Below are 288,358 nucleotides of genomic sequence, written 5' to 3' on the forward strand. Positions count from 1 at the left end.
CACACACTGTTTTTTTAATTATTCATAAAAAAAATAATTAAAAGAAAACATAAGGTCCCCACCAAATTAAATTACCAGCCAAGGTAAAACAGACAGCTGTGGTATGGTATTCTCACAGTGGGAAGGGCCTTAGTTATTTGGACCTTCCCAGCCTAAAAATAGCAGGCCGCAGCCGCCCCAGAAGTGGCGCATCCATTAGATGCGCCAATCCTGGCACTTCACCCCAGCTCATCCCATTGTCCTGGTGTGGTGGCAAACTCGGTAATATATGGCGTGACACCAGCTGTTATGTCACCTCCTATCAAGCCCAGCGGTTAGTAATGCTGCGGTGTCTATCAGATACACAACATTACTAACTCAGTAATAAAAAAAATAAAGACAAATATTTTTTTTTTATTTGACTAAAACACTCAACCAACACATTCCTCCTTTCACCAATTTATTGAAAAGAAAAAAAAATCCGGTCCGCCATAACCCATTGACTCTGGGCCTTCCAGAATATGGGGGGTACGCTCAGTGAACGTATCCCCCATTTTCTGGAAGTGCAGGCACTCTATATGACGAGTGTGGGTGTAGTGACCTGAGAATACTGGAAACACACTCCCTGGGTCTACACCACGGCAGTGTGAACTGCAATAACCTCAGTATCACTGTGCGCAGGGAGCCAGTTGAAAATCGTTCTCTGCGCATGCGGCCGCCATCTTTTGAGAAGATGGAGGGATCGTGGGGATCGGCACTGCAGTAGGTACTGGAGGGATCGGGGAAGACTGGGGAGTGACAGGGGTAACCTTGCTGGACCTTGGGAGGACTTTTTTGTTGCATCTGACATGTCATATGTAACAAAAATCAGAGGAGGAGGATGAATGCAGCGTACCTGCCACATGTGTGGCCACCATTTTAGATGATTGGGAGCGGGAGGGTGGCCAGGGGGCACTTTGGCCAAACTGAGGGACCAGAGGCACCCGGGGGAGGAGATCTATCTCCCATCTGACATGATTTATGATGCCAGGCGCTGCCATTTACTGTAACATCATCACGGCTATACGGTGTATACTGGTGATTATGTGACCATGGACCATAAAAAAATGGCCTGAATCGTGATCTCCAGGGCCTCAGCTACCCCTGGTAGCTGAAACCTCGGAGATTTTCCAATGCTGGGGGGCGCTATTCAGTTTTTTCTTATCGTTGCTACGGCGGAGCAGAATGAATACCCTTTCTTGCCGCCGTATTAATCCATAAGGCCATCGTAAAGGGGTTAAAGGGTCTTGTCACAAAACTTAGGATAAGAAGCCTAGCTGCAAACACATGTTTTGGGGTCATTTCCCCTTGTGAGAGGAAAGCAAAAGAACTAATATGGATTGATTTGAGACCTCTGACAGTGTGTTTAAGGGTTTAGATTTCCCTTTGTGGAGAACACTAGGTCAGTGTAGGGGAACTTAGAGGTCATGCAATGCTCTGCTCCCCTGGAACTCTAAATATGTAAATAACCTCATAAAAAAGCTTCTCGTTTGGAATTTTATCGTAAGTAATGTGGCAAGGCCTTTTAAAAGGTCAAAATTGATTTTTAGGATCGCAGGTTCCAGGAGGTTAAGAATTAAGAGTGTAGTTGTTACCCTGGGTCAAGTAGTTGTGTTGTAATCCATATACTGTATTCTTGAATTGTTAGAAATGAACATTATATTACAAAGAAAAAAAGTCATAGTATTAGTTTTCTTCACTTCTTTTATGACGTGTGTATTTTACAAACTAATGGGCAGCCATATTCATTCTTGGATCATTGTGAGGTTACAACACCTTACTCCCTCACTGTACTCAGGCACTGTTACAATTCACAGCTGTATTGGGTTAGTATACTGTACAAATGAGCAAGATAACAATGTATTAATTACTTCACCTACCAAATTATTTCACCACTTTTAATTAACTGCTGTTTCTCATTAGCATTGCATTATTATTCTCCTCAGTTCTGATCTGTATATGAAATTATGTCGGATTTTACATACCTAATGCTGAAATGTCTGTGGAGATGTGAAAAGTGCTCCACATTTCAAGCCTGATTTTTACTGTACTGAATATTACCTGCGGATGGGAATGTTTTTGGAACTGACTCGCCTGAATGATCAAAAACATAACCGATTTTGAATCCTTTACCTAATATGTGTTCTCATAAGCAGTGCTAACAGGACAAAGTTCATCTTTTGAAAATGAAAATGTGCAAATTCTAAAGTCTTATTCCAACCTTTTTGTCTTTACAGTCACCAAATGTTTTAATTCTTTCAACCAGTTCATTATTAAATCTATTCTTTAAAATTCTACAGACAAACAGTGCCTAAGCTGCAATTGATGGAGCTGAATGGCTTGACATCTCCATAAACATTTTAGGAAAGTGATGGATATACCTTAAAAGGTGCCATACAGAGGGCAGAAACTATAAACACTCGGAAGGAATTTTTACATCTTAACAAGAAATAAGAACTCACATAATTTCTCAGTAAGACAGCAAGAGCTGGAGAGCCAGTAAAGCAACTGGTGAGATATTTCATGTATTATAATTTTAGCAAATAGACATTACACTTCTGTAAAGATATGAATAAACCTGCTAGAAAGTGGAGAGTTTTTAAAGAATGTCTGGCATATTGTTCGTCAGCCTCGTGAAGTCACTTTGACACTGGTTTGACTATAGATATACATGGTTAGTGATACCAGATAATGTCTCACACACTATAGTACGCATATTATTTCTCTCTCCTAAAGAAAGAGAACTATCTTGCGAATGCCACCTTCAGAAGACACTAACTGGAATCTAGATAATTTTGTTTCTTTATAGGAGAAAGCAAATTTGCATATGTGCATATATTTTTCAAATTTATGGCACACAAAGCGTCGTCATTTTTTCGACTTTGATGGGCAGGCGTGACTACACACCCTTTCCAACCAAGTCCGCCCCATGCTGCTGAGTCAAACTGGAGATTAAGGCTATGTGCCCACGCTGCGGAAAATGCGCGGATTTTGCTGCGGATTTCTCGCGGAAAAGCCGCGGATTTTCCAGAAATCTGCAGCACAGCAACTCCCCAGCCATTTCTATGGCATTTAGGAAATGCTGTGCCCACGCTGCGGATTTTTCCGCAGCGGAAATCGTGCAGATTTTCGTGCGGAAAAATCTGCAGCAAGTCAATTATTGTTGCGGATTTCTCCGCAGGGTCCCATATACTTACCTGCCTTGATAGAGACCCGAGTCACTTTCTCCGTCCGGTGTAGCGGCAGCAGCGCGGTGGATCCAGCCAGGTACAGGAAGGAAGAGGTGGGCGGAGCCTGCACGAGCTCTGGTTATGTGACAGCCAGAGCTCGTTCAGGCCCGCCCACCTCCAGCACAGTGAACCAGACGCTGCCTGACAGTGACCCGGCCGCCGGAAAGCGAGGTGCTGTAAGTATGAACTCCCCCGATCACTGCAGCACTTGTTCTGTATTGAGGATGCAGTGCCGAAGCCATGGCACTGTATCCTCAATGCAGAATGCCCGCACCATATCCGCAGGCCATTCCGCAGCATGGAAACAGACAAAAGTTGTGGAGCTGTTTCCTGGGAGCTCCTGCGGAATGTCCTGCGGATATATCCGCAGGACACTGTCCCCGTGGGCACATAGCCTATGTTACGGGGGGCTGTCTGATAATAACCTAAAGGAGTATCAGACAGTCAGGGTCCACCATGCAAAGACTCTGCTGCAGACTATGGCAGAGTGCAATACCTCTGTTAACTCACAGAAGGATATAATAAGTAAGTAAAGCAATTCCTCCCTTACTTGGAGGTTGTGTGGAATGATCTCTGTTAATAATCACAGAGACAAAGGCAATGTGTGTGAAATGGCACCTACCTAGGTCCGCTCTTCTAGTGGTGCAAAAGAGACGAACAGCAGCGTAAGCCGCACAAAGCTCCTACCTGCGTTCGCTCCACTAGTGTGCGAGGACACGAACCACTAGATATGGCACCTGCCTAGGTCCGCTCTTCTAGTGGTGCAAAAGAGACGAACAGCAGCGTAAGCCGCACAAAGCTCCTACCTCTGTTCACTCCCCTAGTGTGCGAGGATACGAACAACTGCCAGACGCAGTATAAGGAACGTTACCCTAGCGGCAACGTTCACCTACGAGTCGAATCACAAGGCCCAGCCAGACCATGTGCCTCAGGCACCTGCCTATGTCCGCTCCCCTAAAAGGTAAGGATACGGACAGCAGCCGAAGCTGTAAGGTATAAGAACGCTACCCTGCCGGTAGCGCTCACCTAGCATAGACAGAGGAATGCCTAGAGGAACGCGCACAGAGCGTCTACTCTTATGCATGAACCAAGAGGACTGAGCGCCATGCGGCGTGTGTCAGGGTCTTATATAGACTCTGTGCCTCATCCAAGATGGAGGACACCAGAGCCAATCCGCTGCCAGAACGACAGGAGTGACATCATGCTGGCCTATCACCGAGCAAGGTGTCACAAGCACATGACCAGCGACCAATCGGCATAGAAGGTGTCAGAGACATGTGACCTCGTGTCAGCGATGATGTCACCTGCACATGTGCAATGGCTCCAAGATAGGACTTAGTCTCCAGCGCTCGCACATGTGCAGTAGCAAGAAATCTGGACTTAGTCTCCAGCGCTCGCACATGTGCAGTAGCAAGAAATCTGGACATAGTCTCCAGTGCTCGCAGCAACCGTAACAGTACCTCCCCCTCAAGGGCCCCCCTCCCGGCAACGCAGGTAATCGGCAACTAAGTCGGGAGCATGGACAGCCTCCTCAGGCTCCCAAGAGCGATGTTCCGGGCCGTAACCCTCCCAATCTATCAAGAAGAACCTGCGCCCTCTAGCCATCTTAGAACCAACTATGGCTCGTACCTCATAGCTAGAGCGAGAGGAATCAGAGGCAGGAGAGTGCACTTCACGAGCGTGAGGTAAAATAGCCGGCTTTAGCAGTGAGACATGGAATTTGTCATGAATCCTAAGATGGACGGGTAACTTCAATTGGTAGACTACAGGATTTACCTGTCGAAGAACCTCATAAGGACCCAGGTAGCGAGGAGCAAATTTGACAGAGCTCACTCTAAGTCTCACGTGTTTTGCAGAGAGCCACACAAAGTCCCCTGGAGAAAAGACAGGAGCCGGGCGACGAAACCGATCGGACACAGTCTTCATACGGTCCTTAGCTGCTTGGATCGACTCTTGAGTCCGATCCCAAACCCCTCTGGCATTAGTTGCCCAGTCGGCCACAAGAGGAGGAGGTGCAGCAGCGGGAAACGGTACCGGTACCCTAGGGTGTTGACCATTATTGAGTACGAAAGGTGTCTGCCCAGTGGCCTCAGCCAGCGAATTGTTAAGGGCAAATTCTGCCTAGGGTAGGAGGGAGGACCAGTTATCGTGGTTCTCAGCAACAAAGTGTCGAAGGTATATAATCATAGATTGATTGGTACGCTCAACCAAACCATTGGTCTCCGGATGGTATGCCGAAGAGAGATTCAACTCAATTTGCAGAAGGCTACAAAGATCTCGCCAGAAACGGGAAGCAAATTGCGGGCCTCTATCACAAATGATACGATCTGGCATCCCGTGAAGCCTAAAGACATGCTTGAGGAATAGTTTGGCTAGTACCCTGGAAGATGGGATTCTCGATAACGGTACGAGATGAACCATCCGGGAGAAATTGTCCGTAATGACCCACACAAATCTATGTCCCTGTGAACATGGAAGATCACAAATATATCTATAAACCCTTAAAACATCATTTTATTATAAAATCTAAAAACATCCAAAATACACACTATAGAACCTAAAGTGCACAGGTGGAGAAGGGAGGAGGGTAAAGGATAAAGTAACCCCTAAATATAAACCTCCCTCCTGTCCACTACCTCACGCGGGGGTTGGCACCCTAAAAGCACGATATGGCGCCCCCACTCACCGCCGGCTATCCTTAGCCTGCCCTAGTTAACCCTAGCGGCAGGTATGAAAGGTGCTCAAAAACTCATAAAGTGCATAAGTGCGGATAGCTAATGAGGTATAAAAAGAGGATCATGTAAATCAATTGGCCTTAGAGGTTAGGCGAGGATGCGCCAGAAAACGTGGAGGGGACCTTAATATTCAGGGTGCCGACCCCCGCTTGAGGTAGGGAGTGGTTAGGAGACAGTTATTAAGGTCCCCTCCACGTTTTCTGGCGCATCCTCGCCTAACCTCTAAGGCCAATTGATTTACATGATCCTCTTTTTATACCTCATTAGCTATCCGCACTTATGCACTTTATGAGTTTTTGAGCACCTTTCATACCTGCCGCTAGGGTTAACTAGGGCAGGCTAAGGATAGCCGGCGGTGAGTGGGGGCGCCATATCGTGCTTTTAGGGTGCCAACCCCCGCGTGAGGTAGTGGACAGGAGGGAGGTTTATATTTAGGGGTTACTTTATCCTTTACCCTCCTCCCTTCTCCACCTGTGCACTTTAGGTTCTATAGTGTGTATTTTGGATGTTTTTAGATTTTATAATAAAATGATGTTTTAAGGGTTTATAGATATATTTGTCACTTCAAATTTCCCTTCACTTTATATATTGAACATGGAAGATCACCCACAAAGTCCATGCCTACCACCTCCCATGGTCTATCTGGCACTGGTAAAGGATGCAAGAGCCCAGCCGGTCTCTGCCGTAATGGACGGTTGCGAGCACACGAGTAGCAGGAACCGACATATCTCTTGACGTGGCTGGCTAAGTGTGGCCACCAATACCACCTCTCCAGTAACTCTCGTGTCCGCCTAATCCCAAAATGCCCACCCACCTTTGAGGTGTGGGCCCATGACAGTATATCATTCTGTCGATCAGGCGGAACAAAGGTCTTGCCCGGTGGGATTTGGTCTAACGTCACAGGGGAGAGCGTATGAAAAACCCTGGAGGGAAGGATAAGACGAGGTTTGTCAATCTCTTCCTGGGTAGAAAGCATAGAGCGAGACAGGGCGTCTGCCTTGTTATTCTTACTCCCAGACAGATAGTTGATGGAGAAGTGAAAGCGGGAGAAAAACAAGGACCAGCGGGCTTGGCGAGGATTCAGACGCTGAGCGGTTTGTAAGTACGTCAGATTCTTATGGTCTGTATAGACCTGGAAGGGATGTTTTGCTCCCTCCAGCAAGTGACGCCACTCCTCCAAGGCTAACCTCAAGGCGAGCAGTTCCCTATCCCCAATGGTATAGTTTCTCTCTGCCGGTGAAAAGGTTTTAGCAAAGAAGAAACACGGCCTTTTTCTACCTGCACCGTTCTTTTGATACAAGACCGCACCAGCACCTACTGAAGAGGCATCAACGTCTAAGAGGAAGGGCTTACTCTCATCGGGTCTTTGAAGAACGGGAGCAGTTGAAAAGTGTCTTTTTACTGCCTCAAAAGCCTGAGATGTCTCAGTAGACCAGGCTTTGGGATTAGCACCTTTCTTAGTCAAGGCCACCAAAGGGGCCACCAAAGTAGAAAAATGGGGTATGAACTGCCTGTAATAATTTATGAATCCTAAGAAGCGTTGCACCGCCTTCAAGGAATGAGGTTCGGACCATTGCAGGACAGCAGAGAGCTTCGCAGGATCCATAGCCAGGCCCTCTTGTGAGATAATGTAACCCAAAAAAGGCAATGAGGACTGCTCGAATACACATTTCTCGAGTTTAGCAAACAATGAGTGCTCCCTTAAACGGGAAAGGACACGAACGACATCCTGACGATGAGTCTCCAGATCAGGAGAAAAAATCAGGATGTCGTCCAGATACACCACTACTGAGAATAACAGTAAATCCCTGAACACATCGTTTACGAAGTCCTGAAATACTGCGGGTGCATTACATAACCCAAAAGGCATGACGAGGTATTCATAGTGACCGTCTCGGGTGTTAAAAGCGGTCTTCCATTCGTCACCCTTTCGAATTCGTACCAAGTTATACGCACCCCGCAGATCCAACTTTGTAAAAACTTGAGCTCCTCTCAGTCTGTCAAAGAGCTCTGAAATTAAAGGTAATGGGTATTTGTTCTTTATTGTGATTGCGTTGAGACCCCTGTAATCTATGCAGGGACGCAAATCACCCTCTTTCTTCCGAACAAAGAAAAACCCAGCTCCCGCGGGAGAGACAGACTTACGAATGAACCCCTTCTCTAAATTCTCGCTTATATAGGTCGACATGGCCTCCGACTCAGGTATCGACAGGGGGTAAACCCTGCCTTTAGGTGGAACCGAACCTGGGATAAGGTCTATGGCACAGTCATACGGCCTATGGGGTGGAAGAACCTCAGCACCCTGTTTGGAGAACACGTCAGCGAAATCCAGATAGGGTGTAGGTATGGGAGAGAGATCAGTAGATGCAACCGCAATGACCTTAGGTGGTAAGGGAAGACATCGGGACTGACATTTCGAACCCCAACTAATAATGCTGTCAAACTCCCAGTCAATGTGAGGAGCATGAGTCCGAAGCCATGGGAGACCCAGAAGGACGTCGTCTATACCCTCAGGCAAAACAAGAAAAGAAATCTCTTCTATGTGACCCTGAGACAGGGAAAGGCGCAAGGGAACTGTCCTCAATGTAATGGAGTCAGACAACATAGTTCCATTAACAACACGGACAGGAATAGGTGCCTCTAACATGATAGAGGGAATATTGTGTCCCTTTACAAATCCTGAGGACACAAAAGTCCCGTCAGCTCCGGAATCCACAAAAGCCATAATAGGCCATGTATTCTCAGATAACGAGAGCTGACCTGGGATACAACACTTAGAGGGTGCAGAAGACGTCTCTAGTAACCCCCCTCTAATGGTTACTAGGCCAGGGAGTTTCCCTGACGACTAGGACACTTGTTGGCATAGTGCCCAGCCTGACGACATACGTAACATATAGGAGGACCAGACTTGCGTAGTCTGGAAGACGTATGACCTAACTCCATAGGAGTGGGAGATGTTTCAGATGCTGAGGAAGATGGTAGTGGACCCTCAACAACTGGAATAGCCCGATGCTTAGGGCGTGAGGAAGAGACCTCGAGTCTACGTTCCTTATGGCATACATCGATCCTCGTTGCTACTGTGATCAAGTCCTCCAGAGAAGCAGGGACCTCACAAGTAGCAAGAGCATCCTTGACATAGCCTGCCAACCCTCTCCAGAAGATAGGAATCAACACCTTCTCTGGCCAATCTAGTTCTGCCACCAGAGTTCTAAAAGCAATGGCATAAGAACTAGTGGATAACGAACCCTGAGATAGATCTAACAGTCTCAGGGCCGCATCATGGGTAACCTGCGGACCCATGAATACCGCCTTAAGAGCATCAAGAAAGTCTTGATGTCTCAGAGTAACCACATCAGAGCGCTCCCATAGGGGAGTCGCCCATTCTAAGGCTTTGTCCTGAAGTAAGGAGATGATAAAGCCTACTCTGGACCTCTCCGTAGAGAAGCGAGAAGAGTTGACCTCTAGGTGTATCTGACACTGACTAATGAAACCACGACATGATCTGGCATCGCCAGAATATCTGTTTGGCAGAGCAAGTCGAGGATCATGTGCAGATGTCACCATGGTCTGAGGTTTATCCTCTATACTCTTGAGCCGTGACTCAAGTACTTGTATGTAACGGTGTAACTTCTGATATTCTGCCATAACTGCCAGACCCTTGGCTCAGTCCTAATGTTACGGGGGGCTGTCTGATAATAACCTAAAGGAGTATCATACAGTCAGGGCCCACCGTGCAAAGACTCTGCTGCAGACTATGGCAGAGTGCAATACCTCTGTTAACTCACAGAAGGATATAATAAGTAAGTAAAGCAATTCCTCCCTTACTTGGAGGGTGTGTGGAATGATCTCTGTTAATAATCACAGAGACAAAGGCAATGTGTGTGAAATGGCACCTACCTAGGTCCGATCTTCTAGTGGTGCAAAAGAGACGAACAGCAGCGTAAGCCGCACAAAGCTCCTACCTGCGTTCGCTCCACTAGTGTGCGAGGACACGAACCACTAGATATGGCACCTGCCTAGGTCCGCTCTTCTAGTGGTGCAAAAGAGACGAACAGCAGCGTAAGCCGCACAAAGCTCCTACCTCTGTTCGCTCCCCTAGTGTGCGAGGATACGAACAACTGCCAGACGCAGTATAAGGAACGTTACCCTAGCGGCAACGTCCACCTACGAGTCGAATCACAAGGCCCAGCCAGACCATGTGCCTCAGGCACCTGCCTATGTCCGCTCCCCTAAAAGGTAAGGATACGGACAGCAGCCGAAGCTGTAAGGTATAAGAACGCTACCCTGCTGGTAGCGCTCACCTAGCATAGACAGAGGAATGCCTAGAGGAACGTGCACAGAGCGTCTACTCTTATGCATGAACCAAGAGGACTGAGCGCCATGCGGCGTGTGTCAGGGTCTTATATAGACTCTGTGCCTCATCCAAGATGGAGGACACCAGAGCCAATCTGCTGCCAGAACGACAGGAGTGACATCATGCTGGCCTATCATCGAGCAAGGTGTCACAAGCACATGACCAGCGACCAATCGGCATAGAAGGTGTCAGAGACATGTGACCTTGTGTCAGCGATGATGTCACCTGCACATGTGCAATGGCTCCAAGATAGGACTTAGTCTCCAGCGCTCGCACATGTGCAGTAGCAAGAAATCTGGACATAGTCTCCAGTGCTCGCAGCAACCGTAACAGCCTGACACCACAATTCCCAGTTGCTTAAAAAAAATCACAACTGTTATGCCAGTTTTCTGGTGTAAAATGTTTGATCCATGGGCCCCTAAGTCTTTAAATTCACTGTATAGTAGTAAGTAAGAATTTGTTTTTTCTTTTACTTTTACTTTAGAGATATTCTATCTGCACATTTCTTGCAAAATTCTTAACAGAAGGTAAAGCCTAAAGTGTCTCCCCTTTCAAATTAATTCTAGTAACTGTTAAGATTCTGAATAACCTAAGATACTAAAAGCCAAATAAATTGTGACGCCCTGGGCAAGCCAGGGGTCACAGGTCATAACACCACCACACCCTACATCCCAGTTAGGAACACCAAGGCTAACTAAAAATCCTTGTTGCCTTCCTCCAGGAGCTGGTGTTCACACCAGGGGGTGGGCCAGGCGGTTGGCTCCACCCACCGAGGAGTTCACAGCCCTGGAGGTGGGAAGAACCAGGCAGATCAATTAGGGAAGTGTGAGGAGTAACAGTGAAGTGGTAAAGGAGGACAGTAAGAGTGGTGACAGAAAAGAAACAGTTAAGAAAGCCTGAAGTGAGTCCGGGTGTGTACCCCGGACAGTGACAGCAAGGTCAGCAGACGGCGGTGATAGTCTGCAGGGGGACTGCTCGGAGGTTGCTGGAAGGACCGCGGACGGGTGGTGACCCGGCGGTCTGGAGCAGTATACGAAGAACAGTCAGCACCAGGGCAGGGGCCTTTCGGATTCCGGCAAGGGTAGGAGTCACCATAATTTGCCAAATCCGTCAGTGAAGGGGACGACTGTCTCCCAACAACCAAGTCCCGATTGAAGGCAACAGTCCAACCGTAACAGAGAGACACCGCCACCGCCAGGGCACCAGTTTCTCAGGGCCAGCGCCTGCGGGCAAAGTAGGGCTCCTCCGACCCATATCCAAGTCGGGGAGCGGGTTACCGGTGGGAACCCATCGCAACCATCATCATCTTAGGTGCAGGAAAAGGGACCGTCACCGTCAACTACTGGGGAAAAGCAAGTGCAGCCATCCGTGGGAACCGTCTTTCCAGCCGTGTGTTTTACCGAGAACTGTGTCATCGTCTCAGGCTGAGTGAGTACCACAGTGCCGCAAGGCACAGCGCTGCCCCCGCGTCCCTGCGCCCACCATGCCCTACATCCCCCACCTCATCACTGGGCCCCGGGACAACCAACCCCCTACCCACGGAGGGGAGGACTAACATCTAGCTGCTCCATACCATCACTCCCGAGATCCCCATACAGAGCAGCGGTGGTGTCAACAAATCACCACAACCGTGGGTGGCGTCACGGACAATAAACAATCCCCACACCCAAACACCCCTTTCACTCACGGGCGAGGAGCGCCGCTAGAGTCCCCGGGATCCGGCCCATCGCTCGAGCCACCGAGCAGCAGCAGGCCGCGGCGGCCGCGGCAGCCGGACCCGAGCAGTGGGAGAAGCGCGGCGTCCCATCCTCCGCCCGCGCCAAAATAAATTTAAAAACTCTAGCAGTAATCCAAGTGATACATCATTGGGTTCAGGGTCTCTTTGCCGTTCAGACATCTTCCCCTCACCTGAGCCCAGGTTGTCTATACAATAAACTTAAGGAATGAGGGAGGAGTGACTGCAGCCTGTGAGCCTAAGATTTGACTCAACTCCTTGGCAAATAAAAATGCACTTATTGAATCGATGAAAAGCCCAAATACATCTCTTGTGTGAGGTGCCTCAGACAGCCCTCATTCATAGATTTAGGAGCGCCATCAGTTGGCCCTCACTCATATCTTTTGGAGGGCCATCAGGCGGCCCTTGCTCAAAATTCCTATCAGGGATACAAATTTTCTTTTCCCTAATAATAGTGGAAAGTTTGCAAGCATATATTATATAAGTAATTTCAAAAGTGTAAGGCATGCAGTAAGGGACGGGGAAGTAGACATAATCCTCACCCTGATCCTCCTTCATCCCACCAGAGTGAGTGACAAGAGATAAATAATCTAATATTACATTTCCATTTGATTCAGGCCTGTTGCCCTGCACATTTCAAGAGAGATATCAGGAGATCGTATGTCGCAATGTCCAAATATTTGATCAGCCACGGACAGAAGTAGACGACGGTGGGGAACATCAATTATTGTCTCAAGAGGTAGATGATGATGAGACGCAGTTGCCATCAAGTGATGTTGTTAAGACAATAAGTCAGGAGGAGGACCAGAGTGCGGAAATGGAAGACGAGGTGGTGGACGATGAAATCACTGACCCAACCTGGGCAGGCAACTTTCCCTACACTAAATTAACCTGAGAGCAGTACTAATAGGGAATAGAAAAGAATAGATGTAGGCCTGAAGAGTACTTTTGGTTCTAGGTTGCAGCAGCAAGGACTGTAAGGCTAGACTTCCTGCCTACATGCCTCTAATACTCTATCCATTCTCCAGCAGCTTGCACTACACTAAATGTAGATAAGAGCAGTGTTATTATAGAACAGAATAGATTTTTTGAGTTGCAGTAGCAAGGTCTGTAAAGGCCCCGTCACACTAAGCAACATCGCTAGCAACATCGCTGGTAACGAACAACTTTTGTGACGTTGCTAGCGATGTTGCTGTGTGTGACATCCAGCAACAACCTGGCCCCTGCTGTGAGGTCGTTGGTTGTTGCTGAATGTCCTGGGCCATTTTTTAGTTGTTGCTGTCCTGCTGTGAAGCACAGATCGCTGTGTGTGACAGCGAGACAGCAACAACTAATGTGCAGTGAGCAGGAGCCGGCTTCTGCTGAGGCTGGTAACTAATGTAAACATCGGGTAACCAAGAAGCCCTGTCCTTGGTTACCCGATATTTACCTTTGATACCAGACTCCTCCGCTCTCACTGCCTGTGCTGCCGGCTCCTGCTCTGTGCACAGATAGCTGCAGCACACATCAGGCAATTAACCCGATGTGTGCTGTAACTAGGAGAGCAAGGAGCCAGCACTAAGCAGTGTGCGCTGCTCCCTGCTCTGTGCACATTTAGCTGCAGCACACATCGGGTTAATTAACCTGATGTGTGCTGTAACTAGGAGACTGGGGGCTGGTCACTGGTTGCTGGTGAGCTCACCAGCAACTCGTGTAGCCACGCTCCAGCGATCCCTGCCAGGTCAGGTTGCTGGTGGGATCGCTGGAGCGTCGCAGTGTGACAGCTCACCAGCAACCTCCTAGCAACTTACCAGCGATCCCTATCGTTGTTGGGATCGCTGGTAAGTTGCTTAGTGTGACTGGACCTTTAGGCTACAATCCCTGCTACATGCCTCTAATTTACTATGCCTTCTAAAGCAGCTTGCCCTACACAACATGCAGATAAGAGCAGTATTATTATAGAATGGAATAGATTTTTTACATTGCAGCAGCAAGATCTGTAAGGCTAGAATTCCTGTCTACATGCTTCTAATATAATATCCTTTCTCCAGCAGCTTGTCCTACACTAAATGTAGATAAGAGCAGTACTATTAGAGAATATACTAGATTTCTTACTTTGCATCAGCAAGGGCTGTATGTCAATAATCACTCTAATACACTTTCTCTAATCCAGCAGCCCTCCCTACACTGTTTCCAGAGTACAGTGTACCGAGCATGGCATCACTGTTTCTTATATAAACCCAATGTCGCAATGCAGATGACCAATCACAGTAATGCCAGTGCCAACATGGCTATGACATTACCATGTTTTGCAGGCAAACCCAGCATGTTTAGTGGCTGAAAAACAGTCACGAAACATGCAGTGCGGGGATTTGAGTATGGTGTCCAAGCATCCAGTATACTTGATCGAATACTGAGCACGTGTAGCACCCAGATACTCAATTGCTACCAAGCAGTGCTGAGCACCCTCGCTCATGACTAGTCACTGTTCATCAGAGTGAAGAGCAATGATGTTCCTAACGTCACCGCTCATCAAAATAATGAGCAATGATGTTCCTGACGTCACCCCTCATCACACTCGCAGGGTCTTGCGGAACGCAGTGGCTTTTGCTCATAGCCTATGGAGCCTCGTTCTGATACTCTAAAGACTTTGATCTAGGTAATGGAGGAATGTCATGGGAACCACTGGACTACTTCGGAGCTGGAAATTTTGCTGTCTAATAAATTGGTGAACGGGAGACAGTCTCTTGTTTTTATTTTTCCCTTTCTATGTTTTTCAGATTTCCACTTGTGGACTACATCAGATTCCCAGACTACATCGGAATCCGTGGACTACATCGAACCGGCATGGTTTTTTTAAAACATAAATTGGTGAACACCAAAAGAGTCGGGGATTATTTTTTCAAATAAAATATTTTGATAGACACCTCTCCATTACTGATAACATAGCTTGATGCCAGCTGACACTACACAGCTCACATCAATCTCAACTACCATTACCCAAATTGCCAATGTACTAGGGCAATGGTAAAGAGCCGTGGTGAAGCACTATAATTAGCGTATCTTATGTGATGCACCACTTCTGCGGTGGTTGATGGCTAATATTTTTAGGCTAGGAAGGCCCCAATAACCAAAGACCTACCCAGCCTGATAATAGCTGCATGCAGTTGTTTGCTTTAACGTCGCTGCTTATCAAATATAGGGGCACCTCACGTCATATTTTTTAAATTATTTATTAGCTTAAACAAGCCTAGATACTCTTTTTATTGCCACAAAAAGGCACTAAAGGGTGCAAGTTTATAATATGTAGGTGGGTTGTGACCTTATTTATCTATAGGATATCTATCTATTCTGTCTAATACCTTTCTGTCATCTCTCTATAGCTTTACATTAGTTTTTTCCTTTGAGATGTGTGCATTAAAATTGGATGGCAGACTGATGGTTTGCGTGCCTTCCGATTTTTTTTTTCTCGCACCCATTGACTTGCATTGGTGAGTCTCGGCTGTTTTAAACAGCCATACATATCATGCTACAATTTTTTTCCCAGTCTAATTAGAGCTGAGGAAAAACGTGCAGATGAACACTGCCTCATTAGTAACATTGGTGCATGAGCAATGTGATGCTTTCTCGCATTGCACTCACTGATCTGAAGTGCAGATGTGAGCAAATCCTCATCCTGAGAAACTATTCAGATTTTTGTGTAATTTTAGGTGTATAATCTGTTTTACATAGCAAGATACTAAATTGTGCTCCTATGTATCCAAATATTTAGTCTTACATTGTTTGTGCTGATAAAGTTGGATTTTGTTAGAGGGTAGTGCTGCTATTTTTTCTTAGTAATAATTTTAATGCCTACTGTGCTTTATATCATATGCATCATATTATGAACTAATAATAAAATCTAAAACATTTGTACTTATGCAATTTTTATGACTATACTATTAATAATTCAAATGAATTGCTTTCCTTTACTCTGCATTACAAATAATTTTAAATATTTGATGTGGTGTAATTTACATTTACAGTTCTGCTTGATAACTCAAAATTAAATTTAATTATGTGCGCTTTTCCTGCCACTTATTTATTTTCATTTTGATATCAGTATACAGATCAGGGTATTAGTTACCGGTAGGTACCTCCAATACTATCCTATTTCCTCTGTGAGTTTTATACAAAGGAATGACTTTGTCTGCAGATTAACATTCTCTTAGGATAGATTAATTTTCAGTAGATTGGTACCTAAATACCGGATAAACACATGCCAAGTGTAATGGTAATATTTTGTCAGCTTCTGCCAATTGGGAAACAGTAATGTAAACTGAGCTTAATCAGGATGTGCAATAAAGTCCTATAATTTAGTACAAAAATGTATGTACTTTCTAAAATTTGCACACAGATCACCCATATCATTAGTGTACCGCCCCGTGCTCGTCAGCCGAGCCGCTCGGATCTGGACCTTCAGTGGGTGGCTCGAGGGTCTCCGGACCCGGGGGTCTCGCAGTCACTTCAACTGAAAGGGGGGTTGTGGTTTGGGGACGTAAGTCTACGGCCGGAGCCGTTTTAAGTTCGTAACGCCACCCACGGGATGTGGTGAAGGTGGACATCACCGCTGCAGTTACGGGGCACCCGGGGGAGATGTTGTGCAGCAAGTTGTTAACCCCTCCGTGGGCAGGGATGGTGGCCCCTGGACACGTTGGGGGTTTGGCTGTGCAGGGAGATGGGCGACCGGAGAGTGCTGTTGTACTCACTATTAGTAAGCAAGGAAAGAAAGAAAACTGACTGCATACAGCTACTGTGCCGGAAGATTTATTCAAGATTTTTCTCCATAGGTGCAGGTAAAAACGCGGGAGGTAACTTGGATGCGAGTCCCTCCAGGAGGACGACGGCCGTTTCGCCTGTGAATCAGGCTTCTACGGGTCCACATGTGGGGGCAATCGTACACTCCTTATAAAGGGGAGTGCATCCAGGTCACGTCACCGCACATTAAAAACAGAGGAATCACCACAAGTCAGTGATTTGCATATATGCAATCAAATGTTTAAACTTAAAAATGTGTTTACAAAAACATCACTGTACAAATTTTAAAAAAAACATATCCAACAAAAAAAGGAACAAATGGTCATAAGGGCATAATATATTGACATATCATTATATATGACATATTATTTTTATTTTTATTTATTTATTCTTATGGACTAAATTACCTACTCCAAAAAGGATTTATAAGAACACCGTTAAATCGTTGCGGTCATTCAATCCCAGGTTACCCTGTGCTCCAAATCTTATTATTAATTTTGCTTCCTTTTGCAACAATAATTTATGGAGATCGCCCCCCTGGGGGGGCAGAGAAACCTGGATTAAACCCGCAAAACGTAGGGTATTAGGGTTACCTTCATGTACAGTACACATATGCTCTATTAATCTCGGGGAACCCTTCCCAGTAGTAATGGATTTGTAATGTTCTCTAAACCGTATGTACATACATCTAATTGTTTTCCCAATGTAGAATCTTCCACATGGGCAATATATAATGTACACCACATACTTCGTTTTGCAAGATATAAACTGCTTAACCTGGTGTGAATAAGAACCAATCTGTAGAGAAGTGCCGGTAAGGTGTAAAGTACAAAACTTACAGTGGCCACAACGAAAATTCCCTACCGGGGAACATTTTTCTAACCACGTAGATGGGCAAACTACCCTATTTTTTACCAGCAAATCTCTCAGATTGCTACATCGTCTGTAAGAAACTAAAGGTCCTGCATCTGTCATTTTCTTCAAATCGGAATCATTTGCGAGAATGTGCCAATTCTTTTTTATGGCTTTTCTTATTACACTATCCAGAGGGCCGAATTTGAAACTAAACACGAACCTATTTCTAGCATTATTTCTCTTTTTTATCTTTTTTGATTTCACTTGATCCTGTAATGAATTCCAGGTATGTGAAGTCAGGGGCTCCTCCGGCTCCTCAAGTAACACTCTCTCATAGGCTGAATCAACCAATGCGCTAGGGTACCCCCGTATTAATAGCCTTGATTTTAAATCTCTAGCTTGTTCTTCAAAGATCTCTTTGTTGCTATTAATCCTTTTTAATCTCAAAAATTGAGAATAGGGCAAAGCTGTCTTCGTGTGACCAGGGTGGGCACTTTGGTAATGCAAGAGGGAGTTGGAGGCTGTCGGTTTCCTATACATTTTGGTCGAAATAACTCCCTCTTCTATCTCTACCTCTATATCCAAAAAAGTAATAGTGCTTCCTCCGAAACATGAAGTGAAAGACATGTTCATGGTGTTGGTATTATTAAGGTAAGTGACGAAACCTGTGAAATCCTCCTCCGTCCCATCCCACACCATGAACACGTCGTCCACATACCTTAGATACCATTTTACATGTTTCAGGAAGGGATTTGTGCCATTAAAAACGTACACACTTTCAAAGAATCCCAAAAAGATATTGACGTGGAAAGTTTGTATACACGAATTCCACAGATTTTAGGAGTGCAGGCAGTGAGGGAGACAGTAGCACGAAGCGGCAAAACCCGGTTATTCTGTGAATTCGTGAGTGAGGCCCTGGATTTTGTGCTTTCTAAGAACGCTTTCATGTTCCTTGACAAATGGTACGTTCAGAGCGTGGGTACCGCTATGGGTACCCCTGTATCTTGTGCCATGGCTAATATCTTTTTGGGATTCTTTGAAAGTGTGTACGTTTTTAATGGCACAAATCCCTTCCTGAAACATGTAAAATTGTATCTAAGGTATGTGGACGACGTGTTCATGGTGTGGGATGGGACGGAGGAGGATTTTACAGGTTTCGTCACTTACCTTAAAAATACCACCACCATGAACATGTCTTTCACTTCATGTTTCGGAGGAAGCACTATTACTTTTTAGGATATAGAGGTAGAGATAGAAGAGGGGGTTATTTCGACCAAAATGTATAGGAAACCGACAGCCTCCAACTCCCTCTTGCATTACCAAAGTGCCCACCCTGGTCACACGAAGACAGCTTTGCCCTATTCTCAATTTTTGAGATTAAAAAGGATTAATAGCAACAAAGAGATCTTTGAAGAACAAGCTAGAGATTTAAAATCAAGGCTATTAATACGGGGGTACCCTAGCGCATTGGTTGATTCAGCCTATGAGAGAGTGTTACTTGAGGAGCCGGAGGAGCCCCTGACTTCACATACCTGGAATTCATTACAGGATCAAGTGAAATCAAAAAAGATAAAAAAGAGAAATAATGCTAGAAATAGGTTCGTGTTTAGTTTCAAATTCGGCCCTCTGGATAGTGTAATAAGAAAAGCCATAAAAAAGAATTGGCACATTCTCGCAAATGATTCCGATTTGAAGAAAATGACAGATGCAGGACCTTTAGTTTCTTACAGACGATGTAGCAATCTGAGAGATTTGCTGGTAAAAAATAGGGTAGTTTGCCCATCTACGTGGTTAGAAAAATGTTCCCCGGTAGGGAATTTTCGTTGTGGCCACTGTAAGTTTTGTACTTTACACCTTACCGGCACTTCTCTACAGATTGGTTCTTATTCACACCAGGTTAAGCAGTTTATATCTTGCAAAACGAAGTATGTGGTGTACATTATATATTGCCCATGTGGAAGATTCTACATTGGGAAAACAATTACATGTATGTACATACGGTTTAGAGAACATTACAAATCCATTACTACTGGGAAGGGTTCCCCGAGATTAATAGAGCAAATGTGTACAGTACATGAAGGTAACCCTAATACCCTACGTTTTGCGGGTTTAATCCAGGTTTCTCTGCCCCCCCAGGGGGGCGATCTCCATAAATTATTGTTGCAAAAGGAAGCAAAATTAATAATAAGATTTGGAACACAGGGTAACCTGGGATTGAATGACCGCAACGCTTTAACGGTGTTCTTATAAATCCTGTTTGGAGTAGGTAATTTAGTCCATAAGAATAAATAAATAAAAATAAAAATAATATGTCATATATAATGATATGTCAATATATTATGCCCTTATGACCATTTGTTCCTTTTTTTGTTGGATATGTTTTTTTAAAATTTGTACAGTGATGTTTTTGTAAACACGTTTTTAAGTTTAAACATTTGATTGCATATATACAAATCACTGACTTGTGGTGATTCCTCTGTTTTTAATGTGCGGTGACGTGACCTGGATGCACTCCCCTTTACAAGGAGTGTACGATCGCCCCCACATGTGGACCCGTAGAAGCCTGATTCACAGGCGAAACGGCCGTCGTCCTCCTGGAGGGACTCGCATCCAAGTTACCTCCCGCGTTTTTACCTGCACCTATGGAGAAAAATCTTGAATAAATCTTCCGGCACAGTAGCTGTATGCAGTCAGTTTTCTTTCTTTCCTTGCTGGATAATTATGGCTGTTTTGCTTCCTGACGAGCACGCTGCACCCGGAGCCTATTGAGTGCTACACCTCCATCTTCTGCACGTGTGTTACTAAACCACAAGGTAACCTGAGGGCGGGCGGTGCAGGACTTTTTCTCTAGTTGCAGTATACTCACTATTAGTAAACACACAAGTCTCTGGTAAACCAAGGTGATTGTGGTCAGTGCCAGCAGCCGGCTGTGTTCGGGTTCCCCCACCCGGCTGGTGGTCTCTGTCTTTCTCCTGCACCTGTTTAGAACGGTGGACTGCCTTTGCTTGCAACTTCAGAAGTCCGCTCCCGGCTTGTGGTCGCCTAAAGAGCCCTTTGCCCGCAGACGCTGACCCGTGAGATCTCTGAGCCGTGGCGGTGGCCTTTTATCTTCCTCGGTGGGCTGTTGCCTTCAGTCGGGACTTTGGGTGGGACAGGACCTCTAGTCCTGACCTCAATCAGTTAATTAACTAGTCCCCAGTAGCTTCTGGACCTAGCTTCAGGGTCTGAGTACCCCCCTTTGTGCTCCGGTTTCTGCCTCGGTTCCCCGGGTTGGTACTGGTGGGCCACTACCCTGTCCCGGTCCACCTCGCTTCCACCGAGCATATAAAAATAGCAACAAAAAGAGGACAATGTCCTCCAAAATTAAGTATTACTCACAGCAAGTTGGGCTGTAGTGTGTACATCGCCCAGGCCAAAAGCTAATGCTCTACCAGGATACAGCTAAACCCCCACTAATGTGGAAGCATCACAGGTGCAGGAGAAGCAGATCACACACACACCTCCATGGAGTGGAGGGGAGGCGAATGCTAGATGATAATTTTGGAGGACATTGTCCTCTTTTTGTTGCTATTTTTATATTTAGTGTAGGGACCTACAGACATGAGGTCCCGTGACGAGGGTGTAGGCTTACGTTTTATGGCCATAAATACCAACAAAAACCTCATATTTTTTTGTTTGTACAGGATACAGCCAGGCCCCTTTCTGTTGGGCCTTGCATTGTAGAGTGTCTGTCCGTGCATGATACACAGTGGGGTACGGCTTGGCAGCCCGCCTGATCTAATAGAAAGGCGTCACCTAATAGGCTGCGGGTTTGTGACTGTGCCATCTGCATGTGAACAGCGCTCTATGCAAGCCACTTGTGTGCAGTTTTATCATCTAGCATTCGCCTCCCCTCCACTCCATGGAGGTGTGTGTGTGATCTGCTTCTCCTGCACCTGTGACGCTTCCACATTAGTGGGGGTTTAGCTGTATCCTGGTAGAGCATTAGCTTTTGGCCTGGGCGATGTACACACTACAGCCCAACTTGCTGTGAGTATCGCTTCCACCGAGCCGTCTTCCCGGCTCCTGCAGACGGAGACCGCCGTCTGCCTCCTAGCCAAAGGCACCAGTGCTCCTACCCTGGTACCTGTTCAATTTGGGCATTCGCCTCCGCTGGAGCTGCACACAGCTCCAGCCCACACTCCTCTCTAACTTGAACTCTCAACCTTATCTGGCTAATTTTCCCTCCCCAGGTTGTCTGAACTCCTTGGTGGGCGTCTTCCAACCGCCTGGTTCCGCCCCCTGGTGTGTCCATCAAGCCCTGAGGACGGTGACTAGGGTTTAAATGTTTGGCTGTGTGTTACCTGGGAGGGAAAGGTGTAATGCGGGGCTCTATTTGTGACTACCTGACCCGGCCAGGGTGTCACATTAGCGTGTGTGTACCTGAATGCGTGTCTGTGCAGGCGCAAAACTGCTTGATTTGATCTAAAATAATATATATATTTTTATAAAATGTTTATTTTTTTATTTATATAATTATAGTCATTCTAGTAAAAACAAGAGATTGCCAAGGACTGTTGGGCAAAATGTTTCATTGTATTGACTAAATTGTTTTAAAAAACAAAGAAAAAAGATAAACTATGAAAGTGTTTAGAGATGATATCTAGAATCACTGGGTTATAACATGTGTAATATTATATGTAATAAGTGCACTGCTTTTAATTTTGTATCTACCAAGGGATGAAAAACAATTGTTGGGGCACAGCTCACACCTTTGGGACACAGAACTCGCTGAATATCTATAGCTTCTAAATAAAGGAAGGGTTGCACAAATTCATTGCCCTTTCTGCTAAAGTCTATGAGAGTGATGGAGATGGTTCAACCAGCAGCTCACTTAGTGGTACTTTGCACACTACGACATCGCAATCCGATTGTAGCGATGCCGAGCGCGATAGTCCCCGCCCCCGTCGCACATGCAATATCTTGTAATAGCTGCCGTAGCGAACATTATCGCTCCCGCAGCTTCACATGCATTTACCTGTCCTGCGACGTCGCGCTGGCCGGCAAACCGTCTCCTTCCTTAGGGGACGGGTCGTGCGGCATCATAGTGACGTCACACGGCAGGCGGCCAATAGAAGAGGGGCGAAGATGAGCGGGACGTAAACATCCCGCCCACCTCCTTCCTTCCTCTTTGCAGCCAGGACGCAAGTAAGGAGGTGTTCCTCGCTCCTGCGGCTTCATGCACAGCGATGTGTACTGCGGCAGGAACGAGGAACAACATCGTACCTGTCGCTGCAGCGACATTATGGAAATGCCCGACGCTACACCGATCATACAATTTCGACACTTTTGCGCTCGTTAATCGTAGTAAAAACGATTCACATACTCCGATGTCGACGACGCCGGATGTGCGTCACTTTCGATTTGACCCCACCAACATCGCAGCGATGTAGTAGTATGCAAAGTACCACTTAGAGTTTAATGGGAGTCTGTCAGCACAGAATGACTACAAACGAAATACAGATATTTGGTGCACACATGATATGGCCAACCAGTTCAGTATGCCTTCCAGTTTACTTGTTTTACATTTCTCTCTTTTTTAGAAGAATCCAGGCCATCAATAAACAAAGAGATAGTGAGGGAATACTGTTCACCTGAGGTCACAGCTAGCTGTTCCCACAGTACTCCAGCTGTGACCTCAGGTGATCTCACCTCAGGGGAACTTAATGAACTCACCTCAGGTGAATTCATTGAACCTAATGCCAGATTACCAGATTAGGCTATGTGCACATGTTGAGTATTTGGTTGCAGAAATTTCTGCATCAAATGTGCATCTCCTGGCAGAAAAATCATCAAATACATGTCAAAAACGCATTGTGTTTTTGGTGCATTTTTCTTCCAGGAAATACAGATTTGATGCAGAAATTTCTGTAACCAAATACTCAGCATGCTCACATAGCCTAATCTGGTAATCCGGCATTGAGTTCAATGAGTTCACCTGAGGTCACAACTGGGGTACTACAGACGCTAGTGGATCAGAGATTCACCCACACCTGCTTATTAGTGATGAGCGAGTATGCTTGTTACTACTCGGTACTCGCACGAGTATCACTGTACTCGGGCTACTCGGCGGGTACCGAGTAATTTTGCAATACTCGTGCTTTACTCGTGGTCTTCATCCCTGCATGTTGGCGCTCTTTTGAGAGCCAGCCCTCATGCAGGGATTGGCTGGCAGACCACTGCAATGCCACAGCCCTGTTAGTTGTGGAATTGCAGTGATTGGCCGGCCTGCACAGCGTGACCGAGCCTTTATACCGGCCGGCGCGCTGTGCTCTGTACACAGCCATCTCATATTCCATGCTTTCCACGCCCACAGGCGCCTATGATTGGTTGCAGTGAGACACGCCCCCACGCTGAGTGACAGGTGTCACACTGCACCCAATCACAGCAGCCGGTGGGCGTGTCTATACTGTGCAGTAAAATAAATAAATAAATAATTAAAAAAAACGGCGTGCGGTCCCCCCCAATTTTAATACCAGCCAGATAAAGCCATACAGCTGAAGGCTGGTATTCTCAGGATGGGGAGCTCCACGTTATGGGGAGCCCCCCACCCTAACAATATCAGTCAGCAGCTGCCCAGAATTGCCGCATACATTATATGCGACAGTTCTGGGGCTGTACCCGGCTCTTCCCGATTTACCCTAGTGCGTTGGCAAATCGGGGTAATAAGGAGTTAATGGCAGCCCATAGCTGCCAATAAGTCCTAGATTAATCATGTCAGGTGTCTCCCCGAGATTCCTTCCATGATTAATCTGTAAATTACAGTTAAAAAACACACACACCCGAAAAATCCTTTATTAGAAATAAAAAACACTAACAAAGTCCCTCATTACCAATTTATTAACCCCGACAAACCCTCCATGTCCGGCGTACTCCACGGACTCCGGCGTCGCGTCCAGCTCTGCTGCATGGAAGTGACAGGAGCTGCAGAAGACACCGCCGCTCCGGTCACCTCCACGCAGTTAATGAAGGGAATAGCGCGATCAGCTGCTGTCAGTCAGGTAACTCCCGGCCACCGCTGGATCCAGCGGTGGCCGCGATTAACCTCAGTGACAGCAGCTGATCGCTATACTCACCTCAGTTGGTGCATGGAGCTGACTGGAGCGGCGGTGAGTAGCGCGATCAGCTGAGCTGTCACTGAGGTTACCCGCGGCCACCGCTGCATCCACCGCTGGATCCAGGTAACCTCAGTGACAGCTCAGCTGATCGCTATACTCATCTCATTAGCTGCATGGAGGTGACCGGAGCGGCGGTGTATTCTGCAGCTCCTGTCACTTCCATGCAGCAGAGCTGGACGCGACGCTGGAGGACTGTGGAGTACGCCGGACATGGAGGGTTTGTCGGGGTTAATAAATTGGTAATGAGGGACTTTGTTAGTGTTTTTTATTTCTAATAAAGGATTTTTCGGGTGTGTGTGTTTTTTAACTGTAATTTACAGATTAATCATGGAAGGAATCTCGGGGAGACACCTGACATGATTAATCTAGGATTTAGTGGCAGCTATGGGCTGCCATTAACTCCTTATTACCCCGATTTGCCAACGCACTAGGGTAAATCGGGAAGAGCCGGGTACAGCCCCAGAACTGTCGCATCTAATGTATGCGGCAATTCTGGGCGGCTGCTGACTGATATTGTTAGGGTGGGGGGCTCCCCATAACGTGGAGCTCCCCATCCTGAGAATACCAGCCTTCAGCCGTATGGCTTTATCTGGCTGGTATTAAAATTGGGGGGACCGCACGCCGTTTTTTTTAATTATTTAATTATTTATTTCACTGCACAGTATGCACACACCGGCTGCTGTGATTGGGTGCAGTGAGACAGCTGTCACTCAGTGTGGGAGCGTGTCTCACTGTAACCGATCATAGGCGCCGAAAAGCAGGAAAGCATGGAATATGAGATTGATTAATGAGCGGCCGGCTTTTTCAAAAGAGGAAAAGCCACCGGAGTTTGAACAGCTGTGCAGCGCCGCGGCAGTGATCGGGGAACGGTAAGTAAGAGAGAGGGGGGGGAACTGACCGACAGACTGTGAGAGGGGGACAGACAAGACAGAGAGAGACAGACCGACGGACTGAGGGAGATAGAATAAAAAAAAAAAAATGACCGACATCGCTAGTAAAAAGCACAAAACGTGCGTTTTGGACATCGGAGTGCCACACAAGGTTTTCATGTAAAATCTTTCATGTATTAATCTCAAAAAGTAACATACACCAGCTCTATCTCACTATTGGGTATGTGCCCTTAACATTTCCGCCATGAAAATTCATTTTGGTGTCATTTTGGAAGGTTTTCTGGTGAGTCCGTAAAAATGGCGTAAAACTTGGACAAAATTGTTCACAGCTGTGACTTTTGAGTGATAAATGCTTCAAGGGGTCTTCCCCATGCTGATGCCATGTCATTTGAGCACTCTTCTGAGACTTTTGTGACATTTTTAGGGTTTCTACATGCTGCCGGGGGGTCATTTCACAAAAATACTCGGGTCTCCCATAGGATAACATTGGGCTCGGTGCTCGGGCCGAGTACACGAGTATCCTGGGAGGCTCGGCCCGAGCTTCGAGCACCCGAGCTTTTTAGTACTCGCTCATCACTACTGCTTATCACTTAGATCACACTGTCAAAATCTGACAGCGTGAATTAAATGGCCACGGCAGGGATTGTGCCATTCCCCACTGCCATGATCATGGGGTGCCATGGTGTTGCCATGACCCCTGATGCTACCATGACGTATTTCCTGTGAGAGCCGACAGAGCGCCAGCACTCACAGTAACACAGCATTTTCGCTGATCAGAGTGATGCTGCAGCATCGCTCTGATCAGCACAAGAGATCGAATGGTACAGTCCCCTAGCTAGACTAGTAAAATCACTTAAAAAAAGTTTTAAAAATATGAAAAAAATTTAAAAAACCCTAAGCGTTCAAATCACCCTCTTTTCACCCCATTGAAAATAAAACAACAAGAAACAATGAAAATATACACATATTTGATATTGCTGCGTTCATAAATGCCCGAACCATCAAAATATAAAATAAATTAATGTGATCGGTATGCAGTATATCGCTAAAAAAAATTCCAAATGCCAAAATTACGTTTTTGGTTCTGCAACATTGCATTACCATGCAATCAAAATGTTGTATCTACACAAAAATGGCATAATTAAAAATGTCAGCTCAAGACTCAAAAAATAAGCTATCACTGAGCCTCAGATCCCAAAAAATGAGAACGCTACGGGTCTCGGAAAATGGCGACAAAAGTGCAGTTCTTTTTTTGGACAAACTTCTGAATTTGTTTTCACCCATTACATAAAAGTAAAAGTATACATGTTTGGTATCTATGAACTTGTACTGACCTTAGGCATCATACTGACACATCAGTATTACCATATAGTGAACGTGATAAATAAAAGACCCCAAAAACAATTGTGCAAGTGCACTTTTTTTGCAATTTCACCACACTTGGAATTTTTTAGTAAATTTTTGGGTAAAACTATTAATTTAATTCAAAAGTATAACTTGTCTCGTAAAACAACAAGCCCTAATGTGGCAATATTGATGGTAAAATAAAAAAAATATGGCTTTTGGAAGAAGAGAAGGAAAAAAGAAACGAGAAATTAAAAATCACCTGGCTGTGGTTTATTTTAAACCCCGATGATGTCTTACCAGAAAAGGTCGGCAAGCGGTGGTGGAGCAGAGTCACAGGAAGCAGGGGGAGTGCTATAGTAGGGCGATGCTGTAGGCACTGTGGTGAGGGCTGTGCTGGCAGCGGTGGGAGCTGTGCTGGCAGCAAGGGGGGCTGTGCTGGCAGCGGTGTGGGCTGTGCTGACTGTGGAGGCTGTGCTGTCTGTGTGGAACAGGATGGTGCAGCAGGTGTCCCAGATACTCTGTTGATGGTGCTGGTTTCATAGAAATGGCACCCGGAGTTGGCGCATACGCAGATTGAGCTCTCGGCTCAATGACAAGCCGAGATCTCATCTGCACATGCGCCACCTCCGGGCGCCAGTTTCCTTAGGTCTGCTGCTGGGAGATCAATGGGCCGGAGGCGGCGAGTGCACAGATGAGATCTTGAGCCGAGAGTTCCATCTGCGCACACATGGACTCCAAGCGCCATTATTTGAAGCTGCACCTCTGACAGAGCATCTGGGACACCTGAGACATCCCCTATTCCACACAACCACCACAGCCCGCACAGCAGCCCCCACCGCAGCCAGCACAGCCACCAGCACAACCCCCACTGCAGCCATCACAGCCCCCACCGCCGCCAGTATGGCACCCCGCAGCCATCACAGCACCCATTCTCCACCTCGCGGTAAGGTACATTTGGGTTTTAAGTCACACCCCTCATTTTCCTCCTAAATTTTTGGGAGGAAAAGTTTGTCTTATAATCTGAAAAATACGGTGCTTCTTTCAGGTCTAGTGACTCCAATACATCCATCAATATTAAAACAGCTATCAAGTGTGATTCCACCAATGTTATTTATTCTCTAGCATGTCCATGGGGTTTGTTTTATGCTGGCTACACAATAAATTAAAAACTAGGGTTAGGAAGCATATCTACAATACTAAAGCAGGTCTGGAAACAATGTTTCCTTGCACTTTAAAACTGTTCATGGTATGGTAATGATGCACCCCAGGGCCTTGGGCTACTTGGTCCCAGTCCTTCTTTCTAACAAGTATCAGTGGAGCTGCCCAGGGGCTACAACTGTCTCTGATAACCCCAGCCTCTTTTATGTTCCTCAACATTTCCTTGGCCCACTGATAGTGAGCTGGTGGTATAGGCCTATATCTCTCTTTAATGGAGGGATTGTCACCTGTGGGGATATGGTGTTGTACCCATTTTATCCTCCCGAAATCTAATGGATGCTTACTGAAAACCTGGTCATACTCTTGTGCTACCCGATAAACTCCGTATTTCTGGTGAGAATCAGTGCCTACATGCAGTTTCTGACACCAATCCTCTAACTGTCCCTGGGAACTGTTATCCTCTGCCAGTTCTGATGGAATCAAAGGTTACACTGCTTTGATGGAGTCATTGGTAACAGTAAACAGTTTGGCAATGGTGGCGTACCTGGGCAATTTAGTTTCCTCCTCCCCACAATTTAACACTCGTACGGGTATCCTTCCCTTACGTACATCAACCAGAGTCTATTACCCGTACATTACCAATTTCACCACCAGATAGGTTTACCTGTTGCCTCTGCAGGAGGGCTCTGATTTCTTTTTGCAGCACCCTCTGCTGCCCGACACCGGCAGTTTCAGCAATCTGTTGGAGTAAGAACAGCACTTCTCCTAAACAATTTTAAATTACATTGGTACCCAAGAACATCTGTGGATTTTTCTCATTAGCATCAGTTTCAACTGCAATCAATCCTTGGCCCTTTAGCTCCACCCTCCCCACTTTTATGGTTACCTCCCTGAACCCTATTTGAGTCACTGGCAATCCATTAACAACATAAATGATGAGGCCTGAGTCCGGATGGGTGAGCTCAGTATCAGACCAGAATCTCTTGCAAAGAACAAAAGGGATGGTTGTTACCTGCGTGCCGGTGTCCAACAATGCAGATGTGGGAAATCCATCCAGCATGATGGACAGAACTAGTCGTCTTCCCACATATTTATCACGCCAATCAGATAAACCTTGTCGTCTTATTCCTGGGGGTTGGCCCTTGGCCCCAGGGATTGCTGGTTTAAAGGACATGCTCTGGCAAAATGGCCGCCTTGTTGCAACGACGGCAGATGGGTTGCCCAGCTGAGTCGTAGCGTTTGCTGGTCCTTCCTCTAAATGATGGGGTTCTCCTTCCTAGCATTCATAGAATGTCCTCAGGACAGTCGGCCAACTGAATCTTCTCTGATGACTTGGGTTCTGGCTTAAGTTACATCATTTTTAAGATCATGGCCACATCCTTACTTAGCTGTTGCACTTGCGAACATAAGTTATCAGAAGCACCAGGTGTCACAGCCTGTCCATTAGTCTCCACAATGGTTAAGGAAGAGGGTTCCACTCTCAAAGGTGATGTACTGACTTGCAATGACTGAGGGGCAGGGTCTGTGGTTGCAGGGGGTTGCAGCGCTTTTATTGTTCGGTCCTTTAACACAACAAAGTCCACATCAGGGTGTTCCAGAGCCCACAGGTGCAATTGTTTACGTTCCTCAAATGATTGCAACTTTCTGTCACACAAGATGGTGGACATATCAACAAGTTCAGTCAAAAACACAATCCACAAGGCACACGTCACCCGGTGTTACCGGGTCTAGTCCAATTCTGTCCGTGATACCAGAAAGCTGAAGCACCCCAGGGCCTTGGGGTACTCGGTCTCTGGCCTTGAATCACGGGGACATATCACGGGTGGCTGGTGCCCAGTTCCGTGACCCTGGAGGTCGCTTAAAAGAGGGGGAATAATAAAAAATAAAATGTTTTTCGTGACGCCACTTGCGGTATGTGGCTATGTTGGGGAAAGCCGTCGCTGCAAAGTCTCTCACTACTGGGGCTATTGAGCAAGTAGAGCTAGGCCCCAGGGGAGGATGATGGTGGTTGTAGTATGGTGGAAGTTGGTGATGCAGAGGTGTAAAAAGATTCAGACAACACAGGGGCTGCGGTTTAACTTGTGCTTTACTCACTGCTTCTGAGTAGCTGCAACACAGCTGGTGCTGGTCTCTACCAATCAGGACTTTAGGTGATTCGGTATTCCCTTGATTCTAGTGCTGGTGTAGTGACCTGGTGAAATTTACTTCCATGCACCCGTCTACAGTTGGTGGGTCCACGTGGCCTGAAGCATTCTGGGGTCCCCTCCTGTTGTCACAGTCCTGGCTCGTATGGCAGGCAGCTTGAATCTCTCTTGGGTCGGACTTCTGTCCCCATTCCCGGGTTCCCTCTTTGCTGCTGTGCCCCGGACACTTATGTTGGTGAGGAACCCTGATGATTCCCTCACCGGGCAGATTTATCAGGTGAGCTTGAAGCGTCTTCTTGAACTAGGGCTCTGCACCCCGTCGGTGATTTCTGATTTCAACCTGATTTCCTTCTATAACAAAGTCACTGAATGATTGGACCATGGGAATGCCATGGATATAGTTAGAATCGGACTGCCTACCAGAGGATCCGCCAGTAATACCAGGCCTGGCAGTGGTTACCTACATTGTCACAGCTGCGGACAGGCCGGGCTGAACTCTGGAGCTCAGGTGAGAGCTTCGGAGTTCAGCCCGGTCTGTCTGCAGCTGTCATGAACTGAACCGCAATCGCCGGGCAATCAGTCAGCACTTGCGGTTCAGTCCTGCAAACCTAGAGTTCAGTCCAGGCTGCACTCCGGAGCTCAGGTGAGAGCTCCGAAGTTCAATGCAGGTAACTGCAGCCAGGCTTGAAATTACTGGCGGTTGCTCCGGTAACCAGTCTGACACTGGATATAGTATACCTTGATTTCAGTAAGGCATTTGATAAAGTATCACATGACATCCTCATTGAAAAAATTATCAAGTAAGGAATCGAAAAAAAATCAGTTAGATGGATTGAAAACTGGCTTAATGATCGTGCACAGTGAGTAATTGTAAATAGCTGAACATGGAACTGGAGGAAAGTTAAAAGCGGGGTGCCGCAAGGCTCTGTCCTGAGCCCTGTTTAATGTCTTTATAAATGATCTGGATAATGGGATTATTGGGGAACTCATAAAATTTGCAGATGATACTAAGATAGGAGGAGTAGCCAACACTAGAGAGGAAAGACTGTATTCAAAACGATCTATACACACTTGAACAATAGGGTGAGGAGAACATAATGGTGTTTAACAGGGATAAATGCAAATGTCTACACCTGAGTAAAAGAAATGTAAAAAGGATATATAGTATGGGAAGAATAGAACTAGGTAATAACACAGGGGAAAAGGACTTGGGCATAATAATGGATCCCAGATTCAACATGAGCCAACAATGTGGTGCTGCAGCTAAAAAGGCCAACAAAATTCTGGGAGGTATCAAGACAAGCATTGAATCTAGAACAAGACAGGTCATTATTCCCCTATACTGTACCATTCCCTGGTCAGACCCCACCTGGAGTACTGTGTACAGTTCTGGGTGCCCCAATTCAAGAAAGACATTGATATATTGGAGCAAGTCCATAGAAGAGCAGCCAAGATGGTAGAAGGTCTGCAAACCTTGTCATATGAAGACCAGCTAAAAGAACTAGAAATGTTTAGTTTGCAAAAGAGAAGGCTGAGAGGAGACTTAGGGGCACTTTGCACACTACGACATCGCAAGCCGATGCTTGCGATGCCGAGCGCGATAGTCCCCGCCCCCGTCGCAGCTGAGATATCATGGTGATTATCGCTACGCCAGCTTCACATGCACTCACCTGCCCTGCGACGTCGTTCTAGCCGGCGACCCGCCTCCTTATTAAGGGGGCGGGTCGTGTGGCGTCATAGCGACGTCACACGGCAGGTGGCCAATAGAAGCGGAGGGGCGGAGATGAGCAGGACGTAAACATCCCGCCCACCTCCTTCCTTCCGCATAGCTGGCGTGAGCCGCAGGACACAGGTAGGAGATGTTCCTCGCTCCTGCACCTTCACACACAGCGATGTGTGATGCCGCTGGAACGAGGAACAACATCGTAACATCGGTCATTTCCAAATTATGGAAATGACCGACGCTACACCGATGATACGTTTACGATGAATATGCGCTCGTTAATCATATCAAAAAGGCTTTACACACTACGATATCGCGTGTGACGCCGGATGTGCGTCACTTTCAATTTGACCCCACCGACATCGCACCTGCGATGTCATAGTGTGCAAAGTGCCCCTTAATAGCAGTCTACATATATCTGAAAGGTAGTCACAGTGCAGAGGGAACTACCCTATTCTCATTAGCACAAGGAAGTACAAGAAGCAAAGGGATGAAACTTAAAGGAAGGAGATTCATATTAGACATTAGGAAAAACTTTTTGACAGTGAGGGCAGTCACAGAGTGGAACAGGCTACCGCGGGAAGTAGTGGGCTCTCCATTAATGGAAATCTTCAAGCGAAAGCTGGATAAACATATAGCCAGGGCCGTATTTCGAGTTCATGCTGCCTTAGGCACTGTCAGAGGTGGCGCCCCCTTCTGATCAGTCAGTTTAGGGGTATGTGCACACAGCATTTTTTTCTTCAGACAGATCCGCGCTGTAACCCGCCCAAAAAAACCAAACTCTAAATATAAAAAGAATGAACTCATACACTGCAATGTAAAAATGACTTGCTGTTCATATGTTCAGTCTTTGGAGGTTTTTTTAAGTGCGTCAGATTTCCTCAGACATGAAGAAGCTGAAAGTGACCGGTCCATTATATGGCGGCTGCTGCTTGGATACCACTTACTAGTTTATTTAAAAAATAAGTAAAATCCAGTAGCTAAAAGATGTTGGAAAAAACAACCAAGAAGCAACAGCAAAAAAAAATAAAAAATATTTGTTTTAGGATAAAATGATAACTGTCCTGAAGTGTTTTCTGTCTGAATAACTCAGGGGGTTCACAGACATCTACAAGATGTGTGCACATACCCTGAGAGTGCCCAGAGCCTCCAGATAGTAGTTATAACCTCCATACACATTAACCTAAAGTTGTCTAAACCCACCAATATCAACAGGTTCTGCTGACAGTCCAATGTGTATGGGGGCTCTAACTTCTGATTGTCGGGGTGAATAAGGAGCCAGCATGTCCCATTACGGAGTGTAGATCCTATTATCCTATAAATCAGGGGTAGGTAACCTCCGACCCGCGGGCCCGCCATGACCTTTTCTGTGGCCCGCGGGTAGATTTCTGGGGGCGGCAGTGAAACAGGCGCCGCCGCGGTATTACCGGTTGCCGGCCCTTTAAATCACATGCGCTGCTTGCGCACACCAATGAGCGCTCTCAGTGGCAGGTGCCAGCGTGCTCAGGACTTACTTTGTGGGCTGGTGTATCGCTCTGTGATTCCGTCCCACATCACCTTCACCGCCTCCAGCATTGTGCTGCCCACTCTCCAGCGCTTGTGTACCACCCACTCTCCAGCACTTGTGTGCCGCCCGCTGCACGGCGCTGTGTGCCGCCCGCTCCACGATGCTGTGTGCCGCCTGCTCCATGCCCCTTCTACGGTGCAGCATGCCCCCCACTGCTGTGTGCAGCTCCAAGTGCTGTGTGCAGCCTCCCCAGTCTCCTCCTAGTGATGTCTGTGCCCCCCTTAGTGAGGTTTGTGTGCCCCCCCTCAGTGAGATCTGTGTGCCCTTCCTCAGTGAGGTCTGTGTGCCCCCCCTCAGTCATGTCTATGTGCCCCCTTTTTAGTGATGTCTGTGTGCCCCCCTTAGTGATGTCTGCGTGCCCCCCCATTAGTGATGCCTGTGCCCCCCCTAGTGATGCTTGTGGCCCCCTAGTGATGCCTGTGCCCTCCTAGTGATGTCCATGCCCCCCTAGTGCTCTCTGTGTTGCCTTAGTGATATCTGTGCCCCCCAGTGCCATCTGTGCAATGCTTATGCCTCCCAGTGAACTAGTAATGTCTGTTCCCCAGCCCCTCTTGTCATATATTTGCTCCCAGACCCTCCTGTCATGGATATGCCCCAGCATCTCCTGTGATGTGTATGCCCCAACCCCTCCTGTGATATATACATCACATTGGAGATGCTAGGAGCATATACATCACAAGAGGGGATGGGGCATATACATTGCACTGGAAATGTTGGGGCCATACATATCACAGGAGAGGCTGGGGGCATATACATCACAGAAAGGGCTGAAAATATACATCACAGGAGGGGCTGGGCGCATTGATCTCACAGGAAGGGCCGGGCACATATACTTCACAGGAGGGGCTGGGCACATATACATCAAAGGAGAGGCTGAAAGCATATACATCACAGGAGGGGGTTGGGGGCATATACATGTCCCCAGCCCCTCGTGTGATGTATGTGCCCCCAGTGTCTCCAGTGATGTAGGTGTCTCCTGTGATGTACAGTATATACAGCAGTCCCAGCGTCTCCTATGTGATGTATATACAGCAGTCCCAGCATCTCCTATGTGATGTATATACAGCAGTCCCAGTGTCTCCTATGTGATGTATATACAGCAGTCCAAGCGTCTATTATGTGATGTATATGCCAACAGCCCCTTCAGTCATGTATGTGTCTCCTGTGATTTATATACTCCAGTCCCTGTGTCTGTTGTGTGATGTATATAGTCTACCAATCTTATTATCAGAAAGAGTTGCCTGCGCTCCAGACCGTGACAAACCTGGAAAAGAGCTAAGCAACATAAGTATCGTCGAACACCACAGCCGCACAAAACAGAAGCAGCTCCGGCCACCACAGTAGGGGTGAGTTAATTAACTGTTTGACGAAATATAGCCGGTTCGTTTTCACACTGATAATATTGTGCGGCCCCCGAAGGTTGGCAGAAATTTCCAAATGGCCCCCGGCAGTAAAAAGGTTCCCCATCCCTGCTCTAAATGATAAGCTGCTGCCAGAGATATCTAGCAGCGGCTCTAATAGAGAACACAGGAACACTTTGCAGAATGAGTGCTCTTGTATATGGGAGAGCTGAGCAAGATAGCTGCCGGTCGAAAGATCAGCCGATAGTGTATGGGGGCTTTAGTCTCTTACTTATTAGGCTGATAGACATGCAGATAGCTGTATTTTTAGTCCAGCACACTGTTTTAGGATTAAGATTGATAAGGTAAAGATTACAACATCCACATGACTATCACCATAACCACCATCAGTACAGTGATACATCACTAAAACTACACTAAATACAAGAATACATCACCAAAACCAAAGTTAGTACAGTAATACATCACCAGAACCACCCTAAATACAATAATACATCACCAAAATTACCTTAAAGACAATAATACATCACCAAAACCACCATCAGTACATGAATACATTGCCAACTTCGTACAGCAATCAAGTGCAGTGCCAGGTTAGACCCATATACACGTATGTATTGCATTAACGTACAACTCCCAGTATGTACTTAACAATGGTAAGGAGATGCTGGTAGTTGTTACCAGCCATCATTAGACTGAGGACCATATAGGAACCACAAAACTGATTAGTCGCAGGCAGTAAACTAACTTTTGGAGGAGATTTTATATGTTTAAGTCCATTAATTCTCCATATCAAGCCCCCGCCATACCGAGCCCCCCCATATCAAGCCCCCTCCATGCCGAGCCCCCCCCCATGCTGCCCCTTCTCCATATCAAGCCCCCTGCATACCGAGCCCACCCTATATCAGGCCCCCTCCATACCAAGCCCCCCCATGCTGCCCCTTCTCCATATCAAGCCCCCTCAATACCGAGCCCCCCTATCAAGCCCCTTCCATACTGAGCCTCCCGCATATCAAGCCCCCTATATCAAGCCCCCTCCATACCGAACCCCCCATGCTACCCCATTCTCCATACCATATCTCCCCCCATGCTACCCCATTCTCCATACCATGCCTCCCATTGACCATACTCCATACTTGCTCCCCCACATCATGCTCCATCCCCCCATCCTCCATGTTGCGCCCCCATATCATGCTCCATCCCCCATCCTCCATGTTGTGCACCCACATTCTGCTCCATCCCCCTATCCTCCATGTTGCCCACCCCGGGCTGTTTGTTCGGCGCTGTCTTCGGCTGTAAAGAGCTTACCTACTCCAGGCTGAATCTCCGGTCCTCGGCGGCTGAATCTCCGGTCCTCTACAGTTGAATCTCCGGTCCTCGTCGGTGGCTCCATCTCCCGTCTACTTCTGCGCTGCGCTGCTTCACGCTGCTGTGACCTCTGCACAGTGAGCGCACGGGGCGGGGAGCTGATTATAGCTTCGCTGACCAGGAAGTGCCGGCACGCTCATAGCTTCATTTATATTTGGGTGTCTGATAGACACAAATATAAATGACTGCGGTGCCCCCCTCCCTCCTCCAAAAAGACGCCAGATTTAATAAAGAATTTGGATGAGGGAGGAAGGTTAAAAAAAAAAAATTCTTTCTTTTTTAGGTTTCGGTCTTAGCGCCACCCCCTGGAAGGGGCCGCCCAAGGCACGTACCCTCCAGTGCCTAGTGGCAAATACGGCCCTGCATATAGCTGTTATGATTTAGGACAACCTGCACTCTCATGAGGTTGGATCCGATGGCCCTTGAGGACCCTTCGAACTCTACCTCTCTATGATTCTGTGAACTTAAAGAGAATCTGTTACCAGGTTTCTGCCACCTAATCTGAGAGCAGCTTAACATAGTAGCAGAGATCCTGATTCCAGCGATGTGTCACTTCCTGGACTGCTTAGTGTAGTTATGATAAAATCACTGATTAATCAGAAGCATATTATCATTAGAGGACTACTTAGCGTGTTGCCAGGTAGTCCAGTTTATTATGAGCTTTGTATAACTGCTAGAGCTGCAGCAGAGAAAACATTGATTTTATCAAAATGACAGCAAACCGCTCAGTAAGTGACACATCGCTGCAATAAGGGTCTCTGTCTCTACATTCTGCTGCTCTCAGATGAGGGAGCAAAAACCTTGTAAATGATTCCCTTTAAGAAAGATTTTCTAGATTCTTACTCTGGGTACGTTCTCCCCTAAAAGGTTTAAATGTAGATTTAGAGCTGAACTCTTTTGGTGTTATTTTATCCTCTGGTTTTGACTGTTTGTCACTATCCTTTATAAAATGAGATATAATTGTATTTTAACTCATAGGTTTTTAAACGATTAAAGGAAATCTGTTTGTTTGTGTATACAGTCAGGGCCAGAAATATTTGGACAGTGACACAAGTTTTGTTATTTTAGCTGTTTACAAAAACATGTTCAGAAATACACTTATATATATAATATGGGCTGAAAGTGCACACTCCCAGCTGCAATATGAGAGTTTTCACATCCAAATCGGAGAAAGGGTTTAGGAATCATAGCTCTGTAATGCATAGCCTCCTCTTTTTCAAGGGACCAAAAGTAATTGGACAAGGGACTCTAAGGGCTGCAATTAACTCTGAAGGCGTCTCCCTCGTTAACCTGTAATCAATGAAGTACTTAAAAGGTCTGGGGTTGATTACAGGTGTGTGGTTTTGCATTTGGAAGCTGTTGCTGTGACCAGACAACATGCGGTCTAAGGAACTCTCAATTGAGGTGAAGCAGAACATCCTGAGGCTGAGAAAAAAGAAAAATTCCATCAGAGAGATAGCAGACATGCTTGGAGTAGCAAAATCAACAGTCGGGTACATTCTGAGTAAAAAGGAATTGACTGGTGAGCTTGGGAACTCAAAAAGGCCTGGGCGTCCACGGATGACAAGAGTGGTGGATGATCGCCGCATACTTTCTTTGGTGAAGAAGAACCCGTGCACAACATCAACTGAAGTCCAGAACACTCTCAGTGAAGTAGGTGTATCTGTCTCTAAGTCAACAGTAAAGAGAAGACTCCATGAAAGTAAATACAAAGGGTTCACATCTAGATGCAAACCATTCATCAATTCCAAAAATAGACAGGCCAGAGTTAAATTTGCTGAAAAACACCTCATGAAGCCAGCTCAGTTCTGGAAAAGTATTCTATGGACAGATGAGACAAAGATCAACCTGTACCAGAATGATGGGAAGAAAAAAGTTTGGAGAAGAAAGGGAACGGCACATGATCCAAGGCACACCACATCCTCTGTAAAACATGGTGGAGGCAACGTGATGGCATGGGCATGCATGGCTTTCAATGGCACTGGGTCACTTGTGTTTATTGATGACATAACAGCAGACAAGAGTAGCCGGATGAATTCTGAAGTGTACCGGGATATACTTTCAGCCCAGATTCAGCCAAATGCCGCAAAGTTGATCGGACGGCGCTTCATAGTACAGATGGACAATGACCCCAAGCATACAGCCAAAGCTACCCAGGAGTTCATGAGTGCAAAAAAGTGGAACATTCTGCAATGGCCAAGTCAATCATCAGATCTTAACCCAATTGAGCATGCATTTCACTTGCTCAAATCCAGACTTAAGACGGAAAGACCCACAAACAAGCAAGACCTGAAGACTGCGGCTGTAAAGGCCTGGCAAAGCATTAAGAAGGAGGAAACCCAGCGTTTGGTGATGTCCATGGGTTCCAGACTTAAGGCAGTGATTGCCTCCAAAGGATTCGCAACAAAATATTGAAAATAAAAATATTTTGTTTGGGTTTGGTTTATTTGTCCAATTACTTTTGACCTCCTAAAATGTGGAGTGTTTGTAAAGAAATGTGTACAATTCCTACAATTTCTATCAGATATTTTTGTTTAAACCTTCAAATTAAACGTTACAATCTGCACTTGAATTCTGTTGTAGAGGTTTCATTTCAAATCCAATGTGGTGGCATGCAGAGCCCAACTCGCGAAAATTGTGTCACTGTCCAAATATTTCTGCACCTAACTGTATCATGTCAGTATGTGTGATGCCTGTCCTAGATGCTATACAGTATCTTTTAGTAATTTCGGATGTGGCATATTAACTTCACATGCTATAAATTGATAGAGTTAATACAGGATGTTTCATTCATTCGAATTTTGTGAGTATATTAAAAGCTTTGGGGCGCTGAGCCTCATTATTGGCGGACTTTCACTATTTGACTATTCTTTGGTTTGCCCCACACAAATAGATCATTGGAATTTCTACATCCAGACATTGCTGAAGATTTGACTTATGTGTCTACTAAGTTACTAAGTTACCTGTGCAATGTATCTACAAGCTGACTATTTGATTCTGGACACTGGCTTGTGCTCTCTACACCCACTGCAGCTATTTTAATATATTAAATACAACAGAATACAGGACTTGATAACCATATTAAGAGGTCACTATGACCGAAGTCACCATACCAATTATGAAAAGAAGCTGACTCAGTCAATGATTCATAACCATTATTAATAAAGGCAAATACCAAATAGTTTTGCAAAAAGTATAAAAATATTTATTTTATTTTATTTGTGACCACAACACAGTAAGACATACACAGAAACGTGATTTCAAATCAACACAGCAGAGCGGTGTGATACAGACGGGGACTTATTTGTATATAATGTAAATACATAAAATGTATGATATAAATACAAGTGAGCTCTCTAACCAGGTAAATATGCACTCTAGAGAAATCCGATAGTTAATTCTCAATACAAAGATGCAAAGAAGCCTGCAGCAATATAATGTCATGATTAACCAGTACCATCACCGGACATGTAGGCAGTCATATAATGATATAGATTTAAGGTAAATACCCATTTCCATATGACGTCACAATGAATCAGATAATATGCAAGAGTATATATCACGATATAAATAATAAACTGCTGGATCAGGCGTGCCACATAAGAAATAAAGCACGAGAAGCTGATCTAATGCAACAATTAATCAAAACATGTATGAAAGTGAGTACAAATGCTAAAATGCTTTCTACTTGTGGCAAGAAACAGCAATATCCTCGCTGCCAAAAAAGGTATAAGGCTGCTATAATAGCAGGGCAGCAGCCCAAGGTATCGCTGCTATGGTAAAGAGTAGCAATGCTATTAGCACCAAGAAGATATGGAGCTGCTATAGTAGCAGGGCAAAGGCCCAAAATACTGCTGGAAGTGCTGACCGGTAGCCAGCGATAATGGTGAGAGAGACTCCTGAAATAATACCAACCAATGTGGCGTCCCCGTCAGAACACACCGCCCCCACCTCGACGCGCGTTTCGCAACAGCTTCGTCGGGATGTGTAGGGGCTGTGTGTCTGGACCTTTAAGAACCCCCCGTGTGGCGCTCACCAGCCTATCTCGGCGCGCGCCTGATCTCCGATGTCCGTCCCACACCGCACGTCGGAGTCCAGGCAATCATGATGCACACCGCAAATCATGAGAGCCATGTGGACGCCAGGTGCAGCGGGGAAAGGCATACGGGAGCCGGCACGCGCACAGGCAGGAAGCCGAAACCACCATGTCGAGATCGGACAGGGTGAGGGCAAAGAATATACATAGAATTATATCAACCGGACCCAGAGTATAGAGCAATTAATATACAATCAGGGGAACAGCATATTATAACAATAAATGCTAAACAATACATCAAAGTAAAGAGTTCTTGATGATCTGTGATTTCAGGCATACTGCCATATATGGTTGTTTCAATCGCAGCCACACAGGGGACAAAAAAGAGCCAAATCTATAAAAGAAATATATGTACAAATTAAAAACAGGATTTATGGCAGGAACACATGGCAAAAAAACTGATACCAGGGACAATGCACAGCATCAATAGAAACTGAACATATGCCCAATACTAGAATATCCCCAATTTATTAACAATAGAATGAACCACAGAATGTCCAGTGAAAGATAAGCCAGTTTAAAGATGTCATAAAAACAACATCACAACAAAAAAGGCTTGAAGCTGACAATGTCATTCAGACCTTCAGGCTTGGTGGTATTTAGGACAGTGATCCATCTGGCCTCCTTTTTGTATAGCACATTTTTAGTATTGCCTCCCCTAATACCCAGATTGACTTTATCTATACCCCGAAACCTCAAACCTCTCCAGTTACAGCCGTGTTTGTCCCTAAAATGACGGGGTATGTTCTTAAGTAGGGATATCTCCTCAGGCTTTTGGACCTTGGCCGCATTTTTGATATCTCGGATATGCTCCAAGATCCGTACCCTGAATTCACGGGTAGTGAGTCCCAGATAAATAAGCCCACATGGGCAAATAGCCCAGTATACAATGTTGGTGGAACGACAATTAATAAATTGCTTAATATTAAAGTGTTTTGAGCGGGTGGAGTCCCAAAATGTGGTTGCATGATCCATTTGTGGACATGCACCACAATCACCACAAGACACAGATCCCCATCTTGGGCTACTGGATGTCAAAAAGTTTGGTTTTGGTTATGGGTGTATAATGGCTCCTTACGACCAGATCCTTCAAGGTTTTAGACCTCCTAGGAGTAATCGCAGGCCTAGGCGTAAGAATTGAGGCAAGATCAGGATCTGCCCGCAAGATGGGCCAATATTTAGAGATGATCGCTGACATTTCACACCACTGTGCGTGATAAGGAGTTATCAAACGGATGGTATCATCAGTGGTCTTAAATTTAGTTTTTAATAGGTTGTCACGTATTGTCCCTTTCGCTCTTACATACCCGTTTTGCACGGCGGATGGTGAATAATGCCTGGCCCCAAATCTCCGTTTTAAGGTGTTACACTGTTCTTCAAACAAGACGTCACTCGAGCATATCCTTCGCGCCCTAAGGAACTGTCCCGTGGGGATAGAGTTTATTACCTGAAACGGATGAGAAGATCTGGCGCTGAGTAGTGAGTTTGTTGCAGTACTCTTCCGAAAGATGTCGGTGCATAAGGTACCATCATCTCCCCTGGTGATTGAGACATCCAGAAAATCGTTTTTTTTCAACGCTGGTGATAAAAGTAAGTTTAATATTTTTAGTATTATCATTGAGTCGCTGTATAAATGAATCCAACTGGTGGACCTACCCCTGCCAAATCAAAAAAATGGCATCAATAAAGCGCAGCCACATGTGGACTGCGCCAAAAACAGAATCCGGAAAAATGATGGACCGTTCCCAATGTCCAAGAAAGAGGTTTGCGTAAGAGGGCGCACAGGACGCCCCCATCGCAACTCCGCTCTCTTGGAGATAGAAACGGTCCTTAAATAAAAAGAAATTATGTGTCAAAACAAAATTAAGTAATAATAAAAGGAGGTCCACCAGTTGGGTATCAAGTCTTGTGGTTCGAAGAAAAAACTCCACAGCAGCAATACCATCCTCATGGTTAATGGATGTATACAGCGACTCAACGTCAGCTGTTACCATAATAATGTCTGTCTCAAGTACAACACCATCCAACCTATTTAATAGTTCCGTGGAATCACGGATATAGGACGGTAGAGTAGTCACCAGGGGTTGAAGGTAATGATCAAGAAATCTGCACACAGGCTCACAGAGATTGTTATTGCCAGAGACAATAGGCCTTCCAGGTGGGCAAGTTAGATTTTTATGAACCTTTGGAAGGAAATATATAGTGGGAATAGTGGGATATTCAACAACTAATCCCTCATATATCGATTTTGGGATGATACCTTTCTCAAAGGCTTCCTGAAGTATATCAAGGAGTTCACCCTGATAATGACCAGAGGGATTTGTATCTAGTCTAGAATAGCATGTCCTATCAGACAATTGTCTAGATGCCTCTGCCTCATATTGGACTCTTGACCACAAGACAACATTCCCACCCTTGTCAGCCTGCTTGATTATCACATCATCCATGTTTTGAAGTTCTCCTAGGGCCTTTCGTTGCTGCCCGTTTAAATTGTCTTGAGTTCTTTTTTCAGAAATACCTCTAAATTCTTGAGATACTAATTTAGTGAACATGTCAATGGATGAGCAGGCTGACAAAGGTGGGAAGGCAGTCGAGCGTTTTTTAATATGTGCAGGGAAAATAGAGGAAGTGCCGCCATCTTGCTCCGCAAGTAATGACTCAAGGATTTTCAATGTCTCACGTTCTTCTCTAGATAGATCCTTATCTAGTCCCTGATGTCTACTAGAATATTTCTTTAAAATAACCTTGCGACTAAACAGCTGTAGGTCCTTAATAGCAGTAAAGAAATCAAAATTAGCAACTGGGGAAAAGGAAAGTCCCAGTTGTAAGGGTAAGTTCACACAGTGCGTTTTTCACGGCGTTTTTGCGCAGTTTTCGGGTGCGTTTTTGCTCAGAAAACTGCATGACTTTGCTTTCCCAGCAAAGTCTATGAGTTTTCATTTTTGCTGTCTGCACAAAGCGTTTTTTTTTCAGCTGCGTTTTTGTGGTGCCACAAAAACGCAGCATGTCAATTATTCCCGCGTTTTTCACTGCGCTTTTCATCCATTGAGTGCAATGGGATGTTAAAAGACGCAATGAGAAACGCAAATAGCTGCGTTTTGGTGCATTTTGGTGCGTTTCTAAGACCAAAAACGCAGCTATAAACGCAGGAGGTGGGTAGTAAAGTGACGTGTACAGGAAGAGGATTCTTTCTGTCAGTAAACACAGAAGCGTGAATCCTCCCGGTACCGTCACCGCCGCTTCCACCTCCCGTCCTGTGCATGTATGCTGCCGTGCGGCGCCATGTCTGGGCGGGAGGTGGAAGCGGCTGCGAAAACAAAAGTGTACAGTAGAAAAAAAAAAAGTTATACTCACCTGTCTGCAGGGTCCCGGTGCCATGCCCGCTCCCATCTCCTCTCACGGTATCGCCGCTCTGGGTGTGTGCAGTCTCCCCGGGCAGTACGATAGATGCAGGACCTGGCGATGGATCACCTGATGCGGTCACCTGACGCATCAGGTGATCGTAAGTCTCGGGCTGACGCCAGCGGCCGGCCGGCTTCACCTATCAGCGGATGCATCAGGAGACTTCATCCCTGATTACCGACAGCTCCTGCAGCGATCGGACGGGATCAGACTCCGCTGCAGGAGCTGCCGGTAATCAGCACATAAGTGAGTATTTTTTTTTTTTTTTTTGCACCGATGCATCAGCTGATTGTATAATCGGCTTTTATACAATCAGCTGATGTGTGATGTGCTTCAGCCCCTAGAACCTGACACATCATCTGATCACTTTGCCTTCCAGCAAACCGATCAGATGATATTGGATCCGGATTGGACGGCGCGGGACCCTTGACCCACGATTACTGCGGAGGGGGGGGGTTTATTTCAATAAAGATGGAGTCACTAATTGTGTTGTGTTTTATTTCTAATAAAAATATTTTTCTGTGTGTTGTGTTTTTTTTTTATCTTTACTAGAAATTCATGGTGGCCATGTCTAATATTGGCGTGACACCATGAATTTCGGGCTTAGGGCCAGCTATACAGCTAGCCCTAACCCCATTATTACCCAGCGAGCCACCCGGCATCAGGGCAGCTGGAAGAGTTGGATACAGCGCCAGAAGATGGCGCTTCTATGAAAGCGCCATTTTCTGGGGTGGCTGCGGGACTGCAATTCACAGCGGGGGTGCCCAGAAAGCATAGGCACCCTGCACTGTGGATTCCAATCCCCAGCTGCCTAGTTGTACCCGGCTGGACTCAAAAATTGGGCGAAGCTCACGTCATTTTTTTTTTAAAATTATTTCATGAAATTCATGAAATAAGTAAAAAAAAAGGGCTTCCCTATATTTTTGGTTCCCAGCCGGGTACAAATAGGCAGCTTGGGGTTGGGGGCAGCCCGTACCTGCCTGCTGTACCCGGCTAGCATACAAAAATATGGCGAAGCCCACGTCATTTTTTTTGTTTGGGAGGGGCAAAGAAATCCTGCATACAGTCCTGGAAGGAGGATGCTGAGCCTTGTAGTTCGACAGCTGCTGTCTGCTCTCCTGCATACACTATTAGATGGAGGATGCTGAGCCTTGTAGTTCGACAGCTGCTGTCTGCTCTCCTGCATACACTATTGGATGGAGGATGCTGAGCCTTGTAGGTCTGCTCCCCCTGACTCTCCCTCAAGCATACAGTCCTGGATGGAGCATGCTGAGCCTTGTAGTTCTGCAGCTGCTGTCTGCTCTCCTGCATACACTATTGGATGGAGCATGCTGAGCCTTGTAGTTCTGCAGCTGTCTGCTCTTCTGCATACACTAGTGGAGAATGAAGAACACATTGAAGAAGGAAATGACATCAGACCTTTTTTTTTTTGTTCACTGATAAAAAACGCATAAAGACGCAGTGAGCAAAAACGCAGCAAAACGCAGCAAAAAACCGCACCAAATCGCGGCAAAACGCGTGCGTTTTTTGCCGCGTTTTTTTGCCGCGGGTGCGTTTTTGTGCGGTTTTTGCCGCAAAAAACGCACAAAAACGCAGCGTCAAAAAAACGCAGTGTGTGAACCTAGCCTAAAACCGCAATCTGTTCTTTTGTTAGGATTCTATCAGTAAGATTGATTACCTTTAGGGAATCAGATTGGTCTTGGTCGTTCCTATTGTTGAAATGCTTCTTCCTCCTAGATGAATTCCTGGTCTCCATTCTATTATACGTATAACCATATCTCCCTTGATCTCGCCTCTGACCAGATGGTCTGGATGAACCTTCCCCAGATGACATAGATTCTATGGTACTTTGTGAGGTGGATCTGCTAAGAGAGCCAGATCGAAATGTCTGATTCTGATGCCATTTAAATACTGTCCCATTTTTATAGTCGTTAACATCACGCTGGAATTTTTGACCCTTCAGTTGTTTAATCTCAATCTCCCACTTGTCTAGTTCCTTTTTTAAGCCATCTTCAAAAGTTGCAAGATCATCTCTTGATATTTTCTGCTTGATCTCACCATTCAGCTTCTCAATCTCATTTTCTAATAACTCTATTCTGCACTTATCGGCGCCAATAAGTAACTCTAACATAGTGCGAGAGCAGATTTTACAAGTCTCCTCCAATCTAGATTTAAATGTCAGATCCTCCACTGTATAGGAGGGGAATATCTGAATACGGAGTCCCCTTGGGACAATGTCCCTGCTAAGATATTGCTCGAGTGATGCCTTGTTCCACCACGCCTTCAACCTTTTGTGCATAAGATTATTTAACTGGACCTGTAGTTCATGACACTGTAGGGGGGATTTGTCTATGGTACCAGTAATGCCAGTGTCCGTGCCAAAGACATCCTTGATCTGTGCAGTCCAATCTGCATCGCGGCCACGAAAATCCATATTGGGACCTGTGTTCAACCAGAAAATACAATATATTAAATACAACAGAATACAGGACTTGATAACCATATTAAGAGGTCACTATGACCGAAGTCACCATACCAATTATGAAAAGAAGCTGACTCAGTCAATGATTCATAACCATTATTAATAAAGGCAAATACCAAATAGTTTTGCAAAAAGTATAAAAATATTTATTTTATTTTATTTGTGACCACAACACAGTAAGACATACACAGAAACGTGATTTCAAATCAACACAGCAGAGCGGTGTGATACAGACGGGGACTTATTTGTATATAATGTAAATACATAAAATGTATGATATAAATACAAGTGAGCTCTCTAACCAGGTAAATATGCACTCTAGAGAAATGCGATAGTTAAATCTCAATACAAAGATGCAAAGAAGCCTGCAGCAATATAATGTCATGATTAACCAGTACCATCACCGGACATGTAGACAGTCATATAATGATATAGATTTAAGGTAAATACCCATTTCCATATGACGCTACAATGAATCAGATAATATGCAAGAGTATATATCACGATATAAATAATAAACTGCTGGATCAGGCGTGATACATAAGAAATAAAGCACGAGAAGCTGATCTAATGCAACAATTAATCAAAACATGTATGAAAGTGAGTACAAATGCTAAAATGCTTTCTACTTGTGGCAAGAAACAGCAATATCCTCGCTGCCAAAAAAGGTATAAGGCTGCTATAATAGCAGGGCAGCAGCCCAAGGTATCGCTGCTATGGTAAAGAGTAGCAATGCTATTAGCACCAAGAAGATATGGAGCTGCTATAGTAGCAGGGCAAAGGCCCAAAATACTGCTGGAAGTGCTGACCGGTAGCCAGCGATAATGGTGAGAGAGACTCCTGAAATAATACCAACCAAAGTGGCGTCCCCGTCAGAACACACCGCCCCCATCTCGACGCGCGTTTTGCAACAGCTTCATCGGGAGGTGTAGGGGTTGTGTGTCTGGACCCTTAAGAACCCCCCGTGTGGCGCTCACCAGCCTATGGCGGCGCGCGTCGGATCTCCGATGTCCGTCCCACACCGCACGTCGGAGTCCAGGCAATCATGATGCACACCGCAAATCATGAGAGCCATGTGGTCGCCAGGTGCAGCGGGGAGAGGCATACGGGAGCCGGCGCGCGCACAGGCAGGAAGCCGAAACCACCATGTCGAGATCGGACAGGGTGAGGGCAAAGAATATACATAGAATTATATCAACCGGACCCAGAGTATAGAGCAATTAATATACAATCAGGGGAACAGCATATTATAACAATAAATGCTAAACAATACATCAAAGTAAAGAGTTCTTGCTGATCTGTGATTTCAGGCATACTGCCATATATGGTTGTTTCAATCGCAGCCACGCAGGGGACAAAAAAGAGCCAAATCTATAAAAGAAATATATGTACAAATTAAAAACAGGATTTATGGCAGGAACACATGGCAAAAAAACTGATACCAGGGACAATGCACAGCATCAATAGAAACTGAACATATGCCCAATACTAGAATATCCCCAATTTATTAACAATAGAATGAACCACAGAATGTCCAGTGAAAGATAAGCCAGTTTAAAGATGTCATAAAAACAACATCACAACAAAAAAGGCTTGAAGCTGACAATGTCATTCAGACCTTCAGGCTTGGTGGTATTTAGGACAGTGATCCATCTGGCCTCCTTTTTGTATAGCACATTTTTAGTATTGCCTCCCCTAATACCCAGATTGACTTTATCTATACCCCGAAACCTCAAACCTCTCCAGTTACAGCCGTGTTTGTCCCTAAAATGACGGGGTATGTTCTTAAGTAGGGATATCTCCTCAGGCTTTTGGACCTTGGCCGCATTTTTGATATCTCGGATATGCTCCAAGATCCATACCCTGAATTCACAGGTAGTGAGGCCCACATAAATAAGCCGACATGGGCAAATAGCCCAGTATACAATGTTGGTGGAACGACAATTAATAAATTGCTTGATATTAAAGTGTTTTGAGCGGGTGGAGTGCCAAAATGTGGTTGCATGATCCATTTGTGGACATGCACCACAATCACCACAAGACACAGATCCCCATCTTGGGCTACTGGATGTCAAAAAGTTGGTTTTGGTTATGGGTGTATAATGGCTCCTTACGACCAGATCCTTCAAGGTTTTAGACCTCCTAGGAGGAAATCTGTTTGTGTATATCATGTCAGTATGTGTGATGCCTGTCCTAGATGCTATACAGTATCTTTTAGTAATTTCGGATGTGGCACATTAACTTCACATGCTATAAATTGATAGAGTTAATATAGGATGTTTCATTCATTCGAATTTTGTGAGTATAATAAAAGCTTTGGGGCGCTGAGCCTCATTATTGGCGGACTTTCACTATTTGACTATTCTTTGGTTTGCCCCACACAAATAGATCATTGGAATTTCTAGATCCAGACATTGCTGAAGATTTGACTTATGTGTCTACTAAGTTACTAAGTTACTAAGTTACCTGTGCAATGTATCTACAAACTGACTATTTGATTCTGGACACTGGCTTGTGCTCTCTACACCCAGTGCAGCTATTTTAATAGACTGCAACTCTTTGGACATTATATTTTCCATTAGTTACTCATTTGCATCCCTTCTACTGTTTTGTATGTAGTATGAAATATTTTCCTTCTGGCTCTTTTATCTTCCCTCCTTTTCCATCTTTATTATTTTTTTACTTTGCTTTAGTGCTCGCTCGTCATTTACCCTGAGTTGGAGCGTATTTATTTTTCATGAGGTAAAGAAGGGATTAAGGTTAATTTCTATCTTGCCGTGATCTAACAGAAAGTTGTAATCTAAGCTGCAGTCACTCGTTTCTGTTATAAAAATTTTCTCCTCGCTCCTTCCTATGCCGGCTATAGCTCATACTTAAGCTGACCTTGTTGAAGGAGATCGTCACTGCATAGCTGGGGTGTAATTTCTATTGCAGCTGCAGAGGTTCCTACTGAAGAAATCTTGAAATGCTTTTTATTGTGTCTTTCACCACCTGTTTGTCTTAGCTACCTCGTGTCTATGAGACTATGAGATGCCCCCCATTAATAATCTGTAAGTGAAAAGAAATAAACATAAATGTCGAAAAAATCCTTTATTTGAAATTAAGTACAAAAAAATCTTTCACCACTTTACTAACCCCCAAAACACCCAGGTCTAATTTAATCCACACAAGGTCCCATAACAATTCCAGCTGTGCTACACCTGAAGTCACAGTACGTGGCTTTAGGACAATGAGCTGCTCACTGTGAGCTTCAAGTCGAGACTGAATGAGTCACGTGATCAGTGGTGATGTCACTCAAATCATTTTTGGTCACAACTGGAGGTTCCCACATTCCTCCACCTGTGACCGCAAATAGACTGAGAGATGTCACCGCTTATCACTTGGCTCAGACACATTCTCTGCCTAAATCTTACAGTGGGCAGTCATTGTTCTATGGCTGCTCACTGTGACTTCACATATAGCAGAGATGGAAATGTCATGGGACCTTGTGTGGATTACGTCGGACCTGGGTGCTTTGGGGGTTACAAAAGGTGTGAAAGAGGGTTGTTTTTTTGTATTTTCTTTCAAATAAAGGTTTTTTTTTTTGGTGTTTGTGTTTATTTCTTGTTACTTACAGATTAGTAATAGGTGAGTCTTATAGACGCCTTGCATTACTAATCTAGGGCTTAGTGGCAGCTGTGACTGCAATTAACCCCTTATTGCCCCGATTGCCACTGCACCAGGGCTAACTGGAAGAGGGGGTAAAGTGCCAGGATTTTCACATCTAATGGATACAGCAATTGCGGGCGGCTGCAGGCTGCTATTTTTAGGCTGAGGGGGCTCAATAAGCATGGGTCTCCCCAGCTTGAGAATACCAGCCCCCATATGTTGGGCTTCATCATAGCTGGGTATCAAAATTGGGGGGGGGCCGTATGCTGTTTTTTTAATTACTTATTTAAATATTTTTTAAAAAAAAAAACAGCCACATGTAGTTCCTCTTATTTTGATAAACAGCCAAGATAAGCACCCGGCTTGAAGCTGCAACCTGTAGCCATGTGCTTTATCATGGCTGTTATCATAATATGTGTAGAACCTATGCCAATTTATTTATTTGTACTCCAATCTACAGTGATCCGCAGACAGGGTCTGTGATTAGTTGCAGTCAGATGCTGTCACAAAGGCTGGGGGCGCGTCTTACTGCAACCGATTACAGACTTTGTGACTGCCAGTGCATGAGGAAGCAGTGAATATGGATTAGCAATAAAGAGCAGTCCCAGAAGTGGAATGAGCGGCCGCGGGAGCAGTTACAGATGCGCCAGGGACTTGGTAAGTATGAAGCGCTTGCTCCAATTTCCCTATCTCTTCCACCAACATTTTTACGCGCCGGATTATGGTTCCCATAGACTTATATAGGGACTGGCATCCAGCCAGATATCCGGGATCAATTCTGAGGCAGAACCGTATTTTTTTTTTAATCCGGTTAGATCCACCGGCCCTGGTTATCTGCGAATCTGCCCAACACTAGTGAAAGTAATCACTATGCTGTTTAATATCATGATTTCTATCACGCTGAGCTGGGACCAAAGAACGCTAAGGAAAGAGTTGTCTCATTAAATTAGAAGAAAAACTATAGACAAGATTGTTCAAGTAACGGCTACTAAACCATATCCAATCAGCTTGATATTCCTGTAACTACAGTTGCACATATTACTCAGAAGTTTAGTCAACCTCCCTGGATATGGTGGTTGCAAGTGCAAAATAGATGACATATTGAAGAGACGAATAATACGAATGTGATCAAAGAGAGAAGGTTAAATGTCAAAAAATTAGATGTAAACTCCAAGGTCAAAGTGTCTTGCGAAAGTATTCGACTCCCTTGAATTTTCCAAAAGTTTGGACACACCTTCTCATTCAAAGAGTTTTCTTTATTTTCATGACTGAAAATTGTAGATTCACATTGAAGGCATCAAAACTATGAATTAACACATGTGGAATGAAATACTTAACAAAAAAGTGTGAAACAACTGAAAATATGTCTTATATTCTAGGTTCTTCAAAGTAGCCACCTTTTGCTTTGATTACTGCTTTGCACACTCTTGGCATTCTCTTGATGAGCTTCAAGAGGTAGTCACCAGAAATGGTCTTCCAACAGTCTTGAAGGAGTTCCCAGAGATGCTTAGCACTTGTTGGCCCTTCACTCTGCGGTCCAGCTCACCCCAAACCATCTCGATTGGGTTCAGGTCTGGTGACTGTGGAGGCCAGGTCATCTGGCGTAGCACCCCATCACTCTCCTTCAAAGTCAAATAGCCCTTACACAGCCTGGAGGTGTGTTTGGGGTCATTGTCCTGTTGAAAAATAAATGATGGTCCAACTAAACGCAAACCGGATGGAATAGCATGCCGCTGCAAGATGCTGTGGTAATCATGCTGGTTCAGTATGCCTTCAATTTTGAATAAATCCCCAACAGTGTCACCAGAAAAGCACCCCCACACCATCAAACCTCCTCCTCTATGCTTCACGGTGGGAACCAGGCATGTAGAGTCCATCTGTTCACTTTTTCTGCATCGCATAAAGACACGGTGGTTGGATCCAAAGATCTCAAATTTGGTACATTCTTTGGGTTCTTTAGCCCAAACAAAGTCTCTTCTGTTTGTTGAATGTCCTTAGCAGTGGTTTCCTAGCAGCTATTTTACCATGAAGGCCTGCTGCACAAAGTCTCCTCTTAACAGTTGTTCTAGAGATGTCTGCTGAGTCTGCTGCTAGAACTCTGTGTGGCATTGACCTGTTCTCTAATCTGAGCTGCTGTTAACCTGCGATTTCTGAGGCTGGTGACTCGAATAAACTTATCCTCCACAGCAGAGGTGACTCTTGGTCCTCCTTTCCTGGGGCGGTCCTCTTGTGAGCCAGTTTATTTGTAGCGTTTGATGGTTTTTGCCACTGCACTTGGGGACACTTTCAAAGTTTTCCCAATTTTTCAGACTAACTGACCTTCATTTCTTAAAGTAATGATGGCCACTTGTTTTTCTTTACTTAAAATTTGTACTATGGCCAGAAAAAAGCAGTTAACAGTCTATTCACAAGGACTATCAGCTGTGTATCCACCAGACTTCTGCAAAACACTACTGATGGTCCCAACCCCATTTATAATGCAAGAAATCCCACTTATTAAACCTGACAGGGCACACCTGTGAAGTGAAAAACATTTCCAGTGAGTACCTCTTGAAGCTCATCAAGAGAATGCCAAGAGTGTGAAAAGCAGTAATCAAAGCAAAAGGTGGCTACTTTTAAGAACCTAGAATATAAGACATATTTTCCGTTGTTTCACACTTTTCTGTTAAATCTTTCATTCCACATGTGTTAATTCATAGTTTTGATGCCTTCAATGTGAATCTACAATTTTCAAAGTCATGAAAATAAAGAAAACTCTTTGAATGAGAAGGTGTGTCCAAACTTTTGGTCTGTACTGTATATCTCAGAATAAGCACTTTTTGCCGTTTACCCAATGGGAGATGTGTTACGTAATCTTGGCTCCTAGCCAACTTATTTCTTTAAATGTACAGTGCTGGCCAAAAGTATTGTCACTCCTGCAATTCTGTCAGATAATACTCAGTTTCTTCTTGAAAATGATTACAATCACAAATTCTTTGGTATTATTATCTTCATTTATTTTGCTTGCAATGAAAAAACACAAAAGAGAATGAAACAAAAATCAAATCAATGATCATTTCACACAAAACTCCAGAAATGGGCCAGACAAAAGTATTGGCACCCTTAAGCCTGCTTTACATGCTGCAATTTCTCGTGCGATCACATTTGCGATCGCACCCGCCCCCATCGTTTGTGCGGCAGAAAGTTGTAAACCCCCGTCACACGTACTTACCTCCCAAACGACCTCGCAGTGGGTGGCGAACATCCTCTTCCTGAAGAGGAAGGGACATTCAGCGTCACAGCGACGTCACCCCGCGGAGGGGCAGAGATGAGCGGGACGTAAACATCCCGCCCACCTCCTGTCTTCCACATTGCCGGCGGGACGCAGGTAAGCTGTGTTCATCATTCCCAGAGTGTCACACGGAGCGATGTGTGCTGCCTCGGGAACAATGAACAACCGGACGTTCGATTTATAGAAAATGAGCGACGTGTTAACGAGCAACGATAAGGTGAGTATTTTTGCTCGCTCACACTCGCTCGTAGCTGTCACACGCTACGATATGTCAAACGATGCCGGATGTGCGTCACTTACTGTCAGGTTTCCAGGTTTTCCAGTTCTCTTTTGAATGAGCTTGCCCTCAGTTAACATGGAGTTTTAAGGTTCTGTTGCCCTACTTCCTGTCCAGCTGCTTAAAAGGCCGCCTCTCAGCCCAGTCCAGTGCCTGAGTATACTGCTTGCTGTGTGCTCCTGCTTTGCTGCTGCTAATCCTGATTGCTTTTGGATCCTCCTAAAGACTACCGACCGACCGACTCTGGACCTTACCCGGTTTCTCAAGCTGTGCCCGGATTCCGTCTGCCATCTTCGGTCAGCACTCTGCCCGGTTCTCTCTGGTTCGTAACCACTCTGGACAATCATCCCGTACGGACACTCCTGGACTTTTACCGCTTGCCCCTTGTGTCCCGGCTGCTGCGCATTTAGGCCTTCCGGGGTGATTGCCGGACAGTCCCTGTATAGGGGTTCGCTCTGGTGGTCTCCCTGGGGGAGTCCGGTGCGTGGCCCCGGGAATTCCCTCCGCTCCGTTTCGGGAAGGTATTGTGTGTATTTGTATTGCTGTGTTTGTTCCGTTGTTATCTACCGTGGTTACAGATTATAAAACATCTTGTATCAAAAACTCGTCTCTGCTGATCATTGCCCTACGCTATCGAAATCCTCAGAACATATAATAAGTATTACACTTACGTCGTGACCCCGACGACATATCGTTTGATATATCGTAGCGTGTAAAGCCCGCTTTAGCCTAATACTTGGTTGCACAACCTTTAGCCAAAATAACTGCGAACAACCGCTTCCGGTAACCATCAATGAGTTTCTTACAATGCTCTGCTGGAATTTTAGACCATTCTTCTTTGGCAAACTGCTCCAGGTCCCTGAGATTTGAAGGGTGCCTTCTCCAAACTGCTGTTTTGAAATCTCTCCACAGGTGTTCTATGGGATTCAGGTCTGGATTTATTGCTGGCCACTTTAGTAGTCTCCAGTGCTTTCTATCAAACCATTTTCTAGTGCTTTTTGAAGTGTGTTTTGGGTCATTGTCCTGCTGGAAGATCATGACCTTTGAGGAAGACCCAGCTTTCTCACACTTGGCCCTACATTATGCTGCAAAATTTGTTGGTAGTCTTCAGACTTCATAATGCCATGCACACGGTCAAGCAGTCCAGTGCCAGAGGCAGCAAAGCAACCCCAAAACATCAGGGAACCTCCGCCATGTTTGACTGTAGGGACCGTGTTCTTTTCTTTGAATGCCTCTTTTATTTTTTTCCTGTAAACTCTATGTTGATGGCTTTTCCCAAAAAGCTCTACTTTTGTCTCATCTGACCAGAGAACATTCTTCCAAAACGTTTTAGGCTTTCTCAGGTAAGTTTTGGCAAACTCCAGCCTGGCTTTTTTATGTCTCGGGGTAAGAAGTGGGGTCTTCCTGGGTATAATACCATACTGTTACTGTTAGGGCCAGGTGGACGGGCAGACCCAGGAGGTGGATCCACTGGGCCGAACTCCTTGATGATGGTAAGGGGTCCGGTAGCTGGAGCACTACAGGTAGCAGGACAGTCCGTGCACAATAGTAGAATGGAGAAGTCCCTGGGACTACGGAGTCACTGATGGTAGTCCGGGTGACGGAGCTCAGGTTCGGAAGCCGAGATGATGTCAGGCGGAGTCCGGAACCGATGGAGCGAGATGACGGGTCACCGCAGGGATCAGAGATGGAACGGACTGTCAGGATGGCAGATAGGCAGCGTTCGGGGTTCGGGATTCGGCAGGACCGGATGGCGAGGCAGGATCGGCTCTAGAAGAGGGAGAGGTGAGTATCTCACAGAAACACAAGGAGACCTGACTCCTAGCTTGGAAACACGAAGAACAGGCCCCGCCCACTTGGACACTTATCCCCTTTATACCCTGAACCTGTGTGCTCAATTTCCTGTCAGTGGGCGCTGGCCCTTTAAGAAAGGGTCAATGACCGCGCGCGCGCCCTAATGCGCATGCGCGAGGCCCGGGTGCCAGAAGCCAGGGCAGGGAGCATTGAGGAGGAAGCAGCAGAGCCGGGCTGGGGCTGGTTAACCGACGAGCGCCGGGAGCGGGGACCAGGACGCCTGGGAACCACAGGCAAAGGTGGCTGGAGACCGGGGAGCGGCGGAGACCGGACAGAAGAACCGGGGAGCGACGCAGGGACGCCGGGGAGCGTGGCAGGTGAACCGGGAAGCTAAGCAGGGGACCCGGGGAGCGTGACAGTACCCCCCCCCACGCCCCCCTCCCCGCAACCGGGACAGGAAGGCACGGATCAGAGGAGTACCCACATTCTCCCGGGGCTCCCAGGACCTATCCTCAGGACCATACCCTGCCCAGTCCACCAAGAAGAACTGCCGGCCCTGTACGGTTTTCATGGCCACAATATCCCTTACCGCATAGATGTCGTCATCGGCAATAGGTGGAGGGGCCGAACTGGCAGCAGCGGAGAAGGGACCCAGGATAACCGGCTTGAGCAGGGAGACGTGGAAGGAGTTGGGAATCCTAATCGTGGCCGGGAGCTGCAGCTTGTAGGAGACCTCATTGATCTTGCTGATGACTTTAAACGGCCCTATGTAGCGAGGTCCCAGCTTGTAAGATGGTAGCTTCAATCGGACGTACTTGGAAGCAAGCCAGACAAGATCTCCTGGAGAGAAACACGGAGGGTCCAGACGCCTCTTGTCTGCGTGTCTCTTCATCCGCAGGGAAGCATGTTCAAGGGACGCCTTCACAGAGTCCCAAATGGTTGCAAAGTCACGGGCTACATTATCAGCAGCAGGGACATCCGAGGAAGAGGATACAGGCAATGGGACGGAAGGCTGAAGTCCGTAAACGACATGGAAGGGAGAGCTGGAGGAGGACTCACTGACGTGGTGGTTATGGGAGAATTCAGCCCAAGGAAGAAGCATGGACCAGTCGTCATGATGGGCGTTGACGTAGTGACGTAAGAAGGAGGTCAAGATCTGATTGACCCGTTCCACTTGGCCGTTCGACTGGGGATGGTAGGCTGAAGAAAAGTCCAGAGTCACTCCCAGATGTTTGCAGAGGGCCCTCCAGAAGCGGGAGGTAAACTGAGTTCCTCTGTCAGACACAATGTGTGATGGAAAGCCATGCAACCGGAAGATGTGTTGTACATAGGCGTCAGCAAGTTCCTGGGCAGAGGGCAGTCCAGCCATAGGGACGAAATGAGCCATTTTGGAGAACCGATCCACCACGACCCATATGACTGTGTGTCCGGAGGACAATGGCAAGTCCGTAATAAAGTCCATCGCAATGTGTTGCCACGGTACTGAGGGTATAGGCAGAGGCAGAAGACGGCCATATGGCAGATGCTTAGGCGTCTTGTTCCTGGCACAAGAGGAGCAGGCTGAGACAAAAGAAGCGACGTCTGTGCGAAGGGATGGCCACCAGTAATGACGTACTATCGTACTCCATGTTCTCTTCTGACCTGCATGACCGGCTATTTTCGAGGCATGGCCCCAGTGTAACACTTTTTGCCTGTCGGTCTCAGAGACATAGGTCTTCCCGGGCGGTATCTGGGCCAGGGTGACAGGAGTCACCGGAATGATTTTACTAGGATAGATGATGGGCTGGGATGTCTCCTCCTCCTGCTCCATGGGCATGAAAGACCTGGACAAGGCATCTGCGCGTACATTCTTGTCCGCGGGTCGGAAATGGAGCTGGAAATCGAATCTGGCAAAGAACAAGGACCACCTAGCTTGCCGTGGGTTCAGTCACTGAGCAGACCGCAGGTATTCCAGGTTCTTGTGGTCTGTGTAGATAATAACGGGGTACACTGCTCCTTCCAGAAGGTAGCGCCATTCCTCCAGAGCCAGTTTGACTGCCAATAGCTCTCGGTCACCGATGGTGTAGTTGCGTTCAGGCGCTGAGAAGCTCTTGGAGAAGAAACCGCAAGTCACCATCTTCCCGGAGGAGGACTTTTGCATGATCACTGCTCCGGCTCCCGAGGAGGAGGCATCGACTTCCAAGGTGAACTGTCGGTTTAACTCCGGATGGTGGAGCACAGGAGAGGAGGCAAATGCCCGCTTCAGAGAGCCAAACGCGGCGTCGGCCGCAGGTGACCAGTCCTTTGGATTAGCCCCCTTCTTGGTCAAGGCGGAGAGAGGAGCAGTCAGAGCCGAGAAGTGAGGGATGAACTGGCGGTAATAGTTGGCGAATCCCAGAAAGCGTTGGATTGCCTTTAGTCCAGAAGGAGGAGGCCAGTTGAGAATGGAAGAGACCTTCTTCGGATCCATCTGCAGTTCGGTATCGGAGATGATGTAACCCAGGAAGGGAAGAGAAGACTGCTCGAAGACACACTTCTCATACTTGGCGTACAGACGATTCTCCCTCAGTCGTCATAGTACCAGCTGCACGTTCTCTCTGTGGGTCTGGAGGTCCGGAGAAAAGACCAGGATGTCATCAAGATACACCACCACACAGATGTAAAGAAGGTCCCGGAACACGTCGTTCACCAATTCCTGAAAGACTGCTGGTGCGTTACACAGGCCGAAGGGCATCACACAGTATTCATAGTGCCCATCGCGAGTATTGAACGCGGTCTTCCATTCGTCCCCAGAGCGGATGCGGACCAGGTTGTAGGCACCCCGAAGATCCAACTTGGTGAACACACGAGCTCCTCTAAGCCGATCAAACAATTCGGGGATGAGCGGCAGGGGGTACTTGTTTTTCATGGTGATTTGGTTTAATCCCCGGTAGTCTATGCATGGGCGTAGGTCACCTTCTTTCTTCTTAACGAAGAAGAAGCCTGCTCCAGCAGGAGAGGAAGATCTCCGAATGAATCCCCTTGCCAGGCTCTCTGTGATGTAAGTAGACATGGCCCTTGTTTCGGCTGGAGACAGCGGATATATCCGTCCTCGAGGTGGTGTAGTTCTCGGGAGCAGGTCGATGGCACAATCGTAAGGACGATGTGGCGGACGTACCTCTGATTCCTTTTTGTCGAAGACATCCGCGAAGGACCAATAGGCCGAGGGCAGTCCCGGTAGGGCCTCTGGAACCGGAGGTCGTTGGATGGGTTGTATGGTCTTCAGACAGTTCTCATGGCAAGAAGAGCCCCATCGGGTGATTTCACCAGTACCCCAGCTGACTGATGGTTCGTGTGTCCGTAACCAGGGAAGTCCCAGCAGGATTTGATAGGACATGTGTGGGAGGACGTAGAGAGCGATGTTCTCGGTGTGCAGGGCACCGATACGCGGTTCGACCGGCTTGGTGATCCAGGAGATGGTGTCAGAGAGGGGTCTCCCATCCACAGAGGCAATCACGAGGGGTTTGTCAAGTGGAGTAACAGGCACCTGGTACTTGTCCACCGTGGCCTGCTGGATGAAATTGCCTGCTGCCCCAGAATCGAGGTACGCCTCAGCCGTGAACCGCGTCTCTCCCATTGTCACTTGCACAGTCCACGTAACCGGGTCTGAGAGAGTCCCAGCACCTAGGGTGGCCTCTCCTACCAACCCTAGGCTTTGGAGTTTCCCGGCCTCTCTGGACAGGAGCGTAGCAGGTGTGTGCCCTCTCCGCAGTAGAAGCAGAGGCCCTTGGCGAGCCGCTCTGCTCGGCGTTGTTCAGACTGCCGCACACGGTCGATCTGCATGGGCTCGTGGACGGAGACACCAGATGCCGTTGACTGAAGTACGGTGGGCTTCTGCGGAGGAGAGGAATGCTGTACCGGACGTCTCTCACGGGACACCTCTTTGGATCGCTCCTGAAAGCGAATGTCCACTCGAGTCGCTAGGGTAATCAGGGCATCCAGGGTGGACGGTACGTCACGACCAGCCAGCTCATCTTTAATTCGACCCGAGAGTCCTTCCCAGAAGGCGGCGGTTAGAGCCTCGTTATTCCACCCGAGTTCCGAGGCCAAGGTGCGAAAACGGATGGCGTATTGACCCACCGTCAGAGTCCCCTGACGTAACCGGAGAAGAGATGAGGCAGACGCGGAGGCGCGTCCGGGCTCGTCAAAGGTGCCACGAAATGCCTGCAGGAACTCCTGGATGTTCGTGGTCACAGGATCCTCCTTTTCCCACAAGGGGTTCATCCACGTCAGTGCCTCACCCTCTAGATGGGACAAGCGACCTTGGCTTGGTCGGAGGCAAACAAATGCGGCAGCTGCGTGAAATGGAGGGAGCATTGGTTTATGAATCCCCTGCAGGTCTTGGGATCTCCGGCGTACCGGGGTGGTGAGGCCAAACGAAGTCTGGAAGCCTCCGAAGAGGCCGCCACGGGAGCTGGAGCCGTGGATTGTCTAGTGGAAGCCCGAGAAGCTGAAGATGTAACTGACGCTTGAAGCGTGTTCAGGCGGGCGTCCACAGAAGACATGAATTGGAGCATGCGGGTCTGAGTCTCACGCTGGCGTGTGAGTTCCTCCTGCAAGGCTGCTAGTGCTTCAGCGGGATCCATGGCCTGTTCTTACTGTTACTGTTAGGGCCAGGTGGACGGGCAGACCCAGGAGGTGGATCCACTGGGCCGAACTCCTTGATGATGGTAAGGGGTCCGGTAGCTGGAGCACTACAGGTAGCAGGACAGTCCGTGCACAATAGTAGAATGGAGAAGTCCCTGGGACTACGGAGTCACTGATGGTAGTCCGGGTGGCGGAGCTCAGGTTCAGAAGCCGAGATGATGTCAGGCGGAGTCCGGAACCGATGGAGCGAGATGACGGGTCACCGCAGGGATCAGAGATGGAACGGACTGTCAGGATGGCAGATAGGCAGCGTTCGGGGTTCGGGATTCGGCAGGACCGGATGGCGAGGCAGGATCGGCTCTAGAAGAGAGAGAGGTGAGTATCTCACAGAAACACAAGGAGACCTGACTCCTAGCTTGGAAACACGAAGAACAGGCCCCGCCCACTTGGACACTTATCCCCTTTATACCCTGAACCTGTGTGCTCAATTTCCTGTCAGTGGGCGCTGGCCCTTTAAGAAAGGGTCAATGACCGCGCGCGCGCCCTAATGCGCATGCGCGAGGCCCGGGTGCCAGAAGCCAGGGCAGGGAGCGTTGAGGAGGAAGCAGCAGAGCCGGGCTGGGGCTGGTTAACCGACGAGCGCCGGGAGCGGGGACCAGGACGCCTGGGAACCACAGGCAAAGGTGGCTGGAGACCGGGGAGCGGCGGAGACCGGACAGAAGAACCGGGGAGCGACGCAGGGACGCCGGGGAGCGTGGCAGGTGAACCGGGAAGCTGAGCAGGGGACCCGGGGAGCGTGACACATACAGTCCTTTTTCATCCAGACGCCGACAGATAGTACGGGTTGACACTGTTGTACCCTCGGACTGCAGGGCAGCTTGAACTTGTTTGGATGTTAGTCGAGGTTCTTTATCCACCATCCGCACAATCTTGCATTGAAATCTCTCGTCAATTTTTCTTTTCCTTCCACATCTAGGGAGGTTAGCCACAGTGCCATGGGCTTTAAACTTCTTGATGACACTGCACACCATAGACACAGGAACTTTCAGGTCTTTGGAGATGGACTTGTAGCCTTGAGATTGATCATGCTTCCTTAAAATTTGGATTCTCAAGTCCTCAGACAGTTCTTTGGTCACAAAGACACAGAACAGAGGTTGAGTCAACTTTAATCCATGTCAAATGGCTGCAAATGTGATTTAGTTATTGCCAACACCTGTTAGGTGCCACAGGTAAGTTACAGGTGCTGTTAATTACACAAATTAGAGAAGCATCACATGATTTTTCAAACAGTGCCAATACTTTTGTCCACCCCCTTTTCAGGATCATAAACCGGAATTCCCTGAGAACTCTGGGCCCAGCACCCGGATACTTTTGAAACAGCGCGGGTCCGGACTTTTACAGTCCGAGTCCGGCCATCACTACTCAAGACTATCAAGGCATTCTATAGGAAAATATTCTGCCAGGTGTTAGAGAGTTTGGTCTGAGTCACATGGCATGGGCCCTTCACCAGGATGATGACCCAAATCCCACAGTTAAAAACATCCAACAATGGCTAAAAGCAAAGCCTTGGACTATTCTGAAGTGGCCTTTTATCAACCTTGATGTAAATTCTATTGAACATCTGTTGAAAGAGCTGCCGCATTCAGACCTGAAAAGGCAGCCTTCACACCTGAAACATCTGGAACTGTTTGCTCACTGTCACGGGGTCCTTCTCCCATATCACACAATCAACAGAGCGAGAGGTGGCTGTACAATCTAATAAGCATTGATTCCAAGCAAATCAAATGCTCCATAATATAATCCACCATACAGAGGGTAAAATTAGTCCAGAAATATGAATATAATCCAATAAGCGGTAAATGTCCAGATCTCTGTGAGGAGACGCAGCTTTTCCCTCAGAGGTTCAATCTTCTTCCTTCTGTCTTCAAGTTCTCAAAAACACTGACAAATCCCCCAGGTAAGCAGAGAGTTTACAGTAGGTGGATCCCAGGCCCCTTCCCCCAGACTTAGGGCCAGGAACACTACAGGGGGTGATTACCTACAGACAATACAATGTACACACAAGCAATACAAATAATGGACAGTGAACCATGCCTAAACATTAACCCACACAAAATGGTACATGATCCACAATATCCCACCATCACAACCTCTCCCTCCTTTTTAATAAGTGAGTATGCCATGAGGTCTACTCAGACCTCTGGCCACCTTACTTAAGTCCATGTTGCTCAGCTGTGAATAGTCTATGGTTCTTCTTGCCGGGACAGTCCATCAGCGTTCTGGTGTTGACTTCCACGCTTGTATTGGATGGAGAAGCTGTAGGGTTGTAAGGACAAGCGCCACCGCAGTATTCGTCCATTGTCCCTTGACATGCGGTTCAGCCATGTGAGGGGGTTGTGGTCTGTCAAAATTATAAAGTCTCTGTCATACAAGTAAGGTTGCAGTTTTTTCAGTGACCATACAATGGCAAGGCACTCCTTTTCGATGGTGGCATAGGCAACCTCTCGATCCATTAGTTTTCGACTGACAAAAGCGACAGGGTGTTCCTCCCCGGCGGCGTTCACCTGGCTAAGAACTGCACTAATCCCGAATGTGGACGCATCTGTCTGTACGAGGAACCTGCGCTTATAGTCCGGGGCTGCCAAGACAGGAGCAGTGATGAGGGCAGTCTTTAATGCTGAGAAGGCCTCCTCGCATGCAGTTGTCCACGTCACATTCCTAGGCATGTTCTCGCGGATCAGGTCAGTTAGGGGCTTGGTCAAGGTGCTGAAATTAGGAACAAATTTTCTATAGTAACCTTTAGTCCCCAAAAAAGCAAGTACCTGCTTCTTAGTCTGGGGTCTACACCAGTTACTAATGGCTTCCACCTTGGCGGGCTCAGGCCTTAGGGTTCCTCCCCCTACTCTGTGCCCGAAGTAGAAGGTGGAGCGCTCCCGAGCATCCTCCGTTAAGGGAATCTGCCAGTAGCCCTTACTATAGTCTAGCGTGGTTACAAATTGGGCACTAGCTAGACGATCCAATAGATCATTAATCCTGGGCATGGGTAAGCATCACTCTTTGTGGCATTGTTTAATCTCCAGTAATCCACACAGAATCGTGTTGTACCATCCTTTTTGAGGACCAGAATAACAGGAGAGGCCCAGGGAATGTGAGATGTCTGAATAACCCCCAGTTGTTTCATCTCCTCCAGTTCAGTCTTTATCATGCCTTGAACAGCTTCTGAGACCCAATAGGCTGCCTGCTGGATGGAGCGTTGTCCAGAGGTTTCCATATGGTGGTTGGTGAGAGTAGTCCTCCCCGGCTTTGAGGAGAAAGCAGAAGCCCTTAGTCCTAGTACAGAGATAATATTGTATCATTGGCAATGATATAGTTGGTGTCATTAACTTTCTTGACAACCTGATAAGGGCCTTCCCATGTTGCTTGAAGCTTGTTGGCAGGGGAAGCAATAATCATGAGCACCTGCTGTCCTTCTATAAATTCCCAGGTCCTGGCTTTACGGTGATACCAGGTGTTTTGTCTGGACTGGGCGAGACGGTCTCGGAACTCCAGGACATAGGGAAGGACTAGCACTCCGGTGTCTGAGACATCTCCCTCCCAGTGTTCCTTCAGTAGAGCGAGAGGACCACGGACCTTCCATCCAAACAGTAGTTCAAAGGGTGAGAACCCTGTGGACTCCAGGGGAACCTCTTGATATTCGAAGAGGAGATACGGCAGGTTATTTTCCCAGTCCTTTTCAATGTCAGCAAAAGCCCACAGCATATTTTTGAGGGTCCCATTAAAGCGTTCACATAGTCCGTTGGTCTGCGGGTGGTATGGAGTGGTGCGAATGGCTCAATCTCTACAGGTATGCCAGAGGGACTGGACCAGGTCTGACATAAACTGAGTCCCTTGATCTGATAATATTTCACTGGGGAACCCTACCCAGGTAAAGATGGTAACAAGAGCCTCAGCTACCTTTATGGCTGTAATACTGGAGAGGGCCACGGCTTCAGGATACCGAGTGGCATAGTCCACCACTGTCAGGATGTATATTTTCCCTGACCGGCTGGGGTGGGCCAGAGGTCCTATGATGTCCACAGCTACATGATGAAATGGTTCTTCAATTCTGAGCAGGGGTTGCAGAGGTACATTGTGTCGGGCTCCGGGATGCCGCATTTGCTGGCACACATCGCAGTTGTGGCAATAATGGGCTACCGACTGCGAAATGCCAAGCCAGTAAAAACTTTGGGTGAGTCTCTTTTCAGTCCTTTTTCTCCCTTGGTGCCCAGCCAAGGGGATTTCATGGACCAGTTGGAGTCGCTATGCCCTGTACTTCTGGGGAACAATGAGTTGCTTGGTCACCATGTCAGGGATGCCCATGCCACTGGCCTTCGTGCCACGATAATACAATCCCTGTTCTCGGGTGAAGCAGTCTCCATTATTTCCCACATGCCCAGTCTCTGCCCTTAACCTAAGGGCTGCCAAGGTACTGTCACCTTCTGTTTCTCTCCTAAACTCCTCTCTATCCCAAGACTCTTCCAATGTAGTAGCAGGGGACGGATTTCTTACTGACTCTGATGGGGGTTGTGGTAGTTGGTGAAGTCCTGATGTTGTCGTGCTTGCATGGCTTGTAGTCCGGTGATGGCTCCCACAAAATAGCACTGTAACTCTCCAATGTCGTTTCCCAGGAGGATATTGGCAGGCAGTCCTCCCATAACTCCAATCCAGCACAGTTTTTCTCCATGACTATAATCCAAATGTGCGACCCCTGCAGTGGTCGAACCGCTCGGATCTGGGGGGTTGTTGTGGCTCAAGGGTCTTCGCACCCAGGGCCTCATGGCCCCTTCAAATGCATAGGGGGTATTTACAGGGGATAAGAGTTTGTGATGCCACCCGTGGTTCGCGGTAAGTACCACCGCTGCCAATGGGGGTACCCGGGGAAGATGGAGTGGGCCAGAATACTTTCTCTCCACGGGTAGGGGAGGCCCCGGGACTCTGGATAGTGTAGGTGCAGGGGAGCATGGTGCAGATTGGAAGCAGGGGAGGACAGCATACTCACTCAGGCAGTGTTGGTAGTGATGCGACCACAAAGCAGACTCTGACACAGAAGTTAACCAAACGCATAGAAACTCGAGGAGTCCCTCCTGCCAGGACAATGGAGATTCCAGGGCCCTGGTAAATTACTTCGGGTCAAACTACATGAGGGTCAGCGATAGTCAGGAAGGCCCCTGTATCTCTAAATTCCAACACTTTGTATCCATTGATTAAAACATACTGCAGGTGACGTTGCCGTTGATCAGAGTAGCTTGGGGACAAAGGCAGCAGGCCATACACTCCAGAAGGTATGTCTATTGTGCAGGGGTGGCAGTCCACTCTGGTGAAGTTTGTGATAGCTCTTCCTCAGGCGCGATGGGAGTGAACAAGATGCACCAGATGAGACGAAGGTGTGTGGGGCTCCCTCCGAGTCCTTGCGGTACAACGTGATTGCAGGTGCCCGGGCTGCCCACACCAATAGCCTCTCCTCTCTGTGATTCCCACTGGGCGTGGTCGGAACTGTTGTTCCCTAGGATTGTGAACTGTGGTTGTCATCGGCCTGCGGCTGGTTGGAGGGGCAGGTATTACTGAAGAGGGCCGGGGTGCAGGAGCAGGCTGTGGCTTATTGTCCAGAAGCCTCCTCCATTGCGGTAGGATAGTAAGGACCTCATCAGCCAGGGCTGCAGCTCTATCCAAGGTGTTCAGCGTGCACTCTCTAACCGAGTCCCATATTTCTGAGGGGCACTTGTAAAGAAATTGTTCTATAAGAAATACCTGTATATTGTCCCCCCAGCCATCTCCGACATGCCTGGGACATCTTATGGGCATACATCCTAAATGATCCCCCCATGGTGCATGGGAGGTCTCGGAACTGTGCCCTATGTGAGTCTGGTGATGGCATGGTAATCCAGGATAGTCCGCTTTACAATGTCATAATCCTGGTTCCGCTGTGAGTCAATGGTGCGATAAGCCTCTGCCAGGCTTCCACTCAGGAGTCCCACTAATAAACGCATCCAGCCAGAGTGGAGAACCTCCATCATGACACACTGCTGCTCAAAGTGCTTGGAGAAGCCTTCCACATCTCCAGAAGCCTCATCAAATGGCTTGAAGTCCGCTCGGGTGATCTGCACAGGCTCCCGGATCGCTGGGTTTACACTCCAACTCACATTCCTCCCTCTGTCGGACTCCATTGCTTCTTGTCTCCTCTGTGCTCAGCGAGCAGCCTCCTTCTTATACTTCTGAGATACACTGGGGCCAAGAACTGCCATCTCTTCTTCAAACCACACCAACCACTGGCTTTTTGGGGCAGGGATCCCCGTCCCCAGTGCTTCTCCGTCAGACATCTGGGAGGAGGTGGACTGGCTCGCATCCACCAGCGGATCAATTAAGGCTTCTTTACTCAGTCCCTGGTAGCTCAGGCCCAGATCTCTGGCTCTCTCCTGTAGACTGGATATGGTCCAGTCTTTGTACTCACTGTGTGGGTGGATCTCCATTGGGCTGTGCTCTGTAGATCCCACCACTGCCACTAGTTGTCACGGGGTCCTTCACCCATATCACCCAATTAACAGAGCGAGAGGTGGCTGTACAATCCAATAAAAATTTATTCCAAGCAAATCAAATTGTCCATAACATAATCCACCATACAGGGGGTAAAATTAGTCCAGAAATATGAATATAATCCAATAAGCGGTAAATGTCCAGATCTCTGTGAGGAGCCGCAGCTTTTCCCTCAGAGGTTCAATCTTCTTCTTTCTCTCTTTAAGTTCTCAAACAGACTGACAAATCACCAAGGTAAGCAGAGAATTTACAGTAGGTGGATCCCAAGCCCCTTCCCCCAGACTTAAGGTCCAGTCACACTAAGCAACTTACCAGCGATCCCAAGAACGATAGGGATCGCTGGTAAGTTGCTAGGAGGTTGCTGGTGAGCTGTCACACTGCGACGCTCCAGCGATCCCACCAGCAACCTGACCTGGCAGGGATCGCTGGAGCGTGGCTACACGAGTTGCTGGTGAGCTCACCAGCAACCAGTGTCCAGCCACACGTGCAGAGAGCAGGGAGCAGCGCACACTGAGCGCTGGCTCCTTGCTCTCCTAGTTACAGCACACATCGGGTTAATTACCTGATGTGTGCTGCAGCTGCATGTGCACAGAGCAGGGAGCAGCGCACACTGCTTAGCGCTGGCTCCTTGCTCTCCTAGCTACAGCACACATCGGGTTAATTAACCCGATGTGTCCTGCAGCTACATGTTTACAGAGCAGGAGCCGACACTGACAGTGAGAGCGGCTGAGGCTGGTATCAAAGGTAAATATCGGGTAACCAAGGACAGGGCTTCTTGGTTACCCGATGTTTACATTGGTTACCAGTCTCTGCAGAAGCCGGCTCCTGCTGCCTGCACATTTAGTTGTTGCTGTCTCGCTGTCACAGACAGCGATGTGTGCTTCACAGCAGGACAGCAACAACTAAAAAATGGCCCAGGACATTCAGCAACAACCAACGACCTCACAGCAGGGGCCAGGTTGTTGCTGGATGTCACACACAGCAACATCGCTAGCAACGTCACAAAAGTTGTTCGTTAGCAGCGATGTTGCTAGCGATGTTGCTTAGTGTGACGGGGCCTTTAAGGTCCAGTCACACTAAGCAACTTACCAGCGATCCCAACAACGATAGGGATCGCTGGTAAGTTGCTAGGAGGTTGCTGGTGAGCTGTCACACTGCGACGCTCCAGCGATCCCACCAGCAACCTGACCTGGCAGGGATCGCTGGAGCGTGGCTACACGAGTTGCTGGTGAGCTCACCAGCAACCAGTGACCAGCCCCCAGTCTCCTAGTTACAGCACACATCAGGTTAATTAACCCGATGTGTGCTGCAGCTAAATGTGCACAGAGCAGGGAGCAGCGCACACTGAGCGCTGGCTCCTTGCTCTCCTAGTTACAGCACACATCGGGTTAATTGCCTGATGTGTGCTGCAGCTAAATGTGCACAGAGCAGGGAGCAGCGCACACTGCTTAGCGCTGGCTCCTTGCTCTCCTAGCTACAGCACACATCGGGTTAATTACCTGATGTGTGCTGCAGCTACATGTGCACAGAGCATGAGCCGGCAGCACAGGCAGTGAGAGCGGAGGAGGCTGGTATCAAAGGTAAATATCGGGTAACCAAGGACAGGGCTTCTTGGTTACCCGATGTTTACATTAGTTACCAGCCTCAGCAGAAGCCGGCTCCTGCTCACTGCACATTAGTTGTTGCTGTCTCGCTGTCACACACAGCGATCTGTGCTTCACAGCAGGACAGCAACAACTAAAAAATGGCCCAGGACATTCAGCAACAACCAACGACCTCACAGCAGGGGCCAGGTTGTTGCTGGATGTCACACACAGCAACATCGCTAGCAACGTCACAAAAGTTGTTCGTTACCAGCGATGTTGCTAGCGATGTTGCTTAGTGTGACGGGGCCTTTAGGGCCAGGAACACTACAGGGGGTGATTACCTACAGACAATAGAATGTACACACAAGCAGTAAAAAATAATGGACAGTGAACCACGCCTAAACATTAACCCACACAAAATTTTACATGATCCACAATATCCCACCATCACACTCACAATGATTGCGCCAAACTACCAACATTCAATAAGTCTCAATGAGTGTTACAGAAATATTTTATTTGCAGTGATTTCCTTAAAAGGTTGTGGAACTAAATATTAAGTTAAAGGAACCATCATTTTTTATCAAGGCCATTTTGATTACTTGTTGAAAGGTCATCTTTAATAATGTGTCCAAGTTCATCAAATCTTTCACACAATTCTAACATAAACAGCTGCATATAATTTTTGCGCAACACTAAACTTCTGCTTCTTTTGTTGTTTTTACTTTTTATGGTCATTTTCATCCAGCTCTGAAAAAGTGGACAAAACTGGGGTAGGTCAAGACTGGGTATGTCGACCACCACTTGTCAAATTTGTGATGTTCGCTATGCCAGAAATCTTCAGCACGATTTATGGTGAGGTGTATGCATCTTCATGAATCAGGACTCCCGCACATCTCTTCATCAACGCTAGCCTTGATGAATAGTGGCAGTAATGTCTGCCTCCATTTTAGTCATTCAACAAAATTTGTAAATTGTTGTATTCTGCAGTGTTAGAAAATGCAATCAATGATGACTCCAAATTAACAATTTGTGACCTTATAATTTAATCCTTTATACCTATGCAAAATGATAACATTACAGGACTTAAAAAAGTCAGCTGAAGAAAATATTAATTGAAATATTTTTTTATTCTAGTCTTTTTGCGCTGACTGACCCTTTTAAAGCCTTTCCTGACATAGTGACTCTGCATCCGCATAACCAATGAGGGCTATTTTCTTGCGGGATGAGTAGTAGTTTTGAACGACACTATTCATTTTACAACATACTGTACTGGAAAATAGGAATAAAATTCCAAATGCAGTGGAATTGCGTGAAACAAATACAAATATGCAATTTTTGGGGGGTTTGTTCTTACAGTGTTAATTGTACTGTAAAAAAAAACCCTTGCAATATGATTCTCCATTTCAGTACAATTACGACAATGGCAAATTTTTTAGGTTGCTTCTTCATTTAAAGAGTACCTAGCATCAAAAAACTCTCTCTTTTTAAATTATTTTAATATAGACACATACAAAAATAAATTATTTTCTAAATATAATTAAAAACAATTGCTGGGCAAAGGCATATGTATGCCATGTAAAGAGTGTGCATACGCACTGGTGTTAGGATTTAGTTTGGCTTTGTTTAAAGTATTTTTTTGCCTTTCAACAATGCTTCACTGTCATCACTGTCACACTGCTCATTCCTCTAAAAAGTGTGTTGTCCCACCGACCAGAGCAGAGCCTAGTATGATAGTAATAGACAATATTGCAGTATATAGTACCACAGTATTGCAGTATAGATTGAAAATCACTGTCTACTGAACGCCAACCACAAGCTAAACTTCATAAAAATTTGATTTTGATGCACTGCAAACCACAGGTAGTCCAATTGCCATGGAAAGACATGTACTGTATAACTTTATTCAACCTCTTTCAAACTATTTAACACAAATACAGACTTTTCAATGTCAAGGTGACCTCCACACGTACAGTGCCTTACGAAAGTATTCGGCTCCCTTGAATTTTTCAACCTTTTCCCACATTTCAGGCTTAAAACATAAAGATAAAAATGTTAATGTTATGGTGAAGAATCAACAACTAGTGGGACACAATTGTGAAGTTGAACGAAATGTATTGCTTATTTTGAATTAAAAAAAAAACAAAAAAAAAACAAAAACAGAAAAGTGAGGCGTGCAATATTATTCGGCCCCTTTAAGTTAATACTTTGTAGCGCCACCTTTTGCTGCGATTACAGCTGCAAGTCGCTTGGGGTATGTCTCTTTCAGTTTTGCACATCGAAACACTGAAATTCTTGCCCATTCTTTCTTTGCAAATAGCTCGAGCTGAATGAGTTTGGATGGAGAGCATTTGTGAACAGCAGTTTTCAGCTCTTTCCACAGATTCTCGATTGGATTTAGGTCTGGACTTTGACTTGGCCATTCTAACACCTGGATATGTTTATTTGTGAACCATTCCATTGTTGATTTTGCTTTTTGTTTGGAATCATTGTCTTGTTGGAAGACAAATCTCCGTCCCAGTCTCAGTTCTTTTGCAGTCTCCAACGGGTTTTCTTCAAGAATGGTCCTGTATTTGGATCCATCTATCTTCCCATCAATTTTAACCATCTTTGCTGTCCCTGCTGAAGAAAAGCAGGCCCAAACCATGATGCTGCCACCACCATGTGTGACAGTGGGGATGGTGTGTTCAGGGTGATTAGCTGTGTTGCTTTTACGCCAAACATATCGTTTGGCATTGTTCCCAAATAGTTCGATTTTGGTTTCATCTGACCAGAGCACCTTCTTCCACATGTTTGGTGTGTCTCCCAGGTGGCTTGTGGCAAACTTTAAACAACACTTTTTATGGATATCTTTGAGAAATGGCTCTCTCCTTGCCACTCTTCCATAAAGGCCAGATTTGTGAAGTGTACGACTGATTGTTGTCCTATGGACAGACTCTCCCACCTCAGCTGTAGACCTCTACAGTTCACCCAGAGTGATCATGGGCCTCTTGGCTGCATCTCTGATCAGTCTTCTCCTTGTTTGAGATGAAAGTTTGGATGGACGGCTGGGTCTTGGTAGATTTGCAGTGGTATGATATTCCTTCCATTTCAATATGATCGCTTGCACAGTGCTCCTTGGGATGTTTAAAATTTTGAAAATCTTTTTGTAACCAAATCCGGCTTTAAACTTCTCCACAACAGATGCTCTCTGTGCTTTAACCCCTTCCCGACCATGGTCGGATCTTTCACAGACCTGCCTGTTGTGTTCCTTGGTCTTCATGATGCTCTCTGTGCTTTAACCCCTTCCCGACCATGGTCGGATCCTTAAAGACCAAGGACGGATCTTTCCGTCATGGCGTAATTGCGGCACCGGAGCCTCCGGTGACTGCAATCGATTAACATAAACCGCAGATTCGGGGAGGAGGGGACCTGTACCTGACCTCAGGAGGGGTGGTGCCTCCTCCCCGGACCTACGAAGGCTGTGATTGGCTGACGAACACCGATCAACCAATCACAGCCACTGTAATCTTTCAGCCATTTAAAATGACTGAAACATTGAAATCCAGCCCTGACCAGTGCAGCTGTAGCACTGGCCATTGGCTGGAGCTGTGTGACCTCACTGGATCACCCTCCCCCAGTCCCAGTTCTCTCCAATCACCATGGACCTGTTGCCGGTGACCGCCCCCGTCACTTGTCGTCCCTGCAGCACGCCAGCACAGTGAGCGTATACAGTGCAATGGCATGGCGACAAGCTCTGGTCCGGGCGGTCCCATGCTGTTATGTGACCGGAGCATGGGACCCGGAAGTTGCCGCGCTGCCATTGCACTGTATGAAACCAGCGAAAAGCCTCCCGATCCGCCGCCGCTGCCCTCCGCGATCTGCCACCTGTCTCCCAGATCTGCTGCCCGCACCCCCACCCCTCGTGATCTGCTGCCCGCACCCTCACCCCGACACCTCCCGATCCGCCGCTGCCCTCCGCGATCTGCCACCTGTCTCCGCGATCTGCTGCCCGCACCCCCACCCCTCGTGATCTGCTACCCGCACCCCCACACCTCCCGATCCGCCGCTGCCCTCCGCGATCTGCCACCTGTCTCCCCGATCTACTGCCCGTACCCCCACACCTCGTGATCTGCTGCCCGAACCCTCACCCCCACACCTCCCAATCTGCCGCTGCCGCTGCCCTCCGCGATCTGCCACCTGTCTCCCCGATCTGCTGCCCGCACCCCCACCCCTCGTGATCTGCTGCCCGCACCCCCACCCCCACACCTCCCGATCCGCCGCTGCCCTCCGCGATCTGCCACCTGTCTCCCCGATCTGCTGCCCGCAACCCCACCCCTCGTGATCTGCTGCCCGCACCCTCACCCCCACACCTCCCGATCCGCCGCTGCCCTCTGCGATCTGCCACCTGTCTCCCCGATCTGCTGCCCGCACCCTCACCCCTCGTGATCTGCTGCCCGCACCCCCACCTCTCCCGATCCGCCGCTGCCCTCTTCTGTCTGCCACAGTGTCACCGCTCTCCCCGATCTGCTGCCCGGCCCCTCTCCTCCGTTATGTGCTGCGCGCCCCCTCTCCTCCGTTATGTGCTGCGCGCCCCCTCTCCTCCGTTATGTGCTGCGCGCCCCCTCTCCTCCATTATGCGCTGCGCTCCCCCTCCCCTCTGTTATGTGCTGTCAGCCGATCCCCCTCGTGATCGGCTGGCGCCCCCTTCCCTCCGTGATGTGCTGCCCACTCCCCCCACCTCTCACCCCCGTGATCGGCTACCCGCCCCCTCCCCTGTCAGCCCCATGATGTGTGCTCCCTCCCCTGTCACCCCCGTGATATGTGCTCCCTCCCCTGTCACCCCCGTGATGTGTACTCCCTCCCCTGTCACCCCCGTGATGTGTGCTCCTTCCCCTGTCACCCCCGTGATGTGTACTCCCTCCCCTGTCACCCCCGTGATCTGTGCTCCCTCACCTGTCACCCCGTGATCTGCTGTCCGCTCTCCCGCCACCTCTCACCCCCGTGATCTGTGCTCCCTCACCTCTCTCCCCGTGATCTGTGCTCCCTCACCTCTCACCCCGTGATCTGTGCTCCCTCACCTCTCACCCCCATGATCTGTGCTCTGCTCACCTGTCTCCCCCGTGATCTGCGCTGTGCTCCCTCTTCCACCTCTCACCCTCCCCGATCTGCTGCCTCCTTCATCTCCTGTGATCCTGCTGCCTAGATCCATCCTGTAAGGTAACTATCCCCAATCTCACCTCCCACTCCCCTTCCCTCCCATCCCCCCATCCCCCCTTCACCCCATCCACTGCGCCCTCTCCCATCCACCCCACCCTATCCCAGCCGCCTCCAGCCTATCCCAGCCGCCTCCGTCTCACAATCACAGATGCTCCCTTTATATGCCGCTGCCCCCCCATCTACCGCTGTTCTGATCCATCCTGTAAGTATTGTTCGTGGCTCTTTTCTAACTATCCCCAATCGCATCTCCCACTCCCTCTCCCCCCCTCCTCACCCACCTGCTTGCCGCCAAGTGCTGATCAGCTACGTGATTGGCTGATCAGGTACGTAATTGTTGCTCTTGTTTTTGCTTTTTTTTGTGCACCCCAAGTAAAAAAAAACAAAAAAAAAACTTGAACAATTAGGTACCTGATCAGCAATCGTCCTGCAGTCGTACTCGACTTTGGACAGAATTTCTTTTTTCCATCCCACCTAGTCCCCCCCCCCTTTTTTGCAGAACATTCATGCGTGCGCCTTGTTTTTTTTTCTATGCCATGGGGGGGTCTAGTTTCCAAAATGGGGTCACATGTGGGGGAGCTCCACTGTTTCAGCACCTCAGGGGGTCTCCAAACACAACATGGAATACGCAAATTTTCCCAGACAATTTTGCATTTGAAAAGTCAAATGATGCTCCTGCATTCCGAGCCCTGCTGTGCGCCCAAACATTTGATTTCCACCACATATGAGGTATCTGTGTACTCAGGAGAAATTGCACCATATATTTTATGGTGCAATTTTTCCTGATACCCTTGTGAAAAAAAAGCTACCTGGTTGAAGTAACAATTTTTTGGTAAAAACATTTTTTTTTATTTTCACGGCTCAACTCTATTAACTTTTGTGAAGCCCCCAGAGGATCAAAGTGCTCAATAATAAAAATTCCCTGAAGGGTCTAGTTTCCAAAATGGGGTTACATGTGGGGGAGCTCCACTGTTTCAGCACCTCAGGGGCTCTCCAAACGCAACATGGTGCGGCTAACGATTCCAGCTAATTTTCTGTTCAAAAAGTCAAATGGCGCTCCTTCCCTTCCGAGTCCTGCTGTGCGCCCAAACACTGGTTTTTCGCTACATATGAAGTATCTGCGTGCTCAGAAGAAATTGCCCAACAAATTTTGGGGGTTCATTTAATCCTGCTACCCTTGTGAAATGCAATATTTGAGGCTAAATTAACATTTTTGTTGCAAAAAGTAAAATGTTCATTTTTTCCTTCCACATTGCTTTAGTTACTGTGAAGCACCAGAAGGGTTAATAACCTTCTTGAATGTGGTTTTGAGTAGCCTGAGGGGTGCCGTTTTTGGAATGGTGTCACTTTTGGGTGTTTTGTGTCATGTAGACCTTTCCAAATCGCTTCAAATGTGATGTGGTCCCTAAAAAAAGTGGCTTTGTAAATTTTGTTGTAAAAATGAGAAATTGCTCATAAACTTTGAACCCCTATAACTTCCTTAATTTTTTTTTTCCCCAAAATTGTTCTGAGGTAAAGTAGACATGTGGGAAATGTTATTTATTAATTATTTTGTGTCATATGTCTCGTTGGTTTTAGAGCATAAAAATTCAAAGTTTGTAAATTACAAAATTTTTAAAATTTTCGCGAAATTTCCGTTTTTTTCACAAAGAAACGCAAAAAATATCGGCCTAAATTTACCACTAACATGAAGCCCAATATGTCACGAAAAAACAATCTCAGAATCACCGGGATCCGTTGAAGCGTTCCAGAGTTATAACCTCATAAAGTGACACTGGTCAAAATTGCAAAAAATGGCCTGGTCTTTAGGGTCAAAATAGGCTTGGGGCTGAAGGGGTTAAACAGAACACTGAGACTATCACAGAGCAGGTGCATTTATACGGAGACTTGATTACACACAGGTGGCATATATTTATCATCATCAGTCATTTAGGACAACACTGGATCATTCAGAGATCCTCAATGAACTTCTGGAGTGAGTTTACTGCACTGAAAGTAAAGGGGAAGGATAATATTGCACATCCCAATTTTCAGGGTTTTTTTTTTTAAAAGTTTAGAATAAGCAATAAATTTCGTTCAACTTCACAATTGTGTTCCACTAGTTGTTGATTCTTCACCATAACATTAAAATTTTTATCTTTATGTTTGAAGCCTAAAATGTGGGAAAAGATTGAAAAATTCAAGGGTGCCGAATACTTTCGCAAGGCACTGTATGGCTATGAGTAAATGGACGGTCGGTAACCATTCTTCATTGCTGTTTTGTCATACACACTATCTGTACAGTTTATTTAGCGTTCTTTAGCTTTTTCTCATTATTCTATTGCTAAGCTGTGAACAAACAATGAAAGGATGAAAAGGGTTAGGGGTACTTCTCACATATCGAGATCGGTAGCGAGACCGCTGCTGAGTCACAGGTTTTGTGACGTAATAGGAGTCTCACCAGCGATCTCGTTATGTGTGACACTAAGCAACGACCTGGCCCCTGCTGTGAAATCGCTGATCGTTACACACTGTTCTGGTTTATTTTATTCAAAGCCGATGTCCTGCTGGGCAGGAGGCATTGCTGTGTTTGACACCTACCAACAACCTCCTATACAGGTCGCTCATCGTTATACAGGTTGCTGATCGTTACTGCGTTGTTGGTAAGGTCAGACTGTGTGACATCTCACCAGCGTCCTCCCTGCGACTTACCAGCGATCCTTATCAGTTCGCATCGTTTTCGGGATCGCTGATAAGTCGTTAAATGTGACGGCGGCTTTAATCTCCTGCACCACCAAAACAGTCCAAATGATGTAGATAAATATGATTTATAGGTCAACGCATTTCAGAGCCCCCAGAGGCTTCTTTATTAGGACAATCATATGTTTGTCCTGATAGATATATTTGTCCTGATGAAGAAGCCTCTGAGGGCTTTGAAATGCGTTGACCAATAAATAATATTTTATCTACATCATTTGGACTGGTTTGTCGGCGCAGGAGATTAACTCTTTTCTTCCTTTCATTGTTTGTATCTCCATGTGAGTTCTGCAGCAGCCTTCAGGCATTTTATGGTGGCTATGACTTGCACAACCGCACGAGGTGAACCTCTCTGCGTTGTTTTTGCTTTAATTTTAATTGGATAAGACCCTATTTAGCGCGATTGCTCTTTCCAGCTCCTATTTACTATTATTGCTAAGCTGTGAACTGAGACGCTCACTAAACAGATTCACCCGAAATTGGTTGCTGTGCTCCTTTCCCTGCCTCACCTTTTATACTGGCTGTTATAGGTTGTGCTATACTGTCTTATGTGGTATATTATGTGAACTATTTGATGGCTGTGCTATACTATGTGATGTGCTATCTTATACTGTGATGGCAGTGCCATACTTTGTGATGTACTATACTATGTGATGGCTGTGCTATTATATGATAGCTGCAATACATTATGAGAAAGCCCACCCATTCACGTCTGGGGTTATGTAACCCTTCTCTGGCTGATATAAACTTCTTCATTGTAAAAAATTGTTTTGGGTATTTTTAACGATTCATGCAAACTGAATTGCCAATTTTCAGAATTCGTAAAGTTGATGGGATTTACTAAAATTCTACACAATTTCACTGTGCATCAAATTAATTCACTCATCTCTGGATCTAATCCATGGGCTGTGTGATTCCGTTTCTAGAAGAAAATAGCCATATTTTTGTAATGCCTTAAACTAATTTGGTAGTGAGTTTGAAAAAAATCTATTTTTATTGGCTTTTTAATAATTTATTTACCCAATCATTAGTTTTTCTTCTTTTTCTTCTATTTTGCAGTTGATTTGAATTACTTGCAAGCTGTGGTCTAACTGCTGACACAGGCATGATGCATTACACCAACATACATGTCAGCAGGCTACAGAAATTCATCCATTAGCTGGATTGCCTAACAAACTTTGTAAACAATATGAGTGTGAAATGACCCAATCTCTCAAGCACAACTCCTACAAGGGAACCTAACAGCAGGAGTTAAGAAATAAAACAAAGTAAAAAAATATGAGTGGAATAGAATAGCAACTTTATAGATATTTTACATGACTAGAGAACGTTTTTCTCCACTATCACTACATAATTGCTTTTGTCTAATAATGCTAAATAAAAACTGTGTTCTGTATAAAGAATCTATTTAGTAACAGCTGCCATCTCCTATCTCAGTAATGGGAAAGTCTTCACTGAGTAAAGATTTTAACCCCAGAATTGAGAATTTTGATGTTTACTGATCAATTCTGGCAGAGAAAGAAGTAGATTTGAATGATAAGTAGAGCTGATCGAACTGGCCAAAAACCAGAACTGGCGGATCACTGGAGGATTAAAAAAAAGTCCAATCCGCTACGTAATCCGGTGCCCACATAAGTGAATGGGGACCAGAATCCGGAGATTAAAAACGTTGGTGGAAGGGATAGGGGACGTAGGAGCATGCAGGCGGTGTCATGGCGGCAAACTCTTTCCGTGTCACTCTTTTCCCTTCTGGAGCAGAAAATCAATATTCATTGTTTTGCCCACCCACGGCACGTGTAATTGGTTGCAGTTAGATGCGCCCCCACCCTGACTGGCAGCATGTCAGCTGAGTGCAACCAATCCTAGGCGCCAGGACGGCTGGTGAGCGGGAAAAGCAGTGCAAGTGTCTGTGGGTCAGTATGGTGTTAAAAAATAAATAAATAAAACAATTGATGCAGGGTCCCTGTATTCTAATGACAGCACAGATAAAGCTCACAGCTGCAGCCCCCAGCTGTCAGGCTGTATCTGTGCTGTGTATCCAGTGCCCAGAGTCACACGTGCGAGGCTTTGCAGGTGATGCCATGGCAGACTCGTGTGAGTCCCTCGCAAGTGTGATTCCGGGAGAAACGGCATGCGGCTTTTTCCTTTTTTTTATTATTATTATTTAAATAAATAATAAAAAAAAAACGACGTGCGGTCCCCCCCAATTTTCATCCCCAGCCATGATGAAGTCGGCTGGGGATTGGTATTTTCAGCCCGCAGCCGCCCGATATTGCCGCATCTATTACATGTGACAATTCCTGTGTTATGCCGGCTCTTTCTGTTGCCCTGGAGCTGTGTCAATCAGGGTAATAAGGGGTTAATAACAGTGCACAGCTGCTTCTAAGCCCTAGGTTAATGATGGCACAGGCGTTTATGAGATACCTGCATTACACTAACCTGTACATGACCGTAAATATACACAGACACAGAGAAAAATCCTTTATTTGGAATAAAATACAAAAATGCACCCTCCTTCACCACTTTATTAGCCTCAAACACCATGTAGGTACGGCGTAATCCACACGAGATCCCACAACAACACATCCAGCTATGCTACATCTCACAGCTAGCAGCCATAGAGAATGACTGCCAGTTGTGAGTGTAGCCTCTGACTTAGCCGCGAAGAGCAATGACTGCAGGCAGACGCTGTCCCAGGCTGGGAGCGCGTCTGCCTGTAACCAATCACAGATGACAGGACGGCCGGAGGGTGGGTAAAGCACGGAAAGCTGTGTGTATACATGCACAGTACAGGAAGTGAATGCTCGACCCGGAAGCAGTGTGCCGCCATGACACAGAGTCTTGGTAAGTATGAAACGCTGTTTTAATCCTGTCTTTCTTTACTTTTCAATTATTTTCCCCAGTGCCGGATCTGGATCGTGCACTCGGAATCCTGGGCTCGGGTCCGGCACCCGGGCATCTTTGAAACCACGCGGATCCGGAATTTTACAGTCCGGATCCGCTCAGCCCTAATGATAAGCTGTATTACAGAGTTGCTTATTTTCATGTGTACTATTGATTTATGAAGTAAAAATTAAATGGATGGTTACGCTTTAAATACTTTATAATAAGAGGGTATGTATTTTACTGTTTTTTAGGGGTAAACAATCAAAGAACTAAATTTATATACAGTTATGGCCGAAAGTGCTCTGGCACTCTTGAAATTGTTTCAGAAAAGGAAATGTTTATCCCAAAAAATTATTGCAATTATACATACACATTTCTTTCCTTTGTGTGTATTGGAACAACACAAAAAAAAGAGAGGAAAAACAGGCAAATTGGATATCATTTCACACAGAACCCCAAAAATGGGCCGGACAAAATTGTTGGCACTATTTATATATTGGGGGTAAATGACTTTGTTTCAAGCATGTTATGCTCATTCAAACTCACCTGAGGCAAGTAACAGTTTTGAACAATATGAAAATCACACCTGAGACCAGATAAAAAAAGGAAAAGTTGACTCAGTGTTTGCATTTTGTGTCTGTGTGTGCCACACTAAGCATTGGGAACAAGGTTACAAGCTGTGATGGGCGAACCCGAACTGTAAAGTTTAGGGTCTGTACCGGATACCTAGTGTCCGTGCACAGTGCCTGAACACGGATTTCTCAGGAAAGTCCGTATTACTGTTTGGGTTCGGCCACCCAAATAGTTTAAAGAAAATAAAGGAAAAAAGAAAGAAAATAAGGAATAAAGCAGAAGTGTTATACCTACTGAGTTTCCCGTGTGGCCGTATGAGGTCCACTCATTAACCCTCATACATATTCAGTGCTTCCCCCCCCACTGTCAGTCCCAGAGTTTGTGATTGGTTGCAGCCAGACCACACCCCCACTCGTGTGACAGCGTCTGTGATTCTTTGGAATCGCACATGCTATCTGCGTCCCTATAGTGGTGTAAAAATAAATAAATAAATAAATTGGCATAAGATCCCACCATATTGTGATACCCAATATGGATAAAGCATATGGCTACAGGCTTCAGCCCCCAGCCGTGTGCTTCTGTTGGTTGTATATCAAAATAAGAGGGACCCCATGTGGCTTTTTTGAAATTTTTTTAAATAAATGTGACAGTCATGCGGAAGTCTCGGTAAGTATACCTGTACTGCTTTGCAGCCTCACTAGCCCTTTCTACCACCATTTTACAACACAATGTTTGGGTCTCAATAAACTTACATGGGGTTTGGCGTCTGGGCAGATGTTCGGGTTTAAGTCCAAACCCAGACCGGATTTTGTTTAAAAACCAGCCAGACCTGTCGAACCCTAACATCTGCAGGTTCAACTATCTCTAGTTAAATATCCATCTCTAGAGATCTTGATGTTCCTTTGTCCAAGATGCACAAAATAACCAAAAAGTTTACACCCCATGCTACTGTAGCTAATCTCCCTGGATGTGGACTGCAGAAATAAAATTGATGAAGGATTGCAATGCAGGACAGTTCAGATGATTGATAAGCAGCCCCAATCAAGTTCAAAGTAAATTCAGGCTGTCCTGCAGGCTCAGGGTGCATCAGTGTCAGTGTGAACTATCTGTCGACATTTAAATTAAATTAAAAGCTATGGCAGGAGACCCAGGAGGACCCATTGCTGACACAGAAAGATAAACTGCAGTTTGCCAACATATATACATGAATAAGCCAAAATCCTACTGGGAAAGAGTCTTGTGAACAGATAAAGCCAAGATGTCCAATTTGCCTGTTTTTCTCTCTTCTTTTTTGTGCTGTACCAATAGACACAAAGGAAATAAATATATCTATAACAAAATACGTGTAATTGCAATACTTTTCTGGGAAGAATACTTCATTTTTAGTAACAATTTCAAGGCTGCCAACACTTTCGGCCATGACTGTAGAGTATATAAATTTATATATCTATATATATATATCTATATATATATATATATATATATATATATATACATATATATATATATATATATATATATATATACAGTTCTGGCAAAAATTAAGAGACCACTGCAAAATTTTCATTTTTTTTTATTTTTCTCTTTACAGGTATATTTTTGATTGAAATGTAAATTGTTCTTTTATTCTATAAACTACTGACAATATGTCTCCGAATTTCCAAGCAATACATTTTGTATTTATTTTCTGAAAATGAGAAATGGTCAGAATAAAAAAAAATGCATTGCTTTCAGACCTGAAATAATGCAAAGAAAACAAGTTCAAAATAATTTTGAAACAACAATACTAATGTTTTAACTCGGGAATAGTTCAGAAATCAATATTTTGTGGAATAACCATGATTTGTAATCACAGCTTTCATGCATCTTGGCATGCTTTCCACCAGTCTTTCACACTGCTTTTGGGTGACCTTATGCCACTCCTGGTGCAAACATTTAAGCAGTTCTTCTTTGATGGCTTGTGACTATCCATCTTCCTCTTGATTACATTCCAGAGGTTTTCAATGGGGTTCAGGTCTGGAGATTGGGCTGGCCATGACATGGTTTTGATGTAGTGGACTTTCATCCACACATTGATTGACCTATCTGTGTTGCATGGCGCATTGTCCTGCTGGAAAAACCAGTCCTTAGAGTTGGGGAACACTGCCTGAGCACAACGATGCAACTGTTTTTCCAGGATAACCTTGTATGCGGCTTGATTCATATGTCCTTCGCAAAGTTTAATCTGCCCAATTCCAGGCTTGGTGAACTATCCCCAGATCATCACTGATCCCCCACCAAATTTCACAGTAGGTGCAAGACACTGTGGCTTGTACGCCTCTCCAGGTCTCTGTCTAACCATTAGACGACCCGGTGTTGGGCAAAACTGAAAATTAGACTCATCAGAGAAGATTACCTTACTTCAGTTCTCTATGGTCCAATCCTTGTGGTCTTTGGCTAACTTCAGTCTGGCTCTCCTTTGCTTCTTATTGATGAAAGGCTTTTTTCTAGCTTTACATAACTTGAGCCTTGTCTCTAGGAGCCTGTTGTGAACCTGATGTGAACTTGATGTGACCTCACAGAAAGAAGTCCAATGGGGTCAGGTCAGGTGAGTGTGGAGGCCACTCCACGCAGCCACCATACCCAATGACTTGTAGGAAGGTCTCCATGAGGTATCACTTCACGTCCGCAGCCTTGTGAGTTTTACACATTCTAATCATAGCATTTCTGTATGCAAGGTGTTGATTCGTATTGAATTGATGATGTCCTACAACTTTGTAATTCACTTTTTTTCTCTATCTCATTCCGTTTTCGAGATAAAAGTGCTAACTCCGTTGTTTTCCACCAGGTGGCGCTATAGGTGGTTTCATTGCATGGCTACTTTACTATACCTAGACACCACTTCTATTACTATAGCTGCCGCCATTCTCAAGTTAATGGCGGTGGACAGGATATGGGTGGACACACTGTATACCAGCATGAGGGGGCTATATAGCATGGTGGGGGCTATATACCAGGAAGAGGGGGCTATGTACCAGGATAAGGGGGCTATATAATAGGATGGGAGACATATTTACCTGGATGGGGGATACATATACATTTACAGTCATATGAAAAAGTTTGGGCACCCCTATTAATGTTAACCTTTTTTCTTTATAACAATTAGGGTTTTTGCAACAGCTATTTCAGTTTCATATATCTAATAACTGATGGACGCAGTAATATTTCTGGATTGAAATGAGGTTTATTGTTCTAACAGAAAATGTGCAATCCGCATTTAAACAAAATTTGACCGGTGCAAAAGTATGGGCACCCTTATCAATTTCTTGATTTGAACACTCCTAACTACTTTTTACTGACTTACTAAAGCCCTAAATTGGTTTTGTAACCTCATTGAGCTTTGAACTTCATAGGCAGGTGTATCCAATCATGAGAAAAGATATTTAAGGTGGCCACTTGCAAGTTGTTCTCCTATTTGAATCTCCTATGAAGAGTGGCATCATGGGCTCCTCAAAACAACTCTCAAATGATCTGAAAACAAAGATTATTCAACATAGTTGTTCAGGGGAAGGATACAAAAAGTTGTCTCAGAGATTTAAACTGTCAGTTTCCAGTGTGAGGAACATAGTAAGGAAATGGAAGAACACAGGTACAGTTCTTGTTAAGCCCAGAAGTGGCAGGCCAAGAAATATATCAGAAAGGCAGAGAAGAAGAATGGTGAGAACAGTCAAGGACAATCCACAGACCACCTCCAAAGACCTGCAGAATCATCTTGCTGCAGATGGTGTCACTGTGCATCGGTCAACAATACAGCGCACTTTGCACAAGGAGAAGCTGTATGGGAGAGTGATGCGAAAGAAGCCGTTTCTGCAAGCACGCCACAAACAGAGTCGCCTGCGGTATGCAAAAGCACATTTGGACAAGCCAGTTACATTTTGGAAGAAGGTCCTGTGGATTGATGAAACAAAGATTGAGTTGTTTAGTCATACAAAAAGGCGTTATGCATGGAGGCAAAAAAACACGGCATTCCAAGAAAAGCACTTGCTACCCACAATAAAATTTGGTGGAGGTACCATCATGCTTTGGGGCAGTGTGGCCAATGCCGGCACCGGGAATCTTATTAAAGTTGAGGGTCGCATGAATTCAACTCAGTATCAGCAGATTCTTGACAATAATGTGCAAGAATCAATGACGAAGTTGAAGTTACGCAGGGGATGGATATTTCAGCAAGACAATGATCCAAAACACCGCTCCAAATCTACTCAGGCGTTCATGCAGAGGAACAATTACAATGTTCTGGAATGGCCATCCCAGTCCCCAGACCTGAATATCATTGAACATCTGTGGGATGATTTGAAGCGTGCTGTCCATGCTCGGAGACCATCAAACTTAACTGAACTGGAATTGTTTTGTAAACAGGAATGGTCAAATATACCTTCATCCAGGATCCAGGAACTCATTAAAAGCTACAGGAAGCGACTAGAGGCTGTTATTTTTGCAAAAGGAGGATCTACAAAATATTAATGTCATTTTTATGTTGAGGTGCCCATACTTTTGCACCGGTCAAATTTTGTTTAAATGCGGATTGCACATTTTCTGTTAGTACAATAAACCTCATTTCAATCCAGAAATATTACTCAGTCCATCAGTTATTAGATATATGAAACTAAAATAGCTGTTGCAAAAACCCAAATTGTTATAAAGAAAAAAGGTTAACATTAATAGGGGTGCACAAACTTTTTCATATGACTGTAAGGCTACATGCGCACGCTGCTTCTTTTTCGTGTTCACAAAATGCAGCCAAAACTACAGCCAAAACTGCAGCCAAAACTGCACCTTGTCAGAGAGAGCCTGGAAATGTCACAAAAAATGTAGGTGCTTTTTTGGTGCGTTTTTGCTGCTTTTTTGGTGCGTTTTTGGCTGCAGTTTTGTCAACAATTGTTTCATGTATTATTCAGTTCAAACAAGCCCATAAATCTTGTTGAATTGAAAAAAAAAAAATTAGAAATAAATAATAAAAAAAAACTGGCGTGCGGTCCCCCCCAATTTTAATGCCAGCCAGATAAAGCCATACGGTTGAAGGCTGGTATTCTCAGGATGGGGAGCTCCACGTTATGGGGAGCCCCCCAGCCTAACAATATCAGTCAGCAGCCGCCCAGAATGGCCGCATCCATTAGATGCGGCTGTTCTGGGACAGTACCCGGCTCTTCCCGATTTGCCCTGGTGCGTTGGCAAATCGGGGTAATAAGGAGTTATTTGCAGCCCATAGCTGCCAATAAGTCCTAGATTAATCATGTCAGGCATCTCCCCGAGATATCTTCCATGAGTAATCTGTAAGTTACAGTAAGTAAACACCCACCTGAAAAAATCCTTTATTAGAAATAAAAAACACTAACAAATTCCCTCGTTCTCCCATTTAATAAGCCCCAAAAAGCCCTCCATGTCCGGCGTAATCCAGGATGGTCCAGCGTCGCTTCCAGCTCTGCTGCATGGAGGTGACTGGAGCAGCAGCAGACACCGCCACTCCTGTCACCTCCACGCAGCAACTGAAGAGAGTCGCGCGATCAGCTGAGCTGTCATTGAGGTTACCTGCGGCCACCGCTGAATCCAGCGGTGGCCGCGAGTAACCTCAGTGACAGCTCAGCTGATCGCGCTACTGCGTGGCGCTGACAGGAGCGTGGAGGACGGGACTATCAGCGGCGGCGGTGGCAGCGAGAGGGGTCCATCATCTCCCCTGTCCGTGCACGCTGGGGACAGCGGTACTATGGGGAACACGTGGAGGACGGGACTATCAGCGGCGGCAGCGAGAGGGGGATGGACATTGGCAGCTGAAAACATTGATTTTTCCCTCTCGCTGCCGCAGCCGCTGATAGTCCCGTCCTCCACATCATCTCCCCTGTGCGTGCACGCTGGGGACAGCGGTACTTCGGGGAACACGTGAAGGAAGGGACTATCAGCGGCGGCGGCAGCGAGAGGGAAAAATCAATGTTTTCAGCTGCCAATGTCCATCCCACTCTCGCTGCCGCCGCCGCTAATAGTCCCATCCTCCACGTGTTCCCCGAAGTACCGCTGTCCCCAGCGTGCACGCACAGGGGAGATGATGTGGAGGACGGGACTATCAACGGCGGCGGCGGGAGCGAGAGTGGGATGGACATTGGCAGCTGAAAACATTGATTTTTCCCTCTCGCTGCCGCCGCCGCTGATAGTCCCGTCCTCCACATCATCTCCCCTGGGGACAGCGGTACTTCGGGGAACACGTGGAGGACGGGACGGGACGGAACCACTTGTCTGTTACCTGACTTCCTGACAAATCACCTGCGTTTTTGGTACCAAAAACGCAGGTAAAAGGCAGGTAAAATGCACCACTTGTGATTCGCATGCATTTTTCCTGCGTTTTTGATGCCCTCATTGATTTCAATGGGTGACAAATGGAAGAATGAACATGCTGCATTTTTTTTGTCACAAACTTTTGACAAAAAAAACGCTGACAAATAAACTGCAATGTGCGCATGACAAATCTGACTTCTCATAGACTTTGCTGGGAAGTCATATGTCAGAAAGTTCTGCTGACAAAACTGCAGCCAAAAAAAAGCAGCAAAAAAGCAGGAAAAAAAGGAGCGTGCGCATGTAGCCTAAGTTGCATTATCAGCAGCGTTTGTTTTTATCTCTGCCCACAGGAAACAGTTAACCTTCTTTTTCTCATTGCAATCACTTGTTTGCTATTTAACCCCCTGTGGGTCCCACTCAATCTCTATTCAATAATTATTTGATTTCCTTGTTTAAGGTGTTCATCTGTATTCACACATATCGCTGCACAACCTTGTCGTGCAACTCATTATATCAACATTCTTCAACCTACCAAAAAGCAAACATTAGTAGAACTCACTCTGACTCTTCATTTACCTATGACTCTCAGCAACCATCTTTATACATCGTAACCAAGATGTGTGAACTTTGTATCCTTTAAATTAGATACCGCATGTCATCTATACTATAGTGTTTTACTATTGACTTCATTTAGTTATACATTTCTTAAAAATCTTCATCAGATATTAATACGTATATTGGCCAGCCTCACAGGACCGACTATATAGGTGTCTGTAGACCTATCTAACAGCCTAGGTAAGAGTCTAATAACACCAATTTCATGTGTTAGTTAGATTAATTCTCAACGTTTTGTGCGTGTGTGCAGCGCAGTGGTTTCGTGTTTTCCTTATCTACTATATCACTAGAAGGTCAATTTGCACGTGACCTCCGGTTTACCAATTGCAGCTCCACATTTCATTTTAGTCAGCAAGTGCTTGAGCGCAGCCATTCCCAACAGATTTAGTAACTTCAGAACTTTTTTCACCTTTATTGTCACAGATAATCTGTACAAATCCATTGAGAATCAAAGTGGTATCATTTTGAGGTGGAAAATAAAAATTAAAGTAATGTGGTTAAATAAGTGTGAATGCTCTCTTAATTTGGTATGTGGTTCTGTTCAGAATTAACCACTTAAACTCATGTTACACAGTAGTCTGTAATCACCTGACATCATTTAAAGTGGCTCTCATTAGCTCCATAAAAAGATTATCTGTTCTAGTAGGATTTACCTGACATTTTAGGAACTAGAATGCAAGTAGGATATTCTTAGTTGCATTTTACAGCAAAAGCCATGGCAAAGGAATGTCAATGACCTCAAAAATTACAAGGCATTAGATATACCATGAAACACTGTGAAGACTGTAATCAAGGAGTGGCTTAAATTTGGCTAACAGTCACATTCTTTAGAACTGGAAGTCCATAAAAATTGATGAAAGGACCAGAAGAACATTGGTCAGGGTGGCTGTCAAGTGGCCGCAGTAACATTAATAGAGCTTCAGCACTGTCTAGAATGTATTGGTTGTGTACGGCATGTAAAAACAATCTTTCATAATCTTCATTTGTCTTGCCAGTGGGGTAGAGTGGCAAGACTGAAGCCTTTTCTTACAAAGAAACACATCCAAGCCTGGTTATGCTTTGCCAAAACCTACATCAACTCTGCAAAAAGCATGTGGGAAAATATGTTATTGTCTTAAGAGACCATAAATACAAAAGGTATGTGTAACGTTGGCATCACTGCACTGCTGTGTGGCCTCCTCCAGGCCAAACTCAACACCGCACCTGGCTCTCCTCTCCTGCTCCATCTAGGGAGCACTTTCAGGTCTCGAGGCTCCAGGTCCTGCAGATGTCGTGCAGGTCTCCTGGCAAGATTCTTAGGGCACACGCATGCGCTCCCTGCCTCAAGAAGGGACAAGGACATGCCCTCTGATGTGTCCCCTGCCTTTGACTGGGAGTCTCTAAGTATTTCAGACACCTTCTCCTTTGGGGAGGTGCCTGAGCAATTGGGTTCCTAGCTTGTCTAGTTCCTGCTAGCATAACAGTCCCTTGTTTGTTGTCCCACTCCTGCTAGTTGCTCTGGCTCTGTCCTGCTAGCATCCAATACTGATTTCTGCTTCCTTTTCCAACTTTGTCCTGCCTGCCCTCCCATACCTGCATCCCTGACCCTCCTTTCAGCTTCTACAGTCTCGGGGTCTGCACTGGAGTGGTACCTGGTCTCTACCAGAAGCCCAGGGCTGCCTCACCATCAGTGGCTCTTGTGAAGACCTGGTAGGCACTTCAGTCACGCCCCTGCAGTGGATCCACACCCTCCTACATGACAGTATGTTTGGTGCAAAGTCAACTCTGCACATGACCAAAGAAATACCAAATCCACAGTGAAGCTTGGTGGAAGCAATGTTATGCCTTGGGGCTGTTTTTTAGGAGTAAGAACTGGGGCTTTAATAAAAGTAGTGGGAATTAAGTTTCAAATATTCGTCAATTTTGCAAAAAAACCCCTATTTAGGCTTCTTTTAAAATGCTGAAAATAAAACAGAATTTTATCTTTCAGCATGACAATGAACCTATGCATACCTCCAAATCAAAAAAAGAATGACTTTCTCAGAAGATCTGAAGATGGCGTCACAATATTACATATTTGGATAGCTATCGCAAGGACAAGTGGGCCAAGATTGCCAATTCTAATTGTGTCATGCGGATACCGTGTTTTTCCAAAAATAAGACAGTCTTATATTTTGTTTGCCTCCCATAAAAGCACTAAGGCTTATTTTTGGAGGAGATCTTATTCTTGGAGAAACACGGTTGGAGGGTAAGTTTACCCCCCAAAAAGCAGACCCCCCCACTTCCCAGGAGACTCATAGTCACCAGACCCGGACGTCTGCATGGTTCCCAGGTCCTCCTGTGATCTCCGGTGGTTGCTGCACGCCGTCTCCCCTGCTGCTGGCTGACACGCTGACACACACGGCCCGATCGCAGACACACACAGCAAATCACACACACAGCAGATCCCAGACACACACAGCAAGTCACACACAGCAGATCCCAGACACACACAGCAAATCACATACACAGCCGATCGCAGACACACACAGCAAATCACACACAGCAGATCGCAGACACACACAGCCGATCACAGACACACACAGCCGATCACAGACACACACAGCCGATCGCAGACAACAGCCGATCGCAGACACACACAGCAAATCACACACACGGAAGATCCCAAACACACACAGCAAATCCCACACACACAGCAAATCCCACACACACAGCAAATCACACACACAGCAAATCACACACACACAGCAGATCCCAGACACACACAGCAAATCACACACACAGCAAATCACACACAGCAGATCCCAGACACACACAGCAAATCACACACACAGCAGATCCCAGACACACCAGCAAATCACACACACAGCAGATCCCAGACACACATAGCTGATCGCAGACACACACAGCCGATCCCAGACACACACAGTCGATCCCAGACATACACAGCAAATCACACACACAGCAAATCACACACACAGCAGATCCCAAACACATACAGCAAATCACACACACAGCAGATCCCAAACACACACAGCAAATCACACACACAGCAAATTACACACACAGCAGATCACACACAGCAAATCACACTCACAGCAGATCCCAGACACACACAGCAAATCACACACAGCAAATCACACACACGGCAGATCCAGACACACACAGCAAATCACACAAACAGCAAATCACACACACAGCAGATCGCAGACACACACAGCTGATCGCAGACACACACAGCCGATCGCAGACACATACAGCCGATCGCAGACACATACAGCAGATCACAGACACATACAGCCGATCGCAGACACATACAGCAGATCGCAGACACACATAGCCGATCGCACACACACACACAGCCAATCGTACACACACATGCACACACACACACACACACACACACACAGCCGATCGCACACACACACACAGCCAATCGCACACATACGCACACATCAAATGACATCCAGCGCTTCCGGACGCAGGGAATGATGAGGGCAAGTCACGTGTCCGGCCGCAGGTCCTGTTCTGCAGGTCGTTGCACTCCACCGCACTGCCTCTCAGGATTCTGCCGGCGAGAAGAGATTGGTGTCGCTGGATGAGGTGAGTATGTATGCGATCCGATGTGTGTGTGATCCGATGTTTGTGTGTGCGATCTGATTATGTGTGCGATCCGATGTGTGTGAGATCGAATGTTTGTGTGTGAGATCTGGTGTGTGTGTGTGTGTGTGAGATCGGATGTTTGTGTGTGAGATCTGGTGTGTGTGTGTGTGTGTGTGTGTGGGTGAGGGTATGTGTGTGTGAGATTGGATGTTTGTATGTGAGATCTGATTGTGTGTGTGTGTGAGAGCTGATGTGTGCGGGTGTGCGATCACTGCAGGTCCTGCTGCTCAGCGTCGGGTGAGTGATTGCAGGGTGCCCGCTGTCTATAATGAAGTGTCCTGCAGTATCTGTATCTTTTTTAGCTGCACGGACACTTCATTACAGAACCGCGACCAGGGCTTATTTTCGGGGGAGGGCTTATATTTAAGCCTTGCTCCGAAAATGCTGAACATCCCTGCTAGGGCTTATTTTGGGGGAGGGCTTATTTTTGGAAAAACACGGTAGACTCCTACCCAAAAAGACTGAATGCTGTCATAAATTCAAATGGTACATCAAGAAACTAATTGCATTTATTTTTACACCAGAAAAGATTTAATTTTGTTTTTCAATTGAGTTACACAGATTATAATTGATTTTAAAGCTCGAAAAATTCTGAAATTATATGATTGTGACGCCCTGGACAAGCCAGGTAGTCACAGATAGACCCCCGCACAACACCAGTCCCCTAACAAGGTGTCAGCAGCCAACCCTTTAAACCCTAGTCACCTCCCTTAGTGCTTGATGGACACACCAGGGGGGCGGAGCCAGGCGGTTGGCACGCCCACCGAGGAGTTCAGAGAGCCTGAGGTAGGAAAAACACAGTTAGTTCAGTTCGAGAGTGCAGTGGAGGAGGACAGGCCTGTGTGACAGGCCTGTAACAGACTGACAGGTGCCAGGGTTGGAGCCCGGGCACCTTTGGCTAGGAAGCATACGGAGGCCTCTGCCTGCAGGAGCCGAGAAGACGGCTCGGTGGAACCGTGGTAGACCGGGATAGGGTAGTGGCCCGCCGGTACCGACCCGGGGAACCAACTGGAAACTGGAGCACAAGTGGGGGTACTCAGACCATGAAGCTAGGTCCATAAGCTACTGGGGGCTAGCTAATTCACTGATTGCGGCAGGGACTATAGGTCCTTTCCCACCCGAAGTCCCGACTGAAGACAACAGCCCAACGAGGGGGATAGAAAGCCACCGCCCAGGCAGAGAGATCCCATGGGCCAGCGTCTGCGGGCAAAGGGCTCCTCTGACATACACAAACCGGGGAGCGGACTACTGTATTGCAAGTTCAGGTAGTCCATCAACATTCAAACAGGTGCAGGAGAAAGGCAGAGACCACCAACCGGGTGGGGGACCAGACCGCAGCCGGCTGCGGGCACAGACCACCATTATCTTGGTTTACCAAAGACTTGTGTGTTACTAATCATGAGTACATTAGTGCCTTCCGGCCGCGCAACTCCCTGCACCGCCCAACTACTCCCCCAACGGGTCCCGGGGCCACCATCCCTACCCACGGAGGGGTTAACATCTTGCTGCGCAACATCTCCCCCGGGTACCACGTAACTGCAGCGGTGGTGTCCACCTTCACCAGAACCCGTGGGTGGCGTCACGAACTTAACCACTGCTCCGGCCATACACCAACGTCCCCTAAACCGCCAGCCCCCTTTCAGATCGAAGTGACCACAGGACCCCCGGGTCCGGAGACGCTCGAGCCACCAACCATCGAGCCTGGATCCGAGCGGATCGGTCGCAGCCGAGCCGGGGCAGTACATGATTTTCTTACATGACAAAAACATGGTACTTCTTGGAATGAATACATACTAGTGGTGAGTGCCACTTTTTCTCTTTACTATTTTCACAATATAGTGTGTCTCTTCAATGCACTCCAGTACCATTTTTGAATAATAAAGGAATAAATAGTATTTGTGTGTAAATATATTAGTGAATCAATATGTTTTTGCTGTATGTACAGCCACTTAAAAAGCCTGTCAAATATTAAAAGCCATGGTATCTCTCAGGAGACTGGCAGGACAACTAGTTAACTAGAAGTTTGACGACTTTTAGTATAAATAATAAGCTAACTTTATACTTAACTGAATCAAATGATTATCAAACTCCTTCATTTTTCTTTGATTTTTCCATTAATTAAAATTTTCATCCTATCCTTTCTCATCTACCTATCCCCTTCATATCCATAATTCCCCCTTCCTGACCCAACCTTAGTTTTTTCTTTCATTCCCTGACTGAGCATTGTTTTATTTTATTTCATGTCTCATTTTATATTATTCAAGATGCGTGTTAACAGAGAAAATGTTCAATAAAAACTATTAAAGAAAAACAACTGACAAATTTGACCAGCTAATATCTAATATCTAATAATGATATTACTGCTGCAGCCTAAGTGACCACTGCAGACATTCACTGTCCTCAATTCTAATGCTAACGTAGTCAGCCTAAAAAGTCTTAGACCGCTTTGCACGCTGCGACATCGCTAGCGATGTCGCTAGCGATCGCACCCGCATATGTAAGCTGTAGTCATTGCATCAACACTGCAGCCAGTCAATAAAGACTAGAGAAGCAATGGAGTAGAGGCAGTGCTTGACCTGCAGAAGGTTAGTATAAATTAATTTGTTATTTAATGTTTTTGAAAACTTATAAAATACTGTAAGTAAAAAAACCTTGAAAATAATCTTCTGTTCATATGAACTTTGCAACTTCTGTTTAAAGGAGTTGTTAAATCTTCTGACAAAAGTTTGCAGTCAGTCTATGTGAATCCTGATAGCGTGCGGTGGACATGCTTTCAAGATTCACCAGCATTCCATGTGAGAGTGGTTGTTCATTTGACCGCAAATATGCAATTTGCAAATATATAGACACATTCTAACTAGACATGCCTGGCTTCTATTAGTATAAGTGAATTGAAAAAAGCTGAGTATGGCTAGTTGGCAGGTGACCGCATATATGGTAATCATATACTTGTGGTCATGTGACTGACCACTCTCACTTGCAAAACTAGTCAACCCTGAAAGCATGTGCATCATATGTTGTTTAGGGTTTAGATGTCTGCAGTCACATAGACTGCAGACGTTTATCAGAAGACCATACAACCCCTTTAACATATACACTAAAACATTTAATTTAAAAGGATTTTCCAGACCAGTACTAATTTTTGCAAGCACTGTTGCATGCCAAATTCTAACAGCATGTAATATATTCACTGTCAGGATTTGGTTCTGTTTGTCAGTGGCAGCAGTTATCCCATAACCACTCATATGCAATTTTCATACTTACGATCACGTCCCAACTAACTTATCATCCTACTTCATTCATTAAAGCTTGGGTCGTAGATTTTCACTGAACCCATTGAGATAATCATGAAGAGAAGCTAGGAGATGAATATAAATAGCTGTAGGTATGCATGTTGCAAATGAGCAGTCACATGATGACTACTCAAGTCGCTTAAAGGGAATCTGTCGGCAGTTTTTTTTTTGCTACCTCTTCTGAGAGCAGCAAGATGTAGGCAAAGACATCCTGAATCCATTGACGTACCACTTAAATTACTGGGTGCAGCTGTGCAGATATAATCAAAGATTTTATTTTTTTCATGCAGCAGAGTCTAACAATCTGCCCCCACCCATACCAGGCTTTCAGTGTACATTTCAATAGACAGAAGCTGCTAATCACAGAAAGGGGGCGGACTTCAGCTCACTTGCTCTTCAGACCCAATAATGATAAAGCAAGGAAGCTTAAACCCCTTAAAGACGAAGCCAGTTTTTGCAATTCTGACCAGTGTCTCTTTCACAGGTTATAACTTTAAAGGATTCCGGTCATTCTGAGATTATTATTTTTCCTGACGTATTGCAGTTCATGATAGTGGTAAATTTAGGATGTTATTTTTTGCTTTTACTTGTGAAAAAAATCGGACATTTGATAAAAATTTTGAAAATTTTGCAATTTTCAAAATTTAATTTATATTCCCTTAAACCAGAGAGTTATGTCACACAAAATAGTTAATAAATTACATTTCCCACATGTATACTTTACATCAGCGCAAATTTTGAAGCAACATTTTTTGGGGTTAGGAAGTTAGAAGGGTTCAAAGTTCATCAGCAAATTCCAATTTTTTCAACAAAATCTACAAAACCATTTTTTTAGGACCACATCACATTTGAAGTGACTTTGAGAGGCCTGGGTGACAGAAAATACCCAAAAGTGACCCCATTCTGAAATATGCACCCCTCACAGTACTCAAAATCACATTCAAGAAGTTTAGTAATCCTTCAGGTGCCTCACATGAACGAAAGCAATGTGGAATGAAAAAAATAAATAAATTATTTTATCTAAAAATGTAGTTCTAGCGCCAATTTATTCACTTTTAGAAGACGTAACACAACAAAATGGACCACAAAATGTGTTACCCAGTTTCTCCTGAAAGCGCTGATACCCCACATGTGGTCAGAAACCTCTGGTTGGACAAATGGGAGGGCCCGGAACAGAAAGAGCAATATTTCAAATTTGGAACACAAATTTGGCTGAAATAGATTGCGGGCACCATGTTGCATTTGTAGAGCCCCTAAGGTACATAAACAGCTGAAACCTCCCACAAGTGACCCCATTTTTCAAACTAGACCCTTATTGATTTTATCTAGGGGTATAGTGAGCATTTGAACCCACAGATACTTCACAGAATTTGATAACATTAGGCCATCATATTGGAAATTTTCATTTTTTTCCACAAAATGTTGCTTTAGCACCAAAGTCCTCCTTTTTTCAAGAGGTAACGCCAAAAAGTGGACCCCACAGATTGTTACCCACATTTTTCTGAGCACGATGATACAAATGGGAGGGTTTGGAACAGAAGGAGCAATATTTGAATTTTGGAAAGCAAATTTGGCTAAAAAAGATTGTGGGTACCATGTTGAATTTATAGGGCCCCTAAGGCATCTAAAAAGCAGAAACCCCCTACAAGTGACCCCATTTTGGAAACTAGACCCCTCAAGGAATTTATTTAGATGTTTGATGAGAACTTTGAACCCGTGGGGGCTTCGTGGGGGCTTCACGATCCAGGTTCCGGCCGCTGATGACTTTAGCTCTATATTCTCCACAGAGAACGCTAGTCTCCGCAGCATAAATTGACATGCTTCAGCACCAGATGTCAGTTTATGCTGTGGAGAAAATAAGCACAGTGGGTAGATTTCTAAATATCCTTCCACTGCGCTTGTACTGCACAATGCAGCATTTTGGATGTATCAAAAACACACCAACACACCATCCAAACCGCTTGAAACCCTAATCGCGGGCATGCAGCCTAAAAAGCTAGGATGGATGAATAGATAGACAGATGTCAAACACATATATAGTGTCCCACCCCCCTGCATATTCCAAGCTGGCACTCTTTAGTGACTTTCAGGTGGAACTAAAGCATGTCTAGCCTTGTATTTAGCAAAAAAATAATAATAAAAAAAACAAAAACATGGTGTCCCCCCATTTTTGATAGCCGGCTAGGGTAAAACAGACCCTGCACAGCTGGCAGCTTCACCTTTGTTGGTGATCCAATTTGGAGGGCACCCCAGGCTCTTTTTTTATAATTATTTAAAAATAAATAATAAAAAAAAATGTGGGGTACCCCAAATAGGATCACCAGCCAAGGTAAAGCGGACAGCTGAGGTCTGGTATTCTCAAGGTGGGAAGGTCCATAGTTATTTGCCCTTCCTAGCCTAAAAATAGCAGGCCGCAGCTGCCCCAGAAATGGCACATTTATTAGATGTGCGAATCCTGGCGCTTTGCACCAGCTCATCTTATTGCCCTGGAGCGGTGGCAAACGGGGTAATATATGCGGCTGATACCAGCTGTAATGTCACCTGGCATCAAACCCTGGGGTTAGTGATGTCATGGCTTCTATCAGATACCCATCAGTAACTCAGTCAGTCATAAAAAAAAATTATTTTAAAAAACACTCTCCAACACATTCACTCTTTCACCAATTTATTGAAAAGAAAAAAAACAACAACTCTGGTCTGCTGTAATCTATTTTGGACGTCCCACGTGTTCCAGGATATGGGAGTGCGCTCAGGGAACATATCCACCATTTTCTGGAAGTGTAGACCCTTCATGTGAGGAGTTTGAGTGCACTCACGCTCCCCGAGTCCACAGCAATCCAGTGTGAGCCTCCAGTAAGCTGTGTCACTGAGTGCAGAGAGCTGGCTGACAGCCACTATCTGCGCATGCGGTCAGGATTTGTTCTGAAGACAAGGAAAAGGAGGGCTCGTGGGGGATTGACGCTGCAGAAGGTAATGGGGAGACCGGAGCAGGACCGGAGGAGACCGGGCAGGGAGTGACCTGGGAGGACCTTTCTGTGCCATCTGCCATGTCAGATCACACAAAAATCAAAGAAGGATGAACAACACTATTGCGGTGGCCATTTCAGATCGTCGGAAAGGGGACGTGGGATGGGTTTAGTGGGGTGAGGAGACTTTGGCCACACCGGGGACAGGAGGAAGACATTTATCTCCCATCTGACATGTGTGATCATGCCAGATGGGAGATGAATCATTTTTTTACCGGTGCTGCACTAACTTTCACATCGTCACTGTTACAGTTTGTTACTGTGATCACGTGACCGGGGACCGGAAAAACCGACCCTGATCGTGATCTCCAGGGTCTCAGCTACCCTCAGTAGTTGTAATCCTGGAGATTTTCCGACGCTGGAGGGCGCTATATACTTTTTCCTGAGCGCTGTGACAAAGCGGCTCAAAGGAATAAGTACCTTCTTCTGCCGCCGTTAAAAGACGTATCGGTGGTCTATAAAGGGTTAAACTAACATTGCAAGTAAACAAAACACACTTGAGATAAGAAATGGCTGTAATCTGAATGTTAACTCTTAAGGTACCGTCACACTAAGCAGCATCGCTAGCAACATCGCTGCTGAGGCACAACCTGCTAGCGATGTTGCTGTGTGTGACATCCAGCAATAACCTGGCCCCTGCTGTGAGGTTGTTGGTTGTTGCTGAATGTCTTGGACCATTTTTTAGTTGTTGCTCTCCCGTTGTGAAGCACACATCGATGTGTGTGACAGCGACAGAGCAACAACTAAATGTGCAGTGAGCAGGGAGCCGGCTTCTGCGGACACTGGTAACCAATGTAAATATCGGGTAACCAAGAAGCCCTTTCCTTGGTTACCTTATATTTACCTTCGTTACAAGCGTCCGCCGCTCTCAGCTGTCAGTGCCGGCTCCCTGCACACATAGCCAGACTACACATCGGGTAATTAACCCGATGTGTACTGTGGCTAGGAGTGCAGGGAACAGGGAGCCGGCACTGGCAGTGTGAGAGCGGCGGACGCTGGTAACGAAGGTAAATATCGGGTATCCAAGGGAAGGGCTTCTTGGTTACCCGATGTTTACCGAGGTTACCAGCATCCGCAGAAGCCGGCTCCCTGCTGCCTGCACACGTAGCAGAGTACACATCGGGTAATTAACCCGATGTGTACTGTGGCTAGGTGTGCAGGGAGCCAGCGCTAAGCGGTGTGCGCTGGTAACCAAGGTAAATATCGGGTTGGTTACCCGATATTTACCTTAGTTACCAAGCGCAGCATGCTTCCACGTGTAGCGATGCTCCAGCGATCTCTGCCAGGTCAGGTTGCTGGTGGGATCGCTGGAGCATCGCTTAGTGTGACATCTCACCAGCGACCTCCTAGCAACTTACCAGCGATCCCTATCAGGTTGTATCGTTATTGGGATCGCTGGTAAGTTGTTTAGTGTGACTGGGCCTTTACAGCCTGCTATCTTCAGATTATATGGCAAAAACATGCTGACAGATTCAGTTTAGGCTGTGTATAGGACAGGATGCCATAAATTGACCTGGGTGCAAGTAAACACAGATTCGCATCTGACTTAAGTTCCCTATACACAATGGCTAAAGTCGACTTGCAGTCTAATGGCTCATCCTCAACAGGTGATGTTGGGGAAAGAAAGAACCGACCTGTTGAATTTCTTATTCTCCAGGAAATAAGCCACTGACAGAGTATTCTGATGGTGGATGTTTCATGGAGAAATAGGAATACTTTGTTAGGATCTGGAGAGATCGCTTGAATAGACTCTGAGGAGATAGCTGTTAGCCTATCAATCATTTGCTCGACAGCTATAATGTGCAGTAAATTCTATAAAGATCTGATAAGCATAAAAGACAAAACTCAGCACGAGTGAGTTTTAACTCAAAAGTAAAAAATGTCTTTTTGTCTGAATCGGACATTATCAGTCTTAAGTCTGCCACTAAATTATGCTGAATCTTGTGGTTTGGAGAGTAACAGCTGTTCCTCTACTTTTCCACAAAAAAAAAATCATGATTTTCATCCCATCAATTCACATCTGACATGTCTTGATACATTTTAGGAGTTGGGTTCTTTTTTAAACCTATGCAACAATGTAACTTTAACTTTTATAAAAGGGCTGGATGATATCTACAGTACACACAACATTATTGGTTATAAATGACTTAATGACAAAATGTATAATTGGTGGAGGAAGGTTGAACTAGATGGACCTAGGTCTTTTTTCAACTTATGTAACTACGTAGAGGAAAATCTGGTCTCTATACATTCTGTTATAAAAAGCAGGAATTATAATGTTAATAACCAGATAATTCATTTTGTTGAAAGTAGGGTCTTGGAAAATGAATGATGTTTTCGTCTAAGAGGCAGACAAAGACATAACTTGGTAAAAAAAAAACAATGTATTACTGCCAAAATCTTTACTACTGTCAGATCACAAAATATACCTCCCAATACAAATTAACTCCACTGACATGTTAAAAAAAATCTTTCTGAAATTATTGGAGAGGTAATCTCTTTAGGAGTTCTTACATTAAAACAGTAAAGTATAGCCTACTGAGCATCCCTTTGTGGCCCTTTTTCATTTCTTTCCTAAAATTTTTACACCTGGCTTTCCTCTCCCATAGTGGCCAGGGCTAATAGTTCACTTCAGCCTTTAGATAAATTATTCCCACGTAAATTAAAACACAGGTACTTTGAGAATTTTAAGTGGAGGGCTAATTATGCATGGATTATAGCAGATGTTACCTCCTTTTACACAATTATATTACATGACCTGGCCCTGATAGCGTTAAAATCCATCCTTGGTGTTTACAGTGAGTAAATTCTGCTATTTTCTTTTGAAACATATTTTTACCTTTCAAAGTTTTATCTTCAGTTGTTTGGTGGGTCAATTGGGGGTCAAGTTCTCCCCATCAATTGCTAATATCTTTATGGCTTGGTGGGAGAGGTTATCTCCACAACAAGACGCCGACCACCCTTTAACCCCTGTACAGCGATTTGGTCCATTGGATTACTTCCACGGAAGGGCTGCTGTCCAGAAGTGCGAACCAGGGGCAGGAATGGTTGCCACACCAGGAGTAAAGCCAAGAAATTGAATAAAAAACAAAATCAGGAGACAAACGGCATACAAGCCGGAGTCAGAACATGGGAAATACAAAACAGAGAGCTTATGTCAGTAGCTGAACACAAACTAACAACTTACAGCTAGAATCAGTCTGCTAGGGTTTACATAGAAGGGACTCCACCCATGGCTCCCAGCAGAGAGCTACAGGTGCATCTCAATAAATTAGAATATTCTCAAAAAGTTAAAAGTTAATTTATTTCAGTAATTCAGTACATAAAAGGGAAAAGCATATATTATATAGAGTCATTACAGAGTGATCTATTTCAAGTGTTTATTTCTGTTAATGTTGATGATTATGGCTTAAAGACAATGAAAACCCAAAAGTCATTATCTCAGAAAATTAGAATAATTACCACAAAACACCTGCAAAGGCTTCCTAAGCATTTAAAATGGTCACTTAGTCTGGTTCAGTAGGCTACCCAATCATGGGGAAGACTGCTGAGTTAACAGATGTCCAGAAGGCAGTCATTGACCCACTCCATAAGGAGGGTGAGCCACAAAAGGCCATTGCTAAAGAAGCTGGCTGTTCACAGAGTGCTGTATCCAAGAATATTAATGAAAAGTTGAGTGGAAGGAAAAAGTCTTGTAGAAAAAGGTGCACAAGCAACTGCGATAACCACAGCCTTGAAAAGATTGTGTCATGATTGACTCCTGGCTCAGCTGGAGCTGAGCCTTTTTTTAGTTTCACTTCGGATGCAGGTCACGTTAGGGGTTAATCCTTTCTGCCTCGTTCTGGAGGTCAGGCTGCTTTATTAGGGCAGTTTCTCTTGGACTTCGCCAGTGATACTTCTGGCTCTGCTGTGTTCTGCTCTTGAGTGACCTGTTGTCTGCCCTGCCCTCTCCTGACCTCCGTGTTCACCTGACCTGTTAACCTCCTCTGTTGTCTGTTTCCATCAGTGTCTCTCCCGCTGTCTCCCTGTTCGTTCCTTATCTGTTTGCCTTAATTCTGTCTTGTGTTCCCACTCCCCCTCGCTTCTAGGCTCTGATTTCCTGGCTACTGACTATTTGCTTCCCTCTGACTACGTTTAGACTTTTCCCTTGTGTACTTACAAGACCTCATGTTGTGACATGGCTTTCTGACGATTCTACTGCCATCTGGTGGGCTTGACTAGTATTACCTCTGCTAGGGAATTCCCTGCTCATACGTTTCCTCCACTTTTACGCCCCATAGTGGTTTACCAGCTAACTACCTTCGCAGATAGTTTCAGGAATCCTCTCAGTCCCACATTACTGCGCTGTACTGCTATTGTACATCTTAGAGTACAGCGTGACAGATTGTTAAGAAAAGGCCATTCAAAAATTTGGGAGAGATTCACAAGGAGTGGACTGCTGATGGAGTCAGTGCTTCAAGAGCCACCCTACACAGACGTATCCAGGACATGGGCTACAACTGTCACATTCTTGTGTCAAGCCACTCATGACCAATAGACAGAAGCATCTTACCTGGGCCAAGGAGAAAAAGAACTGGACTGTTGTTCAGTGGTCCAAGGTGTTTTCAGATGAAAGTAAATGTTGCATTTCATAGTCTCGAGGAAGAGTGGAGAGGCTACAATCCAAGCTGCTTGAAGTCTAGTGTGGAGTTTCCACAATCAGTGATGGTTTGGGGAGCCATGTCATCTGCTGGTGTAGGTCCACTGTGTTTTATCAAGACCAAAGTCAGCGCAGTCGCCTACCAGGAAATTTTAAAGCACTTCATGAGTCTCTCTGCCGACAAGCTCATTGGAGAGGGAAATTTCATTTCCCAGCAGGACTTGACATCTGTCCACACTAATAAAAGTACCAATATCTGGTTTAACAACCACAGTATAGTCCAGTCAAAATACGAAAAAAAACCCTTTACCCTGAACAAATTCCAAGAAAGCGTTTTATTGTTTTTTTGGTAGTATTACATGTAGGGAAAAACATACTAAAAGTTTACCAAGATAGGGTTACCACAAAGGGTCCAAATGTGATGTCAAAGAATATGGCCACTGAAGCTGTCAAATGTTAAAGCAAGTTGTAGACAAAGTACTCTGCGACCATCCCGGTTTTTCAGACCTGTTGCAAGAACTTGAGCAGTTGTATGCTCGGACACTGACAGGGGAGAGTGGCTTGAATTCGGTCATCACTTCTACCTGCCTTAGTGAAATTGTCCACCTCTTGTCCACCAAAAGAAACGGATTATCCGCTCACTCTCGCACCAGTAAACTATGGCTGAATTACCAACAGATGGTAGGAATTGCAAGGGAGCTTATCGAGGCCGATCGTACAGGATCCTGGCTGACGCACCTTCATGCTGTAGCCGAATGTTTGCCCATTCTTGCAGCTGCTGGGCATGGGAACTATGTGAAGGCCGCCTACCTTTACCTCCAGTCTATGACCACTCTGGAAGATGATATGCCGGAGCAAGTACTCACTGGACCGCGCACTGACGGGGTACAGAGCCCTAGTTCAGGAAGACACTTCAGGCTCACCTGATAATAATCTGCCCGGTGAGGGGACCATCTTGGTCCTTGCCGACATTAGTGTCCGGGGCACAGCAGCAAAGAGGGAACCTGAGAAAGGGGTCAAAGGTCCGACTCAAGAGAGGTTCAAGCTGCCTGCCGTATGGGTCAGGACTGTGACGACCAGAGGGGACCCGTCAACTACTACAGGGTGCATGGAAGTAAAACTCACCAGTTCACTACACGGGCACTGGAAAAAAGGGAATACTGGATTGGTAAAGACCAGCACAAACCAGGTAGCAGCAACTCCAAACCAGTGAGTAAAAGGACAAGTTAAACTGCAGCCCCAGTGTTGTCTGAATTCTTCCTACACCTCTGCATGTATATACTATAACTACCATCATCCTCCCCTGGGGCCTAGCTCTATTTGCGGAGAGCCATCACACCTAAGCTGCCCATTACCACCAGCCCCAGCAGTGAGAGACTTTGCAGCGGCGGCTTTCCCCATATAGCCGCATACCGCAAGTGGTGTCATGAAAAAAAATTGTTTTTATTTTTCCCTTGTACAAACCCCCTTCAAGCGACCCCAAGGGTTACGGAACCGGGCAACTGCCACCCATGATACGTCCTAGTGAATACCAAGCCCGGGACCGAGTACCCCAAAGCCCTGGGGTGTGTCACATACTTTTCAGTAGGCCAATATTTCTGAGTTTAAAATCACTTTTTCAGTTGGTCTTATATAATATTCTAATTTTCTGAGATAATGAATTTGGGGTTTTTATTGGCTGTAAGCCATAATCATCAACATTAACAGAAATAAACACTTGAAATACATCACTCTGTAATGACTATATAATATATGTTTCCCTTTTTGTATTGAATTACTGAAATAAATTAACTTTTTGAGGATATTCCAATTTCTTGACATGCACCTGTACTTACCTACAAGCTCACTGCAGCAAATAAAAAGGGAATGTAAAACTGGACACTAGTCTCAGCATTCTGAAACTAAACATCCACACACTGCCGGTGTCCAGCAGTAGCCGCAGTGTTACTGAGGAGCCGCCTTGTCACCAGGGGAGGGGTTGCAGCAGCATATTTAAATACGGATGTGACTACTATGCATCAATATATGCAGCAAGAAGTAATCTGTTCTTCTTTAGGTCAATGATGGAGTGTTTACAGTACTTTTATTAAACCAACTATAGAAGTGCTTAATCTTGTTTTTTTTAAGGCTGTCCTATACCAAGAAACCGTGTGAGGTGTGTAAAAGGTGTTATTATTTTGTAAAAATAACACAGCATTTTCCTCTAATGAGTAAATGCCCATTGCCTTAAGAAGTATTAAAAAATAAACACTTTGAGGGTGACTGGACTTTTAGACATGATATTTGAAGGTTTAGAAAGGAATGCATTGGAATAAGGGGAAGTGAAGAAATAAGCCCCCTTCCTTTCTGAGTGCAGTCACACCTTGGGAAGGTGTTTGCTGACTTTTCCATATCATAGTTTGGAATGTTTGTCTGCTTTTATGGTATGGATGAAAAGGCATGTGTAGATTTGCTTGTAGTTCAATAAACGTCTTAAGAAATGTTTACTTGCTTCAACACTTATTTTTTGTATATTTTTATTATTTGCTTTGACACCTTTATCGTGATGCAAACCCAAAAACTTGTCACATATGGTAAACAGACATCTGGTTACTTAGTTTATAAGGGAAATGTGTGCTAAAGTAGACAAGTACAAGGAATAAAAAGTTATGCATTTTTGCTTAAGTGTATGTACACACAGAATTTTTTTTCTGTGGTCGGAAACCATGAGTTTTGTAGTAGATATTGCTTCAGGAAACTCTTCTTCTTGGGAAGCTTTTTGAGGAATTAGGTTTTCCTGAAGCATTTCCTTTAGTGATTTTGAAGACATTTCCATGCATTCTTGCAGTTTTTCCTGTGAAACTTTTTTTGCAGAATTTTCATTAGACAGTGACTAGCTTGTAGTGTTTTGCTCCAAGTGCCGCTTCAAAGAAGTGACATCCACTCTATTTTCTCAAACCAGGCGTTTTTTGAAAGCCTGAAGCGTTTGTAAAATGCTCAAAAGCCACTTGAACATATAAACCATAAATTGTTTAGTTAGTACATTTTCTCAAAAGGTTTGAATGACTTCTACCCCATTTTATTTGATCCTTCAGTGATGACATACTGTGACTTCTCCTAAATTGCTCAACTCGTTTCCTAAAAGTACCCCCTCAATCAAAGGACCTTCAAGTGACTACTTATAAGGAGAGAGAAACTTGATATTTCTATAATTTCCTTTCTCCTTTTCCACTGCCACAGGTATTTTGACTTGGTGGGGCCTGGTAATGTTGTTTATAACGTCAGTTTGCTTGAAGTTATTATTCTTTTGCCATCCATGCATTTTGCCATGTAGATTTTGTCTCTCTTGATATGCACACAGGAGATGAAAATTAGAGAACAACACACCACTTCCTAAATGTTAAGGCCATTGTGTAGTCCTATGTGATTATATGTTAACATGAGTAAACTCGGAGTATTTTAAGATTATTTCATAAATTGAATTTTTTCAAAAGCACAATAAAAATGTAAACTACATAAATGAAAAAGAACACTAATCAAAATTAGAGAACACTTTCAGATACCTGCAAGTTATTGGTATTGATCTGGCACCTTGTGCTAATTTCCTTAATTATCTGATAAACCTTATGTAACTGGCAGCCTAACTTTCTAATTTTCACTGATTTTGCAAAAATGGTGTGCCGTTCCAAAGTGATTGAAACACTCCAGGAGCAGGTTGTCTAGATGAAGGCCAAAGGGGTGACCCTATCAGCCATAGCAAGAGAAGTCGGTCGTTCCAAGTCTGTGATTTCAAGGATATTGCATCTTTACAACATTAAAAACTCTTTCAAGTACCCCAAGAAGGCAGGTCGCCCTCGAAAAACAAATGCAAGAGAGGACAGGATAATGTGGGGAATCTCCATGGTTAATCGTTTCAACACTGCAGATGGAATGGCTCACCAGTTCAGCACTGAACAGTGTAAGGATCTGTCTCGTCATACAGTGTCCCAACATTTAAGAGCATTTGGACTGAAAGCCCACTCTGCAGTGACCAAACCTCTCATTAGCCGCAAAATCAAAAAGATCATGTTGTTTGGACAGAGGAGAAGTGGTCCACTGTTCAGTTTAGTGATGAAAGCAAGTTTAATTTATTTGGGTCTAATGGGAAACATTATGTTTGTCGACAAACCCATTCCTATTGTTCTCTGCCACATTAGTGGCCTAAATGAGTCTGGCAAAGAAATGTCCAACCGGTCTGCTGAAGGTTTATCATCTTTGGTTTTGGAAACATAGCTTCATTAAACAAAAAACAAGTGCATAGTTTTAGACAAGAGTCCAAGGATTAAAAAAAGTGATATATCAGAATAGGTTAGGATGTGAAAAAAGACTACAAAAACAAACTGCGTACCCAATAAGTTATAATAATTTTTATTCATGTTAGAAATTCTATCAGTGTTCGAACATTAATATTTAGAGAGTTTGTACAATTTCCATTTTCAATGTTTGAAATGTAAACCACACTAGATCACAAAAATGAAACAAACACATTCTGTATGGTAAAGATTATAATGCTCTCTCAACGTGGTTAACCCGTTCCCTGCATGAGTGGTTTTAGCAATACCTCTTGGAAAGGTGTCTTGCCGGCCAACTCGAAACCGTGAAGGGGCTAAGTGATATTTTGTCCGGTGTTTTTAAAAGTATGTGTGCACTGTACCCAAATTTCATGTCTCACAAATGGTATCAATACATATAAACTCTTTAAAAATATACTTCTGTCAAAAAAAAGACTTGATCGCTACTATGTACACTACAAAAATAAATTTTCATATAAATAAATTATATGGCATATGTTTATCTTTGTAAATGAAATGACACAAAACCCACTCCTGCCGAACAAGGCAGACAATGAGACCCAGTTTGTATAGTTTTCCTTTTAACTCCTTACTCTAAATTGCTATGAGTCTTTAATGTAAATGTCATATACTCTCTCCTATTTAACATTAGTAAGCACTCTATACAAATAAAAATTCCATTAAAAGTAGCCCATAGCTGTAATAGTGTTTTCCAATAGAAATAAAAAATATCCCTGCATATTTTTTGTTATAAACTGGCATGACAAATACTGTAAGAACACATTCTTATTATACAAAAATATAAATATTAAAAAACATACAAAGAAAAACATTGCCAGCTACTGTTCTCCCTTTGCCAATGTGACTAAAGGAGATATATTTATATATATAATATTTTTTATAAAGTCTATACTGTGCAGAAGGCAGCAGACACACTAACAGGGGAGCGGGGAGATTTGGCCATGTAAGTGTGTGTAGTATGAGACTTGACGGAAGGGGAAATACAGCTTAGAGTCTATTATCATTAGCAATGCCAACTTGTCATGATGGCACAGTGCTGTTCTCTGGCAAGTACATTGGTGATCAGCTTAATATATAATTGGGGTCATTTACTTCATTATTCCCTACCTGCTTGGGAATTGCCTAACATCCTAGGAATAAATAAGATACTATATGGTATGAATTGCATAATTAAAGCATTATTTACCAAATTTTCCAAATATTCTTTATAGCTTCAATCTAGACAAAGAAGAACAGTCCCCTTTTGAAGCTGTCCTAGTGGCTGCCTGGAGCTTTTAAGTTCTCAGACAGATAACCTGAATACTTCCGCTTGAATTATATCTGACAAGGCATAAATGTAGGGTCCTGTTCATATATCATTCTCAAGTCACAAATTTGTAGCTCAGTTGAGGCGTCTATCTGAAGCCCAGAGACACAGTATTCAGATGGAATCCCGATTAGAGCCATTCACTACATTAAGGCTGATGGAACCTGACGTTTCGACTTCTTTTTAGGTGAGCATTGAAGGGAAGTCTACCATGCTTTTCTGCCTGCTGAATCTCTCCCCCAAGAAAGGACACTGCTGGACGAAGTCTAGACAGTCAACACTGCAGGTCTTGATAGAGTTCGATCCTGGTTGTCCTTGTTTGGGAAAGAACAACCTGAACCACTTTAGCCAATATGCAGTGATCATATAGCCTGTAAGTCTAATTAAGGCTTTTTCACCCAAAATGTTACGTAATACTATACTTACCACAGTGTAGTCAATGGATATGAAATACAATCAATAACTTCTATATGATGCATCTCCACGTGCCTTTGGTTGTATAGTTTCTTCTCCCTATATACTGTTCTACAGAAGCTCAGCGGTTTGCTCCAAAGGAAGTAGCACCCGTATTAAGCTAACTAACTTGAGTGGGAATGCCATCTACCAGTCTGGTGCACAAAGTGTCTGGCTTATCATAGTGAATGTGTCTGTTTGGGATTCCAACCAAAACTTGTTTTTTGGGTCTTCAGACAGAAACTCTCATGGATGTCCAAAGATGTGGCCCCAACGGAATGTGGTCATATCCAAATGAAGTCTGGGTGATGATATTAATATCTGACTGTACTTTTGCATTGATTCTTATCTCTACAGTGTTGTTTCCTGTAGTACAAGAATGGGGATCTGTCATATACAAAGGGAATTTTCATTTGTTTTTTATTTTTTAAAAATTCCAATTCATGGAGATGAATTACTGGATTGAGGATCACTGTGCCATACATGACTATTTATGAAATGAAGGTAGTTTTTCAGGTTGTGCCATGAGGGTTTAGCTTTAAAGTGTAGTCATAATGTGTATGCGGCTCTAACACTGCTAGCAAACAGGGTCTGTTGTTTTTTATCGCTCACTATAATAATGGCAGTGATCTGGACACGGAGACATTTGTAGTGGTCTCAGTGTGCTTATGTAACAATAGCTTATAATAAGGAAAGGCAGCTACATATTCCTTGCTAGATTTGTTTTGAAGATTTTAACAAGTGCCTTAAAGAGGTTAAAATATTTCAATGAATCTTCTTATATGGCAGAGCAGCATGCAATGCGATCTACACTGCAATCCACAATGGCACATGAAGAATGTATACAGTATATCAATGTACAAAATAAAGAACATAAAAGTCATCATCTGAATTAAATTAATAGCATAAATTTAAACTCTGAGCAAACAACATATCTATGTATGTAAAAGAGGAAGGGAGGTAGATAGGGAAACCATTTACATTTTCAGAGGCAAAAAGGAATAGTAGCACCAACATAAAGAGAAATTAATGTAAGCCATATAAAAATGTATCATTCAATTGTAGTTCCATCCCCTTTATCGCTAGAAGTGCTTTTCATTACAAAAAAAAAAAAATAGCACTTAGCCAGTGGTGAATGACAACCCCCATAATGGCCAAGTAGCCCCTAAGCTGGAATGGCACCAAATCAGTCACCATTCAGCAAAACTACACATAAAGGGTATAAATAAAAGACTGATTTTTGTAAAGTCTGCAAATAACGTTTGCTAATGAGAATGCATTTCTCCTGCAAGTAAGTGCTGAAGACGGATGGGAGAAGACTCCCAACATTGCAGGTTTACATAAGCACACCAAGAATACAGAACACAGTGGAACAGACTCTACAGTATCACATGAGACAGGTGCACACATCCAGACACGAGGACAGGCAAAACGACATTGGCGTAGACAAATTCTTCATATCTGCCCATTGAAAGAAAAGAGATACTCACGCATAGCGTGTTTGAAAATTATCAGTAACATACTACCACAGGGTTGTGATATGAACATTAAACATCAAGACAGGAAACCTTTACACACACAAAATAACGCCTATCACGTAAGCAATATTTGCATAGAAATTATACAAGTACATTATACAATATTTAAGCAGCAGAAAAATACACTGGATCTTATATCTAGATTAAAGTGTGGCACAAATTCTGTACATTAAGTAGAGAGGGCAAACAAGCTTCCGCCCCATCTGTTAAAAGGAGTCAAGGAACTCCGCAGTTACACTAACTTTACATAGTTCTCTTGTATATTACATATGTATACACCTTTTAAATATTTATACCAATATTTAACACATTTATACAATAGATTACAGTAATAATGAACTGTTTGTCTTGGTGCAGCATGTCCATTATAAAAAAAAACTCCAGCAGCTTTCATTAACCAGTCTGGAAATTCTGTCCCGTCTTTGGCCATCAAAAATTCAGAATGTGTTGACTCTGAAAAAAAAATAAAAGGGAAATGAGAAAATAATTAACTACGTCATTAGAACTGCCAAGATGACCTGTGTCTGTTATAGTAAATACGTGTGCGCCACATGAAATACTAATGCTGCAATATCTTTACTTACAACACTGTTGTGCTGTTTCTATGTTATTACACATACACACACATATATATATATATATATATATACATACAGTACAGACCAAACGTTTTGACACACCTTCTCACCTCTAGAACAACTGTTAAGAGGAGACTTTGTGCAGCAGGCCTTCATGGTAAAATAGCTGTTAGGAAACCACTGCTAAGGACAGGCAACAAGCAGAAGAGACTGGTTTGGGCTAAAGAACACAAGGAATGGACATTAGACCAGTGGAAATCTGTGCTTTGGTCTGATGAGTCCAAATTTGAGATCTTTGGATCCAACTACCGTGTCTTTGTAGAAAAGGTGAACGGATGGACTCTACATGCCTGGTTCCCACCGTGAAGCATAGACGAGGAGGTGTGATGGTGTAGGGGTGCTTAGCTGGTGACAATGTTGGGGATTTATTCATAATTGAAGGCATACAGAACCAGCATGCCTACCACAGCATCTTTCAGCGGCATGCTATTCCATCCGGTTTGCATTTAGTTGGACCATCATTTATTTTTCAATAGGACAATGACCCTAAACCCACCTCCAGGCTGTGTAAGGGCTATTTGACTAAGAAGGAGAGTGATGGGGTGCTACGCCAGATGACCTGGTCGCCACAGTCACCAGACCTGAACCCAATAGAGATGGTTTGGGGTGAGCTGGACCGCAGAGTGAAGGCAAAAGGAGCAACAAGTGCTAAGCATCTCTGGGAACTCCTTCAAGACTGTTGGAAAACCATTTCCGGTGACTACCTCTTGAAGCTCTTCAAGAGGATGCCAAGAGTGTGCAAAGTAGTAATGAAAGCAAAAGGTGGCTACTTTGGAGAACCTAGAATATAAGACATATTTTCAGTTGTTTCACACTTTTTTAAGTATTTCATTCCACGTTTTAATTCATAGTTTTGATGCCTTCATTGTGAATCTACAATTTTCAGAGTCTTGAAAATAAAGAAAACTCTTTGAATGAGAAGGTGTGTCCAAACCTTTGGTCTGTACTATATATATATATGTATATATATATATATGTGTGTGTGTGTATATATATATGTATATACTGTATATATATATATATATATATATATAATGACAACAGGGGGTCCCCATTTATTTTCTTATATAGCTAGTGCATACATGTACAGTATACATCCATACAGTTCATTTTCTTCTTCCGTCTTGATTCCTAGGCTTCGTCCTGAATGTTTTTCCTCTATGATCTGCTATAAACCCCAAGATGCAGCTGTACAGCATCAAAGTTTAGCAAGACCCAGTACCATCTGTTAAATATGTTAATATATTAAAACTATATAGTCAAGGAAGCTTAACTCTCATCTCCTACATTATAATTGTGTGACAGAGCTGTGCAGTATTTATTATTATCTTTGATAGAAGGTTCAGTTTTACCCCTGCAGGGAACTTCAATGGTATAGTCCATGCAATTTCATCATGCAAGCAGAAAACTGAATTGCTCTTCCTTCAAAGAATATGAAGTCATGACAGGGGGGTCACCATATGATCAAATTACTTAGCTGAAGAGAAATATATCCTGAATTTTCAAATAGAGACTTTGTGGTGGACTAGTGACACCATGAAGAAAAAAAAGCTGTACCGCTGCTTTAATGCTAATTGTTAATGTCAAATACTGTACCTTATTTTGAGAGATTTCCTCGTGTCCTTTCTTCACATTCAACATCTTGCAGCTCTATCACTTCTACTTTAGAGTCCCTTCTCTCATAGCGCACATTGACAGGCACATGAGGATCCTCATAAGGTCCATGGTCATCTTCGTGATACCCACCATAAAATGGGTAACTAGCACGATTATTGTGGCTACACACTGAAGGGTGAACAGCAACAGTAACTGAAGCTGAAGCAGTCACAGTAGTAATAGGCTGGCAGTATGCAGGTACTGAGGTACCTCCTGGAGCAAAAGCAGTTCTCCTATTGCTTTGTAAGTGTGGTCTGTGTCCTGAGCGATCTCTTGTACTTGTACCAGCATGGTTCTCAGTAGAAGATTCAAAAGCATCCCTGCGAGGCCGATAAGGAGGTGGCCGTGACTGTTCCCTTGACTCCCATCTCTGATTCCTGTTAGGGCGCCATTCTTGTTGGGGCCTTTGATTTTGTTCGGACTGTGTCCTCTGGTTATTTGTGGCCTCTGGCATTACAACCTGGAAAAATAAAAATGGAAATTGTGTTAAAATTACAATAAACTAACAATAGTATCTAATATACAAACTAAACATTACATGGTTTTAATACTATAGTGAGATTTATCAAGCCCTTTTATGAAGCCAGTTTTCCAGACACAAACAGCTGCAATTTTGTTGCACCTTGTTTATGCACAAAAATGTTTCACTTTCTGCGGTTTTTATTTTGCTTTTAGCTCTTTTGAAATTTAGGAGGGTAAATGTGCACAATTAGCTATGCATATAGAGGATTTTTAGGATTTTTTACTTGTTAAAGTTGCATAAAATGACACAATTTTCATTCTATCATAGGCGGTTGAGTAAAAATTGGACACCATGCAACACTGAAAAATATGGCGCAAATAAAGGCAAAGCAGCTACAAGCAAAACTGACTTCACAAGTCCCCTTTCTGATAAATCTCTTCCAATGTCTTAAAATATTTTCCAGGAAACCCTTCACTTTTTTAATCTTAGTTATTTTTATTCAATAATGTAATTAATAAATAGGGAACTATTAAAATCAACTTCTAATGCAGCAATGAAACCGGGCATGGCAGTAACTCTAGAAGGTCGTGGCCTAAATAACATTTTTAGACCTGGACTGGAAATCAACTTTCAGTAGATTTTGTCAAAAAACAATCCAAAAATAGTCGGTTTGGTTTATTATAGGAACAAAAAAATAAGTTTTGTCTATTTTTAAGGTTTAAAAGAAAACAAATATAAATAAAAGAGAAAAATACTTACAGAACACCTGGGGAAGACTGGATTTCTTGTGGCCTCAACAATAACTTGATGTGGGGGCGCTCCAACTCTTTGGGCTTCATACTGGTGAAATTCCTCGCTGAAGCCAGACACTGTCGTTTGTGAGCTTGATTCAGAGTCTGAGGAGTCAGAACCAGTATGCGTTTGTTGCTGTAATACCGGAAACCTCACAAAGCTTGGTGGTAGGCCTAATGATGGCGTGGGTAACCGGTCTCCACCATCGGCTGGGGACACCTGGAAAAATATATTTTTATTGCCGGTTGGACTATATGTGATATTGTTATTAAAAGCATATATGTATTTTACCAAAAGGTGCTAAAAGAGTAAATAAAAGAATAAGACGCCCACCTCAGGATAAGGTCCGAAGAATGACAATAGTACCGGAAGAAGCACCAATCCATTTAGTACTCCAAGTAGTGTTAATATTGCCAACACAGCAAAAAAGTACCTGCAAAGAGAAAGCAGCAATTGAAAGTTTGCTGTATATAACCAGATAAAGGCGCTGTTTAATAGCTCTGAAGCAGAACATGCAATACTATGAACCAAAAAATACGTAAACGGCCACATCAACAACAACAGCAAGCATTAAAAACACTGATTTTACCTTGGAGGTTAAATCCCACAGTTCGCTCTTAGTTAGCAGAAAAGAAAATGGTTAGATTGTTACGACAACAGAAGGCTTGATAAATTGTTTCTATTCATGAAAGTGTAACACAAGACTCCGAAATATGGAATGTGAAAAGAATAGAACACAATACCACGCTCCACTGTTCTCCCCATTAACCAGAATTCAGAAAATGGTAACAAAATGGATGGAAAGAAAGAATATATAAAAAAAAAAAAAGAAGAAACCCTCTACAAGGGGAAAAGAGCCACTTCTCCCAAATGCTAATCCACAGTTTCTGAAACTTACTAAAGCAATCTCCAATTAAGTCACTAGTTGTTCAGGTAAAGTACTTTTTTTTTCTCTTTTCCTGCGCTCTAACAACTATATTCCTCCTGGAATTCAATGTGTTTCAGTTTTACCACATAGCTTAAATTGCAAACCGTTTTGAGTAGAGGAACAAGCTTTTTGTAAAAGAAAATGCTTTCCATTCTATGGTATGCCTGAGCATTGTACCCAGTAAAAGGCTCCACAATGGCTGAGCTGCATTGCAGGCTAATCTTTTGTTGATCAATTTAGCATCTCTGAATGCTCTTGTTTTGAGTCAGCCAATTCAGACATAAAGGCTAAAGTAATGGGGAAGAGGAGGGAAGTGCACAAGTGGATGCTGTTTCCCACCACTAAGGCTTATGGTCAGGGATTATTCAGAAATACGCTTCTAGCTCCTTCCATAAAAGTTGTCGCCGAGCGATGTTTATTTCTTTCCAGAAAAGTTCATAAAAGTTAATAAAATGAAGGATTATTTACTAAAGCAAAGATGTGTCTGGCAGCTGGATATTTTCCCCTTCACATCAAATCATTTAGGTTGTGGAAGTCTTCACAGAAGAGGTTAACAAAGGCTTGGCCGAGGACACAGCTCTTGTTTTCCTTGTATCTTTTTTCCGAACAAAATCACAACATACAAATAACCTGGTTCTGTAAACATCTTGGAAAATCTTAACTGCATTAATACAATGAACAAGCCAATGTCCTCTTCTAATGTAAACCAAGCAAAACTTTAGACTGGGATTTGTATCAACAATAGGCCCCAGAAACATTTGCATGTCATCCATCTAGCTCTAGAATAAACACGGAGATTATATTTCAGTCGGCTTTGCATATACAATGTCTGTTAATTTACTCCATTTTAGTGGAGCGCATCGTTGAGTTAATCTCTCTGTCTTTCCAGAACTTTTGGAACATTGGTAATCCCCTGGAACAATGGAATAACATCTGATCTCTTTATATCCAAACCAGAAAAGAACCAGATTTCTATTTAGCTCAAACATATGTGTTTGGGAAGTGGGTAAACATGATGGCTCCCAAGCGCAGAGAACTCCAAATACCATATCGAGTAACCATCTGTGAAAGGTAGCATATTCATGAGTCCGTCTTGGAGAATAGATTGCTGTTTTCTAAAGGCCCCCATACACATTAGACTAAAGTATTGAAGAAGTTAAAGTCCAATTTCCCCTCCCGGAAATAAGCCTCCCTACACATATCTGTCAGCAACTCTCTCATAAAGAACACAGTGCTTTGCCAAGTGAGCGCTTCTGTGTATGGGAAAGAAGGCCAAGACGGCTGCCAATCGAACGATCGGACAAACCATTTTTCGACTGACAGCCATCTAATGTGTATGGAGGGGCTTAAGTGAGCCAACAGACTGCATATGTAGGGGGGCTTGCCAATGAAACTGATTCCGATTTTGACAAAATTGGCTGATGATCTTGTCTATAAAGTCCTCCTGAATCACCAATGGCAGGTGCTAAATCTCAACATACCCAATAGATTATGCTCAAGAAAGACAAGCCAAGACCAAAGGCATCTACCAATCACTAATTCACCTTTTCCAATTGAAATAAACATTTGCACTTGGGTGTACGGAGCATGCATGTCTGTGAATAAATCCGTAATAATACTTTTAGTGACAGGTATCTCAAGTTTATCATTGGCACAATGTAGGTTTATTTTATTTTTCATAGGACTGCATATAAACTATTAGCAGGTATATTAAAAGAGAATTCAGATTGGTGGATATCAGACTTTATAGGAACTGAGCTACAGTACCCAGCATCGCCACTACAAAATGTTCATAGCTGCGCCTGCTTAACACTGACGGGTGCACTGTGCTACATGACACTCCTCAGTCAGCTGATTGGTGGGAGTCAGATTCCACTGATAGGCCGGGGTCACACTACTGTACAGCAGATGATGTGAGAGCAGCGTCGGACTGGCTACCGGAGGAATCTCCAGTAATGCCAGGCCTGGATTCGGGTATCTGCATTGCACTCCGGAGCTCTCACCTGAGCTCCGAGTGCAGCCTAGACTGTACCACGAGCGCCGAGTGATTGATTCCCCGGCGACTGCGGTTCAGTTCATGACAGCTGCAGACAGGCCAGGGTGATTTCCGGTGCTCTCCGGAGTTCAGGTTAGCGCTCGCGGCTCAGTCTAGGCTGCACTCGGAGCTCAGGTGAGAGCTCCGAAGTGCAATGCAGATACCCGAATCCAGGCCTGGCATTACTAGAGATTCCTCCGGTAGCCAGTCCGATGCTGTGTGAGAGTATTGGATGTGATATGCTCATGACACTCAGCTTACACTCTGCTGTGAACGTGAGTGCAGTGTCACATGCGAGAGTCGGAGCACAGGTGAGGAGAAGATGGAGGGTTTAATTTCTCCATCTTCTCCATTGCCTCTCTGCATATATGGACCTGCACTCGGATGACATCAGTGCAGTCCAATGTTTCACACCCACCCATAGACTTGCTGTTTGGGCATGATCCAAAATACGCTGCCAATCACACATGCACCAATTGTTTTCTCATGAGGAATTGGCATTAGAAAAAACTTGCAGATCTGCTCTGCCTCATTGACTTAACACTGGGCAGAATGCAGGGCAAGATTTTCTGGCATTGAACTGTCGCTTCATTGTTGCCGGTTGTTCGTCGTTCCCGGGGTGTCACACGTAGCGATGTGTGCTGCCTCGGGAACGACGAACAACCGGCGCACAGAAGGAGGAACGACATTATGAAAATGAGTGATGTGTCAACGAGCAACGATAAGGTGAGTATTTTCGCTCGTTAACAGTCGTTCGGAGCTGTCACACGCTAACGATGCCGGATGTGCGTCACGAATTCCGTGACCCCGACGACATATTGTTAGATATATCGTGGCGTGTGACGGGGCCTTAACTCTGAGGGTGGTGCCCAAACAATGTACCCCTGAAGAGTTAAATTACCCGTTCAGCTGTGAGATTTGTATCTCTCTCTACATTTTGCATATACACAAATATAAACATGCTAAAAGCAATAAACCATATATTCTCAGTCTATTTCTACTACAGATGCACAACCTAAATTCAGACAAAGGTAGTCAAGTCCACCTGAATGATTTTGCTCAACAACACACAAGAAAAAGTAATTTTCCAAACCATGTAACAACCTCCTCTCGCGCAAATTTTGCCCAGTGCAAAGTAAAATATGGCGGTCACATTTACATGGATATGAGTATCTATTTTAAATAGAAGGAATTTCATAAGCCCATCCTCCATCAGGCTTTGTTCTTGCTCCCAGGCTTCTTTTGCAATAGCATTTCACCACAATGAAGCAGTGTTACATCTAAGATTAGTCATTTTACAGAGCTCCACAGGTTGTTTGTAATAGAGAGGGATCTATTTCACTGCCCTTATCAAATTCCCTTCAAAGAAAACCTCCCAGAGCTGACAAACTTACATTCTTAATTAAATCCACAAGAAAACAGCCTCCCTTTTAATTTCCTACAGAAACCCCCTAGCTCTTAATGCCATCTATCAAATGTGAATGATAATTCATCTGCTCAACCAGAAGAGCATTTGTTCTAAAAGATATAATATGTACCTGAAACTAGAGAATAAAGATTAGGTGTGAGAATTAAAAAGCCGTTCATTGTTAGATGATGGATGGAAAAAAGCACGAAATATATGAGATGTATATTATTAAATGTGTTGAATTAGTTGAAAGAAGAAACAATTGAAAATTCCACATTACCTGACAATGAAGTCAAATTCTGACCCAGCTAACATAAGTACTCCCAGTAGGGTAGACACGGCTCCGTCAAGTACTGGAGCAAACATATGTTCCAAAGCCAGGACTGCCCTACGGTTCTTGTCTCCAATAGCTGTGAGGAAAGCCTATGGATGAAGATAAAATCCCATTAGTAAGTTGAAGAGTGAACTTGGCACGTTGTATCTATGGGCAGATTGGTATAGTAAGGAAGGGCTGATCACATATGTAGTTGGAAGGAAAACCCATGAAATTTGTATTTTATTCACTTCTATCCCTCCTCTGTCAATACTTAGGCGTCCAGTGGGAGGTCCTACTCAGTGACTGACTGCTATCTATGTAAGCAGTTGTACAGAGGAAACTCTCAACCACTGGTTAGGGCTGCCCACTGGACTCTCAAGCAAGTTATATGAAATATTTTTGCATAAAATTATTAGGTCTGCCCACTGGACTCCCAAGCAAGTTACATGAAATATTTTTGTATGAAATTATTAGGTCTGCCCACTGGATTCTCAAGCAAGTTATATGAAATATTTTTGCATAAAATTATTAGGTCTGCCCACTGGACTCCCAAGCAAGTTATATGAAATATTTTTGCATAAAATTATTAGGTCTGCCCACTGGACTCCCAAGCAAAAGTTACATGAAATACTTTTTTATGAAATTATTAAGTCTGCCCACTGGATTCTCAAGCAAGTTATATGACATATTTTTGCATAAAATTATTAGGTCTGCCCACTGGACTCCCAAGCAAGTTTAATGAAATATTTTTGCATAAAATTATTCATCAATCTGTTCATACTTGTTTAAATGTGAAAATTTCCTTTTAATAAAAGGAAAAGTAACATATTAATCGGGTCTAAAATATATTAATCAAATAAAACATATTTGGCCAAGTTGACAAATTTTAATTACATGGTGGACTTTATAATTATGAAGCCTTGTGGCAAGTCAATATGCAGGCTATTTTTCATCTTCTGGCAGGCTGGGTTCACATGAGCAATCATAATTTTTCATCAGTATGCCAACCGTATGAAATCTGTATGCAATTAATTTTGTATAGCTGTATGACAGCCTTTCTTACATGAACAAAATCTTAAAAATTAAAAGTCATATACAGTTCCTATCTTTATAAATGCAATATAGCAGTGAAAAACATGACATATGGATGGTACCCTGTGTCTGACTACTGTTTTGCGCACCCATTAAAGGTGTCAGCAGCTTTTTGCTATGCAAGCTGAAAACAGAATTCTGCAAGGCTTAAAACATAAAATTCAGGGATGCCTGTCTTGTCATAGTTTGATTTGCTATTTGGTATGTTTAAGCAGCATGACCCTTATCAATGCTTGGACAACAAAGTCACATGCAGGGCAGTCCAGCACATTCCCTCCTGTGATTGACACCTCACAGTCTATATGCAGTGTTTATAGATAGCCTGGTGCGGGCAGGGAAGCTCATTCAGCTCTCCTAGATGGCTACATCTAAAAATTCTGATTGTCAGAATGGCTGCACTCGGTAATCTAAGTGATACATAGTTGGATTCAAACTCTTCGCCTACATCATGCTGCTCTCAGATGAGGTAGCAAAAACCTGCTGAGAGATTTCCTTTAACTTACAATGGGCGAGTCTGATCCAGAATAAGTAGTAGTGCATGATATGATTTTTATTTTACATACAGACCATTTGTTGATATGTAAAATCACTCATGTGAACTACCCCTTAACTTGCACTAGTCCTTGTGTTGTATGTATGCTATCAGTTTTCCGTATGGACAGCACATGGATATTTAATACATGTCTGAACAAGCCCTTAAGTTAAGATCCTTAAAATTGAAGCAAACAGTACACTTGGGTTGTTTTAAAGAAAACCACATGTACAAAAATCTAAAAAGTTCAGCTAAAAACCAACAGGTTATCACCCATATTTATATATTTTTCAGAATTTGTATTAGTTAGTGAAGCAATTATAACATAAAGTATGTTTTCTGTGTATTAATCAACGATCTTCAGAAGAGCAGACTATGGGCACAGACAAAACAGTGCAGATAAGAATAAAGATAATTTCAATAAAATGAATTATGAGAACCGTTGTAATGACATATGTATTCAGAAATGATAAACTAGGTACACTATAGATCTAAACTTACCAATGCCACGTGCACAGTAAACTCTACCCCGATGCCCACAGAGGCTATCAGGATCACCACAGGCACAGCACTCAGCTTAATCCCAATCAGGCCCATCATCCCAAACAGTTCCACCGTCATAAGGGCCAAAACCATTACCTACAAAAACAAACCCCATAAAATCAGTCAAAATATGACAAATATACTGAACATACATTGCGTAAAATCAAAGGGTCCAGTCCATTATTGCATCTGTGCTTTTTTTGTTTGTATACTTGTTTTTTTTTGGCATTCTTCTTTAATTTGCGCCTTTTGAAAAATTTATTTTATATGTATTTGCCTGTTCCTTTCCTATATTTGCCACTGTGGGCAGGGTTTTGGTGGGTTTCCATAGGTTTTCGTCTAATTCATTTTTTGCGACTTTTCTAAAAGTTGAAAAATGTATTGCAAATGTGTTTCAGCCCTCCACTTGGGAGTGATTTTATGTATACAAATATTTTTTTCCAAAAATTGCAAAAAAAAAAAAAGGTAAAAACAAAATGAAAGTCTATTTTATTAGTTTACAAAATTCATGAACCACATGTACAATTTTGAAGAATTTTGTGCAAAAAAAACAACAACGAAAACCGCAGGACAAAAAGGAAAAGTGATCTGAACCCCCCCTGCCTCTCGCAAATGATGAATGGAGGCCAAAATGTTCTCTACATGGACACACTGAAAGAATTACTATATACACATCTACTAAGATGTATGTCGGAAATATCCTCCTGACATGAAGTAATGCTTTGCTGGTTTTCTCCAGCACGTCATAGGTCATCTGCTTACAGTTCAGCATCTATCCACAAGAGGGACTGTAAATATAACATATGACCTTGTTTGCCCCTGCATCAAATAAAGTATAGAAAGACATTTGGGGTTACAAAAAAATGCTGGATTTAGGAATATGACAACAAGTATTTTCCACGATATTTAACGCTAAATCCTTGGCTAACTTAAAAAAAAAGAAATGACAGAAAGCTAATGGGTGTCAGATTACAAGAGGCCTCATGGCTTTTACGGAACTAGGAAAGATTGGTGTAGACAAAGCAGGCAGTGAAGCAAATGTCGCTGCTGAACTTAGGAGTCAGTGTTCAATGCTAATCTGAGAACTTGTGCTGTTATATTAAAAGTAAGTATCTTAAACCCAAAATGTATGTATTTCAAAGAAAATCAGGCTCCATAAAAATACAGCTCAGGATAAATCTTTATGTTTTTTCAGTATTACTGGAGCAATTTGTCACGCTAGGTTCAAAGCTCACACTGACAAGTTGGTGAAGACCCCATATATCCTAGAGAAAGTTGGCTGGAATTTGATGTGGATGAGGGGGTCTCCCCTGAAAAATTATGTTGGGGTAAAAGGATTGGGAAATTAGAATTCCATGGTCCGATTCTCTTATTTTCAGGGAAGATAAAGCCCCTGCCAGGAATCTGGCAGCGGCTTTTTTCTGTCAAACCATAAAAAACACATTAATGGTTGCAAAACCAACAGCTAACGTACATAGGGAGTGTGGAGGTTGGGAGAGATAGCTAAATGCCTCACAACTGTGTATGGTCAGCTTTAGGGTATGTTCACACATCAAGATATATGACAAAGTATATTTCTGCCTTGGAATTGATGATTTGCAAGAGAATTGTAATTCAATGAGACTAAAGGCAGCTTTACACGCACCCGCCCCCGTCGTTTGTGTGTCACGGACAAATCGCTGCCCGTGGCGAACAATATCACTAGGACGCGTCAAACGGACTTACCTTCCTAGCGACGTCGCTGTGGGCGGCGAACAACCTCTTTTTTAAGGGGGAAGTTTGTGTGCAGTCACAGCGACGTCACACAGCGGCCCGCCAATAGAAGCGGAGGGGTGGAGACCAGCAGACCATTAACGACACGCCCACCTCGATACCGGAGGACACAGGAACGCTGTTGTTCGTCGTTCCTGGGGTGTCACATGTAGCGATGTCTGCTGCCTAAGGAACGACGAACAACCTGCGTCCTGCACCAGCAATGATATTTTGAAAATTAACTACGTGTCAACGATCAACGATTAGGTGAGTATTTTTGATCGTTAGAGGTCGCTCGAAGGTGTCACATGCAACGACGTTGCTAACGAGGCCGGATGTACATCATGAATTCCATGACCCCAACGATATCTTGTTAGCAATGTCGTTGCATGTAAAGCGGCCTTTATTCTAGTCTCTCCGTAGTGGAATTTGTGTAAATAAGTAGCATATTTATTTTCACAGCTTTTTCATTTATTTTTATTTTGCAAAGAGGCAGATTATCCCACCATTTGCACTTTGAAGAAATCTCATTCACATGCATAAGATAATGACTTACCATTTGGTTAAGATTGATGCAGCACGTGACAATTTCCTCCCAAAATTTGGGAGATCTACTAATGTTAAGTATCAGAATAGAAGTGTACTATTCCTCCCTTTACAAAATATCCCAGTAGGAGACTAACTAAAATAACTGTTGGCCATATTCACGCTGCATCTCTGATAACTAAAACGCTTAAGTAAATCTCCATTGTATATCAATTAAAAAATGTGCTTGCACTTTAGGGAATATGTGGATTAAGTTTTTCAGGTTTACTCTGTAGCTGTGAACCCTCCCTTTCTTTCCCCTTCGAAGTCGAATAAACATATCATGAATGATGTAACATACTTTATTCCACCAGAGATCCAGACATAAACAAACCTTACTGGCTGTAGCAAGAGCTATGCCGAAAGGAATTTCACTGCAACAAAGAACCTTATTAACTTACAATGATTCCAGCAGTCCAGGGGTTCAGAAGAAAGAGGGCACACACCAGGAATGTGCAGGCCAGGACCACGCTGATGGACAAGAGCAGCCAGTGGCGGAGCCCAATATATTGCTCCCAGAAGAGGAACGGGTAGCCATTTGGATAACTTGATACTCCCAGGCTGGTATAATTGTTGCAAATGGCTCTAACTTTCTCTATAGCTTCCACAAAATCTGAAGTTTCTCGTAGACCGTTGAGGTAGAAAGGAAACTGGGCATACTCTATTGGCTCAGCGGCGTGGACTGAAAAGCAAACAAACATGGGGTTCAATACCGGTAAACACAAGCTAGAACATGAAAAGAAGCGTATTGTATGGCTTCGGTAAAAGAAGACAAACACAGAAGGACTAGTAGGGCTGCCGATAATGACTGAGCCAGAGAAACATCTACGAAGATGAAAAGGTCTTTGTTTTAAGAAATTTAGAACATATGATCATTTAATAGTCTGGGAACCTTGATTTTCCATGCTTCTTTTATCATGTAACGGTAACCCTAGATCTACCACAATAAGGGAGAGAAAAAGCTAGATATATAAATTCCAGTCAGTCATACTGCTAGCGTTCGGTTACTGTCGTTGTGTGTTCCAGACCCTGCAGGGTCATTCAGTTGACTTGCTAAACATGATTTGCCCTATTATAATCTCAACTATAAATTTTCATTAAGACAAGGTTTGGCTGGCTGCCACAAGGCTCTAGGGTTCAGATACAGTAAAGCGATTTTTTCTAGACTTTTTAGCCAATGACATTTTTTCTTAGAATATGTAAATCTCGTCCTTTTCTAAAACATGCAAGAAAAGAAGCAAACACAATACCAACTACTATTATGTTGTGGGATTAGGATCATTTTTCCACAATATAGTAAAAAATCTGATGAAATATTCGCTTTATAATCGCTTAACAATTAAGTTTGAGAGCACAGTAATTCTGGCTGAATGGAAAAGACACAATTCTTTTTTTTTTTTTTTTTCTTCAACAGAAAATGTAACGCTAAAATGGTTGTCAAATGAAAACAGAGCAGTCTCTGAAAGTGTGGTAGATCTGCACAATATCATCCAAAAAACAGAGCCAGGATGGAGGAAGCTGTTCATAAACAGTTTAAGGCTTCAGGCAAAGTCCTACTTACTTGTCCTGGTTTCAGGCATGTAGTCTGCTTTGTCGTGGACCCACTCTGGAGGGTGCGGGCGGATATTGGCCTGAGAGGCAGCGTAGGCTACAGGGTCATTACTCACCCAGGCCGTTAAATAGATGTAGAAGGCATTTGGATGAATGATCCCATCTGCATCCACAAGGCGCTGTTTAGTCAACTGTTGAACAGACATATGTGGAAAGTTGTAACATAAGCCCATTAGATTTAGCTCACAATTCATATGCAAAATTACAATCTTTATGGATTAGATGTTGGAAATGCATCACCATAAAATAACTTCTTTATAATGTGCCAATATAAGTAAAATTGATCATTTTATTTTTCCATGTTATAACTGTGTATTGGTAGGAAGAGTGGATGATAGGGGTTAAAGTCCGCGTTGCCAAAGAATGAATGGAAGGCAAGTCCTAAAGGTGATTTTATTCAACGCGTTTCGGAGAGTAAACTCCTTCATCAGGATCTCCACCATTGGTGTTATAGTAAATAGCCTGATGAAGGGGTTTCCAGCTATCTGCATTTCTAAGGTCTGCAGCAGCCATTTATGTCTTCTATGGTTGTATCTAATACAACCCTTCCAGGTGAGCGAATTCCCTTATTGTCACCCAGATCATCTCACAGTTAATCCTATTGCACAGTCTCTTTTCTATTGGTAGGAACAAACACACCAATGTGTAACCCAGTAAGTAAGCGGGGCTAATATCACCCTAAAGCTGGTCATAATAAGTAGCTATTGGCTGAACGTTTATTTGACAGTTATCTTGGCAGACAGTTTAATCTTTTCCGTCTCTCTGTCATTTCTTTCTCCTGGCTCCCCCATACACATGATTGCACAGATCAGCCAAGCGTTAGTGAGTTTTCCACAGGGCGAAAAGAGAAATCCACTGCCAGATACCTTTGGAACAATTTATCTTCCCTAAAAACTAGCTCGGCCTCTGAAATGTCAACTGCTCAGTTCTTCTCTTCCGTGATATCATTTGTCAGGGGACAGTAAGGAGCCCCCATACATGTCAAATGGTAGGCTTGTCCCACAGAAATTGCTACGCTCAGATTACTTTTTATCTGATGTGAATGGGACCTTAATAGCCATCTGGAAGATTGCTATAAGACACTATCTAATGTGACTGAGCTCTTGAGTTTCATGGCCTACATTAATTGTTATAAGGACTAAAAATGGGTCTTCTTGGAATGAAAAAAATATAGGCATGGTGTAAAATAAATTAAACTTCTCACTTATACAAAAGACCAGCGGGAAGCAAGTGGAATTATTGGATAAGTAATGCATTTTTTGTTATTTTATGCCATGTACCTAGCCTACGTTTACAGATCATGGAAACCTACAATTAGTTGGGCTACTGTAGGACCAGTAAGTGGAGCCCATAAATGAATTTCACAAAGGGAACATCTGCTGTGTATGGATGCATAAAGGTAATCTTGGATCCACACAAATCTATGCACATTGATTCCATTTTTCAGATTGACTTCTATTATGAAAATGTAGCTTACATAGGGCATCCAATGGAGTATGTTTTTCACAAGGACGAAGTACAGCAAAATATAAACCTATTTCCATCTCCGGTTCTTTTCACTGTTTATACATGACATGCTTATTATACACCAGTACAGGAAACAGTATGGAGGATCGGTATCTGACTGGTGCTGTCCTTTACTGTCGGAACTCAATGTACCCCATATCCTTGAGTTAGGCCTCAAAGATCTGGAAACAAGGCCTTTTGCTTAATGTTACATAATGGTATATACACTGCAGATATTTATCCATATAGACACATTTGTCCTCTAAGCGATTACACTAGAAAGCATGGGGGTATAGCCATATGAGGTTGATTTGTTTTCTTAAAGAAAAATGATAAACATCTCAGTTTTTTAATTACCCTTGAAGTGAATGGAATGGCACTGAATAAACAGTTGCTGCATTCCTAAGAAATATGACTCCCCATCTAACAAAAACATTTCTCCTTTCTTTCCCTCTTCCCCTTGTAATTACACTAGCAACCCTGTTCTATTCTTCAATCCAAGCCCCTCCTGATGGACCAGTGTGCTCAACAAATGTCTACAGCTGGGGGGTGAGGGTGGTTCTGGGAGGGAAGACCAAGCTCCAGAAACATTTTGCAGAAACAAAGCAATGCAGAACAAAAAAAAAGTCCTGGCAAACATCCCCCCGCGCGTCTGGGTGCAGTTAACCTCCGCTGTTAACACTGAAGGAAATGCCACCCAGTAAATGAAGGAGAGCAATAAAAAATAAAACATCTGTATATGTGATCTTATGACTTTTCTTCCGTGGCTCGAGTATTTACTAAATGACCATTTATTTTAATATTAACTCATTTATTGCTGAGATCCAATGGCAGCTCCCATGGGGCCAAGGATGGTGACCTTCTAAGTCAAGGGCAATCGCAGAAGGATAGGCACATCCATTTCACCACTATTTGTAAAGGAAGGCTACAGCAGTCAAGAAAAAAATACTGGCAAAACTCCACGCCGAGGTCTTCTGAATGAAATGAGAAACAGTGACAGGAGCACAACTCTCTTATTCGTGCCCCCAATGATTTGGAGTATCTGGAGTTAATTAATCGTCTGGAGATGGAATAACAGCATGTCTTCAAGATGTGTCTGGCAAAGTACATCTCAACTGCAAGACCACTGCGAGGAGGTATTTCATCTCAGGTCTCGGCATCGAATTCCACATTGAACATGTATGTAATTATTGTAGCAGAAATAATTAGGACTTGTTGTCGTCTGTCTCCACACTTTCTACAACAGTCTCGTCTCCTAAATCAAGCTAAATGCTTTGTCAGATGTTTTAAAAACAAAAATGTCTATCGTAGCATTAGTTCCCCAAGATAAAATACGCCCTCAGTTCAAAAAACATGGCCTCTTTATAACACGCATATAGGCATTCATTGCTAGGCTGTACTCACAGGCTACACGTTACCTGCCAACTTCACCACTGAGACCAGTGACTGGCTGCAGCGGTCATATGAATATGGGCAGGACATCACTGCTGCAGGTTGTAAACTGCGAGACCGGTGGGGGATCACTGTACTGCAGGAACCGGCATGTGATTAAATTTACTTTTTTTATTTTATACAATTTCCTTAATGGAAAACCCTACTATTAAATGGGAAAGCACAAGATCCTTTTTCATTTTATACAATTTCTTCATTATGACTGACTTTCTTAATATACTGGAAAAACCCCATTTTCAATACTAACTTATCTTTTGGATTACCTATCAACATTTGTTGTGGAAGTCCCACTGATCAGCAGAATGATGTAGCCCCCTTTGTTTATACAGGCACAGGGTTGGATATATGGTTGTGGCTGTGCGTCTCACCCTACTATATTCTACCCTTAAGACAAGCCATTAGCATATAAACCCAGGAATTGCCCTTTTGAGTGTTTGTCTACAGGGCGCTTTACACACTGCGACATCGCTAGCGATGTCACTAACGATCGCACTCGGGCCCGTCGTTTGTGCGTCACGGGCAAACCGCTGCCTGTGGCGGACACAATCGGTAGTGCGCGTCACACATACCTGCCTAACGATGTCGCTGTGGCCGGCGAACTACCTCTTTTCTAAGGGGGCGGTTCGTGCGGTGTCACAGCGACGTCACACAGCAGGCAACCAATAGAAGCGTAGGGGCGGAGAGCAGCCGCATGAAGGTCACTCCCACCTCGTTGCCGGAGGACGCAGTTACGGTGTTGTTCGTCATTCCCAAGGTGTCACACGTAGTGATGTGTGCTGCCTCAGGAACGACGAACAACCTGCGTCCCAGAAGATCAACGACATTTTGAAAATGAACGATGTGTCAACGATCAACGATGTGGTGAGTATTTTGGATCGTTAGCGGTCACTCGTACGTGTCACACGCAACGACGTTGCTAACAAGACCGGATGTGCGTCACGAATTCCGTGACCCCAGCGAAATCTCGTTAGCGATGTCATTGTGTGTAAAGCAGCCTTAAGACATGTAGTGTATTCCTTTCACATAGTAATGTCTCAGTAGCCATGATATATTGGGGTAATCTGACATCCCCATGAGACAAGGATGCCACTAAAACATAACGGTGGTCTTCTAGTGTCAAAAGTTATTGTAATTGTAAAAAACAATTATACTAGAAAATGTCTTCATTTTCATTGACTGCAAAATAGAGTTGGTGCGCTTTGATTCACACATCCAGTTCCATCAGCCACGACAATGGTCTGTAGCTGCCACACGGGACCAGGAGTACCGCCTCTTACCTGGCACCATCAGCGGCTCTTTTGATTGTCTGGCCTGGTGTGATGTCAATTTTGTGTGGTTACGTGTGACAATGTGCCAAGATGGCTAATCAAAAGAAGAGCCAAAGATACTATAAGGTTAAGAGGCGTTACCCCTGCTCTTGTCGTGTGGCTATAAACCACTGAAATGGGCATGGAATGGGACGTGTTGATCAATTTGCACCAACTCAACTCTTGGATATTCATGGATTTCATCTTTTGTGAAACAATTGCTAATATTGTACATCATTCACTGTCTTACCCGACTAAGATCAATAGGTTTATCTGTGTTGCCGGTCTGTATTAACAATTTGTATGCTAGCACTGCGTCATCAGAGCCGTTCCTGTAATTATTATAAGTAATTTTCCCAGCTTCCCATTCACTGTCAAAGGTATCTTGTAGTCCTGTAGGGGGAAAAAAAATTCAACAACCCATCAAGTCATGCATGCCAAAAAAATGCTGTTAAACATTACATCATCATATCACTGAAAATAAAGTTTGCAGATAAGCTCCATATTTTACCAATTATATTTCATGTTATTGGTCCCACTCATCAAAAGGATGACTATATTACAATAACCAGCACCTGTTGTCAAATACGTTAATAAAAATTTCTAACATCATTTGATAGGCAGATTTAATCAGCAGAATAGAATAAGGAAGGGCAAATCTAATAATAAATGAAATAGATGTAATATAATAAAATGGATATATAACTGGGAAAAAAAACCTTACTAATGTGAGCAATAGTCAGACTCTAATATCTACCTACAGGGAAAGCATCTTCCTGAGTATAGGTTGGCTTAGAGGTAGCGATGAGTGGACCCGTTGAAGGTCGGGTTCAGCTGGACTTAAGATAAAAGTCAGTTCCGGACCCGGATTTGACCTGAACCCCATTGGAAGTCCTTGATTGTGCAGTTTGGGTCATCGCCCACATGCAGCCGGCCATAAATAGAGCACTTTTGGGTGGGAGGGAGGACAGGAGTTTCCTTTTGTTTTCATTTTTTAACACACTACATCCAATAACGCTGATTTTACACCTAATGTGAACCGATCAAACACTGCAAGCGGCTCGCACTGGGCTCAGCACCGATAGTACCCGAGCACAACGATGCTCAATAGAGTGGTTTGCATACGTAAAGCACCCGAACTCCGAACCCTCACACTGATTTGTTTTTTGTAAAGTCCATAGCTAGTACAAACACTAAACTTTACTGTTCGGGTTCACTCATCTCTACTTAGGGGTCACGTCTAAAAATTGTCTGGAGCAAGCGAACCTTTCATAATACATTTGGGCTTTGAGTCCGTCAGAGCAGGATCTAATCTATGATCTGACACATAGAGGGGTTTCCGCGGCTCTATGACGCTCACAAGCTTTAATAGGGAATATTGACACACCCTTTAGGCTATGTGCACACTAGGCTGTTTTACCCGCGGATTTACCCACGGTTTTGCTGCGGAAATTTCTTGAGAAATGTTTGAAATCTTTCTGCAGACATTTCCCAGCAAAACCTATGGGGAAAAAAAATAGCTGTGCGCACACTGCGTTTTTTTCTCAAGAAAATTCTTTGTGAACATTTTCTTGAGAAAATTTCTTGAGAAAATCTGCATGTCACTTCTTTTCCGCAGGTACCTGCGGAATCCCCCCGGTATTTCACTCCATTCACTGTAATGTAATCGCGAAATTCCGGGGGTATACCGCAGGTAGCAAATGATGTGCGGTATACCCCCGGTATAGCCGCGATTTACCTGCGGTAATGTTCATCGCTGCCTGCGGTTTTGCAGGGAGTGATGTCATTATGACAGAAGAGGAAGCGGAGCAGAGTAAACACAGACGTCACACTCCCTGGACACCGCACAGAAGCACTTCCGTGTGACCTCCAGGTGCCTGTGCAGTCTGTGTCCCGCTCCAGCCCCGCAGCTGCCAGCACAGCAATGTCAGTGTCTGCCCGCAGTATCAGCAGCTTGTCACCCTGCAGCGCAGACAGACACTGACACACAGCAGTGCGTGCAGCCGCGGGGATGACGGGCGCTGCTGTCAGGAGGTGAGATGAGATCATTACCTGCTGTGACGATCTCCTGCCTCCTGACGTCACTGCTGTCACTGCCGTCTATGCCCGCGGCCCGAGACTGTCACTAGCGGTGACGTCACGGGCTCTCGCGATACTGTTGACAACACGGCGGGCATAGAAGTCAGTGACAGCGCTGATGGCAGGGCTGCAGGAGATCATCACAGCAGGTAATGATCTCATCTAACCTCCTGATGGCACTGCTCGGCATCCCCTGCAGTGACCTGGGCTGACCTATTGATGTTCGCTCAGGTCACTGCATTACTCTTCCAGCCAATGGGGAACATTCTATTCTTCACTTACTGGGACAGTGACTATGGTAATGATCGTCGTGGGACCCCCACTTATTGGATTACGCCGGACCCGGATTTGATTGTTCTTGTCAATAAATTGGTGAAAGAGGGAATGTGGGGAGTGTTTTTTCAAATAAAACTTTTTTTGTTGTCTATTTTTTATTTCTTACTGACTGGGTTGGTGATGTCAGGTATCTGATAGACGCGTGACATCACTAACCCCAGGGTTACATTACACATCTGGCATCAACCCCATATATTACCCCGCTTGCCACTGCACCAGGGCAACGGGATGAGTTGGGGCGAAACGCCAGGATTGGCACGTCTAATGGATGCGCCACTTCTGGGGCAGCTGCGGCCTGCTATTTTTAGGCTGGGGAGTGTCCAATAACAGTGGACCTCCCTAGTCTGAGAATATCAGACCCCAGCTGTCCGCTTTACCTTGGCTGGTGATCCAATATGGGGGGGACCCCACGTTTTTTGTTTTAAATTATTTATTTAATGTAAAATAACAGCGTGGGGTGCCCTCTGTTTTGGATTACCAGCCAAAGTGAAGCTGCCAGCTGTGGTCTGCAGGCTGCAGCCGTCTGCTTTACCCTAGCTGGCTACAAAAGATGGGGGATTTCACGTCATTTTTTTTTAATTATTTATTTTTTTGGCTAAATACAAGGCTAGGCACCCTTTAGTGCCACATGAAAGTCACTAAAGGGTGCCAGCTTAGATATGCAGGGGGGTGGAACATTACATAGGTCTTTCTCATCTATCTATCTATCTATCTATCTATTCATCTATCCATCTTTCCCTCTATCCATTATCTGTCTGTCTATCGATTATCTATCTATTAACTATATTATTTATTGCAGTTCAGCATAAAAAAAACGCAGGGACCAACCTGCGGAAAAACCGTGGCAAACCCGCGGCAAAAACGCATGCGTTTTTGGTGCGTTTTTTTACCGCAGGTGCGGTAATCTTCAACTCCCAGAAGTTTCTCAAGAAATTTTCGTGAGAAAAATCACTTTTCTAGTGCGCACAGAGCCTTAAAAAGAGTTATTTCATGCAAAATGAAAAAGAATTAACATTTATTAGTAAAGTCAGAAGTTACAACACTAGCCAAGATTTGGTAATCATACTTCTCTCACAGGTATATTGATATTTACGTTTAGTTGGGGTGGACATATTTGATGTGGCAACAGATAACACAGAGATATTAGTTGACATTTTTTTGAAAAGTTGCTGTAATGAATAATTCTTGTTAATGGGATTATCCGGCCACTTATACAAAAAAATGCACAGTATGGTGCAAAGTAATAACAGACGTAATATGCACACCCACATTACTGACCCTCATGATTTAAGTTCTGATGTTTCCCAGATGTCAGATAGTCTCTAACTTCATTCTTCATCCCAGAGGTGTCAAAATCATGGCCTGCAGGCCAAATTCAGCCCACCACATCATTTTGTGTGGCCCATGATGTCAGGGGACAGAAGGACTAGCTCTCCACTTTCCTCGCATGGAAAGTAGGTCCAAGCATTATGGAAGTGTGTGCCGGAGCTTAAATCCAACCCCTGTGCTGGTGTCATCTTGTCTACTTTCTACTGGCTGCGTTTTATGTTGAAACAACCAGCACTTAGCAGAGGAGCTGGAGATAGCACATGGAGCTGGTGCTATCTTAGAATCTTAGAATATTTGAGTGGACACAGCCAGCGCTAAGCAGAGGGGGCTGCGCCAGCACAATTAGAGGGGTTCGTCTTGTGAGTGAACGCATTCACATTCAGCCAATACAAAAAGTTAACGCAGTCAGCCAGCACTTGTGTGGGGACAGCTCTCATATAGCCCTATTAGCCAGGGACAGCTCTTTTATAGCCCCTGGCCAGTCCGTGCATTACAGTGCATGCTTATACCGTGTTGAATGGATGTCTGCATGAGCCATTATAATTACAAGTGGCCCTTTAAAGGTAACCATAATGCTAATGTGGGCCTCAGTGAAAATGAGTTTTAGGCTATGTGTCCACGCTGCAGAAAATGTGCGGATTTTGTCACGGATTTCTCGCGGAAAAGCCGCGGATTTTCCGAAAATCTGCAGCAGCGGCACTTCCCAGCCATTTCTATGGCATTTTGGAAATGCTGTGCCCATGCTGCGGATTTTTCCGAGCCGGATTTGCCGCGGATTTTGATCCGGAAAAATCTGCAACATGTCAATTATTGTTGCGGATTTTGATCCGGATTTTGGCTATAGAATTGGAAAAAAAAAAAAAAAAGAAATCCGCACCAAAATCCGCGGCAATTGAAAAGGTGCGGATTTGCCGGGAAAGTTCATGCAGAAAAATCCGCAGCAACATTCTACCGTGGACACATAGCCTTACATCCTTGATTGAGACAGACACATGACCAATCACTGTCACATCAACATGACACTGCTATAATCATGTCTATCCAGATGGAAAAGAAAAAAGCCTGCGGAGACACCATCACATGTTTCTCAACGCTGGCAGGAAACTAGCCAGGTCTTTCACCGGGAAGGAACAACCACGGGAAAGGCAGTCTCCAGTCAAGGAGACCACCTATGCCAAACATTGCTCTAGAATCACTGCGCTGAGAAACACGTGATGGTGTCTCCGCGGTGTTGGATGTTGATCTCCCTAAGGTCAACAACCATCCTTGCATATGTATCCAGATGGAAAAGCATGTACCAAGACCATCAGAAGACACAGGAAATGGGAGTGTACGGGGACAGGTAAGTTAAGAACTACTTCTTCAATGATTTAACATGTTTCTTAGTGTACACAAGGAAAAAAATGAGTTGCCGGACAACCCACTTCGAACTTGTAATATTTGTTAGGTTGCTTAATTTGAACCTTTATTGTATTCCAGGATGAGTAGCCAGGAAAAAAATGGAAAAGACTTCTTTACTGAAAAGTGTTGATATTTTGCGTCATTTTTTTTACTTGCTTATAAAGTGCCATTAATATCCTAAGCGCTTTACAGAAATTATCATCACTGTCCCCATTTGTAGTAATGAGCAAGCACTACCATGCTCAGGTGCTTTGTACTCGTAAGGAGCATTTTGACACTTGGACAGGCTCGAGTCAATTACCGGGTATAATGGAAGTCAATGGGGAACTCGAGCAGTTTTCTGGAAAATGTTCAGTATGTCTTTGGAGAGTGCAAGGAAACCGGAGTACCCGGCAGAAAGCCATGCCAATACTTTTGGATACCCGAAGTACCTGGATGAAACTCATAAAAACTAACTCCTTGAAGATGTAGTCGCTTTTATTGGGATTTGAATAAAGGATCTCAATTGCTGTAAGGCTATAATGGTGACCATTGAGCCACCCTGATGCTCAGTCTTTTCATACAGGTAGCACAATACAGCAAAAGTTTTACTGGGTTCCTGGTTCTTAAATGAGTTTTTCACTTTCAGGAAAGTGTATCCCAAATGCTCTAAAATACATAAAATAACAAGCAGAGCAAGTACTCAGATCTAGTACCAGCTCTCTGCCACTGTTCGGGTCTTTATGTTTTGGCTGCAGCAGTGATGTCACATCGACAATGTACATTACTGAGGTGGGCAGCAGCTTGTGCTATCCATATCAGCAAAGCCATTGAGCTCAGTAATACAGCGGTGAGGTCCACTGATGACGGCATGACATCACTGCTACAACCAAAACACCAAAGACCCAAGTCCTGACAGGGAGTCGGTTTTGGACCTGGAAAGGGAGTAATACTCTATTAGTAATTTTAGGTATTTTAGAGCATCTGTGGTTCACTATTCTGAAAGAACAAAACCCTATCAATCCAACAATATCTAAATGGAGTTTAGGTGGGTCTTCTCCAACACTCCCAAAGCTTGCCAGATTGTTAAACTGCTTTCTTCTAAAAATCTGCCATAGTGAATTTATCGACGAGTAATATTTTAAATTCCAAGAGACAAGGTCTGGAAGTAGGATAATTTAGAGAATGGCAGAATGAGAATAAATAGCTGGAAAGTTCACGGAGAATGGTCTTTATGGCCTATTAGAAGACAGAAACTGGGGCCAGGCATGACTGGGAAGGAAGGACGGATGTATGCAATATTCATCATGAAACATACTGAGCTACTGTTCAGCAGGTTAAAATAGAAAGTTCTGTGACGAGAGAACTCAAGAACTAATAAAAATACTTCAGTTTTTGGGCTTCATATAGAATCTCAGCTGCTTCTTGAGCACAGTGTGAGTGAACACGATTTTGTCAATTTGTTCCATCTGTTCAACTTGTGCAGCTAATACAAGATGTGGGATCTGCTGCCAGCATGTGTAAAGATCACAGCCAACATCTATTCACTCTCAACTGCTCCTTTCCTCTCTGCCATCCTGTTAGGGGAGAAGGAGCACAGGGAGACACTGAGCCTCTCAGAATACAAGCGGTGGCGGCAGGTAATCTGGAGCACATTTCATACAGGAAGCCATAGCTCAGCACATGCTGACCACTGCACAAACATACATGACAATTCACAGCCCGGAGAGGAAGAAGAATGGGATGACGAGATAGAAGACCCCCTACAATTGCACTAGAAATGTGAAATCCAACCCTTCATTACAGGCCATCAATCCCAAACACATGTTGTCCTTCTCACGGAGAGGTGCTTAAACCGGCATTCTTGCTGAAAACTAGTTAATGCCTTTTGTTGTTTTCACAGGAAATAACATTCACTACAACTAATCCACATCACTAGGTCCATGGTTCATTCATCCATTTGCATGTGAAATACAAGCAAAGATGTTTTAGACGTCTGAAAAGCATAATGCATGGCGAGTAAAAATAGCTGAATGTCCAAAATGCAAGGACTAATACAGTGTTGATAGTATAAACATCTAGATGATAAAAAAGGTATAAATTGTATAAAAAAAATACAAATACTAAGCACTGTACACAGAGCAATAAAGAACCAAGCTACCTAACCACTTTCTAAGAACCTCCATATAACTTAACAGCTGCAGAAGAAATCCCAGATGGAAAGCAGTGGAACTCGTGAGATGAAAAGATATCAGATTAAAAACAAATATAAAATTACAATCAGAGCACACCAAAAAAAAAAAAGAAAGAAATTGGTTGGAAGAGAGATGTTATCATTTTTCAGGAATGCAATTACAAAGCTACAGTTGCTTAAACACAATTTCGGCTAATCTGTCCTCCTTAGCTATGTGGTGTTTTCTTTAACCGATCATTGACGCTTTCTTTGCTTTGTAAAACTCCCCATCGCAGTGAAAGGCCTAAAACAATAAGACTAGTAAAAACTTGTGAAACCCTCGGAACAATGAGGCATGTCTCAAAGAGATTACACACAGCTAGACCTACCCACCGGAGAATGTGACCAGAAATGCCATACCACCCAAGTCTAGCAAGCCACAAAACCACAACTGACACTCAAAGTTCTTCCAATAAATACCCCACAAAGACTCCGAAATAGATCAGAGTATGCCTCAATCTACAGTAATGTCCCAGATGGCTCAGCTTCCCTTAATCACTTTTGGCATTTTAGGCCAAATTAAACTGATGAAATAACAAGATTACATGCAAAAGAAATCATCTTGTCTGTTGTATCATTTCTGTTCACAGCCAATAGAAGGAATAAAAACTAGTTCACTGTAAAAGCCCTAAAACCATCACTGTTTATGTTATATTGGTATACAAATGAGAGCAAGCCGTAAAGTGACCATTATAATATATGAAGAACACATAAATGACTAGTAGCTGGCCATACAATTTCCATCAGAAAATTAAGTTGGTGATATTCTTCGAAGTATGGACAGTTGATAGAAGAATGGCTATACCTGGAAATCTAAGACGCCAATTATTTCAGGGGGAGCTATTGGTAGAATAAAATCTAGACTGTCTCATTCACATCTAAATTAAAGGTGTCATCCACTACTCAGACAATCTCTTCTCCATCCCTATATTTCCCCCCAACAAAATAACACCTATACTCACCTCCGGTGCTGACGCTATCCCAGCAGTATCGGCACTGGCTCTCCCGGGGCTCTTGTGACATTGCTATGCAAAATGATCCCTGCAGCCAATCAGTGCTCCTCCACGAGTCCTGCAAACTACCTCCTACTCCTACCTACCAGCATCCTTGGCTCATCTTTTGATTAACCAGCCCGTCACAATGTCATGTGTGTGATGACATTGCGCTTAGCTAACTAGTCAAAAGAGGAGTTGGGTATGCTGGTAGGTAAGAGGCGTGTTGCAGGGTTTGTGTCCATTGGTTACGAAATACTGACCTGACCGCTAGACCAGGGTCTTAAAAATCAATTAGCTTATCTTCAATAGGTTTACTTAGGTAAAATATTCGATTTACACTAGATGGCGGCCACTCAGACAGTTGTTGCGCACATCTCACTAGTAGTGCCATCCGAACATTATAACTACCTGTTCAGAAGCTTATAGTCTAACACATATTATCATAGACCAAACTTCATGGTCTTACCTTGTAGCCAGTCTCGAAAGTAATGGAGCCACATTTTGGGAAGTTGTTTTTCATCCTCCAGCAAAACAAACTTAACACTGGAAAAACTTTTGTGCAGGTCATAGAGCAATCGCTGTGCACGGGGATAATCTGCCTTCTGTGTCACCACATACATGTTGTAGAAAGAGAAGTACTTAAATTGGGCAGCAATGAAGTCATACTCCCGGGTTTCCCGAGGCACAATATCAGTGAGATCCAATCCATCTCGGACACGTGTGGTGCCATATAGGCTAACGCCAAGCAGGGCCAAGAAAACCAATATCACCACAATCTGTGAACAAAAAAATGGCATAAAAAATATAAAAATGAAAAATTTTAAATGATGTAAAAAGGAAAATATAAGTAATGATATATAGCGAAAGACTATACTAGAGTTCACGGTATGTCTGAATTTATAGATTTAGATGGTTAAAAAACAGTACATCTGTATTCGATTATTGCAAGCAGTGTTTTTCATTGCACAAGATGACGTTTTATTCTCAGCATACAGTTAGGTACAGAAATATTTGGACAGTGACACAATTTTCGCGAGTTGGGCTCTGCATGCCACCACATTAGATTTGAAATGAAACCTCTACAACAGAATTCAAGTGCAGATTGTAACGTTTAATTTGAAGGTTTGAACAAAAGTATCTGATAGAAATTGTAGGAATTGTACACATTTCTTTACAAACACTACACATTTTAGGAGGTCAAAAGTAATTGGACAAATAAACCAAACCCAAACAAAATATTTTTATTTTCAATATTTTGTTGCGAATCCTTTGGAGGCAATCACTGCCTTAAGTCTGGAACCCATGGACATCACCAAACGCTGGGTTTCCTCCTTCTTAATGCTTTGCCAGGCCTTTACAGCCGCAGCCTTCAGGTCTTGCTTGTTTGTGGGTCTTTCCGTCTTAAGTCTGGATTTGAGCAAGTGAAATGCATGCTCAATTGGGTTAAGATCTGGTGATTGACTTGGCCATTGCAGAATGTTCCACTTTTTTGCACTCATGAACTCCTGGGTAGCTTTGGCTGTATGCTTGGGGTCATTGTCCATCTGTACTATGAAGCGCCATCCGATCAACTTTGCGGCATTTGGCTGAATCTGGGCTGAAAGTATATCCCGGTACACTTCAGAATTCATCCGGCTACTCTTGTCTGCTGTTATGTCATCAATAAACACAAGTGACCCAGTGCCATTGAAAGCCATGCATGCCCATGCCATCACGTTGCCTCCACCATGTTTTACAGAGGATGTGGTGTGCCTTGGATCATGTGCCGTTCCCTTTCTTCTCCAAACTTTTTTCTTCCCATCATTCTGGTACAGGTTGATCTTTGTCTCATCTGTCCATAGAATACTTTTCCAGAACTGAGCTGGCTTCATGAGGTGTTTTTCAACAAATTTAACTCTGGCCTGTCTATTTTTGGAATTGATGAATGGTTTGCATCTAGATGTGAACCCTTTGTATTTACTTTCATGGAGTCTTCTCTTTACTGTTGACTTAGAGACAGATACACCTACTTCCCTGAGAGTGTTCTGGACTTCAGTTGATGTTGTGAACGGGTTCTTCTTCACCAAAGAAAGTATGCGGCGATCATCCACCACTGTTGTCATCCGTGGACGCCCAGGCCTTTTTGAGTTCCCAAGCTCACCAGTCAATTCCTTTTTTCTCAGAATGTACCCGACTGTTGATTTTGCTACTCCAAGCATGTCTGCTATCTATCTGATGGATTTTTTCTTTTTTTTCAGCCTCAGGATGTTCTGCTTCACCTCAGTTGAGAGTTCCTTAGACCGCATGTTGTCTGGTCACAGCAACAGCTTCCAAATGCAAAACCACACACCTGTAATCAACCCCAGACCTTTTAACTACTTCATTGATTACAGGTTAACGAGGGAGACGCCTTCAGAGTTAATTGCAGCCCTTAGAGTCCCTTGTCCAATTACTTTTGGTCCCTTTAAAAAGAGGAGGCTATGCATTACAGAGCTATGATTCCTAAACCCTTTCTCCGATTTGGATGTGAAAACTCTCATATTGCAGCTGGGAGTGTGCACTTTCAGCCCATATTATATATATATAATTGTATTTCTGAACATGTTTTTGTAAACAGCTAAAATAACAAAACTTGTGTCACTGTCCAAATATTTCTGGACCTAACTGTATTGTGTTTATCTCTACGCAATGATGGTTTGAGGTTCACAAGGAAAAATAACCAATGGTAACTTTGTATTTTGGTAAGATGGCAGCAGGAATTTACCTTTGTCGTTGGCTTCAACAAAAAAGGAGCATAGTGCTTCTCGGCAAATGATGCTAATGTCCACTTGCTACAGGATGGGTCAACACAGTGAAAACCAGTCTCAAGTAGGTCCCGTGTGGAATTTGTGTTCTCTGGAGCCAGACTGCTAGCGTCATGGGATGTAGACACTGATGGTTGCACAGAGATTTCAGACAGAGGCTCCGCTGTGGTGTAATATGACTGAGTCCGTGGGTCATACTCTGTCCGCAATTGGACGGTTGATTGCATAGTGATTTGTGTTTCCCGAGCAAAGCTGTGGCTACTGTATGGCGGTGGTGGGCTGTAGTTTGTATTCTCATTGTTATCCCTGTATACTTGGGGCTCAATCTGAATCACTCTTGTAACACAGGGACTAGAAGGAAAAAAATAATTGCAGTTAACAAGTGCATCTTAGGTTTTCCAATAGAAAACTCATATCTAGTCCTTGAAGGGGTCATCTTATGGAGACAACCCTCATCCAAATCACCTATCAGGGCATATGAACATCATACAGGCGAGCACCTGTTTTGGACTTTCTTTCATGAGCCACAAACAAAGAGGAGCTCATGATATGGCCTCTAGGTATTACACCGTCACCAACTATATGCATGGGCACAAGTAGTGTACCCATGACAATCAACTAATCCATCTAATTCTTAGTATAAAAGTTTAGTGACTAAATAAAAAATAACAGAAATATACTTTATACACAACAGTGCCTTTAGAAAGGTACCATAAGAAAATAAGCGCAAGTGACACATGTCACAGATGCCATGTAAAAATAAATTAGGTATGGCAGAGCCCATTTGTACAATTACGGTATATCACTTTTCAATTTTATTTGTGTTTTACATATGAATTTATAATTATTCCTAAAAACACCAAACATATCATCCTAGTATGCAAGTTTGATTTAATATAGTGAAATGACGTTTACCTGCTGAAGCAGCAAAAGATATCAAGCCTACGATCTCTCCTGCGATACAGGTCCATGCTTAAAATGGCAGGAAATATCAGAAGCACCATGGCAAAGTTGAACACCACCACAACGGCAGCCTGAAGTATACAACAAATATTTCACGAATAATGTAAACATACAGTGCATAAAGGGAAATGAAAAATACTAGTCGAATAGCATCTACTATGATTAATAAGGACATAGTAAATGTATATATGTATATAGTGAAATATTAAACGCCGGTCAAATAGCAGCTAATGTATACAGTGGCATGTAACATTTTGGGCACCCCTGGTCAAAACGACTGTTATTGTGAACAGTTAAGCAAGCTGAAGATTAAATTATCTCTAAAAGGCAGAAAGTTAAAGATGACACATTTCTTTTGGATTTTTGGAAAAAAAAAAATACATATACAGCGGAACCTCGGTTTACGAGTAACTTGGTGTGTGAGTATTTTGCTCGCTCTTGCAGTCCGCACAAACACACACAAACGCACATACACATATATTATGCTCACCTTACCTTCAGTTCCCTCGTCAGCCTCCTGGTTCTTGTAGTTCGCCGGTACAGGATGTGTATCGGGTAACTATCGCGACGATGGAGGAACTTCCACTGTCAGCCACTTCTCAAAGGCAGGGAGCTTACCAATCAGAGGCAAGCGCCTCATGCCTTTGACGTCAGCAGCGGAAACTCCGGCATCGGTCGCGATGGTTACCCAATACACATCCTGTACCGGCGGACTACAAGAACCATGAGTCGGGCGAGGGAGCGGAAGGTAAGGTGAGCATAATATGTGTTTGTGTGTGTTTGTGTGTGGAATGGCACAATAGGGAACCAGGATGGGACATTGACCAAGTTGTGGAATGAATTGTCTGAGCTTGCATTATTTCATATGGGAAATTTTGCTTTGCTAGACGAGTAACTTGGTTTTCAAGCAGACTCCCAGATGGAATTATTCTCGTAAACCAAGGTTCCACTGTACATATTTTCATGTTTTACACTTTAAAATTAACAAAAAAGGTAAATGGGCCAATGCAGGTTTGGGCACCCTGAAGGTTAGCACCTAGAAGTATCACACCTTGTAAACACTTTTTGTAGCAGCCAAGAGTCCTTCAGTTCTTGTTTGAGGGATTTTCATCCATTCTTCCTTTGAAACGTTTTCCAGTTCTGTGAGATTCCTGGTAGTCTTGCATCCACTGCTCTTTTGAGGCCTAGCCACAAATTTTGAATGATGTTCAGATTAGGGGACTGTGAGGGCTATTGTAAAACCTTCAGCTTTAGCCTTTTGAGGTAGTCTATTGTGGAATTTGATGTGTTTTAGGATCATTATCCATTTGTAGAAGCCATCCTCTTTTCAACTTCAGCTTTTTTACAGGTGGTGTTATGTTTGCATCAAGAATTTGTTGAAATTTCATTGAATCCATTCTTCCCTTTACCCATGTTCCTTGTGTCAGTGGCTGCAACACAACCCCAATGCATGATTGATCCACCCAATGCTTAATGGTTGACAAGATATATTTTTCTTAAATTCTGTTTCATTTTTTCTTCACACATTTGATCATTGTGGCCAAACAGTTCTCTTTTAACCTAATCAGTCCCCAAGACTTGTTTCAAAAATGCATCAGGCTTGTTTAGATGTTCTTCTGCATACGTATGTAGCTGAATTCTATGGTGAGGATGCAGAAGTTTTCCTCTGATGACTCTTCCATGAAGGTCATATTTGTGCAGGTGTCTCTGAACAGAAGGAACAATGTAGCACAACTCCAGAATCTGCTAAATCTTCCTCAAGGTCTTTTGCAGTCAAGCAGGGGTTCTGATTTGCCTTTCAGCAATCCTTAAAGCAGCTCTCACAGATATTTTGCTTGGTCTTCAAGACCTTATCTTGACCTCCACTGTTACTGTGAGCTGCCATTTCTTAGGGTACCGTCACACTTTAGCGACGCAGCAGCGATCCCACCAGCGATCTGACCTGGTCAGGAATGCTGCTGCGTCGCTACATGGTCGCTGGTGAGCTGTCAAACAGCCAGATCTCACGGCGACCAGTGACCAGCCCCCAGTCAGCAGCGACGTGCAAGCGACGTGCAAGCGACTCTGCGCTTGCACGGAGCTGGCGTCTGGAAGCTGCGGACACTGGTAACTAAGCATGGTTACCCGATGTTTACCTTAGTTACCAGTGCACACCGCTTAGCTTAGCGTGTTCAGGGAGCAGGAGCCGGCACTGGCAGCGAGAGAGCTGCGGAGGCTGGTAACGAAGGTAAATATCGAGTAACCACCTTGGTTACCCGATGTTTACCCTGGTTACAGCTTACCGCAGGCTGTCAGACGCCAGCTCCTGCTCCCTGCACATTCAGGATTGTTGCTCTCTCGCTGTCACACACAGCGATGTGTGCTTAACAGCGGGAGAGCAACAATAAAAAAACGAACCAGAGCTGTGTGTAACGAGCAGCGATCTCACAGCAGGGGCCAGATCGCTGCTCAGTGTCACACACAGCGAGATCGCTAATGAGGTCACTGCTGAGTCACAAAAACCGTGACTCAGCAGCGATCTCAGCAGCGATCTCGCTGTGTGTGAAGTACCCCTTAGTTACATTTCAAACTGAGGAATGGGCAACATGAAAACGCTTTGCAATCTACTTATAGCCTTCTCCTGCTTTGTGGGCCTCAGCCATTTTCATTTTCAGAGTGCTAGGCAGCTGCTTAGAATAACCCCTGGCTGCTGTTTTTTGGCACAAGGTTAGAGGGGGCTAGCTATTTATAAAGCTTTAAGATTTGCATCACCTGGCCTTTCCTAACGATGATAGTGAACAAGCCATAACCCTAACAGGCTAATTAAGGTCTGAAACCTTGGCAAAGTTATCTGAGCACACAAATCTCCAAGTGTGCTCAAATTTTTGCATTAGCCCATTCTCCTTTTTGTAATTTTTCAAATATAAAAGATGAACATTTTTTTTGCCTAAAATACAAAAGGAAAAGTGTCATATTTAACTTCATGCCTTTTAGAGATCATTTCATCCTCAACTTGCTTGTCACAATAACAGTAATTTCAACCAGAAGTGCCCAATCTTTTACATGCCACTGTATTAAGACAAATAATGTATTTATACATAAAGGGAAATAATAAATACCAGTCAAATATTATCATATTATTCAAGATACACAATGTATATATACTTAAATACCAGTCAAATAGTATCTACTATATATATTCAGAACACCTATAATGTATATATACATATACAGTATGTCCACCCATATCCTGTCCACCGTCATTAACTTGAGAACAGCGGCAGCTATAGGAATAGAAGTGGTGTCTAGGTATAGTAAAGTAGCCATGCGCTACGCAATGAAACCAAGTACAGTGCCACCTGGTGGAAAACAACGGAGTTAGCATTTTTATCTCGAAAACGGAACGAGAAAAAAAGTGAATTACAAAGTTGTAGGGCATCATCAATTCAATACAAATCGACAGCTCGCATACAGAAATGCTATGATTAGAACGTGTAAAACTCCGAAGGCTGCGGACATGAAGCAATACCTCATGGAGACCTTCCTACAAGTCATCGGGTTTGGTGGCTGCGTGGAGTGGCCTCCATGCTCACCTGACCCCATTGGACTTTTTTCTGTGAGGTCACATCAAACAGCAGGTGTATGCAACCTCTCCACCAACAGTGCAGGACCTACGACGTATCACAGATGCTTATGCAAACGTGTCACCTACCATATTGTACAATGTACAGCAAGATACAGTATGCTGTCCAGAGTCCAGATGTGCATTGCAGCTGACGGTGGCCACTTTGAGCATCAAAGTTAAATGAGCGCCATATGCGTGACAAGCATTCCATGTTTTGGGGGCGTCATGGGTTTCATATCATAGCATTTCTGTATGCAAGGTGTCGATTCGTATTGAATTGATGATGCCCTACAATTTTTTATTTCATTTTTTCTCTATCTTATTCCGTTTTTGAGATAAAAATGCTAACTCCGTTGTTTTACACCAGGTGGCGCTATAGGTAGTTTCATTGCGTAGCACATGGCTACTTTACTATACCTAGACACCACTGCCTATAGCTGCCGCTGTTCTCAAGTTAATGGCGGTGGACTGGATACGGGTGGACACACTGTATAGGGAAATAATAAATATCAGTCAACTAGTATCTACGATATGTATTAAGAACACAATATATAAATACATAAAGGAAAATACAAAATAGAAGTCAATTAGTATATACTATACCTATGAAGAACTCTTATAATGTATATACACATAAAGGAAAATAATAAATAGCAGTCAATTAGTATCTACTATAATTATGAAGGACAAAGTTAATCTATATATACATATAAATACCAGTCAAGTACTGTATCTATATCACTGAAGAATACATATTAGTATCACAGCTTGTGAAATTGGCAATGTAACTTTAGCAATTTTAAATGTTTTGGCTTATACGCACTGAATATGTATCCAGTACATAATGAATTGTGCTTAGGGCTCTTTGTATCGCACACATACCCATCAGCTAAAGTAGCAGAGTTTATTTTTTTCTGTATCTCTAGCACATGGATGGTTACTAAGACACAAAATGCGTGAGCCATATGTCCACGGCAGCTAGTGATCAGTAGTGATCTGCTAGACTACACAAGCCTTTCCTATGTGGTCACATTTAAAGCCCTTGTAAGGTTTCACTGTTCCAGTGTTTAAAAATCTGGAGCTTTCTGCCTGTAACTGATGTCAGAGAAGAATGGGAGGTCTGTGCTAGAACTACCCAGGGAAAAGCTAGTATGCCTTCTCAGATGGGGCCCTGCCCAAGGTATGTGTGTTTTCTTTGCCATTCCTGGCAGACCACACAGGGAGAGTGGGTGTACTGCATAGCTTGAAGTGATGAGCAGATGAGGACGCCTGTCAGCTCAAGCTCCACATTACAGCTGCTCCTCAGTAACTCCCTTCTTTATCCAGCTATTGTGTAAAGGCTCTTTTTGTCCAGTATATGACTCCAGCATTACCTATTATCTATTCAAGGCAGAGGTTAGGAAAGGTGACAGGCAGGACTAAAAAGGGAGGCTAAGGGAAGAAACTGCAGATTTTTCTCTAGGAATGAATTTAAATGCCACGCACTACTGAATCACACAGAAGCATGCAAAAAATACAGCATGGGTTTTATTTAATCACAGACGCATGCAAAAAATACAGCATGGGTTTTATTTAATTATATAAGGGATTTTATACAAAAAATCCACAAAGAACCAGCGCTAGATGGTTTTTTTTATATATATAATTTTATTAAAGAAAATATTGCTATCCTTGTTCCAAGGCAGGGTATTTACTAGTACACAATACACTAAAAAATTTTCTTAGAACCACATATACCAGAAAAAACACAATATAAATAAGTCAGAATTGAAAATACAAATAAAAATAAAGATAGAAATAAAAATATTAATAATAATAAAAATATGAAAGATAAATCAAAAACCACACAAAGGGTTTTGGTATAAACCCGTTTCCTCAGAGGTGATCCGATATTCACAATAATTAATTTCTAACTCAGCTATCGTAATGCCCCGGCCGGTGGCATATACTTGATTTAGTAAAATATTGTGACTGATAGCATATAGGTGTACCACACCACCTCTGACTAATTTGCAAGCCTATTTTGCACACATCAAGCTTTGCACAAAATGTTGTAGAAATCAGAAACCCTCAATCCCCAATGTGATGTCAGTGGGATTTGCCAGCAGATTTTGATCTGTAGTAATATAGACCTGATTCCTCCGTTAGATAAACTGAAGTTGTTGTCAATGCAGGATTAACTTGTTAAATTTTCCAAGCACCTACTTGGAAGCATGTGGTCGTGAACAATACAGGTTGTGGAGGAGATGTCAGGTTACCACAAACCCCTTAGTTAGAGTCTCTAGACCACTTTACGGTGCCACAACTAAGCGGTCCCGTATTGTCCCAGTTCCCCAGCAGCTAGGTACAGTCGCTGGAAGCACCGATTATTTGCTGCAAATATAATGTGTGATCAGCAGTTTTACTCAACCTCTCCAGCGGGCAGTCCGATCTGTGTCCAGTGTGAGCTGAATGTGTCCACACACCGAGGGAGTTTACTTGGCAAGCTGTCACTACACAGGTAAAGCAGACAGTGCAAGATTCCAATCCAGTCCACTTCCAATGTGAACAATGAGTAGCCGTAGAGGGCACCACTGGAGGATGGTTGCAAGCAAGAATAACAGCGGTAACTTCTCAACCTTTTCAGCAGACAGTCCGGACCGTGTCCTTTAGAGGCTGACTAGTGCTGCACAAGGGAGAGGTTGTTTGACAGAGTATCACCACACAGCTAGCTAGCTGCTAACCCACAACACGTGCTATCCTTGTCCAGGCTTTGTTGTATATACTCCCGCGTAGGTCAAAATGGGGGATTTGTGGGAAAACCGCAAAGACAGGATTTTTAAAGTGCAAAGGTTTTTTGGTTATGCGGAAAAGCCACAATTAAACACTGTTAATGGTCCGGATATTTCTATAATTAAAAAGAAACTTAGGGAATTAGAACAATTACTTTTAAAAGAGATGAGAGATTTATGGGAAGTAGCTACTCTTGAAAGGTATCTGGAAGCCGATATTATACCTAAAGGATTACTGGTTAGTAAAGCCCTATCAGGAGATATAGGAGATCGCCAAACCCTTTTAGAATGGGATGAACTTTTTAAAGATTTTTCTAGACAGGCAGTCCAATTCATTATTGATAAAAGAAAAAAACAACTTATACTAAATAAAAGTCGAATTCTTCAACTATTTGATGAAATAAAACCCCATAAAAATAATTACGAAATATCTAATCTGTCTAAAAATATATTAAAACGGATACAAAACAAAGAAAAAGAAATTATTGAGAAAAAAGAAAGAAAATATGGGAGAGACTTGGGCTTATCCGCTCTGTCGGGTAGGAGAAGTTCCACCATGCCCCAGACTCATTTGGATAAATCAAGTAGATATGATGGAAGGGATCCATTAGAACTTAACCAATTTGAAGTCATAGATCAAATTGAATGCACCCCTGATGCAGGATCCATGGAAGAGGAAGAAGTTTTTTCCGTATATGAAACTTCCATGGAACAACTAACCCAAAATTTGTTATTAGATTCTGCTAGTACACCGAATTTGGCAAACACCCCCCAAACAAACACGGGTTTGCATGAACAAGCAATAGGTGGTAGAAGTTCAAACGACACTCCCATTTTGGAAGTACCTATAGACCCTGGGAGTAGTATGAATGAACCCTCCACGTCTTTAAGAGGTAGGTCTATTTTGCCAGAAACTAACAATAATAATACGCCTGTCAACTCAAGAATTAAACCTACACAATCTCGACCCCAGAGATTTAATAGGAGATATGTTAGTATTAATCCTGGACGCCCCAAATCAACACGGAACACTACCACCCTGGATTTTTTCAGGGTAGGAAAAAGGAATACAAAAGAGGGTGTAGGGGAGGGAAACGCACCAAAAAGAAAATAAATAGTCAACTAGAAGAGAATCAACAATCCCAAAAAATCTTTAATCTCAGTCATCATCAATTAACCATTAATGAAACCTCTTTATTACAAAAAGGGCTAAAATTTGCACCCTCTGTGGGCCTCAACAGGTTCCAAGCTTTCATTGGGGTGAAACAATTCATGAGAAAACTGGCCCTAAAAAAACATTTTTTGAAAAACCCTGTGGTCAAAAATATGACGAACCCAATAGATTCGACTAATGTAACTAATCAAACTACTGACCTTAAATGTCAGTCTAACTTTCACCCAATAAATGAATATTCGGACTCTTTTTTCACTTTTCAAAAATGTGTAGTGAACGACATTAGACGGTTGAAAAACCCGACGCAATGTGGAAATCGGAAGAACAACTTAACAATGGGGGAAATAACAGCAATAAAAAACTTGCAAAAAAATGGGAATATAATAATACGCCCGGCAGACAAGGGAGGGGGCATAGTCGTGATGGACATGGGTGACTATGAGAAAGAATCAGCTCGCCTATTAGGGGATAGGTCAACGTATGCTATGTTGACCTCTGACCCTACAAATACCTATATAGAGGAACTTAATTCCCTAGTCAAGAGAGGTCTTGACAGGGGAATTTTAAACAAAAATGAAGCATCTTACATTAGGAACCAGACCCCCAGACTAGCTGTCTTCTACCATGTACCTAAAATTCACAAGACAATGCAAAACCCCCCAGGACGCCCTATTATATCGGGTATTGGCTGTCTGACAGCCAACCTATCAAGGTATATAGATATTCATCTTCAAAAGTGCGTTCCACTATTACCTGCCTTTTTGAAAGATAGCACCCAAGTGTTGCAGCTCTTACAAGAAGTAAAATGGGAGCAAAATTATATTTTGGGGTCCATTGACGTCACCTCACTGTATACCTCTATTGAGCATCTAAAGGGCTGCGAAGCCTCAAAACATTTTCTAACCAAGTCCGGATTATTTCCCCAAATGCAGATTGACTACTTGGAGGAATGTATTTTGTTTATATTAAATCATAATTATTTTCGATATGGGGTCCAATACTTTTTGCAAAAGTGGGGGACAGCCATGGGGACCAGGTTCGCCCCAAGCTACGCCAACCTCTATATGGGGAGGTGGGAGGAAGACACCATATACCCTGGGGGCGTGCTTCGGGAGAACCTGGTCCTCTGGCGTCGCTTCATTGATGATGTCCTTTTCATTTGGTCAGGTGACAGTCAGTCACTTCATGAGTTCTTGGCAGGTCTAAACGTAAATGAGTATCACCTTAAGTTCACCCATACAGTGAGTGCCACAATGATTAATTTTCTTGATCTAAATATTTTTATTGAAAATGGTCAGATTTTAACTAAAACCTACCATAAACCTACTGATACAAATAGTTATATATCATTGAGGAGTTGCCATCTTCCAAGTTGGCTCTTAAATGTTCCAAAAAGCCAATATATCAGAGCATACAGAAACTGCAGTAAACAAGAAGATTTTGAGATGGAAGCGGGTGCACTAACAAAGAAATTTGTCCAGAAAGGATATAGGGGGGAGTTTCTGAAGGATGCGTATGCACAGACGAAATTGATAGAAAGAAAAAATTTACTTCAAAGTAAACAAGTCGCACCCATCTCCCCTAAATCCAATGATTTTAATATCCCCATAATTCTCCAATACACTGCACAAGTAAGAATCTTTAAAAACATTGTTAAAAAGTATTGGAACCTCTTGAAAGAGGACAAAATAATAGGGGAATTTCTGCCCACTAATCCAAAATTTATATATAGAAAGGCCAACAACATTGGCAATTTAGTGGCACCCACTATACGTAATTTTACAGTACCCAAAAAAATAGGAATGTTAGACTTGAAAGGCTATTTTCCATGCAAAAGGTGTATAGTGTGTAAAAACACAAAGAATATCACACGAAAATCCTTTGTACAGGGACAGTCAGAAATTATGATTAAAGAATTCATCACATGTCAATCAAAGGGAGTTGTATATTGCATTCAATGTCCTTGTCAGAAAAAATACATTGGGAGAACTATTAGACCCCTATGGAAAAGGGTGGGTGAACACATTCGAAATGTTAAAAATAAATGTACTAAACACCCCCTATCCAGACATTATGCGTTAAAACATGGAGGGTCTTTTAAGGGATCCGAAGTATGGGGTGTGCAAAAAATAACAAAGGACTGGAGGGGTGGCGATTTTATTAAAAAAATGTCACGAGCAGAGAGCCAATGGATTTTTGAATTGAATACTTTAAAACCATATGGACTCAATAATGACATTGAACTGTTTGCTTTTAATTAATTTATAGTTTTATATATAAAAATAGGCAGAAGAATTAAAGATACTGGTATTGATACAAAGGAAAGAGAAAAGAAAAGAGAAGAGAAGAGGGAAAGGAAAGAAAAAAAAAAAAAAAAAAAAAAAAAAAAAAAACATTTTTTTTTTTTTAAGTAATTTAATATGCGCATAAATAGCGCCCTAGGCAATAGCCCAGTCATCCTTGAGGAAGGGGGCCGGTGCACGCCCCCGAAACGCGCGTCGGATTAAGACTCTGCTTTGCCTACTCCACCTGTGTGGTGATACTCTGTCAAACAACCTCTCCCTTGTGCAGCACTAGTCAGCCTCTAAAGGACACGGTCCGGACTGTCTGCTGAAAAGGTTGAGAAGTTACCGCTGTTATTCTTGCTTGCAACCATCCTCCAGTGGTGCCCTCTACGGCTACTCATTGTTCACATTGGAAGTGGACTGGATTGGAATCTTGCACTGTCTGCTTTACCTGTGTAGTGACAGCTTGCCAAGTAAACTCCCTCGGTGTGTGGACACATTCAGCTCACACTGGACACAGATCGGACTGCCCGCTGGAGAGGTTGAGTAAAACTGCTGATCACACATTATATTTGCAGCAAATAATCGGTGCTTCCAGCGACTGTACCTAGCTGCTGGGGAACTGGGACAATACGGGACCGCTTAGTTGTGGCACCGTAAAGTGGTCTAGAGACTCTAACTAAGGGGTTTGTGGTAACCTGACATCTCCTCCACAACCTGTATTGTTCACGACCACATGCTTCCAAGTAGGTGCTTGGAAAATTTAACAAGTTAATCCTGCATTGACAACAACTTCAGTTTATCTAACGGAGGAATCAGGTCTATATTACTACAGATCAAAATCTGCTGGCAAATCCCACTGACATCACATTGGGGATTGAGGGTTTCTGATTTCTACAACATTTTGTGCAAAGCTTGATGTGTGCAAAATAGGCTTGCAAATTAGTCAGAGGTGGTGTGGTACACCTATATGCTATCAGTCACAATATTTTACTAAATCAAGTATATGCCACCGGCCGGGGCATTACGATAGCTGAGTTAGAAATTAATTATTGTGAATATCGGATCACCTCTGAGGAAACGGGTTTATACCAAAACCCTTTGTGTGGTTTTTGATTTATCTTTCATATTTTTATTATTATTAATATTTTTATTTCTATCTTTATTTTTATTTGTATTTTCAATTCTGACTTATTTATATTGTGTTTTTTCTGGTATATGTGGTTCTAAGAAAATTTTTTAGTGTATTGTGTACTAGTAAATACCCTGCCTTGGAACAAGGATAGCAATATTTTCTTTAATAAAATTATATATATAAAAAAAACCATCTAGCGCTGGTTCTTTGTGGATTTTTTGTATAAAATCCCTTATATAATTTATTAAAACCTGGCTAAGTAAAGGGGTGTCTTTGCCAATAGAACCAAGCTGCAAGAATATAGCAGTTTTTTTTTTTTTTTTTTTTTTTTTTTTTTTCAGGGTTAAGCGCTGCCATTTGCCTGCAGGCACTTTAGAATGGGTTTTATTTAATCTGTACAAGGGAACCTTCGAACTTACACCATATAGCTCCCATCTATAAATACAGGACATTGTATATGGTTTTTATTTAATCTCTACAAGGGAACCTTCGAACTTACACCATATAGCTCCCATCTATAAATACAGGACATTGTATACATCCAATGAAACTTAATTCTCCGGCTAAAGCTACAAATTCTGATATTGCATCAGATAAGCTCATCTTTCACATCTTGGAGTATTCCAGATATTGGATGCTGGTATGCAAAGTTCTAGTTTGGGTCACTACGGGTGTCAGACCACCATACTTGGCACTCCAATATTCGTGGTAAGTGGTAGATGCCGCACTATCGTGTCGCTGCACACAGGTATCTCCTGCCAATCCGTTCTGATGAAGGTCCAGCAGTGACCGAGACGTTAAATGTTTATTTTTTTGGATTGCAAACAGAAATAATTTTTTTTCACAATATTGGAGTGCTAAGAACCATTTCACACATTCAGCATTTCGCCGGATTACCGAATCCAACACACTCTAGAACAGTGTAATATAGTACAACGGCATCGCGGAAACCTCCGGTCACATGCTGTCATGTGACTGGAGCTTGCCGCGATGCCATTGTACACTATTAAGACTGTACTGGAGTGTGCCGAATCCGGCAACCCAGCGAAATGCCAGATGTGTAAAACGGCCCTAAGTATCTCTCTTCATATTACGAGTTTGGATCCGACTTATGTACTATCAGTTAGTAGACGTGCCACAGTTACTTCATGAATTGAAACTAGTCTTAGGCTCAATGTTTTTTTTTATCTAGGGACAAAGTTAGAGAAAAAAAAATATCTTACTTGAAGAGAGAAAGCCCTGAGTGCAGGAATGGGTATTAGGGCAGCCATAAAGAAGGCAGTCACATTGCTGATAGACGTTAGGGCAACACTAGCTCCGGTTCTTTTTAGACATTCCCCAGTTCTGTCCTAAAAGTAAAAAAACAATAAAAATGCTTATTAACCACATTACTAAAATGTATTTGGCACCATAATTAGCAAATACTGCTCAATATACAGAATCAATACCCAGGAAAGGATGAAGAACGTCGGCCCTAAATCAGCATTGAATATCGTAATATTACATTTTGTTTTTAAGGCACAGCACATGCCTCCTGGGAAAACATACCTCTTTAACAAAGGCACTTTTTCATTTCCAAGTTTTGTAATTACCTCAAATGGAATCCTATTATTTTGGCCTGTTTCGCTAAACGCATGTGCCAACAGAAAGACATCGTCTACACCAACCCCGAGAGCAAGAAAAGGCAGAACCTGTGGGGAACAATGCAGGCAGTGAATACTTGACATACAAATACAATCTTTGGCAGTCATACATGCACCCTAAGTAACATGTTCATTCATCTCAGAAGCCTACTATAGAAGAATGATGCCCTTTGCACACAGACATTTTTTGCATTCAGGAATACTTGGCTCTTCAATAGTCTAGCGTGCCATTAAAGTATAGTCTCACCTCCAGTGAACTTCAGCTAATAAATGAGGGAATTTCATAACTAACAGTTCCCTAATATACAGCTATTATTGGTGTAGAAGAAGCATTATGATCACATAGGATTGCAAGGGTAAAATTGTTTGAAATCTAAAAGGTAATTTTTATATACTTTCAATAGTTGAGCTATTGAAAAACATTAAAAATACTGAAAAAACTTCATCACGTACAGTTTATTCACAAACACTGACTCCATAGGCTGTTTCTTGCACCATACCTTGAATGGCTACAAGGAGGTGTCATAATTCATGTGACATTTTTACTACATTGCGTTTGTTTGTAGTGAAGAGACAACGAAGGAACATTATGGACTTCGTTAGAAAAGTGTAATATGCGTACTTTGGTGTAAAACCTGGTGATCAGTACAAGTCATGGGCGCCACATGTAGCATGTTCTGATTGTGTAGAAGAAATATGACAATGGTCTAAAGGGAAGAAAGAGCCATCATTTTGGATTGACTATGATGAAGGGAATGGCAAAATCATAGTGATGACTGCTATTTCTGTAGGTGCAACATGGAGGGATTCAACCTTATAAATAAGAAGGGAATTATATACCCGGACCGAATGTCAGCAATTCACCCTGTGCCTCGAGGTCCAGGAATATCTGTCCCTTCACCCCTGGAGACACATGAAGAAGCTCTAGACTAAAGAAAGAGAACCTCCTACCATTTTTTCATGGTACAGAAGCAGAGAAAAGCAATTCTTTTTATACTTTTCTCAAGATGGTGCTCTAGTGTATTGCAGTGATGTTCCTGGGCTGATAGAAAAAAGTTAACATTGAGTACAATATGAACGAGTGGAGAATCTTTATTCATTTATCTAAGACAAGTCTAAAGGCTATACCACTACACAATGGCAGTAAGTATTCTTCAGTGCCAGTAGGGCATTCTGAGCACTTGAAGTAAAGCTTTGAGAATTTAGACTTTATTCTCAAGAAACTTAAGCGGGCTTTACACGCTGCAATCTCGCTAGCGAGATCGCAAGCGATCGTACCCGCCCCCGTCGGTTGTGCGACATGGGCAAGTCGCTGCCCGTGCCGCACAACCTCGCTTACCCCCGTCACACGGACTTACCTGCCCTGTGACGTTGCTCTGGCCGGCGAACCGCCTCCTTTCTAAGGGGGCGGTACATGTGGTGTCACAGCGACGTCACACGGCAGCCGTCCAATAGAAGCGAAGGGGCGGAGATGAGCGGGATGTAACATCCCGCCCACCTCCTTCCTTCCGCATTGCCGGTGGAGGCAGGTAAGGAAATGTTTGTCGCTCCTGTGGTGTCACACACAGCGATGTGTGCTGCCGCAGGAACGAGGAACAACATCACTAATAAGCAGAAAACGATTTTTTGTTTCAGGACGACCTCTCCGCGGCAAACGATTTTGACCGCTTTTGCAATAGTTTAAGGTCGTTCATAAGTGTCACACACTGCGGTATCGTTAATGATGCCGGATGTGCGTCACAAACACCGTGACCCCGGCGATAATTCATTAACGATATCATAGCGTGTAAAGCCCACTTTAGACTATGAGGATCAAGGATGGTCAATATTTGGTGATCTGAAAGTTCTGTCTTTGCTCCTTGGGTGGCAAAGAGGATCCATGAAGAATCCATGCTTTTTGTGTGCTTGGTACAGCGGGGATAGGACTCATCACTTGAGCCAAAAAAGTTGGCCAACGAGAAGATCTTTGCAACCAGGACTCAAGAACATTGTTGCAGAAAGTTTAGTTGATCCCACTAAAGTTCTCCTGTCCCCACTTCACATTAAGCTTGAACTGATGAAGCAGTTTGTGAAAGCTCTCCCAACAAAGGAGAGGGTTTTAAGTATTTGTGTCCTGTTAGAATATACTGTATATAAAATTGTGCACATTTTTGGCTACAATAAAAAATTTTCTTGTTCATCTTGTAAAATTCCCCTAATTTCATGGGGATTTTGAGCAAAATCCATATATGATGGTGATGGTTAAAAATAGAAGTGTTTTTTGAAGTATTGAGAATCTGTACTCCCTACAGCCATACAGGTAGGTCATTACTGGAAAACCTTGTGCGAGCTCCGCAATAACAAAATATCCATTTGATTTACATGCATATACGTAAAGATATAAATATGTTCTGCCAGTTAAGATCCAAGTTTGGCTGAAAATATCTAAAATTAGAAAATACAAAAATGCTATTTTGAGGACCTGTCAACTCTCCTGACATGTTAAGGGTGCTTTACACGAGACAATCTATCGTGCGATAGATCGTCGGGGTCACGTTTTTTGTGACGCACATCCGGCATCGCTTGCGGCGTCGGGCTGTGTAACACCTCCGAGCGACGCAGTATCGCTCACAAATCATGAGTCGTGTACTCGTCGCTCGGTTTCATAATCTCGTTGAATTAAAATGGCCCCGGTTGCTCATCGTTCCCGGGGTAGCACACGCCACTCCGTGTGACACCCCGGGAACGATGAACAGCAGCTTACCTCCGTCCCGCAGCACCCGCCGGCTATGCAGAAGGAAGGAGGTGGGCGGGATGTTTACGTCCCGCTCATCCCCACCCCTCCGCTTCTATTGCCGCTGTGTGAGATTGCGGTGACGCCGAACGTCCCTCCCCCTTCAGGAAGAGGATGTTCGGCGCCCACAGCAACGTCACACAGCAGGTAAGTGCGTGTGACGGGGTTAACGACTTTGTGCGCCACGAGCAACTAATTGCCCGTGACACACAAACGATGGGGGCGGGTACGATCCATCGTGAAATTGCAAGATAGATCGTAACGTATAAAGCAGGCTTTAGATTTTGTAAATAAATACGTGTATTCCCCATAATATACACCACTTCTTTTCTAAGAGCTCAGCATGAAGTCACTTTGCAATATTCCTTCCAGAAATTAACTGGTTGTTACCTACACATGGATACTTACCAATAAGTGCTAGACTGTGTAGGGACATACCCCTTTGACAAAGGAAAATGTAACACCCTGATATTGAAATGATTTCTAAATATTTAGGAGGAATCACATTGGAATGCCATAATCAAGAGTTCTGGGAAAAGCTGCACCTAGACTGTGATTTCAGGGGGGATACAACACACTAAAACACTTATTAGGAGAGCTGACCAGTCTTCTTCAAAACTTTGACAACATGAAACTTAATCATGCGTCTAATTTGTGGTCTACTTGAAATACATACTGGATGAAAGTTAATACCTGAGTTGTTGCGGCATTAAAGGAAATTCCAATCAATGAACACAGGCCCAATCCTGCTGCCACTGAAAGCGCAACGAGCAAAACTCCAGCCAGCCCCACGGCACCCTGAGACTTGGCACAGTCCCACCTCAGCATGGTTAAACAGGCATACGCAAGCTGCAAATGAAACATTTGGAAACAAAAAGCAAACCAGATTAAAATGCGTCAGGTCGCCTTATTCCCTTGGCAGTAATCTAGGGGGGACAACTATTGTAAACATGCATGTTAACATATTTAGTGTCAAAGCCTCATGCCCACATCTCTTGGTTGGGTAACAGTTTTGACTCACCATCAGCAGGTAGCCACTGGCAACTCTGATGACACTGACGTCAGAAAAAGACTTGAGAATGTCGTCCAGTGTAGTTGTTGTAAAGGGAAGGACTTTCTGGGTAGAATTTTGTGCAACACTTTGATGTACAACCTAAGAGCGAAGGAGACATTGATATCACAAGAAGAGCCAGGCAAGAATTTCAAGAAGCACTTACAAGTAAGTACATTCATCTGGTGCCTGATCCCCCCGGTCAGTGGTGATTTTATTTCATTCATTGAAAGACAATAAGATGAATATTGTATCTTTACAAGGAAGCGGGAAGGTAGACCGCTGCAGAGCCATCACTCATCTCCTATATATCACTCTGCAGTGGTCTCCTAGACGCTGCCTGGAAGAGAAGCCTTTACTTTTAATTGGTTGGCTGACTCACAGGGGTCACATGCAACCCGGCAAAGGTCAATGCTTGGGAAACAAAGGCCAAAAAAATGTCACATGACCTCACCAATGGGACCGCAGCTGTGAACAGATTCTCTGGCTCACTAATGTGTTCCAGACACCTTTCCTTACAAGTCACACTTGCTTTTTATTTCAGCTCTCTTCTCCCTAGCCTGCATCCTATATTAGGAAGTATCACCCTGGCAAGTCGCTACAACTCTAGGAAAAGAGAACTCTTTGCCATTACAAATTGTTCTAACATAATAATGACATAATTAGCCATTTTCACTCTGCATATCTATTTTCAAAGCTCCTTCTTGCTGCAGATATTTCCAAAATGTCTCACCTATTGCCAGCTACTGGTAGGACACGGGCTCATTTGTAGTTACATTACAGTTGGAACAGGACCTGACCTACAGACTGAACGGTGTGGAAGGCTTTATTTGCACAGCCATAACATGGCTCCATCAGGGAGCCGTATATTAGGAGCCAAAAACAGGTTTAGAATGAAATGGTTGGGGAAATGATTTCCTGATTACACATGACAGATACAATCCGGCTTTTGCCTCTAAATATACGGCTCCCTGATGAGGCCACGTTATGGCTGTGTGAATGCAGGCTAATGTTCCGGGTAATGTCCCCAGTGGTGCTTCAATAGGAAACTGCATGTAAAAACAGCACATACATGGGGTGAATAGCACTCCGAAAAGCAACACCTTCATCTACTGTAAGGCTATGTTCACATGCTGCATTTATTATGCAAATTAAAAGCTGCTTTTCACAGTATCGGCAAAAGCTATTAGATTTCAGAAATCTCATGCACACGCTTTTTTTTCCCTTTTTCTTCCTGACCAAATTTGAGCAATGCAGCATGAAAGTTTTTTCGTGTTTTTGCAGCATTTTTTTCACCTTTAGAAATCAATGAGCAATGTGTTTTTGCAGCATTTTTGGTGAATACAACCAATTTTATGCAATATTTACAGTAGACAAATGACACAAATATTCCGCCGCAAAAATGCATGAAAAAGCAGGAAAACTTTTTTGTACGCAGCTTTTTGTTACTGTCAAGAGAGCAGGTTTTGCTTTCAGAAAAGAATGCAAATGTGTGAACACAGCTTTACTGCTCGGTAGGGAAAAAAATGCAAAATGTGTATAGGAAAGTAAGAAACTTCCCGCCATTGACAATACACATTTGTCTGTTTTTTTACGCTGTTGTGCAAACATAATGCCACGATAGATTTTGTAATCACATGTGAAAGGCTTTTAGATCTGTATATAGGTGACATTTTAGCCTATTGCAAAATTAAAGGGAACCTGTCAGGTCCTTTATGTGTTCTAACCTAGTAGCAGGGTGATGTGTGGCCTAGTAACCCCTTCCTACCCATCCCTGTGTTGTAATAGTGTGTAATATGCATGTATAAAAATATATTTGATTACTTATGTGTACCCTATGTAAATAAGCAGGGGTGTGATACCATGGATTTACAGCTCCTTGAGATCCCGCGTGTGCCTATGTGTACACTATGTAAATGAGCTGCTCTAGCCCCATGGGCGTCACATCGCCCTGTGTGCGTTTGCATGGTTTCCGTGTTATAACGCGCGTGAGCACTTACCATTCCTGCAGCCTTGTTTGTCAGCCGGTGCTTGATTCTCGTCTTCAGAGGCGCACTGCGCATCACCGAAACCGCAGGAGTCTTCTGAGCATGCGCAGTGCGCGTCTGAAGATGGGAATCAAGCACCGGCTGACAAACAAGGCTGCGGGAATGGTAAGTGCGCACACGCGGGATCTCAAGGAGCTGTAAATCCATGGTATCACGCCATTGCTCATTTACATAGGGTACACATAAGTAATAAAAATATATTTTTATACATGCACATTACACACTATTACAACACAGGGATGGGTAGGAAGGGGTTACTAGGCCACACATCACCCTGCTACTAGGTTAGAACACATAAATTACCTGGCAGGTTCCCTTTAACTTTGCAATAGGCTGCAATGTGCCAAGTCATACCTGAACATAAACCCGCTGCCAGGCCTCCAGAATGGCCGCTGCTTTCTCTTCATTCCAATTGATCTTAGAAACATCGATATACCCCTTGAAGTGCTCGTACATCTGCTTAGGAGTCATTAACTGGAACATAGTCTGTAACGCTTGGGCACTGTAACATAGAAATGTATGGAAATATTTTATTAGCGAGTCCAGTAAATTTTGCAGACACTGTTGCATTCCTTTTTTTCTAGAGTGCGTGCATTTTACAGAAATATAAAATTATACACCATGGAGCCTTGAGTCATTAAGTTTTCCCTTTGTTAAGCAAAAGTCAAAAGGTCAATATCGCATATTAGAAAACAACATTTCTCGTTTCAATGCCATGTATAGAAACCCTGTCTGCAATCACTAAAAATTTGGCTTGAGTTGAGAGCTCCACCAGACTAAACTCTTGACACTCTGCAGGAATCTAGGAAGTACACAAATGGTGATTATTGTTTAAACAGACGTGTGCAAGTCTTTCCCCTCCTTACTGTGTAATCACGCTGTATTTAGTTAATTGCATTTACATGAAAGCCGCCTTACACATGCACTTAGTTATAATGTGGTGCAAGAAGTTCTAGAAAAAACTCCCACATTTTTCCATATAAAGTTGCAGGAGGCGATACACTATATGAACAAAGTATTGGGGGACACCTCTTAAGGGTTCTTTACACGCTGCGATATCGGTACCGATATTGCTAGCGAGCGTACCCGCCCCCGTCGGTTGTGCGACACGGGCAAATCGCTGCCTGTGGTGCACAACATCGCTAACACCCGTCACACGGACTTACCTTCCCTGCGACGTCGCTCTGGCCGGCGATCCGCCTCCTTTCTAAGGGGGCGGTTTGTGCGGCGTCACAGCGACGTCACATGGCAGCCATCCAATAGCAGAGAAGGGCGCGGAGATGAGCGGCCGGAACAAGCCGCCCACCTCCTTCCTTCCTCATTGCCGGTGGACGCAGGTAAGGAGATGTTTGTCGTTCCTGCGGTGTCACACATAACGATGTGTGCTGCCGCAGGAACGACAAACAACATCATACCTGCAGCAGCAACGGTATTAAGGAAATGAACGACGTGTCAACGAGCAACGATTTTTCACGTTTTTGCGCTCGTTGATCGTCGCTCATTGGTGTCACAGGCTGCGATGTCGCTAACAGCGCCGGATGTGCGTCACTAACGACCCCAGAACTCCGTGCCAGCACAGCAGCTGCCTAGGACACCGGGACGCCACAGGAAAAAGCCGACAGCAGCCTGCCAGCGACATTGGGGGTCAGGTGAGGTAAGTTCACAATGGACTCACATGACCCCGTGACGGCAGTGCTGCGAGACCCGGTCACGGTGTCCTGGGGCGGCACGATATCGTAGCTGCAGGTAATTCTAGCTACTGCGGGCTTCAGAAACATGGCGCCGGAGATAAGCGCTATGCGCAGGTGCCAACTCCGGCGCCATGTTTCTGAAGAGAGAAATTTGAATACAACCAGAGAGAGGGAGGAACAGGCGGCAGGGGTCGGGGATACACGTGCATAACCCGCCCGGACATTAGGAGAGTGGTGCACACGTCAATCAAAAAGTGCTTGATTTTTCAAACTTTATAAAGTTGGATTTCACTGCCTAAACACCCGAGCTGCCCACTAATGGTATGTACACAATGTGCCTGATAGTGCCAGTACTGCACTGGCTGCACCTTACACACAAAAATCCTGATGTTTGGTTCCCTTTAACATTAAAGGGTTTTTTTTAATACGTTCTGTATGTACGTATACATGTCACGTACACATGTACAGCACAAGACAGTTGAGGCCGGTCATAGGTTGCAGTGGTCACAAGTGTAGACATTTCATCAGTGGTTAGCAATGCAGCCTTGTAGCGCTGGGGTCCTGGGTTCTAATCCCACCAAGGACAACATCTGCAAGGAGTCTGTATGTTCTTCCCGTGTTTGCGTGGGTTTCCTCCGGGTTCTCCGGTTTCCTTCCATACTCCCAAGACATACTGATAGGGAATTTAGATTGTGAGCCCCAATGGGGACAGTGTTGCCAATGTAAGTAAAGCGCTGTGGAATTAATGGCGCTATATAAGTGAATAACTATTATTATTATCATTTGTGCAGCCAAATAAACCAAAATCTATAGGGCCAAAGAGAAAAATGGTGCTGTAGCAGTGGGAAACTTAAGAGGTGACTATAGAATATTATCTTATTTATGCCACTTCCTCCCCTAAATTGCAGTTTTTAGACTCTCGGAAAGTAAGGAAGCAATCCTACCCAACAATAAGCTACACGTATTGAGATAATCAATAAAATGCCAATGATATGTATACAGAGTATCCTTAATTACAATGAACCATTAATCTACTCTGTATACCTGGCAGCATTATGTATAATCACCCACCTGGCCAGCTTTCCACTAGTATTTTTCACTGTGCCACCGATAATGAGTTCCTCTTGCCAATGCATATATTTCCTTGAAAGACCATAGCATCCTCCATTCATCACAAGCGCAATATCCAGAGGCTGAAGATACAATATGAGACCAAGGTAATTGAGGTGAGCCATACACTGATGATTTAACACTAGACGTCCCAGGAATTTCGAGCTCCATAGGGTTCCAATGGTAGAAATGTTAAATGACCCCTCTCTGGGACTTCTAGTGTTAACAATCATTTTATAAACTTGTATTCATTTTATTCTAATTTTAACTTCTTTTATAACAATTAGAACAGTTGTTTTATAGGACAGATAAAATATGTAGCAATGAATTGCGTATCATTCGTAACAAATCATGCCCATTTTTTTCTTTTGACGGAACAGCTTGAAGAACATTAACCTATGTCTGAACTCACTTTGGTTGAATTTTTATTAGGTGCCGTAGGCGGACAGTCCGAATCGAATGGGTTGAGGCAGGGGCGGTCCATATACGCGTGACCAACCTCAGCCTTTTTTAGCATTTCCTCCCAGATGTCTACTTGGAAATGTTCTCTCTTCAACTCTTCCAGCAAGCCCATGGGGTCAAAGTTTGTCCATTGTAAAGTGGGTTTACCTCTGGAGAGAAACCAGTGTGAGCCAAAAAATGACAACATACAATCTGGGCCGTAGCGTAGCTGCTCGGAAAGAATGAAAATGAGAAGGCAGAGTGGGAGGCAAAGCATATAACGAATGATGACAAATTTATATCAGCGAGAAAATAGTAAAAGCACAAAGCAGGCAAGAGCAGAAAGTATCAGATGACTTGGCAATGCCTCCCATTACAGTGGCTACCGCTGCTACACCAGAACTGGCACTTTTCAAGCCTCAGCCGGGCAAATTACAAAGGCTTTCTGGCTGCCTCATTTTGTTGTGTATGCCAAACTGTATTTGCCCATCCAGGCTTAAGTCATTATTTCAAGTCTCCCAACTAGAAAAGTGAAAATGCTTCACGTCCTACATCCAGAGCTGCACATTGTAGGTTAGGGGACGGCCATTGCAAATTGCTTATTTTCAGAGACAAGCAAACCAGGACATGAACAATTACTCAGACACGAACTCTTGCATAATTACTCAAAAATGCCAACATATGCCAAATGCACAAAACAATTAACTCTTTGTTGCATGCAGACTATGAAATATAAAAGCTGCTCAACTGTAAAAAATCTAAGATGGGAATTAAAATGCAGCTTTTCTCGTTTCATTAAACAAATGAAATAATAAAAAAAGAGAGAGACCCAGTTGCTTTTGCCTCTGAATACTTAAGGCTTTACAAGCACATTCCCAAGCACAGGCTACAGAGCGTTCCCAAGAAGGGAGCAATAAAAGGAAAAGTCCATGCACATTAGATCTACACCCCAGGAACATCAACCTGTTAGCAAATGAAGCACTTTTCAGTGTAAAGAATAAGATGATTGCTTACGGTAGATATGCCCTTCCGGAATGAAGTTTTGCTCCTTCCCAAAAGCAGTCCAATGGTGTGATAATTAAACAAGGGTATAGTGATTCTATGATCTATGACATAAAACAGAAGGATATTCTGCTTAATATCCCCACACTTTATTCTCAAGCCATGCTACATGTATTCCAATAAACTGTTGTAAAGATTCCCCCAAAATGAGCTTATACATTCATGTAGTGAATAAATATAACGGAGCGGGCACATTAAGAGTACGTGCCCAAGATCAGGAATAGCAGATTTTATAGAAATCCCATGCCCACTGCGCTTCTTTTCTCCGCAGCGTAAGGCCTAAGACACATGGCATGAAAATCGGAGCAATAGTCGAACAGTCAGACCAATATTAGCACACATGAGCGATTATTTTCTCGGCCCCAATCGGACCGAGAAAACAGTCACAGAATGCTGCGATTGTAATGCGAGACTCTCTCTCTCTCGCACCCATTCAAGTCTATGGGGCAAGAGAAAAAACGCACTGCACTTGCAGGACACCAGTGTACCGTGAGTGCAGGCGAGAATGGCAATAGCCGGCTACGGAGGAGAGAGGGAGATAAATCCCTGCCTCTCCTCCTCAGAGCCGGCCCACCCCACCTCAGCGCTGGCCTTCCCCTCCTCAGAGCTGGCCCACCTCCCCACAGCTATGGTCCGATCGCATGATCGGACCTCAGTCGCAGTGACACTCACATGGCACTCGGCTCCTGCTGTGCTGCCAGCGTGAGCCAAGTGTCACACGAGGATCGCATTAGTCCACGTGTGGCCCCGGCCTAAACGGACCTGTGGATCAGCTCTAACAATTTGTGCTTGTGGAGACGCAAGTGTTCTTGGCGGGAGAACACAGGAAAAATAAGCTGCACTCAGAATCCTGATCGTGGGCACCAGCGCTGCGATCTCCCACGGAGAACACTCGCGTGTCCGCAAGAGAAAGCACGCGAAGATGTAAAATTGGAATCTAGATCCTTTTGAGAACACAGTGGAGTTGTCTCGTGTGGGAATCCCAATTTTAAATACACTTTTAAGTAATTCTGAGAGGTGTATTTTTCGATATACTCATCATGAAGAAATATCAAAGTGTAGGTCTCACTCTGGAGAGCCCAGCAATTACATAACTTTGACAAACAGGCCACTGATTTCAATGTAAATTATGCAATACTTATTTCCCCTGATGTGGTGGTACAGGGAAACTGAACATGTATTGCTGGACTCTATCACTGGATTGCTGCGAGTCCCAGTTGCTGATCACCCTCTCAATGGTCCTTTCAGCAAAGGGATTAACCAAGCTAGAAAAAATCTTGAAACTTTTCCTACTGTGGGTGAAAGACTTACAGGGTCATTCTAACCACTCAAGGTATAATTTTAGCTTAGTGGTTGTCACTTTTATAGACTAAAGGCCTAATTAGTCCAGCCAACAATCGGGAAACCAGTGTTCATAGAAAGCTTGTTCCCAAATGTTGGCCTGTGTAAACAGTCCGCCAAACTCATAACGAACAAGCACTTTGCTGATTTGTCGGGTGCATAGTTTTTTTAAGAAGGTTTAACACTAGAAGTCCCAGAAATTTCGAGCTCCCACCTGAAGTCCCGAAAGAGGGTCAAATGACCCTTAGTCCAAACTGAGTAGAACTAACTAGAAACTAAATGGCTAAACTCAATGGAAAACAACAACCTTCTGTGGTGCGACAGTAATGGCCTTAATTACAGAACAAAAGACGGTGATTATAGGATGTTAGCTAAAATCCTTCAGGTCATTCGACCCGTCTCTGGGTTCCAAAGGTAGAAATGTTAAATGACTCCTCTCTGGGACTTCTAGTGTTAAAAAGAATCATTATCAGCTGCACATCACCGCGTGTATATAGATGATGTGCTGCAGACAAGATATTCTATGGGCACAGAACGATCATGTTAATGATTGATCTGTGAGCATAAAACGTTCATCAGCCCGTGTAAACTGTGATCAACCGTGCCAATCGAATTGTATGTTGTAGATTGGTGGTTAATTAATGGCCTGGATCATGGAGTGTAAACCTGACATAAGTACTGTAATTACAAGGTTGTCCACATTCTACAGTAAAATCTCTAAAAGGACATTTTACACCATTTTTTCGACCATTTTCGTACAAATGTTCAACCTAAGTGAATGAGATGAGGCTAGATAATAAAGTTAGCACAGGCTGAGGCACTATTCCAATGGAAATATGGATCAGAAGGGTTCATCAGTATCATATTTTTCATGGTAGACATTTACCTGGCTCATATACCCAGCTTCAGTTATAAGTTCTCCTGATTTAAAACATAGCTCTTCTAGCTTCCATGGCCTGTTGGGTAAGAGAAGACAGTGTCACTGCATTGCCTTGTAGAAGAAAAGGCTTTACAATCCTGTGTGTTTTCCATACGTTACCAATGTAGTTTTATGAGTGAGGCCAATTTCACACAAGCTTGTTTTGCATCTGTGTCATTTCCGTATTTATATGGTTTGTATTAACCCATGTTAATCTGTGAGGCTTTTCACGTGGTCGTATAAAATGAGTGCATATTTGAAATAACCTATCTGTATTGTGATTATAAAACGACCATTGATGTCTAAGGACTGTTCTCATTATAGATCCATATGTAATGCGTAGTAGGGATTAAAAGGCTATGTACACTCTCAAACAGAATTTTTAATTTGTTCATTTGCTTAATGCAAAGTTAAGCAACTTTTTAAATAGTCTTCTTAAAGAAAAAATATATCATGCTGCATTGTGCCTGTAAGTCCTTTATCTGCTATGATTTTCTCTAGACATGAGCAGTTGTGGAGGTTATACACAGATCTCCACAGTTTGGAGAATGTAGAAAGTATATCGGAGAAACTAGACAAATAGCAGGATAGAAGCTGTGCTAACATATCAGCTAATGAATACTGCCGACTTCACGTCCAGCCTATATTACTGAGAGAGACACTCCTACGAGAGAAAATCTGAAACTTAGATCAGGCTCCAAACTGCATATCATGGTGTATGAAATGAAAATGAATGAAAAAATGAAATTTATGAAAACTAAAACTTTTTTTAAGTAAATGAATTTACTAATATGCCTAATAATGGTCAACCGCCTTTAAAGGAAAAATGTGGTATGAAAGAAAATCGACATTACACTTCCGGGATGCAATAAAAATAATAAAACTCATGGACAGGTCTAAAAGCTATCTGGCATTTACCTGTCATACATGTAGACTTGCACCTTGGTGGCTTCAAGTGCGGAGAGAAGATGTTGCCTCAGAGCTTCCGTTGTTAGGACATTAGCACCATTCTCTAGTGGAGTCTGGATCATGAGCTGGGGATTAAACATGGCTTCCTCTCCGATCTTCTGGCGAGTATAATTTAATTCTCGACTTACTCGTCCACCAACTGCAAGAAAAACACATTTACAGATCATTCAGAGGACAAGTGCTAACACAATGCCAGAGAACATGAAGCCGTCATGCTGCTACTGAACTACTATTCTCAGAAACCTTTGCCAGGGAAGAAGTACTTAAACATCTGCAGGGTACTTTTTCCTCGGCTCTGATGTACAGATGATATTTGTTGACAACTACAATAAACCATAAAAGAGTAATAATTACATTACAAATAGCCTTAATTTTTCTTCCAGCCTTTCCCCCCTCCTAAATATAAGACTTCCATATGGAGAAGCTAAATCACTTTAAGAAGGCTTTCTATAGCGAGCAGACGGAGCATTTTTTTGTACAATTTCTTGCACTTGTATAAACAGTCTGGTTCTATAGCACATTTCACGATCAATGGCTTTTATGTATATACATCCATATGTAGAAAGAAAAAAGCTGGCACTGGAAAAACAATTTTTCTTTGCAACAATGTTACAAAAGCGGAGCTTGTAGGAGCCAGCGGAAAGTAACTGCAACTACTCTACAAATCGTTAGACTGTATTCACACTGGCATTTTTCTCTTTGACTTAATTTCCTTATTTTTACAGGAAAAAAACAAAAAAAAACAAAACCCTCTATTTTCTAATTGTTTTTGTAGATTTCATTTTGTTAGTTTTATGACAAGTGAAATCAGTTGGCTTCAGGTTGCCTTAAAGGGAATCTGTCAGCAGGTTTTTGCTACATCATCTGAGAGCAGCATAATGTAGGCAAAGAGGCCCTGAGTTCAACGATGTGTCACTTAGATTACTGGCTGCAGCCGTTCTGACACAGATAGGCTATGTCCGCACGCCGCGTTTTTCGGGTGCGTTTTTGCTCTAAAAACTGCATGAATCTCCTTCCCCAGCAAAGACTATGAGATTTCATTTTTGCTGTTCGCACAGTGCAGTTTATTTTAGCTGCGTTTTTGTGGTGACCACAAAAATGCAACATATCAATTCTTTTTGCATTTTTCATTGAATTGAATGGAGAAAAACGCAGCAAAACGCATTTTTTGATGCGTTTTTTTGGTGGGTGCATTTTTGTGCATTTTTTTGGGGCCAGAAACGCTGCATCTTTGTGGTCAGAAAAAAATGCAGCATGCGCACATAGCCTTAAAGATTTTATCTGTAGCAGTGCTGGGAGAGCTGTCTCTGCCCACACCAGGCTTTCAATGTACATTTCCATAAACAGAATCTGCTAATCACAGAAGGAAGCGGAATCTGACTGCAACTCAGGAGCTGCTGAGACCCACAAATGATAAAGATAAAAGGCTTAAACTAACATTCCAGGTAACCAAAAAAAGACTGAGATAACAGAGGCAGGGCTGAATTTTCTGTTTTAACTCTTGTAGCATGCTGTCTTCAGATTAAATTGCAGAAATCTGCTGACAGAGTCCCTTTAAAGAAATGGTAAATGACAGTGAATGTTAGAGCATAATAAAATGAGGCATAGTCACCCGACTACTGCAGGTGACTGAAGAATGCAATGTCATCAGTTCCTGTCCCAGCCCTGACCACTGGAATGGCCAGCGCTGATTACACTTGTGAGGGTGACAATGCCTTCTTTTATTAAGTTATAACATTACTGGAAGCTGGACAGCCCCTTTAAGGAGACCATATAATTAACATACATATTTCTACTCATCATTCGTCCAATAATTATTCCTTCTGACACCCCAGCATGTTAACTCGGCCGAGTTTGTTTGTGTTTTTCGATAGTGACGGTCTCCTATTGTGATAAAAGAGAGGGTATGTTGAAATGCCCCATGCCCGATCCTTCTTCTTCTCCACAACTGCTATTGAAGGAGAGCGCTAAGAGCCCACTTTACACATTATAGCTATGTTCAAACATATTTGCGTGGTGCGGATTTCAAATCTGGGTGAAAATCGCAACCAAATCTGCAACAAAATCCACAAATGACACATGCAGAATCTGTCTGCAGATTTGTCACTGATTTGGGCCAAATTGGCAGCAGAAAGTTTCCGCAAGATGTGAAAATGGCCTATCAAGTTGTGTTTATGGCATCATAACTACTTCTGTGGGCCCCATAAAGAGGTGTATTCCAGCGTTTCCATCCATCCACAAACTCAGAGTCTGTAAAGTTAAGGTGCTTTTTTTCCAGGTACATAATAAAAATAGTGCACCTATGATTTATTTTTATGCAGAAGGTGACCATGCTTATCATTGTACTTGTAATTTTCTTCATTTTTTTCTCACAGTAAATGCTGCTAATAAATTCAAGTCAGTATATTAGACTATATACATGTATCACTTACAATCTTTCTCATTCATTATACTTGATTTGTCTATAAAATCTTGGCTGTCATAATTTAATAAGTTGTGCATAAAAAATGAAAAGTGGTTTGGCCGCACATGCGATGCCACTTTAAGTGAATGGACTCCTACGGACTGGGTGATACATGCAGGGCTCTATTTCTCAATGAAAGATCCTCCTTCATATATGCATTCAAAAGTATTAATTGTCAATGAAAGACTGACTTTTGGGGTAAAAAAACAAAAACAAAAAAAAAAACAAAAACGCAATTTTGAAGAAATCCAACAGACATAATAAAAACTAAATTGATCAATACATAGGGAAGAAGTACATCATAAGTCTCCTTTAAAGGTGAGTAGGATTTCACACCCCAAACTATTTGTGCAAAGACTAGTCCAGCAATACCTTTACATGACCAAACCGTTCCTCTGTAATTGAAAAATCAGCATTTGAATTGATAAATGAGCTATTGTAGATATGCAGCCTCTGTCACTCCAGCTCTATTCTCAACCCAGCACCGTCACCTCCTGCTTGTCTGACAGCCTTTATGTTGTGAGACTTCAGGTAGGGGAGTAGTCGTCAGTCAGGGAGGTGGAGGCGTCACTGGGCGGGGAATAGAGCTGGAGTGACAGAGGGTTCAGATCAAAAATACTCATTTACATAGAAATTCAAATGCTGATTTCTCAGTAAAGGAAGAAAGGACTGGACATGTAAAGGTGTTGATGAACTTGTCTTTGAAAGGGCTACATGCACATATAAATAGTTTGCAGAGTGTGATTCCTGCTGATAGAATCCCTTTAAATATAAGATTATCGAAATACCTGGCCATAAACATTAAAGGGGTTGCCGGGGACTTTGCCATTGATGACCTATCCACAGCACAGCTCAAATGTTTAGTGGCCAAAGCTGAGTACTGCATTTTTGAATCAATAGGGGGCAGATGTCCAGCGTCTGGCCACACTATTCCATTGAAAATAACTGTGCTGGGCAGCTCTGCAATAGAGTAGCTCCTTCCAGTGGTGGCACTGAGAATAGTTGATCCGCAGGGGTGCCGAATGTCGCATATGAACGAGAAGGTGAGTATTTCTGCTCCTTCATAGCTGTCACAAGCTACGATATATCAAGTGATGCCGGATGTGCGTCACTTACGACGTGACCCAGCTGACATATCGCATGATATATCGTCTCGTGTGACGCCCGCATAAGTCACCACTTATAACTGTGCTATAAAATCTCTCACATGTACTGCAAGACTGATATATACCACTATATGGTCACCATATGGCGGTAATATCAGTCTTGACCTTTGTGTAGATTTATTTTCAGTAACAGCGCTGTCATCTGCTGAGGTTCCTGCACACCCATTGTTAAAGCGTGCTACCATAGTTGTTACCAGGTTAGAGGCCCATTCAGATGTTTGCCCCCACCCCGAGTTGAACCACTAGCTACGCCACTGAATATATATATATATATATATATATATATATATATATATATATATACGCAAACATAAAAGAAAGACTAACATGCCAGAGCTTTCAGGGAAGAAGACAAATAAGCAAGCAAAAAATAATTCTAAATATTTTTTGAGGTGTTTTGCATATCAGAATAGCCATTCCCATACCTGCCCAGTAGACACGTCACAGCAGTCTCATTGTACTGGGTCCTACTCCTTCATCGTTTAAAAAACACATATACAGTTAGGTCCAGAAATATTTGGACAGTGACACAAGTTTTGTTATTTTAGCTGTTTACAAAAACATGTTCAGAAATACAATTATATATATAATATGGGCTGAAAGTGCACACTCCCAGCTGCAATATGAGAGTTTTCACATCCAATTGAGGTGAAGCAGAACATCCTGAGGCTGAAAAAAAAGAAAAAATCCATCAGAGAGATAGCAGACATGCTTGGAGTAGCAAAATCAACAGTCGGGTACATTCTGAGAAAAAAGGAATTGACTGGTGAGCTTGGGAACTCAAAAAGGCCTGGGCGTCCACGGATGACAACAGTGGTGGATGATCGCCGCATACTTTCTTTGGTGAAGAAGAACCCGTTCACAACATCAACTGAAGTCCAGAACACTCTCAGTGAAGTAGGTGTATCTGTCTCTAAGTCAACAGTAAAGAGAAGACTCCATGAAAGTAAATACAAAGGGTTCACATCTAGATGCAAACCATTCATCAATTCCAAAAATAGACAGGCCAGAGTTAAATTTGCTGAAAAACACCTCATGAAGCCAGCTCAGTTCTGGAAAAGTATTCTATGGACAGATGAGACAAAGATCAACCTGTACCAGAATGATGGGAAGAAAAAAGTTTGGAGAAGAAAGGGAACGGCACATGATCCAAGGCACACCACATCCTCTGTGAAACATGGTGGAGGCAACGTGATGGCATGGGCATGCATGGCTTTCAATGGCACTGGGTCACTTGTGTTTATTGATGATATAACAGCAGACAAGAGTAGCCGGATGAATTCTGAAGTGTACCGGGATATACTTTCAGCCCAGATTCAGCCAAATGCCGCAAAGTTGATCGGACGGCGCTTCATAGTACAGATGGACAATGACCCCAAGCATACAGCCAAAGCTACCCAGGAGTTCATGAGTGCAAAAAAGTGGAACATTCTGCAATGGCCAAGTCAATCACCAGATCTTAACCCAATTGAGCATGCATTTCACTTGCTCAAATCCAGACTTAAGACGGAAAGACCCACAAACAAGCAAGACCTGAAGGCTGCGGCTGTAAAGGCCTGGCAAAGCATTAAGAAGGAGGAAACCCAGCGTTTGGTGATGTCCATGGGTTTCAGACTTAAGGCAGTGATTGCCTCCAAAGGATTCGCAACAAAATATTGAAAATAAAAATATTTTGTTTGGGTTTGGTTTATTTGTCCAATTACTTTTGACCTCCTAAAATGTGGAGTGTTTGTAAAGAAATGTGTACAATTCCTACAATTTCTATCAGATATTTTTGTTCAAACCTTCAAATTAAACGTTACAATCTGCACTTGAATTCTGTTGTAGAGGTTTCATTTCAAATCCAATGTGGTGGCATGCAGAGCCCAACTCGCGAAAATTGTGTCACTGTCCAAATATTTCTGGACCTAACTGTAGTTCATCAATATTAAGCTCCCAGACGACTAGTTTAGACAAACACTCAGGATGACTTGCCGATTTTATCATAACTGGCCAATGTTTTATAGTACAGCAGTATATGGTGGTCTTCAAACCCTCCCTCAACTGCAGATGTTTGGGTACAAAGGGTTCATCAAACCCAGTGCTTTGAAACAGTGAAACCTAAACTGCTGCCACTGAAATTGTGCTGCTTATTTCTATCCCCCCATTAGAATAAATGTTCAGCCAAGTATATTTAAAGGGAATCTGTCACCTGTTTTTGCTATGCCATCTGAGAGCAGCATAATGTAGAGACAGAGACCCTGATTCCAGCCATGTGTCACTTACTGAGCTGTTTGCTGTCATTTTGATAAAATCAATGTTTTATCTGCTGCAGATCTAGCAGTTATTTGAATGTGGAGCTTTATATCCCCGCCCACAACAATTATTGGCAGCTTTTTGTCCACGTAAAGTGTAGATAGAAAGCTGCAATCAGTGGTGGGGGTGGGGTCATGCAGCGCTCATGAATATGCGTGACTACCTGGCAGGAGGCCAAGTAGTCCTCGAATGATAATTTCCTGCTGAATAAACAGTGATTTTATCAAAACTACACTAAAACAGCCCAGTAAGTGTCACATCACTGGAATCAGGAACTCTGCCTCTACATTATGCTGCTCTTGGGTTAGGTGGTAAAAACAGGGTGACAGATTCCCTTTAATTATGGTCGAGCTGACTAAAATAGGTGATGGTTAAAAAATATTCATGGTTATGGACAGCAGTCAAGGTTTGTTTGTTTTTTACCCATGAATGATTATGTAGATAAACTGTATAGGAACATTTTTAATTACGTAGGTGCCTATAATAGCTATAAGAGTGTATTCACACTGCACTCAAGTTAAAGAAATTGAATAAAATGATGCTGACTGGCAAAACTGCATCAAAATGTTGTTTTGGGGGTTTTTTAACAGTTGCGTCTCTTTTATAAATGTAAGGATCCCAGGCATATGAAAACATATTCTCCTACACCAATAATTTATGAGGTTCTGCAGCAGCACTTTTACCTGGCTGGTAGGCTTATATCCAGGTACAATGCTGAAATCCCACCTGCCCCACGACAGTTTGCACAACATCTGCCATTCAGGAGGCCCTCATAAACATTGGACTGTCAGTAGTTTCCGCTGCACGGCCATGTATTTAGTGTTGTGACCGTGGTTTATAGTAACTGATGAGTTTCATCTTGAAAAAAAAAAAATGAAGCAGAGTTCCACAACCTGCTTGATAAACTTTATTAGATTTTTGTAGAACTGTTTAGGAATGGACTGATTCCAATTAGGTGCAAACAAACAGATGCAAACTGCTATATGGACAAACAAGCAGTAGGTAGGGGCGTAACAATCGCACAAATGCGACTGGGCCCGGCAGGATAGGGGCCCGGCGCCCACGCTGCAGGGAAGCAGCCGGCTCCGCTCAGTGAGAGAGGAGACCACTATTCTTGTACTAGTTTTAATACAAGTGGCCGGGCAGTGCTTGGCTCCGCCCCCCTCCAACCTCTTCCTGTCTGTGACCTCGGGCTGCTACCCCTGCCATGTCACCGTCTTCTATAGTGTGTGGAGTGTGGTACTGCTGCCATCGTGAGCTGCAGGGAACCTAATGGTCAGTGTAGCCCCTTCCTCTCCCTCCCTCTTGTCACTAGAAGCAGTTGTGACTGAGAGCAGAGGCAGAGGGAGGAGGACATGGCAGTTGTAGCAGCAAAACCTGTGACAGGGGCAGCGAAGCTCCCAGTCCTGTTCTGTGTTGTGTCCTCTATTTCCTGGTGATCAGAGACTGACCTCTGTATAGGTAAGTATATGTAATAGTGTGTGTGCACTATATGGTGTATAACAGTGTGCATGTGGGTAGTATATAGTGTATATCAGTGTATATATGGGTAGTATATAGTGTATATCAGGGCGTATGTGGGTAGTATATAGTGTATATCAGTGTATATGGGTAGTATATACTGTATATCAGTGTGTATGTAGGTAGTATATAGTGTACCGCAGGGCGTATGTAGGTAGTATATAGTGTATGAGTGTGCATGTGGGTAGTATATAGTTTATAGAAGTTGGCATATAATGTATATAATAGTTTTTATTGTATATAAGTGTGCTTTTCCATGCTCTGCTATACATCTTTTCCTCAGCACCCAGCTTTTCCATGCTCTGCTATACATCTTTCCCTCAGCATCCAGCTTTTTCATGCTTTGATGGGTGCTGAGGTAAAGATGTATAGCAGAGCATGGGAAAGCTGTGTGCTGAGGGAAAGATGTACAGCAGAGTATGGAGAAGTTGGGTGCTGAGGGAAAGATATATAGCAAAGCATGGGAAAGCAGGGTGCCGAGGACAAGATGGCTATTAGAACATAGAAAAGCTGGATGCTGATAGAAAGAGGTATTGCAGAGCATGGGAAAGCTAGGTGCTGAGAGAGCTGAGTATCGGCATCATTACTCGTACCCTGAGTGCCGGTGCAATTATCATGTACCTCGAGTGTCGGTGTATGGGGGCTCAGGTACAAATGTTGTACCAGTGCCCATCGAACTTCAGTATCGCCACTGCCAGTAGATCTACATTAGGTCTGTTCTACACCAGTGAGGCCTACAGGACTGTCATTTTTCCTGACATACAGCATTTTTATTTCCTCTCCCTGTACAGTCCATGTGTTTTCTCTTGTAGCATACACAAGACACGGTAGACTCCAGTCAGTCCCTATTACTGGGCATTTAAGACCATGCAGCTCCATATGATACTGAGAAACATATGAATTGATGTCAAGCTAACATTTTGTACCATATGGATGAAGACGGCGTTTGTGACAAGCTGTTGAAGTCTTTAAGGCACACCTGTTACAACAAAGTATTCACTTTACTCATTACGCTAATAATTCAGCATGTAAAAAGCCCATCATCGACACTCGCTGTCAAAGCAAAAAGAAAACACAAACTGTAAATGTATCTAAAGAATGGAAGTAAAATATATCTTTGTACCGTGTACCTCTAAAGAATGGATACTCTCAGTAATAAACCTCTCATATGTGACAAACAAGAAATATCTAGGCAAAACAGCTTGTCGGCTCCTAAGATCTGGATAGTTTGGAAAATATGTAAGATAAAAAAACTATACTTTGATAACCAAATTGCCAAATGATAATGATAAATCAACACATTAATTACCTTGTCCTGTGAAACGCCCGTAGAGGCAATTAAGGGTACTTTCACACTTGCGTTAATTACCTTCCTTCACAATCCGCCCTTTTGGAAAACAGCGGAATCGGTTAACGGATTTCGCTGTTTCCCATAGACTTGTATGGATGACGGATTGTGCCAAAAGTACCTGCATTGCTTCCGCTGGCCGACCCTGTATGTAACGTTTTTTGAGCACCGGAATCCTCCATTTTTCACTGCGCCGATGCAAAAGTTTGGGTACCCTGAATGATTAATACCTAGTAGCTCCCCCTTCGGCAACTACTACTCACAGCTTGTAAATGCTTTTTGTAACCAGCCAAGAGTCTTTCAATTCGTGTTTGAGGGATTATCATCAATTCCTTGGAAAAGTCTTCCAGTTCTGTGAGATATCTGGGTCATTTTGCATGCACTGCTCTTATGAGGTCTAACCACAGATTTTCAATGATGTCAGGGGACTGTGAGGGCCATTGTAAAACCTTTAACTTGCACATTTAGAGGTTTTCTATTGTGGATTTTGATGTGTGGTTAGGATCATTTTCCATATGTAGAAGCCATCCTCTTTTCAACTTTAGCTTTTTTCCACACACGATGTTATGTTTGCATCAAGAATTTGTTGAAATTTCATTGAATTCATTCTTTCCTCTACCCGTGAAATGTTCCCTGTGAAATTCGCTGCAACACAACGCCAAAGCATGATTGATCCAACCCCATGCTTAATGGTTGTCGAGATATTCTTTTCTGAAATTCTGTGCCCTCTTTCTTCACACATACCTTTGATCATTGTGGCCAAAGAGTTCTATTTTAACCTCATCAGTCCACAGGACTTGTTTCCAAAATACATCAGACTTGTTTAGATGTTTTTAAATACTTCTGAACCTGAATTTTATGATGAGGACGCAGGAGAGGTATTCTACTCATAACTCTTCCATGAAGGCCGTATTTGTGCAGGCGTCTCTGAACAGTAGAACAATGTACTACAACTCCAGAGTCTGCTAAATCTTCCTGGAGGTCTTTTGCAGGTATGCGGAAAATTTGCTTGAAAAGAGGATGGCTTCTCAAATGGATAATGATCCTAAACACAAGTAAAAAAAAAAAGGCGCAAGCTGAATATTTTACAGTGGCCCTCACAGTCCCCTGATCTGATCATCATTGAAAATCTGTGGCTAGAGCTCAAAAGAGCAGTGTATGCAAAACGCCCAAAGAATCTCACAGAACTGGAAAACTTTTCCAAGGAAGAATGGATGATTGCTCAATCAAGAATTGAAAGGCATGTGGGTAGAAAGAGACCCTGATTCCAATGATGTATCACTTAGTTTTAGTGGGTGCAGCAGTCATGACACAATCAGAGTTCTTAGTTGTAGCATGTAGCAGTGCTCAGAGAGCTAACCACGCCCACACCACAGCTTTCTGTGTATATTGTCAATTGATAGTAAGCAGCAAATCAGTGCTGGGGCTTTGCTGGGGCTTTGCTGGATCAGGTCTCATGCAGGACCAAGTCCAGGAAATGTTAATTCCCTGGTGATAAAACACTCACTGTATTGATACAACAGCACACAGCCTAAAGCGGGCTTTACACGCAGCGATATCGCAAGCGATATTGCTAGCGAGCGTACCCACCCTCGTCGGTTGTGCGTCACGGGCAAATCGCTGCCCGTGGCGCACAACATAGCTAACACCCATCACACTACTTACCTGCCTAGCGAAGTCGCTGTGGCCGGCGAACCGCCTCCTTTCTAAGGGGGAGGTTCGTGCAGCGTCACAGCAGCATCACTAAGCGGCCGCCCAATAGAAGCGGAGGGGCGGAGATGAGCGGGGCGAACATCCCGCCCACCTCCTTCCTTCCTCATTGCCTGCGGCCGCAGGTACGATGTTGTTCCTTGTTTCTGCGGTGTCACACATAGCGATGTGTGCTGCTGCAGGAACGACAAACAACCTGCGTCCTGCAACAGCAACGATAATCGGGATAGGAACGACTGGACAACGATCAACGATATGGTGAGTATTTTTGATCGTTAAAGGTCGTTCCTGCCCCGCTTAATAAGTGACACATCCATGAAATTAGTGTCTCAGCCCCTACCTAAGGCTGTCCTCAGATTACATAGCAAAAACCTGCTGACAAATTCCCTATAAGAATAGATGGAATATTGAAAACTTTAGAGGTCATTTGTGGCTAAACAATGTTTTATTAGCCAGCGATCAGGACATTCGTGCACAACAGAACAACCCAATAATTTAGGCATCAGTGGTAAATTGGTAAACAAATTGGCTAGTGGACAAGGAAAAAATATACAAGTGTTCATGTTAATGTCGTCATTAGAGATGAGCGGTTCCGCTGAGGCAAACGAGTATAGCTCCACAGGCTCGAGCTCGTCCCAAACCCCAGATCAAGTCACTGATTGGCAGTTTGAGTCTCCGCCCATATACCCCCAGTGTGCGCCGATCAAAAACTGCAAGCGGCTCACACAAGGCTGAGCGCCGAGCGTCCCCGAGCACAGCTTTGCTCTTGCGAGTTCTGTTCTCATGTAAAGCATCCGAACCCCGATTTTTCGGTTAGAAAACCGAACCTCAGGTTCGTTCATCTCTAGTCATTACCTGCACATATATTACCCAAACCTAGCAGGCGTCAGAATACACCATATTGTTAATCAGACAAACAAAACTACAAAAGAAAGCAATCTCATTTGCAAAGCATGCAAAAAAAGCAAAAACTGTCAAAACTAGAAATGCAGAAAACAAATGAATAAACCATAAATATAGTAAAAGCAATAAAGAGACCTCTCCATTCATTTTCAAGATTTCTAACCAGCTGCCTGTTATGCCATCTGTTGTTACCTAAAAGGTTTACTATGGAAAATCCTTGCAGTGAAGCAGAACTGCTCTCACTGTCAGAGACAATCAGGTCAGGTCAGCGCTCCCCCAGCATGAAACTGCTGCCTGTCATAGCCCTCCCTGTCTCCATATTTCTTACATGCCCACCAGTTCCAAACACAACATTGGACCTGTCATGCAGCCTATTTTTCACTGGATACTTAAATGGTTCATTCAGAAATCTCAACAGACAGCACTGCAAACAAGGAGCTCACTGTCAACTCCGCTTAGCAACCTAGCACATGCAGAATAATTATACCACCTTTACAGCGCCGGCCCTCCATCATGTATTGCTGCCATTGATTAGCCGCATACAAACAAACCCAAAACAGTTTATTTATACTTGAGTGGAATAATAAATGGTCATGTGTCACAAAAAGATGCAAAAAACAAGAAAAAAAAATTCATACACACACGTATTACCGTGTATATATATATATATATATATATATATATATATATATATATACACATATACATATACACATATATATATATATATATATATATATATATATATATATATATATACATACATACACATATTATATATATATATATATATATACATATATATTAAATTATGTGTGTATATATATATGTATATATACACATATATATATATATATATATAGATATATATTTTATATGTATATACACACACACACACACACAGTATAATATATTATTATTCCACTCAAACATAGAGATATATATATTTATACACACACACAATATAATATATATATATATATATATTTATATATATATAAAATATATCTCGATTGAATATGTCATCTTTTTCTGTACGGTATTGCATAATGTTAACCCCTCGTCTCTTGTCCTGACTTATATGTATATATACACAATATAATATAATATATTATATATATTATATTATTATTCTACTCAAACATATATATATATATATTATATATATATATATATATATATATATATATACACACAATATAATATATATGTGTATATATATTATATATATATATATATATATATATATATTGATTGAATATGTCATCTTTTTCTGTACGGTATTGCATGATGTTAACCCCTCGTCTCTTGTCCTGACTTGTGGAGGGCTGACATCACTCCATGGCTCGGAGCACGGTTCATTATGCTCCCGGCCCTCCTTTCATTGGCTTTCCACTTGAGGCCGCATGGGGCAAAACACAAAGGAATCCCCCAGCTTCACACAGGCTCCCCGGCATCATCCTGCGCTGATTTATACCCAATCCTGCTCTTCCGCTGCATCTGTGCAGAGAAACACACAGCACTGGGGGCCACTTTCTTGATTTTTGTTGCGATCAGGATTAGCTGGATTAGGGTTTGATTCATAAGGACCCCCTGCGGCCGTGAGGAAGTTTCATCACAAGGTCACTGTGGTGTGAAGTATATTCTGTCAACACCACCACTACTGGCACACACAAAAAAAGAGAGAAGAAACTGACAGGAGCATAACAAAGAAAACGCAACGTCTCGGCCTTACAAGGTGGCTTCTGTTTCGAAAATAAAGTGACGGTTTTGTGGAAATAGCCACCCAGGTACATTTTAATTTCTTAAGAATGCTGCGGTTGCCGAGTCTGGAGGGGCCAGGGGAGTCAGTATACTAAACCGCACACAAAAACCACTTTTCTTGGCTCCGGTTCCAAATTCAGCCAGACGGCTACAAAAGTGCGACACTGACAAGTTACTATTACATTTACTCTGTCACGTTTGACTGGCGGCATCTACCTCCACCTACAAGAAGGCCATACATGTGGCATTAGAAACCACAGCGTTTTTGGACGACGGGGAGAAGAAACCTGCCTGTGTAGCCCGCTGCCTCCATCCCAGCCTTATCGGCTAGGTTCTGCTTTTCTATTCTGCACTTGCATTCACCAACAAGAGAAAAGGGTGTAGGCAAAGGAGGCTTTGACCTGCAGCGGTAACACAATACTTTCGCACAACCCTGCCGACCCCTGACATAAATTTTACACCGCAGCTGGCATTTACACATTTAGCATTACCATATGTATAGCCTACTCTGTGCTAATTATGCTAATCACCTGTCTAACTCTCTGCTGCGAAAAATGGTTGTATTTAGCAGTCCACTGCCTACCAATGCGGCTTACTGTGTGGCTGAAATGTACATTCAGACGGCCTTGAATGGCAAGATTTTTCCACGTTGCTGGCTTCATTCAGGCCACAGAAAAATGTATTCAAGTCAACTGGTTTCGGTCCGCAACAAAAGTTACGATAGAAAAGTGAGTGTGTTCGTGCCCTAACACTCAAGGTCTGCTTGCAAGCAAAATGATAAATCAATTGGTGTGGGAAACAAAGAGAGAGGCACTTCTTACAGGGCCTGTGAAACTGTTGCACATATTCTACGTCATAGCGCGTAGTACGTATGCACAAGGCCGGGCAGCACTAATATTAACAAGTACCCTCTGTGTCACAGTGTTGACACTTCCCATTCTTAAAAACTATATAAGTTTATTCCTATAAACTCATGCCTATCCCATTCACAGAAAGCTCTTTGTGTACATATCTGTTCTGCTTTACATGCCATTAATGTATTTTTAATGGGCATTTCCTGTTTATTATCATTCTGCCAGCACCATAGGTGCCGAATGTTCCCTTTCCTCACTTCCCAGCATGGATCATCATCCTGCCCTAAACTAAAAGCCTGCCTCTTGTTATTCCTGCAATCTGTCTCCATCACTTTGCTGCCAGAGACTAATGTGAGAAGAGACAGTGAGTAACAAGTTATACAGAAGAGCGACACCTAGTGGCCAGACATCGCAAGTGTGCTGTGTCTTTAGCACATACATCCCCAAAAATAGGTGAATTTGATTAACAAATTGTGTTCGCAATCCCCCTAAAAACAGATATGACACATGAGAATACCAGACGCTTCAATGGGGTCTTACCAACTTTGTTACACCCCCTTACTGGCCTACTGATAGCATGTTCAGTTTTCCTAAATAGTAGTACTGAAAATTACCCAGAAAATGCTATATAAAATATTTTGGATTAGTGGACATCCCGCCTTTTACATCTAAGATATGCCACATATATGCCTAGCATATAACTACAGAGAATAACACATTTCTATTCATACCCCAATGCAGAAAACCACTGGGAGTTTTGACCTCCTAAATGCTAGTACTCTTTCAGGGACAATTAACCAATGCAAGCTGGCAATTTAATTTCCAATACTTGATTGTGGGACTTTTTAATTAAAAAATAATACCTTATAAAAACATACACTGTGTGCAGAATTATTAGGCAAATGAGTATTTTGATCACATGATACTTTTTATACATGTTGTCCTACTTCGAGCTGTATAGGCTGAGAGCCAACTAACAATTAAGTAAATCAGGTGATGTGCATCTCTGTAATGAGGAGGGGTGTGGTGTAATGACATCAACACCGTATATAAGGTGTGCTTAATTATTAGGCAACTTCCTTTCCTTTGGCAAAATGGGTCAGAAGAGAGATTTGACGGACTCTGAAAAGTCCAAAATTGTGAGAGGTCTTGCAGAGGGATGCAGCAGTCTTGAAATTGCTAAAATTTTGAAGCGTGATCACCGAACAATCAAGCGTTTCATGGCAAATAGCCAACAGGGTCGCAAGAAGCGTGTTGGGCAAAAAAGGTGTAAAATAACTGCCCATGAATTGAGAAAAATCAAGCGTGAAGCTGCCAAGATGCCGTTTGCCACTAGTTTGGCCATATTTCAGAGCTGCAACGTTACTGGAGTATCAAAAAGCACAAGGTGTGCCATACTCAGGGAATGGCCAAGGTAAGGAAGGCTGAAAAACGACCACCTTTGAACAAGAAACATAAGATAAAACGTCAAGACTGGGCCAAGAAATATCTTAAGACTGATTCTTCAAAGGTTTTATGGACTGATGAAATGAGAGTGACTCTTTATGGGCCAGAGAGATGGGCCAGAGGCTAGATCAGTAAAGGGCAGAGAGCTCCTCTCCGACTCAGACGCCAGCAAGGTGGAGGTGGGGTACTGGTATGGGCTGGTATCATCAAAGATTAACTTGTGGGACCCTTTCGGGTTGAGGATGGAGTGAAGCTCAACTCCCAGACCTACTGCCAGTTTCTGGAAGACAACTTCTTCAAGAAGGTACAGGAAGAAGTCGGTATTGTTCAAAAAACATGATTTTCATGCAGGACAATGCTCCAGCACATGCATCCAACTACTCCACAGTGTGGCTGGCCAGTAAAGGTCTAAAAGATGAAAAAATAATGTCATGGCCCCCTTGTTCACCTGATCTGAACCCCATAGAGAACCTGTGATCCCTCATAAAATGTAAGATCTACAGGGAGGGAAAACAGTACACCTCTCGGAACAGTGTCTGGGAGGCTGTGGTGGCTGCTGCACGCAATGTTGATCGTAAACAGATCAAGCAACTGACAGAATCTATGGATGGTAGGCTGTTGAGTGTCATCATAAAGAAAGGTGGCTATATTGGTCACTAATTTTTGAGGGTTTTGTTTTTGCATGTCAGAAATGTTTATTTCTAAATTTTGTGCAGTTATATTGGTTTACCTGGTGAAAATAAACAAGTGAGATGGGAATATATTTGGTTTTTATTAAGTTGCCTAATAATTCTGCACAGTAATAGTTACCTGCACAAACAGATATCCTCCTAAGATAGCCAAATCTAAATAAAAAAACCACTCCAACTTCCAAAAATATTAAGCTTTGATATTAATGAGTCTTTTGGGTTGATTGAGAACATAGTTGTTGATCAATAATAAAAAAAATCCTCTAAAATACAACTCACCTAATAAATCTGCACACGGTGTATAGGAGATAGTTGCTTTTCCTGGCTTACCAATACAGACCCAATGGAATATACCAATTATCCAACATATTATCCTGAGCCTTCAACGTCATACTTTTCAAGACATCCTTTCCTGCATGGGTGACTTGTTCAGACTATGAGTAAACGAAGGGGAAAAAAAAGGACTGTGAACAAAGCCTTGTGCTAACTCCTGAGATACCTCCACGCTCTCTGAAAATGAAGCGGTGATGACAGGCAGCACTGACATAGCACAAATCAGGCCCGGGTACGGTATCCAACTTGCTGTCCAGATAAAGTGGCTCACCTCCCTTTTCACACTTAACACTGCAGTGTTCTTTACAAGCCCAAGCCTTGACTTGGCTTCATATCCCATAACTTCCTTTCCATCTGTTCTCCCATGTTCTTCCAGGACTTGTATCTGCTTGTAATAAATATGAGGTGTTAGATTTAAACGCTTTAACGGTTATTTTTCATTTTCTCCCTTGTGTGATTTGCGCAGTTTATGTTTGTATATCGGCCTATGCTTTCTGTCCCCAAAATAAGGATTTTGGGGAAATAAACCAAAAAGCGCCAAAAAGACTTATAAAGAAGGAAACAATGTTGAAGAGTTTATTGATCACGCCAAATGCTTGTGTGTGGCACGGATTTCCACAGTACCCACAATACAAAATAGCAATTACTGTAATATAACATACGCACGTATACATTTCCACACATCCTTCCAGTTACACAGCACTATGGTGCCAAGCCAAGCAATGATATCCAAGCAGCATTTTCTAGCACAGTATCTCAGCGTTTCAGATGCTAGTTCCTGCCTGTCCAAGATATTAATTCATCTGTGCTCTCATACTGGAGCGCATAAGAAAAACCCATCTGTGCAGCCAAAACACAAATAACACTACAACTACTGTGCTGTGAGCACAGGCATTTTTCCCTCCTCTCCCCCTCCTTAAAGGAAAAAAATGGACCACCCTGCTCTTATGGCAGAGAGCACTGTTTACATTGCAATCCTTGACTGTGTAATACTTCTGGCATTTTGGTCAGGATTCCTGAGCTGGGGGCCAGAAGCCCTGAAGCAATGATTGCAGAAAGAAAAGGAAGAAAGGAAGAAAACTTGTATTAGTACATATATGTTTTCCTATTGCTTGTGCTCACAGTGAGGGCATGACTAACACATGCATACATACTATCAATGAAGGGGCCTATGAGTACAGCCTGACCTAAGGAAGAGCGGATGAGTTCTGGGGAGGGGAACGGGAGAATAAAAAAGTCACCTTGTTTAGCCTTTGGATTGAGGGAAATTATTCCAGGAAATATCACATAGCCCACATTTGTTCTCCTATTTCACTACTAGAATTTGCTGTATCCAGCTCATTATTAGCACGGTCATTAATGTACCCCATAATAAATCAGAGTCTTGTTACAAACTCATTTTAATGGAGCGTCTAGTAAAAACCATACACATTTTAAGCAAAATGAACTGCAAAGTCCAATACAATGTGATTAAAATACCAAATACGACGTCCTTTGAGGTCAACGTTGGAAAAGGGAGAATTGATCTGCAGAATTGTGGTCCATCAGCCTGGTCACTAATCTGTGGTGTGCGAATCTCTTCACCTCCTGGCATTCTCGGCATTTCTGGCGTAACGTCATCATCGCGGCAAGAGGCACACACAATGTCGCGCAAGCCTGGCCATTCAAAAGGAGAGCCAGGAATGCTGGGAGGTAAGGAGATTCACAGGCTCCCATCCAGCTTGGTCGATGGACCGAAATCCTGCAAATCGATTCTTCTACCTAGTCAACATCCTAGATTTCTGTTTCACCTTTATTGGTTATGCCCGCCTTCGTAAATGGGGATTGTCAGATAGTGCTTGTAAATTCAAGCAATTTTAAAAGTTACTGTGGGATCATGTAATGTAGAAGTGAAGAGTAGGGAAGAGCGAACCCGACCGGTAAAGTTCGGGGTCTGTACCGCACACCAGGTGATGGGAGCTCAAAGGTGAACTTGTAAAAAAAAGTCTGTGTCTACGTTCGGAGTTCAAGGACTGTCCATATGCTGCAGCACAGCCAATTAGCAAGCAGGGAAAAGCCTGTAAATTGCTGTGAACAATAAAGAAAAAAAAATGAAGTGGGCTTCAGCCTATTTTTCATAACTGGGGCAGGTAAAGCAGACAACTGTGGGCTGCAACCTTCAGCTGTCAACTTTACATTGGCTGGTTATCAAAAACTGAGGGAATTCCATGCCAGTTTTTAAAATGATTTATTTTAATAATAAAAAAAACAGCGTCGAGTCCCCCTTAAATAACCAGCCAATGTAATGCAGTTAGCTCGTATGATCAATCCTGGGAAATCCTATTGTTATTGGCCTTACCATATGCACCAATTTTGGCGTTTTGCCTGGCTCTTCCTGGTGCGGTGTCAATCGGGGTAATATTTTTGGAATTGATGTCAGCTGTGAATTGATAGCTGGTAACAAGCCCAGGGGTTAGTAATGGATAGGCGTCTATCAGACACCCCCATTACTAACCCGGCAAGTGTAGAGTGCGCGGGCGCCATTCTTGGGCACACTCCAGCAGTACAGCACAGCGCATTACAACCTTGGTGGTAAGTGGTTAAATATTTTACTGACTATTTGTACACATTGACAGGCATTGTCTGTCCTAGATTCTGTTGTACAGTGTCTATTCAAATACACTATTTTCTTCCAGAATGTGTGTGCGCACATGGTTTTTTTAATTCTACACTTGGTGGATTAGTAAGAGGTGTGTCTGATTGACACCTAGCCATTACTAATCCATAGGATTGATACCAGCTGTCAATTCACAGCTGACATCAACCCCAAAAATATTATGACCCGCCCCAGGGCCGTGGGGTACTCGGTTCCGGGTGTTGGTTAATGGGATTATGTCACGGGGGCCTGTGCCCGGTTTCGTGGCCCTGGTGGTCGCTGAAAGTCAATAAATAATAAAAATAAAAATAAATAAATAAATAAAATAAATAAAAAAAATAATAAATAAAAAATAAATAAATACATAAATAAAAGTATTTCGTGACGCCACCTACGGTTCCTGTATGGTTACTGGGGCTGCAAGTCAGACCTCTGGGGTGCTGGTTAGGCAGCCAGTTGTTTACGCTTCCCGTAGGTGAAGCGGGGTCCCCAGGGGAGTTTTAGTAGTACACAGATATGGCAGTTTTTCTTCACAGCCTTTTCAACTGTCACTTTAGTGCAGCAGCCTATGGCTCCTCAGATGAAGAAATAAAGTGCATCACACCAATTCATTAACTCTGACCAGGTTTTACTTGCAGGTGTTAAAAAGGGGTTCAGTTTCTGATGTTACAGTTTTTGGGTGATCTGGGAACAGTTCAGGATCTCTGCACCAGGTCAGTTGTGTGACCTCCCTGCTGCGCTGTGTTTCTCCTTGGTACTAGGCTGCCTGGAGCTATACCTTGTTCCTCTCTCACTGTCTTCACCTGTATGGCAGGCGGCGGGAGCTTCTCTAAGGGGCACTGCTGTACTCACTGCGATCCCTAAGCTCTGTGTAGTGACTTTGCCTTCAGGTGCTGCTGCGGCCAGGAGATCTGCAGTCTCCCTGGCCCCCGGTCTTTATTGCTGGGCAGATTAGATCCCTCACATTCTCGGACGCCGGTGTCCGATAATCAGTGCTGTTCCTTGGGGATGAACCGGTCTGGCTCCACCTCCCCGGTCACTCCTCTTTTGCCTCACTCTTGATCCCTCAGGCGGTCACACAGTTACTTGTGTGGGCTAAGCACTGCCCTCTCCATTTTGATGTCTTCCCTCACTCTCTGCTCGCACAGTCTCCTTTTCTCCAACTGTCAACTGTCTCTCTGACTCCGCCTCCAAACCTGGATTTAAAGGGGACCTCACCTGAACTCGACTTGTAGAGCTCCCCCTCCAGGCTTGGAGTGGAAATGTTGTATGTGGGATTACCTAATGTGGAGATCCTTCCCTGCCCAGGTACAGGTATATTTGTGGCAACTGAACCCTGGGGTGCCACAATTACCCCAACTGCCACTGCACCAGGGCTATCAGGAAGAGCCAGGCAAAACGTCAAAACTGGTGCATCTAACAGACGCACCACTTCTGGGGCGGCTGTGCACTGCAATTTTTAGGCATGGTTAGGCCAAATAACCATGGGACTTCCTAGTAATGGGGGTGTCTGATAAACGGCTATCCATTTCTAACCCCTGGGCTTGATGCCAGCTGTCAAATCACTGAACAGGCGCATCTAATGATCGTGCTACTTCTGGGGCAGCTGCGGTCTGATAGTTTTAGGCTGGGAAGGGTCAAATAACCATGGGCCTTCCCAGCATGATAATACCAGCCCCCAGCTGTCGGCTTTACCTTGGCTGGTATCAAAATAGGGCGGAACCCAAGCCGTTTTTTTGTTTTGTTTTTTTTTTTTTAATTATTTATTTATATAATTAAAAAAATGATATGGAATCCCCTCTATTTATAATAACCTGCAAAGGTAAAGCAAACACCTGAGGGTTGCAGCCTGCAGTTGTCTGCTTTACCTGTGCCAGTTATCAAAAATAGGAGGGATCCCACATTATTTTTATTTAAATTTACTCCCTGTTCACATTTGTGTGCAGAGCAATTGCCCCCATTTTGCATCCTTTAGCAGCCCCCCTAGCCCTTACTATGGCTATTTTACAGCAAAGAAGTTTTGGTCTCCATTGACTTATATGGAGTTTGGGACTCGAAGTCAAGTCCGGATCCCGAACTAAACTTTTAACTAAATTCTGGCCGAACTTCCATGGGTCCGCTCTTCCACAGTGAAGAGTTATGGAAAGTAGTTAGAACAGGGAATATGACATGTTTGAAAACAATCTAAACTGTCTTGGGTAGTGCCTTCCAAAGAACTGGTACAGCACTAGAAACGTTTTGGAGACGGTAGTGGGAGGTTTGGAGGATGTTAATCTTAGATTTTTGGCAGAAAGTAAAGCACTGATTGTTATCATTGATATTTGGCTAAATGTAGCACTGATAATTGCCTTGTTCTTAATAACATTTTAAAGCATCATGGTTAAAAAGGTTATCTCATGACAGAGACTACCATCTGAGCTTTTGTGAAGATTAGTCGTCAACTGCAGATCCAGCTTCTGATGCCCCTTGCAAACAGCAGATTTTGGAAGGGAAATTTACCAATAGCTGATAATTTCTTGTGTTGCAGCTACTGGATGAAAAATATTCAAATATATGGCAGCTCAGTCAATAGCTATCCATGTAGTATGTGGAAAATAGGCTGCCCGATATTGAGCTGCAGTGGAGGATACCCACACGGATAGGGCATATAAACAAAGGAAATCAATTTACTGAAAAGCTAACTCATGAACCTGAGTTGTTGATAGATGCCAATAGACAAGGAAAAAGGAACTCCATACTTAATTACTTTAAATTAAGAAGCGTTTTATAATATCATCATGGTTCCAACATTTCAGACACGTAGTCCTTTCTCAGGGTCATTGAAGTAGTCTTTTTCTGAATGTGTTTCTTTTTGGTAAGTATCACAAATTACAAATTTAATGGGGATGACCATAACTTGACTTACTTCCATATTAATTTGTGTCTTTGTAAATTGGCATCCAAACATCCTTACTAATCTCTGTATTAATATCTCATGGAGAGACTGAGTGAATGTCTTAATAGGTAAGTTGGAAAGATAGCTGTCAGGATAACGAGTGCTTATGCACTGTTTGTATGGATGGACACTATGGCAATAACTTTAATGGAGGACTGAATGGGAACTATCCTTTTTTTACCCTGCCATGGAATTTTTAAAGGAGGAATTTGTGTATTTCATACACTTAAAAATGCAAAAGTTCACCTTAAAGTAACATACAAATCTCAATGTGGTCGCCACAAAAATTTAAGGGTGTATGTGCTTGCCGAACAACAAATTACAAAAGAGGAGACAAATTCATATTTTTATCATTTGACAGTGGAAGTTCATTATTTCTTTCCAGTATGAAAACACGCTGACAGTGGTCCATAATACCAAGTGCAGAATTATTATTATTATTTTATTATTATTATTTATTATTATAGCGCCATTTATTCCATGGCGCTTTACAAGTGAGAGAGGGTATACGTACAACAATCATTAACAGTACATAACAGACTGGTACAGGAGGAGAGAGGACCCTGCCCGCGAGGGTTCACAGTCTACAGGGAATGGGGGAGGGTACAATAGATGAGGACAGAGCTGGTTGCGCAGTGGTCTACTGGACTGAGGGCTATTGTAGGTTGTAGGCTTGTTGGAAGAGGTGGGTCTTGAGGTTCCTCTTGAAGCTTTCCACGGTAGTGGAGAGTCTGATGTGCTGAGGTAGAGCGTTCCAGAGTATGGGAGATGCACGGGAGAAATCTTGTACGTGATTGTGGGAAGAGGAGATAAGAGAGGAGCAGAGAAGGAGATCTTGTGAGGATCTGAGGTTACGTGCAGGTAGGTACCGGGAGACTAGGTCACAGATGTAGGGAGGAGACAGGTTGTGCATGGCTTTGTATGTCATGGTTAATGTTTTGAACTAGAGTCGTTGGGCGATGGGAAGCCAGTGAAGGGATTGGCAGAGTGGCGAGGCTGGGGAGTAGCGAGGGGAGAGGTGGATTAAGCGGGCCGCAGAGTTTAGGATAGATTGGAGGGGTGCAAGAGTGTTGGAAGGGAGGCCAGAGAGCAGGAGGTTGCAGTAGTCGAGGCGGGAGATGAATCCACTTGCCATTGCATCAAAGTGTGATCATACAACATAATCGCTAGGAGGCTGGTATAAATGACATATAGAAAATGAGTCAGCCATGATGAACAAGACGGGTATAGATATATAGTGAAGGGAAAATAATAGGATGATGTGACTTGTAGTATTTAGAACACATTGAAAATACAAGTCCAGTCTATTACCCACAACTTTGTAATAGTGGTAAAACTGTGGCGGTTGACCATGGCTGTTATTAAAACTGCTGATCACCTAAAAGCAAGCTAATCGGCGGCCTTTACTGCCCTGATCAGACAGGCCGACAAGAATTATTATATGTGTACAGAATCATCACTAACATGATCTGTTTTGCGTGCTTGAAATTTCGTTGTTGTCGGCACCACATCACTACTATACTCATGACATTGAGTTGCCACAAACGATTTTTCAGCAAGCTTAAAAAGATCATACTCGAGGGTGATTGCCTGTGTAGAAGACCTGATAGCCTTGGATACCAACGGAACACCCTTGGACAATCTTAGTTAAAAGTGGGTACCACAGGGGTAAGTATTGGGCCCTCTTCTTTTCCACATATTTATTACTGACCTTGTAAGAGGCATACAGTGTAGGATCTCAATACATGCAGATGATTCTAAACTCTGCAGTTTAATCAATACAGAGGAGGATAATTTAATATTACAGAAGGATTTATGTAAGCTGGAGGCTTGGGCTGAGAAATGGCAATTGAAGTTTAATGTGAATAAATGTAAGGTCATGCACTTGGGCAGAGGAAATAACATTTATAAATTATGTACTAAATTGTAAAACACTGGGTAAAACTGTCACTGAAAAAGATTTGGGTGTATAGGCGGACAGCAACTCAACTTTACTGATCAGTGTCAGTAAGCTGCTGCCAAGGCTAATAAAATGATTGGATGCATTAAAAGAGGCATAGATGCTCATAAAAACATAGTTTTTCCATTTATACAAGTCACTAGTGCGACCACACTTAGAATATTCTGTTAAATTTTGGTCTCCGTTGTATAAGGACACAGCTGAGCTACAGTAGGTGTAGAGAAGAGCAACCAAGATTATTGGTTGGACTGGGTGGACTGCAATACCATGACAGGTTACTAAACTTGAGGTTATTCATTTTGGCAAAACGAAAGCTTAGGGACGATCTTATTACAATGTACAAATATATGAGGGAACAGTACAGTAACCTTCTAATGATCTTTTTAAACCTAAGCCTGCAACAGGGACAAGGGGGCATCCACTATGTCTAGATCAGCGGTGGGCAATTAATTTTCCCATGGGGCCGCGTGAGAAATTGGGATGGTTTTAGAGGGCCGGACTAATATAATAAACTCAGTTCTACCCAATATTGTATATAGCATATATACTAACCCTCCATAAACAAACAGTAAGTTAAACAATACAAAGATTCAATAAAAATATGGAGGTCAGTAGGAGCATACATACTGGCCCTGGTGGCCAGTGGGGAGCATACATACTGGCCCTGGTAGCCAGTGGGGAGCATACATACTGGCCCTGTTGGCCAGTGGGGAGCATACATACTGGCCCTGGTGGCCAGTGGGGAGCATACATACTGGCCCTGGTGGCCAGTGGGAGCATACATAATGCCCCTGGTGGCCAGTGGGGAGCATACATACTGGCCCTGGTGGCCAGTGGGGAGCCTACATACTGGCCCTGGTGGTCAGTGGGGAGCATACATACTGGCCCTAGTGGCCAGTGGGGAGCATACATACTGGCCCTGGTGGCCAGTGGGGAGCATACATACTGGCCCTGGTGGCCAGTGGGGAGTATACATACTGGCCCTGGTGGCCAGTGGGGAGCATACATACTGGCCCTGGTGGCCAGTGGGGAGCATACATACTGGCCCTGGTGGCCAGTGGGGAGCATACATACTGGCCCTGGTGGCCAGTGGGGAGCATACACACTGGCCCTGGGGGCGCTGAGGGCACAGGCAGGCAGCACTGCAGCAGCAGAGCCTCAGAGCTCCTCTGGCTGCCTTCTCTGAGCCCCGTGTGTGTCTGCTTCTTCTATTGCAGGCACAGGGGGACCTGAGAAGACACATGTGCTGCTTCCCCCTCCTGCAGGCACTCTGCACTCTCCCTGCTGCTACTGGTGCACTTACCTCAGTTCTGGAACAGACATTTTTGAAGTGGCCTGTGCAGATGAGCCGGTCACATGTGAGGATCCTGGGTAGAAGGGGCAGGCAAAGGGGGCGTGGCCAGCATCAACAGCAACAGGAGGGCACAAGGAAGGCATCCAAGGAGTGTGTGTGTATGTAGCATTCAGAGGGGGCGTGAACGGCAGCAAAAGGGGCGTGGCTAGCAGCATGGATGCCATGGAAGGCATCCAGAGACTGTGTCCAGCATCCAGAGGGGGCATAACTGGCAGCAAGAGGGGGCGTGACCGGCAGAGTGGGGGGCATGGCAGCTGCTTATCACTGCACTGCGGGATACATAGCTCCAGGCAGTGAGAGCGGGGCTGAGGTATAAAATCGTAGATCAGGCCATGCCTCCAACTCTGAGCTAAGACGGGTGGGCCGGTCACAGACAGTAGGCGGGCAGCATCCGGTCCGCGGGCCGCCCCTTGCCCAGGTCTGGTCTAGTTAAAGAAGGTTTAATCATAATCACAGATGAAGATTCATTACGAAATACCGGAGTCGCCAGACTATGTAACTCTCTATTACGTGATGTTGAAATGGTCGATTCACTACTACAATTTAAGAGGCCTGGATACATTTCTTGAAAAATATAATATTACCGGTTATGTGCTGTACATTCTGTGATTGGGCGTTGATCCTGAGAAGTAGTCTGATTGCCGTATGTGGAGTCGGGAAGGAATTTGTCCCCTACTGTAGTGCTTACTGTCTGCCCCTTGGGATTTTTCCTTCCTCTGGATCAACATGTTCGGCTATAGGTTGAACAGGATGGACTTAAGTCTAACCTCAACCTTAAAAAACTATGAAACTATAGTCTTGTTCCCAATTATCGGTCCATCTAAAACTAGCATAAAGCGGAAATATGATTTTGTCCATGAAAGAGTACATACAGCAGTGTATAATGATGATTACAAGTATTGGTAGGTTTTTATTCCATCTTTTTAATAGTCTTTTTAAAGTAAATGTTCAAATGAACTCTAGATTCCAGTATTTGGGAATGTAAATTTCAGAGGTCAGAGGCAGGTCAGCTTTGAAGGAGACATTCAGATTAAATGTAAACATCTTATTGTAAAAGGCATACAAATCTCCTCCTGCTCCATCCCTCCAGCATAAATAAAGGTATCAGCCGTACCACATCATCTAAACAAATGGAGCAGTCCATTCACACATCTGGAAACTGCTCGGAAACGTGAAAATATTTAGCTGTGGTCCATGGTAACCAGTCAATCACCTTTCTATTGCCATAATATCACTGCACTGTACAACTAAAAGGCTTTAAAAAAATAGCTAATTATTTGAGAAGACATGGCCTTGTGGCGCCCCTGAGGCTTTCGCGGGTCCAGGCCACCTCCCGATGCATCGGGGAGGTTGGTCCAGTACCAAAAGGAGAGAGATCGGGGGAGGGCTCAGTGGGAGGAAGAGGAAGCCGACAACCTGGCAGCTAAGCAAAGGCTGCGCAAGGCTAAACGGGCTGAGCGTGGCCCAGTGAGGCAGGGCCAAGTCCTGAACTTTAACCAGGAGACCGGATGGGGGTTCATTAGAGAACCAGGACTAAGAAGAGACATCTTTGTGTCCCGGAGGAATATTGAGGCCCATCTACAAAGAGGTCACACAGGACGGGATGTATACCCAGGTGATAAAGTAAAATACACCCGACAGATGGGTGCACGTGGGTGGTACGCCCTGGACGTACATCTACATCGGGAAAATGTAACACCGGTAGTACCTTCCCGCAGCAGCCCCACAGCAACAAGCTCTCAAAACCAGGGAACTCAGACAATGCTGTCAACAGCCTACCTGGTACCTGGAGCCGTGCCAGAGCAGGATCTCAACCTGTGAAATACAGGCATCACACTATGTAAATAGCCCCATGTTCTTTTTGAAGAAGTCACCCTGATTTTTCCCTAGCCCCATTGTTCTTTTCAAAGATGACACCCTGATTCTGTCCTATGTTTGTATGTGATAAGAATGGACAACCGGTCCACTGAACTATAGGTGGTCGGAACTTTAATGTAAAAAGTTTTGAGATCTGTCTGCTAACATGTTTTCTTTTAGGAAATTAAACATAAAAAGTTGATGGACAAGTGGGTCACAGGACTATGTGTGGCCAGGACTCTACCTAGTATAGAGTTAGCACCAGTTGTGCTCCCTACCAGAATTAAAGTTGTACCCCAGAAGAAAAACCCGTCTGGCGTGCATAGAAATGCGGCATCGATGCTCTGACGCACGCCCAGAGCCTACGTTGGGGGTTTTCTCACGGTGGGTCCCCCATGGACTGTTACCGACATCTGGAGCAGTGTAATGGACACCCAGTCAAGGGTCGCACTAGACTCTCAAAAAATGTTTATTGTCTATGTTTTAGTTTGCAACGTTAAAGAAAGTGCCTTCCATAAAGGGATGAAAAGTTAATTGTTAACCTCTTAGAGCATTTAAAAATGTTGCAGTTAATACCACTGTATTTGTGTTTCAGCCCGCGGACGTGCTGGGATTCGCTGTGGGGGAGTGTGGCACCCCTGAGGCTTTCGTCGCCACAGAGGTACTGCACCTCAGCCAGAGGTGTGGTATCCCATCCTGAGTAAGAAGGGGGTCAGCTACCAGTTCACAGACAAAACCTGCAAGGCAGGTACCCCGATTAATGCTGGGAGTAGCGACCAGTATACCTGGTTATGGGGCCTTAAGTCCCATTCACTGTCCTGGAGGGGTGCGAGTGTAGGAGGAGTCAGTGGGTCAGTTAGGAAAACCAGTTAGTTCAAGTTTGAACTGGGCAGTCTGTCAGAGAAGTGAGAGTTGACAGGAAGATCGATCTAGTCAGTGAGGAGTCTAGCCAAAAGGAGGTTTTAGGTGAAGATCCTGGGGTCTTGTTAGGCCTAGGTGACACCGATTGAAGGGATTCCAGAGTGCCACAGATGTGCAGGAGGCCTCCGTGGACTTGTTTCACCAAGGACACCGGGGTGGAGGAATCTGGTCGCAACAACGGGGACGGTCCCTAGGCTAAAGGCACCCTAGGCCACAACCTGCCAGCCATCAACTGCAAGGGGGAGCAATAAAAGGACCGAGGTCAGCCACCCTTTGGACAGGCTCGGTGGCAGAGGCGCAGGACAGTCTAGTGAAGGTCGGCACTAGAGAGACGGCCAGGAAGGACACATTGAGGGGTGCACCGGTACTGACCCTTGAACTATTCGGGATCGGCGGAGGCCCATAACAGTGAATCCTGGCACACCACAGGGTAACCGGTCAGCTGCAGTATTGGAACCAACAGTGAGTAAAAACATCTTAACTGCAAGCCTGTGTCGTCTGCTTTGTCCTACACCTCATCAACATCTACCATAGACTTTACAAATGGTTTCCCCGGGGTACCCACTCCACCTCAGCTGCCATAACACCAGGTCCCGTCCAGCAGCCGCGGCTCCAAAGCCACAATCCACAGGTGGCGTCACGAATTTTACTAAACATTAACTACAACTCCCATTATCATTCCCCCTTCATTATTTAAAGACACGACCAGGGTCACGGAGCCGGACCCCCGCCACTGCTGACAACCCCGGACTAGTACAGCCTGGTTCCGAGTATCCCTAAGGCCCTGGAGAGGGCGTGTCACCTTCTTTCAGAAGAACCCAGAAGGATAACATTTTCCTTCAGCCTAAATGGAAATACCAAGAGTAAAAACTTGGTATTTTCAGGCATCTTGGGGACATTTAGTGGAGTTTTGATATGACAGTCTAAACTTACATCTTTGTTAGTGCTTAGTTAAACTCTTCTCTTTGCAAAAGAAATATTAGGCAACCTAGAGCTTAGGAGATAGTGATCAGCTGACAGCTATATCCATCAATCGCCCCATAAAGAGGAAACCCTGGGTGGGCCACATGTGTATATTTAATCAATAGGGGAGAGAAAGACAAGCCACTACCTATCTCCAGGAAGAAATAACAGGTTAGGCCGGTTTCACACATCCGGCTTTTCGCCGGTTTGCCGGATCCGGCGCTCTCCCGTACAGACAATACAGTACAGTGACAGCGCTGTAACTTCCGGGTCACATGCGCCGGTCACATGACAGCATGTGACCGGCGCTTGCTGCGCTGTCACTGTACTGTAGTCACTGTACGGGAGAGCGCCGGATCCGTCAAACCGGCGAAAAGCCGGATGTGTGAAACCGGCCTTAGACATGTTGAAATCCAGCATGCCCAATCCTTATTTTCTCCTACTTCTCTTTTGGGGGACAGTCCTGATACACATTAGATTGTTGGCAGGTCCCACTATTATGTTTCAGGATCTGCCAACGTATCAAAAATGTATGGCCCCTTAACAAATGCTTATCATATAGTATATGTGAACATAGTGTGAAGCATAATGCTATGTCATAATTCCACGCATCTTCATTCACATACAGTATCTTACATGTCCGCAGTTTTGTTTTGTTTCTGGTGCCAGTTTGTATGAATATACTTTTCTGAATAATATATTCAGAAAATCAATTCTTGGCATTCGTAACTGGTAATATTTACCTTCCTGCTCTCTCAGTAAAGCTTTGTAAAGTGTCCTTCTAAAAACTTAATGCCTTATGAATACTGAGTCCAATGACCATTTATGAAATCTATCGGGGAAAATATTAACTGAGTGACAGATGGATTTTTTTCACATAAGGTTTAACCACTTCAGAGACAAACCCTTTACCCACTTCTTGACCAAGTACATTTTTGTATTATTTGTAAATTTAATTAAATGGCTCTAAAAAATGTTCTTAAAATAACTTTTACTTATTTTTTGGCAAAACATGGGGCTTATATTTATATTCTTTTTTTGTTATCAGGTAAAAAAAAAAAGGTAAATGTGTCTATTTTTCAATTTTGTATGGGCATTGTAACATTTTTTTAGACATTCTTTTTATTGCCGATTTCCCCTGTAACTGGGGCTAAATTACCAGTTTTCTGCTTGCATAGTTGGCTGGGTCTCTAGGGCCCAGTGGCTCCTATCCTCTCCCTACACCAACCAAAAACATGATAAATAGTGTCCACTGCCTGGAAGTTATTGAAAATAATGGTGTGGAGGTGTGCGCTGGAGCTCAAAATCCAAGATGGTTTCTTCCCTGTGCTGGTGCCACCCCCTTTGCTAAGCCTTTGCTACCTGTGTTCTACATTGGCACCAACACAGGGAGTGGGTGCTACCTTGGAATCTGAGTGGACACAGCTCAGTAGAGGGGGAAGCAGCACAATCAGTATGTGTTATCCAAGTGGATGCACTCAGGCAGCAGTAACACAATGGGTAGCAAAAGAACAGAGCAGGGTATATTTTTGAAGTTTTAGCATAAGCTGCCAGTACATACCAGAAGGGAGTGGCAAAAGCACAGGAAGCAGTCCACCTTGGACTCTAAACTCCAGCACAGCTCTCTTAGGCTAGTTTCACACATCCAGCACTTCGCCGGATTGCCAGATCCGGCACACTCCAGTACAGTGTAATACAGTACAATGGCATCGCGGCACCTCCGGTCACATGACAGTATGTGACCGGAGCTTGCCGCGACGCCATTGCCCAGTATTAACACTGTACTAGAGTGTGCCGGATCCGGCAATCCGGCGAAATGCCGGATGTGTGAAGCTAGCCTTAGCCCTACTACCCATGGAAACCTCCCTTAATCCTACTAGCCAGGAACAACTCGCTTATAGCCCTGCTAACCAAAGACATTATTATTATTATTATTATTTATTTATAGAGCACCATTGATTCCATGGTGCTGTACATGAGAAGGGGGTTACATACAAAATACATGTACAAGTTACAGTAGACAGACTAGTACAGAGGGAAGAGGGCCCTGCCCTTGCGGGCTTACATTCTATAGGATTATGGGGAGGAGACAGTAGGTGGGGTGTAGGTGGGGCGGCAGCTCCGCACGGTGGTGGGGCGGCAGCTCCGCACGGTGGTGGGGCGGCAGCTCCGCACGGTGGTGGGGCGGCAGCTCCGCACGGTGGTGGGGCGGCAGCTCCGCACGGTGGTGGGGCAGTGAGGTCATTCAAGGTTATAGGCATTTCTGAACAGATGAGTCTTTAGGTTCCGTTTGAAGTTTGCAAGTGTAGTAGATAATCTGACGTGTTGAGGCAGTGAGTTCCAGAAGACTGGGGATGTTCGGGAGAAGTCTTGGAGACGGTTGCATGAGGAGCGAATGAGAGAGGCGGATAGAAGGAGATCTTGGGAGGACCGGAGATTACGTTTTGGAGTGTAGCGAGAGATTAGTTCAGAGATATATGGAGGAGACAATTTGTGGATGGCTTTGTAAGTCAGTATTAGTAGTTTGAATTGGATACGATGGAAGATTGGGAGCCAGTGAAGGGACATGCAGAGAGGAGAAGCGGGGTGGTAGTGAGGCGAGAGGTGGATCAGTCGGGCAGCAGCATTAAGGATGGACTGGAGAGGGGCGAGCGTGTTAGCAGGGAGACCACATAGGAGGATGTTGCAGTAGTCGAGGCGGGAGATTATGAGAGCATGCACTAGCATTTTTGTAGATTGAGAATTGATGAAGGGACGGATTCTGGAAATATTTTTGAGTTGAAGACGACAGGAGGTGGTGAGGGATTGAATGTGTGGTATGAAGGACAAGGCAGAGTCAAAGGTCACTCCGAGGCACCGAACTTTGGGTGCTGGGGAGAGCGTGATGTTATTTATTGTAATAGATAGATCAGGTAGAGAGTGTAGGGGAGATGGAGGAAAGATGATCAGCTCAGTTTTGGCCACATTGAGCTTTAGGAAGCGAGAGGAGAAGAAGGAAGATATAGCAGATAGGCACTCTGGGATTCTGGACAGCAGAGAAGTGACATCTGGACCAGAGAGGTAGATCTGAGTGTCATCGGCATATAGGTGGTACTGGAAGCCATGGGACTTTATGAGTTGTCCCAGGCCAAATGTATAGATAGAAAAAAGTAATGGTCCCAGGACAGAGCCTTGAGGGACACCAACAGAGAGAGGACGGGATGAAGAGGTTGTGTGGGAGTGGGAGACAGTAAAAGTGCGGTTGGAGAGGTATGAAGAGATCCAAGAGAGGGCGAGGTCTCTGACACCAAGGGAAGAGAGGATCTGTAGTAGGAGGGAGTGGTCAACAGTGTCAAAAGCTGAGGATAGGTCTAGAAGTAGGAGTATAGAGAAGTGGTTGTTAGCTTTGGCAGTAAGTAAGTCATTTGTGATTTTTGTCAGGGCAGTTTCAGTGGAATGATGTGGACGGAAGCCGGACTGTAGGTTGTCAAAGTGAGAGTTAGAGGAGAGGTGGGAGGAAAGTTCAGCATGGACGTGCTGTTCCAGGAGTTTTGAGGCGAATGGGAGTAGCGATATGGGGCGATAGCTGGCAGCAGAGGTTGGGTCGAGGGAAGGTTTCTTTAGGATGGGTGTGACTGTTGCATGTTTAAAGGCAGAAGGGAAGGTACCAGTTGATAAAGATAGGTTGAAGAGATGGGTTAAGGCTGGAATTAGGATAGTGGTGAGGTTGGGGAGGAGGTGGGTTGGGATGGGATCACGTGCGCAGGTGGTGAGGTGCGCTTTTGAGAGAAGATGTGCAAGCTCTTCTTCGGTGATAGTGGAGAGGAAGTTTATGGGGGAGGAGCAGTGGTCTGTTATATGAAGGGGTTGTGGTGGTTGAGCAGAAAAGACTTGTCTGGTTTGGTCGATCTTTTCTTTGAAATATGTGGCAAATTCTTCTGCGGAAATGAGGGAGGTTGGAGGGGGCAGTGGTGGGCGAAGGAGGGAGTTGAAAGTATTGAAGAGCTGTTTGGGGTTGTGTGTTAAAGAGGATATGAGGTTTCTGAAGTATTCCTGTTTAGCCGAGGTAAGGGCCAAGCGAAATGTGTGAATTGCATTTTTGAATGCGGTGAAGTCTTCCTGGGAGTGCGTTTTCGGTGACGTAACAGCGACCTTGTAAGTCGCTGTTATGATTGCTGCTTAGCTGTCAAACACAGCAGAAGCAGCGATCATAACGTCGCTACATGTTCAGAGAGCAGGGAACCGCGCTTAGCGCTGGCTCCTTGCTCTCCTAGGTACAGTACACATCGGGTTAATTAACCCGATGTGTGCTGCAGCTACATGTCACAGTGCAGAGAGCAGGGAGCCGCGCGCATTGCTTAGCGCTGGCTCCTTGCTCTCCTTGCTACAGTATACATCGGGTTAATTACCCGATGCGTACTGCAGCCACATGTCACAGTGCAGGAGCCGGCACTGGCAGCAAGAGCGGAGGCTGGTAACCAGCGTAAATATCGGGTAACCAGGGAAAGGGCTTCCCTTGGTTACCCGATGTTTACGCTGGTTACAGCTTACCGCAGCTGCCAGTGCCGGCTCCTGCTCGCTTCATTTCGTCGCTCTCTCGCTGTCACACACAGCGATGTGTGTGTCACAGCGGGAGAGTGACGACCAAAAAATGAAGCTGGACATTCAGCAACGACCGGCGACCTCACAGCAGGGGCCAGGTCGTTGCTGGATGTCACACACAGCGACAGCGACGGGACATCGCTGCAACGTCACAGAAAATGGTGACGTAGCAGCGACGTCGTTGTCGTTGTCGCTGTGTGTGACACCAGCTTTACAGCCCTGCTACCCAGGGACAGCTCTTTTAACCCTAATACTCTGGGACAGCTCATAGAAATATATGATGTCACACTAGGGTCAGGAGACCCTTGACCAGTCCATGCATTAGGCTATGTGCGCACTAGGCGTTTTTGCCGCGTTTTTAGCGGCGTTTTTTACCGCGTTTTTGTGCTGAAAACGCAGTGACATTGCTTCCCCAGCAATGTCAATGGGTTTTCAGAAGTGCTGTCCTCACACAGCGTTTTTTTAGCTGCGTTTTTGTGGTGACCACAAAAACGCAGCATGTCAATTATTTCTGCGTTTTCCACTGCGTTTTTCACTCATTGAATTCAATGAGATGTTAAAAACGCAATGAATAACGCATATAGCCGCGTTTCTATGACTAAAAACGCAGCTATAAACGCAAGGGGTGGGTACTACAGTGACGTGTACAGGAAGAGGATTCCTTCTGTTGGTAAACACAGAAGCAGGAATCCTCCCGGTACCGTCACCGCTGCCTCCACCTCCCGTCCTGTGCATGTCAGCTCCGTGCGGTGCCATGTCTGGGCGGGAGGTGGAGGCAGCGGCGAAAACCAAAGTGAACAGTAGAAAAAAAAAAATGTCATATACTCACCTGTCCGCAGGGTCCCGGTGCCATGCCCGCTCCCAGCTCCTCCCGGTCCCGCCGCTCTGGCTGTGTGCAGTCTCCCCGGGGCAGGACCTTGCTTGCAGGACCTGGCGCTGATCACCTGATGCAGTCACCTGACGCATCAGCTGATCGCGGTGTCGCCGGCTTTTTCGCACCCGGCCGGCTATCAGCTGATCCTGCCGTCAGGGGACTTCATCAGCTGATTACCGGCAGCTCCGGCAGCGATCGTATAGGATCAGACTCCTGTCCAATCGATCGCTCCAGGAGCTGCCGGTAATCACCACAGCACATAAGTGAGTATTATTTTTTTTTTTTTTTCTACTGATGCATCAGCTGATTGTATAATCGGCTTTTATACAATCAGCTGATGTGTGGTGGGATTCAGGCACTTGATCCTGACACATCATCTGATCGCTTTGCCTTCCAGCAAACCGATCAGATGATATTGGATCCTGATTGGACGGCGCGGGACCCTGACCCAGGATTACTGCGGAGGGGGGTTTATTTCAATAAAGATGGAGTCACTAATTGTGTTGTGTTTTATTTCTAATAAAAATATTTTTCTGTGTTGTGTTTTTTTTTTATCATTACTAGAAATTCATGGTGGCCATGTCTAATATTGGCGTGACACCATGAATTTCGGGCTTAGGGCCAGCTATACAGCTAGCCCTAACCCCATTATTACCTAGCTAGCCACCCGGCTTCAGGGCAGCTGGAAGAGTTGGATACAGCGCCAGAAGATGGCGCTTCTATGAAAGCGCCATTTTCTGGGGTGGCTGCGGACTGCAATTCGCAGTGGGGGTGCCCAGAAAGCATGGGCACCCTGCACTGTGGATTCCAATCCCCAGCTGCCTAGTTGTACCCGGCTGGACTCAAAAATTAGGCGAAGCCCACGTCATTTTTTTTTTAAATTATTTCATGAAATAATTAAAAAAAAAGGGCTTCTCTATATTTTTGGTTCCCAGCCGGGTACAAATAGGCAGCTGGGGGTTGGGGGCAGCCCGTACCTGCCTGCTGTACCCGGCTAGCATACAAAAATATGGCGAAGCCTACGTCATTTTTTTTTTCTTTTTGGGCAAAAAACTGCATACAGTCCTGGATGGAGGATGCTGAGACTTGTAGTTCTGCAGCTGCTGTCTGCTCTCCTGCATACACTAGTGAATGGAGGATGCTGAGACTTGTAGTTCTGCAGCTGCTGTCTGCTCTCCTGCATACACTAGTGAATGGAGGATGCTGAGACTTGTAGTTCTGCAGCTGCTGTCTGCTCTCCTGCATACACTAGTGAATGGAGGATGCTGAGACTTGTAGTTCTGCAGCTGCTGTCTGCTCTCCTGCATACACTAGTGAATGGAGGATGCTGAGACTTGTAGTTCTGCAGCTGCTGTCTGCTCTCCTCCATACACTAGTGAATGGAGGATGCTGAGACTTGTAGTTCTGCAGCTGCTGTCTGCTCTCCTGTATACACTAGTTCTGCAGCTGTCTGCTCTCCTGCATACACTAGTGAATGGAGGATGCTGAGACTTGTAGTTCTGCAGCTGCTGTCTGCTCTCCTGCATACACTAGTTCTGCAGCTGTCTGCTCTCCTGCATACAATGAACATTTTGAAGAAGGAAATGACATCAGACATTTTTTTTTTTTTTTTTTTCATCAACAATCTTTAATGGCATTGTGCACTGATTAAAAACGCAGTGAGCAAAAACGCAGCAAAAAACGCACCAAATCGCTGCAAAAACGCATGCGTTTTTGCCGCGTTTTTTTAGCCGCGGGTGCGTTTTTTAGACAAAAACGCACATAAAAACGCAGAGTGAAAAAAACGCCTAGTGCGCACATAGCCTTACAGTCTGTTCTCGTACCGTGTTGCACAGACATCTGCATGTGCCCTTACAATTATAAACAGCCCTTTGAAGGCAACCAAAATGCTGATGTGGGCCTTGTTGTAAATGAGTTTCACATCCTTGTTTTAGAATGTAAGTGCAGTGCACAAGAAGTCTGAAGTCTACAGGCTGTCCGGAACAGTGTATACAAGTATGTGCAAAATTAAAATAACTGTTTTGCAAGTTTTGTCTACTACGTGACAACATGCATATAGCACTATGGCATTTAGGACTTTACAAAATGGATACATGTTATAAAATGAGATTTTTTTAAGGTGTTGTCCTTGACTTAACACTGAATGAACTATCCATCGGATACATAATCGATAGGAAATCTGTGGGGGTCTGACACCTGGCACACCCATCGATTAGCTGAAATCTGCATCCACACCTATCAGCTGACATCTGCATAAGCGATCTATGTCCTGGAAAATAGCAACCGCACATATTGCTAAGAAGCTGTTGTCAGGTACTGCTATTTATCTCTTATTTACTTTGATGGGAGTTAGGGCTGGTTCACACTAAGCGACAGCGACAACGAGGTCGCTGTTACGTCACCATTTTCTGTGACGTAACAGCGACCTTGTAAGTCGCTGTTATGATCGCTGCTTAGCTGTCAAACACAGCAGCCGAAGCAGCGATCATAACCGCGAGAGCAGGGAGCCGCACACACTGCTTAGCGCTGGCTCCTTGCTCTCCTAGCTACAGTACACATCGGGTTAATTAACCCGATGTGTACTGCAGCTACATGTGCAGAGAGCAGGGAGCCGCGCACACTGCTTAGCGCTGGCTCCCTGCTCTCCTAGCTACAGTACACATCGGGTTAATTAACCCGATGTGTACTGCAGCTACATGTGCAGAGAGCCGGAGCCGGCAGCACAGGCAGCGTGAGAGCGGCGGAGGCTGGTAACTAAGGTAAATATCGGGTAACCACCTTGGTTACCCGATGTTTACCCTGGTTACAGCTTACCACAGCTGCCAGATGCCGGCTCCTGCTCCCTGCTCGCTTCATTTCGTCGCTCTCTCCCTGTCACACACAGCGATCTGTGTGTCACAGCGGGAGAGCGCCTTTGAAGAAAACGAACCAGGGCTGTGTGTAACGAGCAGCGATCTCGCAGCAGGGGCCAGATCGCTGCTCAGTGTCACACACAGCGAGATCGCTAATGAGGTCACTGTTGCGTCACCAAAACCGTGCCGTAGCAGCGATTTCGGTAGCGATCTCGCTATGTGTGAAGCACCCCTTACATAGCAATACATGGCAGCAATCTACAGGGGTTTATCTCCTATTCAAGTGAATGAAAATACAGTGCATTACTCAACAGCAACCACTGGGCAAAATATGGAGCTGCGGTGTTCAGCGCTGTATGTTGCTCATATCTGGCCACTGCCGCAGAAGATTTCAGAAGATAAGTGGAGGTGCCTAGTGTCATACCCCCACCGATGTCCTATCCGTAGGTTAATTCAGGACCGCCGCTTTAACACAAAAAGCAGAAGCTGTTGTGGGTAATTAGATGTGCTATTAATGTAATTAGGCTGGGGCCACACAGGGACTAATGCGATCCTCGCATTACACTCGGCTCACAGTGGCAGCACAGCGGTAGCCAAGTGTCATGCAAATGTCATTGCGACTGAGGTCCAATCGTGCGATCAGACCACTGCTGCAGGGGGTGGGCTGGCACTGAGGAGGGGTGGGTCGGCGCCTGGGATGGGTGGGTCGGCGCTGAGGAGGGGCGGGCCGGCACTGAGGAGGGGCGGGCCCGCACTGAGGAGGTGAGGGCCGGCAATGACGAGGGGAGGGCCAGAGCTGAGGAGGAGAGGAAGGGATTTATCTCCCTCTCTCCTCCGTTGCCGGCTATTGCCATTCTCACCCTGCACTCGCATAACACCGGTGTAATGCGAGTGCAGTGCGACGTTTTTCTCGCCCCATAGACTTGAATGGGTGCGAGAGAAAGAGGATCGCATTACAGCCGCAGCATGCTGTGACTGTTTTCTCAGTCCGATTAGGGCTGAGAAAATAATCGCTCATGGGTGCTGACACATAGAGTAATATTGGTCCAAGTGGAATGAGGTGTTTTATCGCATTCCACTCGCTTCAATTTTCATGCCGTGTGTCTGAGGCCTAAAAGTGATTCTGATGAATCTATGTGGCTATCTATGAAATATAGAAAAAGGGATATGGGCTCTCCGGCTCATAGATGCTGATACAGTTTTCATTCATCAGATTGGTTCCACAGAGTACCAAGCAACTGTCCTAAAGACACCTAAAGCTTTTCAGTTACTTTAGAAATTTTTATAGGTAGATGTTGCAGGGTTCCCATCTAGAGACTCAGAGGCCACATGGTGATCTCTGACACCTGTTGTTGGCTACTCAAAACACCTTTGTGCCTTAAGGTACCGTCACACATAACGAGATCGCTAGCGAGATCGCAGCTGAGTCACGGTTTGGTGACGCAACAGTGATCCCGTTAGCGATCTTGTTATGTGTGACACCTACCAGCGATCAGGCCTCTGATGTGAGATCTCTAGTCGTTGCAGAATGGTCCAGGCCATTTTCTTCAAAGGCGATGTCCTGCTGGGCAGGACACATCGCTGTGTTTGACACTGTGTGACAGGGTCACAGTGACTGCTGAGATCGTTATACAGGTCGCTATTGTGACCTGTATTGTTCCTGCATCGCTGGTAAGATGTGACTGTGTGACATCTCACCTGCGACCTCCCAGCGACTTACCTGCGATTCCTATCAGGTCGCATCGTTTTCGGAATCGCTGGTAAGTCGTGTGTGACTGGGCCTTTAGTGACAGCAGCACTGTCAATTCTCAACCAAATTGTTTGTTTGTGTTCACAAGGCCACCACTACAGCCATCTACTTAGCACAAAGAAATTGTGTAATCACAGCTGGACGTGCACAGCATGGGAGGGAATTAGCTTGCTTTCCTTGTGTGGAATCTGCACCTGGGGATAACTAAAACAAGAGGATCTACCAAATGTTCCACATTTTCCTTAAAATTACTTTCAAAACAGAAAAATCCCTCCACTGATTTATTTGTAGAATGTCTGAAGACACAGTGTAACTTACATTTGTCAGATTTGTGATGAGTAGAGCTGATTTTGTTTATGCTATGGTATGGTGGAGTTTTTCATTTGAGAGCTAACACAAACTGACTAGCAATTCTCATTATAATCTGCTGGAGATCAAAAGGTTGGCTCCCGCACAAGTAAGGCCCAGCGTATAGGCATGTTTAAAGCAAGTCTTTCCCCAATACATTCAGAATTACCTATTGCAAAACACTTTCTCTCAAGGTTACCAAACTAGCCAATCTTTCCTCAATCTCATCTATCATCTGACTAGTCCACTCCCATCGCTGCTAGCGGTACCTCAACCGGATACCAGTAACTAAATGCACCTCCAATCTTTAAAGAAGCCCTCCCATGAAGATTTGTATAATAAATCGGTCTACATTATGATGAGTGAGCGCTACAATGCTCGGGTGCTTGATACTTGTCAGTCTCGACTTGGGTACTGAGCATAATGGAAGTCAATGGGGAACTTAAGTATATTTTCCATAGGATTTTCTGGGTAAAGGCTCGGTTTGCCATTGACTTCCTTTATGCTCAGTAGTCAAGTTGAGCGCGTCCAATAATCTGACCTGCTCGTTGCAAATACCCAAGAATGGTAGTGCTCACTCATCAGCAGAATATATGTGTATGTAATGTAGTGTCTACGTATTAATATACTCACCTACAACCTCCTTTGCCAGTATCCAGCACTGTTCCACTCCTCTTCTCAGTGACATCACTGTTCTTCAGACTATGCAGCTCATGCTACGGACTATGAGTGAGTCAGAAATCTCATACAGTGTAAGCCTATGGAGCCTCGTTCTGACGCTACATAGGATTACATTGTAAAAGCCATTTTCGGGTCACGTAGAGTGCGCGTGATCCGGAGAGTCTGAAGAATGGTGACATCACTAAGAAGCAGAGAACAACAGCGCTAAATGTCGGAGAATACAGCGGAAGGTGAGTATATTACTGAAAACCCTACTCTTCATGCATGTAAACAGATATATTAAAAACAAAATCTTCATTGAAGGGTTTCTTTAGCCTAAAGAACAAAACTGCCCCATTTGTACATATACTTTTAGGCCTAAGACACACGGCATGAAAATCAGAGCAAGTGGAATACGATAAAACATCGCATTCCACTCGGACCAATATTAGCCTATGTGCCAGCACCTATGAGCTATTATTTTCTCAGCCCTAATCGGACCGAGAAAATAATGCTGCGGGTGTAATGCGATCCTTGTTTCTCTCGAGCCCATTCAAGTCTATGGGACGAGAGAAAAATCACACTGCACTTGCAGCACACCGGTGTACTGCGAATGCAGGGTGAGAATGGCAATAGCCGGCAACGGAGGAGAGAGGGAGATAAATCCCTCCCTCCCCTCCGCAGAGCCGCCCCGCCCCTCCTCAGCTGTGGTCCGATCGCATGATAGCAGTGACACTCGCATGACACTTGGCTCCCGCTGTGCTGCCACTGTGAGCCGAGTGTCATGTGAGGATCGCAGTAGTCCCTCGTGTGGCCCCAGCCTTACACTAATCTCTAAACATCAATCTTAATCCCACCTCCAATCTGCACTCGACCTCTACATACTTTCATCACCTCCTTACACTCTTGTCTCTAGGACAAATTCCCTTGCCTCTTCTCTGGCATTCGGTATTATTGGATAGACACAGCCCAACTCTTCAAAAGAAAAAAAATAACAGTTGAATTCACAAGGCAAGTAAATCACTCTCCTCTCTTCACCACTATGGATACAATGTTCCTGAGCCCCTCCAGCCCCAGTCTCCGATCCCTTCAGATAGTGCATATGGGAAGGGATATCCCCGTTGAGATGGCTTTCCTTGATTTGATGCACTCTGTATCTTCTCACCCCCTATTGCCATTATGTAGCATCACATAAGGTAATAGCACTAGGTAAGGGAATAATGAGGCTATTAAAAGATCAAGTTGCATGACAGTGTACACTTTTGTTCTTCAAATGGCAAATATCCTTCACTTCTTAACAACCTATTCTTCTTCTATGCATGGAAAAAATAAGTGCTGGTGACAGTATGGCTGACAATGCTCTGGAATTTTAACCAAAAAACTTTAGTGATGTTTACACCTAAGTCAGGTATGGTATATAGCTAGTATATGCTATAGGAGCTGAGCTGTGGTAGTCTGACCTTTGAAGCCTCTAGTGTGCTTTCCTATACAGTTTTTTGGTTTTTTTTTCAATGGGCTCCGATAGTGGGCATTCACCAGATTATGGCCACTGCCATCACTCTACAGGCCAAACAAAAGAGTTTGTGCTCTTATCCAATGTCAAGGTTTTGCATAATCCTATATTTCTGCTGTCATTTTCCAAAACGTGAAGCAGACACATGGGCTGCATTTGTAAATATACTCATCACAATAATGCTAAGGCTGCTTTCACACTGTGTTTTTTTAACATGCTTCATGAACGTTTTTTTTAACGCAAAAACGGATCCAGTTCAAATGCGTTTTCATTTCAATGCATTTGCAATGGACTCGCGTCAACATGCGTTTGCGTGCGTTATAGTGAGGATCCAGCGAGTTGCAGTTTTTTAACTTTTTTCAAAAACGCTACTTGTAGCGTTTTTGAGCTGCGTCCAAATACTGTTTTTCACTGGATCCTGACTATACTGCACGCAAACGCATGTGAACGCTGGCATGCTGATAGACAGGATCCTGCTTGCTCTACTGAGCATGCCCAGAAACCAGCCTGGCGTGATCAGTCTCTCTCTCCCCCTCCCTCTCTCCCCCGCCTGAGAGCGGCCGACGCTCATAACCAAGGTAAATATTGGGTAACCAAGCAAAGCGCTTCGCTTAGTTACCCGATGTTTACCTTGGTTACATGTGCAGGGAGCAGGCAGCCCTGCTCCTAGCAGCTACGGACGCTGGTAACCAAGGTAAATATCGGGTATCCAAGCAAAGCACTTCGCTTAGTTACCGATGTTTACCTTGGATACCAGCGTCTGCAGCTGCCAGATGCCGGCTCCCAGTCTACCACGTTCAGTTCCCCTCACTCCCGATCACATGACTTCAATGCAAAATAACACTTGCGTTTGCATGCGTTTTTCCTTGTAAAAACAGGATCCACTTTTACAACAAAAAAACGTTCATGACGCTTGTTAAAAAGACGTACTGTGAAAGCAGCCTAAGGAGATTTCCAGTTTTGGAAAAACCTCTTTTCCCCAGCTGCAGTTTATTTTAAAGAAACAAATTGAGCCTTACTCACCCTCCCCGGGTCCACAGCTGAGTCTCTGCCGCTGCTCCCAGTGTCTGTTTTGTCTACAATGTTGACATGACATCATGTTGATAGCGCTGCATCCAACAAGTGAGCTCAGAGGCTTTTACTGAATTGATAGCACAAGCCGTCATGCTCAGTGATTAGCTGAAGTGCTGTCGACGTGACATTAATGCTACAGACACTGGTAGCAGTTATGGAGACTCAGCGCTGGGCCAGGGGAGGATGAGTAAAGCTGGGGAAAAGGGGTTTTTTGAAACTGGAAAACTCCTTTATTTGTCTTTAGGATCTACTGACAATTTAATACATATGACAGGCTCTCAAAAGTCCTACAGCCGCCGATGCTTCTTTATTGCCAGATAGGCGTAGATAGCTGTCAAATAATAGCAATCCATTTTACAGGTACCCTGGGTGCATATCCAGCTTTAGACATGTTTTAAAATGTATTTATTAAGGTTTTTAACAAAAAATAAAAGGAAGGGGGAAAATTAGAGAGATTGTTGAGATGAAACAGCGATTAAATGGTGACATTAGTATCCAGCTTTAGACATGGACGATGTGCAAATTAAAATTCACAAAAGATAGCCATTTATGTGATTACTAGAAGGTGGCCCGATTCTATGCATCGGGTATCCTAGAATTTACGTATTGTGTAGTTCATGTATGATTTTTGTTATACATATATATATATATATATATATATATATATAGATGTTGTTGTGTGTAGTTACCAAGTGTTTGTGTAGGGCGCTGTACATGTTCTGGGTGTTGTCTGGGTGTGGCGGGGGGTGAGAGCGGTGTTGTATGTGTGTTGCGTTGTTTGTGGAGCGCTGTGTGTCTGTAGCGTTGTGTGTGTGTGTGTGTTGCGTTGTTTGTGTGTGTGTGTGGTGTGTTTTGGGGGAGGTATGTTTTGTGCAATGTGTGTGTTGTGCAGTATGTGCGTATATTTGTGTGTGCCGCGGTGTTTGTGTGTTGGGTGTTGTGTGTGTGCAGCGTTGTCTGTGTGTGTGGGTGTCTGTGTAGGGCAGTTGTTTGTGGTTCCCAGTGTGTGTGTGTGGTGTGTTGTGTTGTGCAGTGCGCGCGCGTGTCTGTGTGTGTTGGGGGGAGGTGTGCACTTCCCATCGTGCTCCATCCCCTATGCAGCGCACTCCCCATCGTGCTCCATCCCCCATGCAGCGCACTCCCCATCGTGCTCCATCCCCTATGCTGCGCACCCCCCATCGTGCTCCATCTCCCATGCTGCGCACTCCCAAACGTGCTCCATCCGCCATGCTGCGCACTCCCAAACGTGCTCCATCCGCCATGCTGCGCACTCCCAAACGTGCTCCATCCGCCATGCTGCGCACTCCCAAACGTGCTCCATCCGCCATGCTGCGCACTCCCAAACGTGCTCCATCCCCCATGCTGCGCACCCCCCATCGTGCTCCATCCCCCATGCTGCACCAGCATCAGCCTCTCTACCCGCAGCATCAGCCTCTATGCCCGCAGCATCAGCCTCTCTCCTCCCAGCATCACCCTCTCTACCCGCAGCATCAGCCTCTCTTCTCCCAGCATCAGCCTCTCTGTCCCCAGCATCAGCCTCTCTCCTCCCAGCATCAGCCTCTCTGTCCCCAGCATCAGCCTCTCTGTCCCCAGCATCAGCCTCTCTCCTCCCAGCATCAGCCTTTTCTGTCCCTAGCATCATCCTCTCTCCTCCCAGCCTCAGCCTCCCCCAGCATCAGCCTCTCTCCTCCCAGCATCAGCCTCTCTCCTCCCAGCATCAGCCTCTCTCCTCCCAGCATCAGCCTTTTCTGTCCCCAGCATCAGCCTCTCTCCTCCCAGCCTACCCCAGCCTCAGCCTCCCCCAGCATCAGCCTCTCTCCTCCCAGCATCAGCCTCTCTCCTCCCAGCATCAGCCTCTCTCTTCCCAGCATCAGCCTCTCTCCTCCCAGCCTACCCCAGCCTCAGCCTCCCCCAGCATCAGCCTCTCTCCTCCCAGCATCAGCCTCTCTCCTCCCAGCATCAGCCTCTCTCCTCCCAGCCTACCCCAGCCTCAGCCTCCCCCAGCATCAGCCTCTCTCCTCCCAGCATCAGCCTTTTCGGTCCCCAGCATCAGCCTCTCTCCTCCCAGCCTACCCCAGCCTCAGCCTCCCCCAGCATCAGCCTCTCTTCTCTCAGCCTCCCCATCCCAGCCTTCCCCAGGATCAGCCTCTCTCCTCCCAGCCTCCTCCAGCACGCCGTGCTCCTCTGCCGACACTCACAGATCCGATCACATACACTCACACACACACACACCCGATCGCATACACTCACACACACCCGATCGCATACACTCACACACACCCGATCGCATACACTCACACACACCCGATCGCATACACTCACGCACACACACATTGACGATATTGCACATACGCGCTCACACTCACAACATCCGGAGATACCACATGCTTCTGGCCATGTGATCCTCCGGCAGGTCCTGGAAGCTCCCAGCACAGTATCGCCGCCGAGAAGCAAGCGATATCCCAGGATGTTGTGAGTGTGTGGATGCGATGTGATGTGTGTGTGATGTGTGTGTGAGAGTGAGTGTGATCTGATGTGTGTGTGTGTGTATGTGTGCTGTTATGTGTGTGCGTGTGTGTATGTTCCGCCGCTGCAGGACCTTGATGCGCTGGTAACTATGCTACCATAGTTACCAGCGTATCTCGCCCCCCGCTCGCACGGGAGCCCACACCAGCATACGCCGGCCAGCCCCAGCAATGCGAGGGTATGTGTCGGCTGGTTTGGCGGCGTACGCTGATGTGGGCTCCCGGGGGTACAGTACTCACCTGGGAGTCGTGGGTCCGTGACCGTGTCGGTTCCGGGAATGCGTGGGGGGGGGGCAGGGCCAGAGCTAGCGTGCATTGCGTGAGGGGCGCGGGGCGTGGCCGACTTGCCAATGCCTGCAGGGTGCCGGGGCGAGAGGCCAATCTGTGGGGGGGGCGGAGCCTGGGCGAGCGGCCGGCCAATCCATGTGAGGGCGCAGCCTGGGCAAGCGACCAATCCGTGCGGGGGGCGGGGCCATGGCGAGCCCAGCGGCCAATCAGCTTTGTGTCACCGTAAGGACACAATTTTGGAGCAAGACAGACAGACAGACAGACAGAATAAGGCAATTATATATATATATAGATACCTAGATGCCCTAATTAGCAGTTGAAAATACTTTATTTGTGAACTGTGCTCTCTATGAAACTTCACATACAGTTTCCAAATACATGGATATTAATCTCCATAGATGTTGCTAATACCGTTTTAGTACACCGTCTACTCAAAAAGGAATTTTCCCAAATATTGTACGTTTCAAAGACTATTCGCACAGCTGTGACACCACTAGGTTAAACCTGGCAGTAAAATATCCACATAGTATTGGCATGCCTCCACCACTATATACAGTGTAGCACATTCAGCTTTTGTTTGACCAATGAATCTAAAAACCTTATATGGAAGAAATCCATGGAAAAGAGAAATAGCCAAACGCACACCATCACCTGGCTGTTATGGGTGAGAAAAACATTAGAGAATCGGCAATTTTTCCACTGATATTTATCCTTACTGGTTGCCAAAAGACGACAGCGTTGGAACTGACGTCCACAAATTACTTGGGTGCTACTTGAGAGGGGAAATCCCAAACAACACTTTGCATGGCCATGTAATACTGATTAAATAGAGGTGGTATTAATACAGTTAATTTAAAGGGAACCAACCTTCAGGATTCTCATATATAAAGTAAAGCCAGTGCTATACTGGCACTAGGATGCTGAATGTAAGCATAGCCTTTCCTCTGAGATTGGAGGTTTTATTTTAGAACAAATGTGTAAGTAAAGTTCCAGCAATGCACTGCTATTTGATTGACAGGTGCAACAGGAAGGAAATATTTGGGTCAGGTCTTGCTATCTATTCCCGCCCCTGTCTGACTGCCTGGCCTTCCTCCCCTTGTCGCAGTCATAAATGTTAATTCCGACGCATGCAGACAGACAGGGACGGAAATGGATATCAAGATCCGACCCACAAATTCCCTTCCTGTTGCACCTGTCAATCAACTATCAGTGCATTGCTGGAACTTTACTTGCACATATTTCTGAAATAAAACATCCAATCTCAGAACAAAAGTTATGGTTACATTCAGCATCCTAGAGACGGTATAGCACTGGCTTTACTTTATATATGAAAATTCTGATGGTTGGTTCTCTTTAAGATGCCAACTAATTTAGGAGCCTATGGAGCAATGTGATCCTGATTTTATGCCAGAGAAAAGCCAACAATCATAAATTGGGACGATAAGACTGCCAAATGAGTAAAACCATTTTCTTAGAGCTTAAAGATCCTGTCCCAATATGTAGAAGGTGTAATAATAATAATATTAGCAAATACCTCCAATTAGACATGTAGTATAATTCTCCTGATACAGCCATGTTGCTAACCTCATGTACAGGGCATTACAGCTTAGGTATCCATGGTTACCAGCACAAGCAACTAACTAAGGCCCCTTTCACACGTCAGTGATTCTGGGACGTTTGTGCTTTTTTTTTAAACGTACCAGAATCACTGACATGCGCAGACCCATTATAATGAATGGGTCTGCTCACATGTCAGTGATTTTTCACTGCACGTGTCTCCGTGCGGCGTACCCGCGTGTGCGTGATTGCCGCACGGAGACATGTCCATTTTTTTCTGGCATCACTGATGTCCCACGGACCACGCAGTGGTGTGGTCCGTGAAACACGTGCCAGAAAAAAACGTGCTTTTAAAATAATAAACATTTTAACTGACCCGGCTTCAGCCGCGCTCTCTGCAGCCCGTGCAGCCTGCCGCTTCTAAGCTGGCTGATTACTGTCGCGCATATTAATGATGCACGACACAGCCGACCCGGAAGCAGCTGCTGCAGGGGTCAGCGCCGGCCGGATGCTGCACCGCGGGAGCGATCAGCACCATGGACAGCGGGAGCGCGCACAGGTGAGTTGATTACTAAGTGCAATCACGGGCCACGGAGAACGGAGCCCGGATTGCACTTAGACAACCCACGTGTGCCGTAATTCACGGCACACGCAGGGACATGTGCGTGTTTTACACGGCAGTGAAAAACGTCTGTGTTTTTCACTGACGTGTGAAACGGGCCTAACTGTCACTATATGAATGGACATAACCATGGATACCTAAGCTGCAATGCCCTGCACATCAGGTAAGAGATATGGCTATATCAGGAGAACTATACTACATTTCTAATTGAACGTGGTTGTTAATATTATTAATATTACACCTACTACATATTGGGGCAGGATCTTGGATATGGGAATACCCCTTTAACATTTATGTCCTCATAGCATGCCATCTGAACCAAAGGAGGTGAAGAATGGCATTGATAGTCAAAACAATAGAAAAGCCAGTCTCTATATCTTTCATATTTTATATTCTGTTCCATTAAAAGTGAAGCATAAAATATTGTAAAGCACAACATAAAACACAAAATACTGCCTGCACATAGAAACAACATATAAAGCTGTATTAATCATTGCAAAAACACGAGAAAGTCAACTAGCAACATAAATATATGAATCTTCCTTTGCTATGGGGACACCATGTATTTGAAGGATTACACTCCTATTTTACCTTGAGACATATGTTGCACAATTCCACCCTCTTGAAGTAAAACTTGAAATCTTTCCAACATAGGACCACACACAAGACTCTACAGGTTGCATTGTGCACGATTTCTTGCTAGAGGCCTTCCCAGCAAAACAACTAGTTAATATCATATTAAATACCCACTTTGATATGGATGGCAACACGTTAAAACAAATACTAACTACGTGTGAGACCAAGGACCATTAGCTGCAACATGCTTACAAAACAAGCAAACAGTAGACACAGAGCACCATATAGTGGCACATAAAAAAGGTTCTCTTACCTTCAACCCAAAGCTCCTCCACATTAGTCTCTAGATTCGCTGCTCGTAATCCCACCGCAAAAGCACCAAATATCAAGAGGCCCACAACCAAAAATTTTCCGCAGTTTTTTTGTATGTAGCAACCAAGTTTAAATAACAGTCTTTGAAACATCGCTCTGAGCCATAGAGGTGCTTTCCTGCCCGTGGCTTTCCCCTAAAAAAAGAAAAAAACGAGATGTAATTGACTGTCAGACAAAGCTTCTAAGGTGACATTTGTCTCATCAGTCATGACTAAACATACATTCTTCACATCAAGTCAAGTATACAGTGTGTCCACGCATATCCTGTCCACAGCCATTAACTTGAGAATAGCGGCAGCTATAGGCATAGAAGTAGTGTCTAGGTATAGTAAAGTAGCCATGCGGTATGCAATGAAACCACCTATAGCTCCATCTGGTGGAAAACAACGGAGTTAGCATTTTTATCTCGAAAACAGAACGAGATAGAGAAAAAAAATGAATTAAAAAATTGTAGGGCATCATCAATTCAATACGAATCAACACCTTGCATACAGAAATGCTATGATATGAAACCAATGATCCCCAAAACATGGAATGCTTGTCACGCATATGGCGCTCATTTAACTTTGATGCTCAAAGTGGCCACCGTCAGCTGCAATGCACATCTGGACTCTGGACAGCATACTGTATCTTGCTGCACGTTGTGCAATATGGTAGGTGACACGTTTGCACAAGCATCTGTGATACGTCGTCGTAGGTCCTGCAATGTTGTTGGAGGGGTCGCATACACCTGCTGTTTGATGTGACCTCACAGAAAGAAGTCCAATGGGGTCAGGTGAGGTGAGCGTGGAGGCCACTCTACGCACCCACCATGCCCAATGACTTGTAGGAGGGTCTCCATGAGGTATCGCTTCACGTCCGCAGCCTTGTGAGTTTTACACATTCTAATCATAGCATTTCTGTATGCAAGGTGTCAATTCATATTGAATTGATGATGCCCTACAATTTTTTAATTCACTTTTTTTCTCTATCTCGTTCCGTTTTCGAGATAAAAATGCTAACTCCACTAGGTGGTGCTATAGGTGGTTTCATTGCGTATCGCATAGATACTTTACTATACCTAGACACCACTTCTATGCCTATAACTGCCGCCGTTCTCAAGTTAATGGCGGTGGATAGAAAATGGGTGGACACACTGTATAGGACCAGCACTGCAGCAGGGTATAACTACTACAGCATCATGTCGTACAATAGCCATTGATAATGAGGAGTTTGTTTTCACTGTACCATACATAATAGGGTATAATATGGCATCAGATGGCACTATGATAGCATAGCCTTGGGAAAGGTAGTCATGTCTTACCAAACCTTTATTCCAGGTTAGCATAAGTCAATTCAACTGTTGAAGCCTTCAGCAGGTCATCTATTCCTACTGAATAGGAAAGAAGGCCTTAGGTGGTCGAAACAGTGATTGTTGTATTTTCCCTACACTGACATCTCGCGGTGGACATCATGGCCACCCAGCTGGAGACTGGCACTATTTCAGTTTGGTTCTGCCACCCTGGACATTTAGTAAACCAATTGATTGACCATTTCTATTGTTTTCTGGCAGCAATTTATATTTATAGACCTATAGGTACAACTGTTTTCTGTAAACAGATTTTAAACCTGGGCACTTCACATACCTCCTCTAACACCTCTGGTTGTTTGGAGGACTATCAATCTATGCATGTGGTTACCACCGCTGCTTTATTGCTATTGTATTTGATTTAAAAAGGATTTTCTCCCGAAATTTCACAATACAAATTACATACATCATCAAATGCACAAGGTAAGGGATTAAAATTAAAAATGGCTGTTTAATCCTGACATTAAAATGACAATTTTATGAAAATCCACATCTTAATATCAGCCAAGTAAACTTTCAAAATCGATTATACAGCCATTCTATCATTCATTTTCAAAGCACACCAGTAAGCAAACACAAAGGTTTATTAGTCAAAAGAAATCTATCTAATGATGTACGCAGCAGAAATCTGGGGATAAGTTCTGCTGAGAACTGATTACTAGCTAGGTCAGATCCTACAAGAACACAGTGGAAGTCCTGGAAAGCATGTTTCCCCATTAGCAGCAGCTCTCTCTATTGACTATACACGTGGTTACAATGTACAGACACATGGACTAGTAGTAATGTCCACAGAGACGTTGTGAATGAAGAAGCAGATCGGCCCTATGGAGCCCACAACAACATTAGTGAACGGAAGAGGCCAGCCACATGGTCTATCCTTGTTAGGAGTAAAAGGGGGGACTGTTCCCTGCAGCAGGCACACTGGCAATATAAACAGGATGCATGCAGGCGGGTATACACAACCTGTGCGCAGACGGAGCAGACCCCTTCTCACTTCTATATGTATCATTACAGTTTGGCTCTCCCATCCTGGATATTGCCAAATAGAGGTGGTCCAGAAATACAGATGAATACATTACTAAGACAGGCATACACTGCAGTGGTCCACCCTACTCTCCAGGGCTGGATTTATGAATGGTGTAGGAGCACTGCTACATTCTATTCTGGGCACTGGTGGCTGCTTACCTCTGCAGATCTACTACCCAGTGCACGATCCCTACAGCTCTAGTACCCAGTGTACAATCCTTACAGCGCTAGTACCCAGTGCACGATCCCTACAGCGCTAGTACCCAGTGTACAATCCTTACAGCGCTAGTACCCAGTGCACGCTCCCTACAGCTGTAGTACCCAGTGCACGCTCCCTACAGCTGTAGTACCCAGTGCACGCTCCCTACAGCTCTAGTACCCAGTGCACGCTCCCTACAGCTCTAGTACCCAGTGCACGCTCCCTACAGCTCTAGTACCCAGTGCACGCTCACTACAGCTGTAGTACCCAGTGCACGCTCCCTACAGCTGTAGTACCCAGTGCACGCTCCCTACAGCTGTAGTACCCAGTGCACGCTCCCTACAGCTCTAGTACCCAGTGCACGCTCCCTACAGCGCTAGTACCCAGTGCACGCTCCCTACAGCTCTAGTACCCAGTGCACGCTCCCTACAGCGCTAGTACCCAGTGCACGCTCCCTACAGCTCTAGTACCCAGTGCACGCTTTCTACAGCGCTAGTACCCAGTGCACGATCCTTACAGATCTAGAACCCAGTTCACAATCCCTACAGTTCTAGTACCTAGTGTTCGATCCCTACAGCTCTAATACCCAGTGTACAATCCCTACAGCTCTAGTGTACATAGTGCCCGATCTCTACACCTCTAGTACATTGTGCCTGATCCCTACAGCTTTATAATGCAGTGCACAGTCCCTACAGCGCTAGTACCCAGTGCATGATCCCTACAGCTCTATTACATAGTATACAATCCCTACAGCTCTAGTATCTAGTACACAATCCCTGCAGCTCTAGTACATAGTATATGATCCCTACAACTCGAATATCTACTGCATGATCCCTAAAAAGCTCTAGTACCCAATGCACAATCCCTACAGCTCTTGTGCCCAGTGCACAATCCTTACATGTCAATTGCCCAGTGCACAATCCTTACATGTCAATTGCCCAGTGCACAATCCCTACATGTCTAGTGCCTAGTGCACGATCCCTTTAGGTCTAGTATCTAGTGCACAATCCCTTTAGGTCTAGTGTCCAGTGCACAATCCCTTTAGGTCTAGTGCCCAGTGCACGATCCCTTTAGGTCTAGTGTCCAGTGCACAATCCCTTTAGGTCTAGTGCCCAGTGCACGATCCCTTTAGGTCTAGTGCCCAGTGCACAATCCCTTTAGGTCTACTGCCCAGTGCACAATCCCTTTAAGTCTACTGCCCAGTGCACAATCCCTATAGGTCTAGTGCCCAGTGCACAATCCCTTTAGGTCTAGTGCCCAATTCACGATCCCTACAGGTCTAGCACCAAGTGCACGATCCCTTCAGCTCTAGTACATAGTGCAATCTCTATAGCTCTAGTACATAGTGCACGATCCCTACAGCTCTAATACCCAGTTCACAATCCCTACTGCTCTACTACCCAGTACACAATCCCTACTGCTCTACTACCCAGTGCATACTCCGTACAGCTGTATTACCCAGTGCACAATTAGTACTGCTCTAGTACATAGTGCACGATCCCTACAGCTTTAGCATAGTGCCCAATCCCTACAGCTCTTGCACATAGTGCCCGATCCCTACAGCTCTAGTACCCAGTTCCCAATCCCTACAGCTGTAATACCCAGTGCACGGTCCCTACAGCTAATACATAGTGCACAATCCCTACAGCTCAAGTACGTAAAGTATGTAGTACACAATCCCTACATTTCTAGTATAGTACACAATCCTTACAGCTCTAGTACCCAATTCAATCCTTACACAGCTCTAGTAGATAGTGCACAATTCCTACAGCTATAGTACTTAGTGCAAGATACCTACAGCTCTAGTAGATAGTATACGATCCCTTCAGCAGTAGTACATAGTGCAAGATCCCGACAGCTCTAGTAGATAGTATACCATCCCTACAGCTCTAGCACATAGTGCACAATCCCTACAGCTGTTGTACATAGTGAAAGATCCCTACAGTTCTAGTAGATAGTATACGATCCCTACAACTCTAGTACATTGTGTACGATCATTACAGTTCTAATATAGTGCAAGATCCCTACACTCTAGTACATAGTATACGATCCCTACAGCTCTAGTACATAGTGCACAATCCCTACAGCTCTAGTATCCAGTGCACCCTCCTGCGACATCCTGACCTCTATAACACTACTATTTAAGCACTCTCATTAACCCCCTAGGAACCAAAGCACACTTCACCTCTGAGATCTGCTGGAGGGCGAACGTCGCATCACAGTAGCTCGGCCGCTGAAGATAGTCCAGGTCAGGCGGCCCTGTAGTCCTGTGATGAGGGTCTCTGTTGCGCCCCCTCCTCCTGGCTACCCTCGGCCGGGCAGCTGGCTCCCCACTGCCCTGTGGCTCAGTAGCATAGGCAGCCAGGGCCATATTGTGGCCGCGTTGTGGCCGTAGCTCTTGCGACTTTTGCACTCCGCTTTGCCCCTAAGGTTTAGCTGGGTCGTGATGGGGGAGGAAAGGCTTGTTGTTCCTTGGCTGGCACAGCTCGCGTCTTCATGCTTCTCCAGGCGAGGTGGTGGAGGGCGGCGAGTCACACTTTGCGCCTTCCATCCCCACATTTCGCGATCCGGAGGTCTGAGCCGCTTCCCACATTCAGAGAGTGTTTGTTTATGTGTGGAAGGTGGAGAGGGGGAGCCGTGGAGCTCCTGTACTCGCTCCCAGCACACTAGTCCGCAGAGATCCCGGCACAGAGGAACATGGAAGCAGCTAATCCCGCATTGCACTCTGTGCACCGCCTGGCAGCCAGTCCAGCTCTCCCAGCGCGCAGTCTGGGTCCCACTTGTCCAGGGCTGTACACGATGGAGAGTAGCCGGGGACGCGAGTCTTCTCTGCCCACTGACGAGTCCTCCGTGTATAGCAGGCAGTGATCACGGCTCTCCACAATGCACCCGGTGCAGAGCAGCAACCCGATCCGTAGCTGGGGCCCTGGGAGACTTGCTCAGCTGCCTGTGCGCTCCGCTCTTTCTCCCTTGCTCTTTCCTTGCTTCAATAGATGAGATGTAGAAGAAGGGGGGAGGGAGAGAAAAACTCGCTCTCTCCATTTGGAGAAAGAGAAAAGGAGGGGAGAATCTGGAGAGAGCCGCCCCCGGGGCTGTCAGATGGCTGGGAATTCGCTCATACCATTGGCTGAAGTGCAGCAAAAAAATACTCAACAAACATGACTATTATTAGCTGCTTAGCAACAGCTCACCAAAGTAGAGGGACCACCCAGGCAGCCGGGGCTTGTGTGTATGTGTGTGAGTGTGTATCTCCAGCTTCAGGGGGAGTCTTAAAGAGAACCAAGCCTTCCTCGCATGCAAGCCGACATTAACAAGCCTTCCCCTCATTTTCCAGGCTGTGCACTTTCCTTCTTCACTCTGTAATCTGGTTTCCTTCTTCTCGTTATTACTTTTTTCAGCTTTCTCCTTTTCTCGGGCTTTACACTTTTCTCCACTCTCCCTGTTCAGTGCCCTGTTTTTCATCTCCTCCATCTTCTCCTTTCTCTTCTTCTTCTTCAGTCTCTTCTCTTTTTCTGCCTTCATACTTTTTTCTTGATCTCTTGCTTGTGAATTACTCTGCTCTACATAAGTCCCTATATTTTTCTTTCTCCATACTGTATAGCTACTTTCCCCTCCAGTTCCTTAGTCTTAACCTTTTCTTCATTATCTCTTTTTTCAGTTCCTGTGCTTATTCTTGCCCATTTCTCCTTCCTCTGTCTTTGTACTTTCTTTTTCCTTGTCTCTTTATCTTTCTTCGAGGTCTAGTGTCTTCCCTAGTCCTTAGTTTCTCTCCTATTTTCTCTAATATTTACACTTGTTTTCCTGTTCTTCTTAATTCTGTATTGTTTTGGTCAGTCTCTTCACCCTTCCTCTTCTCTACTCCCTCCAGTAACTTTGATTTCCCTATTCTCTGCTCTTCCTTTCTCCAGACTCTGATTTTCCTGCCTCTTCACTTTTTGCCTCTTTTCCTTTCATCTGCAGTAATCAATGCTTCTCTGTTTTCTTCCTTTTTCCTCTTTCTCCAGTCTCTTCACTCTCACTTTCCTTCTCTAGTCTCTGCTTTCCTTCTCTGCTCTTCCTTGAGACTCTGATTTTCCTGCCTCTTCACTTTTTGCCTCTTTTCCTTTCATCTGTAGTAATCAATGCTTCTCTGTTTTCTTCCTTTTTCCTCTTTCTCCAGTCTCTTCACTCTCACTTTCCTTCTCTAGTCTCTGCTTTCCTTCTCTGCTCTTCCTTGAGACTCTGATTTTCCTGCCTCTTCACTTTTTGCCTCTTTTCCTTTCATCTGTAGTAATCAATGCGTCTCTGATTTCTTCCTTTTTTCCTCTTTCTCCAGTCTCTTCACTTTCTCTTTCCTTCTCCTCCAGTCTCTGCTTTCCTTCTCTGCTCTTCCTTGAGACTCTGATTTTCCTGCCTCTTCACTTTTTGCCTCTTTTCCTTTCATATGTAGTAATCATTGCTTCTCTATTTTCTTCCTTTTTCTCCAGTCTCTTTACTCTCTCTTATCTTCTCGTCTAGTCTCTGCTTTCCTTCTCTGTTCTCACTTTTCTCTGCTTTCCCTCTCTTCTAGTCTCTCTTCTTTCTCCTCTTTCAACCTCCCTTACTCTCTATAGTTGTCTCTATTTTCACTCTTCTCTATCCTCTTCACTTTGCTTTCCCTTTTCGCAGCATCCCTCTTCTCTGCACAATAGTCTCTGTCCTTCTGTCTCTTCCTCTTTTCTGGTCTCCCTGGTCCTTTTTTTTCTCATTCCCCAGTATAAGCCTTTTGTTTTCCTCTTTTTCTATCCCTACACATATCTTTTACTTTCCACTTCTCTGTCTGCAGTTCTTTCTGTTGTCCCCTCTTCTGAAATCTTTAGATTCTTTTCTCACTTTTTCCTCTTTGTGTCCAGTATCTGAATTTTCCTCAGCATTTTCTTCTCAACTCAGAGCAGCCTTATAGGTCATAGTTATAAACAAAAAAAAACCAGGCCTCGCTAAATAAACACTTTTATGTCAAAGTTACTTTACACGTTCTGTGCCCATCTAGTGGGAACTCTTCAGAGATTCTTTAAAGAGGCGCCTTGGCCCCAAGCTGAAACAAATACTGGGAGGTCCAGCTTGAATTCCCAGGCTTGCACAAATAATGACACAGTGCTTGTGGGAGAAGTACTGGGAAGTGCCAGATTTTTTCTTTCTTTTCTTCTAACATTCCATTTGAAGGGAAATAAAAAGGCACCCGTTCCAAACTAGCCTACAATGATAGCTATCATCACACCAGCCTCACATCTTTTTCTATCAGCAAATATGTAGTAAATGTAACCCCTGATTACCCCCATATAATTCATGGCTGTGACAGTCATCCCGCAGCATGCTATGGGTTAACGACCCACCACACGCTATGCTCTAGAATTCCAATGGAACACATGATAGAGATTTGTGGCAAGGATGTATGCTACAGCAACTATATCCCCCTGTAATATATTATGTATGTATTTTGGTACTGATTCATTGTGCATGTAGTAATGATGTTTTAACTGTTGCAATTCCAAATCATTCAGATGGGGTTTTTTCCGATTAGTATTCCTTGAAAGAATTGCGATACTTTCCGTCATAAAGTAAATAGTTTTTTTTCTCTAGGCTATCATCTATAATTTTATGTTAACCTACATAAGGTTTTAACTATGCATCAGAAGTTACCCGCACAAGTTCACTTGGGCCTCTTGTAGACACAGCTGGCTGCCTCGGAAAAGAATTATTACCTGTCTTTAGTGACACTTTGCAGCAAAATGATGTCACATGAAATTTGAGTAAATGGGAATAAACTATACTAAATATATTACATGCTGACATTTTGAACTGAGGTGAACAATGCCTTAGCCTCCTCCTAGTAAAGTAAGCTTTCTCTCATGCAATGTTTATAGCCAAAGTACATAGCCCTAATACAGATCCATGCTATATGTATCCAGAATATGGCACCCATAGCTTGCTATGGAGCCATAAAGGGCTTCCAACTTCACACAGAGGCATACAGACGGTTTTCTTTTTGCATGAATCTGGGAGAAAAAAAATGTTGGCATACTCCAACACATGCCATGCCAAAGATATTCTCCTCTAAAAACATTGCTTCTTGAGTAAAATGCACCCCTGGTGTCCACAGGTTTATGATCAGGACCAGATGGGATGTACGCGCCAATGTGCAGGGTCTGTGCTCATGGCGATTCCCTGTGCTTGGACCCTTGCAGTAAATGTTTGCCTTTAGCAAAGCCTTCCAAGATTAAGGGGAAATCAATAGGAAGCTTATGCGAAGAGCGTTTAGTGTAAAAAAAGAAAAAAAAAAACTATGAACATACCTTTAAAGTCATTTTTAATATGTATTTAGAATTGGAATCCACTCAAAATGCATCAAAAATATTTTGTGTGAACCTGCCCTAAGGATTATTTCCATTTCAATCAATCTTTCATGGCTGAGATGGGAATAAGGGGTACTTTGCACGCTGCGACATCGATAGCCGATTATAGCGATGCTGAGCGCGATAGTCCCCGCCCCCGTCACAGATGCGATATCTTGTGATAGCTGCCGTAGCGAACATTATCGCTACGGCAGCTTCACACGGACTTACCTGCCCTGCGACTTCGCTCTGGCCGGCAAACCGCCTCCTTCCTAAGGGGGCGAGTTGTGCGGCGTCACAGCAACGTCACACAGCAGGCAGCCAATAGAAGCGGAGGGGCGTAGATGAGCGGGTCGTAAACATCCCGCCCACCTCCTTCCTTCCTCATTGCAGGCGGGACGCAGGTAAGGAGATGTTCCTCGCTCCTGCGGCTTCATACACAGCGATGTGTGCTGCCGCAGGAACGAGGAACAACATCGTACCTGTCGCTGCAGCGAAATTATGGAAATGACCGACACTACACAGATCACCGATTTACGACGCTTTTGCGATCGCTTATCGGTGCATCTAGGTTTTACACGTTGCGACGTCGTTACCGGCGCCGGATGTGCGTCACTTTCGATTTGACCCCGACGAGATCGCAGTAGCGATGTCGTAGCATGCAAAGTACCCCTAAGCCTCGAGCCACACTATGTCCATGCACCCGTCAAGATGGATGCTGAGGCATCCGTCCACAATAGGGACCCATTGTAAAGAAGTGTATACCACATGGCACACATTTCTTTGCAGTAAACAAATGTTACTGGCCATATGCAGGCCAAAAGGTTTTCTTACAGAAAAATGCTCGTTCCCCCATTGACTTCCATTATACTCGAGTACTCAAGTCGCGCCCATTTGAGCGAGTACTGAGCATGGTAGTGCTCCCTCGTCACTACTCCTGATGTGTATCGTTGGCTAGGTGACTAGGGTACATCTAGTCTAACTCCATCCAGGCACCAAATGCTGGATGGGAAGCTACAGCTAAGGCTAGTTTCACACATTTGGCTTTTCGCCGGTTTGACGGATTCAGCGCATGCCAGTACAGTGTATACAGTGCAATGGTAGCGTGACAAGCGCCGTTCACATGCTGTCATGTGACTGGAGCATGTGACCTGGAAGTTGCGGCGCTGCTATTGTACACAGTACTGGCATGCGCCGAATCCATCAAACCGGCGAAAAGCCGGATCTGTAAAACCAGCTGTGGCTGAGCTACACTTTTTTTTCCTGTAACTCCCACAGAAATGAATGGGAGTTCAGGAAACACTAGCACAATGACAGCTGATCTGGATATTTCCATGGTCCCATCAACACAGGTTGGCTTGACAATAGGATGGACTTATTTCTCTTTCAGCCAAGAAAGGCTGGGATGAGAATGGTAATGACTCCAGTGGGACAGCCGTTCACAGAGGACCAAAATGCCCCCTGTTGTAAAGCTCATCCACATGCTGCCGAAATTGACGTGTCGAGGACTTTGAAATCGGCAGCAAGTCAATTTCTGTGGTGTTTTTTTCACCTTTCCGTGTAGCAGGGTTCAATTCTGAGGTAAATCTGAATCAAAATAGATGTAAAGCCTCAGTCAGACGTCCGATTTTCCGCCTACGAGAAAAATGGACCGGTTTTTGGATCAGTATGGTCTGATTGTTAACAGTTTTTCTTCTACGTTAAAAAAAGGGTCCATCTATATACTTGCATGGCCAATTTTTATCCGACTGTACCGTCTGTGAAAAATCACGAATATGTGAATTACCTCATCCGTGATATGTATAGCACTCGTATGCAAAAATCGGACGTCTGAATGATCACACAAGCAGATTTTGGTGCTTATTTCCAGCCATGTATGGACCCATCCTATTACCACAACTGAGTTACAGCCAAGAGAGGCCCAGGCAACATGGCGCCTAAAGTTATGGTAAAATATTACAAATTCGCAAACATTGAATCCTGGAAAACCCTACTGCACCAATATATTCCTACATGCTGAACTGAAAGCGCCAATATTTGCTAACTAGAAGTCACATTAGGACACATAGAACTTGTTCCTAGCTGCCTGACACGATTTCTAAAAAGCTCTGCAACTTTTTTCCCTCACAAAGCCCTCTGTATGGAGTTGGGCTAAAAGTTGTTCCAGCAGTGAGGCAGTTAACAGCAGCACTGTGTGTGTCCATTGAAAAAAAAAAACCGAAGCGTTGCTGGCGGGGAGGAGGGAGCTGAGGGGACAGGCCTGTGGGAGAGAGAAAAGCCGCCCGACTGGGGCGGGAATTCTGCTGCGTCACGTGACGGACGGGCCCCCTGAGCCAGGCGCGCTCCTCGGTCCGTGCCCGTGCACTCGCTATGGCGTAGTGTGGACATATATGTATAGTACAGGAGCGCTGTGCAGCGGCGCCCGGCACAGGGCGGCCCCCGGAGCGTCCACGTCAGAGGGCACAGCACCGTGTATATGGGCACGCCGCACTGCAGGGGTCCTAGAGCACACGCATGCTGCATGTGCTGCGCGTAAAGAAATACCTCACGAGCCATAGTACATTCCTGAGAGGACACCGTTCACGCCTGACAGGAGCCCTCCTGTACCGTGTATATAGCAGCATGTGCCCAAGCCCCGGCCACCACTGAGCACAGAAGCCTCTGTATATGTCACAGAACTCTTGACCTCCCGCCTGCCATGCTTATTATATAGACTAGAAGCTGAGGCTCCTTAGGACATTATTTTTTTTTTTAGGTCAAAGGCGATGTCCTGTCTAAATCCACAAGTCTGCAGTCACTCTGTGTCGCTCTATGTGACCGCAGACCTGTGAATTCTCACATTGTGCACACTGAGGATTCTGTGGTGTCAGAGCCGGGACCGTCAGTCATGGGTATGCCATATGAATACTACCGGTCAGAATCGGACGACTGTTTCTGCCCTCACGCAATACTCCTGTAGGCCCCCTTCACACGTCCGTGATACACGTGCGTGTTTGGTCCGTTTCCGTATATACCGGAGACACGGCCAAACGTGCACCAATGTTAATCTATGATTGTGGTCACACGTCCGTTATTTCATTATGTCCGTGTGTGCGTGTCCGTGATCCGTATGTGTTTGCGTTTGGCACGGGTGCATGTCCGTTATCTGCACGGAGCACGCACACGTGGACACAATGAAAGTCTATGGGTATGTGCACACACGTTAGTAAACACGTATGCATATACCTATAGTCCGTGTCCGTTTGGTGTTTTTATTTCTAGTGATGTCGGCTATTCTTTCTATTTCTGTGTATGTCCGTCAATCTCCCTGAGTCCGTCGGTCAGTCTCTCTGTCGGTCTCTCTGTCTGTCTGTCCCTCTCTCACAGTCTGTCGGTCAGTTTCCCCCCCTCTCTCATACTTACCGTTCCCCGATCTCCGGCGCAGCGCTGCACGGCATTCACACTGCTGCGGCGGCTTTTACTATTTTGAAAAAGCCGGCCGCCCATTAAACAATCTCCTATTCCCTGCTTTCCCCGCCCACCGGCGCCTATGATTGGTTACAGTGAGACACGCCCCCACGCTGAGTGACAGGTGTCACACTGCACCCAATCACAGCAGCCGGTGGGCGTGTATATACTGTGCAGTAAAATAAATAAATAAATAATTAAAAAAAAACTGCGTGCGGTTCCCCCCAATTTTAATGCCAGCCAGATAAAGCCATACGGCTGAAGGCTGGTATTCTCAGGATGGGGAGCTCCACGTTATGGGGAGCCCTCCACCCTAACAATATCAGTCAGCAGCCGCCCAGAATTGCCGCATACATTATATGCGACAGTTCTGGGGCTGTACCCCCGATTTGCCCTGGTGTTTTGTTAAATCGGGGTAATAAGGAGTTATTGGCAGCCCATAGCTGCCAATAAGTCCTAGATTAATCATGTCAGGCGTCTATGAGACACCCTCCATGATTAATCTGTAAGTTACAGTAAATAAACACACACACACCAGAAAAAATCCTTTATTAGAAATAAAAACACACACACATTCCCTGGTTCACCACTTTAATCATCCCCGAAAAAGCCCTCCATGTCCGGCGTCATCCAGGATGCTCCAGCGTCGCATCCAGCGCTGCTGCATGGAGGTGACAGGAGCTGCAGAAGACACCGCCGCTCCGGTCACCTCCACGCAGCTAATGAAGACAGCCGTGCGATCAGCTGAGCTGTCACAGAGGTTACCCGCTGTCACTGGATCCAGTGTGAATGCCGTGCAGCGCCGGTGATCGGGGATCGGTGAGTATGAGAGAGGGGGGGACACTTCAGTCACTCGGGGGATTAGCGGTCACCGGTGAATCCTTCACAGGTGACCGCTAATCAGTACTCGACACAGACAGAGCCGCGGTATGAGGATGAAGTCGGGTGAAGTTCACCCGAGTTCATTCTCATCGCGCAACTCTGTCTGCTGTCAGCCGACATTTATAAACGACATTGTGCATCACACACACGGACATTACACACGGACATTACACGTACACATACACGTTAATTCCACACGCACACACGGACGTTCTGCACACAAACACGGCTAGCATACGCAATTCACACAGGTGCCACACGGACCATAAAAACGGACACAAAAACGGGACACGGACCCGAAAAACGGCCCGTAACACACGTGCGTGTTTTTCACGGACGTGTGAAGGGGGCCGTACTGAGCGAGGCCGCTCCCATCTAGTCGGATTGTGGCATATCGTATACTTGCAGCCACGAGATCGCTGATTCCCGTAGAATCCTCACAGCGTACAGTGTATGTCATGTGAGGAATCACAAGTTTGCAGTCACTCTATGTGTCACTCTATGACTACAGACTTGTGAGTCCCCACATCACATACACTCTGCACTGTGAGGATCCTCAGGAATGGGCGGTCACGCAATATGAAAACTAAAAGCATCTGACCACTATTTCTGGCCTCACATAACACACTTCCATTGAATGAGGCCGCTCTAGTCAGATTTTGGCATATCGCATGCTCGCGGCCACGTGACCGCTGTTCTAAACGGAGAATCCTCACAGTGTGTATGATGTGAGGATTCACAAGTCTGCAAGTCACATAGAATGTCACATAGAGTAACTACAGACTTGTGAATCTTCACATCATACACTGTGCACTGTGAGGATTCTCAGGTGTTAGAGCCAGGAATGGGAGGTCACAAGTATGCAATATGAATGCTAAGGCCGGCGTCACACTTGCAATTGAAAAAAACGGTCCAATTCTCATTCCGGAGAGTAGGATGAGCTATGTCCGAGTGTTTATCCGTGTGCAATGCGATTGCAATGCGAGTTTGTGATTTTTCTCATGATAGTAGTCCGTGAGCAATCCGTATTCAATCCGTATGTGATCCGTTTTTTTCTCAGCAGCTATTTGTCATTACCGTCATGTACAGGACCATTTACAGTGTTCTGTGCTACATGATAGAATTGTATTTAGAAAAACTGATGTCATTAGGATGGTCTGTGTGCCGTCCGTGTGACATCCATTTTTTCTCGCACCCATAGACTTGCATTGAAGAGACTCGCATGAGAAACGCTAGAAATCGCAGCATGCTGCGTTTTTTTTCTCAGTCCGATTTGGACTGCGAAAAAATAGCAGATGGGAGCTGCCTCATTGATTAACATTGGTTCGAGTGCAATGCGAGATTTTCTCGCATTGCACTCGTGCGAGTCAATCGCAAGTGTGACGCCGGGCTTACAAACAGCATCTGATGACTGTTTCTGGCCTCACATAATACACTTGCATTGAGAAAGGCCGCTCCCTTCGTATTCTGGCATATCACATACGGACACATGACCGCTGTACCTGGCTCTGACATGGGAGAATCCTCACAGTGCACAGATTCACAAGTCTGCAGTCACATAGAGTGTCTCATAGAGTGACTACAGACTTGTGAATCCTAACATCATACACTGTACATTGTTAGGATTCTCTGGTGGCAGGATCGGGAATGGGCGGTCACAAATATGCGATATGAATACTAAGAGCCAGCATCTGACGACTGTTTATGGCTTCACGCATTACACTTGCATTGAGCAAGGCCGTTCCCATCTAGTCGGATTTCGGCATATCGCATACTCGAGGCCATGTGACTGTCGTTCCTGCCTCTGACACCAAATAATCCTCACAGTGCGATGTGAAGATTCACAAGTCTGCAGCCACTTAAAGAATGACTGCAGACTTGTCTTTTTAGACTGAAAAACCTCGTTTAAAGAAACTGTTCACTTTTAGGGAAGAGAGAGAGAGAGAGAGAGAGAGAGAGAGAGAGAGAGAGAGAGAGAGAGAGAGAGAGAGAGAGAGAGAGAGAGAGAGAGAGAGAGAGAGAGAGAGAGAGAGAGAGACACAGCAGGGACCACAGCGATTAATAGAATGAGGCCCGATTTGAGTGGCGCAAAGGTGCACATGTTTAACCTCCAATACAGTCATTATCTAAGGGACTGCCTGAAAAAGCCTAGAACAGCTCTGCTATTTACAGCAGTACCATTGACAATGAAAGGAACAGAGGTTATATGTTCGCAACTCCCAGGATCCAGGGCCTCATTCTTGGGAGCACTGGGGTTTCCTGTAGTCGCAACCCCTGGTATCTATCAGTAAGGCCCCTTTCACACGTCAGTGATTCTGGTACGTTTGTGCTTTTTTTAAACGTACCAGAATCACTGACATACGCAGACCCATTATAATGAATGGGTCTGCTTACACATCAGTGATTTTTCACTGCACGTGTCTCCGTGCGGCGTACCCGCGTGTGCGTGATTGCTGCACGGAGAAATGTCCATTTTTTTCTGGCATCACTGATGTCCCACAGACCACGCAGTGCTGTGATCCGTGAGACACGTGCCAGAAAAAAACGTGTTTTTAAAATAAAAATCATTTTAACTCACCCGGCTCCAGCAACGCTCTGAGCAGCCTGTTCTCCCTGCTGCTTCTGTGCCGGCTCATTACTGTCGTGCATATTCATGATGCACGACACAGCCGACCCGGAAGCAGCTGCTGCGGGGGTCAGCGCCGGCCGGATGCGGCACCGCGGGAGCGATCAGCACCATGGAGAGCGGGAGCGCGCACAGGTGAGTTGATTTCTAAGTGCAATCACGGGCCACGGAGAACGGAGCCCGGATTGCACTTAGACAACCCACGTGTGCCGTAATTCACGGCACACGTAGGGACATGTGCGTGTTTTACACGCCAGTGAAAAACGTCAGTGTTTTTCACTGACGTGTGAAACGGGCCTAAGGGTCCCGTTACACATAGCGACGTACCAGCAATCCCACCAGCGATCCGACCTGGCAGGGATCGCTGTTGAGCTATCAGGCAGATCTCCACAGCAACCAGCCACCAGCGACATGTGTAACGACGGCTCCCTGCACACTCAGAACCGGCACTCGTTTGTCTCACACCGCCAAACACGCCGATGCGTGCTGCACAGCGGGAGACCAACGAGCAAAAAATGGTCCTGATCGTTTTGTCACGATCAGCGACCTCGCAGCAGGGGCCCGTTCGCTGCTGCTTGTCACACACAGCGATACCGCTGGTGAGGACGCTGATACGTCACAAAACCTGTGACGTTTCATCGATCTCACTAGCGATCTTGCTGTGTGTGACGTGGGCTTCAATTATTTTCTATCCAATGGATAGGGAATAATTTACTATATTCAAAGTAAACCTTTAGGCTATGTACACATTTAATCTGCAAAAAACAGAATGTTGGCAGAAAAAATGCTGTGTAAAATAGGTGTCTTTATTGCTTGTGTTTTTGATGCATTCTTACTTGTGTCTTTCCCCATTCATTCACATTTATGAAAAACGCTGAAAGAATGCAAATGCTGCAGATTTGAAAAAACACCTTGAAGGATCAAATCTGCCAGGAGATTTGCAAGGATTTGTGCTAGATTTCAGAAATCTCATTCAATTTGCTGGTAATGTAAAACACTGCTTTTTCCAGTGTAAAAAAGTCAATGTGTGAACAAGCCCTTTAGGGTTGCATTTAAGGGCTCATGCCTCATGCGCACGTTGCAGGGTTTTTTTGCGTTTCTGCAGCGTTTTGAGAAGCAGCATCACATTGTCAAAATGTATGCGTTCTGGTTCCCCTGCAAAGTCTATGAGAATCATGCAAAATCTGTGTGCACAATGCTTTTTGAAACGCAGCGTTTTGATTGTCAAAAATTTGACAAAATCTCTGCGTTTAGAAAAGCAGCATGTCAATTCTTTTGTCCGTTTTGGCAGCGTTCTACACCCATTGAAATCAATGAGTTGTAGAAAAACGCTGCCAAAATGTTAAGCAGTGCGTTTGCACTGCATTTTTGTTGCGATCCGCATGTTTTTTTGACATAAAAAAGCAGGTTTTTCGGTCTCTCTCTTTCTGTCGGTCGGTCTCTCTCTCTCTCTATGTCTCTATCTCTCTCTCTGTCCATGTCGGTCTCTCCCTCCCACCCCTTCTCTCATATTCACCGATCACCGGCGCGGCGCTGCACGGCGTTCAGACTGTGGCGGCTTCTCCTCTTTTGAAAATGCCGACCTCTCATTAATCCCTCTCATATTCCCTGCTTCCCCCGCCCACCGGCGCCTATGATTGGTTGCAGTCAGACACGCCCCCACGCTGAGCGACAGCTGTCTCACTGCAACCAATCACAGCCACCTGTGGGCGTGTCTATATCGAGCAGTAAAGAAAAGAAATAAATAATTTAAAAAAAAAACTACGTGCGGTCCCACCCAATTTTGATACCAGCCAGGGTAAAGCCACACGGCTGAAGGCTGGTATTCTCAGGATGGGGAGCTCCACGTTATGGGGAGCCCCCCAGCTTAACAATATCAGCCAGCAGCCGCCCCGGAATTGCCACATCCATTAGATGCGACAGTCCCGGGACTCTACCCGGCTCATCCCGAATTGCCCTGGTGCGGTGGCAAACGGGGTAATAAGGAGTTAATGGCAGCAGCCCATAGCTGCCACTAAAGGCCGCTTTACACGCTGCAATGTCGCTAGCGAGATCGCTAGCGTGTGTACCCGCCTCCATCGTTTGTGCGTCAGGGGCCAATCGCTCGGACCCATCACACTACTTACCTGCCTAGCGACGTCGCTATGTTGAATGTTATCATCCCTAATCCTCTGCTCTCACAGGTGAACTACTTCCATAGACATCCTGTACAGCCTATTTCCCTCATCCCATAGAAAGTAGGTGCAAGCTTGGCTGAGCTGAGTGTACATACGTGTAGAGTGGCTCAAGAATAGCTGTCATCAAACAAGCAATCGACTGACATCTGCATTCTGCAATTTTCAGATCTGACCAAAATCCTTCATAAAACTGGCTGAAAAATTACGGAAATTTTTTTAAAATTTTTACCACAACTATTTGCTCCACGGCTGTGGAGCTCTTTTGTCAAATAACACTCTGTTCACATCTTCCTCATGGTTTCTGTTTATAAGGAAGACATAACTTAATCCCATTTCGTATAATCAATTAAAACCCGTGATTCCAACGTATTGTTACCTCTCTATAAGTCACTTGTAAGGCCACATCTGGAATATGGGATCCAGTTTTGGGCTCCACATTTTAAAAAGGACATTCAGAAGTTAGAGTCAGTTCAAAGGCGGGCAACTAGACTACTACAAGGAATGGAAGGCTTCCCATATGATGAGAGGTTGAAAAAGATGGATTTGTTTAGCTTAGAAAAAAGACGTCTCAGAGGAGATCTCATTTATATGTATAAATACATGTGTGGTCAATATATAGGACTAGCACATGACTTATTCCTTCCATAGACAATACTAAGGACCAGGGGACATACACTGCGAGTGGAAGAAAAGCGATTTCGGCAGCTAAATAGGAAAGGGTTCTTTACAGTTAGAGCAGTCAGACTGTGGAAAGCCCTACCTCAAGAGGTAGTAATGGCAGATACTATAAGAGCTTTTAAAAAAGGGCTGGATGATTTCCTCAGTACACACAACATTGTTGGTTATAAATGAATAAGTAACAAAATGTATAATTGGTGGACGAAGATTGAATTAGATGGACCTAGGTCTTTTTTTCAAACTATGTAACTATTGTAACTATGTAATAGTATGAAGGATCGCAAGAGCACCTGATGAAACCCATTAACCTCAAATGTGGTCATCGCTACTCTTTACATAAAATATGATAGAATCATAAGGCTACATGCGCACGCTGCTTCTTTTTCGTGTTCACAAACTGCAGCCAAAACTGCAGCCAAAACTGCACCTTGTCAGAGAGAGCCTGGAAATGTCACAAAAAATGTAGGTGCTTTTTTGGTGCATTTTTGCTGCTTTTTTGGTGCGTTTTTGGCTGCAGTTTTGTCAACAATTGTTTCATGTATTTTTCAGTTCAAACAAGCCCATAAAGCTTGTTGAATTGGAAAAAAAAAAAATTAGAAATAAATAAATAATTAAAAAAAACTGGCGTGCGGTCCCCCCCAATTTTAATGCCAGCCAGATAAAGCCATACGGCTGAAGGCTGGTATTCTCAGGATGGGGAGCCCCACGTTATGGGGAGCCCCCCAGCCTAACAATATCAGTCAGCAGCCGCCCAGAATTGCCGCATACATTATATGCGACAGTTCTGGGACTGTACCCGGCTCTTCCCGATTTGCCCTGGTGCGTTGGCAAATCGGGGTAATAAGGAGTTATTGGCAGCCCATAGCTGCCAATAAGTCCTAGATTAATCATGTCAGGCGTCTATGAGACACCCTCCATGATTAATCTGTAAATTACAGTAAATAAAACACACACGCCCGAAAAATCCTTTATTAGAAATAAAAAACACAAACACATTCCCTCATTACCAATTTATTAACCCCGACAAAGCCCTCCATGTCCGGCGTAATCCAGCATGCTCCAGCGTCGCCTCCAGCTCTGCTGCATGGAGGTGACCGGAGAAGCAGCAGACACCGCCGCTCCGGTCACCTCCATGCAGCTAATGAAGACAGCCGCACGATCAGCTGAGCTGTCACCGAGGTTACCCGCGGCCACCGCTGATTCCAGCAGTGGCCGCGAGTAACCTCAGTGACAGCTCAGCTGATCGCGCTACAGCATGGAGCCGGCAGGAGCGTGGAGCCGGCAGGAGCGTGGAGCCGGCAGGAGCGTGGAGCCGGCAGGAGCGTGGAGCCGGCAGGAGTGTGGAGCCCGGGACTTTCAGCGGCGGCGGCGGCGGTGGCAGTGAGAGGGGTCCATCATCTCCCCTGTGCGTGCACGCTGGGGACAGCGGTACTTCGGGGAACACGTGGAGGACGGGACTATCAGCGGCGGCGGCAGCGAGAGGGGGATGGACGTTGGCAGCTGAAAACATTTATTTTTCCCTCTCGCTGCCGCCGCTGCTGATAGTCCCGTCCTCCACATCATCTCCCCTGTGCGTGCACGCTGGGGACAGTGGTACTTCGGGGAACACGTGGAGGACGGGACTATCAGCGGCGGCAGCGAGAGGGAAAAATCAATGTTTTCAGCTGCCAATGTCCATCCCCCTCTCGCTGCCGCTGCTGATAGTCCCGTCCTCCACATCATCTCCCCTGGGGACAGCGGTACTTCGGGGAACACATGGAGGACGGGACGGGACCACTTGCCTGACCTCACTTCCTGACAAATCACCTGCGTTTTTGCTAGCAAAAACGCAGGTAAAAGGCAGGTAAAATGCACCACTTTTGATTAGCATGCATTTTTCCTGCGTTTTTGATGCCCTCATTGATTTCAATGGGTGACAAATGTTGACAAAAACGCAGGAAGAATGAACATGCTGCATTTTTTTTGTCACAAACTTTTGACAAAAAAAAGCTGACAAATAAACTGCAATGTGCGCATGACAAATCTGACTTCTCATAGACTTTGCTGGGAAGTCAAATGTCAGAAAGTTCAGCTGACAAAACTGCAGCCAAAAAAGCAGCAAAAAAGCAGGAAAAAAAGCAGCGTGCGCATGTAGCCTTAGGGAGATTCCTCCGACACAGATGTGAACAGAGCTAAAACAGAACACCAAGTTTCCAACCAGGGTTCTGTACACCCTCTAACCTGGGTAGCTTCCAGTAATAAGAGATGTCACTTTAATTGTAAAGAGGACACTAGTTTCGATGATTATTGTACCCAACGTATAATAATTTAACTAAAAAAAATTAGGTAAAAAACAAACTGTGCTTTAGGCTAAGTTCACATTTCCGCTAAAATGTATCAGTCACAATCCGCTGCTCTTGTAAACAGCGGAATCCGTTTAGCGGATTCCGCTGCTCCCATAGACTTGTATGAGCAGCGGATTGTGACTGATGATGCTGCGTTGCACCCTCCGCCCGACTGATCAGTCGTGGAACGACTGACCGCCGGGCGGGGGGGAACGCAGCATGTAACGTTTTTTGAGCAGCGAGATCCGTCGGATTTCGCTGCGCATGCTCTCTGGCTCCCTGCACACGTCACCAGCTTTGGTTGGTTACCCGATATTTACCCTGGTTACGGTGCAAGGAGCCAGCGCTAAGCGGTGTAGGCCCGTAACCAAGGTAAATATCGGGTAACCAAGGTAAACATCGGGTGCTTTGCTGTTACCCGATATTTAGGCTGGTTACGTGTGCAGGGAGGCCGACACTTCCCCGCTCGGCCCCGCCCCCTCCCGCACTCCGCACATGTATGTACACACACACACACACACACACACCTGTCCCCAGCCATGCAGACAAGCACTGACACCCTCGTCTGGCCCCGCCCCCTGCTCGGCTCCGCCCCCTCCCGCACTTTGCATGTGCACACACACACATACATACATACATGCACATACACACACTCACACATACACTCACCTGTCCCCAGCCATGCAGACCGCAGCACTTCTACTGACATCCTCAGCGCCTGGCCCCGCCCCCCGCTCGGCTCCGCCCCCTCCCGCACTTTGCATGTGCACACACATACATACATACATGCACATACACACACTCACTCACTCACAGATACACTCACCTGTCCCCAGCCATGCAGACCGCAGCACTTCCACTGACATCCTCAGCGCCTGGCCCCGCCCCCCGCTCGGCTCTGCCCCCGAACTCCGCCCCCCGCACACAACGGAATCCGACAAAGAATTCTGTTCTTTGTCATCCGTTGTACAGCGTTGAACAGCGCATCAGTCACATGCGTCAAGCGACGCATGTGACTGATACAAATCAACGGAAATGTGAACTTAGCCTAACTTACAATCCCTGAATCCAGCATTGTGTTTCCATCGCTACCCCATCTCTTGTTTGTCTGTAGGACTGATGTCACATCTACAGCGCTGCAGCCAATAATTGAGCTGAGCGGTACTGCTAATTTACATGGCGCAAGTTGGTGAGTTCAGTGATTGGCTGTAGCGGTGTCGATGTGATGAGAGAGCTGCAGACAAACAACAGAGATTGGTGCAGCAGTGGAGAAACATTGTTGGACACAGTGATAAGTAAAGCACAGTATTTTTTACACTGATCTGTGCCTGGGTACATTAGTTTACTGAAACCAGAAAACTTTTTTTAGGCTATGTGCGCACTAGAAAATGGACTTGTCTTAAGAAAAATCTGTACCCTCTGGCAGAATACCGCACCCGCGTTTTTGCCGTGGTTTGCCGCGGTTTAGCCGCGGTTTTCCCATGAGTTGGTCCCTGCGTTTTTTTACCATTATCTAAGGCAAAAATCGCAGGTACCTGCAGAAAAGAAGTGATCATTCTTTTTGATGCAGAAATTCTGCAGTAAAACCTGTTGGGGAAAATAACGCAGTGTGCGCACAGCATTTTTTTTATCATAGGTTTTGCTGGGGAATGACTGCAGCAAGGTTATGAACATTTTCTGCAGCAAAACATGCAGCAAAACCGCGGCAAATCCGAGGAAAAAAAAAACACAGCGTGTGCACAGGGCCTTACGCACACTGTGAGGATCCACAAGTCTCCAGTCACATATAGGGGTTCCTCAGAAAGGCAATTTCTTCTAAAGTTCCTCAGTGGTAAAAAGAATGGAAATTACTGTCCTTGAAGTCCAACTACAGGAAAAAAAGTCTCCAGTTCCTATACAAGTTGTGGTACAGGAACAATAAATGGTGTCAAAAAGAATAGAAACTGAAGAAGGCCCCTTGAAATGTATCCCCTGACAGAGGGCATGAGTGTCTTTGTTGGCTTCCATTGGGCAGGTATACATTGGTACTCCCTGTTTTCATACTATTCAGGGGACCACCTATAGGGCAGTTTAACTTTTTTTAGCACTACAGCCAATGTGAGACATGCCACAGTGACATAGATCAGAGGTAAATGTCATGAAATTTTCTCTACTAAAATGTTCAATACTGTCTCCAAATTTGTTATTTTTTGTCAATGAAAGAGGTAAATTTTCCATCATTTCACTGTTTAAAAAGGGGCTGATTAACCAAAAATGCATTTGGGTGTTATTCATATTGCTCAATAGTAATGCAGTGTTTGGGGTACATGACACATGCACTCTTAAAGGAGATTTGTGTCAGATTTTACAAAGCAAGGTGATACAAACTCATACATTATAACATGGATCTATTGGACTTGATGAGACTGTTGATGTTGCTTTGAAAAAGCACGGAAAAATGGCAGTATAATCCTCAAAATAAAAATGAGCATTTTATGCGTTCAGCTTTAATATGTCAGGAAAACTTTCAGAAAGGGGTATGTCCACTGCAAATACTTAACATATGCATAATACCCTAAATGGTTTGTATTACACGAATTTTAACAGTAAACACACCAACCTCATAGTGTCTAGTGTATGCAGATTCTGCAAAAAAACAGGTGATAGAACCCTGTTTAGGTGCCAGCACAGCTTAAAGGAAGCAATTTAGGTCCCTAGTGGTGGCTGCATGAATGTCATGTGTGGTTTAAATGTATGCACTATGCAGTGGAGTGTAGGTCTTGTGTCCCACTGCAGTTAGTAAGAGATTTGACTAATTATTCATCCTATATGATCCCATAAACTGTCAACTTCTGAAGAAACTACAAATTTAAGCATAACATTTGGCTGGTAACAGGAGCTACAATCAGCTCAGCCAGGTTCAGGGCTGCTTTATAAAACTATTGGAAGAGTATATCTAGTGTCCCAGAGTATTATGAATGAAGAAATTACTGGAATCTAATCGATCGCCAGCCACCATGTAAGAGGTGAGCCAATATTGTATACTCATTGCACTCAAGGGTATGGCCATCCCAACTTGGATGCACGACAGCACACTGGAAATAGTCTGGGCACAAGATAAATTATGACCACTGCAATTCGTCATCACTCACACACAGGAAAGCGGACTGGCAGAAAACATGTTCCATTGACGATATTAGGTTTTGGGAGTGGTGATTAATGGAAGGCACCCTGCACCTCTATGTGGTTAACTTTCCCAAACTGACCTTAAATAGTGCTGCCAGCAAATTCTTCATGCTGCTTGTGGTGCTTTATGAGTAGGCTAGCACTAAACACATACTATCTTAATGATTCTCTCCCTGTGGTCTAGTCTTCTTCATATACAACTGATGAATTACTGTTGGGATATAATTGGCCTTGTTTGAGTAATGTTCTAAAGGAACAGGAACATGTTGAGGAAGAGGTGTCATTGTAATAGTCTGCCTCAACTTGGGTGGTCAGAGGCATTCCTGTCCCCAATTTGTTTTACTGAGTGCTACATCCCTGGCCATAATGCTATTGCTAATCAATCTGCCCCTATTTACATGTGTAAGCTTTGCTGGCTTTTCATCTGCATGCCCTGGACATGTACGCCAGTTTTTTTTTTAGCTTCCGCTAACTCTTAGAATAGCACAGATGTGTAGCATGGGGAGACATGACCATGGTGTCATCTTCATTTCTGGGGTGGAATGTGGAAAGTATATAAAGGATAACTTCATGGTGCTCAGGGACCACTGCTCATATTTTCTCTAAAGGTTACTAATTATAAAGATATATTTAATGAGTGTCAGCATGTGTCACCATGATGATAACTGCTACATATGGCTAAAACATTGAGTCGTCTATTTGTAGCACTTCAGTAATTTTCTACATTAATCCCAAAGCTTTAGTAATACTACAGTACTATTGATTAATATCTGCTCGTTCCACTGGGTTTACCTATATTCTGCAACTGCTTTCTTACAAGCCGAGCTACCATTAGACCAAAAACCATTCAATTAGTAGTCAAACGTCTGGAAACCAATCAATTCCCTATGGGATCCTGTGAGACAATGGCAGTCATTAACCTCACATGTAAAGTAATATTTGTTGTATATTAGCAGTAGACACCAACCATTAGTTAGCTAATGGAAAACATGGTGCAACGATTAGTCAGAGGTGATAACTGATACATTACTAAGCAGGTACATCAGTATGAGCCCTCCATAATACCAGGATCTGATGAAATATAGAATGAAACCCGCAAGGGCAGGGCCTTATCCTTTCTGTACCAGTCCGTCATTGTTATTCTGTCTGTATTTTGTATGGCATCCCTTCTCATGTACATCACCATGGGATCAATGGGGCTCTATAAATTGCTGCTGCTGATGATGATGTTGAATCCTCCATACATTTACTACATCTCCAGTTTGTAACTATTTGGAGTTGTGCAAACTATAAGCTATGGTTTCCCAGCTGCTAACTTCCAGACAATACATATGCTACCATAGAAATGTATGTAGGCTCCTCATAGAAATGGATTATACATTTCAAAGTTAGAATGGAATTACACATGGCAACCATGTAGCTGCATTACACTGACAGCTCTTCATTGAGCTTTATTTGACAGTGGCCATCACTGGTAAAAGAATATGCATAATATGCATAATATACAGCTTGGGAGCATGTAGTGGCCAGAATGTCCAAGTAACCCAGCCATGGCCCAGGGCAGGGGACTATTCAGAAGACTGATCCAAGAGTGCTATCCTGCGAGCCATCATCCCTTTGACTCTCTGCTGGAGTAACACATTTATTAGAGATATAAGCGTGAGAAGTGAATGGCAAGTAAAACAATTCCTCCTCATTGTATGCCTCTTTCATACAGCTAATCCGGTTTACACATCACGCCTACATAATTCAATAGGACTTTCTACAATGAGAGTATAAAAGGTATAATGTGTGTGTGGGTGAAATAAAGATGAAAAAACTGGGAACAGGACATTTCCAGCTCCCAGTCATCTGCCTGTCAATTTTTCTATCTAGGAGTTTTTCACGAGGATTTGATTTCAAGCCTGTGTCCTACAATACCTTTGCTGTCCAAATATATTACCAGATAATAGACATCTCCACCACAATTAGATACACCTTTTATAAAACAATGTCACCAAGAAATCCCCTCTCGTCACACACAGGACACACGAGAGTCTATATGGAAACCCAAAACTACCAAAATCCATGATTAGGAGGTCTACATAGTCTACATACATGGTCTACATAGTGCGTGTAATGCTAGAATACAGCAGGAAAGTGATAGTGAACATTCCCTGAAAAAGGACACACTCCTCAGTATGGAAACAGGGTACACTCAGGGCTTCTACACACAGAGATTGTAGCTTGTATCACACCATGATCTTTCCAAAAGTCTCCTTATTACACCGCATAATCCCCATTCCCAGATCCTGTATCTACAAACACACACACACACACCCTGCCAACCATTCCCTGCCCTCCCTTTGCTCTCAGCAGTAGCAAGATCACAAATACAGCCGGTGCCATTTGCCAACATCCCACTCCAGAGAGTCATTTTTGTTATTATCCCCCAGCTTTATAAGTCCCTTCATGCAATTCAGCATATCATTCTACTTACCATCAAGTCCCTTCTCTCATGTGCTAAGCCCCAGTGAAATGGAAGATGATATTTTTCCCCTGTATCCTAAGGGGGGGGGGGACCTTTGAGATCACATCAGTTCTCTGCCATCAGGAACTGAGAGTGTAATAATCCTTCTGGTGTGCAGGCATTCTGCAGAGTGCTGGAAGCTCTCACAATTACATGACTGTTTCTATTAAGCAGCTCCATCGTCTTCCATGTGGGTGGTCTGCCTCTCAATAGGCAGGACCTGTCAGCGTCACGTGACTCCCAGAAACAAGAAAGAAGTAGAAGAAACACGGTGACCTTTTTAATACAATAAACTTCTACAAGAGAAGGCAAAGCAAAGCCCTGTAAACATGTTATGTGCACCAGCCTAACCATGCAGGCAAACATACTGCACCCCCTCCTTTTATCTGCTTGCCACTGCAAAGGGAAACTGAGAAAGCCAATGAAATACTCATGAATATGAACCTGTCATTTTAGCAGCATCATTCACTACATCCTTTGAATACTTTTCTATTGATTTTCATTTAGGCTATTTGTTATTGATTTTTATTTTCTACAAGAAGACTTTTCAATGTTAGGCTATGTGCCCACATTGCGTTGTTCCTGCAGAAGTTTCTGCAGCGATTTGAACAGCACACGTGCGCTTCAAATCACTGCAGAAACACTGCGTAATGAAAAGCCAATTTCATGCGCTCTGGATGCAGCCCCAACCATAGACAGAGCGGGACCTGCATCCAAAGCGCACGGAATAAGTGACATGTTGCTTTTTAGAACGCAGCGATTTGGCAGCATGCAAATCGCTGCGTTCTAAAACGCAACGTGCGCATGGATTATGCACAATTTTCATAGATTGTGCTGGGGACGCAGGACGCATGCAGTTACGCTGCGGTGCAGAACGCAGCGTAACTGCATGCAATACGCAGACGTGGGCAGAGAGCCTTACCTGGCAGGCATAGTAATCAACGTAGTCTTTAAGTACATTGAGGCCCCACGTCCAGCTGCCAAGGGTAACTGAAAAGAGCGACTAATGATATATAGAACTGACACTCCATTAAAAGTCTATGACACTGATGTTAATAGGGGAGAGATTGATGGGAGTCCCAGTGATCTAATCACAGATTGATGGCTTATCAAAACTGGAATATTCCTTTAATGTTTAAAGGTTTGCCTGTCAAGTACATCTGAAAACCTGTGAAGAGTAGCTCTGAAAAATAAAGGGATATTTCATTACTTTATAGTGTCAGAGGAACCTCCCTAGTGTTATGATCCGGAACCATGGAAGATCACAATAGATCATTGGCAAAAAAGGTGACGAGCATTGGCAACTAATCTGGCCGCCATCCCCTTACTAACCATCAACACTAGAAGTAGCTGAGGTGTGAACTAACATCCTAAGCACCGCAAACCCAGACGGAGAACTAGCTATCCTAAAGGAAGGAAGGATGAATACCTCTCTGCCTCAGAAAAAAACAGCAAAAGGTATAGCAAGCCCCCCACATTCAAAGACTATGGTGATGTAGAAAAACATAATACACAGATGGATGATATGATTAGCAAAGGTGAGGCCCCATTGACTAAATAGGAAAGGATAGGAAAGGGGCTGATGGTGGCCAGAGAAAAACCCTACAAAAATCCAAATACCTGGTAGTACAAAAAGTCCTGAGATCACACGATCTAAACTCCGTCCTATATCAGGTGCTCTTGTCGAACCAATGAACAGAAAACAGGAACAATTACAAATTCCAGAAGCAACAAACACATGGACTTATAGGAGCAAAACTCCAAACATAGCTGCAGGGAGCTTCCCAGCTAAGCAACAGAGAGGGAAGATTCCTGCATGCAAATAAACTGACAATAACCACAGTAAATGACAAACCCAGATAAGAAGAAAACAACATAAGAAAGAACCAAGCACTTATCTGGGGTAGATGTGGTCTCGAGCAAGATGAGAAGGCTGGTAAACTAATGAACAAATGAGAACCGGCTCAGACTGCCAGCAGACCAAGGTTTAAATAGGCAGAGAGTTAGCAATGGAAACGCCCATTGCTCCAGCACACCAGGTCTCTGTCCAAACCATTCCTGGCAACAAGAGGGAGCCTCACAGCAGCAAAAGCATAACTGACATTCACAACTTAAAGGCTTAAAGGCTCTCAGATTTAATTTGAGAGTATTGAAATCCTAATTGGAGTAAGGGTTTAAGAATTACAGCTCTTAATTTGCCTTTTTTTTTAAAATGCCCAAAAGTAATTGAATAATTATCTCAATAATGGGCTGCATAGGCTTCTCGCTCACTCATTAATCCATCATCAATTAAATAAGTAAAAGGTCTGGAGCTGATCCTAAGGCTATGTGCACACACTGCGTTTTTTTGACGCTGCGTTTTGTGCGTTTTTTAGCACTAAAACCACACAGAAACGCGTCGTCTTTAAAAAACACATGGAAAAAACGAGTGCATTTTTACCGCGTTTTGGTGCGTTTTTGGCTGCGTTTTGCTGCGTTTTTGCTCACTGCGTTTTTCTGCGTTTTTTTTATCAGTGAACATTGCCATTAAAGATTGTTGAAAAAAAAAAAAAAAAGGTCTGATGTCATTTCCTTCTTCCATATGTTCTTCATTCTCCACTAGTGTATGCAGGAGAGCAGACAGCTGCAGAACTACAAGGCTCAGCATGCTCCATGCAGGACTGTATGCTGGAGGGAGAGTCAGGGGGAGCAGACCTACAAGGGTCAGCATACTCCATCCACTAGTGGATGCAGGAGAGCAGACAGCACCTGCAGAACTACAAGGCTCAGCATCCTCCATCCAATAGTGTATGCAGGAGAGCAGACAGCAGCTGTCAAACTACAAGGCTCAGCATCCTCCTTCCAGGACTATATGCAGGATTTCTTTGCCCCCCAAACAAAAAAAATGACGTGGGCTTCGCCATATTTTTGTATGCTAGCCGGGTACAGCAGGCAGGTATGGGCTGCCCCCAGCTGCCTATTTGTACTCGGCTGGGAACCAAAAATATAGGGAAGCCCTTTTTTTTTTAATTTCATGAATTTCATGAAATAATTAAAAAAAAAAATGACATAGGCTTCACCTAATTTTTGTGTCCAGCAGGTACAACTAGGCAGCTGGGGATTGGAATCCGCAATGCAGGGTGCCCAAGCTTTCTGGGCACCCCCGCTGCGAATTGCAGTTCGCAGCCGCCCCAGAAAATGGTGCTTTCATAGAAGCGCCATCTTCTGGCGCTGTATCCAACTTTTCCAGCTGCCCTGATGCCGGGTGGCTCGCTGGGTAATAATGGGGTTAGTGCTAGCTGTGTATTATCAGCTGGCCCTAAGTCCGAAATTCATGGTGTCACGCCAATATTAGACATGGCCACCATGAATTTCTAGTAAAGATAAAAAAAAACACAACACAAAGAAAAATATTTTTATTAGAAATAAAACACAACACAATTAGTGACTCCATCTTTATTGAAATATTGCAGTAATTCTGGGTCAAGGGTCCCGCGCCGTCCAATCCGGATCCAATATCATCTGATCGGTTTGCTGGAAGGCAAAGCGATCAGATGATGTGTCAGGTTCAAGGCCTGAATCACATGAGACAGCAGCTGATTGTATAAAAGCAGTTTATACAATCATCTGATGCATCAGTGCAAAAAAAACCCCAAAAAACCCAACACTTCTGTGCAGCGTCGGACTGGCTACTGGAGGAATGTCCAGTAATGCTAGGCCTGGATTCAGGTACCTGCACTGCACTGCGGAGCTCTCACCTGAGCTCCAGACTGCAGCCGAGACTGTACAGCGAGCGCCGAGTGACTGATTCCCTGGCACTTGCGATTCAGTTCATGACAGCTGCAGACATCTCGGACTAATCTCCGCTGCTCTCACCTGAACTCCGGAGATCACCCCGGCCGTCTGCAGCTGTCATGAACTGACTGCAAGCGCCGGGGAATCAGTCACTCGGCGGTAAAATCCGGCGTCACCGCGAGACTTACGATCAGCTGATGCGTCAGGTGACTGCATCAGGTGATCACCGCCAGGTCCTCACGGCCAGGTCATGCAGCTATCGTACGTGCCTGGGAGCAGCCAGAGCGGGGGTGGCGGGACCAGGAAAGGAGCTGGGAGCAGACATGGCACCGGGAGTCTGCAGACAGGGAGTATGACATTTTTCTACTGTTCACTTTTGATTTCGCAGCCGCTTCCACCTCCTGCACGGGAGCTGACATGGCACCAGACGGGAAATGGAAGCAGCGGTGGCGGTACCGGGAGGATTCACGCTTCTGTGTTTACTGACAGAAGGAATCCTCTTCCTGTACATGTCACTTTACTACCCACCCCTTGCGTTTATAGCTGCGTTTTTAGTAATAAAAACATACTAAAACGCAGCTATATTTGCAATTTGCAGTTTTCATTGCGTTTTTGAACATCTCATTGAACTCAATGGGTGGAAAACGCAGTGAAAAACGCAAAAATAATTGACATGCTGCGTTTTTGTGGGCACCACAAAAACGCAGCTAAAAAAAACGCTGTGTGCAGACAGCAAAAATGAAAACTCATAGACTTTGCTGGGGAAGCAAAGTCATGCAGTTTTCTGAGAAAAAACGCCGCGAAAAACGCACTGTGTGAACTTACCCCAAGTATGGCATTTGGAAGCTGCTGCTGTGAACCCACAATGTGCAGCCAAAGAAGGCCTCAGTGATAAAGAAACAGACGAGCATTAGGCTGAAATTATGTTTGGTACAATCTTCAAAAAAAATTAGCGCACTGGTGAGCTTGGGAAAAGAAAAAAGCCTAAATGTCCATGGGAGACTGCAGTGGTGGATGATTGCAGAATCCTTTCCATGGAGAAAAAAAAACCTTCACAAAATCCACCCAAGTGAAGAAAACTCTCCAGGAAGTAGTTGTTTAAGGCTGGGGATACACGAGAATATGGCATCCAATACGAGAGCATCGGATGCGATATGCTAATGACCCTCGACTACTGTTCTGCTGCAAGCGTCAGCCGAGTGTCATTATACTGTGATCCGATCCTGCGATCAGATCACAGCTCTGGAGGAGAGAGAGGGACTAATCTCCTTATCTCCTCCATTATCAGCTCATGCGATTATCACACTGCACTCCGGTGTCATCCGCTTGCAGTTTAATGTTTCACTTGCACCCATAGACTTGTATTGTATGGGTGCGAGTGAACACAGATCAGATTACACATGCTGTGATTGTTTTCTCGGTCCGATTAGGGCTGAGAAAAAAAACGCAGATGTGAACAGCCCCATAGAGTAACATGGGTCCAAGTGCAATGCGATTTTTTTTTAATCACATTTCACTCGGTCCGTTTTAGTCGCCGTGTGTCCTAGCTCTTAGAGTATGTTCACAAGTGGCATTTCTTTTTTGCCACAAAGATGCAGCGTGTTTGTCCCCAAAAAAATGCACCAAAAACGCGCCACGTTTTTGACGCGTTTTTACCGCATTTTGCCCAATGCGTTTTTTAAGTCAAATCTATTGACGGGAAGGGCTCAAAAATGCAGAAAGAATTGACATGCTGCATCTTAGGTGCATCTTCAAAAACACATCCAAAATGCAGCCAAAAATACATGCACAGTGTGGACAGCAAAATAGAAATCTCATAGACTTTGCTGGAGGAAGGAAATGCATGCATTTTGGTGACCTCAAAAACACACCAAAAATGCACCAAAAGATGCCCTGTGTTAACTTAGCTTTAGTGTCAAATTCTACCATAAAGAGAGACTTGATGAGAACAAATACGGAAGGTTCACCACAAGGTACAATACAAGGTATATTAATAATAGACCAGATTACACTTTGCCAAAAAAAACAAAACATTTAAATAAAACAGCCAGTTCTGGAAAAGCATTCTTTGGATATATGAAACTAAGATCAACCTGTGTCAGAATGGTGGGAAGAAGAAAGTATGGAAAAGCCTTGGAAAGGCTCATAATCCAAAGCACACCACATCCTCTGTAAAACATAGTGGAGGCAGTGTGATACCATGAGCATACATGGCTTACAATCGTACTGGGTAGCTAGTGTTAATTGATAATGTGCCGCAACAGGATGAATTCTGAAGTGTACAGGTCTATACTTTCTTCTCAGATTCAACCAAATGCTGCAAGGTTGATTGGATTGTGCTTCACAGTACAGATGGACAATGACCCAAAACATTGCAAAACACTGCAAAAGCAACTGAGCAGGTTTTTAAGCCAAAGAAGTGTAATATCCTGTAATGGCAGAGTCATTAATCAGATCTCAACCCTATTGAGCATGTATTTCACATGCTTAAAGAGAACCAATCACCAGGGTTTTTCTATATGAAGTAAGGGAAGTGCCATACTGGAGCTAAGATACTGAATCCAGGCACACCTGTTGTAGAAAGATTGGATGCTTGGTTGATGAAATTTCTTTAATTAATAATACAAACAAACAAAAAAAAAGAAATTGTCAGCTTACCAGTATATATATGTTTTATTCCAAAAGAGAACGGATGTAGAATGTCCTCAGAACTGCACGGAAAGGGGGTGACAATCCCGTAATAACAAATGGAGAAGCCAGCGTAGCAAGATCCAGCAAAAACAACTTAATGTCTCGAGCTTAAAAATATTAACAAAATACTTATTAAACAAATCTTTAAAAATTCCATTCAAGTATGTCTTTGGCAGAGCAAGGAGCTTAATCTATGCAATCATATGACTACATGTTTCAGCGTTATCCACTCTCCTTCCTCATGGTCTAACCTGCACTGATTTCTGGATGTACTAAATACAAAATACAAATGTAGTGATTCCAGTTTTATTTAGTAAGACCAGAAAACAGTTGAATACTTGAATGGAATTTTTAAAGATTTGCTTAGTAAATAAGTATTTTTTAATAGTTTTGCGTCCGAGACATTCAGTTGTTTCCTCTGGATCTTGCTCCGCTGGCTTCTCCATCTTTAATCAAAGTTGCAAAAATGCACTGCACTTTGATTGATGTGCAACGGGAGCTGGCCTTTCTAGGTCGTGTCCTTGGTGTTTATTCCTCCTCCAGCGTCCTCCTGGCTTACCCCCTTTTCTTTATTTGAACATCGCGCAACCATTGCTGCTGTTGGCGGCGTGTGCGCTTTGCCACAGGAATTATGTGTTCATTAAAATGGCGCCAGAGTCCACTGTGGTGAAGACTATTAAAGGTATTAGTGCGTACGCAGATGTAAAAAAAAAAGAAAAATACGACGCACGCACCAATGCCTCTCATGGTCCTTAGTCTTCACTGGCACCATTTTAATGAAGACATAATTCCTGTGGCAATACACATGCTCCACTAACAACAATGGCGATGAGGCGCGATATCCAAAAAAAAGGGACAAGCCAGGAGGATGCCGGATAAGGAATGAACGCCGAGGAGCCGACCCACAAAGGTCCACCCCTGTTGCACATGTCAATCAAAGTGCAGTGCATTTCTGCAACTTTGAATAAAGATATTTAATCAAGCAAGCATCTGATCTTCCTGCAACAGGTATGCCTGGATTCAACATCTTAGTGTGAATATGGCACTCCTTTACTTCATATAGAAAAATCCTGGTGGTTGGTTCTCCTTAAGACAAACTTAATGCAGAAAGATCCACAAACAAGCAGCAACTGAAGTCAGCTACAGTAAATGTGACGTCCATGGCTTCCAGGCTTCAGGCCATGGGTGTAACGATCGTTGTCCCAGTGATTGTGAAAGGGGGACCGCCATCGTCTGTTGCAGTTGGATGTGTGTCCAAGGGTGTGCATCCAGCTGAAATACATTGCAGCACAGAGACCCGTCGGGTCTCTGCACTGCGATGTGCCGGACGCCGATTAAGGCTATGAATAGTCACTGCTCTCTATGCCCATAATCCAGGGCATGGGGAGCAAAGAATATGTCGGCACCCAGCAACTGACCGTGCTGTAAGTGGGCGCGCTGCGCATGAGAGTGACGTCATGCACTGCGCCACTTACACGCTGGTCTATTGTGGCATGCCATCATCGGAGAAGGACACCGGGTGAGTGGGGGGAAGGTAAGTATAATCTTTTTTTTTTAACTGTATGGCGCCCAAGGGTATCATATGTACCAAGATGGGGACATATACCAGGATGGAGCCATTTTGGGGAAATGAATACCAAGATGGGGCCATTATGGGGACATGTATACCAGAATGAAGTCATTATGGGGACATACATACCAGGATGGGGACATACATACCAGAATGGGGCCACTGTGGGTACATCTATACTAGCATGGGGCCATAATGGGGACATATATACCAGGATGGGGCCAGAAAGTGAACATATACCAGGATGGGTCATGATGGGGACTTACAGGGACCTGGTATATACTGTATATAGACTTCCAGTATATACTAGGATATAGCCATGATGGGGGTCAAACACCAGGATGGGGCCATGATGCAGACATATATATATACCAGGATGGGCCATGATAAGTACATTTATACCAGGATGGGACCATGATGGGGACATATATACCAGGATGAGGCTATATATACCAGGGGGGGCCATGATGCATATGTATAAACCAGGATGGGGCCATGATGGGGACATATATACTAGGATGTGGCCATACACTGGAGATCAAAATTAGAGAACAAGGTATGATCACTTTTTCGGAAATAATGTAATCTACATTGATCAGTATTTGAAGGGGGTTTTTTTGTAAGGGGTGTACCATGCCACTAGAACAGTGTTTTACAAAAGATCCAAAGTTTATCAACATAAAACCAAAACGGGATGATCATAACTAGAGAACAACAATGATTGTAGCACAGAGAAAAATTGTAACTAAATTTTCTTAAGGTAACAACAGTCACCATTCAGTACGAAGTTTACAGGCCCTTGCTTTGAATGACTTCAGCATATCCTGCGACCACAGGACATCACTAGTCTCTCACACTGCTCTGGTGTGATTTTGGTCCACTTTTCTTCCAGTCTCTTCCACAGTTCTTTGACGTTTGTAGGTTTCTTGGCTATAGCTTTGTCACCAAGGATTTTCCTGAGTTTTTCTATTGGGAATAGATCAAGACTCTGGGCTGGCCATTTTTATTATTTCAATGTTTTCTGTTTCAAGGAACTTCTTTACCAATTTAGCTGTGTGACAGGTGCATTGTCCTGCATGAAAATTGCTGGCTGGCTGATTGATGAACGCACGTAAGGAACGACGTGTTGTTGAAGAAGGTTCTGATACACACTTGCATTCACTCTGCCATGTAGCTGTATGAGAGGTCCAACTCCTGCTGCAGAAAACATTTCCCAAACCATGACCCTTCCTCCACCACCTTTCACTGACTTCATAGCAATCTTTGCGCTCAACCTTTCCCCAGTTTATTGACGAATATAATGTTTCCCATCAGACCCAAATAAATTAAATTTGATTTTATCACTAAAATGAACTGTGAACCACTTCTCTGTCCACACAACATGCTCCTCATCAAAGGTGAGTCTAGACTTTTGATTCTTTCTGCTAATGAGAGGTTTGGTCACTGCAGAGTGGGCTATCAGTCCAAATGCTCTTAAACGTCGTGATACTGTATGACGAGACAGATCCTTACGCTGCTCGGTGCTGAACTGGCAAGTAATGCCAGCTGCAGTGTTGAAATGATTACCTATGTAGATTCTTTGCATTATCCTGTCCTCTCTTGCATTAGTCTTTCAAGGGTGATCAGCCTTCATGGGGGACTTGAAAGAGTTGTAATGTAAAGATGCAATGTTCTCAAAATCACAGACTTGGAACGACCAACTTCTCTTGCTTTGGTTGATAGGGTCATCGCTGTTGTCTTCATCTGGACAAACTGCTGCCGGATTGTTTCAGTCACTTTGGAATGGCACACCATTTTTGCAAAGTCAATGAAAAATGGAAAGTAAGGCTATATCCACACGCTGCATCTTAGTGCATCTTGAGTGCATCTCTTTTCTTGTGGCCACAGAAATGCAGCGTGTCGCCATAAAAACACATGAAAGAACACATGAGTTTTGCCGCGTTTATGTTAGTGAGTTTTTTTATACATTTTTTAATGGAGAAATAAAATATGATAGGATAAGATAATTGATAGCTAGAATAGATAGAAAAAATAGATAGAAAGAACACATAGAATGGATAGAAAGAACGTATAGAACAGATAATAAGAAAGAACAGATAGAATAGATGGAAAGAAATTACAGAATAGCTTGATAGATAAAATGATAGCAGCCCGCAGCCACCCCAGAACGGACGCATCCATTAGATGCGCCAATTCTGGCACTGGACTTGGCTCTTTCCGTTGCCCTGGTGTGGTAGTAATCGGGGTAATAAGGGGGGCTGCCACTAAGCCCTAGATTAGTAATAGAAGGCATCTATGAGACCCCCCATCACTAATCTGTAAGTGAAAGTAAATAAACACAAATTCCCAAAAAATCCTTAATTTCAAATAAAAGACAAAAAAGCACCCTCTTTCAACCACTTTGTTAACCCTCAAAACACCCCTGCAGGTCCAACATAATCCACACTAGGTCCTACAACACTTGTAGCACTGCTATATCTGAATTCACACTGAGTGGCCATAAAACATGACCGCTTGCTGTCAGGTTCAGGCAGCGACTGAAGTGAGCCACGCGATCAGCGGTGATGTCATTCAGGTGGTTTGGAGGACTTCATCTGTGGCCGCGGCTAACCTGATTGACATCACCGCTGATCGCGGCTCAGCCTCTGCCTGAACCTCACAGTGGGCAGTCATGTTCTATGACACTCGCTGTGAGTTTCAGATGCAGCAGTGCTAGAAGAGTCGTGGACCTGCAGGGGTGTTTTTGGGGTTAATAATGTGGTGAAAGAGGGTGTTTTTTGTCTTTTATTTCAAATAAACGATTTTTTGGGTGTTTGTGTTTATTTACTTTCCCTTACAGATTAGTAATGGGGGGTCTGCCATTAACTCCTTCTTACCCCAATTGCCACAATACCAGGGCAATCGGGGAGAGCTGGGTAAAGTGCAGGGACTGTCGCATCTAATGGATATGGCAATTCCGGGTGCCTGTAGCCTGATCATTTTAGGCGGGGAGGCGCCCGATAACCATGGGTCTCCCCAACCTGAGAATACCAGCCCCCAGCTGTCGGGCTTTATCCTGGCTAGGTGTCAAAATTGGGAGGAGCACACACCGTTTTTTAAAATTATTTACTTAAATAATGCGGTTCCTCCTATTTTGATACCCAGCCAAGATGGAGGCTGGAGGCTGGAGGCTGCAGCCTGTGGCTGTGGCTTTATCTGAGCTGGGTATCATAATATAAGGGGACTCTACCCCAATTTTATTTATTTATTTTACTGTACTATATAGACCTGCCCACCGGCGTCTGTGATTGGAAGCATCAGACACACTGTCACTCAGCGTGGGGGCGCATCTGACTGCAACCAATCACAGACGCTGCTGGGTGGGGGAAGCAGTGTATATTCAATGAAGGTATTGATCGGCACGGGAAGTAAATGAGCAGCCGCGGGAGCAGTGTGACAGCCGCCCCGGTGATTCGGTAAGTATGAAGCACTTGCTCCTACCCCTTTGTGCCAGATTCTGGTCCCCAAAGACTTTATATGGTGACCGGCATCTGGCCAGATACCAGGTGTCAATCCACTGCCGACTCCAAGTCAGCGGGGATTGATCTGCCAGTCCTCTGAAACGCAGGGACAAAACGCAAAAATAATTGATAAGCTGCATTGTGCCTGCATCTTCAAAAACGCAGCCAAAACAAGATGCACTGTGTGGACAGCAAATTAGAAATCTCTTAGACTTTGCTGGGGGAAGGAAATGTATGCATTTGGGTTCATCTTTGTGACCACAGAACTTCACACCAAAAATGCAGTAAAAGATGCAGCGTGCGGACATAGCATTAGGCTGCCAGTTAAACAGGGTTTGTCAGATAATTAAGGAAATTAGCACCAGGTGCCAGATTAACACCAATAACTTCCAGGTATCTGAAAGTGTTCTCTAATTTTGATCAGTGTTCTTTTTCATTTGTCTCATTTATGTTTTAAGTGCTTTGGAATAAATTGAATTGATGAAATAAGCTTAAGGCTATGTGCATTTTGTTGTTTCTTTAGCAAAAAATGCCCACTCTTGCAGAAAAACGCACCTGTGGTCAAAAATACGCATCAAAGAACACGTGTTTTTGATGCGTTTTCAGTTCGTTTTTTTCCCATACGTTTTTGCCCATGTCTTTTTTCATTATATTTAATGGAAAAACGCAGGGAAAAATGCAAAAAGAATTCATCATCATAGTATCATAGTTTTTAAGGTTAAAGGGAGACTCTAAGTCCATCTAGTTCAACCCGTAGCCTAACATGTTGGCAGAATTGACATGCTGCTTTTTTTTCTGCACCCAAAAAATAAGCAACATGCGCACAACCTTTCTGAATTCTCATAGACTTTGCTGGGGAAGGAAATGCATGCAGTTTAGGGCAACATGCGCACAACCTTTCTGAATTCTCATAGACTTTGCTGGGGAAGGAAATGCATGCAGTTTAGGGCAACAACTGCACTCAAAACTGCACCAAAAATGCATAAAAAACTGCACTGTGCATATGGGGCCTAAAATACTGCTAGTCTACTCATGTTAGGATATAATCACATAGGACTACACAATGACCGCAACATTTAAGAAATTGTGTGTTGTTCTCTAATTTTGATCTCCAGTGTATATTCCAGGATATAGCCATGATGAGGTCATACACCATGATGGGAGACATATTTACCAGGACGTGGCCCAGGATTGGGAATATTAGTACTGGATCGAGTTGAGTACTACACAATGAAGGGGGAGAGGTGAGCAATTTGTATGCCTTTAAAGGATTTAGAACGCTACAAAGGCCCTTACATCTGACCAACATGTGGGTGTGGGATGGCCAGGCTCAAACTTTGCATCGGGGCCCATCGGACTCTAGTTACGCCATTGCTTCAGGCAGTCATTGACTGCAAAGGATTTTCTACAAAGTATTAAAAATGAACATTTTATTTATGGTAAAGTACATTTGTTGAGGAGAGCCATAAGATGAAATACTTAATTAACCTCTGGACATAGAGCACTGTGAGAAGTGTGTTTAATGAAATCAATTCTCTATAAATAAGCCAGTCACTCTTAAGAGGAAGCCAAGATGGCCCCCGATGACATCACAGACCAAACCATCAGCATGGATCCACCAGATGACATCCCTCCCATCACCATGGTATCATCCACTGAAGTCAGACCCGCCCACGAACAGCAACACGGATCTCCCCATTGGCTAGCCCATGAACTGTCCCACTAAATGGGCATATCTGAACTTGTGTACGCCCCTAGCCTATATCAAGAGGACGCATGCTTGTAGTCGCTCTGTTCGGTGCCATTTTTACTGAGACAAGAAGAGATTTCATATCCGACTGTGTCTGGTGTGAATTCTTCTACGCATGCACTTGGTCCATACCAATTCGGCCAGGCAGTAGGCAACTAGTGATCTCTGGTTAAGAGTTTACCTCAACACATTTGTCCAATTACTTTTGAGCACTTGAAATGCAATGAAATTTGTAGATGGTTGGAATTCCTAAATGTTTCACGGGATATTTTTGTTCAATCCCTTTAATTAAACCTGAAAGTCTGCACTTCAATTGCATCTCAGTTGTACCATTTTAAATAAGAGATAGTGACATGCAGAGCCGAAATCACCAAGATTCGGTCACTGTCCACATTTTTCTAAACCTAACTGTAGGTCTGATTTCAGATATTTCATAGGAGCAGATATGGGAAATATACAGACCTAATGTTGCTCTCATCTATATATATAATTGCCTTATTCTGTCTGTCTGTCTGTCTGTCTGTCATGCTCCAAAATTGTGTCCTTACGGTGACACAAAGCTGATTGGCCGCTGGGCTCGCCATGGCCCCGCCCCCCCCACGGATTGGCCTCTCGCCCCGACTCTCTGCAGGCCCCGCCCCCTCACGCAATGCACGCTCGCTCTGGCCCAACTGACACGGAGCTCCGACTCCCAGGTGAGTACACACACACACATCAGATCACACTCACTCTCACACACACCTCACACATCACATCCACACACTCACAACATCCTGGGATATCGCTTGCTTCTACACTGGCTCCGTCACGATCCCAGCAGCGCCAGACATAACCTTGCGATGCTGGGATCTTGACGGAGCCCGTGAACGCTGGTAACCATTATACACATCGGGTAACTAAGGTCCCTTGGTTACCCGATGTGTATCATAGTTACCAGTGTACACCGGCTCCGTCAGGATCCCAGCAGCGCCAGACATAACCTTGCGATGCTGGGATCTTGACGGAGGTTGTGAACACTGGTAACCATTATACACATCGGGTAACTAAGGTCCCTTAGTTACCCGATGTGTATCATAGTTACCAGTGTACACCGGCTCCTGGTACACATGTGCAGGGAGCCGGCATTATACTCCTCTCCCCCCAGGACTACTCCTCCTATTACAGTCCTCCTATTATACTCCTCTCTGAGTATAATAGGAGAACTATTATAGCATGGGGGATGTAGCACGATGGGGTGCGCAGCATGGGGGATGTAGCACGATGGGGAGTGCGCAGCATAGGGGATGTAGCACGATGGGGAGTGCGCAGCATGGGGGATGTAGCACAATGGGGTGCGCAGCATGGGGGATGTAGCACGATGGGGAGTGCGCAGCATAGGGGATGTAGCACGATGGGGAGTGCGCAGCATGGGGGATGTAGCACGATGGGGAGTGCGCAGCATGGGGGATGTAGCACGATGGGGAGTGCGCAGCATGGGGGATGTAGCACGATGGGGAGTGCGCAGCATGGGGGATGTAGCACGATGGGGGGTGCGCAGCATGGGGGATGGAGCACGATGGGGGGTGCGCAGCATGGGGGATGTAGCACGATGGGGAGTGCGCAGCATGGGGGATGTAGCACGATGGGGAGTGCGCAGCATGGTGGATGTAGCACGATGGGGAGTGTGCAGCATGGGGGATGTAGCACGATGGGGAGTGCGCAGCATGGGGGATGGAGCACGATGGGGAGTGCGCAGCATGGGGGATGTAGCACGATGGGGAGGTGCGCAGCATGGGGGATGTAGCACGATGGGGGGTGCGCAGCATGGGGGATGTAGCACGATGGGGAGTGCGCAGCATGGGGGATGTAGCACGATGGGGAGTGCGCAGCATGGGGGATGGAGCACGATGGGGAGTGTGCAGCATGGGGGATGTAGCATGATGGGGAGGTGCGCAGCATGGGGGATGTAGCACGATGGGGGGTGCGCAGCATGGGGGATGTAGCACGATGGGGAGTGCGCAGCATGGGGGATGTAGCACGATAGGGAGTGCACAGCATGGGGGATGTAGCACGATGGGGAGTGCGCAGCATGGGGGATGTAGCACGATGGGGAGTGCGCAGCATGGGGGATGTAGCACGATGGGGAGTGCGCAGCATGGGGGATGTAGCACGATGGGGAGGTGCGCAGCATAGGGGATGTAGCACGATGGGGAGTGCGCAGCATGGGGGATGTAACACGATGGGGAGTGCGCAGCATGGCGGATGGAGCACGATGGCGGGTGCGCAGCATGGGGGATGTAGCACGATGGGGAGTGCGCAGCATGGGGGATGTAGCACGATGGGGGATGTAGCACGATGGGGGATGTAGCACGATGGGGGGTGCGCAGCATGGGGGATGTAGCACGATGGGGAGTGCGCAGCATGGGGGATGTAGCACGATGGGGAGTGCGCAGCATGGGGGATGTAGCACGATGGGGAGTGCGCAGCATGGGGGATGTAGCACGATGGGGAGTGCGCAGCATGGCGGATGTAGCACGATGGGGAGTGTGCAGCATGGCGGATGGAGCATGATGGCGGGTGCGCAGCATGGGGGATGTAGCACGATGGGGAGTGCGCAGCATGGGGGATGGAGCACGATGGGGGTTGTAGCACGATGAGGGATGTAGCACGATGGGGGGTGCACAGCATGGGGGATGTAGCACAATGGGGAGTGCGCAGCATGGGGGATGTAGCACGATGGGGAGTGCGCAGCATGGGGGATGTAGCACGATGGGGGGTGCGCAGTATGGGGGATGTAGCACGATGGGGCGTGCGCAGCATGGGGGATGGAGCATGATGGGGAGTGCGCAGCATGGAGGATGGAGCACGATGGGGAGTGCGCAGCATGGGGGATGGAGCACGATGGGGAGTGCGCAGCATGGGGGATGGAGCACGATGGGGGGTGTGCAGCATGGGGGATGGAGCACGATGGGGAATGCGCAGCATAGGGGATGGGGCATGATGGGGGGTGTGCAGCATGGGGTATGGAGCACGATGGGAGGTGCACACCTCCCCCCAACACACACACACACACACACACACACAGGGAACCACAAGCACCGCCATACACAGACACCCACACACACAGACAACGCTGCACACACACAACACCCAACACACAAACACCGCGGCATACATAAATATACGCACATACCGCACAACACACACATTGCACAAAACATACCTCCCCCCAAAACACACCACACCCACACAAACCGCGCAACACACACACACACAACGCGACAGACACACAGCGCTCCACAAACAACGCAACACACATACAACACCGCTCTCACCTCCCGTCACACCCAGACAACACCCAGAACATGTACAGCGCCCTACACAAACACTTGGTAACTACACACAACAACATCTATATATATATATCTATAACAAAAATCATACATGAACTACACAATACGTAAATTCTAGAATACCCGATGCGTAGAATCGGGCCACCTTCTAGTAATAGATAAAGGACAATACAATATTGATACCTAACCTCTAAGGGGTACTTTGCACATTGCGACATCGCTACCGAAATATCGTCGGGGTCATGGTTGTTGTGACGCACATCCGGCGCCGGTAGCGACATCGCAATGTGTAAATCCTAGGAGCGACGATGAACGAGCGTGAAACAGTCAAAAATCGCTGATCTGTGTCACGTCGTTCATTTTCATAATGTCGCTCCTGCTGCAGGTACGATGTTGTTTGTCGCTCCAGCGGCGTCACACATCGCTGTGTGTAAACCCGCAGGAGCGACAAACATCTCCTTACCTGCGTCCACTGGCAATGCGGAAGGAAGAAGGTGGGCGGGATGTTACGTCCCGCTCATCTCGGCCCTTTGCTTCTACTGGCCGGCCGCTTAGTGACGAAGGAGGGATTGTTCGGCGGTCACCGCGACGTCGTCGACCAGGTATGTGCATGTGATGCTGCCGTAGCAATAATGTTCGCTATGGCAGCAATCACAAGATATCGCATGTGCAATGGGGGCGGGAGCTATCGCGCTGGACATCGCTAGCCGATGCTAGCGATGTCGCAACGTGCAAACTACCCCTAACTCACTAGTGAAGATTTTTTACCATCTATTTAAAACAGTGTTTTCAGGTATTTGGAGAAGTTGGCTCATTTTTCCTTGAAGCAAGTCAAAAGGCTGAGACGGGCTAAAATGATCCTGTGTCTCTTGCTATCTCTTTGTTCAGCCCTGCTTAATACTCCTCTTCTAAATGTTTCTAAAATACAAAATAAAGTATATTGACTGATTTACACTTTGCTACAAGGTAGAACATTGTTTCCTTTAGAAAATTGCCTTTCATTTTCTCTCAAAAACAATATTACAACCTAGAAGATTTTTTTTGTTGGCCATAGGATGTCACAGAAAGGGGCACAGCCTCCTTTATGCCTCTGTAGAGCGCTCATATGAGAAAGAAGCAGTATGCCTGTAAGCTGGTAACAAAGAGAAGCTATTTACTGCATGATGTGTAGGATATATAGAAATAGAAAGGAGAGATATATTGCAGGATGGGCTGTATATAGAGGGGATAGAAATGAGAGATATACTGCCTGATGAGCTGTATACAAGGGGCTAAGAGGAGAGATATACTGCAGTATGGAGCTCTATATAAATGGGCTGAGAATGGTTGACCTGTGTTTGTTGCCTGCTGCTAAGAGTTCAGTGATTTGAAACTGCAAATGCTGCTCTGTTGATACATATGACAAAGGATTATATTCTTTTGAAGTTTCACATCACTGATCTTTCTGCAGCAGGCAATAAACACAACTCTGCACTGCTGTTTTGGAGAAGTGCAGGACAGTATAGCTAATGATGTAAAACCACACTGACAACTACAGTGGGAAAAATAAGTATTTGATACACTGCCGATTTTGCACGTTTTTCCACCTACAAAGAATGGAGAGGTCTGTAATTTTTATCGTAGGTACACTTCAACTGTAAGTGTATGTGCCCACGATCAGGACTCACTATGTCCTGGATGCAGCGGGTCCTGACCTGCGGGGCTGCGAGTCTCCTCCGCAGGAGATCACAGGTGACTGCAGCTGCTCGTACCCACTATCAGGGTTCATTGAGCTGCGGAATTTCGCTTGTTTTCTCCCTACGGAGGAGGCATGCGAATCTGCAGCAAACAATTGACATGCTACGCAGGGGTGGGATTCAAATTTTTAACAACCGGTTCTCTGGTTCTCTGTAAACCCTGATCATTTGAAAACCACGCCCCATTCTGTAACCACACTCATTTTGTTAGCCACACCCATTTTTTTTGCACACTTTCCTCAACCACAAAATACAAGTAAAGAATAAAAACGTTACCTTTCTTACTCTTCCTATACCTTCACTTTCCTATCAAGTACCAGTTGTTTCAGTCACTGTCAGTCACTTATTTACTTGGCATATTGCATGAAAGAGTTTTTCTACAATGTTTGAAAATTATTACTAAAGGAACATTGCTCAAATTGGAACGGACAACCTTTCCCATACAGATCCCATCCCATGCAGGCTCCCATCCCATGTGGCCTCCTCCTGCCCTGCAGGCTCCCACCCCATGTGGCCTCCTCCTGCCCTGCAGGCTCCCACCCCATGTGGCCTCCTCCTGCCCTGCAGACTCCCACCCTATGTGGCCTCCTCCTGCCCTGCAGGCTCCCATCCCATGTGGCCTCCTCCTGCCCTGCATAGTCCATGTGGCCTCCTCCTGCCCTGCCCCTGCATTGACCATGTGGCCTCCTCCTCCCCTGCAGAATCCATATGGCCTCCTCCTCCCCTGCAGAGTCGCATCTTCGGTGGCCTCTCCTCCGTCCTCCTCCTTCTCCTCCGCGGCACTCTTCTGCATACTGATACTGACAGGCGGCAGCGTGGTGAGGTAAACTCACCACGCAGCCGTGACCTCTGCAGCGTCATCACGCTGGCAGATGCCGGGTCAGAGAGCAAACTGGCTCCACTGAACCTGGAAGTGCTCTTAAAAACGCCGATACAAATGAATACAGGGAACCGGGTCGTGACGCCGATTCTTGCCGGTTCAGTGAATCGGCTGCTATTTTAACAACTGGTTCGCCCGAACTGGACAGAACCGGCTAAATCCTACCCCTGATGCTGCAGCCTGGAAAGCCGCACCGCAGGTCAATGTTTGGTGCAGAAAAAACAATCACAGTGGGTGCAGGATTTCTAGAAATCCCATCTACTTTGCTTAGACTGTCAACGCAGCATTTTGGACACGGCAAAAACATGCTACATCCAAAACGCTGTAAACACTGATCGTGGGCACACACCCTAACAGACAGAATAAAAAAGTCCAGAAAATCACATTGTATGATTTTTAAATAATTAATATGCATTTTATTGCATGAAATAAGTAGTTGATCACCTACCAACCAGCAAGAATTCTGTCTCTCAGAGACCTGTTTTTTTTTTCTTTAAGAAGCCCTCCTACTCTGCACTCCTATATTTATTGCACCTATTTGAACACGATACCTGTGAAGGACGGTATGGATGTCAGGCCTTAAGTGCTCAGCACTCCATCAGAGAGACTCAGTGTTTGTATACTGTTTTGAGTGGGGTAAGCGACACTTACTGTTCTCTTCAGGGCAGCGTTCACTACCCCGCAGCCGTTCAACATCGCAGACATATCAAGTTGAAACATAACTCTGGAGTCTTCTTGGCAAAATTGCATTGAACACTTTATTTTATCTTCCACCATCATGACATACATGGTCACACTTCTATGGTCCTGCTGCTGATTTATCCTGGGGTACTTCAACTGGCCTATCCCTAAGTGGGACCTAGTCCTCCAGCTGTTGGGCCTATGCCTGCGCTTCCCCATCTCCTCTCTTCAACTTCCTTTCATCACCCCTGGAGGTTTCTAGTCTCTCGACTTCCTTTGGCCCATCCGAGGTTCTCTGCTCCAACGGCCGTCTAGTCGCTGGACTCTTTTAAGCCCATCCCAAGGTGAGCCGTAGGCTCCGATCCCTTGGAGGATACCTCCGGGTTCCCCAATAGGCCCAAGATACAAGTCCATGTCCTCACTCGAGGAACCCACGTCCAGTACTGGCACCTCACAAGGCCCATCTCTCTAACCAACCCACTGACCATCTGGCACGCCTCCCACCTTGCTCTAAGCTTCTTTACAACCAGGAAGTGTTTAACACTACTACATCCATAAAATAAAAGCCAGTCTCCAGACCTGAACCCAATAGAAAATGTTTGAAGAGATCTGAAACTCAATGTTGCTCAGTGACAGTCCCGAAATCTGAGAGATATGGAGAAGATCTGTATGGAGAAGTGCACCAAAATCCCTGCTGCAGTGTGTGCAAACTTGGTCAAGGCAAGAACTACAGAAAACGTCTGACCTCTGTAATTGCAAACAATGGTTTCTGTACTAAATATTAACTTCTTTTTTTTCTATTGTATTAAATACTTATTTTATGTAATAAAATGCAAATTCATTATTTAAAAATCATACAATGTTTTTTTCTGGATTTTTTTTTTTAGATTCTGTCTGCCACTGTTGAAGTGTACCTGTGATCAAAATAACAGAGCTCTCCATTCTTTGTAGGAGGGAAAACTTGCAAAATACTTAATTTCCCCACTGTATAATGATTTAAATGGCAAAATCTAAAATTGATCAGTCAGGGTACTGCACTGCAGCATTGCATGCACAGAGGAGTAAGGTGAAATCTACACTTTGATTAGCTTGATGATAACTCAGAAAGATGGGGCTAGTCAGAAGCACACAGGAGATGCAGCACTGAGGAAAAGCAAGTGCTGCAACTAAATGTACTTTTAGTAGAAATGAGAAGGGCCACATACAGGGCTAGTGCCCGGGTCCTAGACAAAAGAGAGGTCCGACTCGCTATCTGCCACACGACTGCTATGGGGCCCCTGAGCTGAGTGGTCTGCCGACACCAGCGTCTGCTTAAGCTTGATGTGTGTCAGAGGGCATGCATCCAGCTGAAATGCATTGCTGCACAGAGACCCGTCAGGTCCCCGCACTGCATGTGTGCCAGCTGATTAAGGAAATAATGAATATTCATTATTCTCCACACCCATAATCCCGCCTATGTCTCGGTACTGAAGCCGGCACCGAGAGGTGGGCACGATTATGGGAGTGGGGTGCAGTAAGTATTCATTTGCTTTAATAGCAGCACACGTGATCACCCAGCCGCCGGCTTACTGCAGCTGCTGGGCGATCACAAGTGCCCACCAATTAAAGAGAATGAATATTCCCTGCTCCTCACACCCATAATCCCAGGCAAATATGCCAACAGCTGAAGCCGGTGTAAGTGGGTTCTCATGGCAGTAACGTAATGCGCTGTGCTGCTTACACTCCAAAGTCAATTGCCGGCATTGGAAAAGGACACCTGACACCAGGGGAGCAGTGGGAAAATGAGTATAATCATTTATATTTTTACAGTTTGCAATGTGATGGGGCCATATATACCAGGTTGGGCCCATGTGCAGTGACAAGCAAAAGGGTTACCATGTTTTGGACTTTTGACTTTCCGGCTCCATATCCCACTATCCACTATATCTATGAGCATGAGACTACCTTCTCTTTATTAACAATCATCTTGGCTATCTGATACATAAATTTGATGTGCAACTATTTAACATGTGATTAATTATGTAGATTCTTGTTATGTAACTGCATTGTTACTGTTTTGCTCCTGGTATTATAAAAACATTTTTCTTCCTGTATATATTATAACACTGAGATGAAAAAAGAAAAAGGACATTTTTCCCACAAAAATGTTGCTTGAACTCCAATTGTTTCACTTTCACAAGGGTAGCATGAGAAAATGGACATACAATTTGTTGTGCAATGTTCCTGAGCACACAGAAACCCCATATATGGTGGAAAACTACTGTTTGGGTACACGAGAGGGCTTGGAAGGGATGGAGCATCATTTGACTTTTGGAGAGCTAAAATGGCTGGAATAGATAGTGGATACAGTGACACGTTTTCAAAGCCCCTGATGTGCCTAATCAGTTGAAACCCCCACAAAGTGACAAGAAAGTTATCTAGAGATGTGGTGAGCACCTTGAACCCACAGGAGTTTCTCAGAATGTTATAATGTTGAGACATGCTCTCGGTGGAAAAAGTGTAGGCACTGCTCCTGTGCCCCAACGATTACCACGACAAACTGGTACGTCTATTTTCCGGAAGTACCCACAAAATATTTTGCATCGGTACGTCATATGTCATGAAGGTTTTAAAACAAATAACTGTTTGATTCGGCAATTGGCTGTAGCAGGCTTATGACTGAAGGACGGCACAGGGAGGGACCAGCAATACATATGCAGCAGAGGATGTAAGGGGTAAGTAATGGATATCTCTTGATTTAAAGCATTATTCACAGAACATTTTTCATAAAGTACAGCAAAGGCACACTTATTGTTAAAATACAGACTACAGACACTTTTGTGTCTTTTTTCATCTCTATCTGCCCCTTAGTGCATCAAGCTTCCCAGAGCTAAATACATATCAGGGCCAGCTTCAGGTTGTTGTGGGCGAAAGAGTCCCAGTGGGTGCCATGCACATGCAGACACACACATACCCAAACATGTACACATACAGTGATAATCAAAAGGCTAACAATGTTTTGAACTATTGACTTTCAGGCTCCATATGTCCACTACAGGTTTGAGCATGAGACTACCTTCATTTCATGGGACAATTATCTTAGCTATTTCATACATAAATTTGACTTGCAACTATTTACATTAGATATGATTACTTATGCAGATTCTTATCATATCACTGCATTGTTACCGTTTTGCTTCTTAAAATCAAAATTTTATTTTTTATTATTTTATTAGAATTTTGAAAATTCACCTCTGGCTTTAATCACTGCCTGAATCCTTCTGGGCATGTTCTTGATCAGATTCAAGCATGTCTTGAGCAAACTCTGATCCCAGGTCTCTTCTACACGTTCCCAATGTTGGTGCATACTGGTTGACTTACTTGGGTATGTATACAGATTGTTCTTCAACTCAACTCACATGTTTTCAATTGGGTTGAAGTCTGGGGATTTTAGGGGTCAATCCAGAAACTCTACTTCATTGTCATTGAACATTTCTTTGCCAATATTGATGTATGCTTCAGGTCGTTGTCCTGCTGAAACACTATGTCGTCCTTTTCATACCATATCATATCATAGTGCTTGAGTATATGAGGTAATTTGACGTAGGATACTCACATATACGTCAACATTTAGACCACCATAGATTCTGGTTAAGTATCCAATGCATTTAGCTGTGAAACAACCCCATATCATGAGGCTTCCTCCACTGAACTTGACAGTTCCTTCAATTTCTCGATCCGTTAGCCTATTTTTCCCTTGTTTCTTCCAGACATATTTGCACCCATCAGAATCTAGACTGTTGACTTTTGTCTCATCACTCCAAATAATGTTTTCAATCTTCTACTGTCCACGTTTCATATTTCTTTGCAAACTCAAGCCTACGCTTCTTACGATGATAATAAAGTCGAGGCTTCTTCACTTTTTTCAGGCTACAATTCCAGACTTGTGTAACCCGCATCGCATGGTCATTGCATGGATGTCTGTAATCTCACTATTACGAAGCATACAAGCCACTTCCAATGCCGTGTTTGTCGCGCCAGAACTGATAGACCTTATAATAAGATGACTTGTTAACTATTAAATTTGACCTGGGCATCCCCCTCTTGGCTTTTCAATGGATGAATGGACTTCATTTCGTATTCTTCCAACTGTCATGGCACTCACATAACGCAGTTTGGAAATTTTCTTGGCCGAGAGACAACTATTGATGAACTGGATGATTTCTCTATTTTTGGGAAATCTTTGGCTCCGCGATCCGAACCAGTGACCTTTCGCTTGAGAATCAACCTAATAAAACTATGAGCTATTAGGGAATGTGAGAAAAGGTTATAATATAAGAAGGTTGTTGGCCAAAATCTTGCAATGCATGACAAAAAGTCAAATGATGTTTGCTCCCTTCCAAACCGGGCTGTGGGCCCAAACAGTAGTTTTCCTCCACATATGGAGTATTGATGTGCTTAGGAAAGATTGTACAACAAATCGTATGGTCCATGGAAAAATTTACATTTTCATTTTCCTTCCACATAGCTTCAATTCCTGTGAACCACCTAAAGGATTTATAACCTTCTTGAATGTGGTTTTGAGCATTTTGAGGGGTGAAATTTTTAAAATAGTGTCACTTTTTGGTATTTTCTTTCACATTGGCCCCTCAAAGTCACTTCAATTGGTTCTCTAATAAAATTGTTTTTGCAATTTTTGTTGAAAAAAAATGAAATTTTTCTGATAAACTTTCAACCCTTCTAACTTATTAACAGAAAAAAAATTGTGTTTAAAAAAATAATGATGATAGTTATTTGATTTAAGAGCATAAAAATTCAAAGTTTGAAAATTTCAAAATTTAACGCCTTCTTCCCTGGGCAATTTTCCGTTTTTCCGTTCCTTTTTTTTTTTTTGCTCCCCTTCTTCAGAGAGCCGTAATGTTTTTATTTTTCTGTCAATCATGCCATATAAGGGCTTATTTTTTGCGGGACGGGTACTTCTTTTAAATGAAACCAAGAGTTTTACCATATAGTGTACTAGAAAACGGCAAAAAAAATTCCAAGTGCGGAAAAATTGCAAAAAAAAAAGTGTGATTGCTTTTTGGGATATTTTAGTCACCATGTTCACAATATGGTAAAACTGATGTGTTGTGATGCCTCAGGTCGGTACGAGTTTGTAGACACCAAACATGTATATTTTTGCTTTTATCTAAGGGGTTAAAACAATTCACAAGTTTATCAAAGTAAAGTGGTGCACTTTTTGCGCCATTTTCTAAAACCCATAGCGTTCTCATTTTTTGGGATCTGGGGATCAGTGATGGCTTTTTTTTTTGCACCTCAAGCTGACTTTTTTTTAACAGTACCATTTTGCGCAGATACTACATTTTGATCACCTGTTATTGTATTTTGTGCAAAATTTGCGGAGACCAAAAAACGTAATTTTAGCGTTTGGAATTTTTGTGCCGCTACGCTGTTTACCGATCAGATTAATTGATTTTATATTTTTATAGATTGGGCATTTCTGAATGCATCGATATAAAATATGTAAATATTTTTTATTTTTTTTAACCCTTTCATTTCCATGGGTTGAATGGGGGTGATTTAAACTTTTAGGGTTTTGTTTTTTTTAATTTTTGAAAACTTTTTTTTAACTTTTTTTTTTTTACTAGTTCCCCCTAGGGGGCTATAAGGATTAGCAGCAGGGCCGGCTCTAGTGATTGAATACATACTCACTTCTCCTTATTCCCCCGCTGCTCCGGTCTCCTCAGCGTCTCAACTGCTGTCGCTCTGATCTCACTGCAGGCACACACTGTTGATGTCATCGTACTTCGCTGCTGAGCTGTCAGAGTGCCGACAGACACAGCGGAAGAATGATGAGAGAGGCAGCGCGCTGCAACATCTCATTATTGCTTTCAATTGTATCGGCAACTGCGATGCCAATACAATTGAAAGTGCGATCCTCGGTGGAGGAAGAAGCCGGTGACAACGCTGGCATCGGGCCCCCCTGACTAGCAGTAACGTGACCTGCCACAATTGGTGGTACGCCACTCCTGACACTGCGAGTGGGCCCCCCGGCAGCACAGGGCCTCGGCATTTGACCAGGTTTGCCAGGTGCTGACGCCGACCCTGATCATCAGTCTGATCGCATGTGCATTTCTGTAGATCACACCTGCACAGCTCTGATCTGCTGAAAATAAGGAATAACGTTTGGAACACCATTCTAAGTCTGAACTGGGTGCAAAAACCTAAAAAACATCACTATGGGGAGATAAGGTATGCACACCAGTGACTATGTAAGGGGAATACAAGCAATAGCAGAAACTGCTGTGTGAATACTGACTTGAAAAATCCAATAGCTATATGTAAGAGTGAAAATGTGAAAAATGGAATCTGCATTACTGCCATGAACATATGAATAAAGAGAAATTTAGCTACTGAATTGATCAATGCAATAGAGCCCCAACACTACGCCAAAGTATTTCTCTACGTTGGGGTCCCTAGCTTGTGTGTGTCCTCTCATGCAGTTAAAAAACTTACCGTGTATGGGAAGCTGAGACCCAGGCTATTTATGCGTATGATATGGATTGGCAATAGGTGTGGTTGGGGAGGGTTCACAAACGAAAAACTACTAACAATAAGGAATAACGTTTGGAACACCATTCTAAGTCTGAACTGGGTGCAAAAACCTAAAAAACATCACTATGGGGAGATAAGGTATGCACACCAGTGAATATGTAAGGGGAATACATGAAATAGCAGAAACTGCTGTGTGAATACTGACTTGAAAAATCCAATAGCTATATGTAAGAGTGAAAATGTGAAAAATGGAATCTGCATTACTGCCATGAACATATGAATAAAGAGAAATTTAGCTACTGAATTGATCAATGCAATAGAGCCCCAACACTACGCCAAAGTATTTCTCTACGTTGGGGTCCCTAGCTTGTGTGTGTCCTCTCATGCAGTTAAAAAACTTACCGTGTATGGGAAGCTGAGACCCAGGCTATTTATGTGTATGATATGGATTGGCAATAGGTGTGGTTGGGGAGGGTTCACAAACGAAAAACTACTAACAATAAGGAATAACGTTTGGAACACCATTCTAAGTCTGAACTGGGTGCAAAAACCTAAAAAACATCACTATGGGGAGATAAGGTATGCACACCAGTGACTATGTAAGGGGAATACATGAAATAGCAGAAACTGCTGTGTGAATACTGACTTGAAAAATCCAATAGCTATATGTAAGAGTGAAAATGTGAAAAATGGAATCTGCATTACTGCCATGAACATATGAATAAAGAGAAATTTAGCTACTGAATTGATCAATGCAATAGAGCCCCAACACTACGCCAAAGTATTTCTCTACGTTGGGGTCCCTAGCTTGTGTGTGTCCTCTCATGCAGTTAAAAAACTTACCGTGTATGGGAAGCTGAGACCCAGGCTATTTATGTGTATGATATGGATTGGCAATAGGTGTGGTTGGGGAGGGTTCACAAACGAAAAACTACTAACAATAAGGAATAACGTTTGGAACACCATTCTAAGCCTGAACTGGGTGCAAAAACCTAAAAAACATCACTATGGGGAGATAAGGTATGCACACCAGTGACTATGTAAGGGGAATACATGAAATAGCAGAAACTGCTGTGTGAATACTGACTTGAAAAATCCAATAGCTATATGTAAGAGTGAAAATGTGAAAAATGGAATCTGCATTACTGCCATGAACATATGAATAAAGAGAAATTTAGCTACTGAATTGATCAATTCAATAGAGCCCCAACACTACGCCAAAGTATTTCTCTACGTTGGGGTCCCTAGCTTGTGTGTGTCCTCTCATGCAGTTAAAAAACTTACCGTGTATGGGAAGCTGAGACCCAGGCTATTTATGCGTATGATATGGATTGGCAATAGGTGTGGTTGGGGAGGGTTCACAAATGAAAAACTACTAACAATAAGGAATAACGTTTGGAACACCATTCTAAGTCTGAACTGGGTGCAAAAACCTAAAAAAAAATCACTATGGGGAGATAAGGTATGCACACCAGTGACTATGTAAGGGGAATATATGAAATAGCAGAAACTGCTGTGTGAATACTGACTTAAAAAATCCAATAGCTATATGTAAGAGTGAAAATGTGAAAAATGGAATCTGCATTACTGCCATGAACATATGAATAAAGAGAAATTTAGCTACCTACTTTTTTAAGTTTTTGCACCCAGTTCAGACTTAGAATGGTGTTCCAAACGTTATTCCTTATTGTTAGTAGTTTTTCGTTTGTGAACCCTCCCCAACCACACCTATTGCTAATCCATATCATACGCATAAATAGCCTGGGTCTCAGCTTCCCATACACGGTAAGTTTTTTTTAACTGCATGAGAGGACACACACAAGCTAGGGACCCCAACGTAGAGAAATACTTTGGCGTAGTGTTGGGGCTCTATTGCATTGATCAATTCAGTAGCTAAATTTCTCTTTATTCATATGTTCATGGCAGTAATGCAGATTCCATTTTTCACATTTTCACTCTTACATATAGCTATTGGATTTTTCAAGTCAGTATTCACACAGCAGTTTCTGCTATTTTATGTATTCCCCTTACATAGTCACTGGTGTGCATACCTTATCTCCCCATAGTGATGTTTTTTTAGGTTTTTGCACCCAGTTCAGACTTAGAATGGTGTTCCAAACGTTTTTCCTTATTGTTAGTAGTTTTTCGTTTCTGAACCCTCCCCAACCACACCTATTGCCAATCCATATCATACGCATAAATAGCCTGGGTCTCAGCTTCCCATACACGGTAAGTTTTTTAACTGCATGAGAGGACACACACAAGCTAGGGACCCCAACGTAGAGAAATACTTTGGCGTAGTGTTGGGGCTCTATTGAATTGATCAATTCAGTAGCTAAATTTCTCTTTATTCATATGTTCATGGCAGTAATGCAGATTCCATTTTTCACATTTTCACTCTTACATATAGCTATTGGATTTTTCAAGTCAGTATTCACACAGCAGTTTCTGCTATTCCATGTATTCCCCTTACATAGTCACTGGTGTGCATACCTTATCTCCCCATAGTGATGTTTTTTTAGGTTTTTGCACCCAGTTCGGACTTAGAATGGTGTTCCAAACGTTATTCCTTATTGTTAGTAGTTTTTCGTTTGTGAACCCTCCCCAACCACACCTATTGCCAATCCATATCATACGCATAAATAGCCTGGGTCTCAGCTTCCCATACACGGTAAGTTTTTTAACTGCATGAGAGGACACACACAAGCTAGGGACCCCAACGTAGAGAAATACTTTGGCGTAGTGTTGGGGCTCTATTGCATTGATCAATTCAGTAGCTAAATTTCTCTTGATTCACATGTTCATGGCAGTAATGCAGATTCCATTTTTCACATTTTCATCCTTACATATAGCTATTGGATTTTTCATGTCAGTATTCACACAGCAGTTTCTGCTATTTCATGTATTCCCCTTACATAGTCACTGGTGTGCATACCTTATCTCCCCATACTGATCTGCTGAAATGCTGATCTCCTATTACAGACGGCACTTTGGTGGCAGTAATAGGAAGTGAGTCATGATAGCTACAGGAGTCATCACATGACCCTGTGCTACCATGGCAACTATCAGCTCCACGTGATTACGTCACGTGGCTTCTGATGGCGGTGGGTGAGTATGAGTTTACTAAGGCGGGCATTTATATTGCGCTGTCACATTTTGACAGCATAATCTAAGGGGTTAACAGGCGCTGGTGGATCGCGGATTGAAGCACACATGTCAGCTGTTCGAATCACTGCCCGCAGCAGCCGGCGGTGATTCCCCAGACATGAGCCATGACGTACCCAGTATGTCATGCGTCATGAAGAGGTTAAAAATGTTCAATATTTTCATAATTAAATGCAAATCATTTTGACCAAAATGTACAACTAATATGAAGTATAAAATGTCATGAAAAAAACATTGTCAGCATCACTGGAATATGTTGATGCGTTCAAGAGTTATTTATCTCACAAAGTGACACCTGTTCGAATTGTAAAATTTGGTTTGATCGGGAATGTGAAAACAGGTGTTGTTGGTAAAGGGTTAAATGCAAGCATCACTTCTGAGGCCAATGATTGGCTACAGCAATTACATGACTAAAGAGGACATAATCAGTTCATGTACCAGCAGGGACCAGTGGAGAGACATTGGTGCTGAAGTGGCTGTGGATTGATGGAGTACGTAATGGCTATTTCTTTATGGAAAGTAAGAAAGGTTGCAAATGTACAATAGTTAAACAACTCAATAGAAGTTGACGGCAGAAACATAAAACGCAATAAATAGCCTGTGTTGCTACTCTCACTTAAAGAAGTAGTCCTAATTTATTTTTTAAAAAATGTGTGTCTACAGTCTGTGAATGTAATGTGAGTGTATTAATATTTTTACTTACAACTGCTTTCTCTGGCATCTAGTGCCGTTCTCCTCCAGTCAGTGACGTAACCCACTTTGCAAACTCTCTGGGACCCGCTGTGCAAAGCGTGACCCAGAAGTGACATTTACAATGTAAGCCTATATAGGGCATCACAACAAAACTCCATAGACTTTCATTGTAAGGCTGGACTCACACGAGCGTATGGCATCCGATGCGAGAGCATTGGATGCGATATGCTAATGTCCCCCGGCTCAGGCTCTGCTGCGAGCGTGAGCCGGGTGTCATGCGACTGTAACCCGATCTTGCGATCGGGTCACAGCTGTGAAGCTGAGTGCAGGCGCTGCGGAGGAGAGGGAGGGGTTAATCCCCCCATCTCCTGCACTGTCAGCCTGTGCGTAGATCGCACTGCACTGGGATAACATCCGAGTGCAGTCCGATGTATCTCTCGCATCCATTCACTTGAATGGGTGCGAGAGATACGGCGGTAGCAGCAAAACGCAGCATGCTGCCGCTTTTCTCGCATCCAGAATCTGGATGCGAGAAAAGCTGACCAACAGCTCAACCTCATTGCCTAACATTGGTCAGAGTGCAATGCGAGAATTTCTCGCATTGCACTCGTCCGATTTTCACGCTCGTGTGAGCGTACCCTTAAAGAGACCTTCAGCACATGCATAGAGCATATTGTGGGGTAGGGATATATATATATATATATATATATATATATATATATATATATATATAAAAGACAGTGCCTTATTTTCGGGGCAACACAGTAATATATAATATACTCACCTAGCACTGCTTTCTCCGGTATCTAGTGCATTTCTTCTAGGTTTCTCAATGACATCACCGCAATTGCGACTAGTCGACTAAGTTTTTGGCTCAAAAATGCGCTAATCTTATTTTTTTGGGGTAGGGATTATTCTCCAGGAAACACGGTTGGAGGTAAGTTTACCGCCCCAAAAAGCAGATGCCCTTCCCAGGAAAAACATACTTACCAGACCCTGGACGTCTGCATCGAGACCAAGACTTCCTGAGATCTTCGGCGGGCGCTCCCAGCAGGTATGCTCCATGCAGTCCTCCCCTGCTTCTGGCCGACACTCATATACATCAGATCACACACATACATCAGATCGCACACACACTCAGCATATCCAGTGATACTGATTGCTTCTAGCCAGCAGGGGAACCTGAGATGCAGTGCAGTGGAGCGCGATGACCTGCGGTGGAAGGCATAGAGAACTTGCAGTGGAATGCATCGATGCGTTCCACCGCAGGTCCTTCATGCGTTCCACCGCAGGTCCTCATGCTTTACTGCACTGCGTCCCAGGTTCCCCTGCCGGACGGAAGCAATCTGTATCGCTGGATGTGGTGAGTGTGATTGTGTGTGGAATCTGATGTACGCGCGCAATCTGATGTGTGTGGGTGTGCGATCTGATGTGTGTTGGTGTGAGATCTGATGTGTGTTGGTGTGTGCAATCTGATGTGTGTGGGTGTGTGATCTGATGTGTGTGGTGTGCGATCTGATGTGTGTGGGTATGCGATTTGATGTGTGCACAATCTGATGTGTGTGGGTGTGCGATCTGATGTGTGTGGGTGTGTGATCTGATGTGTGCGCAATCTGATGTGTGTAGGTGTGCGATCTGATGTGTGTGGGTGTGTAATCTGATGTGTGTGGTTATGTGATCTGATGTGTGCGCAATCTGATGTGTGTAGGTGTATGATCTGATGTGTGTGGGTGTGTAATCTGATGTGTGTGGGTGTGCGTTCCACTGAAGGTCTTCCTATTTGGTGTCTGGTGAGTATGATTGCAGGGTATTCTGTTTTCTTACTTTTCTCTTTTGGGGGTGTCTACTTAATATAATGAAGTGCCCTGCAGTATTCTTTAACTTTTTTAGCTGCATGGACACTTCATTATGGAACCGCGACTAGGGCTTATTTTCAGGGTAGGGCAAGCCATACACTGTAAATGCTGAAAATTCCTGCTAGGGCTTATTTTCGAGCACACACGGTATACACACTCACATTGCATTAAATGCAAATATACATTTAATGAATGAAAAAAAATAGTGGGAGTGCGTCTATTAAACGGCACATAGTATGTGGAGTAGGTCCATGTTGTAGATTTTTTTTTACTGAAACATGCAATTTACAGTTTTTTCCTTTGGTCAATGAATATCAAATCTGTCTCAAGTTTTTAATAAGGGGAGAGCATGAATACAATATAGGCAACATGTAAAGCATTACAGCTCAAATTACAGCATTCAGCTTCAAGTTAGGTGTAAGGTCATGAATATTGATTGCTTTTTTATTTATAAATCAATTGTATACCTTTGGGTATGCTACAAATGTGGAACAACCCCTTCAGGATCTTTTTTTTATTTCCTTAAAAAAATAAAATTACTTACATTTTTTTACTTAAATGTATGATTTTAGGCTAAAAAATACTTTAAAAATTAGAACTGAGCAGGAAAACCACCAACAACTGTTTGTAAAAAGTAATATACTAGCATGATTGCTGCATCCATGCATCCATCCACACAGTTACATATAGTCAACAGACACTGATGCGTTTCTGTTCATATGTAATAGAAAACAGTTTTTTTTGTTTCTTACTGTTTCCTTTAGTTAGCTATGCAGGATATAATTTTCTTTTTTCTTTTTATAAATTCTTTAACGATTGGTTTTGAAAGGAATACAAAAGGAGTACTAGCAACTCAAGCCCACTCCAACAAATAGAACAACATAGGCATAAACATTTATATAATTTACTGTCACGGGGCTATCACCACAGAAAGTGGTCTCTTTTTTTCTTGGGGTCAGAAGGTTGCAGCGTGTGGCTACACGCACTCCTGTGGTTGTTAGAGCTTCTTCGCTTTCCTGTTAGTCATGCAGATTTCCCTTGTGCTAGTGCTGCAAAAGTTAAAGCTGTTCTTTTGTCTTTTAAGGCTTTCTATCCTGGCCTATCTCAGCTGTTCTGTTTTACCACTCCCCTCTGGTATAAGTACTCATCTCTTAGTTTGGGTAATTACCAGTGATAGACTGCAATACCTTGGTATTGGTGTGGAGATGTGAATCGTAGAAAGAAAGGTCGCTTTGGACTTGTTTTTGGAGATAGCTGCCTGGAAGTTTCTTTTACCCCTGTCTGTCTAATTCCTTTTTGTAATTTTATCATACAACAGGACTAGTATTCCTGCTGCCCTGCACACTAGTCAGGGCCGTGCTTAACCCCTTCACAACCTAGTACGTACAGTTACATCCTAAATCATGTTGGGGTAATCACCGCCGGCTGCTGTGGTCAGCCGGAGGTGATCCCTGCACATGTCTGCTCATTTGAATAGCAGCCATGTGTGGCTAACAGGCGCGGGTGGATCCGCGATCCACCCATACCTGTGAACCCCTTATATGACGCTGTCAAAATGTGTGCAAACTTGGTCAAGAACTACAGGAAACATCTGAGTTCTGTAATTGAAAACAAAGGTTTCTGTAGCAAATATTAAGATCTGTTCTTCTATTGTATCAAATACATATTTCGTGCAATAAAATGCTAATTAATTATTTAAAAAATATACAATGTGATTTTTTGGATTTTTTAAAATGCTGTCTGTCATACTGTAGTTGAAGTGTACCTGAAATAAAAATGACAGATCTCTCTATCATTTGTAGGTGGGAAAACGTTCAAAATTTGCAGTGTATCAAATACTTATTTTCCCCAGTGCATGTCTGCCTGTAATGCTTACGGGTGCGAGCTGGGAGTGGACCCAGTTGGTCGCAGCACACAGTATACCTTAGGGGCTTGACTATTAGTGCACACCAGAATTTCATCAGAGCCTCTGATGGTGAGGGTGGATTTGGCTGCAGGTTGCAACCAGGTGCCTCTCAAGGAGACATAGTGATGCAACAGCTGGCTCCAGGGCTGTAGACACTGACAGTTTCTGATAAGGCAGGTGCAATGGGACAGCTGATGCAGCACGCTTGACCAGTATGGAATGATGCCGCAGGAGTGTCTGGTACAGCAGGTTCGGTCGATATGGAACAATGCAGCAGGAGTGGCCGGTACAGCAAGTTTGGCCAATATGGAACAATGCAGCAGGAGCGACTGGTACAGCAGGTTTGGCCGATATGGAACGATGCAGCAGAAGCAGCCGGTAGTATGAAACCGACAGGTATAAGTAACACAGCACATCGTTAAAGTACCTGAAAACTAGCATCACGTCTTTAAGCCCGCTTTACACACTTCAATATATCTTACGATGTGACGGCGGGGTCACGTCGTAAGCGACGCACATCCGGCATTGTAAGGTACATTCTAGTGTGTAACAGCTACGTGCCATTGCAAATGAATGGTAAAACGTTCATCGCACGCACGTCGTTCATTTCTCATGAATTGAATGTCAGGTTGTTCATCGTACCCGGGGTAGCACACATCGCAGTGTGTGACACCCCGGGAACGATGAACAGATCTTACCTGCGTCCTGCGGCTCCCGGCCAGCAATGCGGAAGGAAGGAGGTGGGCGGGATGTCTACTTCCCGCTCATCTCTGCCCCTCCGCTTCTATTGGCTGGCTGCCGCGTGACATCATGTGACGCCGAACGTCCCTCCCACTCCAGGAAGTGGACGTTCGCCGCCCACATTGAGGTCGTATGGACGGATAAGTATGTGTGACGGGGGTTAATCGTTTGTGCGGCACGTTCAACAAATTGAACATGCCACACATACGATGGGGGCGTTGCAAATCGCATACGATATCGTATGCGAAATTCCAACATGTAAAGCAGGCTTTAGGATTAGACTACGTTGCCCAGGCACCCCCCATAAGGATAGGTGCTTGCACTCCCTAAGTGTACTCCCAGGAGACCTGTGTGACATGCGCAGGCCCTGTGAGATGGCAGCAGGGTCAGATCAGCCACTGCTAAGCGGCCAGGAGGATTAGTATGTCGGCGTCCCCGCAAGACAGTGTGGGGATGCCGGTGACTGTGTGACCTTTACGACCCCATTTTACAGGAATCTTTTAAAGGGAAAATGTCAGCAGGTTTTTGCCACCTAATCTGAGAGCAGCTTAATGTAAGGGCAAAGATCCTGATTTCATTAGTGTTTCACTTACTGGGCTGCTTAGCGTAGTTTTGATAAAATCACTGTTTAATCAGCAGTAGATCATTAGCGGACTACTTGGTGTGCTGCCAGGTAGTCTAGAATGTTCATGAGCTCTGTGTAACTGCTAGATCTGCCGTACAAAAAACATTTATTTTATGAAAATGAGAGCAAACAGCTCAGTAAGTGACACATCGCTGAAATCAGGGTTTCTGTTTCTACATTATGCTGCTCTCAGATGGGGTAGCAAAGACCTGCTGACAGATTCCCTTTAAGGAGAAGAGGAGCATTTATATTCTCTTTGGGCTCCTATGACCTGTCCTCAGGACCAAAACCTTTCCAATCCACCAAGAAGATAGTCCTACCCCTCACACTCATCATAGCAAAAATGTCCTTTACCTCAAAGATGTCTGACCAGTGAAGGCAGGGTACCAGGGTCTTGAAATAGCGACTTAGGAAGCTTGAGGAGAGACACATGGAAGGAATTGGGGATGGGCAAGGAGGCTAGAAGCTTCAGCCTTTAGAACACTGTAGGAACACCTCGAAGGGACCAATAAAATGGGGGCCCAGCTTGTAGAATGGCATTTTGAGATGGTCATATCTAGAAGAGAGCCATACCTTGTCTCCAGGCCTGAACAATGAAAGATATCTTATCTGCATGCCTCTTCATACAAGTGGAGGACTGCACCAGGGATGATGGTATCCGCCAAGATTTCGGCGAACGTCTGGATGAGGTCTTCAGCCACTGGGTTGCTGGAGGAGATAGCCAATGGGAAAGGGATTTTGGGTTGCTGTCCAGAGATAATACGGAACAGAGAGTTAGCGGAGGACTCATCTGCCCGTGGAAGAAGCTTGACCCAATCGCTGTGGTGCTGGTTGACGAAGTGCTGCAAGAAATTCTTCAGGATCTGGTTGATCCACTCCTCCATTTGGCCATTGGACTGCAGATGGTAGGCCAAAAAGAAGTCCAGGGTAACATTCAGCAGCTAATAGGTAGCACCAGGGATGACGGTATCCACCAAGATTTCGGCGAACTTCTGGATGAGGTCTTCAGCCACTGGGTTGCTGGAGGAGATAGCCAATGGGAAAGGGATTTGGGGCTTCTGTCCATAGATAACACAGAACAGAGAGTTAGCGGAGGACTCATCTGCCTGTGGAAGAAGCTTGACCAATTCGCTGTGGTGCTTGTTGACAAAATGCTGCTAGAAATTCTTCAGGATCTGGTTGATCCACTCCATTTGGCCATTGGACTGCAGTTGGTAGGCCAAAAAGAAGTCCAGGGTAACATTCAGCAGCTAACAGGTAGCCCTCCAGAAACAAAATGTGAACTGGATGCCTCTGTGTTAAACAATGTGAAGAAGTAGGCCATGCAGGTGGAAGATGTGCTGAATGAAGTGCTCAGCGAGCTCTAGCACAGAAGGCTGTTGATCGACTGAGATAAAGCACCTGGAGAATGCATCCACCTGGTCGTTCTTTTTGGCCAGCAGGGAATGGAGAACAAAGTCAAAGTGGGCAAAGAGCAGTGACAATTGGCCTTGATGCAGCTTCAGTCTTTGAGCTGACTGTAAGTAGGTCAAGTTTTTGTGGTTGGTGTAGATTACGCTGCCGTATTCCCGCCATGGACTGTGCTGGTGATAGGAGAGGAGTCATGCCAGTGGCTGTGGTGAGCGCAGGCTCTGCTCATCCACTAAGCTGGGTTTCCCTAGGACCTGCAGCACCACTGGCTGACGGTAGGTGGCATGTGTCTTCCAGGTGAAGTTAGCACCATTCACCTACAGCCAATGGGAAGACACCACACCCTTCTAATTCCCCCTCTTATTTGCAAGTCACTGCCAGAGTTAGTTTTGTATTCCTGCTCCTGGTTCCTGTTCTGTTCTGACTATTGATCAGTGTGTTGACCTCTGCCTGATCATTGACTACTCTCCTGCCTGCCGTTTTTGTACCTCACTGCCATCTCCGGTTTTGACCTCTGCCTGATTTCCAGACTACGCTCCTGCCTGCCAAATTTGTCCCTTTTTGTGCCTCCTGGTTTGGACCCTGCCTGACGACCACTCTTTCCTGGATTGCAGCCTTCCATAGGCAGAGATTTACTGGACCTTGTAATATCCAAATCCCTGTATAAGGATTAAAAGGTTTCAGAGTTCTTGAGGTCCTGCCGAGTTGGTGGCTAGCCCTAGTCTGTCCGTGACAGTCATCCTTAGTCTGTGGTCAAGGGCAGATGTTACATAGGTATCACCACTGCACTAGAGCCCTCTTGATAGCCAATAATTCTCAGTCACCAATGAAGAAGGCCTTAGAAAAGAAACCGCAGGTTACCATCTTACCGGAAGCTGATTTCTGCATGGGGAAGGCTCCAGCACCAGAGGAAGATGCATCTATCTTCAAGAAGCATAGACCAGAGATTAACAGACAATTCATTGCTGGAGCCAATGAGAAGGCCTGCTTGAGGGAGTCAAATGCACTTTCAGCTTCAGGAGTCGATATCTTAGGATTCGCCCCTTGCGGGTCAGAGCCGAGATAGGAAAAATCTGAGAAGAAAACTGCGGAATGAATTGGTGATAGTAATTTATCAACTCCAGGAACAGCTGGATCACTTTCAGACTATCAGGATGATGCCACTTTAGAACAGTTGCCACCTTCTCTGGGTCCATCTTCAGGCCGGTGTCAGAGATTATGTAGTCCAAGAAGGGAAGGGACGTCTGTTGAAAAAGGCAGTTTTCGAATTTGGCGTATAACTGATTCTCCCGCAGCCTCTGTAGTACCAGGCAAACCTTCTTCCTGTGGGTAGGCCAATTGGGAGAGAACAGTAGAATGTTGTCCAGGTACACCACGACGTATGAGTACAGAATATCCTGGAACATGTCATCATTGACCAATTCCTGGAAGATTGCCAGGGTATTGCTGAGACCGAAAAGCATAACTCAATACGCCTAGCGGCCATCACAGATATTAAAAGCAGTTTTCCATTAATCTCCCCATTATGTACGGACATGGTTGTATGCCCCCAGAGGTCAAGCTTAGAGAAGATCCTGGAGCTTCAGAGATAGTCGAACAATCCCAGTGTAAGCGTCAGTGAATACTTATTCTTGACTGTGATTTGGTTAATACCTCTTTAATCAATACAGGGATGCAGCGAGCCATCTTTTTTCTTTATAAAGAAGATCCTGGCTCTGGCCGGTGAAGAGGACGTCTGAATAAATCCCTTTGCCAGGTTGTCCTTGATATATTCGGACATGGCTAGGTTCTACCTGTGACAGATGGAAGATACGCCATCTGGAGGATAGGAAGTAGGTTGATTGGGTAGTCATTCGGCCTATGTGGTGTCAGCGTCTTAGCCTGCTTCTTATCGAAGACATATGTGTATGCGTAATAGGCAGATGGCAGGCCCGTAAGGTTAGAGGGCATCACCGGCGGATGAGCAGGACGAACTGGAACAAGACATTTTTCAGGACTTGACTAACACCATCTGAGCACATCTCAAGATCTACAGTCCAAGACAGGCTCATGTTTCTGGAGCCACGGCAGACCAAATAGTTGAAGGTGCGACATGCCTTGTAGCATGTAGAAAGCAATTTTCTCTCAGTGCAGTATTCCCACCCGAAGCTCAACTTGCTCAGTGACTAACTGGATAGATTCCTTGGCCTAAGGCTTTCCAACCACAGATGTCACAGCTATGGAAACTTGAAGATGATGGATGGGAATCTGGTAACAATCTGCAATGGCCTGTTGTATGACATTCCTGGCAGAACCATAGTCTAGTAAAGCAAACTCGGTGAACCTGGTGTTGTCACATGACACAGGCACGAATATGGATAAGGGTGAAGAGGACTTGCTTTCATCCAGAGTCCCCCCTCCTACAGACTCTAGGTTTGGAAGTTTCCCACCTTTCTTGGACAGAAACAGATCAGGTGAGTAGGACTTTTGCAATAGAAGCACCCTTTTCCTATGCGTCAGACTTCTCAGTGGAGCTTTGCCGGATGCACTAGATCCACCTCCGAGGGCTAAGGAAGAGTCTCGGAGATCGCAGGTCACAGCATGATTGGCCTTTGAATGAATGAGCCAAGTGTAATGACTTCTTTTCTTTGTCTCGTCTCTCTATTGTTCTTGGAACCTGAGGTTGATGCGGATAGCCAGCGATACAAGGTTGTTCAAATTTGAAGGCACATCTCGAGTAGTCTTGATACTACCAGACAATCCATCCCAGAATGGAGATACCAGTGCTTCATTGTTCTAGCCCATTTCAGAGGACAGGGTGCGGAAACGGAAAGCATACTGGCCTACAGTGAGACTCCCCTGGCGGAGTCTAAGGAGTGAGGATGCTGCTGAGGAAACTTGACCAGGCTTGTCGAACACTGTGCAGAATGCCTCTAGAAAGACCTGAAGGTTCTGGACAATAGAATCAGTCCTCTCCCATAATGGTTGATCCAAGCAAGAGCCTCACCAGTCAGGTGTGACACCATAAAGGTCACTTTGGCCGGGTCAGAGGTGAACTGATGTGACAAAGGTTCAAAGTTGATGGAGCACTGGTTTATAAATCCCCTATGTTGTTGGGCATCACCATGAAATTGCGGAGGAGTAAACAAATGAGGACCAGAGCTTGGAGCTGGAATTGCAGCCAGAGTAGGGACTACAGCCGATGCCGAGACAGATGGAGACACTTGAGTCAAGGCATGCAGACAGGTGTTTATTGATCACAGATAAGTCAGAATCCGTTCCTGTTGTTCTCGCTACCAAACCATCCCTTGCTGGAGGCCGGTAAGCAGATCAGCACTGGAGCCAGCAGGATGGCCTGGGCAGACTGTAATGCTCGTGGGTGTGAGCGAGAGTGGACCCTTTGGGCCGCAGGACACAGTACACCTGAGAGGCTTGACTATGTCTCACACCAGGTTTTCACCAGAGCCTCTGATGGTGAAGGTGGATTTGGTTGCATGTAGCAACCAGGTGCTGCTCAGGGAGACAGTGCTGCAACAGCCGGCCCCATAATAGTCTCTGATAAGGCAGGTTCACCTGGGATGGCTAATTCAGCATGCTCTACAGTATGGGATGAAGCAGCAGGAGCTGCCGGTACAGCAGGTTTGGCCAATATGGAACAATGCAGCAGGAGCGGCCGGTTCAGAAGGTTTGGCTGATAAGAGCAATGCAGCGGAGCGGCTGGTACAGTAGGTTTGGTCAATATAGAATGATGTGTAAGTAACACAGCAGCACATATGTAAAGGACCTGAACAACTAGCAACTCATCTCTAGGATTAGACCACATTGCCCCGCCACCTCTCATAAGGGGAATGTGCCTTAAATACTTGGTGCCTCTCAGTCATAGACTTAGAGGCATGACTGAGTTAGGGCGTACTGGCCTTTTAAGAATAGGCACACGCGCACCCTAAGTGTACTCCCAGGAGACCTGTGCTGCGTGCGCAGGCCCCAGACGCTAGTGACAGGAAGCAGGGACGAAGCAGCCACTACTGAGCGGTGAGAGGGTGAGTTTGCACCAAATTCCTGCACCAAATCTGCATCCTCTGGCAAAAAAATGCATCAAAACCACGTTGCGTTTTGATGTGTTTCTTTGCCAGAAGATGCACATTTGGTGCAGGAATTTAGTGTATAAATTTCACCACCAAATCTGCATCTCCTGGTAAAAAATGTAGTTTTCTGCCAGGAGATGCAGGTCTCATTGATCTCAGTTCACCTGTTGTGAGGTCACTGAGTTCACCTGAGGTGAGTTTACCTGTGGTCATAGGTGGGGTACCGTGGGAACCTTCAACTGTGACTGCAGGTAAACTCAGTGATATCACCACTCACAGCTGTGGCTCAGTCATCAGGCGATCTTTTCAAATGTGCTCGCGCACTGCGCATTATGTCAGACCTGGGTGTTTGGGGAATTAATAAATTGGAGAAAGAGGGTGTTTTTTTGTCGTATTTTATTTCAAATAAAGGATTTTTTTCTGATTATTTCTTTTTACTTACCGGATTAGTAATTGGAGGTCACATAGACCTCCATTACCCCATTACTAATCTAGGGCTTAGTGGCAGCTGTGAGCTGTTATTACCTTATAATATTACCCCGATTGCCACTGCACCAGGGCAATTGGGACGATCCGGGTAAAGCACTAGAACTGTCACATGTAATGACTGCAACAATTCTGGGTGGCAGAATGCTGTTATTTTAACCTTAGACCTCCTCAAACTGAGAATACCACCCCCCAGCTGTCGGCTTTATCATGGCTAGGTATCAAAATTGGGGAGGGACTGTCTGCCGGTTTTTAAAATTATTTATTTAAATAATATAAATAAATAAATAATTTAAAAAAAAAAACTGCGGTCCCCCCCAATTTTGATACCAGCCAAGATAAAGCCACACGGCTGGAGGCTGGTATTGTCAGGATGGGGAGCGCCACGTTATGGGGAGCCCACCACCCTAACAATATCAGCCAGCAGCCGCCCGGAATTGCCGCATGCATTAGATGCGATAGTGCTGGGACTCTACCCGGCTCATCCCGAATTGCCCTGGTGCCGTGGCAATCTGGGTAATAAGGAGTTAAATGGCAGCTTATAGCTGCCACTAAGTCCTAGGTTAATTATGGCAGGCGTCTCCCCGAGATACTTTCCATGATTAACCTGTAGTGAAAGTAAATAATCACACACAATGAAAAATCCTTTATTTGGAATAAAAGACAAAAAATCCCCTCATTTACCACTTTATTAATCCCCAAACACCCATCCAGGTCCGAAGTAATCCACACAACGCTTTCAGCTCTGCTACATGAAGCTGACAGGGAGCACCGTAGAACACGACCTCTCTGTGTCAGTTTCACACAGCAACTGAAGTGAGCCGCGCTGTCACCGGAGACTTCACTCAGGTAGTGCCTGCATGTGTGCGGGGATGATGATGGGGGCGGTAGTGCCTGCGTGTGTGCGGGGATGATGATGGTAGTGCCTGTGTGGCGCCCTGGACAAGCCAGGGGCCACAGAGAACAACACCACCACACCCCACACTCCCGGTCAGGCACCCCAAAGTCAGACAAAAGCCCTTGTTGCCTCCCTCCAGTGGCTGATGTTCACACCAGGGGGGTGGGCCAGGCGGTTGGCCCTGCCCACCGAGGAGTTCACAGTCCTGGAGGCGGGAAAAGCAGACAGTTCAGTTTGGGAAGTGAAAGTGGAAGGAAGGAAAGTGGTAGTAGAGCAGACTGAAGTTGATCCGGGTGTGTGGCCCGGATGGATCAGCAAGGTTGGCAGACGGTGGTGACCGTCTGCAGGAGTGGCCTATTGGAGCTTACCGTAAAGACCGTGGACGGGCGGTGGCCCGGCGGTACCGGACCGTTACGCAAAGAGAAGCCAGCACCATCTGGCAGGGGCTTACGGACCCCGGCAAGGCTAGGAGTCGCCGTGAATTTGCCAAATTCGTTAGCGATGGGAACCTCCTGGGTTTCACAGCAGCCAAGTCCCGACAGAAGGCAACAGTCCAACCGAGAGAGGGAAACACAGTCACCGCCAAGGCTAAAGTTCCCAGGGCCAGAGCCTGCGGGCAAAAGGGGCTCCTCCAGCCCATATCCAAGCTGGGGAGCGGGTTACCGGTGGGAACCCATTGGAACCGTTTACAGTACACAGGTGCAGGGAAAGGCAGTCACCATCAACCTGCCGGGAGAAACAACACCGCAGCCATCTGTGGGACCCGTCCATCCAGCCGTGTGTTTTACCGAGAACTGTGTCCTCATCATTGGCTGAGTGAGTACCACCGTGCCGTGCGGCACAGCGCTTCCCCCGCGACCCTGCACCTCGCCAGGCCCCGTAACCCACCTGCCATCCTTTCCTACCCCATCACCGGGCCCCGGGACAACCAACCCCCTACCCACGGATGGGAGAACTAACATCCAGGCTGCTCCCTGTCATCGCTCCCGGGATCCCCGTCCAGAGCAGCGGTGGTGTCACCAATATCACCACAACCGTGGGTGGCGTCACAGACAATATCCAATCCCCACAATCAAATCCCCTTTTCACTCACGGGCGAGGAACGCCGCTCGAGTCCCCATGATCCGGCCCACCGCTCGAGCCACCACCGAGCAGCAGTAGCAGCCAGACCTGAGCAGTGGGAGAACGCAGCGTCCCCTCCTCCGCCCGCGACAACTTGGCGTCACGAACAGGATCCTACCGTTCTACCAACAGGTGGAAGTGCGCCTTTTGTGACCGCCGGAGGTGTCCGGCCGAAAAATTTGTGAAGCCGCCATCTTGGGCGCGAAGAATTCCCGCTCGAATGTCTCCTCGAGTAGTGGAGGCGCGAAGGCCAAAACCCCGCCCCTGTAGAGGAGGAGCCGGAAAGAGACTAAGGGGGACGGAAACAAGATGTCTGCGCCCAACGGAGCCGCTGGAAGAGCGGCGGACGCAGCCGCGGGAGCACCTGTAGATGGGAATGGGCCTGCCCAGGTCCCGGCCGCGCTGGCGGGGGGCGCCGCGGCCCCAGCTCTCGCTCAGGTGATGCCGTTCTCTTTGCCCTATGCGCCCGGAGCTGCCTGGCTACCGCAGTACGATGGGAAACCTGATGCCTTGCAGGTTTTCCGAAAAAAACTTAGTCCGCTACTAGAACTGTACCCCCTGACTGATAAGCAACGTGCAGCGCTAGTGCTGGGGCAGCTAACCGGCGCGGCTGAGCAAGAGGCGGAGACCTGGGCCGAGGGGGACCGGTCCTCTGTAGCCACCATATTTGAAAAGCTGCAGACTGCATTTGAGACCCGTACCGAGGCCGAGTTGCGGATGCAGTTCTATCAATGCCGACAACGGCCCGCAGATAGCATTCGGGACTATGCCCTGTGCCTGCAAACCGCACTCCGCACACTGAAGTGGGTGGACACCATCAACAGTGTGGACAGTAACAAAATGTTAAGTGAGCAGTTTGTGCAGGGGATGAGGTCCTCAGAGGACCGCAAACAGCTTCGGCTGTAGGCCCTAGAACACGCTGATGTGGACTTTGCCGTATTAAAGGAACGGGCCATCAAAGCTCTGCAACCCCCCGCATTTGAAGCTCCTGAGCCAGCCCCGCGGCCGGTTGAGACTGCTCCCGTCGTGGTGGCCCCTACCCCATCAGCACCTCCAGTGCCTGCAGCCTCAAGCGGAACGATGGAAGAGCTCGCTGCTCAAGTTCGCCGCATGGATGGGGACCTCGCTAAGATCCTCGCCGCACTCCAGCCTGCGACCAGATCCCAGGCCCCGGTGAAGATGCAGCTCGCTGACAGCCCTGAGGACGTCCCCTGGATGCAGCGGAGAAGGGCCAATGACTCACGGAATGGACCCCCAATCTGTTACAGGTGCAGCAAACCCGGCCACTACTCCCGACGGTGTCCGTTAAACGAGCAACCCCTGGGGCCACGGGCCAATCCTCAGGAGTAGAACCCCATGGCCCCCCAGACTGGCGGGATTGGTACATCGGGGCCCGGCCCATCATCCCCGTGGCTGTGGACGGCATACTGGTGATGGCTCTCCTGGACACTGGATCACAGGTAACCACCATACCATACACACTGTATCAACGGTATTGGGGAAAAGACGAGCTGGTCCCCCAGATGCCAGTATAACACTGATTGCTGCTGGTGGACTCCCATTGACCCAAGTGGGATACAAACAAGTGGCCATGACTGTGGGGCGAGCTGAACTGCAACACCAGGGTATGATTGTGATAATGAATGAACCCAGTGATCATAACCGAAGGTAGTGCTAGGGACCAACGTGATGGAGCACTGTATGAGTGACGTGCTGACCCTACTGCAGCAGCTGGCCGCCACAGCGGCGGGGAACCGACAGAGAGCTGTGTAGCGTGAGATCCGAGCCTTGATGTACCGCCAACATGTGAACTCGACAGGAGGAGAGATTGGTGGGGTGAGAGTGATGGATGTTGCCCCTTTGATTGTGCCTCCCAGGAGCGAGATGATGATTTGGTGTAGGGCAGCGGTAGGGCCCCAGGGGCGTGACTACCCCGCCATGATAGAGCCCATGCCCTCTGAACACTGGCCCACAGTAATGGCCGCCCGAGGGGTGGTAGATGTAAAGAAGGGGAGAGTGCCCGTGAGGGTGCTGAACTGCGGGGAGGAAGAAGTCAGGCTTCCCCGGTACGCTACCCTTGCCAAGTTGTTAAGTTGTTCACCTTGGATCCCCACACCATCCACGAGGCCATTCCCCAAACCTCACCACCTACTGCCAGCACTCACCCATCCCAAGGGGAGTTAGACGAGTGGTGTCGACAACTACACGTAGGCACTGACGATACCCCTACACATCACAAAGAAGGGGTATACCGGGTGGTACGGGAGTATGAGCGGGTTTTTAGCAAACATCCCCTAGACTTTGGGCAGATTAAAGGGGTCCAACACCATATCCCCACCGGTGAGCATCCCCCTATCAAAGAGAGGTACAGGCCTATTCCCCCTGCACACTACCAATGTGCCAAGGACATGTTGAGGAACATGAAGAAGGCAGGGGTTATTAGGGACAGCTGTAGTCCCTGGGCCACTCCGTTGGTACTGGTTAAGAAGAAGGATGGCACCATGCGGATGTGTGTGGATTACCGAAAAATTAACCAGATAACACATAAGGACGCTTACCCTCTGCCCTGCATTGAGGAATCTCTGGCTGCGCCGAGAACCGCTAATTACTTTTTCACCCTTGACCTCACCAGTGGGTACTGGCAGGTGGCTGTGGCACCAGAAGACCGAGAGAATACTGCATTTGCTACCCCTATGGGACTCTGTGAGTTTAATAGCATGCCGTTCGGGCTGTGCAATGTCCCTGGAACCTTCCAACGGCTGATGGAATGCTGTCCGGGGCATCTAAACTTTGAGACCGTCCTGCTGTACCTGGATGATGTGATTGTGTACTCCCAGACATATGAAGCCCACCTGGAGCACCTAGCCGAGGTGTTCGCGTCCCTTGCCAAATATGGGATGAAGTTGAAGCCCTCAAAGTGTCATCTGCTGAAACACAAAGTGCAGTACCTAGGGCATGTGGTCGGTGCAGAGGGTGTCGCCCCTGACCCTGATAAAATCACCGCCATTCAGGACTGGCCGAGGCCGACCACGGTGAAGGAGGTGAGGCAGTTCCTGGGCCTGGTGGGGTATTACCGTCGCTTCATCAAGGGGTACACGAAGATGGCTGCCCCCATGCAAGACCTCCTCGTGGGACAGACCAAAGGTGGTAGACCCCTAGGAGCCCCATTGGTGTGGGAAGAAAGGCATGAGGAATCCTTCCGTCAGCTGGGAGCGGCCCTGACCAGAGAAGAAATCCTAGCATACCCTGACTACAACCACCCCTTCATCCTTTACACCGATGCCAGCAATGTAGGCTTAGGGGCAGTCCTATCCCAGGTCCAAGACGGAAAAGAGAAAGTGATTGCTTATGCTAGCCGAAGGCTTCGACCAACTGAGAGGAACCCCGAGAACTACAGCTCTTTCAAGCTTGAACTCCTGGCACTGGTGTGGGCTATCACCGAGCGGTTCCGCCATTACCTGGCAGCGGCTAAGTTCACCGCTTTCACGGATAATAACCCGCTGACCCACCTGGACACCGCCAAGCTGGGTGCGTTGGAACAGCGGTGGGTGGCTAGGCTAGCCAACTACGATTTCACCATCAAGTACAGGGCCGGCCGTGCCAACGTTAATGCCGATGCACTCTCTCGGATGCCCCACTTGTCAGAAGAAGGGCCTGAGGATGACGACCTCGAAGAGATTGAGCTGCCTGCATTTCATCAGCCACCGACTGAGAAGGTGCATGTCTATCAACAACGGGTAAACCTGGACCCGCTGCCCAGCCAGGAGTGGCAAGAAGTTCAGGACCAGGCACCCGCTGTCCGCTTAGTCAAGATCTTGGTGGAACAAGGCGCTGCTGGAATAGACCCTGCCGCCCCAGCTGAAGCCCAACGCCTGTGGCGGGAACGGACCCGGCTGTATCTACACCAGGGGAAGTTGTACCGTGAGCTGATTAACCCGAAGACCCATGTGAAGATCCGCCAGTTGGTGATTCCCCAAGCTAACGTGCCCACCGTACTGCAAGCATACCATGATGGTGCTGGACACTTCGGATGGAAGAAACTAGAGATGCTGTTGAGAGAGCGGTTCTATTGGAGTGGAATGC

The 288,358-nt window shown here is 44.8% G+C and overlaps 1 protein-coding gene across 4 annotated transcripts; it reads right to left on the reverse strand.

Annotated features, from left to right (window-relative positions):
- Positions 1 to 107,939: 107,939 nt before the first annotated feature.
- PTCH1 (patched 1) lies at positions 107,940 to 240,950 on the reverse strand. Of its 4 annotated transcripts, none has more exons than XM_075318686.1 (24): positions 240,832 to 240,950; positions 214,072 to 214,264; positions 165,370 to 165,559; positions 164,419 to 164,488; positions 162,144 to 162,235; positions 161,101 to 161,299; positions 160,650 to 160,771; positions 158,242 to 158,389; positions 155,810 to 155,941; positions 155,482 to 155,637; positions 151,965 to 152,063; positions 151,596 to 151,721; positions 139,356 to 139,474; positions 138,401 to 138,791; positions 136,124 to 136,433; positions 127,556 to 127,698; positions 122,991 to 123,171; positions 121,831 to 122,111; positions 119,051 to 119,188; positions 116,890 to 117,032; positions 112,572 to 112,671; positions 112,206 to 112,457; positions 110,924 to 111,443; positions 107,940 to 109,142 (listed from the first exon to the last, which is right to left on the reverse strand). In XM_075318686.1, the coding sequence occupies exons 1-23, from the start codon at positions 240,832 to 240,834 to the stop codon at positions 110,925 to 110,927; spliced, it is 4,107 nt and encodes a 1,368-aa protein (XP_075174801.1). In that variant the 5' UTR covers positions 240,835 to 240,950; the 3' UTR covers positions 107,940 to 109,142; position 110,924. The 4 variants fall into 4 exon arrangements, with proteins under 4 accessions (XP_075174801.1, XP_075174783.1, XP_075174792.1 ...); XM_075318668.1 differs by lacking the exon at positions 240,832 to 240,950 and adding an exon at positions 218,889 to 219,735; XM_075318677.1 differs by lacking the exons at positions 155,482 to 155,637; positions 240,832 to 240,950 and adding an exon at positions 218,889 to 219,735.
- Between the last annotated feature and the right edge of the window lie 47,408 nt (positions 240,951 to 288,358).

This window comes from Anomaloglossus baeobatrachus, chromosome 1 (genome assembly GCF_048569485.1).
Source record: "Anomaloglossus baeobatrachus isolate aAnoBae1 chromosome 1, aAnoBae1.hap1, whole genome shotgun sequence".
NCBI lineage: Eukaryota > Metazoa > Chordata > Amphibia > Anura > Aromobatidae > Anomaloglossus > Anomaloglossus baeobatrachus.

Bases quoted from the DNA above. Each gene is read 5' to 3' on its own strand.
- PTCH1 (XM_075318668.1), bottom strand. From the start codon at position 219,074: ATGGCCCTGGCTGCCTATGCTACTGAGCCACAGGGCAGTGGGGAGCCA. The intron at 158,390-160,649 runs GTGGGTGATTAT...TCTATGTTACAG, and splicing joins ACTAGTGGAAAGCTGGCCAG to TGCCCAAGCGTTACAGACTA. The intron at 136,434-138,400 runs GTAAATTCCTGC...TTTTGTTCACAG, and splicing joins TGTTGAAGCCAACGACAAAG to ATTGTGGTGATATTGGTTTT.